Source organism: Hypanus sabinus, chromosome X1, assembly GCF_030144855.1.
Source record: "Hypanus sabinus isolate sHypSab1 chromosome X1, sHypSab1.hap1, whole genome shotgun sequence".
NCBI lineage: Eukaryota > Metazoa > Chordata > Chondrichthyes > Myliobatiformes > Dasyatidae > Hypanus > Hypanus sabinus.
Window position 1 is genome coordinate 64,754,201 of NC_082738.1, and position 243,793 is coordinate 64,997,993.

Genomic DNA, 243,793 nt, shown 5'->3' on the forward strand with positions numbered 1-243,793 from the left:
TGAGTAGCCTCCAACCTGATGGCATGAACATTGACTTCTCCAAATTCCGTTAATGCCCCTCCTCCCCTTCTTACCCCATCCCTGATATATTTAGTTTCCCCCCCCCTTTTTTCCTCTCTCTCTCTCTCTCTCTGCCTATCACTCTGCCATTTCTCTCCATCTCCCTCTGGCGCTCCCCTCCCCCTTTCTTTCTCCCAAGGCCTCCCATCCCATGATCCTTCTCCAGCTCTGTATCCCCTTTGCCAATCACCTTTCTGGCTCTCAGCTTCATCCCACCCCCTCTGGTCTTCTCCTATCATTTTGCATTTTCCCCTCCACCTCCTACTTTCAAATCTCTTACTATCTTTCCTTTCAGTTAGTCCTGATGAAGGGTCTCGGCCCGAAACGCCGACAGTTCTTCTCCCTCTAGGTGCTGCCTGGCCTGCTGCATTTCACCAGCATTTTGTGTGTGTTGCTTGAAAATCCACGTCAGGATTTCCCTGTGAGATTCATCTTCAGGTCTCCTGGGACTAAAGCAAATGGACTTAGTCAGCAGCTCATTTCAGCTGCACCCCTTAACCTCACATCATTTCCTCTGAATCTTTATTTGGACAAAACATTCTGCAGCGAAACTCCGTAAGGGATGCAGAGGAGACAGGATCTCGCAGAACCTAGTAGCTACAGCATTCCACCTGAATGGTTTTGTTATATTCTCTCATGCGATGTAACCTTCAACTGTGAAGTCCTGGTTGTCTTTGACAAAGGGGTGGAGGGTTGAACCACTACAATCCTTCTGGCGAATATTCAAAGTTCAAAGTAAATTGAGTATATACATGCCACCGTATACAACCCTGAGATTCATTTCTTGCAGGTATTCACAGTAGATACAAAGAAAATACCATAAAATCAATGAAAAACCACACAGAAAGACTGGCTATCAACCAGTGTACAAAAGAAGACAAACTGTGCAAATACAAAAAGAAACAAATAATGATAAATAAATGTACAAACTTCAAAGTACATTTATATATGTATATACTGCCTTGAGATCCATCTCCTTACAAAGAAACCCGATAGAACCCCTTAAAACAGACCATCAAATACACAATGTGCAAAACAAACAAACAATAAAATGTAAGCAAATAACATTCAGAACGAAAGTTTACAAAAGTGAGTGTGCAGTCATGGAGCCAGTCATCACTTAATAAATAACACTGAGAGCATGAGTTGTAGAATCCCTGAGAGTGGGTCTGTAGGTTGTGGAATCAGTTCATTGTTGGGGTGAGTGAAGTTATGAACACTGGTTCAGGAGCCTGGTGGTTGAAGGGTAATAATAGTTCCTGAACCTGATGGTGTGGGACCTTAGACTCCCATACTTCTTTCCTGATGGCAGCAATGAGAAGAAAGGTACTCTCCCAGCCCCTTTCACCTGGTTTCTCCTGCTCTACAGTCTCCTCCCTCTGCTCCCACACTCCTCCCGTCTGCCCACCATCTCTCCCTTATTTAGTTCCTTGACACCTGACTTCCCTATCATATTCCATCATCTGCTGCCCTTTGTTGTCCCTACCAATCACTTCCCAGCCTCTGTTGCTATCTCCATCGCTCCCTCCCCCACCTGATCCCATCTGCCAATCAACCACTCCTCACCCAGATCCACCTATCACCTGCCAGCTCTTGATCCACCCTCCTCCTCTCCTCTTTATCCTGGCTAGATCCCCTCTATCTCCAGGAACAGGTATTCAGCAACAGTTATTACTCTTTGACCATCAGGCTCCTGAACCATTGTGGATAACTTCAATCACCTCAACATTGATCTAACTTCTCTTTCAAGGACTCAACAACTTCAGTTTCTCACTCACTCACTTATCTATTTATTTATTTATTTAACCCAATTTATGCCCTCTTCTCATTGCTATTATTATGAGGAAGTACAGGAGTTTGAAGACACGCACTCAACACTTTAAGAACAGCTTCTTCCCTCCTGCCATCAGATTTCTGACTAGACAATGAACCAACCCATGAACACCGCCTTACTATTTATTTGCTCTCTTTTTGCTCTCTTTATATTACTGTATAATATACTGCATATTTATAGGGTTTATGTATTACACTGTACTGATGCCACAAAACAACAGATTTCATAACATATTAACAGCCAGAGGTCATGGTACATATTGGTACCAGCAACGTAGGTAGGAAAAGGGATGGGGTCCTGAAAACAGACAACGGGGGGTTAGAAAGGAAGTTGAGAAACAGGACCTCAAAGGACCTCAGGATTACTGCCTGTTCCACGCGACATTGAGAATAGGAATAGAATGAGGTGGAAGATAAATGTGTGGCTGAGGGATTGGAGCAGGGGGCAGGGATTCAGATTTCTGGATCATTGGGACCTCTTTTGGGGCAGGTGTGACCTGTACAAAAAGGGTGGGTTGCACTTGAATCCCAGGGGGACCAATATTCTGGTGGGAAGGTTTGCTAAGGCTACTGGGGAGAGCTTAAACTAGAATTGCTGGGGGGGTGGGAACCGAACCGAAGAGACGGAGGAAGGGGCATTTGGCTCAGAAATCAAGAAAGCTTGTAGACAGTGCGTGAGGGAGGATAGGCAGGTGATAGAGAAGGGACACGCTCAGACCGATGGTTTGAGATGTGTCTATTTTAACACAAGGAGTGTTATGAACAAAGTGGATGAGCTTACAGCGTGGATCAGTACTTGGAGATATGATGTTGTGGCCATTACAGAGACTTGGATGGCTCAGGGGCAGGAATGGTTACTTCAAGTGCCAGGCTTTAGATGTTTCAGAAAGGACAGGGAGGGAGGCAAAAGAGGTGGGGGTGTGGCACTGCTGATCAGAGATAGTGTCACAGCTGCAGAAAAGGAGGAAGTCATGGAAGGATTGTCTACGGAGTCTCTGTGGGTGGAAGGTAGAAATAGGAAGGGGTCAATAACTCTACTGGGTATTTTTTATAGACCACCCAATAGTAACAGGGACATTGAGGAGCAGATAGGGAGACAGATTCTGGAAAGGTGTAATAAGAGGGTTGTCATGGTGTGAGATTTTAATTTCCCCAACATTGATTGGCATTTCCCTAGAGCAAGGGGGTTAGATAGGGTGGAGTTTGTTAGGTGTGTTCAACAAGGTTTCCTGACACAATATGTAGATAAGCCTACAAGAGGAGAGGCTGTACTTGATCTGATATTGGGAAATGAACCTGATCAGGTGTCAGATCTCTCAGTAGGAGAGCATTTTGCAGATAGTGATCACAATTCTATCTCCTTTACCATAGCATTGGAGAGAGAGAGGAACGAACAAGTTAGAAAAGCATTTAATTGGAGTAAGGGGAATTATGAAGCTATCAGGCAGGAACTTGGAAGCTACAAATTGGGAACAGACGTTCTCAGGGAAATGTACAGCAGAAATGTGGCAAATGGTCAGGGGATATTTGCGTGGAGTTCTGCAAAGGTACGTTCCAATCAGACAGGGAAAGGATGGTAGGGTACAGGAACTATGGTGTACAAAGGCTGTTGAAAATCTAGTCAAGAAGAAAGGAAAAGCTTACAAAAGGTTCAGAGAGCTAGGTAATGTTAGAGATCTAGAAGATTATAAGGCTGGCAGGAAGGAGCTTAAGGAAATTAGGAGAGCCAAAAGGAGCCATGAGAAGGCCTTGACGGGCAGAATTAAGGAAAACCCCAAGACATTCTACAAGTATGTGTAGAGCAAGAGGGTAAGACATAAGAGAATAGGACCAATCAAGTGTGACAGTGGAAAAGTGTCTATGGAACCAGAGGAGATAGCAGAGGTACTTAATGAATACTTTGCTTCAGTGTTCACTACGGAAAAGGATCTTGGCGATTGTAGGGATGACTTGCAGCGGATTGAAAAGTTTGAGCATATAGACATTAAGAAAGAGGACGTGCTGGAGCTTTTGGAAAGCATCAAGTTGGATAAATCACTGCAACCGGATGAGATGTACCCCAGGCTACTGCGGGAAGCAAAGGAGGAGATTGCTGAGCCTCTGGAGATGATCTTTGCATCATCAATGGGGACAGGAGAGGTTCCAGAGGATTGGAGGGTTGCAGATGTTGTTCCTTTGTTCAAGAAAGATAGTAGGGATAGCCCAGGCAATTATGGACCTGTGAGTCTTACTTCAGTGGTTGGTAAGTTGATGGAGAAGATCCTGAGAGGCAGGATTTATGAACATTTGGAGTGGTATAATATGATCAGGAATAGTCAGCATGGCTTTGTTAAGGGCAGGTTGTGCCTTACCAGCCCGATTGAATATTTTGAGGATGTGACTAAACACATTGATGAAGGAAGAGCAGTAGATGTAGTGTTTATGGATTTCAGCAAAGCATTTGATAAGGTACTTCCTTATTGAGAAAGTAAGGAGGCATGGGATCCAAGGGGACATTGCTTTGTGGATCCAGAACTGGCTTGCCCACAGAAGGCAAAGAGTGGTTATAGACGAGTCATATTCTGCATGGAGGTCGGTCACCAGTGGAGTGCCTCAGGGATCTGTTCTGGGACCCTTACTGATCGTGATTTTTATAAATGAACTGGATGAGGAAGTGGAGGGATGGGTTAGTAAATTTACTGATGACACAAAAGTTGGAGGTGTTGAGGATATTGTGGAGGGCTGTCAGAGGTTACAGCGGGTCATTGATAGGATGCAAAACTGGGCTGAGAAGTGACAGATGGAGCTCAACCCAGATAAGTGTAAAGCGGTTCATTTTGGTTGGTCAAATGTGATGGCAGAATATAGTATTAATGGTAAGACTCTTGGCAGTGTGGAGGATCAGAGGGATCTTGGGGTCCGAGTCCATAGGACACTCAAAGCTGCTGCACAGGTTGACTCTGTGGTTAAGAAGGCGTACAGTGTATTGGACTTTGTCAATCATGGGATTGAGTTTAAGAGCCGAGATGTAATGTTACAGCTATATAGGACCCTGGTCAGACCCCACTTGGAGTACTGTGCTCAATTCTAGTCACCTCACCAGGATAGTGAAAGGATAGTAAGGGATAAAATTGGTCCTCTTGAAGATCAGAGTGGTCGGCTATGTATGGAACCAAAAGAAATGGGAGAGATAATAAATGGGTTTTTTGCATCTGTATTTACTAAAGAGACTGGAATGGAGTCTATGGAAACAAGTAGGAAGGTCATGGAACTTATACAGATTAAAGAGGAGGAGGTGCTTGCTGCCTTGAGGTAAATCAGAGTAGATAAATCTCCAGGACCTGACAGGGTATTCCCTCGGACCTTGAGAGAGACTAGTGTTCAAATTGCAGAAATATTTTAAATGTCGATATCCACGGGTCAGGTGCCAGAGGATTGGAGGATAGCTCATGTAGTTCCATTGTTTAAAAAAGGCTCAAAAAGTAAGCCGGGAAATTATAGGCTGGTAAGTTTGACATCGGTAGTAGGTAAATTATTGGAAGGAATACTAAGAAATAGGATCTACAAGTATTTGGATAGACAGGGACTTATTAGAAAAAGTCAGCATGGCTTTGTGCGTGGTAGGTCATGTTTAACCAATCTATTAGAGTTTTCGAGGAAGTTATCAGGAAAGTGGATGAAGGGAAGGCAGTGGAAGTTGTAGACATGGACTTCAGTAAGGCCTTTGACAAGGTCCCCCAGGGGAGGTTAGTTAGGAAGATTCAGTCGCTAGGTATACATGGTGAGGTAGTAAATTAGATTAGACATTGGCTCAATGAGAGAAGTCAGAGAATGGTAGTGGAGGATTGCTACTCTGAGTGGAGGCCTGTGACTAGTGGTGTGCCACAGGGATCAGTGCTAGGTCCATTGTTATTTGTCATCTATATCAATGATCTGGATGATAATGTGGCAAATTGGATCAGCAAATTTGCTGATGATACAAATATTGGAGGTGTAGTGGACAGTGAGGAAGGTTTTCAAAGCTTGCAGAGGGATTTGGACCAGTTGGAGGAATGGGCTGATAAATGGCAGATGGAGTTTAATGCGGACAAGTGTGAGGTATTGCACTTCGGAAGGTCAAACCAAGGTAGAACATACAAGGTAAATGGTAGGGCACTAAGGAGTGCAGTAGAACAGAGTGATCTAGGAATAATGGTGCATAGTTCCCTGAAGGTGGAATCTCATGTGGATAGGGTGGTGAAGAAAGCTTTTGGTATGCTGTCCTTTATAAATCAGAGCATTGAGTATAAGAGTTGGAACGTAATGGTGAGGTTGTATAAGGAATTTGGAGTATTGTGTGCAGTTTTGTTCACCGAATTACAGGAAGGATATTAATAAGGTTGAAAGAGTGCAGAGAAGGTTTACAAGGATGTTGCCGGGACTTGAGAAACTGAGTTACAGAGTAAGGTTGAATAGGTTAGGGCTTTATTTCCTGGAGTGTAGAAGAATGAGGTGAGATTTGATAGAGGTATATAAAATTATGAAGGGTATAGATAGAGTGAATGCAAGCAGGACATGGGTTAAGGGTGAAAAGGGAAAAGTTTAAAGGGAACATTGGGGGGGCTTCTTCACACAGAGAGTGGTGGGAGTGTGGAATGAGCTGCCAGATGAAGTGGTGAATGCGGGCTCACTTTTAACATTTAAGAAAAACTTGGACAGGTACATGGATGAGAGTGGTTTGGAGGGATATGGCCCAGGTGCAGGTCAGTGGGACTAGGCAGAAAAATGGTTTGGCACAGCCAAGAAGGGCCAAAAGGCCTGTTTCTGTGCTGTAATTATCTATGGTTCTATGTTTCTATGGTTCTCACTACAAGAAAGATGTGGAAACTATAGAAAGGGTGCAGAGGAGATTTACAAGGATGGTGCCTGGATTGGAGAGCATGCCTTATGAGAATAGGTTGAGTGAATTTGGCCTTTTCTCCTTGGAGTGACGGAGGATGAGAGGTGACCTGATAGAGGTGTATAAGATGATGAGAGGCATTGATCATGTGGATAGTCAGAGGCTTTTTCCCAGGGCTGAAATGGCTGCCATGAGGGGGCATAGTTTTAAGGAGTTGTAAGTAGGTACAGAGGAGATGTCAGGGGTAAATTTTTTTTACACAGAGAGTAGTGAGTGCGTGGAATGGGCTGCTGGCGATGGTGGTGGAGGCGGATACGATAGGGGCTTTTAAAAGACTCCTGGACAGGTACATGGAGCTTAGAAAAATAGAGGGCTATAGGTAACCCTAGGTAATTTCTAAAGTAAGTACATGTTCGGCACAGTATTGTGGGCCGAAGGGCCTGTATTGTGCTGTAGGTTTTCTATGTTATACTATGTTCTATGTTCTATGAAACCTGATTCTGATTCTGATTCTAACCCACTGTGTTCCTGTAGCAGCTTTTTTTTTAATTTAAAAAGTTGTGCCTGTACGAACCTAATACTTCAATCTGGTTTGAGATTAAATTATGACGGTTGTAACTCCATCATGTATGGTTTAGTGCGTGGGTGTGAGAGAGAGGAAAAAAGACAGAGATTCCTTTGAGAGTCCTGCAAAGAGAGTGCAGCACTGCCAGACATGTTGCTCTTTAAATGATAAGTCAAACTAGGGCAAAGTTCAAAGTAAATTTATTATCAAAGTAAATACACCACTGAGATTCATTGTCTTGCAAGCATTCACAATAAGTACAAGAAACACAACAGAATCAATGAAAGAGAGGTCAGGCAGACAATCAATGTGCAAAAGACAACAAACTGCAAATACAAGAGGAAAGAAAAAAAGTAATAATAATAATAATAATAAATAAGCAATGAATATTGAGAACATGAGATGAAGAGTCCTTGAAAGTGAGTCCATAGGTTATGGGAACAGTTCAGTGATAGAATGAATGAAGTTGAGTGAAGTTATCCCCTCTGGGTTAAGAGCTTGATTGTTGAGGGGTAGTAACTGTTCCTAAACCCGGTGGCATGGATCCTGAAGCTCCTGTACATCCTTCCTGATGGCATCAGCTAAAAGAGAGCATGGTCTCGATGGCCGGGGTCCTCAATGATAGATGCCACTTTCCTGCAACAGTGCTCCATGTAGATGTGCTCAATGGTGGGAGGGCTTTACCCATGATTCTCTTAGACAAATAGATTTCATGGAATGAAATAAGAAAAAGTCTGTGGAATTTGTTGCCATAAGTGGCTGTGGAGGCCAAGTTACTGGGTGCATTTAAGGCAGAGATAGATAGGTTCTTGATGAGCCAGGGCATCAAGGGATATCGGGAGATGCCAGAGGAGTGTGGATGACTGGAAGAATTGGATCAGCCCATGATTGAATGGCAGAGCAGACTCGAATGGCCTACTTCTGTTCCTGTATCTTATGGTCTTATAGTATTCATTTTCAAAATCAGCATGGCTTTGCGAACGGCACATCATGCCTCATGAGCCTGATTGTCACTTCGCAGAAGAGACAAAACACATTGATGAAGATCGAGCAGTGGATGTGGTGTATATGGATTTTAGTATGGCATTTGATAAGGTTCCCCATGGTGGGCTCACTCGGAAAGTCAGAAAGGAAGCTATCTTGGTAAACTTGGCTGCATGCTTTCAGAATTGGGTTGCCCATAGAAGGTAGAGGGTGGTAGATAGAGTATATTCTGTCTGGAGGCCAATGACTGGTAGTGTTCCACAGTGATCTGTTCTAGACCACTGCTCTGATTTTTTTTTAAATGAAAGTTGGTGGAAGTGTAGATCGTGTAGCAGAGTGTTATAGGTTACAACAGGACATTGAAAGGATTCAGAGCTGGGCTGAGAAATGGCAGATGGAGTTCAATCTGGAGAAGTATGAAGTGGTAAACTTTGGAAGGTTGATATTGAAGGCAGAATACAGGGTTAATGGCTGGATTCTTAACAGTGTGGAGGAACAGAGGGATCTTGGGGTTCAAATCCATAGATCCCTGAAGTTGCCACACAAGTTGATAGACCATAATACCATAAGATATAGGAGCAGAAGTAGGTCATTTGGCCCATCGAGTTTGCTCTGCCATTCAATCATGGGCTGATCCAATTCTTCCAGTCATCCCCACTCCCCTGCCTTCTCCCCTTTGATGCCCTGGCTAATCAAGAACCTATCTATCTCTGCCTTAAATACACCCAACCACTTGGCCTCCACAGCTACTCATGGCAACAAATTCCACAGATTTACCACTCTCTGACTAAAGTAATTTCTCCACAGCTCTGTTCTAAATGTACGTCCTTCAATCCTGCAGTCGTGCCCTCTTGTCCTAGACTCCCCTGCCATGGAAAATAACTTTGCCATATCTAATCTATTCAGGCCTTTGAACATTTGATACAGTGGTTAAAAAAGTGAATAGTGTGTTGGCCATCACTGGTCAGGGTACTGAGTTCAAAAGCCATGAGCTAATGTAGCAGCCCTATAAAACTCTGGTTATACCATACTTGGAATATTGTGTTCAGTTCTGGTTGCCTCATTATACATTTGGAAGGATGTGGAAGCTTTAGAGACAGTGCAGAGGAGAATTACCAGGATGCTGCCTAGACTTATGAGGGTAGGTTGAGCAAGCTAAGGGCTTTTCTCTTTGGAGCAAAGGAGGATGAGAGGTGGCGTGACAGAGATGTATAAAATGATAAGAAAAATAGATCAAGTGGGTAGCCAGAGACCTTTTTCCAGGGCTGCTATAGCTAATACGGAGGACATAACTATAAGGTGATTGGGGGATAACTTGGGGGGATGTCAGAGGTAGTTTTCTTACACAGAGAGTAGTGGGTACTTGGAATGCACTGCGTGGGATGATGGTAGAGGCAGGTACAATTAGGGTCATTTACCAGATTTTTACATAGGCACATGGATGAAAAAAATGGAGGGCTATTTGGAAGAAGAGAGCTAGGTTGATCTTGGAGTAGTTTCAAAGGTCAGTTCCAATGAGTTTGCTGACGACACCATTGTCATAGGCCGGATTAAAGGTGGTGAAAAATCAGCATATAGGAGAGAGATTGGAAACATGGCTGAATGGTGCCACAACAACAACTTCTCACTCAATGTCAGCAAGACCAAGGAGCTGATTATTGACTTCAGGAGGAGGAAATCAGAGGTCCAGGATTCAGTTCACAATGGGGGATCAGAGGTGGAGATGATCAGCAACTTTAAATTCCTTGGTGTTATCATTTCAGATTATCTATCCTGGATCCAGTATGTAAATGCTGTTAGAAAGAAAGCATGGTAGCACCTTTACTTTCTAAGGAGTTTGCGAAGATTTGGCATGACATCTAAAACTTTGACGAACTGTAGATGTGTGGTGGTGAGTATATTGACTGGTTACATCACAGCCTGGTATGGAAAAACCAATACCCTTGAACAGAAAAGCCTACAAAAAGTACTGGACACAGCCCAGTCCATCATGGGTAAAGCCCTCCCCACCATTAAGCACATACAGGAAAGCAGCATCCATCTTCCTTTCTACAAGGTTAAAAGGTTGTTTTTGGAGAAAGACAAAGATAGACCACTGAGCACATTTACATGGAGTGTTATTACAGGAAAGCAGCATCCATCATCGGAGACCCTCACCACCCAGGCCAAGTTCTCTTCTGGCTGCTGCCATCAGTTAGAAGGTACAGGAGCCTCAGGACCTACTTCAGCAGGTTCAGAAACAGTTATTACCCCTCAGCCATCAGGCTCTTGAACCAGAGAGGATAACTTCACACCCCAACACTGAACTGCTCCTACAACCAATGGATTCACCTTCAATGACTCTTCACCTCATGTTCTCAATATTTATTACTTATTTAGTATTATTATTATTATTATTATTATTATTATTGTTATTATTATTATTATTATTATTATTATTATTATTATTATTATTATTATTATTTTGCCGGAATGCCAATACCTTGGTCATCCAGGTGGTTGCTCCTGATGATCAGGAAGAACAGTCATGCTTACCTGCAGGAGTGCTGGTAAGACCTAAACTAGAAACATAGAAAACCTACAGCACAATACAGGCCCTTTGGCCCACAATGCTGTGCCAAACATGTCCATACCTTAGAAATTATTATAAGGGTTTTTTCCCCCTTTTTTCTTGCTTTTCCTAATAGCTCTGGTTTTGGTAGCGGGTCTAGAATTTTTTTCTGTATAACAATATTATTATATTTCAATATTATGATTTCATTTTTATGAATACAAGGTTTTGTGATTGTAACTGTATTTTTAATACAATATATTTGGTACTTTTTTTACTTGTAATATATATCTTCTTGTACTCTGTATTCCTTTATGCAGAAACTAATAAAAATATTGAAAGAGAAATTACCTAGGGTTACCCATAGCCCTCTATTTTTCTAAGCTCCATGTACCTGTCCAGGAGTCTCTTCAAATACCCTATTGTATCCAACACCACCTCCGACATCGGCAGCCCATTCCATGCAACCGCAGAAATCTTCAGCTGTGTATGTAACCAGGATAATACTGATTATCAGGAACACCTCAGGAAGAGATGTTACCCTCGGAGGTGGGGTCCTGATTTCCCCTCTTTTTCCTGTGACAGTAGTATAACCATATAACCATATAACAACTACAGCACGGAAACAGGCCATCTCAGCACTTCTAGTCAATGCCGAACGCTTACTCTCACCTAATCGCACTGACCCACACTCAGCCCATAACCCTCCATTCCTATCCCATCCATATACCTATCCAATTTTTTTTTAAATTACAATACCGAACCTGCCTCTACCACTTCTACTGGAAGCTCATTCCACACAGCTGCCACTCTCTGAGTAAAGAAGTTCCCCCTCGTGTTACCCCTAAAATTTTGCCCCCTAACTCTCAACTCATGTCCTCTTTTTAATCTCCCCTACTTTCAATGGAAAAAGCCTATCCACGTCAACTCGATCTATCCCCCTCATAATTTTAAATACCCCTATCAAGTCCCCCCTCAACCTTCTACACTCCAAAGAATAAAGACCTAACTTGTTCAACCTTTCTCTGCAATGTAGGTGCTGAAACCCAGGTAACATTCTAGCAAATCTCCTCTGTGCTCTCTCTATTCTGTTGACATCTTTCCTATAATTCGGTGACCAGAACGGTACACAATACTCCAAATTTGGCCTCACCAATGCCTTGTATAATTTTAACATTACTTCCCAACTCCTATACTCAATGCTTTGATTTATAAAGGCCAGCATACCAAAAACTTTCTTCACCACCCTATCCACATGAGATTCCATCTTCAGGGAACTATGCACCATTATTCCTAGATCACTCTGTTCTACTGCATTCCTCAATGCCCTACCATTTACCATGTATGTCCTATTTTGATTAGTCCGAACAAAATGTGGCACGTCACACTTATCAGCATTAAACTCCATCTGCCATCTTTCAGTCCACTCTTCTAACTGGCCTAAATCTCTCTGCAAGCTTTGAAAACCTACTTCATTATCCACAACGCCACCTATCTTAGTATCATCTGCATACTTACTAATCCAATTTACCACCCTATCATCCAGATCATTAATATATATGACAAACAACATTGGACCCAGTACAGATCCCTGAGGCACACCACTAGTCACCGGCCTCCAACCTAACTAACAGTTATCCACCACTACTCTCTGGCATCTCCCATCCAGCCACTGTTGAATCCATTTTACTATTTCAATATTAATACCTAACGATTGAACCTTCCTAACTAACCTTCCGTGTGGAACCTTGTCAAAGGCCTTACTGAAGTCCATATAGACAACATCCACTGCTTTATGCTCGTCAACTTTCCTAGTAACCTCTTCAAGAAATTCAATAAGATTTGTCAGACATGACCTTCCATGCACAAATCCATGTTGTCTGTTCCTAATCAGACCCTGTCTATCCAGATAATTATATATACCATCTCTAAGAATACTTTCCATTAATTTACCCACCACTGACGTCAAACTTACAGGCTGATTATTGCTAGGTTTACTCTTAGAACCCTTTTTAAACAATGGAACCACATGAGCAATACGCCAATCCTCCAGCACCATCCCCGTTTCCAATGACATTTGAAATATTTCTGTCAGAGCCCCTGCTATTTCTACACTAACTTCCCTCAGGGTCCTAGGGAATATCCTGTCAGGATTCGGAGATTTATCCACTTTTATATTCCTTAAAAGGCACCAGTACTTCCTCCTCTTTAATCATCATAGTTTTCATAACTACCCAACTTGTTTCCCTTACCTTACACAAATCAATGTTCTTCTCCTTAGTCAATACCAAAGAAAAGAAATTGTTCAAAATCTCCCCCATCTCTTTTGGCTGTACACATAGCTGTCCACTCTGATTCTCTAAGGAACCAATTTTATCTCTCACTATCCTTTTGCTATTAATATAACTGTAGAAATCCTTCAGATTTATTTTCAACTAACTTGCCAAAGCAACCTCATATCTTCTTTTAGCTTTTCTAATTTCTTTCTTAAGATTCTTTTTACATTCTTTATATTCCTTGAGCACCTCATTTACTCCATGTTGCCTATATTTATTGTAGATCTCTTTCTTTTTCCGAACCAAGTTTCCAATATCCCTTGAAAACCATGGCTCTCTCATACTTTTAACCTTTCCTTTCAACCTAACAGGAACATAAAGATTCTGTACCCTCAAAATTTCACCTTTAAATGACCTCCATTTCTCTATTACATCCTTCCCATAAAACAAATTGTCCCTATCCATTTCTTCTAAATCCTTTCGCATCTCCTCAAAGTTAGCCTTTCTCCAATCAAAAATCGCAATCCTGGGTCCAGTCCTATCCTTCTCCATAATTATATTGAAACTAATGGCCTTGTCATCATTGGACCCGAAGTGCTCCCCAACACATACCTCCGTATCTCATTCCCTAACAGGAGATCCAACACTGCCCCTTCTCTAGTTGGTACCTCTATGTATTGCTGCAAAAAATTATGTGTGGAAAATTTAAATCTCCCACAATCACAACCTTGTGCTTACTACAAATATCTGCTATCTCCTTACAAATTTGTTCCTCCAATTCTCACTCCCCATAAGGTGGTCTATAATACACCCCTATAAGTGTTACTACACCTTTCCCATTCCTCAATTCCACCCAAATAGTCTCCCTAGACGAGCCCTCTAATCTATCTTGGCAAAGCACCGCTGTAATATTTTCTCTGACAAGCAATGCAACACCTCCCCCTCTTGTCCCTCCAATTCTATCACACCTGAAGCAACAAAATCCAGGAATATTTAGTTGCCAATCACACCCCTCCTGCAACCATGTTTCACTAATAGCTACATCATCATATTTCCAGGTATCAATCCATGCTCTAAGATCCACCTTTCTTACAATGCTCCTAGCGTTAAAATAGATGCATTTAAGAAGCTCTCCACCTCTTACTCTCAGTTTATCCCTAATGGTGCAAACAACTTTATCATCTTTTTCTTCCTTCTCCCCTATATCTTCAGTCTGAGTGCTCCCCTTCTCTGTCACCTGCCTATCCTCCCTCACAAACTGTCTACTAGCTTTCTCTATTTGTGAACTAACTTCCTCTCTCCTAGTCTCTTCAATTTGATTCTCACCCCCAACCACTCTAGTTTAAAGTCTCCCCAGTAGCCTTCACAAATATCCCTGCCAGGATATTGGTCCCCCTAGGATTCTAGATTCTAGAAAACTAGTGTCTAGTTTTCCAGGGGAAATGGAAGAGAAAATTTCCTGGATTGAGGAAGTCGACATCGAAGTCATGCAACTTTGGTGACTTGCCAATGCCTGAGGAATGGAAAAGGTGATTAACTGTGAAGACGTTGGAACGCGATGATGTCTTTTCTACTGACAAGTCTGATGTTGGTTGTTCCAAAAGTACTTGCCACACTATAAGAGTGACAGAGGACACCCCTTTCCAAGAGTTGCCTCGACAGTTATCATCCGCAGAGGTTAAAGATGTCCAGCAGCACCTGCTTAAACTGAAGGAAGCTATGTTCAGTCATGGAGCAGGGGGGCCTGAGCTGCTGAAAGGTATGAGTGATAGACAGGAAGGGTCACAAGGAGTGGTTGAAGCTGGAGAAGCTGAAGATGAGATAAGGAAGTCTCAGAGAGTCAGCAAACTCCTAGTTAGGCTGCAGAGAATGCACCTGAGAAACAGAGTGTTATGTCCATTCCCATGGTGAGATATGTAACTTCTATTTACAAATGGATTGGGAGTCCTGAAATCACAAAATTCATTTTAATACTGTGTTACTAATAATGGTTTAATATGTTCCAAGTTGATGAGAACATGACTATTTTTGGTGGGAGGTGAGTGTAATGCCCTGGTTAAGATTTCTACTGCTATGCTGTGAGGTATTTTACTTTATCAGTTTTCTGTAAAAGCTGTGCCCTGCTGGTGAGAGTGTTTTGGCTTCAGCTAAAGATAAGAAACCATGTTGTCCAATTTAGGAATGTTGTGTCAGCCAATCAGGATGGTGGAATTCTAGAGATTCTAGAGATAGCAGGACAGAGAGAGATTTGTGACGGACAGTAGTCTGGTTCGGGCTCTTTCCAGTGGGTGCTGTGGGGAGGACAGGAGGGAAGATGCCTCAGAATGTTGTGGGAAGGACAGTCCACATTGCAAGAAGTGCTTTGTGCTGTTGAATGGCTCCAAGGAGGAAGGGCAATACCCCTGAGAGAAAGGGGGGGGAGACAGTTTGCTTCAGATGGTTTTTGAGGGGAGTTTGAAAAGGTGGCAGGCAATTTCACACAGATCGTGGGTCCAGTATGTGAATAGGAGATACACCACTGAATGCCTAGTTTCAGAAGATACAAGCTCCAATGTTTATGTGCACATTTAGGCTGGTTTAACTGGAATGGGCCCTTCTAATTTTTATTTCTTTTCTTTCTTTTAATAACTGTTTGATAAAGCTGAAAATGGTAAATATACTTTCTTTATAACTTTATGTGGTGATGATTTGTTATTTCTTACCGACCGACAATTATGTATGGGCATTATTTATGCAGCATTCACTCAAATTGAGGTTTCTTTAATCAGAACATCACGAAGTTCCTGTTTGACTGAACTCCAAATCATAGCAACTCTAGATGTGTATTGTTTGTGAAAGGTGGCCTCCTCACCGCTGAGTCACGTAGCTGTTAGCAGAGCCGGCTAATAGTCAGCGAGCGAGCTGCAGTTGTTTCTTTGTAGTTACGCTGAATGCCCACAAGAAAATTCATCTCAAGGCTGTATATGGTGACATATATGTACTTTGATAATAAATATACTTTGAATTTTGAACCAGCAATCACCTCAGGCCTGTCTCAGTATTCCTCTTCCCAGTCCTGATGCAGGGTCTCACCCCTCTATCAGATTGTTACTGACAATTTGCATTATCTTTTTCTCCACAATTTGTTTATGGAAGGTAGCATCAAAGGCCAGGCCAGCATTTACTACTCATCCCTAATTATTCCTGAACTATGGCTGTTGAACTTCCAGTCAAAATGGCACCTGCGTACAACACTCCTTCAGTCAACGTCTTCTGGATGGATCAGGAAACCATATATATGCTCTGTTCAATGCAGATTGGCACTTACATTGTATCCTGGATAAGGGACTACCTGACTGGCAGACCACAGTTGGTGCAGCTTCAGAGCTGTGGATCAGACATGGCTATAAGCAGCACTGGAGCCCACAGGGGACTGTATTGGCTCCCTTCCTGTTTACCCTGTGTACCTCAGACTTTAGATACAACATTGAGTCAATGTCACCTGCAGTCATCAGACTCAACAAGAGGATGAATACAGGCCCTGATGGAAGACTTTGTCAAATGGTACAAGCTGAATCATCTGCAACTCAATATCAGTAAGACAAAGGAGATGGTGATGGACTTTAGGAAGACTAGGCCTGCACTGCTCCCTGTTACTATTGATGGTGAGGACATGGATCTGGTGAAGAACTACACGTATCTGTGGGTGCACCTGGATGAGTGGAGCACCAACCGTGTACGGAAGGGTCAGAGTCACCTCTACTTCCTGAGGAGACTGAGGTCCTTTGGAGTATGCAGGCCTGTCCTTTACATATTCATATTCTGTTCTTGCCAGTACAGTCTTGTATGTGGTGGTGTACTAGGGCAATGGCATCAACACGGGTGATGCCAACAGGCTCAATAAACTGAATAGAAATGTTGGCTCTGTTATAGGAGTCAAACTGGACGTACTGGAGGCTGTGGTAGAACAAAGAACCCTATGGAAAAATCCTGGCAATTCTGGACAATGTTTCTCACCCTCCACATGCCACCTTGGCTGAACAGAGGAGCACTTTTAGTAATAGACTGAGACAAATGTGCTGCTCCAAAGAGCACTATATGAGGTCGTTCTTACCCTCGGCCATTAGGTTCTATAACCTATAGCCAGGGAAGTGATGACCCCCTCCTGTTAGACTGTTTGAGGTAACTTATTTTTATTCTTTCTTACTTCTCTTCTAATACTTGTATATTTATATACTGTATTTGTGCCAGTATTTGTATTTGTGACAGTAATTTGTATTTGTGACAGTAATTTCCTTTGGGATCAATAAAGTATCTATCTATTTCATTTTCTTTTACATCTTTTACATTTGTTTTTCATCTTGGATGTGATTTGGGAACTGTTGAAGCCTGTGATTTATGATTTGGAGATCGTTTGGGTGTTCCAAAACTCTGCAGTCTCTGAGAGGATTCCAGGAGACAAAGGCAGCATGTGCAAGCCTCATGGTGGGCAGGCTGCGAGACCATGTTCGACTTCATTTTGCTGATTAAAGTGATGAGGGAGATTGAAACATCGAGGCAAATGAGGAAGTTTGGATATCATTTGGGTGCTTAGCACTCAGCAGTCTCTGACAGGATTCCAGGAGACAGAGGCATCTTGCGCAAATTTCATGGTGCAGAATGGGGCACAAGCCGTTGTTTGACTCCATTTCACCATTTAAAGCTTCCAGTGTGCGCCAATTAATGCAATAAGGGAGATCGCAGCATCAAGGCAAGTGCGGAGGGTGAGCCGGCTGCCTATCTTTTGATCGCTGTGCTATGGAGAGGGAAAGGTCTGTCGCTGAGCTTGGAAAGTGTTGCCCAGGTTTTTCTGCATTTTGGATGTAGACTTGGACTCTTTTGACTTCTTTTTTCAGTCTTATAGTTTTTTGTATTCTGTGTTTTTCGCCCAATCTTTCGTTTTTTTATGCAGGAAGGGGGATTTGGGGGTTGATGTGCCTGTTCCATTTTGTTCATATTTTTATGCAGAATGAGGGATTTGGGGATTGATTAACTTTTCTTTTCTTTCTTGGTTTCATGGCTACCCTGAGAAGAAGAATTTCAAGTTGTATATATTGATAATAGATGAACCTTTGAACCTTTAAAGAGAGCTGTGGATCTGAAGTCACAAACAGGCCCAATCTGGGTTGGAACAGAAGACTCCTTTCCCTGAATGACATCAGTGAACCCATGATACATTGACAATCTAGTAGTTTCATGGACATTACTGATCCCAAAATTATTTATTTACTTGAAATATAACTCCACAGCAACTACACTCAATGGCCACTTTATTAGGAATGCCCTGTATCTAATAAAGTGGTCACTGAGTGTATGCTCATGATCATTTGCTGCTGTAGCCCATTCAACACCACTGTGTGGTTATTTGAGTTACCAGTCACCTTGAACTAATCTGGCTATTCTCATCTAACCTTTCTCATTAACAAGGTGTTTTCGCTCAGAGAACTGCCACTCACTGGATGATTTTTTTGTTTCTCACATCATTCTTTGTAAACTCTATAGACTGTTGTGCATGAAAATCCCAAGAGATCAGAAGTTTTGAGATACTGAAATCATCCCACCTATGGTCAAAGTCACTTAGGTCACATTTCTTCCCCATTCTGATGTTTGGTCTGAACAACAACTGAACCTCTTGACCATGTCTACATGCTTTTATGCATTGAGTTGCTGCCACGTGGTTGGTTGATTAGATTTTGCATTAACGAGCAGGGGTACAGGTGTACCTAATAAAGTGGCCACTGACTGTATGTTGGGATTCAAATCTTATCGCCCAGATAAATCATCCAGGTCTTTAGAAATTAGAACTTAGACATTACAGCAGGCTTCAAGTTTCCATTTGGAAATCGGATGAAGTTCTCCACATGGAGTAAAGGGCCAACATAAAATGTGTGTTAACCCTCCTGGTCTCCACCTGTTAAATCTCTAACTTCTCCCAATTCTGATGAATTCATAAGGACATACAGCATAGAGAAAGGCCCTTCCACTCACCTAGTCTACACTGACCATCAGGCACCCATTGACACTAATCCTACGTATTTTATTCCCCACGGATTCCACCCAAGTTCCTGCAGAAGTGCTGTCACTTCACACCAGAGGCAAAATACAGTACATCTTTGGGATGTAGGTGAAAATCAGACAACACTGAGAAAACACACAAGGCTTTATTAGGAATTGTACAGACTGTATCCTGAGCAGATTTGAGCCCCTAAGAAAGACTGTGCTAGCATTGGAAGAGGTTCTTGAGAATGATCCCAGGAATGAAAGCGTTAACATACGAGGAGTGTTTACTGGCTCTGAGCCCACACTCACTTAAGTTTAGAAGAATGAGAGGGGATCTCATTTAAACCTATCAAATAGTGAAAGACCTAGATAGGAGAGGAGTGGGGGAGTCTAGGACCAGAAGGCACAGCCTCAGAGCTCCCTTTAGAACAGTGATGAGGAGGAATTTCTTTAGCCAGAGGGTGGTTAATCTATGAAATTTATTATCAGTCAACTGTGGAGGCCAATTTATTGGGTATATTTAAAGCAGAGATTGATAGGTTCTTGATTAGTAAGGGTGTCAAAAGTTACGGGGAGAAAATACAAAATTCCTTAAAAGTGGCGTCACAAGTAGATAGGGTCGTAAAGTGAGCTTTTGGTACATTGGCCTTTATAAATCAAAGTATTGAGTATAAGAGTGCAGAGAAGGTTTACAAGGATGTTGCCGGGACATGAGAAACTGAGTTACAGAGAAAGATTGAATAGGTTAGGACTTTATTCCCTGGAGTGTAGAAGAATGAGGGGAGATTTGATAGAGGTATATAAAATTATGAAGGGTACAGATAGAGTGAATGCAAGCAGGCTTTTTCCACTGAGGCTAGGGGAGAAAAAAAACAGTGGACATGGGTTAAGGGTGAAGGGGGAAAAGTTTAAAGGGAACAATAGAGGGGGCTTCTTCACACAGAGAGTGGTGGGAGTGTGGAATGAGCTGCCAGATGAAGTGGTGAATGTGGGCTCACTTTTAACATTTAAGAAAAACGATGAGAGGTCTATGGAAGGACATGGTCCAGGTGCAGGTCAGTGGGACTTGGCAGTAAAATGGTTTGGCACAGCCAAGAAGGGCCAAAAAGTCTGTTTCTGTGCTGTAATGTTCTATGGTTCTATGGAAGGTTGAGAGGGAAAATAAATCCCCTCAAAATAAATCCACCACATCAAGTGGTGTAACAGACTTGATGGGCCGAAAAGCTTAATTTTGTTCTTGGGTCTTATAATCACAGGGAGAACGTGAAACCTGGTCCACAAAAGACTGGCAGCAGTTCTAATAATTGTATCGCCAAACAGTCCTTAAGCAGGCAGAGCAACCTGCTTGCGTCACCTTACAGACATTACCCTACCTGCTGGGCATTTGTTGGAGGACAATGATGATGGCTTCCGTTCAAGATGATGCCTGCGTACAATGCTCCTTTGGTCGACATCTTCTGGATATATCATGAAACCATCTTTTTCACTTCTTTTATGTCTTTTACGGTTTTCATCTTGATGTGATTCGGGACCTGTTAGAGCCTGTGATTTGCTGTTTGGAGATCATTTTAGTGTTCAGCACACTGCAGTCTCCAAGTGGATTCCAGGAGGCAGAGGCAGCGTGAGTGAAACTCGTGACAAGACTGCAGTTTATTTGACCCCATTACAGCTTATTATAGCTTCCATTGTGCGCCGATTAAAGCAACAAGGGCGATTGAAACATCAAGCGAGTGCAGAAGTTTGGAGATCATTTGGGTGTTCCAACACTCTGCAGTCTCTGAGAGGATTCTAGGAAGCAGAGGCAGTGAGTGTAAACCTCATAGCTGGCAGGCTGCAGGATGGGACGCAAGCCATTATTTGGCTCCATTTCGCCAATTACAGCTCCCATTTTTCACTGATTAAAGCAACAAGGGAGATAAAGCAACCAAGCAATTGCAGAGCATGACCGCCAGCTGCTTGCATTTTGATCAGTTGCTCTGTACCACAGCGGGGACGGCCTGCCACTGCGCTCAGTGTTGCCCAGTTTTTTTCTGCATTTTGGATGTGGACTTCCGACTATAGACTCTATTTTTCAGTCTTATGCTTTTTATATTGTTTTTTTTTCACCTGATCTTGGGTTTTCTTGTGTGTGGAAAGAAGGATTTGGGTTCACGTGCCCGATTCAATTTTGTTCCATTTTTTTTTGTGCGGTTGGAGATTTGGGGGTTGATGTGCCTGATTCATCTTTGGGTTTTTTTTGTGCAGGGAGGGGGAATTTGGGGGTCAATGTGCCTGATCTGTTCTGTTTGCATTTTTTGCGCGGGTGTGAGGGGATTTGGGGGTTGATGTGCCTGTTCTGTTTCTGTTCAGTTTTTTTTGAGTGGGGAGGAGGGATTTGGGAGTTGATAATCGTGCTGCCTTTCTTTTCTTTCTTGGCTTCATGGCAACCCAAAGAATTGAAGAATTTCTGAGTTGTATACTTTGATAATAAATTAACCTTTGAACCTTTGGCTATCAAAGTTTGCAGCAGGATCTGGACCATCTGGAAAATGGCAGATGGAACTTAATGCAGACAAATGCAAGGTGTTGCACTTTGGGAGGACAAACCAAGCTAGGACTTACACGGTGAGTGATAGGGCACTGAGGAGAACAGTAGAACAGAGGGATCTGGGAATATAGATCCATAATTCCTTGAAAGTGGCATCACAGAGACAGAAAGAGAGCTTTTGGTACAATGGCCTTCACAAATCAAAGTATTGATTTATACAAGAGTGTCAAAGCTTTGACCAACAACCGACTGAGAGATCATAAGTTTGAGAGCTGGGAATTTCATGCAGGCTTGCTAACAGAGTAGAAAAAGGCAGCAACTCGAGGCAGTTTTTTGGAGTTTTGACCAATGACCAATTGCCATTTGGGATTGTTTAGCAGGAACAAATTAAAGGTGAGGGTAAGCACAGTCAAAGTGGATAGTTAGAGTGGAGATACTGAGGCTTTAGCTCTAAAAGGCTTCAGTCAGAGAACACAAAAAAGCTGTAGATAGAGGTTCCCTCCCCACCCCCCACCTTCTTTACATTTGATCAGTAGAGATGCCAGGCTGAATGCTCCAGTTGCAGGATGTGGGGAGTCAGGGAGACCTCCAGTGTCCCTGACGACGACAACTGCGAGAAGTGTATTCAGCTGCAGCTTCTAATAATCCACAATAAGGAGTTGGAACTGGAACTGGATGAACTCCCGATTGTTCAGGAGGCTGACGGGGTGATAGACAGGACATATAGAGAGATAGTTGCACTCAAGGTGCAGGACACAGGGAACTGGGTGACAGTCAGGAAGGGGAAAGGGGTTAAGGAGCCAGTGCAGAGTGCCCCTGTGAGCATTCCCCCTCCTCAATGACACGTATATCACTTTCGATACTGTCACAGGGGATGACCTAACAGAGGAAAGTCACAACATTCAGTTCCCTGGTATTGAGTGACTCAGAAAGGAAGGGGTGGGGGTAGAAGAGGCACACTGTGGTGATAGAGAACTCGTTAGTTAGAGGAACAGAAAGGAGGTTCTATGGGCAAGAATAAGATTTCTGGATGGTATGCTGCCTCCCTGGTGCCAGGGTCTGGGATATCTCAGATTGAGTCCTCAGCATTTTGAAGTGGGAGGGTGAACAGCCAGAGGATGTGGTCCGTGTAGGTCCCAATGACATGGGTAGAATGAGTGACAAGGGTGTTCAGGGAGCTAGGTGCTAAAAGGGCAGGACCTCCAGGGTTGTGATCTCAAAATTGCTACCTGTTCCATGTGCTAGCAAGGCTAGAACTAGGAAAATTTACAGTTTAATATGTGGCTAAGGAGTTGATGTAGGAGGGAGGGTATAAGGATCAGGGAAGGTGGGACTTGTACAGAATGGATGGTATGCACCTGAACTGGAGGGGGACTAATATTGTAGTGACAATACATTTCAATGCAAGAAGTATCATTGGGAAGGCAGATTGGCTCAGGGATGGATTAACACCTGGAATTATGAGATTGTAGCCATTAGTGAGACTTGGTTGCAGGACTGGCAGCTCAATGTTCTGGGGTTCTGTTGTTTTGCATATGACATAGCAGAAGGGATTAAAGGAGGAAGGGTGGCATTCAAGATGAGATAGTAAATTGGATTAGACATTGGCTTTGTGGGAGAAGTCAGACAGTGGTGGTAGAAAGTTGTCTCTCTGACTGGAGGCCTGTGACTAGTGGTGTGCTGGATCCTTTGCTGTTTGTCATCAATATCAATGACCTGGATGATAATGAGCTTAACTGGATCAGCAAATTTGCAGATGACACCAAGATTGGGGGTGTAGTGGACAGTGAGGAAGGCGATCATGACTTGCAGTGGGATGGGCAGAAAAATGGCAAATGGGATCTGCTGCAGACAAGTGAAGGTCTTGCACTTCGGTTGGACCAACCAGGTCTTACACAGTGAACAATGGGGCACTGAGGAGTGTGGTAGAACAAAGGAATCTGGGAATACAGAGACATAATTCATTGAAAGTAGAATCACAGATAGATAGGGTCATAAAGAAAACCTTTGCTTCAGGAGATGGGATGTTATATTGAAGCTGTATAAGACATTGGTGAGCCCTTATTTGGAGTATCGTGTGCAGTTTTGGTCAACAACCAACAGGAAAGATGTAAACAAGGTTGAAAGAGTCCAGAGAAAATTTACTATGATGTTGCTGAGTCTGGAGGACCTGAGCTATAAGGAAAGATTGAATAGGTTAGGACTTTTTTCTCTGGAGCATAGGAGAATGAGGGGAGACTTAATGGAGGTATACAAAGTTATGAGTGGCATAGATAGGGTAAATGCAAGCGGGCTTTTTCCACAGAGGGTGGGGGAGACTAGAACTAGAGGTTATGGTGAAAGTTGAAATGTTTTAAGTTAATAAAGGGGGAACTTCTTCACTCAAAGGGTGGTGTGAGTGTGGAATGAGCTGCCAGCAGAAGTGGTGGATGTGGATTCAATTTCAACATTTAAGAGAAACAGAAGGAAGGGATATGGTCTGGGTGCAGGTCGATGGCACTAGGCAAATTAACAGTTTTGCATGGACTAGATGTTTCTGTGCTGTAGTGTTCAATGACTCTATGAAACAGTGAAATGCCATAAGATATGGTACTTGAGTCCCAAATCAGAGGATTGTATTGGGAAGAGCCAGCAAGTGTCACAACACTTCTGGCAACAACATAACAACGCACCTCACTAACCATAACCCATATGTTTTATGGAATCTGGGAGGAAACCCACACAGTCATGGTGAGAATGTACAAACTTCTGTTACGTACCCGTGACAGTGGTGTTCTTGTCACGTGACAGGTGTTGAAGCTATACTGGACTTGAGGTAATGGTCTTGTGATGGTGGAGTGACGTCATTTTCCCGCCAGTAGAGGTCATGTGACAGGTTTTTTTTACAGGGTATAAAAGGAGGACCCCACCCTGTGAGGAGGGGCAGTTCGTGGCTGGATTTGCCAAGTTGACTTCATGCCACTGCGTGATTTAATATTATGACGCAGTTTAGTTGAAAGATGAAGCTTTATCTAATGCCTAAAGTTTAAAAGGTCATTGCCAGCAGTTTCTTTACAATACTGCTAGTTGAGAATCAGTGGAGAGTAAAGATCGGAGTTCGGGAGTTAAAAGATCGAGGAGAATCGATTTCGACTGTGTAACAGGTTCGACCTTGTTTGATCCTTATACGGAAGGAATGCGTTGACTGTTCTCGTGTTAATCCCTGCGAAATAGCAGAAAGGATTGAGTACAGTGTCGTAAAGGTAAGGTCAGTGCCTTTAAGCCGTTTCATTACGTAAATTCTTCGTGGGAAAAGTTCGATTTGGGAATCGAAACAACACGACGTGAAAGAGAATTTAAATTGTCTTAAAAAGTCTCTCCCTTAAATGGACTGTGAGCATTTTGAACTTTTGCAAAATTACTTTGATGAACTGTTTTGGCAACATCGCTTTAAGAACCGTTTAAGCTTCATTGTTTTAAGAACTGTTTAAGTTTCATTGCTTTAAGAACTGTTTTTGCAGCATCACTTTAAGAACTGTTTAAGCTGCCGCACAGCAGCTGATTTCCGGTTACGTTAGTGATTTGTTTACTTTTGGGGGTTTGTTTTTCAGTGTTTAATAAATGTGTTGTTTGTTATAAAAACCCTTGCCTAACTCATATATTTATTGTTGCTTGAATCCGTAACACTTCTTACAGACAGCAGCGGGAATTGAACTGTGTTACATTATCTGTTACCATACTACCATGCCACTTTAGATTAAATGAGACCAAGAAGGTTCATTTCTAACTCATTAAGGTGAAATGGATTACAAGGGAAGTTCTGCACTTCTCCTGTGAAACTTTAACTTACTTTCTCTTCATTACTAATTACACAATGGTGAAACATCTGCTGTACACAATTCTACTGTGATCTGACACTCTATTTGATCATAGATGTACCAGTGAAAGAACTAGTTAAAAGGTGCAGTAATATGATGCATCTGAAAACCAGAATAACTTGAAACATCAGTTTCTGAAGGAAAGAGATCATGGAATCAGTCTTGGGAATACACAGCTGTTCCTATTTGTCAGCAGTTTAAACACTTTGTCCAAAGGCAAAGCTGTATCAACATTCAGAGGCATTCCGGCCAACATCACAGCACCTTCTGTAAAACTTGAGAGGGGATGAGCTTTTCTGTAAGACTCTGGGTAAATGTCCACCTTCATGTCAGTGGACAGTTGGAGCTTGGCAGTCTGTGGTGAGTACAACTCCAACAAGGAGACACATCTCGGGAAGATTTTCTTGTGTCCAACATAGGCCCTCCCATCTGTGCTGGATGACAACTGCGGAAAGAAATCCAGTATGACTAAATGACAGAGATCACTCAACTGTTTCAGATTTACTATAATTCTCATAAAAACAGCAGGAAATTCATCTTTGCAGTTTTTTATTCTCTCAAGGATAATGAACGCACCACTTAGTATAAGAGGCATAGAATGAGTGGAAACATTTTCCCCAGGTGGAAATGGCTCATACTAGGGGACATAATTTTAAGGTGATTGGAAGAAAGTATAGGAAAGATATCAAAGGTGGGTTATTTTTAAACATAGAGAGTGATGAGTGTCTGGAACGTATTGCCAGGGGTGGTGGTAGACCAGACACATTAGAGACATTTAAGAGACACTTAGATAGGCACATGGATGATAGAAAAATGATGGGGTATGTGGGGGGGAAGGTTAGATTGATCTTGCAGTAGGCTAAAGGGTCGGCACAACATTGTGAGCCACAGGCCTGTACTGTGCTGTATTATTCAGGTACTGTGCAGGTTAAGGAAATTATTACCCTTCAACCATTAGGCTCCTGAATCACTGAACACTGAACTGATTACACAAGCTATGGACTCCCTTTCAAGGACTCTGCAACTCAGGTTCTCAGAATTTATTAATAATTTATTTATTGTTAATTTTTTTGTTGTTACTTGCAGTTTGTCTTGTTTTGCATATTGGCTATTTGTCATCTTTGTAGTTTTTTAATGATTCTATTGTATTCCTTTGTTCTACTATGAATGTCTGCAAGAAAATGATGACATTCTGTATACTACTACTCTGGTAATAAATTTACTTTGAACATTGTTGTATATTCTTTATTCTACATTTGATATATCACACATGAATTGTACCACAGCTGCAGTTACCTCCTATAAGCTAACAGCTGGATTCACACTCTGGTCATTTTGGTGTTACAACAAGATCAGTGGAATGCAGACTGACCATTGGGTTACCAAGCACTTTGAAACAGCCCACAGGAGGGGAGTATAAGTCATGACAAGACATAATTTTAAGGTGATTAGAGGGGGAGGATATCACAGGTGCTCTTTTCGCATAGAAAGTGGAAGGTGCATGAAATACACTGCTAGGGCTGGTGGTGGAGGTGCATAGTACATAGAACTCTACAGCACATTACAGGCCCTTCAGCCCATATTGTTGGGCTGACCACATAACCCACTCTAGTAACTGCCTAGAATTTTCCTACCACATAGCCCTCTATTTTTCTAAGCTCCATGTACCCATCTAAGAGTCTCTTAAAAGACCCTATTGTATCTGCCTCCACCACCACCAGCAGTGCATTCCATGCACTCACCACTCTGTGTGAAAAACTTACCCCTGACATCCCCCTTGCACCTACTTCTAAGCACCTTAAAACTGTGCCCTCTCGTGCTAGCCATTTCAGCCCTGGGAAAAAGCTTCTGACTATCCACACAATCAATGCCTCTCATCATCTTGTACACCTCTATCAGGTCACCTCTCATCCTCCATTGCTCCAAGGAGAAAAGGCCAAGTTCACTCAACCTATTCTCATAAGGCATGCTCCCCAATCCAGGTATTGAACTGAAACGACTCTGTTACTTACATCCTTCATATACATGAGGAGTAAAAATCTTTACATCTCTGAATATGCAATGTGCAATAGTTAGTAATTTGCAGCAAATAGCATTTACAACAGGGCAGTCAATATAACATAGAAATACAATTGTGTCAGCATGAATTAATCAGTCTGATGGCCTGGTGGAAGAAGCTGTCCCGGAGCCTGTTAGTACTGGCATTTATGCTGCAGTACTATTTCCCAGATGGTAGCAGCTGGAATAGTTTGTGGTTGGGGTGACTCGAGTCCTCAATGATTCTTTGGGCCCTTTTTACACACCTGTCTCTGTAAATGTCCTGACTATTGGGAAGTTCACAACTGCAGATGCGCTGGGCTGTCCACACCACTCTCTGCAGAGTCCTGTGATTGAGGGAGGTACAGTTCCCATACCATGATGCAGCCAGTCAGGATGCTCTCAATTGTGCCCCTGTAGAAAGTCCTTAGGATTTGGGGGCCCATACCAAGCTTCCTCAACTGCCTGAGGTGAAAGATATATTAGGGACATTTAAGAAACTTAGATAGGCACATAGATAGAGAAATGGAGGGTTATGTAGGAGAGGAAACTTTAAACTGCTCTTAGAGAAGGATAAAAGGTCAGCACCATATTGCGGGCCAAAGGGCCTGTACTGTGCTGTTATGTACTATAGGAGACATTTGTTAACCTTAGATTGGTTAATCCATTTAGGTGTGAAGGAGCAATGACAATAAATCTACTTCAAATAAAAACAACATAGTGGAAAAACTCTGCAGTTCAGGCAGTATTTGTGGAGACAGGAACAGTTAACTTTCCAGTCCTGATGAAGGGACTCAGCCTGAAACATTGACTGTTTACTCTTTTCCATAGATGCTGCCTGACCTGCTGAGTTCCTCTAGCATTTTGAGTGTGTTGCTTTGGATTTCCAGCATCTGCGGATTTTCTCGTGTTCATAACTCTTCAGGTAAATAGAGGAGGGGAGCAGAGAGCTAAAGTGAGAGACTGGGATAGGGCAAAGGACAGGGGTGCACACATGACCAGAGAGCTGACAGCACAGGACTTGGCAGGCCGGTAAAGATGTTAGGAAGTCTAAAGAACAGAATGAGTAACAGCTTTGGCAAGATGTCCAAAGGGTCTTTTGTACTCCCTACAATCTATTGGTCCACATTCTCCTGATAAAGGCTTTCTCAATTTAAATGGGAGGCCTTCCACTCTCCACCAAATCTCCAAATTATTTTAACAGCCCACCTAACTAATGCAAACAATCTGAGATTAAACAATTGGCAGTTTGCAAACACTCCACTTATGGACACACCTACATAGGAACTAGCTCTCATAATATTATTAACTTCAAAAGTCCAACATACAGTATGTTTGTTCATATCTGTAACAGAACTAATTTCCTCTCTCCACTTTTAATAATTGTACTATCACGTCAGTCTTACGTGCTTTAGGTGCGTTTGTTGCAAAAGTCAGTTATACAGCAGGGAAACAGACACTTTGGCCCAATTCAGACCACAAAGGGGCAGCAGTTACACCAGCAACCTGGGGTCAATTCTGCTGCCAGAAGGAGTTTGCACGCTCTCCTTGCAACCACGTGGGTTTCTTCCCACAGTCTAAAGATGTACAGGTCAGTAGGTTAATTGGTCACATGGGTGTAACTGGGCTTATTGGGCAAGAAAGGTTTGTGACTGTGCTGTATCTCTAAATCAAAATAAAAGGTGTCCACCTAACTAGTCCTATTTGCCTACATTGGGCCCAAATTCCTCTAAATCTTTTCTGTCAGTGTACTTATCCAGATGACTTTTGCATGTTGTTGTTATACCTACCTCAACACTTCCTCTGGCAACTCATTCCATATACTCACCACCTCCTGTATGATGAAGTTGCACCTTAGGTTCCTTTTAAGTCTTTAACCTCCCACCTTAAACATATACCCTCTCGTTTTTATTTCTCCTCCCCTGGTGAAAACAGCAGTACTGCAGAATGATGGGGAAGCTGCCTGGCCTGTCGAGCTCCTCCAGCATTTTGCTTGTGTTGCTCAGATTTCCAGCAGTTACAGATTCTCACGTTTGTGACTGGATTACTACTCTGCAGTCTCTTCCAGGGATGCCTACCCTGAAAAAGTTTAAATCTTCCCTTCGATTGGAATTCAGTGAAACCCTCTCTCACTACTCCCCCTCTGTGATCTCTGTGGCCCTCCTATAGTCCTGCCAAACGGTCTCAGCCTGAAACATCAACTGTACTCTTTTCCATAGATGTCGCCTGGCCTGCTGAGTTCCTCCAGCATTTTGTGTGTGTTATTAGGAATTTATTAGTGGTTATTCTTCTGGATCATTCCTGCCTCCTAGAGGTGGCAGTGAACAGCATAAGGGAGGAGGTAAGAAAAGATATCAGTCTTCCTACTGACCAATACCAACCCAGAACCCTTCACCCACTCCCCCACCCTCCCCCCAAAAAAACTTCCACACAGGAGTGTCTGGGACCCCTAAACAAGAGAGGGATGAGCACGGCAGACAGCAGGTCTGGGATTTTCTAGATCAGTTCTAGAAAACTACTCATCTTGTCAGTCAAATAGATGGTCCCAGTCCTACAAACTGTACTTAGCTGTCAGGCTAGATGTTTGTGTTCAAATGAGTACAACCCTACCTAATCTTAAAACTCTCTAGCTGACAAACCTGCAGGAACAGTGGTTCCAACACAAGTTATTTACAAACTAAGTTGTTTTCAAAGATGTCCTAAAGAACTGACCAAGGCTGAGAGACCCGCCTCCGCAGACAGGCTATAGGCTCTGGCGATAAAATCTGACCTTTTAATTCGCAGCGACGGTCATCGATTCCGGGCAGGATAAGTGACGTCCACGATGCCAATGTCATAAAATTAATGCCTCTGGCATCAAAATCTTTAAACCCAGATCTGCAGTTCTATAGAAAATGGGTACCCCTGAAAAAAATAAACAATTCTAAGTTTATGTGGAATTCATTACCACACAACGACTGCGGGGGCTGTAATCGGGTATATTTAAAGTAGAGGTTCATAAGTTCTTGATTATGCGGGGCATCAAAGGTGAGAGCAGGAGAATGGGGCTGAAAGGTAAAATAAATCAGCCAGGATCAAACGGCAAAACGGACGGTGGGCCGAATGGCCTAATTCTGCTCCTATGTCTTATGGCCGTTTAAAGTACTCCCTTTGCAATAACGTGGGATAGTGCAAGTGTTTAATTGCATCGTTCGCCAGTAATGTTAACGCCGCTACTGAAAATGATGTGTTTGATACAAACCTCGTGGCGAATGCAATGACGGCCATCTCCGGCCGACGCAGGAGCCAGCGCCTGCTACGCCGCATCTCCTCCAGTGCCGCTCCCATCTCCTACAGGACGTAGATAATGTAGGAGAGAATTACCAGACTGACGATGGCAAACAACATCAGCAGGAAGACGTCCAACATCGTGAACCGGCCGCAGCAGGACAGCGAGTGGAAAGGACACTGCGATGTACCGGCTTCTGATTCGGTAACTGGTGTAGGATTGGGCGGGCTGGGGCAGCGGAGACGCACTGGAGAAAGTGAGACACCATGAGCATTCCAGGAGAAATGCATTTTACCATACTTGTATTTATATGGCGCCTCTCGGAATCGCTGAACATCTCGAAGTGTTTTACAGCTAATAATTTTTGTGAAGTGCATTTATTTTTATAATGCAGTTAATTCGTGCGGAGCAAGCTGTCACGGACAGAGTCGTGTTTGTAACGTTGGTAACTGGATCAGTATTGTACTGAACTTATTTTTGAAGCAGGGTCTTTTGTAAGCATTAGTAAGTCGATTTCTTATTGTACCGAGCTGCAGTGGAAAAACTTGTTTTCGAGTCACGGAGCGCTACGGCACAGAAACGGGCCCTTCGGCCCATCTAGTCCGTCCTGAATTGTTATTGTTACATACGCTTCATAGAGATCAATCCATTACAACAGTGCTTAGAGGTATTACAAGGTAAAAAAAACATCAGAGTTAAGTGTAACATTTACAGTGAAAGGGCAGTGCAGGTAGTGGACAGTCAGATTTTTTTTTGCCCAGGACAAAAATGGCTATTACAATTATTAAGGTGATTGGAGGAAAGTATAAAGGGGATAATAGAGGTAGTTTTTTTTTACACAAAGTATGGTGGGTGTGTGGAACCATAAGACATAGGAGCAGATTTAGGCCATTTGGCCCATCGAGTCGGCTCCAATATTTCATCATGGCTACCAAATTTCCCTCTCAGCCCCACTCTCCCGCCTACTCCCCATATTCCTTTATGCACTGCCAGGGGTGGTAGTAGATTGGGGACACTTATGAGACTCTTAGATAGGCACGTGGATGATAGAAAAATGGAGGAGTAAGTAGGAGGGGAGGGTTAGATTAGAGTAGGTTAAAGGATCAGCCCAACATTGTGGGCCGAGGGGCCTGTACTGTGCTGTAATGTTTTATGTTCTAAGAAATTTATTCAATAGACTTGCAGTCCTTGACCGTGGTGATACATGCTTTCAGACTTTTGTATTTTTTGTCCAATGAGAAAGGGGAGAAGAATGCACAGGATGGGAGGGGGTCTTTGATCATGTGAAAACAAAAGATTGTATAGGTGCTGGAATTCTTGAGCCACACACACAAAATGCTGGAGAGACTCACAGGTCAGGCTGCATCTATGGAGAGGAATAAACAGTCCTGATGAAGGGTCTCGCCCCATGATATCGACTGTTTATCCCCCCTCCATAGATGTTGCCTGACCTGCTGCATTGTGTGTCCATTGTTTAGGAATAAGCAGCAAGTGTATAACTGACCATAAGGGCATCCACAGGAAATTTAGCTAAAGTAAACATTGGTCCACTAGAGGATGAGATTAGGGAATTAAGAGGAGCAAGGAAATGGCAGAGACTTTGAACAAATAAATGTATGCATTTTCACATGGTGTGATAAAAACATTCCAACAATACAATGAGAGGGTAACAGTACTAGGCAAAGTAGTAGGTCATAAACTAAGCTGCAATGAGAACACTGAGAAGCTACAATGTAATGTTAAACATCTGGAATTGGAATGCAAGATAGAAAGATATAATTTGGCAGGCAGAGTTTTAAAAATGCACCGAAACAAATGGTGGGAAATTGCAAATCTCTGGGATGTAAAGGGATTTGGCTGTCCTAAGGCATAATCAGAATCAGAATCAGGCTTATTAGCACTATATTTTTATTTATTTTTTTATTCAGAGATACTGTACAGCATGGCAATAGGCCTTTCCTACCAAAAGAGCCTACACTACACAATTACACCCAAGTTGTCAATTAACCTACTAACTCATGTCTTTGAAGTGTGGGCATATGTCATGAAATTTGTTGTTTTGTGGCAGCAGTACAGTGCAAGATGTAAAATTTACTGTTTCAAACAAAATGAATATTCAGTGCAAAAGAAAAATTGAGGATTCATAGACTATTCAGAAATCTGTCAACAGAGAAGAAGCTGTCCCTAAAATCACTGAGTACACGTCTTGAGGCTCCTGTTCCTCCTCCCTGATGGTGGTAATGAAAAGAGCGTGTTACCAGGCTGGTGAGGGTTCTTAATGATAACTGATGCCTTCTTGAGGCATCACCTTTTGAAGATGTCCTCAAAGGTTGGGAGGTTGTGCCTGTGACAGCACTGGTGGCTGAGTCTACAACCCTCTGCGGCCACTTGAAATCCTGTGCATTGCAGCCCTTGTACTAGGAGGTGCTGCGACCAGTCAGAATGTTCTCCACCGTACAGCTGTAGACATTTACCAAATCCCCTCAAAACTCATCATTAAGTATAACCTCCTTCATGATCGCATGATGATGGGCCTCGTTTATAAATCAGGTTCAAGCAGTAAGCAGGAAAGCATAATGAACATTTTTGTTTATGGCATGTGGAACTAAATAAAGTGAGGGAGATTGTTTTCATTTACAGGTGGTACTGATAAAAATACCTCTGGAGTACTGTGCTCAGTATTGGTATTATTTAAGGACAGATTTTAATTTGCTGGAGACAGTTTAGAGAAATTTTACTGGATTAATACTCGGAATGAGCAGCATGTCTTAGTCTGAGAGGGCTTGGTGTGTTAATGACTGAAGTAATGAAGAATGACAAATGACTTGTTGAAATCTATAAGATCCAGAGCAGACTTCACAGACTAATAGTGAAGGAGCAAACACGAGGAAATCTGCAGATGCTGGAAATTCAAACAACAACACACACAAAAAGACATGTTTTCCTTGTGACCTTGTAGGTTTCCCCCAGGTGCTCTGGTTTCCCCACACATCTCAATGGGCTGGTAGGTTAATTGGCCACTGCCTATGTGTAGCTGGGTTATGGAGTGAATCTGGGTGAATTTGATGAGCACTTATAAAACGGAGGCTTTACAAGGCACTGGTCAGACCACACTTGGGAATATTGTGAGCAGTTTTGGGCCCCTCATCTAAGAAAGGATGTGCTGGTATTGGAGAGGGTCCAGAGGAAATTTACAAGATTTACATGATCCTGGGAATGAAAAGAGTTAATGTATCAGGAGCATTTGATGGCTCAGGACCTGTACTCACTGGTGTTTAGAAGAATGGGGGGGGGGGGGGAGAAATCTCATTAAAACATATCAAATATTGAAAGGCCTCGATAGAGTAGATGTGGAGAGCTTATTATTTCCAATACTGGAGGGATTCTAGGACCAGAGGATACAGCCTCAGAATAGAAGGACATCCCTTTATAACAGAGGTGGGAAGGAATTTCTTTAGCCAGAGGGTGGTAAATCTATGGAATTTATTATCAGTCAATTCATTGGGTATATTTAAAGTAGAGATTGATAGATTCTTAATTAGTAAGGGTGTCAGTGGTTACGGGGAGAAGGCAGGGATAATATATCAGTCATGATGGAATGGCAGAGCAGACTCAATGGCCATATTATGTTTCTATGGTGGGGGGGGGAACATTCACCCCAGTTTTCTGCCCTACACACCAATAACCATCAAAAATAGATTATTCAGCTGCAATCTCATTGCTCATTAAACCTATGGTGCTACTTTCAAGGAAGATTTTTCAAAACAATCTACCAGAAAGACAAAATTAAATAAATAAAATCCACATTGGTTCTCATCTTTAAGTTTATTGACAATTTGTCATGTAAAGATCATGCCGAAAAATACATTTTTCCTAAAAACTGCAAGCATGGTAATGAAGAATTCAGAAGAGCCAAAACATGCTTCATTTGATTCACAGATGTGCAGTATTTTATGCAGATAGCAGCACCCATTTTCCCCTCCCCTTCTTAATTTCCAAACTAACAACTGCCTTTGATACATACTCTTAAGTTTTGTGATGGGCTATGTAAAAGGTCATTCAAATCAAGGGTAATTTCTCAACACAGGTTTACAAAAGACAACTGGAGGCCATTTGCTTCACTGAGGGAAGTCCACTGATGGTAAGAAGCAACTTTCGTGTGGTTGGGGAAGTGGGTGCTGAGACGGACCTCTATTCGTCCACCCAAAGATGATCCAAAGGACTTCTCAGGAAAACAACACTTAGGGTCTCCCACCTATGGGATTAATTTGCCCAACACAACAGCATGTTTTGATGGAAAGGCAGCTTAGACATAATTGCTCCCTTTGTACAGAGCTGCACTTTAAATGAACAACTCAGAGACCTAAGTTAAGCTCAGGTGCTAACATTTCGCAGGTACACAGGGAAGCTCAATAGCATCCTTAGCAAAGCTAAGCTGAACTTGATAAAGCGCAACTTCAAAAAAACAAAAATTTCTAACCAATTAATTAGCAATTATAACTGCAGGTTTCAAATTAAACAGCATGCTAAGTTGAAGCAGTTAATGTACTGATTCCATGGAATGTTAAGTCATTAATATTGGCACGCAGTGTCTGCACGTTTGTGCTTGTATACAAATCTTCAGTGGTCCAGTAGTATTGGTACCTGAATTTTAACATCACAGCTAGTTAGATAAGGTTCTTGGCAATTTCACAAGAGAAGTCAATTCCAGAAAAATGGAAATATGAGATCATAATCCAATCACTGCAAAGCACAACTAAATATCAGTGTCTGGACCACATTTGAGGCTAGTAGAATAAACACTGTTGCAATTCAGTAATTTATTGACTAAAGTACAGCTCTTTCATATTTATTCATTATAAACTGAAAATAAAACGTACACCACTTTGTGCCTTAAGAGGTTTTCAAAATATGCACTCATTTTCTGTAGATGAGGAATGCTGGTAGAACCAGTCTTGGACTGGATTTAATAAATGTTGTGCCAATGACTAACAGGAATGGTTCAGTTAATTTCTATAATTCCAGTCACCACAGCCACTGTTTGAATTAATGACTTCTTGATGTTTAAGAAAGTGATTGTTGTTCCAAAGAATGGTCTGAACTTCTAAATGATCACTTAAATTGGAATAGTTAGCTAGGGACAGTTTTCATCACATGAGAAGGGACAAAGATTAGTAAAAAGGTCCCAGGCCAGTTCCTAAGAGCCACTCAATGCCCAGACAGCATTCTGCTATTTGTACAACTTTATAGAAAAAAACAAAAATTCCTCAGGAATTTTTTTCCCCCAGCATTAGGCTGTTTCACATTAGTTTCAATATTATATTAAAAGTGAACACACTCAGAGTTTAGAAAGCCATGCAAATTAATCCCTGTAAAAGTCTTCCAGCTTTTCATCAAATTAAGTAGAGCTGTTAACTTAAGTCTTTGCAGGTTTCATTTCAATGACATAAAATGTTTATCCATTTTATGTACGTTAGTTGGGTCTCATCTGCTTATGTGATTAAGCTTTGAAATAGTTCAAACCTAAAGGGAGAAGGAAGGCAGACAGCCACAAACTGTGCTTGACTGGGTTAAATATTCTTTTTACATGGATTTTACTGGAGTACTGATCTTATTATTAAATCTGAAATCTGCAGGGTATAGCGTTGCCAAACCAAAGCATGATTCCCACACCAACTCGTAATACTGGAATATATTACTTCCGTATCTCCTTCCTCCAATTTTAAACCTGACCCTTTGTTGCTCTAAACTGACTTTTGGCACAGAAGGATGGTCACTGTTGTACGTTATTACAAGGACTGAAGGACTATTACAGAAGGGGATGGCAATGGCTGCCTTATCCACCAGCCTCCCCTGGAGAGTGGCTGAAGTCCTGTGGTAAACCCTGAAACAACTAGGATTTGATGATACTGATGAGGCGTGGATGGCTGCAGGAATCTTGCTACTCAGACCTGCATTTCCTCATATTGCTTAAAGAAAAAAAATGGCAAAATCATAACACAATTTAATTGGACACAAAGACTTGAGATTCCTGGGCAATGAGAACTGGGTATTGATTTTTGTGAACTATTTCACGAGAAATCTTACTGCCAGAGCCAAGTGATGTCAATGCACTCACTGGGCTAACATCCAAAGAATGAAATGAGTAGAATTAAAGTGCCGTCGACTGCTCAGGCAATCCAATCCTCACACTAGTTTACCCAGCCAGCAACAGAACGATCCTGGATGTTGCAGCAACTTGCAAGGTAATAGTGACATTAAAGTCAGCATTTCCCTGTATTGATGAGGGCTGCCTGGACACATCTGACTATAGTAATCCAGAGACAAGAATTTCCTCTTCAGCAACTGCAAGGTGCAGTGGTCAGAGTGGCCAATTTAATAATTGGAGGAGTGAGAGGGGAGCAATCCAGAGCATTAAGTGGCTTTGCAAAATAATTATCTCTTATCCAATCTAGTTAAGCCAAAGAAAATTTGACTATATTCCAGCAACATGAAAAATAACAACAGAGAAAGCTATATTATGCATTTAGAATCACAATTTGAAATTTTTTTAAACCTAAATTTGTCATCAAATCATTGTTGGGATTCATACTGTAATTTTTTTTATATAATACAGATAATCAATGCATAAGCAGGCATCAATCTTGGCTCCATTACACTGCTTCCACGTAGTTCGCTGGGAGCATGCCAGTGTCCCCTGTTCTCTCCACGGTACCATACATCCACCCTTCGTCAATCTGCTGAACATCAATGATCAAGTCGCCATCTTGGAATGAGATCTCATCATCGTCAGCTGCCGAGTAGTCATACACAGCTCGGAATTTCTTCTGCAAAGCAATAAAAGAGAATACACACAAAATGCTGGAGGAACTAGCAGGCCAGGCAGCATCTTTGGAAAAGTGTAAATAGTTGACATTTTGGGCTGAGACCCCTCATTAGGACTGGAAAAGAAGGGAAGAAGTCAGAGTAAGAAGGTGGGGGGAGGGGGGAGGGGTGAAGTAGTGAGCTGGGAAGTCGACTGGTGAAAGAGATAAAGGGGTGGAGAAGGGGGAGTCTGATAGGAGAGGAGAGAAGGCCATGGAAAAAAGAAAAGGGGCATGAGCACCAGAGGGAGGTGTTTTTGTGGCGGACAGAGTATAGGTGTTCGGCGAAGTGGTTTCCCAATCTACATCAAGTCTCACTGATATACAGGAGGCCACACCAGCAGCACCAGATACAGTAGATGATCTCAACAGACACACAAGTAAAGTGTTGCCTCATCTGGAAGGACTGTTTGGGGCCCTGAATGGTAGTGAGGGAGGAGGTGTAGGGGCAAGTATAGCACTTATTCCACTTGCAAGGATAAGTACCAGGAGGGAGATCAGTGGGGAGGGACAAATGGACAAGGGAGTCACGTAGGGAGCGATCCCTGTGGAAATCAGAAAGAGGGGAAGAGGGAAAGAAGTGCTTGGTGGTGGGATCCTGTTGGAGATGGCGAAAGTTCTGGAGAATTACATGCTAGATGTGGAGGCTTATATGGTAGGTGAAGACAAGGGGAACCCTATCCCTGGTGGGGTGGTGGGTGGATGGGATGAAAGCAGATGTGTGTGAAATAGAGGAGATGTGGGTGAGGGCAGTGTTGATGGTGGAGGAAGGGAAGCCCCTTTCTTTGAAGAAGGATGACATAGAAGAGAATAAGTGCAGGCAAGAGTGTCTCTCTGTGTGCCCCTCTCTCTGGGTGTACCCCCCTCCTGAATGTGTTCTCTCTCCCCCCATTCTACTTTGTCCCTTTCTCTCTCCGCTCTGGGGTTCGTCCCTCTCCTCCCCGTGGGTCCCTGCTGCACGGAAGTGTAGGCAGACGTAGAAAAAGAAATCTGCCATGGAGCCCATGTCCGACATCATTGAGCCATACAGCACAGAAACCGGCCTCTCAGCCCAACTGGTCCATGCTGACCAAGATACTATCCAAGCTGGTCCTATTTGTCCACTTTCTAAACCTTTCCAATCCATGTACTTGTCCAACTGTCCTTTAAAAGTTCTTATTACACCTGCCTCAACCATTTTCCCTGGCAGCTTATTTAAACTGCCTTGATGTTTAAAAAAAATTGCCTCTCAAGATCTCATTAAGTCTTTATTCTTTCTTGATTTCCCCAGTGCTGGGAAAAAGACTGAATGCATTCACTCTATTCATGCCTCTTGATTCCTTGAGATGTACAAGATCTCAAGTCCTCACCTGGCCAACCAACCCTATAACTCAATGCCTCAGTTACTGACAACATCCTTGTAAACCGTTTCTGCCCTCTTTCCAGTTTAATAATATCTTTCCTACAAAGCGACCAAAATGGTCACAATACTCCAAATGCAACCTCACTAGCTTCCTGGTACTATACCTTCCCAATTTTAATGCTCACTGATGAAGGCCAGCATGTAAAAAGTCTTCTTCACCACCCTGTATACTTGTGACACCACTTTCAGGGAACCATGACCCTGAACTCCAACATCCCTCTTTGTTCTACAACAATATTAGTATAAATTAAAAACACAAGAGATTCTGAAGATGCTGGAAATCCAGAGCAACACTCAGTGGGTCAGGCAACATCTATGGGGAGGAATAGACAGTCAATATTTCAGGGCTGAGATCCTTCATCAGGACTGGAAAGGAAGGGGGAAGGAGGCAAAATAAGAAGGTGGAGGGAGGGGAAGAAGTACAAGCTAGAAGGTGATAGATGAAGCTAGGTGGGTGGGGAAAGGAGATGAAGTAATAAACTGAAAGGTGATAGATGGAAAGGGTAAAGGGCTGGAAAAGAAGGCATCTGATAGGGGAAGGTGGTAGGCAGGCGAGGAGAAGAAGTAAGAGGGGACCCAGAGAAGAGAATTGAAGGGGGGGGGGGTCATTTCCTCTACAGGGCTCTTCCCCAATCTTAGTCTCCCTTCCCATCTGACATCATCCAGCCAATATCTTGGTCACACATTACTGAACACTTCACAGCTTTAAAACCACCTATTATAATACTTAATGGCTCACAGTCTTCCAAAATAGAAGACCTATTTAGTTAGGATCGATATCAATTTGAACAGGGAGTGTTAGAAGTTCAGAGGAGAATGTGATGTTGATTTCAAATGAAATTGAAAGGGAAGTAAAGGTAAAGTGGGGTGGGGGGGGAGAGGAAGTTGGAACTGGTGCACCCAATCGTCAGTAAACACACTCAGCAAATCCAATGTTCCTCCATCACGGTGAGAGTCATTTTTAATGCAGTGATTGGATTAATTGTTTACCTGGATTTTCAAGAAAGCATTTGACCATTTACAAAATAAAGGTATACAAAATTAAAAGGGGTACAGAATGCAAGGAGGCTTTTTCCACTGAAGTTGGGTGAGACTAGAACTAGAGGTCATAGGTTAAGGGGGAAAGGTGAAATGTTTAAGGGGAACTTCTTCACTCATAGGGTGGTGAGAGTGTGGAACGAGCTCCCAGAAGTAGTGATGGATGTGGGTTAGATTTCAACATTTAAGAGAAGTTTGGATAAGTACATAGATAGGAGGGTATGGAGGCTATGGTCCAGGTTTTAGTCAATGGGACTAAGCAAAATAACAGTTCAGCACAAACTAAATGGGCCAAAGTGCCTGGTTCTGTGCTGTAGTCATCTATGACCTCACATTTTTCCACATGATATTTCATCGGCCATGTCCTTGCCCATTCACCCGTATATGTCTCACAGTAGCTTCCTCTGCATCCTTGCCACAGCCCACATTCCCACTTGACCACAATGTCAAATAAGGTCCTGTCTGACCTTTGCATGCTTCACTGGTGACCCGGCCAACATTAATCCCACGACTAATCACTGGACAACAAAGATTTTGCTTCATGAATACTTTTGGATGTACCTTGTGGATTTTGGGCTGCTGATCACGAAAATCACCTTGAAATTTCCCTATCACATGCCTTTTTTTTTAATTGCCGATATTTGTTGTTTCAATTCATAATTCAAGTCAATTAAAACGATGTCCCGAATGCAAGCTGAAACGTTTTCTATCTTGTTCAGGCCTACCTGGGCATGATTAGGCAGGGTGGATGCTGCATGGCAGGGCAGGTCTTAGAAAGGCTATAAAAGCAACACTCACTCACCGTTCTATGCATTGCGTTTGCATGTATATCAGTTTGCGATCACATTGATGCGCATGCTCTAAGCACATAGCAGATTGTGTGTACTCATTATAACACAGTAATCGTATTTTCAAGAGCATTTGTGGTAGCAAAATGTCTTGCCAATGTTGCAACAGCCGCAGCACTTTCTGTTATATTTGTGGCGAGTATGCACTCAAATCTCAAGGATGGAGGATGACTCCTCTTATTAAGAAAGCTCACGAGCTGTACTTAGGGTGTAAAGTTGGCGACCAAGACAAAGCCTGGGCTCCTCACTTTTGTTGCGCAACATGCCCTGTCGATCTTAGAGCTTGGCTCAGAGGATCTCGGAAGTCAATGCCTTTCACCGTCCCGATGATATGGTGAGAGCAGAAGGATCAAGTGACAGACTGATACTTCTGTCTGACCAGTGTGTCTGGTTTCTCTGTTAAAAACGAGAATATCCTTCAGCCTTGAGACCTGTGCTTGAGGCATGACGATAGTCTTCCAGTACTGAAGCCACCAGAGTCATGGAGTCTAGAAGAGGCAGGCGAAGATGCCATGATTTACAAGCCAGGAATGGAAAATGACATTGATGCTGATACAGATTTTGAGCCCTTTGTGTCAAGTGAGCCTCAACTGATAACTCAATCTGAGTTAAATGACCTGGTCAGAGACTTGTGTTCATCAAAGGCAAAAGCAAAATTACTGGATTCAAAACTACAAGGATGGAATCTGCTGTCACCAGGCACAAAAATTCCATGAAGGATTTCAGTATTTGAGATGGATGTTTCCCAGAATAACTGATGCCAAGATTAAGGAAAGCATTTTTGTTGGTCCACAACTCAAACAGGTCATCAATGACAGGCAAATTCTAGTGGGACCAGAGAAAATCGCATGCAAGGTGTCGCGAATGTTGTTGAAATTTTTTTTTTGCAACTGCAGAGCACCAGACTGTGAGCAGCTGGTTGATATGGTTCAAGCATACAAAAGCATGAAGCACAACACGTAATTTTCTGCATTCCCATTTGGACTTCTTCCATGCAAATCTTGGCGCTGTCAGTGACGAGCACGGTGAAAGGTTTCACTAGGACATTGCGGTCATTGAGAAACGGTAATAGGGCAGATGGAATCCATCAATGCTGGCTGATTATAGTTGGACACTTAAGCAAGAAGCTTCAGACACCAAGTACAAATGAAAATCATTAACAAAGTATTTAGCTTAGTTGAACTATTATTTCAAAGCGTCAGCACCGTTATGCAATGAAATGTATTATATTCAATAAAAGTTAATTTCTTGTTTCTCTAAATTTCTACGTGATATACAGTCTGAAATTATATTTGTGTTCAGCTTCATGGTCTATCATAACCACACAAAAAAAATTCTGAGGAAGCAACACTTTTGAAAAACTTTGCTGTCCAGTGAATGAAACAGTCACTCAACTGCATCATTGCAGAATGGATATTTGGCATTCCTGAAGCAATGCAAGGAGTGGGAGAAATGTGCAACCTTTCCTTCAGTGGCTTCATACTGCAGCTCCGGGGAAGCATTAAAAAGACAAAACTTGTTACACACTTACCCCAGTTGAAGGAGGAGGGGCATATGGTGCGGCAGCAGGCGGATTATAGACCTGGGTCGGGGGCTCCTGGTGTGAAGGTGCTTGTGGCTGGTAGCCTACAGAAAGGTAAAGAGTATTAAAGGCAAGTCAGGAACAATCTTGTCAATATAAAAATTTTTTGCATCAAAACATCTATAACGTGCATTGGCTCCTAAAAGCACGAAGGAGATTTACACATTGCTGCTAACTGTAGAGATTGTGTTATGGAGAGAGGTTGAAACAATTGGGACTTTTCTCATTGTAGTGATGGAGACTGAGGGGTGATCATATGGAGGTGTACAAGATCACGATGGACATAGATACTGTAGGGTCAATGCACAGTCTTTTTCCTAGGGTTGGGGAATGAAGAACTAGAGGGCATACAGTAGATTTAAGGTGAGGGGGGGGAGATTTAGTGCGATCCTGAGAGGCAACTTTTTCACCCAGAGGGTGGGTCAGTATTTGGAATGAGTTCCCTGCAGAAATGGTTGAGGCAGATACATTAACAACATTTAAATGGTATTTGGACAGGTACATGGATAGAAAAGGCTGAGAGGGATATGGGCCAAACAGTCTATCTATACTTGTCAATCTTTATAAGGCCACTCGTAACAGTTACTTGTACATTGTGTTTTATGGAATTGATTTTTATTTATTGTGTTTTTATGCTTACTGGTTTTTTTATGCTGCATTGGATCTGGAGAAACAATCATTTTGTTCTCCATTACACTCCTGTACTGAAGAATGAAAATAAACAATCTCCAAACAGAGACAAATGGGACCAACTTAGATGGGAATCTTGGTTGGCATAGACCAGTTGGGCCGAAGGACCCACTTTCATTCTGTTGGACCCTCTCTATGAAACCCTCTTTATGTCCCTTTTGTGACAAAACTTTCAGATGCAAGCATCATCAACATTTATTGCCCATTTCCAATCACCCTCGAGAAAATGGTGGTTAGTCCTCTTGGACCATTGTAGGCTGTGTGTGAAGGTGCAGTGCAGCGGGGGAGGGAGCTCCAGGATTCATACACAGAGACAATGAAGAACTGGCAATATACACTCGGTGGTCACTTTATTAGGTACACCTGCTCGTCAATGCAAATATCTAATCAACCAACCTTGTGACAGCAACTTGGTGCAATATAAGCAAGCAGACATGGTCAAGAGGTTCAGTTGTTGTTCAGACCAAACATCAGAATGGGGAAGAAATGTGATCTAAGTGACTGACCGTGGAATGATTGTTGGTGCCAGATGGGGTGGTTTGAGTGTCTCAGAAACTGCTGATCTCCTGGGATTTTCATGCACAACAATCTCTAGAGTTCACAGAGAATGGTGTGAAAAACGAAAAAAAAAATCCAGTGAGTGGCAGTACCGTGGGTGATAATGAGAGAGATCAGAGGAGAATGACCAGACTGGTTCAAACTGACAGGAAGGAAACAGTAACTCAAATAACCACACATTATAACAGTATGCAGAAGAGCATCTCTGAACACATCAAATTTTGAAGTGGATGGGCTACAGCAGCAGAAGACCATGAACATGCAATCAGTGGCCAAGAAGTACCTAATAAAGTGGCCTCCGAGTGACTTTCCTAGTCAGGATGGTACGAGGTTTGAAGGAAATTTTGTACGTGTCCCCTTGAATCTGCTATCCTGTCCTTCATTGTGGTGTGCTTTGGGAGGTACTGTCTCCGTAACCTCATCCAGTGCACACTCGGTGGGAGATGATAAATATTCCTTTGTACAAAAATGTTTCACAAACTGTGCTTACTGCATCACAGCACAATGAGTAGATAATATTTAGATAACCGAATTTCATGTTCTCAAGCAGAGTGATCATTTGACCCAGTGATTCTGTCCTTCCCTCTGGGCATTTAGGCAGGCATCGATGTATCATAAACACTACCTCACTTTTTGCACTACTTACTTAATTTTCTATATATTTCTTTTTGTAACATAGTAAATTTTTATGCATTGCATTCTACTACTGCTGCAAAACAACAAATTACATGACTTCAGTAAATAGTGTTAAATTATTGCCGCAAACAATGAAGGGGAAGCGATGGCGAGGTGAGTTCTGGGAATGAGCTGGGATGGTGTGATGCAGAATCGTTGCAGATGGAGTTCCGATGCATGTACAACTGGCCCATGTGTGAGGTTGGATCGTTCTGGGTGCCGAGCTGATTTGAAGAGCTTGAGAGTGTATTCAGGCTAGGCATCAAAATCTGGGCCCGGAGCGAGTCGCTGGGCAGTGTGTTCTAGGGTCTGAGTCTTTTGCTGCAGCCAGGTCCTAGTGAGAGGTATGATTCACAGTTTAGACAATTTAAATGCTGGCCCAGATCGGAGCCAAGAGCCAATTTTGCTTGCTCTCCATGATCTTCACTCATCTCTCCAGGATGCCGGAGCCTTTCGCTGTTCCATTGTTAGGTCGATTTAAATGCTGGCACAGATAGCTTGAAAAGACAGGGTGTCAGTCGGGACAAGAGCCAATTTCGCTCATTCTCCGTGATGCTATGAAGAATGCCCCAGCTGTTGTGTTCTGTATCCACTAATATGATGAATGGATAAGCAAGGCTTTGGGCCTACTCCGGGCTATCCTGGGGTTCGGATCTGAGGTCTCAATTTTGGTTCCGAATGTTGTCATTCACTTCAATTGTTTGCATGATTTGTACTTTTTTTCTTTCTTTTGTGCATCGAGCATTGGTCTTTTATTTTTATAATTTTTTTCTTTAATTAGGTTTCTTGCTTTGTAGCTATCTGTGAACTTGCAAATCTCAAGGTTGTATAATGAATACATTCTTTGATAATAAATGTACTTGAATCTTATAAACATGATTCTATTTCTGATCTGGATTCTCTAATGGTTAGTGTAACAGTATTACAGCTCAAGCACCCAAGTTCAATTCTGTCACTGTCTGTAAGGAATTTACACATTCTCCCTGTGACGCCATGGATTTCTTCTGGGTGCCCCAGCTTCCTTCCACATTCCAAAAACATAAAGGTTAGTGGGTTAATTGGACAGCACAGTCATTGGGATGGAAAGGCTTGTTACTGTGCTGTATCTAAATAAATCACCAGATTCCTCCTGTGTACCCTGTAAACTTGCACAGTAACCAAACCAGCAAATCGGTGTTCATTGACCTTCATGCACAGGGCAGCAAAAAATTATAACAGAATAAACAGTTTGGAAAGAGGGAAAAACTTTGTCACATATACATTGAAATATCCAGTTTCAATCTACATGCTGCAGCCTGCAGCAAAGGAGGCATACAGTCTAATGGCGAGTGACCGTCTTGGTCGCTTTTCTTGATCACAAGACCCTTTTGGACATTGATATTGTGTCAAAGTGGTTGTTGTGATGCATCTAGTGTGGTAGTGTAGTGGGTAGTGCTTGTCACTCTCACTTTCAGCTTCCAATGCTGGTGAGCTGTCTTGCAAAAAGGAGAGCTGAATGTGTAAGTCTCTCCCTACCAGTACATAGCCTCTCCAACAGCAAGCCTCATAGTACCTACACACAGAAACTGAACTCCTGTACTACAGAGGACAGGGAGGAGGTCTGGGCCCAGCACATGTAGCACACAAGCCCACCGATGTGTGGAGATGCCCAGGTGCTTGTGAACCAGGTCCCCAGCTGTGGGTAAATAGCCCCATTGCCTTGTGGACAGCATCTGGAGAGACGAAGGCTACAGGAATAAACCCAGACAGCAAATCCGGTGGAGCCCCTAAGGCAGCTGGACATCATTGAACATCTTTCCAGCAGCTCCTGCAGCAATACACTGGTGCTAGACATATTGCTTCATAAGTTTTCCTTTGGATTATGCTGGTGAGCCCAAGAGGGGTTTCTTGATGATTGGACATCTCAGGATCTCCATACCTTCCACCCAGGATGATCGTCATCATCCGTTGACCTTCAAGACACTTGGATGCCAACCACCAATGTGGAATGCTATAAGTTTATTGAAAAGGAGTAGGGCCGGACGGTGGAGGAGATTCGTGGCCTCAGTTGTAGCGAGGACTAGTTCCCAAGGTGTAGTGTCACCTGTTTACAGCTGCAGGGGTGATGTGCAGCAGCATCCAGGCTGGAGTCGGTGCTGCGCAGCCGCCCCCCCCCCCCCCCCCGACCCTGTTTGGCAGAAGACAAGCTGTATTGTGGTCAACTGCAGATTTCTGCAGCATTCATGGCTCCAGTCTGGCCTTTTTTTGCGTGCTGTATCTTACTGATATCTTACATGGGCTTGCTGTCTTATATGGGCTATGTGTGCTTTGCGCTGTGTTGCTACCGTGTTTTGCGCCTTGACCCCAGAGTAACACTATTCCATTTGGTGGTACTCATGTATGGTTGAATGACAATTAAAGTTGAATTGAATCGAACATACAGTGAAATGCGTTGTTTTGCATCAACAATCTACACAGTCCATGACATATTGGGAGAAGCCTGCATATGTCTCCATGTTTCCAGCACCAGCATAACATGCCCACAACTTACTAACTCTAACCCATACAGAGGAAACCAGAGCACCCACAGTCATGGGGAGAACGTACAAACTCCTTATAGACAGCAGCAGGAATTGAACCCCAATTGTAAAACATAGAAGGAGAATTAGACCATTCGGCCCATCGAGTCTGCTCCGCCATTCCATCATGGCTGATTTATTTTCCCTCTCAACCCCATTCTCCTACCATCTCCCCGTAACCTTTGTGGCCTCGACTAATCAAGAAGCTATTAACATCCGATTTAAATATACTTAATGACTTAGCCTCCACAGCCATCCGTGTCAAAGAATTCCACAGATAGTGTTACACCAGGGGTTCCTAGCCTGGGGTCCATGAACCCCTTGATTAGTGGTGGGGGTCCATGGCATGATAAAGGTTAGAAACCCCTACAGTACAGTAACCCCCATGCTCCCATGCAGTCCCTCTTTAATGTATTTGTTCATGGCAATAAGGAATTGTAGGTTTGCAATTCCTTATCAGGTCAGTGATTTACCATTCCTAAAGATCATTTGTAAACCAACTAGGTGTTGGTAACAAACCACTAGTTTCATTATCTACGAGTATTTCAGATTGATTTAATTACATTTAAATTTCCTGGCTGCTGTAGTTGGATTAGAACTTCCACCATCATTTTCATATTCATCTGGATTTTAGCTGGGTAATTTAACTTCTGTGGCACTGCACCCCAGTGGGAAAATACAGAGGCAGAGGAAAAAGCTACAAAAGGGATCATGTTAACATTATCAGAATTTCATGTAAGTCAGTACTAAAGGCAGAAGAAAGACAGAGTTACAAGTCCTACGAGCCTTCCTGATCTCTGATACACAAGGAGGAGGAAACCCATCTCCAAAACTGTGCAGCCAACTTTTCCTACACTACATTGACGACTGTTTTGATACTGCTTCCTGCAACCATGCTGAGTTCGTCGACTTCTTCAACTATGCCTCAAACTTCCACCCTGCCCTCAAATTTACCTGGTCCATTTTCAAAACCTCCCTCCCCTTTCTCAAACTATTTCTGGAGACACATTATCTACTGATATATTTTATAAACTCCGATTCTCACAGCTACCTGGACAATACCTCTTCACACCCTGTCACTTATAAAAGTGACACCCCCTTCTCTCAATTCCTCCATTTCTGCTGAATATGCTCTCAGGAAGAGGCTTTTCATTCCAGAACAAAGGAGATGTCCTCCTTCTTCAAAGAAAGGGACTTCCCTTCCTCCACCATCAACACTTCAGGTGACACTTCATCTGTGAGTCTGTTGGGGTCATCTACTGCATCCAGTGCTCCCGGTGTGGCCTCCTGTCTTATCAGTGAGACCAGATGTGGATCGAGAGACCAGAAAAAGTGGGATTTCCTGGTGGCCACCCATTTCAATTCTACTTCCCATTCCCATTCTGACATGTCAGCCATGGCCTCCTCTAATATCATGATGAGGCCACACTCAGGTTGGAGAAGCAACACCTTATATTCGTCTGGGTAGCCTCCAACCTGTATAGGACCCTGGTCAGACCCCACTTGGAGTACGGTGCTCAGTTCTGGTCGCCTCACTACAGGAAGGATGTGGAAACCATAGAAAGGGTGCAGAGGAGATTTACAAGGACGTTGCCTGGATTAGGGAGCATGCCTTATGAGAATAGGTTGAGTGAACTCGGCCTTTTCTCCTTGGAGCGACGGAGTATGAGAGGTGACCTGTTAGAGGTGTACAAGATGATGAGAGGCATTGATTGTGTGGATAGTCAGAGGCTTTTTCCCAGGGCTGAAATGGTTGCCACAAGAGGACACAGGTTTAAGGTGCTGGGGAGTAGGTACAGAGGAGGTGTCAGGGGTAAGTTTTTTTACTCAGAGAATGGTGAGTGCGTGGAATGGGCTGCCGGCAATGGTGGTGGAGGTGGATACATTAGGGTCATTTAAGAGACTTTTGGATAGGTACATGGAGCTTAGAAAAACAGAGGGCTATAGGTAAACCTAGTAATTTCTAAGGTAGGGACATGTTTGGCACAACTTAGTGGGCTGAAGGGCCTGTATTGTGCTGTAGGTTTTCTATGTTTCTGTGTAACCTGATGGCATGAAGATCAATTCCTCAAACTTCTGGAAATTGTGCACCCCCCCCCCCCTTCACCATTCCCCATTCCCTCTCTCACCTTATCTCCTTGCCTGCCTATCACCTACCTCTGGTGCTCCTCCCCCTTCCCTTTCTTCTGTCTTCTCCCATCAGATTTCCCCTTCTCCAACCCTTTATCTCTTTCACTAATCAACTTCCCATCTCTTTACTTCACCCCCTCCCCCTCTCCCAATTTCACCTATCACCCACCACCTCGTACTTCTTCCTCCTCTCCCCCCACCTTCTTACTCTGACTTCTCTTTCTTTCCAGTCCTGATGAAGAGTCTCAGCCTGAAATGTTGACAGTGTACTCTTTTCCATAGATGTTGCCTGGCCTGCTGAGTTCCTCCAGCTTGGATTTCCTGTATCTGCAGATTTTCTCGTGTTTGTGACACAGTGAAATGTGTCATTTAAATCAAATTGAGAAGTATTGTGCTGGGCAAGTGTTGTCTCACTTCCACGCCAGCATAGCACGTCTGGAACTTACTAACCCTAATTGTATGTCTTTGGAATGTGGGGTTAAACCAGAGCACCCAGAGGAATCCCACTCGGTCATAGAGAGAGCGTATAAAACTCCTTACAGACAGCAGTGCAAATTGAATCCCAATCGATAATTGCTGGCACTGTAGAGAATTACATCTAACCAGTACACTATTACATTGTCCAACATACAGAGTACTGTTCCCGTGGGTCATCTGTAATACAAACAGATCACAAGTCAGCAATACAACCACAAACAAGATGGGGCAGCATGGTAGCCCAGTGATTAGCGCAGTGCTTTACAGCAGCCTGCTGTAAACTTTAAGAAAAAGGAAACGTGGAAAGCGTGCTAGGGTAAAAGTAAGATGGAAACACAGGGCCCTGAGGCCCCCACTTACCCACCGTTTTTGCTCTCATTTTGCACTACTAATTCAAATTAAACTTTTTAATACATTTCTAATTGTATTGCACTGTACTGTATTTTTATATATTGCACTGTACTGCTGCCGCAAAACAACAAATTTCACAACATATCAGTGATACAAAACATGATTCTGATTCTGATTATTTATTTCAAGGATTATGGGAAGAAGGCAAAGCCTTTTCCAGCTAAGATTTGGCACCAAAAACAAGTTACCTGACAAAATTGGAGAAGATGAGGTTAGTGTTGGGGAGATGGTTAGGGGAGAATTGATAGAATTGTTGAAAATTATCAAGGGTTCTAATGATGTACAAGGGGACAAATGGATTTCACGTCAAGTGGGCAAGAACTTCAGGAGCAACACACACAAAATGCTAGAGGAACTCAGGTCAGGCAGCATCTATGGAGGGGAATAAACAGTTGCCCTTTTGGGCCAAGACACTTCAGGCCTGGAAGGAAGGAAGTAGAAGCCAGAATAAGTAGGTGGGGAGGAAGGGAAGGAGTACAAACTGGCAGGTGATAGGTGAAGGGGAAAGTGAGTGGATGAGGAGGGAGATGAAATGAGAAGCTGGAAGATGATACGTAGGTCAGGGGTTGAAGAAGGATAGGAAAGAACAGGAAGGAGGAGGTTTTACAAAGGGAGGTGATGCCCAGGTGATGAGAAGGGTGGGTGGGAGAGGGTAATCAGAATGAAAAAGAAAAAGAAGGCGGGAGGGAGCGGAGAGTACTTATCGGAAGTTAGAGAAATCAAAGTTCATGCATTAGTCTGGAGGCTACTCAGCTGGAATCTAAGTGTTGCTCCTCCAAACTTGAGCTTGGCCTCATCATGGGAGTTGTGCCCTGACTGGCCATTGGGAGAAGTCTTCGTGCAAAGAACAGCCATTTCAAAAATGTCAATGAAGATAGTGTGAGCTAATGAAAATTCAAGCAAAGTCAGCAATCTTATTGGCTGGAAGGCATGAGATGGGCGACATCCCTCAGACACCTATAAATGGTATGGTACAGAAGTATCCTCACCTAGATTTGTCTCTGGCTGTGGCCTGTACTCCTGGGTGTCATGGGAGCTCCTCCGCTCAGCACTTACTGCAGAAATGCCTTTGCTCTTCTCAAACTCTTCATGATATTTCACCTGATGAGAGATCACAGAAACAACAATCATGCAAAGCTCTTCTATTCAACCACCATGTTGATGACCAGTCTTGCATAACGTCACTTCTCTCAAACTTCATGGTTGGTAGTGCTGTGGATAGTGTAGAAGGCTGCCAATGGTTTTAGGATGCAGAAATAAATTCAGAAGTGGCAGATTGAGTTTAATCCAGAAAAGTGTGAAGTGATTCACTTTGGAAGATTGAACTTGAATGCAGAATACAGAGTTAATGGCAGGAGTGTGGTCCACATCAATAGATCCCTAAGTAAGTTGATAGGGTGGTTAAGAAGGACTATGGTGTGTTGGCCTTCATGAGTTCAAGAGTCACAATTTAATGTTGCAGCTCTATTAAAACAATGGTTAGACCACAGTTGGAATATTGTTTTCAGTTATGGACACCTCATTATAGGAAGAATGTGGAAGTTTTAGACCAGGGGTTCCCAACCTGGGGTCCACAGACCCCTTGCTTAATGGTATTGGTCCATGGCATAATAAATGTTAGGAAACCCTGTTTTAGAGGAGATTTACCTGGATGCCACCTGGATTGGAGAGCATGTTTGATGAGGAAAGGTTGAGCGAGCTACAACTTTTCCTTAGGAGTGAAGTTGAATGAGAGGTGACTTGATAGAAAGGTACAAGATGATAAAAGGCATAGATTGAATGTTACAACCTTTTCCCAGGACAAAAATGGCCAATACAAGGGGACATGTTAAGGTGATTGTAGGAAAGTATGTAGGACATGTTAGAGGTAATTTTGTCTTTTTACACAGTGAATGGTGGGTGCGTGCAACCCACTGTCAGGGGCAGTAGTAGAGGGAGATACATTTAAGAGACTCTTATATAAGTACATGAACAAAAACAGAATGGAGGGCTATATGGGAAGAAGGAAGGGTTAGTTTAATCTTAGAGAAGTTAAAGGATGGCTCAACATCATGGGCTGAAAGGTCTGTACTGTAATATACTGTTCTACGTTCTCAACAAAAGTCCTGTATGCAGATGTCCCATGAAGGACAAGCTGGGACGGAGAGGACAGGTTTAGGGGTGACCCAACAGAGGAGTTTAACAGATGTTAATTAAGAGGCTCACTTACTTGTAAAAGGATCCTAAATAACTAAAAAAAAATGCAACAAGCTCGAGGGAGAAAGAGGAACATTGGTGACCTAAGGAAGTGACTGGTGGGAGGAGGCGCTTGTGGAGACACCAGCATTAAGGGCAAATGTCCAGTGCCTGTGTAATTCTACAGTAGTGGACATTCTGGTTTCCATCAACTGTTTATAGACATTAGACGCGGGAAGGGTGAGGACAGAAGCTGGATTAATTTCTCCCTTTTCCACAAGGTGGTGCTGTTGCAAGGAATACACTGTCACCTCTGTGTTCGGGCCACACCCCAGATTCAAAAGGTTGCCAAGGAAATGCATAAAATCTACGTGCACATCCTGTCAAAGCTGATGTTAACAGGCATGCTCAGATAGCACACACCACATACATGTTGATTTTACAATTTCTCAACAATGTTCACTCTTGCTGAATGACATTTCCACACAAGCTGACTGAAACAGTTTTATCATTCACACTGCATCATCAACTGGAATTGTATTTGTTTTCACTATACAAACAGAAAAATAAAAATTGACTAAGTCTGCCTTTCATAAATGGGGGTGACATGGTAGCATAGCAGTTAGCCCAATGCCTTACAGCACCAGTGACCCAGATTCAATTCACTGTCTGTAAATTCTCCCCGTTCTCCAGTTTCCTCACACTTTCCAAAGGCGTACAGGTTAGAAGCCAATTGGTCACATGGGTATAATTGGGTGGCACGGACTTGTTGAGCTGGAAGGGTCGGTTACAATACTGTATCTGTAGGTAAAATAATAATAATAAATAATAGACTCTTAAGCAACCTACATAAAATGCTGGAGGAACTCACAAGTCAGGCACCACCTGTGGAGGGGAATAAACAGTTGACATTTGGGCCGAGACCCTTCATCAGGTCTGGAAAGGAAGAGGGCAGTAGGCAGAACAAGGTGGGAGGAGCACAAGCTGGCACAATGGCACAGTACAACTTTAGAGCTTTAGAGCTCCAGCGATCACCAGTGTTTGATTGCCACCATTGTCTGGAAAGAGTTTGTATGTTCTCCCCGTGGCCACACAGGTTTCCTCCAGGTACCCAGTTTCCTCCCACATTCAAAGATGTACAGTTAAGAGTTAGGGAGCTATGGACATGCTACTTTGGCGCCGGAAGTGTGGCAACACTTGTGGGCTGTTCCCAGCACAATCCTTGGACTGTGTTAGTTGTTGATACTAAATGACGCACTTCACTATATGTGATGTGCAGGTGACAAATATCTTAAATTCTTATCTTGTTGATGGATTAGGCCAGGTGAAGGGGAAGGTGGGTTGGTGCAGGGGATGAAGTGAGAAGCTAGAAGGTGATAAGTGGAAGAGGTAAAGGGCTGAAAAAAACAAAATCTAACGGGAAGGACAGTGTACCACAGAAGAGAAGGAGCAGGGGAACCACAGTGACGTTTACCAAGTCTGTCTTTGTTGTACATCAGCAATATTCCCTTGAAATGGGGCTATTTTCAAAGGGTATTTAAAATTTACCACATTAGTAAAGTAGATACAGGGCAGCTGAGTTAAGTACAGTAGATCACCACCATCCAGATCATACTCTCTTCTCTTTCCTACCATCAGGGAGAAGGTACAAGCCTGAAGAAGCACACTCAATGTTTTAGGAACAAGTTCTTCCCTTCTACCATCAGATTTATGAATGGACCATGAACTCATGAACACTATTTTGCTCTCTTTCTGCAATTTAGACATATATTCTTATTGTAATATAGTAAATTATGTCTTGCAATGTACTGCTGCTGCAAAACAACAAATTTCACAACATATGTTAGTGATTATAAACCTGATTCTGAGATTTCTTCCTCAAAAGCACATCAGTGAGCCAGGTGGGGATTTACAATATACTAGTAATTTCACAATCATCAGCCTTGGTATAATCATTTTTATTCCAGACATATTTAATCATCTAAATTTATATTCCTCACAAACTCACATAGCTCCATCTTCAAATCAACTGCCCTTAGCTCTGCAAACTACTACAGTAACTTAATTATTGCACCCCTATTTTAAGGTAGCAATTAGTGTAATGCTTTACAGTGCTAGCAACCCAGGTTCAATTCCCACTATCATCTGTAAGGAGTTTGTACATTCTCCCCATGACCACATAGGTTTCCTCCAAGTGCTCCAGTTTCCTCCCACAGTCCAAAGACGTATGGATTAGTGTTAGTGAGTTATGGGCACGTTATGTTGGCACTGGAAGCATGGCGACACTTGTGGGCTACCCCAATACATCCTCAGACTGTGTTGGTCGTTGATGCTAATGACTCATTTCACTAAAAACACAAAATGCTGGCAGAACTCTGCAGGCCAGACAGCATCTATGGGAGGAGGTAGTGACGACGTTTCGGGCCGAAATCCTTCATCAGGAGTGGGGTAACATGGGATGGTCGAGGGGGGATAAGAAGTGGGGGGAGGGATGAAGTAGAGAGATGGGAAGTGATGGGCTGAAGGGAAATGGGCTAGGGGGAAGGTGGAGAATTATGGGAAATAAGAGAGAAAGAAAGGTAGGGCTGGGGGGAGATTATATATATAGAGAGAGAGAGAGAGAGAGAACCAGACTAAAATTATAGATGGGGATGGGGTAAGGGGGGGCAGGGGTATCAACGGAGGTCTGTGAGTTGTTTTGGGCCGAAATCCTTCATCAGGAGTGAAGTTATTTCCAGCATTTTGTGTTTTTATTTATTTCCAGCATCTGCAGATTCACTCGTGTTGACTCATTTCACTGTGTGTTGTGATGTAGCTGTGACAAATAATTTCTTTCAAAACTAAATTGTAATGTTTAATTGTGAGAGCTCTTGAGACATCACGAGCAGGTGGCCCATCCTGGAGTTAGAGGATTTCTGTGTGTGTGGCGGTGAGAAGGGGCCTTATTTTTGCTGTTGTTGTCTTGTTTTGCACTGTTATTGTTGTTGTGTTCTGTGTAGTTCTGCCAAACATCATGGGCATGCTATGTGTGGTGACACTTGCGGACTGACCCCAGCACTCTCGAGTTTGTTGGTTGCTAACACAAACAGCACATTTTACTGTACGTTTCCATGTACATGTGATAAATAAATCTGAATCCTGAATTCAGAATACAGAATTTGGAACATGGAATACGGATTACGACGAGGCCAAAATGAAATTGCTACAGAAAATGAACAAGTCAGGGACCATGTGTGGAAAGAGAAACAGTTAACATTTCAAATCAAAGTCACAGAGCTGTACAACCCTTCAACATGAAACATTAGCAACTTCTCCCTCCACAGTCTGCTGAGTGCTTCCAGTATATATTTTGTCCAGATGTCCAGCGCCTGCAGTTTTTGGATGTTGCTATTGTGGTTGTTATTTTGAGTTGTTTGGATATTCAATAGGATGAGACAATTCAGCCCCTCAAGTCGTTACAGAGTCATATGATATGGAAACAGGTCCTTCAACCCAGCTGGTCCATGACTGGTTAACCAGACCACTGCCCAATCTTTATTTCCACAATTTATCCATATAACCCTTAATTCCCCCCCCCCCCAACCTAATCATTAAAACAGCATCTACTGAGCGGAATAAACAGTCAATGTTTTGGGCTAAGACTCTTCATCAGGTCTCGGCCCGAAACATTGACCATTTGATTCTCTCCATAGATGCTGTCCTCCTCCAGCATTTTGTGTCTTGCCCTGAAATTCCAGTACCTTGTGTTTAAAAACTAATTAATACAATTTCTGAGATTTCTGTCTTCATTTTTGAAGTATTTTAATTTTCTACTAATCTGTATGTAAAGAACAATTACTAGTATTGGTACATCATTAAGGCCCCCTTGTTTACAAATTCACCAGCTGAAGAAACTATTTATTTTCATCTACTGCAGCCAGTCCCAAATAGACTGACATCTCTTCATCCTCCTTCCTCCAAAGCATTCCTCAGAGCCACTCTGCATCCATACCAGCTCTATGGGTGCAAAGATGGCAGATTCTACTGCAGGTCACCAGTTTGAGATGTTGGGCTCTCCATTTCCTGAGTTACACTGGGCTGCTGCGCACTCTCAAGGAACTGATCCAAAGTTCCCAACTCCCACCCTGAACACTCCTTTTCCATTTTGAGTCGTCACAACTCAGGATCATTCAGTTTTCCTAGGAGGCTCTCAGAACACTCTGTTTCCTTTGGCTACTTAGTAATCTCTTTCCATGAAATAGTCGGAATAGAACATCTGTTTTTCAGTATTAATTGTCTGTGTTCGAGTGAGTACAAACCTAATCTGTGTAATGAAATTATTTCACCCTTTTAGTCCCAGTTTCACCATGTTAATCTGCACTTAGATGCACTTGAAGGCCCATTTGTCTTCCTGAGTTGCTGGAACTTGTGCCAAATGTGTCCAACCATAGAAACAGGTTTATTATCACCTTTTGCTGTTTTGCGGCAGCTGTAAGGTGCAATACATAAAAAGCATTCGAAGTTCAAAATAAATTTATTATCAAAGTGTGTACATATCACCATATGCTACCGGGATTCATCTTCTTGCAGACATTCACAGTAGAACAGAGAAATACAATAGAATCAATGAAAAACGATACACAAAGACTGACAATCAATGCTCAAAAGACAACAAACTGCAAATACAGAAATAAATAATACTGAGAGCCCTTGAAAGTAAGTCCACAGGTTGTGGAAAAGTTACTATAAATTACAAAGTGACAAAAATGAATAAATAGTGCATAAAGTGAGCAAAAATAGTGAGATAATGTTCATGGTCCATTCAATCTCATGGCAGAGTGGAAGAATTTGTTCCTAAAACATTCAGGTACCTGATGGTAGTAATGAGAAAAGCTCATGTCCTGGATACAACCACCCACCCTTCACATTCCAATCCTCTGAATAAACTTTTCTGCTGAAATACCCAGTGATAATTCAACCCAGTTTTTCAGAAAATGCCATTATTTAGACTGGAAGACAGAATGTCATCTGGGGGGGTCAAAGTTGAAGAGAAAGGAAATGAGATGTTGCGATCCAAGGCAGACAGACAACTGCCCTATTGGAAAATAAAGAATTAACAGCAGTCATCTTGCATTGTGTTATTGCAGCACAGATGTTGGCAGCATTAACAGACAGATTAGATCAGTAGTGGGCAAGAGCAGGACACACACAGAGCGGAAGATACAGCCTGTATTTGCTAAGTAAGGCACTTAAGAGTTTATAGCATACATCTTGATGAGTACATCATAAGAGAATCACAATTTACCCCTCTCCCAGACAATTTGTCCAGTGCAAATGTAAAATGCGAAGCGAGCTGTCTGTGCTGTCTTGAAAAAAAGATCAGCCTGAACAAAGAGCCAGTCATTTTACTTTCAAGTGTGTTATCTCCAACATCTCATTTATAGATTTAGTAAACAGTGCTTTATCAAAATACACATGCATGTCACACAGCACCATAAAACCTTATACACTCAGTGGCCATTTTATTCGTATCTCCTGTATCTAATAAAGTGGCCACTTTATATGTTTGTGGTCTAATGCTGCAGTTCAATGTATTGTGCATTCAGGGATGCTCTTCTGCACACCACTGTTGTAACACATAGTTATTTGAGTTACTGTCACCTTCCTCTCAACTTGAACCAGTCTGGCCATTCTCCTCTGACCTCTCATTATCAAGTCATTTTCACCCACAGAACTTGCCACTCACTGGATGATTTTTGTTTTTCACACCATTCTCTGTAAACTCTAGAGATTGTTGTGCATGAAAATCCCAGGAGATCAGCAGTTTCTGAGATACTCAAACCACCCTGAATGACACCAACAACCATTCCAAGGTTAAAGTCACTTATATCATATTTCTTCCCCATTCTGCTGTTTGCTCTTGGCCATATCTACTTGTTATTATGCATTGAGTTGTTGTCACATGATTGGTATTTAGATATTTGCATTAACCAGTAGGTATTCAGGTGTACCTAATGAAGTGGCCATTGAGTGAAGTGCAGAGTACTTTATCAAAACAGACATGCACATCACACAACACCCTGAAAGCTTATACATCATTCATGTGACAAAGTCTTTGGCCAAGACCATTTTCTGTCCCATGTTAATTGTAGATTGCAAAGTTGCATCAACAATGCTGGAATTTCAACCTAGGAAGACAAGGAGAAAGTAATTCAAGCTTGACCACTTTAATCATGAAGCATTAATAGTATCAGAATAACCAGCTGCTTTTTGTACCACCAAACTCACGCCAAAGCTGCCAGGTGTTTTAAGTTACCAGGAAGGACTAGTTAATAGTTTAAGAAAGCATCCTACCTCCATATTGCAGCTTGGTCCTTGGCACAGATGCAACTGTCAAGACTGGAGAAATGAAAATCGAAAAGGTGCAAGAAACCAGAATTGGGAATGGCGGCACAGCAGCATAATGCTATTACAGCATTGGTGATTGGAGTTCAGTTCCCTCCACTGTTTAAGGAGTTGTGTGATCTCCACATGACTGTCTAAGTTTCCCCCAGGTGCTCTGGTTTCCTCCCACATTCCAAAGACATACAGGTTAGGGTTAATGACTTGTGAGCATGCTATGATCGTGCCAGATGTGTGGTGACACTTGCGGGCTGCCCTCAGCACATCCTCAGGCTGTGGTGGTCGTTGACGCAAAATGATACATTTCAAGTTTCAGTTTACGTGTGACTAATACAGTTAATCTTTCATCTTAGTACTCAGGGTGGCAGGGATGGAAGATTTTCATGGCGCTCCAAGGGAGAATGTGCAAACACAAGAAGAAACAGTGATCAGGAGCAAGTCCAAGTTGCTAGTGAGAGAGCATCACCAATAGCAGTGCTGCTATGCTATGCCCTACCCAGATCCCAACCAGAAAGACCATGCCTACAAACAGCAGAACACAAAGCCTTTCCACCAGCTCCTCCCACACGCAACACAATCTACCCACCCTCCAGACACTGTTTCACTATTAACTGTTTAATATTAGGTAGCTTGCCTCAGAATTGGTCCTTCACTTAATGATTCAAAAGAAAATTGTCATTCAAAGAGCCTGCACTCTAGTGCCTCTGAGTAACTAACTAAAGTTATTCACTTATGGGTTTGCTGGCAACATCCTCAGTTTATTCGTTAATCAATATCCCTAACACAAGATAAATTAGCAGAATTGGGCCATTCAACCTATCGACTCTGCTCCGCCATTCCATCATGACTGAATTATTGTTCATTTCAACTCCATTCCCCTGCCTTCTCCCTATAACCCTCGACACCCTGACTAATCAAGAACTTATCAGCCACCACTTTAAATATATCCAATAATTTGACCTCCACAGCCGCCTGTGGTTCACCATTCTCTGGCTGAGGAAATTCCTCCTCATCTCTGTTCTAAAGGGACGTTATTGGGAAATTATTACTAAATGACTGCCACAATAAAAAGGAAGATTAGCTTTTATTAGTCACATGTACATTGAAACATGTAGTGAAACACATCATTTGCATCAACAATGAACACAGTCTGAGGATGTGCTGGGGAAAGCCCACAAGTGTCACCATGCTATCGGCATCAATATAGTATGCCCACAACTTACCAAACTTGTACATCTTTGGAATGTGGGAGGAAACTGGAGCACCCGGAGGAAACTCATGTCATCCCAGGGAGAACATACAAACTCATTACAGACTGTGGCAAGGATTGAACCCTGATCATTGGCAGTAACCACTAAGCTACCACTCTACTGTTCCCAACCGAACGCACCAGAGACCTTTACAAATACAGTCTAATCATAGAACACTACAGTACAGAAACAGACCTTTCAGCCCATCTAGTCTGTGCCAAACCATTAATTTGCCTGGTCCCATTGACCTGCACCCAGATCAAGTTGTGTGGCAAATTATCCTTGGTCTGGCCCTTTGCCAACCCTTCTCGCATTGTGCATCACTGTTGAAGATCGCGCTGTTGGACTCAGCTAGGCAGTGGATATCTTGGACTTGGCCGAAGACCATATATAGCACATATATAGCAGGCTGAACCTCCTCCACCCCCACCCCCCCAACCCCAAGGGAATGGAAGAGTCATGCAAGAGAGGAGTGGTTAAAGACCTCCAAACAAGAAAGACAACAGGCAAATACAGTGTCACTGCAAGTTAAAAATGGTCTGCAAATTCTCCCATATATCTCAAAGTATTTTCAAGCTATTAATAATAGGGTTTCATGGCATATATTAATAACTGGATATTTTACATCTTCCATTAGCTTAGTTAGGGGTTGCTTTCATTTTGTTGCATTCAAGTGTATTGTAGAATGAAAAAATGTAAGATTTGGGGACCATAAGAAATAGGATCAGAATTAGGCCATTCAGCCCATCAACTCTGCTCTGTCATTGATTCGATGGCTGATTCCAAAGGCGTACAGATTAAGGCCAGTGAGCTGTGGGCATGCCATGTTGGTTAGCTATACATGATTAGCTTTATTTGTCACATGTACATCAGTGTGCCATTTGCGTCAAATTAAATCAGCGAGAATTACGCCAGGGTCCGCAATATCTCGGATCGAGTTCTTAGTATTCTCAAGAGGGAGGGTGAGTAGCCAGAAGTCATGGTCCATGTAGGGGCCAATGACGTGGATAGGAAGAAGGAGGAGGTCCTGCAAAGAGAATTCAGGGAGTTAGGTGCAAAGTTGAAGGACAGGACCTCCAGGGTTGCAATCTCAGGATTGCTACCCGTGCCATGTGCTAGTGAGGCTAGAAATAGGAAGATTATGCAGATAAATACGTGGCTAAGGAGTTGGTGCAGGAGGGAGGGCTTCATGTTTCTGGACAATTGGGCCTTGTTCCAGGGAAGGTGGGACCTGTTCCGATAGGACGGGTTGCACCTGAATTGGAGGGAGACTGATATCCTTGCAGGAAGGTTTGCTAGTGCTGCTCCAGGGGGTTTAAACTAGATTTTCAGGGGGAGGGGAACCAGAGTGTCAGAGCAGATAGTGAGGTGGAGGAGGATAAAGGTCATGCAAGAGCTGCAAGTAAAGTGCATGGAGTAAAGCCAGATCTATCATATAGAGAGGCTTTGAGGAAAGAGAAACAGAATAAAGGGTGTAAGCATAGTAAGGTAGAAGGGCTAAAGTGTGTGTACTTCAATGCAAGAAGCATCAGGAACAAAGGTGAGGAACTGGATACATACCTGGAATTATGATGTAGCAGCCATTACAGAGACTTGGTTGGTACCAGGGCAGGAATGGATTCTCAATATTCCTGGACTTCAGTACTTTAAAAGGGATTGGGGAGGGGGAAAAGGGGAGGAGGGGTGGCATTACTGGTCAGGGATACTATTACAGCTACAGAAAGGGTGGGTAATGTAGCAGGATCCTCTTTTGAGTCAGTATGGGTGGAAGTCAGGAACAGGAAGGGAGCAGTTACTCTACTGGGGGTATTCTATAGGCTCCCTGGTAGCAGCAGAGATACCGAGGAGCCGATTGGGAGGCAGATTTTGGAAAGGTGCAAAAATAACAGGGTTGTTATCATGGGTGACTTTAACTTCCCTCATATTTAGCTGTTTAGTTCCAATGGTTTAGACGGGACAGAGTTTGTTAAGTGTGTCCAGGATGGATTCCTGTCACAGTATGTTGACAGGCTGACTAGGGGGAATGCCATACTAGATCTAGTATTAGGTAACGAACCAGGTCAGGTCACAGATCTCTCAGTGGGTGAGCATCTGGGGGACAGTGATAACCGCTCCCTGGCCTTTAACATTATTGTGGAAAAGGATAGAATCAGAGAGAACAGGAAAAGTTTTAATTGGGGAAGGGCAAATTATGAGGCTATAAGGCTAGAACTTGCGGGTGTGAATTGGGATGATGTTTTTGCAGGGAGATGTACTATGGACATGTGGTCAATGTTTAGGGATCTCTTGCAGGATGTTAGGGATAAATTTGTCCCAGTGAGGAAGATAAAGAATGGTAGGGTGAAGGAACCATGGGTGACAAGTGAGGTGGAAAATCTAATCAGATGGAAGAAGGCAGCATACATGAGGTTTAGGAAGCAAGGATCAGATGGGTCTATTGAGGAATATAGGGTAGCAAGAAAGGAGCTTAAGAAGGGGCTGAGGAGAGCAAGAAGGGGGCATGAGAAGGTCTTGGCGAGTAGGGTAAAGGAAAACCCCAAGGCAGTCTTCAATTATGTGAAGAACAAAAGGTTGACAGGAGTGAAGGTAGGTCCGATTAGAGATAAAGGTGGGAAGATGTGCCTGGAGGCTGTGGAAGTGAGCGAGGTCCTCAATGAATACTTCTCTTCGGTATTCACCACTGAGAGGGAACGATGACGGTGAGGATAATATGAGTGAGGTTGATGTTCTGGAGCATGTTGATATTAAGGGAGAGGAGGTGTTGGAGTTGTTAAAAGACATTAGGATGGATAAATTCCCGGGGCCTGACTGAATATTCCCCAGGCTGCTCCACGATGCGAGGGATGAGATTGCTGAGCCTCTAGCTAGGATCTTTATGTCCTCATTGTCCACAGAAATGGTACCGGAGGATTGGAGGGAGGCGACTGTTGTCCCCTTGTTCAAAAAGGTAGTAGGGATAGTCCAGGTAATTATAGACCAGTGAGCCTTACGTCTGTGGTGGGAAAGCTGTTGGAAAAGATTCTTAGAGATAGGATCTATGGGCATTTAGAGAATCATGGTCTGATCAGGGACAGTCAGCGTGGCTTTGTGAAGGGCAGATCATGTCTAACAAGCCTGATAGAGTTCTTTGAGGAGGTGACCAGGCATATAGATGAGGGTAGTGCAGTGGATGTGATCTACATGGATTTTAGTAAAGCATTTGATAAGGTTCCACACGGTAGGCTTATTCAGAAAGTCAGAAGGCATGGGATCCAGGGAAGTTTGGCCAGATGGATTCAGAATTGGCTTGCCTGCAGAAGGCAGAGGGTCGTGGTGGAGGGAGTATATTCAGATTGGAGGGCAGTGACTAGTGGTGTCCCACGAGGATCGGTTCTGGGACCTCTACTTTTCGTGATTTTTATTAACGACCTGGATGTGGGGGTTGAAGGGTGCGTTGGCAAGTTTGCAGACAACACAAAGGTTGGTGGTGTTGTGGATAGTATAGAGGATTGTCGAAGATTGCAGAGAGACATTGATAGGATGCAGAAGTGGGCTGAGAAGTGGCAGATGGAGTTCAACCCAGAGAAGTGTGAGGTGGTACACTTTGGAAGGACAAACTCCAAGGCAGAGTACAAAGTAAATGGCAAGATACTTGGAAGTGTAGAGGAGCAGAGGGATCTGGGGGTACATGTCCATAGATCCCTGAAAGTTGCCTCACAGGTAGATAGGGTAGTTAAGAAAGCTTATGGGGTGTTAGCTTTCATAAGTTGAGGAATAGAGTTTAAGAGTCGCGGGGTAATGATGCAGCTCTATAAAACTCTGGTTAGGCCACACTTGGAGTACTGTGTCCAGTTCTGGTTGCCTCAGTATAGGAAGGATGTGGAAACATTGGAAAGGGTACAGAGGAGATTTACCAGGATGCTGCCTGGTTTTGGGAGTATGCATTAAGATTAAAGATTAAGGAAGCCCTGCAGAGAAGGAGGATGAGAGGAGACATGATAGAGGTGTACAACATATTAAGAGGAATAGATAGAGTGGACAGCCAGCGCCTCTTCCTCAGGGCACCACTGCTCAATACAAGAGGACATGGCTTTAAGGTAAGGGGAGGGAAGTTCAAGGGGGATATTAGAGGAAGGTTTTTTACTCAGAGAGTGGTTGGTGCGTGGAATGCACTGCCTGAGTCAGTGGTGGAGGCAGATACACTAGTGAAATTTAAGAGACTACTAGACGGGTATGTGGAGGAATTTAAGGTGATTATATGGGAGGCAGGGTTTAAGGGTCAGCACAACATTGTGGGCTGAAGGGCCTGTACTGTGTTGTATTGTTCTATGTTCTATGCCAGGCAGTCCAGAAGTGTCATTATGCTTGCGACACCCATAGATAGCATGTTCACAACTCATTAACCCTAACTTGGAAGTCTTTGGAATAGGGAAGGAAACTGGAGCACCTAGGGAAGCCCATGCAGTCACGGGGAAAATGTACAAACTCTTTGCAGGCAGCAATGGGAATTGACCTTTGATCTTACCTCTGGTCTGCTATAAAGCGTTGCACTACTACTATACCGTGCCAGAACCCTTACATAACCCAGGGACTACCTGTAAAGAACAACTTCCCTCCCCAAAATCCACACACTTCACCTTGCTCTGTGTATTTTCTCTCACCTCACCATTTACATGAGGTATATTTGACTCATTGAAACTAACTTAACTGCCATGCCAACTTGGTTCCTTTCCAGAGGATGGCCAGCAGGTGGAAGCAGAGAGCCAATTCCAATAAGGCAAAACAAAGGCTCTGCTGTCGTCCCATCCGGTCAGGTGTGAGTAACATGACTTACCTTTTCCTTCAGGCCTGCAAAAGCTTGTGTAAGAGGAATTCCAACCATTTTAAAGCAAGCCTAGACTGCATGTCACAGCCAGAGCTGCACATTAGTAGTAAACTGGTCGTAAATAAAACAAAATACTGGCATGTTCCTACTTCACCAACATTCCAGATGTTGCTGCTTAATGTAATTTCATATGGGACACTTTTATTTACCCAACTAAGGCTGATCATGAAGAGTTCTCTGCAACCCTTCATCTGGTCATTCTTCTCCTATGAACACAAGGAGCTACTCAGCAATCAGACTGCCTCAGTCCTCCATACAGTATATCACTGAATGCAGGAGCAGAACCTTCCAGCCACAGTGTCTGCACCAACCATGATGCCAAATTAAACTACATCTCTTCAGCTTGTATGTGACCCTTATTCCTCTATTCCCTGCATCTTCGTGTGTCTAATCGTAAACACAAGAGATTCTACAGAAGCTGGAAATCCAGAGCAACATACACAAAATGCTGGCGAACTCAGCGGGTCAGGTAGTATCAGTGGAGGGGAATAAACAGTCGACGTTTCAGGCAAAGACCCTTCTTCAGCACTGAAAAGGAAGGGGAAAGAAGCCAGAATGAGAAGGTGGGGGGGGGGGAGGAGGAGTACAAGCTAGCAGGTCTCAGAGGGGGAGCAGTGAGAGAGGGTTTCACTGAACTTGCAAAGAGAAGATTTAGACTTCTTCAATGTGAGCATACCATGAAGAGACTCCGCAGTGGTGCAGCATAACATAAACATGAGATTCTCTAGATGCTGGAAATCCAGAGTTAGACACACAAAATGTTAGAGAAATTCAGCAGGTCAGGTAACACTACAGTCGACATATTTGGCAGAGGCCCTTCATCAGGACTGAAAAGGAAGGGGGAAGATGTGTCTAACAATCTCAAACAGCACCATCATATGTGCTTCCACCACCACCCTGGAAGCCTGTTCAAACACCCACTGCTATGCAGAGAAAAAAATCTGCCCCAGACATCTTCTCATAAGACCTGCGAACTCACAAGTTCTGCCCTCCTGGCACAGACTAGAGTGGAGAGAGGAAGGGACTCTTAGATAGGTACATGGAACTTAGAAAAATAGAGAGCTAAGCAGTAGGGAAAATCTCAGCTGTTTCTAGAGTAAGTGACATGTTTGGCACAACATTGTGGGACAAAGGGTCTGTAATGTGCTGTAGGTTTTTTATGTTCCATGGGTATAGCATGGAAATGGGCCCCAGCTCAAGTTGACTATCTGCCATCCGTAGGGTGGCACAGTAGCTTAGCGGGGAGCGTAATGCTATCACAGTGCCAGCAATCACTGAACGGGGTTCAATTCCTGCCGCTGCCTGTAAGGAGTTTGTACATTCTCCACGTGACCACGTGGGTTTCCCCCGGGTGCTCTGGTTTCAGCCCACGTTCCAAAGACGTTCGGATTAATAAGGGTTGGTTAAGTTATGGGTATGCTATGTTGTCACCAGAAGTGTGGCAGCATGTGTGGGCTGCTTCCAGCACATCCATGGACAGTGTGGTTTTCGACACAAATGGTGCATTTCCCCACTCTGAATGAGAAAGAACACAACTAGTATGGATGTACTGAGTTATGGTGGTAATATCTTGTTCTGAATTACACTCATCAAAAAATGTAACTTATAACAAAATATTTCCACCTTACCCTTGTATACCTTCCTCCCCCATACACCCTCTTCAGAGACGATGTACCCTAGACTACAAGCCAGACAAGTCTTGAGAATTTGAAAGCTTACTCACTCCGGATGCATTAACAGACACTGGGTATCAGAGGTAGCAGTAGTCATATTTGTCCATATTTAGAAATTAGTCACCACTTAAGAATGCTCCAAAAATGTACTTGAATTTGTGCAGTTTTTCTTTCTAAATTACAGGAAGTTATTTGAAGAGAAAGGTTTTCTTAGAGTTCTATTATTAGTTCTTCTTTCTATCTGGTGTTTTTGACCTCAAACACAAGTCCGCTGACTATCTGGTGCTAAGGAAGAAGAACTAGGCATTGCACTTGCAAGATAATCAGATCCTGCAGTCTCAGATAGTGAGCTCTAATATTTCTTGCACTGACTTGGGTATGCAGTACAATTATTTGAGTAACTCAAAGTCAGCACCTTGAGCTCAAAGCTCTAAGTTCATGTTTTTATATAATTCTTTATTCTTAAAATTGCTGAATGATGTTTTTTGTCGCATGTCACACCAGCACACCATAGCAAATTCCAAGTACAGTACACATAAACGTAAATGGCAAATAATGTTGATCCTTGGACATTAATGAAGCCATAATGATAAATGCATGTTGCTAGCAACAGCTAATAAGCTTAACAACATCATGTATCAAATATTTTAGAAGTAGCAATAACATTTGTTTCCAAATAAGCTGTGTCCATCACTTGTTATGAGGCAGAAGTTATCCCTTTAACAATGCTAGATACTTAACAGCATCAGGGCGGCACTGTAGTGTAGTAGTTAGCATAAAACTTTACAGCACCAGCAATTAGAAGAACAGGGTTCAATTCTGGCCACTGTCTATAAGTAACTTGTATGTTTTCCCATGACTGGAGAGTAGCAGTGAGCATAAGATGTTACAGAACAAGCAAATGGCAGATTATGATTCAATTCCCACTGTTGGTTGTAAGGAGTTTGTACGCTCTCCCCTTGATCACATGGATTTCCTCCAGGTGATCTGGTTTCTTCACACATTCCAAAAGATGTATGGGTTAGGGTTAACACTTGTGGGCATGATATGTTGGTCCCAAGATCATGGAGAAACTTGTGGATATCCCCCCAGCATCGTGATCATTGATGCAAATGACACATTTCACTGTACGTTTCAAGGTACATGTGACAAATAGTTCTTATCCTAATCTAATCAACAGTAGGTCCAAAAAAAAGACCTTTGCCACATAAACACTACTATTTTTCAAGGCAAATAATCTAGGGGACAGTTTGAGATCCTGGATAGAGGGAAAAAAACACAGGCAGAGAGAAAATAAGATGGTCAATGTGAAGAAGAATAAGAGCAAGAATAATGATAGGGAAGGGGAGTGACCACAATGCCATTACTTTCAAAGTAAATATGCAAAAAGATAGCTTTGGTGCTCGTGTTGAAATTCTAAATTGGAGAAAGGCCAATGTTGATGGGAATAGAAATGATCTGGCATGTGTTAGCTGGGACAGGCAGTTTTCTGCCAAGTGAAATTTTGAGAGTACAAAGCTTGTATGTGCCTGTCAGAATAAAAGGTAAAGATAACAAGTGTAGGGAACCTTGGTTTTCAAGAGATATTGAAGCCCTGGTTAAGAAAAAAGGTGTATAGCAGGTATAGGCAGGTAGGAACAAATGAGGTGCTCATGGAGAATAGGCAATACAAGAGAACTTAAGAAAGAAACCAGGAGGGCTAAACATAAACATGAGGTTGCCCAGGCAGACAAGATGAAGGAGTGGCCTGGAATGCCACCGGACTCGGTGCTGGGTCCATTGTTGTTTATCATATATATCAATGATCTAGATGATAATGTGGTTAACTGGATCAGCAAATTTATGGATAACACCAAGACTGGGGGCGTAGTAGACAGTGAGGAAGGCTATCGTGGCTTGCAGCGGGATCTGCATCAGCAGGGAAAATGGGCTGAAAAATGGCGGATGGAATTTAATGCAGACAGTGTGAGGTGTTACTCTTTGGTATGACCAACCAGGGTAGGCACTGAGGTGTGTGGTAGAACAAAGGGATCTGGGAATATAGATCCATAACTCACTGAAAGTGGTGTCACAGGTCGCTAGAATCGTAAAGAAAGCTTCTGGCACATTGGCCTTCATAATCAAAGTATTGAGTACAGGAGATAGGATGTTATGTTAAAGTTGTGTAAAACATTGGTGAGACCCAATTTGGAGTATTGTGTGCAATTTTGGTCACCTACCTACAGGAAAAATAACAATAAGATTGAAAGAGTGCTGAAAAAATTACAAGGATGTTACTGGGTCTGGAGGATTGAGTTATAAAGAAAAATTGAATAGGTTAGGACTTAATTCCCTAGAATATAAGATAGAGAAGAGATTTGATAGAGGTATACAAAATTAAGAGGGGTGTATATATAAAGCAAATGCAAGCAGGCTTTTTCCACTGAGGTTCGGTGAGACTACAACTAGAAGTTAAGGGTGAAAGGTGAAAAGTTTAAGAGGAACATGAGGGTAAATTTCTTCATTCAGAGGGTCGAGAGAGGGTGGAGCAAGCTGCCAGCACATGTTGTGCAAGCAAGCTCGATTTCAACATTTAAAAGGAGCTTGGAGAAGTACATGGTCAGTTGGGGTATGGAGAGCTATAGTCCTGGTACAGGTCAATGGGAGCAGGCAGGTTAAATGGTTGAGCATGGACCAGATGGGCCTGTTTCTGTGATGAACTTTTCTATGACACTATGAAAGACTGAGTGAGTCATTAGTTGATATTTTGCTTAAAGAGGTAGCTTTACAGAAGTGTTGCAAAGATCAGTACTTCACACAACATTTTGACCCAAGGCCCTTCATCAGGACTGGAAAGGAGTGAGAAAGAAACCAGAGTAGGAAGGGGGGGGGTGATACAGATGATGGGGAAGGTGGGTGGTGATTGGTAAAGGGCTGAAGAGGAATCTGATGGAGATTAGAATAGACCATGGGAGAAAGGGGAGGAGGAGAGGGAGGGGAAGTGATGGGCAGGTGAGGAGAAGAGAAAGAGTAAGATGGGAGCAAGAATGTGGAATAGAAAAAGAGAGGAGGAGGCAGAGAAATTATCATAAGTTAGGGAAAAAGTGTTCATGGCATCAAGTTCAAGGCGGAATATAAGCTGTGGCTCCTCCAATCTGTGAGTGGCCTCATTGTGGCAGTAGAGAAACCCATGGACCAACATGTCAGAATGGGAATGAAGATTGGTATTACAATGGTTGGGAACTGTGAATTCCTGTCTGTTGTGGCGGATGATGCTCCAGTTTCAGAATCAGTACTTAATGCACATCTATCAAATTTAGAAGCTGGGGACAGGGTGCTCAATCCATTCGAGATAGACTTAGTCTGGGAAACTCTGGGAAGAAGTCTATCTATTTTTAATATGCAATTTGTAGGATAATTTCAAGTGCCCTGATTCAAGTGGTTGATATTAAGAAAGCCCTATTAAAGGAATCATTGCAACCTACTTCTCCAGAACCACAAAGAAAAGTAATTTGATTTGGCATGCTTTGCATAATCTCTTCCCTGGACACTTGCAGCAGCAAGAAAGCAAAAGTAACCAAGACTGCCAGAAAGCCAGGTCCTGTCTGAACACTTAAAATGTCTGCCGGAGAGACTGACCTGGCCTGCCAAAACAATATTGGCTCTGTCTGCATTATCTGGTCCAGCACATATGGTACTCTAGTCACAACTATGCCAATCTCGCAACATGTGCCATTATTCAGACACAACACCTGAATGATGAATTGCCTTAAAACTTGCCATTCAGCAAAAACCAATACAGTCTTTTATGAATTGGTTTCATTTTATGTTCCCCAAAAGAATATTCAATCCTGATGAAATATCCCAGCCTGAAACATCGGCAGTCTATTCCTCTCCATCAGTACTTCCTGACTTGCTGAGTTTCTCCAGCATTTTGTGGTTGTGTTACTTTGGATTTCAGAATCTCGTGTTTATTCTAACACTACTCTTTTTCAGTGATCCATAAATGCTGGTGCACCAACTCACTCCAAGCCTTGTTTAAACATTTACTGTCCCATCATTGACATGAAAGGTGAAATGCTTAAGCATAACTTTTTCACTCAGAGGTTGGAGTGAGTATGGAATGAGCTGCCAGCTAGAAATGGTAGAGGTGGGTTCAACTGCAACATCTAAGAGACGTCTGAGTAGGTACATAGATAGGAGAGGTCCAGGTTCAAGTCAATAGGGCTTGGCAGTAAACCAAGCCAGCATGGACTAGAGTGGTCTAGGGCCTTTCTTTTCCTTTTAGATGATCTTCAAATCAACTTCTGACCAAGCTTCTGCTACATAGTCAGTTTCTCTTCATCACACATGGCTGGTCGGGTATTTTCTTCTCTCCCTCTCACTCAAGTCATGTATGTTGTTCTGCTAAGGGGTTGGTGGATCCTCAAGTAGGTGCAGAGTGGGCAAGAGTAAGTGGTGGCTGTGGTTAGTGGTTGGGGCTTTTGCTTGTTCAGTCTCTCCTTTTGCAGCTGCCGTTTGCTCTCGGTGGCACAGTGGCAGTCATTCTCATGTAACACAGCTCCCTTTTAAACAGATTTCCTCCAGGTGTATCTACTGAGTGCAATACCTTCCCAGTTTGACAGCTTACACCCAAAAAAAATTCAGAAACATCTGTCCGATAATAATTCCCAGCATATGTAGCTGGCCATCAAGGACATTACTGACTGTGCAAGGAAAACCAGCATTGACTGTACCAGTGAACCTCCCTCTCTGACCCTCGAAACAACTTTTATTAACCCTTTGAGGTATGCAATACCACACCAACCATGAAAGCTGCCTCCCTCCCAGGTGAGTAGGCACTGTCTGAACATAGAACATAGAACAGGACAGCACATTACAGGCCCTTCAGCCCACAATGTTGTGCGACCCTCAAACCCTGCCTCCCATATAACCCCCACCTTAAATTCCTCCATATATGTCTGTAACAGCATAAAACGTGAAGAATACTCTGCAGAGACTCAACCCCTGTAAGGCAGCCGGGCCAGACCACATCAGCTCATTGACATCATCAACACTTCACTCATCCAGGCTGCTGTCCCCACACGCTTCAAATCAGCCACCATCGTCCCTGTATCACACAACTTGACACCTTCAGAACTAAATGAGCACCACCCAGAGGCAATGACACCAATCATCATGAAGTACTTAACGCCACATATCAAAAACTCCATTCCTGCCATTAAATAATCTTGAAGTCCTTCTATTCTGAGGTTGAACACCCGGTCCTAGACTATAGGGAGTCATCCTTTCCATGTCCACTCTTGATAGATTTCAATGAGATGTCCCCTCTTATTTCTAAACCCCAGCGAGTACAGGCCCAGTACCATCAAACGCTCCTCAAACATTAACCCTTTGATTCCCAGGATCATTAGCCACAATCTCGCATGGAAAACAAGCAAAACTGACCGAAAAGGTAAATCTATAAATTAACTGTAACACAAATTTGTTTGCTCATCTTGACTTAGTTGTGCCATGTTCTCATCCCCTCTTTATCCTTCAAACGATTAAAGGTTTGCTCCTATTAACAGTCACCTTTGAGACTCATGGAAACAACACAATTATCGTGTACAACTTCAACATAAGAACATAACATATTACAGGGCCAAGACCAATATGGGGCATGGAAATGTTATCTTGGCCGGCAAACAATCTCCAGTTGAGAAGCAGTTCAAAAGGTATGAAACCAAACATTATCTCATGTGCATAGATCATCACTGGGCAGCCATTCAGTTGTCTTCAATGTAATCCATGGTATCGTAGAATCCCAATACCGCTTCCAAATCCAAAGGTGATCACAATAGAGTCATAGAGTATTACAGCACAGAAACAGGTCCTTCAGCCCATCTAGTCCTTGCTGATCTGTTATTCTGCCTCGTCCCATTGATTCGCAGCATAGATCTTCATACCCCTCTAATGCATGCACCCATCTAAAATTCACTTAAATTTTGAAATCAAATCTGCTCATTTCACCCTCTCACCATCCTCTGAGTAAAGACATTTCCCCTCATGTTCCCCTTAAGCATTTCACTCTGTGGAAAACCTTTCAAACTCAGTGGAAAAAGCCTGCTTATATTGACCTTATCGATACCCCCTCATAAATCTCCTCTTATTCCCATTATTCTCTTACATTCCAGGGAAAAAAATTCCTAATGACCTAACCTATTCAATTGTCCCCTATAACTTGGGTCCTCAAGTCCCTGCAACATGGTTGTAAATTTTCTCTGTACTTTTTTAATCTTATTGGTATCTTTCCTGTTGGTAGATGACCAGAAATGCACACAATACTCCAAATTGGACTTCACCATCGTCTTATACAACGTCAACATTACAACATGACATAGGAGAGGGAACACTGATATTATGAGGAATATTACACAAAAGAGTCAAGTTTATTAAGAGGCTGAACCAACTATTGGAGCACTTTTGGAATAACAACCATGACTATCATTCACTTTAATCTTCTACTATGATCATGGTGGTCCTGCTTGGTGGATACAGCCCAGTCCATCACAGGCAAAACCATTGACCATATTTACATGGAGTGCTGCCACAAGAAAGCAACATCCTTCATCAAGGAACCCCAACCCCTTCAGGTCACGCTCTCTTTTCCCTACTACCATCAGGAGGTACAGAGTCCTTAGGTCCCACATCACCAGGTTCAGGAACAGACATTACCCTACAGCCACCAGGCTCCTGAACCATCCTAGTTAACTTCACTCACCTCAACACTGTTCTGATTCCACAATCTACAGACTCACTTTCAAAGACTCCACAACACTTGTTCTCAGTGTTATTTATTCATTTAGTTTGTATTTGCACAATTTGTCTTCTTTTGCACATTGGGTTGTTTGTCAGTCTTTGTGCATGTATAGTTTTCATAAATTCTACTGTATTTCTTTATTTTCCTGTAAATGCCTGCAGGAAAATGAATCGCAGGGTAATATAAGGAGATGTATACATACTTTCATAATAAATTTGCTTTGACCTTGACTTCTGTATTTTTCGTTCATCCACCACACTTTAGTAAGGAACCCAGGCTTTGCATTACACATCCACACCACAGCATCGCCTCCTTAGTTAAGGCCATAAGACACAGGAGCAGAATTAGGTTATTCGGCCCATCGAGTTTGCTCCGCCATTCTATCATGGCTGATTTATTATCCCTCTCAACCCATTCTCTTGCCTTCTCCTTGTAACACAGAACATAGAAAATTGAATAGTACAGCACAGTACAGGACCTTCGGCCCACAATGTTGTGCTGACCCTCAAACCCTGCCTCCCATATAACCTCCCACCTTAAATTCCTCCATATACCTGTCTAGTAGTCTCTTAAATTTCACTAGTGTACCTCTGATGCCTTTACTAATCAAGAACCTAATCAAGCTCCACTATAAATATTCCTAATGACTTGGCCTCCACAGCCATCCATGGTAATTAATTCCACAAATTTACCACCCTCTGGCAAAAGAAATTCCTCATCCTGGTTCTAAATGCACGTCCCTCTATTCTGAGGTTGTGCCCTCTGGTCCGATACTCACTCACTATAAGAAGCATTCAACCCTCATCCACTCTATATAGGCCTTTCAATATACAACAGGTTTCATTAATATTCCATAGGTTTCAATGAGATCCCCCCTCATTCTTCTAAACTCCAGGGATTACAGGCCCAGAGCCATCAAATGCTCCTAATAAGTTAACCTTTTCATTCTTGTGAACCTCCTCTGGATCCTCTCCAATGCAAACACATCTTTTCTTAGATACGGGGTCCAAAACTGCTCACAATACTCCAAGTGAGGCTTCAGCAGTGCTTTATAAAGCCTCAACATTACATCCTTGCTTTTATATCCTAATCCTCTAGAAATGAATGGTAGCATTGTATTTACCTTTCTCACTTTATACTGAACCTGCAAGTTAACTTGTAGGGAATTCTGCACAAGGACTCCCAAGTCCCTTTGCATCTCCGATTTTTGAATTTTTGCCCCATTTGGAAAAGTTAGGAACAAAGAAGACTGCAGATTCTAGAACCAAGGATGCTGGTCAAACAGCATCTGTGGAGGCAAAGAGATGCAAGTCAACAGTTTGGTTGCAACACACCATCAGGGCTGAAAGGAAAGAGGAAATATTCCCCTATAATAGGAGCTGGTATTATGGTTTAAATCTTTCACAACCCAAGGACATCCAGAGTATTTTACAGCCAGTCAATTGCAGTTACCATTGTAGTAGACTACAGGAGCTATGCTGTGATTAGCAAGCTCCCACAAAGAGCAACATTGATGAAGGGCAGATAGCCCATTTTTATGATGGTCATCGTGTAATAAGGAGTTAAGCAGCATAGAAATAGGCCCTTCCACCAATCCAGTCCATGCTAGCCATCAAGCACTGTGTAACACTAATTCTGATTTACTCTCCCCACGTGTTCATTGATTCTATTGTATTTCTTTGTTCTGCTGTGAACATCTGCAAGAAAACAAATGTCAGGGTTGTATATGGTGGCAGATACATACTTGAATAATAAATTTACTTTGAACTTTGAATGTTATTGCTAATGAATTACATCACAGAAACCACCCTCACATACCCCACCTTATGGACTCTGTCTACACTTCTCACTGCCTAAAGCAGCCAATATAATCAAAGACCTACACCTATCTAAGGCATTCTCTCTTATCCCAGTGATATAAAATCCAGAAGCACATAATACCAGGCTGAAGAACAGCTTCTAGCCCATTGTTTATCAGACTACTGAATGCTCTCCTAGGATGATAAAATGGACTCTTGACCTTACCACCTACCTCATTATAACCATTCACTTTATCATTTACTTTCTCTGTAGCTATTACACTTTATTCTGCATTGTTATTGTGTAATGAACTCCTCACCTGCCCGTGCCCCCTCCACTCTGCTCTCCTATCAGATTCCAACTTCTTCAGCACTAACTTTCCCATCTATCACCTCCCAGTTTCATACTTCATACACCTCTCCTACCTACCCAGCTTCCCCTTCACCGAGTTTCACCTATCACCTGCCAGCATGTAGTCTTTCCCTCCTCCTATCTTCTTATTCTGGCCTTTTTACCTTCCTTTCCAATCCAGATGAACAATCTACACATCTCCTGGATGTAGAAAAAAACTAATGCACCCAGGGGAACTGGACACATTCACAAGGAGAACAGACAGAGTCCACGCTGACTTCACCAGGGGTCAGGATTGCACTCATGACTCTAGAGGCAACATCTCTTCCAGCTGTGCCACTGCAACCCCCACCTCTAGCATTTATCAAGAGGTAAATATTGGTCAGTATACAAGAGGGATTCAGGAGAAATGTTTAACTCCTCCAACTGTAAAACCATACCCATTTTCCCTCATTCCATGAATATCGACAAAGACTTGATTCAGATAAAAGCACAGAAAACATAACAGCACAATACAGGCCCTTCGGCCCACAAAGTTGTGCCGAACATGTCCCTACCTTAGAAATTACTAGGCTTACTGAGAACGCTCTATTTTTCTAAGCTCCATGTACCTATCTAAAAGTTTCTTAAAAGACCCTATCGTATCCGCCTCCACCACTGTTGCCGGCAGCCCATTCCACGCACTCACTGCTCTCTGAGTAAAAAAACTTAGCCCTGACATCTCCTCTGTACTTACTCCCCAGCACCTTAAACCTGTGTCCTCTTGTGGCAACCATTTCAGTCCTAGGAAAAAGCCTCTGACTATCTACACGATCAATGCTTCTCATCATCTTAGACACCTCTATCAGGTCACCTCTCATCCTCCGTTGTTTCAAGGAAATAAAGCCAAGTTCACTTCACCTATTCTCCCCAATCCAGGCAACATCCTTGTAAATCTCCTCTGCACCCTTTCTATGGCTTCCACATCCTTCCTGTAGTGAGGCGAGCAGAACTGAGAGTACTCCAAGTGGGGTCTGACCAGGGTCCTGTATAGCTGCAACATTACATCTCGGCTCCTAAATTCAATTCCGCGATTGATGAAAGCCAATACACCGTAAGTCTTCTTAACCACAGAGTCAACCTGTGCAGCTGCTTTCAGCGTTCTATGGACTCGGACCCCAAGATCCCTCTGATCTTCCACACTGCCAAGGGTCATTAATACTATATTCTGCCATCATATTTGACCTACCAAAATGAACTACTTTACACTTATCTGGGTTAAACTCCATCTACCACTTCTCAGCCCACTTTTGCATCCCGCTGTAACCTCTGACAGCCCTCCATACTAACCACAACACCTCCAACCGTAGTGTAAACCATTAGCAAACTTACTAACCCATCCCTCCACTGCTTCATCCAGGTCATTTATAAAAATCACAAAGAGTAAGTGTCCCAGAACAGATCCCTGAGGCATTCCACTGGTCACCGACCTCCATGCAGAATATGACCCATCTACAACCACTCTTTGCCTTCTGTGGGCAAGTCAATTCTGGATCCACAAAGCAATGTCCCCTTGGATCTCATGCCTCCTTACTTTCTCAATGAGCCTTGCATGGGGTACCTTATCAAGTGCCTTGCTGAAATCCATATACACTATATCTACTGCTCTTCCTTCATCAATGTGTTTAGTCACATCCTCAAAAAATTCAATCAGGCTCGTAAGGCACGACCTGCCCTTGACTAAACCATGCTGACTACTCCTAATCATATTGTACCTCTCCAAATGTTCATAAATCCTGCCTCTCAGGATCTCCTCCATCAACTTACCAACCACTGAGGTAAGACTCATTGGTCTGCAATTTCCTGGGCTATCTCTACTCCCTTTCTTGAATAAAGGAACAACATCCGCAACCCTCCAATCCTCCAGAACCTCTCCCGTCCCCATTGATGATGCAAAGATCATTGCCTGAGGCTCAGCAATCTCCTCCCTCACCTCCCACAGTAGCCTGGGATACATCTTATCCGGTCCCGGAGACTTATCCAACTTGATGCTTTCCAAAAACTCTAACACATCCTCTTTCTTAATATCTACATGCTCAAGCTTTTCAGTCTGCTGCAAGTCATCACTACAATCACTAAGATCCTTTTTCATAGTGAATACTGAAGTAAATTATTCATTAAGTACCTCTGCTATTTCCTCTGGTTCCATACACACTTTCCCACTCTCACACTTGATAGGTCCTATTCTTTCACGTCTTATCCTCTTGCTCTTCACATACTTGTAGAACGCCTTGGGGTTTTCCTTAATCCTGCCCGCCAAGGCCTTCTCATGGCCCCTTCTGGCTCTCCTAATTTCCTTCTTAAGCTCCTTCCTAGTAGCCTTATAATCTTCTAGATCTCTAACATTACCTAGCTCTCTGAACCTTTTGTAAGCTTTTCTTTTCTTCTTGACTAGATTTATTACAGCCTTTGTACACCACAGTTCCTGTACCCTACCATAACTTCCCTGCCTCGTTGGAATGTACCTATACAGAACTCTACACAAATATCCCCTAAATATTTGCCACATTTCTTCCGTACTTTTCCCTGAGAACATCAGTTTCCAATTTAAGCTTCCACGTTCCTGCCTGATAGCCTCATAATTCCCCTTAGTCCAATTAAACTCTTTTCTAACTTGTCTGTTCCTATCTCTCTCCAATGCTATTGTAAAGGAGATAGAATTATGATCACTATCTCCAAAATGCTCTCCCACTGAGAGATCTGACACCTGACCAGGTTCATTTCCCAATACCAAATTAAGTACAGCCTCTCCTCTTGTAGGCTTATCTACATACTGTGTCAAGAAACCTTCCTGAACACACCTAAAAAACTCCACCCCATCTAAACCCCTCACTCTAGGGAGATGCCAATTGATATTTGGGAAATTAAAAATCTCCCATTACAACAACTCTTATTATTACACCTTTCCAGGATTGGTTTCCCTATCTGCTCCTCGATATCCCTGTTACTATTGGGTGGTCTATAAAAAAACACCCAGTAAAGTTATTGACCCCTTTCTGTTCCTAACATCCACCCACAGAGACTCCATAGACCAGGGGTGTCAAACTCACTTTAGGTCACGGGCCGGATTGAGAAAAATGCGACTTCATGCGGGCCGGATCAGTTGTGTACGTGCTCCCACAGCTTTCGTTGCCTTCATTTTTTCAACCTGCTCTCATGTGTCTCAGTCTCTGCTTATCTAAAATTGTTTCACTTTATGAATTTCATTTTTTATGAAGCATATTGCCTAGCAAGCATTCTTTTTATGATTGGTATTAACTTACAGACGTAGATTACAAGAAAGTAGGCAACGAGAAAGAAACGATGCTATTTCGGCTAAGATTGTTTTGGGAGCCATACCTTTTCCATTAATAAACCGTTTGATATCAAGCATGAGCAAACACAAATGTAGACCTGGCGTAGACAATCCTCCATGGCGTCCACCTTTTCTGCAGCCGTGACACTATCTCTGATCAACGGTGCCATGCCCCTAGCTCTTTTGCCTCCCTCCCTGTCCTTTCTGAAACATCTAAAACCTGGCACTTGAAGTAACCATTCCTGTCCCTGAGCCATCCAAATCTCTGTAATAGCCACCACATCATATCTCTAAGTACTGATCCACACTGTAAGCTCATCCACTTTGTTCACAACACTCCTTGCATTAAAATAGACACACCTCAAGCCTTTGGTCTGAGCGCATACCTTCTCTATCACCTGCCTATCCTCCCTCTCACACTGTCTCCAAACTTTCTCTATTTGTGAGCTAACCTCCTCTTCCCCAGTCTCTTCAGTTCGGTTCCCACCTACCTTCCCAACAATTCTAGTTTAAACTCTCCCCAGTAGCCTTAGCAAACCTCCCAGCCAGGATATTGGTCCCCCTGGGATTCAACTGCAACCTGTCCTTTTTGTACAGGTCACACCTGCCCCAAAAGAGGTCCCAATGATCCAGAAATCTGAATCCCTGCCCCCTGCTCCAATCCCTCAGCCACACATTTACCTCCACCTCATTCTATTCCTATACTCACTGTCGTGTGGCACAGGCAGTAATCCCAAGATTACTACCTTTGAGGTCCTGCTTCTCAACTTCCTTCCTAGCTCCCTGTAGTCTGTTTTCAGGACCTCTTCCCTTTTCCTACCTATGTTATTGGTGCCAATATGTACCACAACCTCTGGCTGTTCTCCCTCCCACTGCAGGATATCTTGGACACGATCAGAAATATCCCGGACCCTGGCACCTGGGAGGCAAACTACCATCCCAGTTTCTTTCCAGTGTCCACAGAATCATCTGTCTGATCCCCTAACTATAGAGTCCCCTATCACTACTGCTTTCCTCTTCCCTTCCCTATTCTTCTGAGCCACAGGGTCAGACTCTGTGCCAGAGGCACGGCCACTGCCACTTCCCCCAGGTAGGCTGTCCCCTGCCCCCAACAGTACTCAAACAGGAGTACTTATTGTCAAGGGGTACAGATACTGGGGTACTCTCTTGTATCTGACTCTTCCCCTTACCCCCTCCTGACTGTGACCCACTTGTCCATCTTCCGTGGCCCTGGTGTGACGACCTGCCTATAACTCCTTTCTATCACCTCCTCATTCTCCCTGACCAGGCGAAGGTCATCGAGCTGCATCTCCAGTTCCCTAACTCGATCCCTCAGAAGCTGCAGCTCGACACACCTGGTGCAGATATGGCCATCCAGGAGGCTGGAAGTCTCCAGGACACCCCACATATGACACTGAGCACAGAAAACTGGCCTCACACACATACTTCCGACCTTGGCTCATCCCGTTACCACCTAAGCCCATTGAGCAAAAGCCCTATCACTCTGCTGCCCGCTGGATATGGCTGCCTTCTTTTTAAACCTTTCGCGCTCTACTGGCTGATGTCACGCACCTGGGCAGTCTCCCCTCTCTTTAACCCGAGCAGTAAAAAAACTCCCTTCACTCCAAAATATCAGTTCACTCGCAGCCTTCTTGCTCTGAATGCACAAGATGATAAAAGGAATAGATCAAGTGGACAGCCAAAGATTGTTTCCCAGGGTGGAAATGGCTCCTCTCCTAAGTTTTCCGACACCTCTCCCTTTTTAGTCATAGGGGGGCTTGTCCTCCGTGAGACTGGTTGGGAGGTAAGTATTGGCTAGGATATCAGAGACAGGCTTTATTTAAGCACTAAGTGGGACAGTGCATGGAATGTGCCATCAGGAGAGATGGTAGAGGCAGATGCATTAGGGTCATTTGACAGATTCTTTGATAGCCACATGAAGGACAGAAAAATGGAGGGATACATGGGAAGGAAGGGTTAGATTAATCCAAAAGACATGTACTATGCTGTATTGTTCTATGTTCTAAAGTGCCAATAAGGATAGGTTTATATTTAAAATCCAAGCTAGACTGGAACACAGCCCAATGGATAAATCCCTTAAGTAATAATTATAACTCCTGGGTCACACTGAGTCAAGATTGCCCTCTCAATTGTGTCAGACAAGCATTTAATCTCAGCAGTTTGCAATTTCCAATATCGCCAGCATTTATCCAGTGTGCAGATACACAAAGGGACAGATGTGTGAGACAGCAGATGCCATAGTTGAAGCTCAATGCACCCATGAATTCAACACTTTTCTACCTGCAACTCCCTCAAGGGTATCACTGGCGAATACACATGTGCCACGTGAAAAAAACCTCAATCAATCTCTCACACACAGTGCTGCTATCTGAAACCAGCTAATTAAAAGCACCATAAAAGGGAGAGAGCTGGAGGAGATTGATTTGCATTATAGTCGGTGCAACATTCAAGGTCAACAATTACGCTGCCCCCCCCCCCTCCACCACACACAGCTGATATAAAACGGATTTACAGTACAATGGGGAATAGTTAAAAGCACATCCTCTGGAATGTGCAGCAACTTAATGGAAACTGCTCGAAATTTAATAATGATATAAAGTACTGTGCAAGTCTCAGGCACATATATAGGCAGGGTGCCTAAGACATTTGCAAACTACTGCAGTAATTTTATGTATTGCACTGTACTACTGCTGCTGCAAAAAAAACACATTTCATGACATATGTGAGTGATGATAAACCTGATTCAGATATGGGTCTCTATTGTGGACTGAGAGTGGGAAGGGGGGCAGGGAGAGGGTTGGGAAAGGGGAGAGAGTGGGAAACTTCAGAGAGACATTCAGTAATGATCAATAAACCAATTGTTTGGAATCAAAAGACCTTGCCTGGTGTTTCAGCAAAGTGTGCCTGCACCTGCAACACCTGTACAACACCCCTCCCAAGGCACTGCACCCCCTCGCCATTCCCAACATCCTATGCTCCTGCCAGATTTACAAACTCACTCTCCACTCCACGTTGACAAATACACTAGCTATATAGAAGTGTCTAAGACTTTTGCAGAGTACTGTGGTAAGTGGCTGCTGTTTGCCGATCAGTTTTGTAGTTCCAGTGTACTGATACAAGGTCTCACTGAACACTATAGTTCTTAATGCAAGCAGAGATGTTCTCAGTAATTAATGGCATAGGTGCAGAGCTGTTGGGAGCTTTTTACTGTAAGTGACTTACATCAAAGGCACTTTCAAGAAGGGGTTATAGAATGGAATGTACAGATCAACAAAATCCCAAAGTCAATGATATTAATTTATCTCAGTTCATAAAGGGTTAATTGTTAAGATTAAAAACAAATTACATTTGTAAATCACAGGCATAAGAAAATCTGCAGATGCTGGAAATCCTGAGTAACACACACGAAACGCTGGAGGAACTCAGCAGATCAGGCAGCATCTATGGAAAAGAATAAACGGTCAACGTTTTGGGCTGAGAGTCATCTTGTGTAGCCCTCTTCTCATTGCTACTATCGGGAAGGAAGTACAGGAGCATGAAGATACACACTCAATATTTCAGGAACAGCTTCTTCCCCTCCACCATCAGATTTCTGAACAGTCCATGATCCCACGAACACCACCTCACTAATCCTCTTTTGTACTACTTATTTTTTGGACTTATAGAATTTTTATGTTTTACATTGTACTGCTGACAGAAAACAACAAATTTCATGCCATATACCATATCAGCGATTTGAAACGTGATTCTGATTCTGGTGTAGCCATTTCCACAGCATGCAGTCTTAGTGAATTTAAGCTAGCTCAGTGTATAGCCATTGGTATGACGTTGGAAAACTGGCAGCACATTTATAGAGATAATTAGTAAGAGGTCATGACAGCAGCTATATTTCAACAGGAGTTTGGGGAAACTCTCACAGATGTATCATGGAGTACATTCTAACTGGCGGCATCACTGTCTGGTGTGGAAGAGCCACTGCACAGGATCAGCAAAACCTGCAGAAAGTTGTGAACTTCACAGCATCGAGGACATCTTCAAAGGGCGATGCCTCAAAAAAGGTGGCATCCATCATTAAGGACCCCCATCACCCAGGACATGGCCTGAGGTACACACCTTGATGGAGCCTGAAGACACACATTCAATGCTTTAGAAACAGCTTCTTCCCCACACCATCAGATTTCTGAATAGACAATACCTCACCTCAATGTTCTGATGAAGGGTGTCAGCCTGAAATGTCAACTGTTTACTCTTTTCCATAGATGCTACTTGACCTGCTGAGTTCCTCTGGCATTGTGTGTGTGTTGCTCGGATGTTTGTTTTGGAAATTCAATCTTCCTCAATATTTACACTACTTATTTATTTTTTTTAAATATATTTCTTATTGTAATTCACAAGTTTTTTTTATTATGTATTGCAAAACAACAGATTTTACAACATATGCCAGTGATATTGAACCTGATTCTGATTCTATATGACTGGATAATTTGTGATATTGGTTGAGGGATTACGATAGCCAATGCAGCGAGTGATGGTCTTTGCTCTTCTTTGAGATGTTGCAGTCAGTTGTGAGATTCTAATATTTCATCCAAATCAGAGAAACTCTTATTATACAGCCCCTCACTCAGTGCTATAAGCTTGGGCAAGGCTCTGGACTGGATTTGAACCCCCAGCATTGCAAATCAAATGCAACATTGCTAACTGCAAGTGTTGAGGAAGTAGAAAGAGTACAGATGCTGAAAATCTTGAGGAAAACACACACACACACACACACACACACACACACACAAAGTGCTGGAGGAACTCAACAGGTCAGGCAGCACCTATGGAGAGGCATAAACAGTCAACATTTCAGGCTGAGACTGAAATGTCAGAACTGAGAAAGGAAGGGAGAAGAGGCTAGAATGTGGGAGGAGGGGGAGGAGTAAAATCTGGCAGGTGAAGGGTGAGACCAGATGAAGAGGAAGGTGGTGGATGGGGAAGAGGAGGATAAAGTAAGAAGCTGAGAGATGATAGGTAGAAGAGATTGAAAAAGGAATCTGATAGGAGAAGACAGTGGACCATGGGAGAAATAGGAGGTGAGGCACCAGAGGGAGGTGATGGGCAGGTTAGACATGGGATATGAGGGTAATCAGAATGGGGAATGGAAAAAGGGAGAAGGGGAGGGGAAGTAGTCAGCAGAAGTTCGAGAAATCAATGTTCACACCATCAGGCTGGAGACTAAACCAAATGTGTTGCTCCTCCAACCAGAGTGTGGGCTCATCGTGGCAGTAGAGGAGGCCATGGACCGACATGCCAAAATAGGAGCGTGAATGTGATAAGAGAAGAAGAAATCCCTGTTGCCTGTCACTGCTGATGGAATACTGCTGATTTTATTTGTGGATACTGATGGGTTCAAACATCCTGCTCTAAACCCCTTTCCTGCTTCTCCTCCACCAAATCTTGTAAACTCTGAGATGTCAAAAAAGTAGGAATCCATATTTTAAATCACACCAAGGTTTATTCACTGTCTTCCACCTATTAAATACTTGCTCCCATTTTCAAATCCCTCCAACACATCACTCTACCTTCCTCTCCTGTTCCCCATTCCAAGACACCAGCCGCCTAGAAACAAGTACTCAATCACTCTTAGGTCCTGAACTCACGATTCAAGATTTAAATTTATTTATCACATGCACATCGAAATTTAGTATGAAATGCATTAACAATCAATATACAAGGGTGTGCTAGGGACCACAGAGAGAACTCACAAACACCACACAAACGTCACCCAAGTCACTTTATCCTTCAGATGCCTTGAAATAGTGGAATAAGCTTGTTAAATGCAAGTTCCTTTTTCATTTTAGGCACATCATTTTTCCAACCAATCAATCATCCAATGCAACAACCTCTAACATGAGTGAAAGCAATTTTTTTTCCTATCAGCCTTAAATAGCAAATAAATCAATGCTGCTATCTTGATAACTTATGCATAATCAGTGAGTGTCCACAGCTGAATAAGATCTCCTTGAGGCTGGGGTTGCAAGGTGACTGCAGTCCTAGAAACCATACCACAGTGAGGTGGATCTTTGCACAGAATGCAGAGTTCAACCAGACAGCTCAAGAGAAGATGCTGGATTTATCAGCAATATTCACAGTATGAGCAGGAGTTATTAAGTATTGAGAAAAACTGACAGAAACCAATTGTAATTTAAAAATCATTCCATGCTAGCCCACAAGATTATGGGAGGCAGAGACAGAGTAGATAACCATAATCTTTATTTATAATCACAGGAGATTCTGCAGATGCTGGAAATCCAGAGTAACAAACATAAAATGCTGGAGGAACTCAGCAGGTCAGGCAGCATCTATAGAGGAATAACAGTTGACATTTTGGACCACGATCCTTCATCAGGACCATCATCCATATATTCATTTTCCCAGGGCTGAAATGTCCAATGCCAGGGAACATGCATTTAAGGTGAGGGGGGATAATTTTAAAGAAAATGTACAAGGCAGCTTCTTCCCCTCTGCCATCAAATTTCTGGAAGTATAATAAACCCATGAACAATACATACATTTTGCTCTCTTTTTCCACTAATTACTTCTATTTTACATTTATTATTGTAATTTAAAGTATTTACGTATTGCACTGCAAAACAATAAATTTCATGACATGTGTCAGAGATTATAAACCTGATTCTAGAATGAGCTGCCTGAGTTGGTGATGAGATTCAAGATGTTCTCAGATAGGTACACAAAGGTGTAGGAAATGGAAAGATATGGACATTGTGTTGTGTATTTAATGACTAATATAATTAGCTTGGCACAACATTGTGGGTGAAAATTATGGGTTCTGTTACATTTTCTATTCTGAGAGGGGCGAGAGGAATATGGATAGAATAAAAATGGGATTAATATAGGATTACTGTAAATGGTCAGCACAGGCTCAGTGAATAGAAGAATTTGTTTCTGTACTGTCCTGCTGTGACTATTTTAGACTGCAAATCCAAATATATTACATTTGTAAGCATTGTTGTAAACAAGAGAAAGGGACGACACAATAGGGTACAACAGACAGTGCAGAGGTTAGCGTAACACTATTACAGCCTGGGTTCAATTCCACCACTGCCTGTAAGGAGTTTGCACATTCTTCCCATGACTGCATGGGTTTTCTCCAAGGGCTCCGGTTTCCTCCCACATTCCGAAGACATATGGGGCTAAGTGTGTGAATCAGTTACATGGGTGTAATTGGGCAGCACGGGTTTATTGGGCTGGAAGGGCCCGTATCTGTAAATAAATAAATAAATGAGGGGATGGTGAGCATAGAAGGACAGGTACAAACACAGCCCAAAGTCTCCTGGAAGGTCATTAATTCCTGTTGACTTCATTTTATTGCATTGAGGAAGCTGGCAGATTTACAGAGTTTCTGTTTCATGTTTAGCACACACAAATGCTGCAGAACTCAGCAGGTCAGGCAGCATCTATGGAGAGGAATAAAGAATTGACGAATCGGGCAGAGACCCTTCATCAGGACTGGAAGGGAAAGGGGAAGAAGCCAGAATAGGTGAAGGGAGGGGAGGGAGTACAAACCAGTAGGTGATATTTAAGGGCAGGTGAGGGGGAATGTAGGTGAGTGGAGGAAGAGGGGGGTGAAGTGAGAAACTGGCAAATTTAGTAATCTGGTGTAATTTAGTTGCATCAGAATTAGCTTTGACATTAGCACACTTATCACCTGCCAGCTTTTACTCCTTTCCCAGGTTCACTCATTGCCCAAGCAACAAAACTGCAAATGCCAGAAATGTGAAATAAAACAGAAAATGTTGGAAATATTCAACATGGCAGACATCATCTGCGAGTAGATATGAAGTTCAATGTTTCTGAGCATTGATCAGTAAAGATTAGCTTTATTTGTCACATGTACATCAAAACATGCAGTGTGAAATGCATCATTTCCAATGACCAATACCGTTCAGGATGTGCCGGGCAGCCTGCAAATGTCCCCATGCTTCCGGCACCAACATAGCACGACCACAACTCACTAACCCTAACCCGTACATCTTTGGAATGTGGGAGGAAACCAGAGCACCCAGAGGAAACCTACAGTCACAGGGAGAACATACAAATTCCTTACAGGCCACGGCAGAAAATGAACATGGATCACTAATGCTATAAAGCATTACGCTAGCCAATACGCTATCAATACGCCATTTGTTACTTTAGAATTAAGGGTCTCCTTTATAAAAACATAGAAAACTTACTGCACAATACAGGCCCTTCAGCCCACAAAGCTGTGCCAAACATGTCCTTACCTTACCTAGGTTTAGAACTACCTCTATTTTTCTAAGCTCCATGTATCCATCCAGGAGTCTCTTAAAAGACCATGTAATTTCTGTCTCCACCACCACCACCACCAGCAGCCCATTCCACTCACTCCTCTGTTACAGGAAATTACCCATCAACTGTACAGTGCAAAAACCTGAGGCACATATATATAAGCTAGGGTGCCTAAAACTTTTTTCTCCACTGTATTTGTCAACGTGGAGCGGAGAGTTTGTAAATCTGGCAGAAACAAAGGATGTTGGGAATGGCGAGGGTGGAGCATCATGGGAGGGGTGTGGGATATGTGGGAGAGGCAGAGTGCTGGGGCAGGAGGTGGTGCAGATGCAGGCACTCCCAGCCCTGAAACACCAGGTAAGGTTATCTGATTCCAAACAATTGGTTTATTGATCATTGCAGAATATCTCTCTGGTGCTTCCCGCTCTCTCCCTTCTCCCCCTTCCCAAGCATGGTTTTCCCTTTCCCTGCCCCCTTCCCATTCTCAGTCCACAATACAGACCCATATCAGAATCAGGTTTATCATCATTAACGTATGTCATGAAATTTGCTTTTTTTGTGGCAGCAGGCATTTATGGAAAAATGAAATGCAATAGTATCTACAAAAATATACATAAACAATGACTGACAAACAACCAATAACCAAATTGTGCAAATTAAAAAATAACACTGAGAACCTGAGTTGTCGAGTCCTTGAAAGTGAGTCCACAAGTAGTGGAATCAGTTCCGTATTGAAGTGAGTGAAATTATTCACGCTGCTTTACCTGAAGGTTGTAGGATAATAACTGTCCCTGAACCCAGTGGTGTGGGACCCAAGGCTCCTGTACCTCCTTCCTGATGGTTGAGGGATAATAACTATTCCTGAACCTGGTGGTGTGGGACCCAAGGCTCCTGTACCTCCTTCCTGATGGTTGAGGGATAATAACTGTTCCTGAACCTGGTGGTGTGGGACCCAAGGCTCCTGTACCTCCTTCCTGATGGCAGCAGCGAGAAGAGAGCATGACCTGTATTATGGGGGTCTTGGAAGATGGATGTTGCTTTCTTGTGGTAGCACTCCATGTAATTGCGCTCAATGGTGGGGAGGGTTTCTCTGTAAGACTGGGATTTATCCACCACTTTCTGTAAACCTTTTCATTCTTGGGCATTGGTGTTTCCATAATCTTCACTATGCATCTGTAGAAGTATTTATTTCAAGTTTGCAGCATCTGTGATTTTAATTGCTTTTTGTTTTAATTGCCCCAGCCCTCCTTTGAAAGATCTAATTCCCTGTTGGACATTGATGACAGAAGAGCCACCTTTCCCTCACTCAAATTACCTCCGCCTACTTTGTGCCTTTATGACAGATGGTAGATGGTGTTTGAAGTCAAAATGAGCAACAGAAGGCAACTTTCCCTGACTGCAGTTTGCGTGACTGAGAACGTGAATCCATCCAGGGATTAACCTAGCTATCATCTTAAATTATCTCAGGTTATGCATCTTAATTGGTTCCCAAGAGTCTAATTCATATATTGGTCACTGTGTGTATGTATTTGTTAATTTCATGTTTGTATTTCTTTTATTTCATTTAGAGATACAGTACAGTAACAGGCCCTTCAGGCCCAATGAGCCTGTGCTGCCCAATGACACTAGTGTACTGTGGGAGGAAACCAGAGCACCCGGAGGAAACCCATGCGGTCATGGGGAGAACGTACAAACTCCTTACAGGCAGCGTTGGAACTGAAGCAAGTTGCTGGTACTGTAGTAGCATTACGCTATCGTGCACCCTGTATTGTAAATCACTCTGCCATATCTCGAAACAATGTCTTGCTTTAATTTCGAGACAGTGAAATGAAACTGAAGAGATTATTATATAGACATTATGGACCAAACTACCTTTGTGCAGTAACTGTTCTATTAATTTGAAGAGACTGTTCACATTGAATCCTTTGATTCAATTGATGAGTAAATCACTATCTTCCTCCCTGCCTCATACCTCAGGCCTCAAATAAGTTATCAAACTTCTCTGTACTACTTCTAAGATTCAAACACTCCTCTTCCACCTCAGTCACCGGTAATGGAAGTAAATAAGATGGTGGACAGTGGAAGTTGTCACTCACCAGTGGGAGGACTTTAGTGCAGTAAGGGGAAAAAAGAAGGAAACTCATTCAATAACCTTATCAGCACCGAGTGATACTGTTGCTCTAATGAATCCAGGTGTCTCTTAGATTGTATTAATGCTCTACACCTGGATTCATTGGAGCAACAATATCACTCAATGCTGATAAGGTTATTGAATGATTTTCCTTGTTTGAATCAAATTGAATCAATAATCCACACTCGGCTCAAGAACAGCTTCTATCCCACTGTTATTAGACTATTAATTCCCTACTATGATAAGTTGGACTCTTAACTTCACAATCCATCTTGTTGTGACCTGGCACCAAGATAATGTAGCGGCCAGCACAACACTATTATAGATTGTGGCGGATTTCAGAGACATTGACTGTGCAGAGTTAGTATATCCACCCCATGAACACATGCATTTTCTCCAGCTGCTCCAATTTCCTCCCATAGTCCAAAGACTTGCCAGTTGGAAGGTTAATTGGTCATTGCAAATTGGCCTGCGATTAGGCTCATATTTAATAGGTGGGTTGCTGGGATGCGCGACTCATTGGGCAGGAAGGGTCCTGTATCTCTAAATAAATACTTCAACCTTTATTCTGTTATTGTTTTACCTTGTCCTAGTTCAATGCACTGTTGTAATGAAATAACCTGAATGGACAAGTTTTTCACTTCAGTTCGGTATATGTAACAATAATAAACCGATTTACTTCAAGGCTGTAGCAGTCGTGACGCTTTTGCCAGGTGTTTTACGTATTTGGATTACTCAACCAGGGCAATGACATCATCTGCACATGTATTACTGTACCAACTAGGCAAATATAGGCAGGATGAATCATAAACTGTTATAGAGTCATACAACACTACAGCACAGATACAGACCCTCAGCCCATCTAGTTCATGCCAAACTATTATTCTTCCTAATCCTACTGACTTGCCTCTGGACCATAGCCTCCATACCCTCCTATCTATGTACTTATCCAAACTTCTCTTAAATGTTGAAATCTAACCCACATCCATCACTACTTCTGGGAGCTCGTTCCACACTCTCACCACCCTATGAGTGAAGAAGTTCCCCTTAAACATTTCACCTTTCCCCCTTAACCTATGACCTCTAGTTCTAGTCTCACCCAACTTCAGTGGAAAAAGCCTCCTTGCATTTACCCTATCTGTACCCCTTATAATTTTGTATACCTTTATTTTGTAAATGGTCAAATGCTTTCTTGAAAATCCAGGTAAACAATTAATCCAATCACTGCATTAAAAATGACTCTCACCGTGATGGAGGAACATTGGATTTGCTGAGTGTGTTTACTGACGATTGGGTGCACCAGTTCCAACTTCCTCCCCCCCCCCCACTTTACCTTTACATCCCTTTCAATTTCATTTGAAATCAACATCATATTCTCCTCTGAACTTCTAACACTCCCTGTTCAAATTGATATCCTTCACTGAAAATTTCATTCTAACTTCCAATATCCCAAGATAGGGAAATGAGATTCTAAATTTTTGAATTACTTCATTCACTCATTCCCTTGCTCCCACAGATTAAAGGCAAGCTCCTTACAATAATTGTTCTGAATTTGTCTCCTTTCAGCCTGCAGTAAGCCTTGACATTTCACCTAGTTATTTACAGGTTGTTCATTATCGAGCACTGGGAAGAGCGAACAGTGTGTTTACCTGGAGGCTGAGTCTCATTTGAAGCATGCACATGAAGTACAACATTTTTATTCGTCTTAGGGGAAATGGCAAATGCAAGTCCAGATCAAGAAAAGAAAAGGCAAATCATTTGGTCCACAAGTTATGATTTACCTTATACTACCTCCATGCACTGTTGTAGGAATTGATCTGAGCGGAGAGTGTGCAAGTCCAGATATTCACTGCAGCTCAATTTCACATGGCTGGAATATGCTGCTTGAAAGAGCACAGTAACATAGAAAACCTACAGCACAATACAGGCTCTTCGGCCCACAAAGCTGTGCCGAACATGTCCTTAATTTAGAAATTACTTAGGGTTACCCATAGCCGTCTATTTTTCTAAGCTCCATATACCTGTCCAGGAGTCTCTTAAACGACCCTATCATATCCGCCTCCACCACCATTGCCGGCAGCCCATTCCACGCACTCATCACTCTCTGTGTACAACGACTTAACCCTGACATCTCCTCTGTACCTACTTCCAAGCACCTTAAAACTGTGCCCTCTCGTATTAGCCATTTCAGCCCTGGGAAAAAGCCTCTGACTATCCACATGATCAATGCCTCTCATCATCTTGTACACCTCTATCAGGTTACCTCTCATCCTCCGTCACTCCAAGGAGAAAAGGCCAAGTTCACTTGGGGAGCATGCCTTATGAGAATAGGTTGACTGAACTTGGCCTTTTCTCCTTGGAGTGATGGAGGATGAGAGGTGACATCCTTGTAAATCATCTCTGCACCCTTTCTATGTGTGGTGTGTGGCCAAGTGGTTAAGGCGTTGGACTAGCGATCTGAAGGCACTGTGTTGTGTCCTTGAGAAAGGCACTTAACCACACACTGCCTCAGTCCACCCCGCTGAAAAAGGGTACCGACAAAATGCTGGGGGTTAACCTCGTGATAGACTGGCGTCTTATCCAGGGGCGGGCGGGGGGGTGGGGGGGGGGGGGGGGCACCGAGGGAAGTCTCATACTCCCAGTCACTTCACGCCACGGACACCGTGATGAGCCTATAAGGTTCGGGACAGACTTTAACTTTTTTAACCCTTTCTATGGTTTCCACATCCTTCCTATAGTGAGTCGACCAGTGCTGAGCACAGTACTCCAAGTGGGGTCTGACCAGGGTCCTATATAGCTGCAACATTACCTCTCGGCTCCTAAACTCAATCCCACGATTGATGAAGACCAATGGACTGTATGCTTCCTTAACCACAGAGTCAACCTGCGCAGCAGCCTTGAGTGTCCTATGGACTCGAACCCCAAGATCCCTCTGATCCTCCACACTGCCAAGAGACTTAGCATTCATATTTCTGCCATCATATTTGACCTACCAAAATGAACCATCTCACACTTATCTGGGTTGAACTCCATCTGCTGCTTCTCAGCCCATTTTTGCATCCCATCAATGTCCCGCTGTAACCTCTGACAGCCCTCCACACTATCCACAACACCTCCAACCTTCGTGTCATCAGCAAACTTATTAACCCATCCATCCACTTCCTCATCTAGGTCATTTATAAAAAATCACAAAGAGTAGATCCCTAAGGTACACTGACCTCTATGCAGAATATGACCCGTCTACAACCACTGTTTGCCTTCTGAGGGCAAACCAATCCCGAATCCACAAAGCAATTTCCTCCTGGATCCCATGCCTCCTTACTTTCTCAATAAGCCTTGCATGGGGTACCTTGTCAAATGCCTTGCTGAAATCCATATACACTACATCTACCACTCTTCCTTCATCAATGTGTTTAGTCACATCCTCAAAAAATTCAATCAGGCTTGTAAGACACGACCTGCCCTTTACAAAGCCATGCTGACTATTCCTAATCATATTATACCTCTCCAAATGTTCATAAATCCTGCCTCTCAGGACCTTCTCCATCAACTTACCAACCACTGAGGTAAGACTCATTGGTCTGCAATTTCCTGGGCTATCTCTACTCCCTTTCTTGAATAATGGAACAACATCCGCAACCCTCCAATCCTCCGGAATCTCCTCTGTCCCCATTGATGATGCAAAGATCATCGCCAGAGGCTCATCAATCTCCTTCTTCGTCTTCCACAGTAGCGTGGGTTACATCTTGTCCAGTTCCGGTGACTTATCCAACTTGATGCTTTCCAAAAGCTCCAGCACATCCACTTTCTTAATATCTACATGCTCAAGCTTTTCAGTCTGCTGCAAGTCATCAGTATAATCACCAAGATCCTTTTCCATAGTGAATACTGAAGTACTCATTAAGTATCTCTGCTGTCTCTTCTGGCTCAATACACACTTTTCCACTGTCACACTTAATTGGTGCTATTCTCTCACTTCTTATCTTCTTGCTCTTCACATACTTGTAGAATGCCTTGGGGTTTTCCTTAATCTTCTCCACCAAGGTCTTCTCATGGCCCCTACTGGCTCTCTTAATTTCTTTCTTGAGCTCCTTCCTGCTAGCCTTATAATCTTCTAGATCTTTAACATTACCTAGCTCTCTGAACCTTTCATAAATTCTTTTTTTCTTCTGGACTAGATTTTCAACAGACTTAAAACCCCAAGACATCCTACAAGTATGTGAAGAGCAAGAGGATAAGACGTGAGAGAATAGGACCAATCAAGTGTGACAGTGGAAACGTGTGTACGGAACCGGAGGAGATAGCAGAGGTATTTAATGAGTACTTTGCTTCAGTGTTCACTACGGAAAAGGATCTTGGCGATTGCAGGGATGATTTAGTTAGGGTTAAATTGGGACTGCTGGCTGGTGCAGCTCGACGGGCCGGAAGGGGCTATTTCGCGCTATATTTCTAAATAGATAAACAAACAATCCAGAATAAAGTGTAAAAGTGCAGTGCAGGTAAACGACTAAGTGCAAGATCATTATGAGGTAGATCATGAGGCCAAGGGTCCATCTTAATGTACAAGTGGTCCATTCATGAATCTTATAGCAGTAGGGTACAGGATGGTAGGGCACAGGAACCATGGTGCACGAAATAGCCCCTTCCGGCCCGTCGAGCTGCACCAGCCAGCAGTCCCAATTTAACCCTAACTAAATCATGAGACAATTAACCCACCCAGAACAACAACATCCTTGGATGTTGGAGGAAACCAGAGGAACCAGAGAAAATCCATGCATTCTATGGGATGGACACCAGGATTGAACACAGAACACCACGAGCTGTAATAACTTCGCTCTAACCACTATGCTCTCCATCAAGAGAGGATGTTTCCAATAGTGGGAGAGTCTAGGAGCAGAGAGCACAGCCTCAGAATACAAGGACATCCCTTTAAAACAGAGACGAGGTGCAACTTATAACTGTTAAGAACACAGGCACAAGACTCCATCAAGTAAAATGCTGCAAGCAAACCAATATTAACCAACAGTTCCAAACAGTCTTGCTTCTCTGCATCAGATCAGAGAACCCAGGAGTTGCCTTCTGTGGATCAAAGAAGAGCAAGAGAACATTTGGTAGCATAAACCTGACGCTACTTATTTATTTGATTTAGAGATACAGCAAGGCAACAGGTCCTTCTGGCCCAACAAGCCCACCCATGTGACCAATTAACTTACGAGCCCGCATGTCTTTGGACTGTGGGAGGAAACTGGAGCACCCAGAGGAAACCCACACGGTCATGGGGAGAATGTACAGAGAGTGGCAGATTTGAACCCAAGTCACTGGTGCTGTATTAGTGTTATGCTCATTGATACACTACCATGCTGCCCATATGGGATCACCACCCAATTAATTCAGAAGAAGCCTACAGTGGGAGGCAAGGGAGGAGACTGCTGAGCCTTTAGCGATGATCTTTGCATCATCAATGGGGACCGGAGAGGTTCTGGAAGATTGGAGGGTTGTGGATGTTGATCCTTTATTCAAGAAAGGGAGTAGAGATAGCTCAGGAAATTATAGACCAACGAGTCTTACCTCAGTGGTTGTTAAGTTGATGAACATGTCCCTACCTTAGCCTTAGCAATTACTAGGTTTATCTGTAGCCCTCTATTTTTCTAAGCTCCATGTACCTATCTAACAGCCTCTTAAAAACCCTATTGTATCCACCTCCACCACCGTTGCCGGCAGCCCATTCCACGCACTCAACATTCACTGTGTAAAAAACTTACCCCTGACGTCTCCTCTGTACCTACTCCCAGCACCTTAAAACTGTGCCCTCTTGTGGCAACCATTTCAGCCCGGGAAAAAAAGCCTCTGACTATCCACACAATCAATGTCTCTCATCATCTTGTACATCTTTATCAGGTCACCTCTCATCCTCTGTCGCTCCAAGGAGAAAAGGCCGAGTTCACTCAACATATTCTCATAAGGCATGCTCCCCAATCCAGGCAACATCCTTGTAAATCTCCTTTGAACCCTTTCTATAGTTTCCACATCCTTCCTGTAGTGAGGTGACCAGAATTGAGCACAGTACTCCAAGTGGGGTCTGACCAGGGTCCTGTATAGTTGTAACATTACCTCTCGGCTTCAAAACTCAGTCCCACGGTTTATGAAGGTCAATACACCTTCTTAACCAGAGAGTCAAAGCGCCCGATGGACTCGGACACAAAGATCCCTCTGACCCTCCACACTGCCAAGAGTCTTACCATTAATACTATATTCTGCCATCATATTTGACCTACCAAAATAAACCACTTCACACTTATCTGGGTTGAACTCCATCTGCCACTTCTCAGCCCACTTTTGCATCCTATCCTCTGTAACCTCTGACAGCCCTCCACACTATCCACAACACCCCCAACCTTTGTGTCATCAGCAAACTTACTAACCCATCCCTCCACTTCCTCATCCAGATCATTTATAAAAATCATGAAGCGTAGGGATCCCAGAACAGATCCCTGAGGCACTCCACTGGTCACCAACCTCCAAGCAGAATATGACCCATCTACGACCACTCTTTGCCTTCTGTGGGCAAGCCAGTTTTGGATCCACAAAGCAAGGTCCCCTTGGATCCCATGCCTCCTTACTTTCTCAATAAGCCTTGCATGGGGTACCTTATCAAATGCCTTGCTGATGATGCAAAGATCATCACCAGAGGCTCAGCAATCTCCTCCCTCGCCTCCCACAGTAGCCTGGGGTACATTTCATCCGGTCCCGGCGACTTATCCAACTTGATGCTCTTTTTCTTTTCTTCTTGACTAGAGAGAAGGCCGTTTTTCTTTAACAGCTTGGGGAAAAGAGGCTAGACTGTGCAGGTGCATGACGTAGCGCGCTAAGGTTTAAAAGAAAGACCGCCATATACAGCGGCCATCGTCGGAGTGGACTGAATCGGATTGGGACGGCTTTGGCTCAATCAGGCTTCGGCGAGAAACAGGCAGAGGCGAGGGTAGGTTCTGGTAAGTTTCTGTTTTCTTCTTTTTTTTGTTTCAGACTAGAGAATATGCCAGGCAGGATGTTGGAATGCTCCTCTTGCAAGATGTGGGAAGTCAGAGAGACCTCTGGTGTCCCTGACAATGACACCTGCAAGAACTGCATCCAGCTGCAGCTCCTAACAGTCCGTGTTAGGGAACTGGAGCAGGAGCTGGATGACCTCTGGATCATTCGAGAGACTGAGCAGTTTATAGATAGTAGCTTCCGGGAAGTAGTTACACCTAAGGAATAGGGCACAGGTAATTGGGTTACTGTCAGGCAAGGGAAGGGGAAAGGGCAGGTAGTGCAGGGTTCCCCTGTGGCCATTCCCCTCCAGAACAGGTATACCGATTTGGATACTGTTGGGGGGGATGGCTTACCTGGGACAAGCTGCGGCAGCCGGATCTCTGGCACTGAGTCTGGTTCTGCAGTGCAGATGGGAGGGAGGAACAAGAGGAGAGCAGTAGAGATAGGGGACTCCATAGTCAGGGGTACAGACAGGAGATTCTGTGCTCGTGACAGAAACTCCCGGATGGTTTGTTGCCTCCCGGGTGTCAGGGTCAGGGATGTCTCTGATCACGTGCACAGCATTCTGAAGTGGGAGGGTGATCAGCCAGATGTTGTGGTACACATCGGTACCAATGACATAAGTAGAAAGAGTCAGGAGGTCCTGAAGAGTGAGTACAGAGAGCTTGGTAGGAAGTTGAAAAACAGGACCTCAAGGGTAGTAATCTCCGGATTGCTGCCTGTGCCACGTGCTAGTGATGGTAAGTATAGGATACTCTGGCAGATGAACACGTAGCTGAGAATCTGGTGTAGGGGGCAGGGTTTCAGATTTCTAGATCATTGGGACCTCTTCTGGGGCAGGTGGGACCTGTACAAGTGAGACGGATTACACCTGAGCTACAAGGGGACCAGTATACTTGCAGGGAGGTTTGCTAGTGTTATTGGGGAGAGTTTAAACTAGATTTGCAGGGGGATGGGAACCAGAGTGCCAGAGTAGATAGTGGAAAGGGGGTAAAAATAAATGATGTTAGTAGTTCATGCAAAGTCACAAATAGTAAGATTGTGTGTAGTGGTAATAATCTTCTGAGGGGTGTATATTTCAATGCGAGGAGTATTGTGGGAAAGGCAGATGAGCTGAGGGCCTGGATTGACACATGGAATTATGACATCATAGCCATTAGTGAAACTTGGCTACAGGAGGGGCCGGACTGGCAGCTCAATGTTCCAGGGTTCCGACGTTTCAGATGTGACAGAGGCAGAGGGATGAAGGGTGGGGTGGGGGTGGCATTGCTAGTCAGGGAAAATCTTACAGCAGTGCTTCGGCAGGACAGATTAGAGGGATTGTCTACTGAGGCCAGATGGGTGGAGCTGAGAAACAGGAAAGGTATGACCACATTAATAGGGTTATATTATAGACCACCCAATAGTCAGCGAGAATTGGAGAAGCAAATCTACAGAGAGATAACAGACAACTGCAGGAGACAGAACGTTGTAATTGTAGGGGATTTTAATTTTCCACACATTGGTTGGGACTCCGATACTGTTAAAGGTCTAGATGAGTTAGAGTTTGTAAAATGTATTCAGGAAAGTTTTCTAAATCAATATATAGATGTACTGACTAGAGAGGATGCAATATTAGATCTCCTGTTAGGAAAGGAGTTAGGGCAGGTGACGAAAGTGTGTGTAGGGGAACACTTTGGTTCCAGTGATCATAACGCCATTAGTTTCAACTTGATCATGGATAAAGATAGATCTGGTCCTCGGGTTGAAGTTCTAAACTGGAAAAAGGCCAGATTTGAAGAAATGAGAAAGGATCTAAAAAGCATAGATTGGGTTGTTCTCTGGCAAGGATGTGATTGGTAAGTGGAAGGCCTTCAAAGGAGAAATTTTGAGAGTGCAGAGTTTGTATGTTCCTGTCAGGGTTAAAGGCAAAATGAAAAAGAATAAGGAACCTTGGTTCTGGAGGGATATTGGAACTCTGATAAAGAAGGAGAGAGAGATGTATAACATGTATAGGCAACAGGGAGGAAATAAGATGCTTGAGGAGTATAAAAAGAGTAAGAAAATACTTAAGAAAGAAATCAGGAGGGCTAAAAGAAGACATGAGGTTGCTTTGGCAATCAGGGTGAAGGATAATCCTCTTGAAGATCAGAGTGGTCGGCTATGTATGGAACCAAAAGAAATGGGAGAGATATTAAATGGATTTTTTGCATCTGTATTTACTAAGGAAACTGAAATGGAGTCTATGGAAACAAGGCAAACAGGTAGGGAGGTCATGGAACTTATACAGATTAAAGAGGAGGAGGTGCTTGCTGTCTTGAGGCAAATCAGAGTAGATAAATCTCCAGGACCAGACAGGGTATTTCCTCGGACCCTTGAAGGAGACTAGTGTTGAAATTGCAGGGGCCCTGGCAGAAATATTTAAAATGTCGATATCCACAGGTCAGGTGCCGGAGGATTGGAGGATAGCTCATGTAGTTCCGTTGTTTAAAAAAGGCTCAAAAAGTAAACCGGGAAATTATACGCCATTAAGTTTGACATCAGTAGTAGGTAAATTATTGGAAGGAATACTAAGAGATAGGATCTACAAGTATTTGAATAGACAGGGACTTATTAGTGTTACGTCCGTAGCCCCCTCCTTTGTGAGAATCGCAAGATCACCATTGGGTTGGGTTGGGTCAAGGGGCCCAGGAAATGGGAGAAGAGACGTGCAGACTGTCTCGTTTCCCCGGCGATGTAAAGCTGCAGGACATGGCCATTGTCTCTTGGAGACCAATTTGTGGATTGAGATACTATGCTAGGTGAACGCCCTCAGGCAAAGTGGGCTGGTTGAGGGAGAGAGTGCACACCCCCAACCTGATTGACATCTACGACCCTGCGAGTCAGGATAAAAGAGGGTCTGTAGGAACAGCCCCTCAGACGCACCAGAAGAAACGTTAAGCGACCACGTAACAGCTGGAAGTCATCGGAAGGAGGCCACGTGCGTTCAGTTCCATTGCTGGAATTGGTGGCTGGAACCACGGAAAACGGCTTTTAGCTAACAACGGGAAAACCCACTCCCCTGACTCAACGGATTGGCATCCTAAAAGACCTGGGCAAGTTTTAAACCGCCGCTCTCTTAAACCCAAAACGCTGCAGCGTGAACGAACTAACAGTGACTGTTATCTTTCCATCGGACAATACACTATCCCCTAGACAACGATAGAGCTATTTCTTATTGGTTATTATTATACCCGCGCTTTAGATTTGGTATTGACGACATATATTATCTGTATGTTTGCATTAATCTTATTTTTGTGCCCTTTATCAATAAATACTTTCAAAAATAGTACCATCAGACTTCAACGGACCTCTCTATCTTTGCTGGTAAGTGATCCAGTTACGGGGTTTCATAACATTAGAAAAAGTCAGCATGGCTTTGTGCGTGGTAGGTCATGTTTAGCCAATCTATTACGAGTTTTTTGAGGAAGTTACCAGGAAAGTGGATGAAGGGAAGGCAGTGGATGTTGTATACATGGACTTCAGTAAGGCCTTTGACAAGGTCCCCCAGGGGAGGTTAGTTAGGAAGATTCAGTCGCTAAGTATAAATGGAGAGGTAGTAAATTGGATTAGACATTGGCTCAACGGGAGAAGTCAGAGAGTGGTAGTGGAGGATTGCTACTCTGAGTGGAGGCCTGTGACTAGTGCTGTGCCACAGGGATCAGTGCTGGGTCCATTGTTATTTGTCATCTATATCAATGATCTGGATGATAATGTGGCAAATCGGATCAGCAAATTTGCTGATGATACAAATATTGGAGGTGTAGTGGACAGTGAGGAAGGTTTTCAAAGCTTGCAGAGGGATTTGGACCAGTTGGACGAATGGGCTGAAAAATGGCAGATGGAGTTTAATGCAGACAAGTGTGAGGTATTGCACTTCGGAAGGTCAAACCAAAGTAGAACATACAAGGTAAACGGTAGGACACTGAGGAGTGCAGTAGAACAGAGGGATCTGGGAGTACAGATACATAATTCCCTAAAAGTGGCATCACAAGTAGATAGGGTCGTAAAGAGAGCTTTTGGTACATTGGCCTTTATAAATCAAAGTACTGAGTATAAGAGTTGGAACGTAATGGTGAGGTTGTATAAGACATTGGTGAGACCAAATTTGGAGTATTGTGTACAGTTTTGGTCACCTAATTACAGGAAGGACACTAATAAGGTTGAAAGAGTGCAGAGAAGGTTTACAAGGATGTTGCCGGGACTTGAGAAACTGAGTTACAGAGAAAGGTTAAATAGGTTAGGACTTTATTTCCTGGAGTGTAGGAGACTGAGGGGTGATTTGATAGAGGTGTATAAAATTATCATGGGTATAGATAGAGTGAATGCAAGCAGGCTTTTTCCACTGAGGCTAGGGGGAGAAAAAAACCAGAGGTCATGGGTTAAGGGTGAAGGGGGAAAAGTTTAAAGGGAACATTGGGGGGGGGGGCTGCTTCTTCACGCAGAGAGTGGTGGGAGTGTGGAATGAGCTGCCAGATGAAGTGGTGAATGCAGGCTCACTTTTAACATTTAAGAAAAACTTGGACAGGTATATGGATGAGAGGGGTTTGTAGGGATATGGCCCAGGTGCAGGTCTGTGGGACTAGGCAGAAAAATGGTTTGGCACAGCCAAGAAGGGCCAAAAGGCCTGTTTCTGTGCTGTAATGTTCTATGGTTCTATTTATTACACCCTTTGTACACCACGGTTCCTGTACCCTACCATAACTTCCCTGTCTCATTGGAACATACCTATTGGAACATGTGCAGAACTCCACACATATATCCTCTGAACATTTGCCACATTTCTTCCATACTTTTCCCTGAGAACATCTGTTCCCAATTTAAGCTTCCAATTTCCTGCCTGATAGCCTCATAATTACTCCTTACTCCAGTTAAATGCTTTTCTAACTTGTTGTTCCTATCTCTCTCCAATGCTATTGTAAAGGAGATAGAATTATGATCACTATCTCCAAAATGCTCTCCTACTAAGAGATCTGACACCCGTCGATCGATCTTCAATTCCAATAAAAATGCAATTAAAGTGCCATTGTTAATAATGATACCCACACAATCAAAATCATCCATTATCTTCATCATCCTAATAATTAAACTAATTCTCACTAATCACCAGAGGATTCATATGAAGCAGGCACATTGAAATCTGCAAACTTAATAATAATAATGCATTTTCTTTATGAAATACATTACCAGTATAAAAATGAAATAATTTTTTTTCCAATAGAATCTGGGGATTGTTTTTCTTCACTTCCACCCCCCCCCCCACAACTCAGTTATTAAAACTAAAGAATGCAAGCCCAGTAGATGAGAGGAAGCAGTGTGAATCCTAGTCCATTCTGTGCTGTAAATTGTTCATCAAGAACAGAGATCCATCCATCTTAAGGTGATGAACATGACCTGTCCAGTGGATACTCACATTGCTGACAATTTCCTGGTTTTTCTTGATGCGTTCCAGCTCAGGGGTACTGGCCACTGCGCTGAATCCTTTCCCCTTGTTCTTCTCAAAATCTTCTTTGTATTGAACCTAAAAGGAGAAAAGAAAGTTTAAACAGTTTCCTAATGGAAGCTAGATCTGAGCTGAGATAGTTGCTTAGAAGTTAGTAACAGCCTATGCAGCCCAACTAGTCCATGCTAGCATTTGTCCTCCATACAGCCTCTACATAACCTATTTCATTTACCATAAAATCAGGCCCAAGAGAACTTATTTACCCTTAGTGGCCATTTTATTAGGTACACCAACTCTCCTGCTCATTAATGCAAATATCCAATCAGCCAATCATGTGGCAGCAACTCAATGTATATAAGCATGCAGATGTGGTCAAGAGGTTCAGTTGGTGTTCAGCCCAAACATCAGAATGGAGAAGGAATGTGATCAAAGTAATTGACTGTGATTGATTGTTGGTGCCAGACAGGGTGGTTTGAGTATCTCAGAAACTGATCTCCAGGGATTTTCACTATTTACAGAGAATGGTGTGAAAAACAAAAAAACACTAGTGAGCAGCAGATCTGTGGGTGAAAATGATTTGCCCAGTAGATGAGAAGAAGCAGTGTGAGTCCTAGTCTGTTCTTCAGGCCCAACAAGCCCACACCACCTAATTACACCTGTGAGACCAATTAATCTGCTAACCCAAGTCTTTGGATTGTGGGAGGAAACCAGAGCACCCAGAGGATGGAGAGGGTCTACAAACTTATTACAAGCAGCAGCACAATTGAACCCAGGTCACTGGTTTTGTTAAAGCATTATGATAACTGCTACATTAATGTCGCACCCCAACTTTGTAGGGGTCTTTGTATATTCTGTATGGTGTCTGTACCTACGTGCCTGTGACGTTTCTGCAAGTTTCTCCACTGTACCTGTACACATGACAATAAACTTGACTTGAAAGGTATTACCTTGCAGACTAATGCAGTGTAATAACTGTGCTTAATAAAAATCAAATATGGTCAAATTCGCTGCTTGTTCACATCCTACTGAATGTCATTATAAAGTATATATAAGTACACCATTAATAAAACATTCATATTTGCATTTCAATACACAAATTGACACTACTCCCTACCATTACTGACTTGAAGCTTACAGGGTTGTAAATTAAATGCATTTCATCTTCAAGGTATTTTCATTCCAAAATCTGGTCCACAGAAGGAGAGATCGACTCGTCCTCCTCTTCCCACCACATAAAGGCTTGATGACATCACTGGTTTCTACAGTCAAGATCCCAAAGACTATGATTTCCCTACAACCAGGACAACAATTGTACCAAGACTATTGCAGTTTCCTTTTCTTTTTGTTTGTCATCTAACAAGACTAAGTCCTATAACATTGCACCCCTTCCCACTTGCCCAAGTGTTGAAATAGTCACAAAGGTTACAGGATTTCAATGAAGTTAGAAACCAGAATTCTGTTTATTTTTCCTTGCGTTCATCTGGGCAGGACTTGGGTGTAGAGGCATACCTGCTGAGTGACACCAATGAAAATCTCATTTTATAAATTAGAAAATAATTAAAATGTTTAGAAAGGGGTACCTGTTAGATAGGTACATGGGTGATAGAAGAATGGAGGGAAGGGTTAGAATGAATGGAGGGAAGGTCAACACAACATCATGGGCTGAAGGGCCTGTAGTGTGTTGTAATGTTCTGTGTTCTAAATTAGTCAACTTTCAACACAACAACTTGTGGCAGCAGTTTAGTGCAATGGTAAGCATAATGCTATTACAGCGCCAGCAACCCAGGGTCAGTTCTCATCATGGTCTGTCAGGAGTTTGTACAGTCTCCCTGTGACCATGTGGGTTTCCTCCAGATGTTCCTATTTCTTCCCACGTTCCAAAGACATGTGGGTTAGTCCGCTAACTGGTCACATGGGAGTGTAATTGGGCACCATGGGCTCATTGGGCCAGGCGGCCTGTTACCTTACTGTATCTCAAAATGAAATAAATATATGTATATTTATTCAGGTGCTGTTATGTGGTACAAAACACCAAAAAAAAGTGTTATCAAATAAAGTCATTCTTGCCTGGATGTAAAATAAAATCGCCATGGCATTATTACAAACTAATGCAAGGGAGTCCTCAAAGTCCCAGCCAATGTTTATACTCAACCATCATTTTAAAAAATGATTATCTAGTCTTAAATTATCGGTGGTTGGTGGGGCCTTGCAATGTACAATTGGCAGCTAACATTTCCTGCTTTATAACAGTGTGCTTCAGAAATAAATTATTGGCTGTAAAGTGTTTCGTGATGTCTGGTGCTGTGAAAGGTGCTAAATACAAGGCTGCCTTTCTTTCATGTTTCCTTGGATAATGGAAACTCTGTCAGGCCATATGCCGTCACTTGTTTGGCTGCCAGCACTGACTGCATTTATTTCTGGAGGTGTCAATGCATGACATCCCATTAGTCCACCTTCATACTCACTTGATTGGTCACCAATGCATCCACCCTACCACACCAATCAGAAAACAGATTTCTTATGTCAGGGAACATCTATGAACAGGAATAAATAGTTGACCTTTCAGGCCGAGACACTTGTAGTATAGCTGGTTCTGTATTTTTTGTAGTTTCATTGTCTGTAAGCATGTATGGTGCTTCCTATGGTAGGGGAGTCCAAGACCAAAGGACACAGCCTCAGAACAGAGAGTTATCTATTTATGACAGAAATGAGGAGGAATTTCTTTAGCCAGATAGTGGTGAATCTGTGGAATTTGTTACCACAGATAGCCATGGATACCAAGTCATTGAGTACATTTAAGCCAGAGGTTGATAGTTTCTTCATTAGTCAGGGCATGAAGGGTTACGTGGAAAAGGCAAGAGATTGAAGCTGAGAGGAAAATGGATCAGTCATGATGAAATGGCTGAGCAGATTTGATGGACCAAACTGGCCTAACTGCGCTCCTAAATTATATAGTCTTATGGCATCAAACCAACAACGTCAAACTGTCTCATAGGCTGTTATATTCAAGATTTCTCCCCTTCTCTCTTTTACCATTCCCCATTCTGGTTACCCTCTCATCCCCTCTCTTCTGATCACCTGGCTATTACCTCCCTCTGGTGCCCCTCCTCCTTCCCTTTCTCCCACAGTCTACTCTCCTTCTTTTCCAACACTTTACCTCTTCCACCTATCACCTCCCATCTTCTTACTTCATCCCTCCACCTAGTATTACCCATCACCTACCAGCTTGTACTCCTTGCTGTTTCCCCCCCCCCCCCCACCAACTTCTTATTCTGGCCTCTTCCACTTTCCTTTCCAGGCCAAATTAAAGGTTTTGGCCTGAAAAATCAACTGTTTATTCCTGTCCATAGATGTGTTGTATCCTGCTGAGTTCCTCCAGCATTTTGTGTGTGTTCCTCTGGATTTCCAACATCTTCAGAATCTCGTGTTTATCATTTTCTGCACTCACTCCAGCTTAATGGCATCTTTCCTATAGCAGGGTAAGCTAAGCTGAAATTTCAGATAACTATGTATCTGTAGTCCAAAGTGCTTTCATTATTTCTTCTCTCTGCTGCAAGATTTAGATGTGACAACTAAAGCTAATCCTCTCTTGCTATCAATTTGCAACAAAATATTCCCAACAATTATACAACAAACATACTTACCTGTCCCAGTCATACCCCTGGATGTTTAACATGATTAAATATTGCCAAAGACTTTTTACAAAGATCTGGCAGCCTTTTTCATTTAAACATTTTTGTGAAGCACAGATCTCAAAAAGCAAAGTGGAATTTCCACAAGGAAAGCAGGAGAAACTCAGTCATTTGAAATTTCCTGATGAAGGATCCCAGCCTGAAATGTCAACTGTTTACTCCTCTCCATAGATGCTGCCTGACCTGCTGAGTTCCTCCAGCATTTTGTGTGTGTGGCTCAAGGTTTCCAGCATCTGCTAAATCTCATGTTTATGCATTTGAAAACTAGCACTGTGGCACTCCCTCAATATGGTCCTGAACTTGGTGCATAAATCACCCAGTGAGATGCAAACTCACAACTTTCTGACTCCAAGGCAAGGCAGAGTAAAGATACAGGAGATTCTATAGATGCTGGAAATCCACAGCAACAAACACAAAATGCTGGAGGAACTTAGCAAGGTCAGGCATCTATGGAGAGGGTTAAACAGTTGATGTTTCAGGCTGAGACCCTTCATCAGGAACTTTGAAATGTGACTTTAAACTGGCCAAGCCTGATGAAGGTGGGTGGAGGGGGGGTAAGAAGAAAGAGAATCAATTAAGAAGCTGAGAGGTGAAAGGTGGAAGATAAAAGGGGTGAAGAAGGAAGAATCTGATAGATGAGAGCAAATCATAAGAGAAAGGGGAGGAGGAGCACTAGAGAGAAGTGATGGGAAGGTGAGGAGAAAAGAAAGGATAAGAGCAGAGCCAGAATTGGGAAATGAAAAAGGGAGAAGGTGGGGGGTGGTAGAAATTATCAGAAGTTTGAAAAATCAATGCTCATGCCTTCAGGTTGGAGACTACCCAGACAAAATACAAAGTGTTGCTCCTCCAATCTGAGAATGGCCTTATTGTGGCAGTGGGAAGTAGAATTAAAATGGGTGGCACAGTCAGCAGTCATCTAACCTATTGTTCTTTGAAAGCACTATCCCAGTTTTCTCTCTCCAATTAAAAATTCATTGTGTTTTTTGGTGATGCTGATTGCAGGATGAATATTGGCTTGGAAGCCAAAGGAAAAAAATGCTTTTCACCCTAAATTGTGCCAAAAAAATTTTTGAAGCCCTTCTCTTCAAGTAATAAGCACAATGTCTCAAATCTATGAGGGGGAGGGTAATATAGGTCTGCATCAGAGCTATCTGGAAAGACTATCTCAATTAAGTGCTAAATACTGGGGCATAGCCAAATCCTGACAAACTCCTGCTCAGGCAGAGAGCGTTACCAACTTCAACAGCTCAATAACTGTTTCGAGTAAACACCTCCCCAAGCCAACACCAAGGTCATATGCTAAATACTTGTTTTGTTTGCTAATTATCTAAGTGAACACTCCAGAAATTCTTCAGGGCAGAGGCACATAAGTGCACATTTAATCATTAGAGACTTCATTTTGGAATGCTGTAGAAAATGCACTTACTGTATCTTGAAAAGCAAATAAAAAACTGCAGGTGCAGGAAGCCTGAAACAACAGATAAAGAAATGTTGGAACTATTCAACATGCCAGACATGATCTGTGGAGTGAGAAACAAGGCCAACAATTCAGGTCATCAACTAATTGCTTGCGGCAAGGAATTAACTTGTGGACTTCCGGAAGGGAAGTGGAAAGAACACACACCAGTCCTCACTGAGGGGTCAGAACTGGAAAGAGTGAGCAGTTTCAAGTTCCTGGGTGTCAATATTTCTAAAGATCTATCCTGTGCCCAACATACTAATGCAATTATGAAGAAGGCACACCAGAAGCTAGATTTCATTAGGAGTTCGAGGAGGTTTGGTATGTCTCCAAAGATTAGCAAATTTCTACAGTTGTAATGTGGAGAGAATTCTGACTGGTTGCATCACCACCTGGCATGGGGGCACCAGGCATAGGATCAGAAAATGTTGCAGAGGGTATAAACTCAGTAAGCTCCATCACAGCACCAGCCTCCCCACCATCGAGGTCATTTTCAATAGGCAATGCATCAAGAAGATGGCATCCATCATTAAAGACACTAGGACATGCCTTCTTCTCATTACTACCATCAGAGAGAAGATATAGGAGACCGGGGACACACACTCAGTGTTTTATGAACAGCTTATTCCCATCTGCCAACAGATTTCTGAATAGTTCATGAACCCATGAACATTACCTCAATATTCTGCTCTCTTTTTGCATTATTTATTTATAGTTTATATATTATTGTAATTTATAGTAATGTTTTATACTGTACTACTGCTGGAAAACAACAAATTTCACAGCACATGTCAGTGATAATAAAACAGATTCTGATTCTGTGTCCTCAACCCAGACTTGAATAACCTTATGGCTGATGTCCAACCTTGGTACACCTTTCATGCACCAGCCTCATACCCCTCAGTTCCCCTCATATCTAATAACCTATTGGTCTCAGCATCAAGTCTCCACAGCCTCTTGTGCAAATAACTTCGAAGATTTACTACTCCTTCCTTAAAGAAATTTCTTATCTGTCCAGAATGGCCAACTTTTTATGTGAAAGTCCTGCTGGAAGGTGAAGGACACCCTCTGGTCTGCCTAAGAGCTATTAGTCTTCCATCACAGTGAGATGTTCACGAGGGAATGCTGCCAGCTAAGATATTCTAGACTGCATGGCGCTGAGGCTGAAGCTCTGTGCAGCCAATGCCAAGACTCTATAGGGAAGGACCACAGTATAAAATCCTTTTGCTACCACACATGGAGGGGCCAAGTTAGGTAGATAAGCTTTACCTGTCACATGTACATCGAAACATTGAGTGAAATATGTTACTTGTGTCAAATGAAGTCAGTGAAAATTGTGCTGAGGCAGCCCACAGGAATCACCACACCTCCGGTGCCAACGTAGCATGCCCACAACTTGCTAACTCTAACCCAAACGTCTTTGGAATGTGAAAGAAAGCTGGAGCACCTGGAGGAAACCCATGCAGTCACAGGAAGAACATATAAATTCTTAACAGACACCAGAGGGAATTGAATCCCGATCTTTACAACTGGCACTGTAAAGTGGTGCGCTAACCACCTTGCTATCCATCAAACACTGAGAGGGTGTATTGCCCAAGAGGCTGATGAGTGGTAATGGTGCTATGGTTTAAAAAAATTTTAACTTAACACTACTGAATGTATTGACCATGAACATAGGTTTCTTATCATATTATGTTCTTAATATATTCTTATTATGAATTAAACTTATTTTTGAAACATAAAATTATTTTGAATCTGTGACCCCTGGTTCAAAACTAGGTAAATCTCACTCCTGCATCTACACAATCAAACCCAAAGTGCGTACTGCTCCCTGTTACTATTGATGGTGAGGACATGGATCTGGTGAAGAACTACAGTATCTGTGGGTGCACCTGGATGACAGACTTGAGTGGAGCACCAACCGTGTACAGGAAGGGTCAGAGTCGCCTCTACTTCCTGAGGAGACTGAGGTCCTTTGGACTATGCAGGCCTCTCCTTCACATGTTCTACCGGTCTGTTCTTGCCAGTACAATCTTCTATGTGGTGGTGTGCTGGGGCAATGGCATCAACATGGGTGATACTAACCAGCTGAATAAACTGTTTAGAAAGGCTGGTTCTGTTATAGGAGTCAAACTGGACACACTGGAGGCTGTGGTAGAACAAAGGACCCTACGAAAAAATCCTGGCAATTCTGGACAATGTTTCTCACCCTCTGTATGCCACCTTGGCTGAAGAGAGGAGCACTTTTAGACATAGACTGACAACTGCGCTGCTCCAAAGAGCACTATATGAGGTCATTCTTACCCTTGACCATTAGGCTCTACAATGAACCAACCTATAGCCAGGGAAGTGATGACCCCCTCCTGTTTGACTGCTTGAGGTAACTTACTTTTTATTCTTTCTTACCTCTCTTCTAATATTTGTATATTTGTGCACCTGTAATGCTACTGTGACACTGTAATTTCCTTTGGGATCAATAAAGTATGTGTATGTCTATAACATTTTCATATTGCAGACACCACCTATGCAGCAAACTGTCTTTTCCAAAAGTTCCCTTCTAAAAAGTGCTACAGGCTATGAAAACAAAAAACTTCATGCCATCTTAAAAGTTTATGCCCCCAAGCAGTTAATCTGATTAACCAGACTAGTTAGTGCCCTCCCCCACTGCCTCCCATTACCTTGGTCACTGCACTGTAAACACTTCCAACCACTTTTTACAATACTATTCATACTGGTATTTATGTATTTATGCACATTTTACTCCATATCTATACTTAACCTCTAACTTTATTTTTATGTAATCCTTTATTCTTATGATTGTTGGATGTTGTTGTTTTTTGTTGCACGTCACACCCTGATCAATACACCACAGCAAATTCCCAATATATATAAATCTTTATGGCAAATATAGTTGATGATTCTTGATGAGCTTCAATAGGGTCATGTCTTATTCAGTGTATCCCATTCCAGGGATCAGCTTGGTAACCTTCAGAATCATGCCCAGAGTCTATTATGAAAGGTTCTATATAAATGCAACAGTGGATCAGACAACATCTGTAGTGGCAAATGGACAGTGTTTTGGGTTGAGACCTTTCATCTCTCGAGAAGACAGCTCCTGACCCATAATACTACAGACCAGATGCTACCCTGACCTGTTGAGTTTCTCCACTCTATCTTGTTTGTTGCTCCAGATTCCACTGTCTGCACTCTCATGTGTCTACGTAAGTACAAATTGTTCTTGCTGTGCATTGAGTCCCCACAGTGCTTGGAAACTGTTTTTGCAGGGTCTCATTTATGCAACTGACCGCACATTTGGCTGCATGACAGCAGTAAGTAAGATGTAGAACTCACAGCAGTCACAATGAACAGCAGGGTGGCTTTGGGTAAGCTATTTAGGTCCACGAGGGAGGAAGGCAGGAAAATATAATGACAGACGTGATGAGGTCAGCAGGGTGGCTCTTTTATCAGAGAACAATGTCCTGCAGTGCTGAAATTGTTACATAATGAGTAAGTTTTTACAAGAAATGCTGCAAATGATTTGGAGACCAAATCCTTTGCTCTGCTAATTTTAAGCATTCTATTTTCTAATGTAATGTGAATTAATATATGATAATAATACATTTTAATAATATGATTATTGATTACAGGAAAAAGTCAGAGATCTATATGCCGGTCCTCATTATAGGATCCCCAGTGCGGGGGGAGTTCAGTAACTTTAAATTCCTTGGTGTTGTGGTATCAGAAAATCTGTCCTGGGACAACCATGCAAGTGCCATTTACAAAGAAGGCATAGCAGTGTCTCTGCTTTCTCAAGTTTGTGCAGATTCGGCATGTCAGCTAAAACTTTGACAGGCTTCTCTAGATGCAGAGTGAAGAGTATCCTGACTGGTTGTATCACGGCCTGGTATGGAAATACAATGCCCAAGAATGGAAAATTCGACAGGGACTGGTAGATACAGCCTGGTCCATCACAGGCAAAAACTTGTCCACCATTGAGCACATCTCCAAGGAGCGCCGTCATAGGAAAGCAGCACCTATCATCAAAGACCTCCAACATCCAGGTCATTCTTGGTACTTGAATTGAATTGACTTTATTATTTACATCTTTCATGTACATGAGGAGTAAAAATCTTTATGTTACATCTCTGTCTAAATGTGCAATTTATAGTAATTGTAATAAATAGTATGTACAACAGGACAGTCAATATAACATAGAAATACAGTGGTGTCAGCATGAATTAATCAGTCTGATGGCCTGTTGGTCCTGGCTTTTATGCTGTGGTACCGTTTCCCGGATGGCAGCAGCTGAAATAGATTGTGGTTCGGGTGACTCGAGTCCCCAATGATCCTGTGGACCCTTTTTACACACCTGTCTTTGTAAATGTCTTGAATCATGGGAAGTTCACAACTACAGATGCGCTGGGCTGTCCACACTACTCTCTGCAGAGTCCTGCAATTGAGGGAGGTACAGTTCCCATACCAGACAGTGTTGCAGCCAGTCAGGATGGTCTCAATTGTGCCCCTGTAGAAAGTCCTTAGGATTTGGGGGCCCATACCAAACTTCCTCAACTATCTGAGGTGAAAGAGGCGCTGTTGTGCCTTTTTCACCACACAGCTGGTGTGTACAGACCATGTGAGGTCCTCGGTGATGTGGATGCTGAGGAACTTGAAGCTGTTTACCCCCTCAACCCCAGATCCATTGATGTCAATAGGGGTTAGCCCGCCTCCATTCCTCCTGAAATCCACAACCAGCTCCTTTGTTTTTGCCACATTGAGGGAGAGGTTGTTTTCTTGACACCACTGTGCTAGGGTGATGACTTCTCTGTAGGTGGTACTGGAGTCTTAAGACCCGCAGCGCAGGTTCAGGAACAGTTATTATCCCTCTCCCCAGGCTCATTATTTATTTAATATTGATATTTAGTTATTTGTACAATGTTTTTTTGCACATCGGTTGCTTGTCAGTCTTCATGCATAGATTTTCACAAATTGTATTTCCCTATTTTCCTGTAAATGCCTGCTAGAAAAGTAATCTAAAGGTATTGCAAGGGGACATATACATGGTTAGATAATAACTTTACTGTGAATTTAAAATATGACTTTGAATTTAAAATATTCTTTCATGCAAAATTTATTCCAATCCCAAAATAACTCGGCTTCAGGAGGCTGACTCATCAACTGGCTCTAGTCAAATTGTCTGATTACATCACTGGTAGAAACTAATGAAAATGGCATGCCAGAGGCCACATTTCATTAGCAGATTGAGGAGATTTGGTATGTCCCCAAAGACTCCAGCAAATTTTGACAGGTATATTGTGGAGAGCATTCGGACTGGGTGCATCGCCGTCTGGTACGGAGGAGCCACTGCACAAAATTGTAAAATGCTGCAGAGGGTTGTAAATTCAACCAGCTCCATTATGGGCACAAGCCTCCTCAGTAATTTGGACATCTTCAAAAGGCGATGCCTTAAAAAGGCTGAATCCATCATTAGGGTCCCTCACCATCTAGGACATGCCTTTTTCTCATTGCTACCATCAGGGAGGAGGTACAGGAGCCTGAAGACACACACTGAACATTTCAGGAACCGTTCCTTCCCCTCCCCATCAGACTTCTGAACAGTGAACTCATGAACACTATCTCACAATTTTTTCTCTTTTTGTACTACTTGTGTAATTTTTAATATCTATACTTATTATAATTTATAGAATATTTTATGTAATCCACTGTACTGTTGCCACAAAACAACACATTTCACAAAATATGTCAGTGATAATAAATCCGATTCTAATTCTGACTGCAGCAGCGGACAAAATCGTTCCCAACAACGAATCAGGTACAGGACTCTATTGAAAGAAAGTCTTGGCACCAGAAATGTGATAGGTCTGTGAAAATGGAGATCTTTGGCCTGTAAAGAACGACTCAATTCAATGGGCGTCAACTGTATTTTACAATTTACCAATTATTTACATTGCCACAGAAATTTTGCTCCATGCGTGTTAAGCCAACACTAGAATTCACACAGTAATAAGTCTGAGCATCAACGACAGAACTCCTGAAATCTCTTTAGAACAGACTGCATTTTCACAATGAGATTATTCACACTGCCCGAGAGACTCAGATTTAAACAACAGTGTCTGCCACAGACAACTTAATCGTCACTTGTTACCCATTTGTATGTTAACTGGCAATCGGGCATCTCCACCATCAACCAGCCAATTGTTCTTGCATTTTAATAAAGCAGTCTAAACATTGAACAGACCAGCAATGCAAATAAGCAACTGTATTTAGGAATCAACGCACACGATGCACAAGAGATGAACTTAGGCTGGGCCCCCAGAACAAATTTCCCCTAAACCAGTCTCCTTGAATGGCATCTTTAAACAAAAGCTTTCTATTTAACAGGACCAACGACGTGAGAACAAGAGACCTCCCATTCAACAAAATGGAACTGGTTTATTATTAATACAAGAGGTTCAGCAGACACTGGAAATCCAGAGTAAAACACAAACACACACACACACACACACACAGTTCTGGAGGAACTCAGCATCTATGGAAAAGAGTAAACAGTCAACGTTTCGGGCCGAGACCCTTCATCAGGACTGGAAAGGAAGCGGGAAGAAGGCAGAACAAGGCGGTGAGGAGAGGAGAACAAGCTAGAAGGTGACAGGTGGAAGAGGTAAAGAGCTGAGGAAGAAGGAATCTGATCAGGGAGGACAGCAGACCATAGGAAAAAGGGATGGAGGAGGGGCACCAGGGAGAGCTGTTATGCAGGTGAGAAGAGGAGAGGTCAGAGGACAGCCAGAGTAGGAATGGAAGAGAGAAGGGGGAGGGGGAAAAGATTAACAGGTAAGAGAAATCGATGATCATACCATCAAGTTGGAGGCTACCCAGACAGACAGAATTGGAAATAAGAAAATCTGCAGATGTCTGAAATCCAAGCAACATGCACAAAATGCTGGAGTAACTCAGGAGGCCAGGCAGTCGATGTTTTGTGTCGAGACCCTTCAACCTGCTGAAGGGTCTCGGGCCAAAATGTTGACTGTACTTTTTTTCCACAGATGTTTCCCAGCCTGCTGAGTTCATCCAAACAGAATTGGAAATGGTATACAAATAATTGTTTTTTATTGTGGCATGTAATGAGATACTGTGGGAAAAACCTGTTTTAAATACTGTTTACACAGATCAATTCATTACCTGGAGTACTGAGGTAGAACAAGTTTATTCTGCATTCTGTTATTGCTTTAACTTGTTCTACCTCAATACAATAATAGTGTAATAGCTACAGAGAAAGTGCAGTGTAGGTGAACAATAATATACAAGATCATAACGACCTAGATTATGAGGTCAAGAATCAATCTTATCACACTAGGGAACTAATTAATAGTCATATAATAGTGGGACAGAAGCTGTCCTTGAGCATGGGATATGCGCTGTCAGGCTTTGGTGTGTTCTGCCCGATGGAAGAGGAGAGAAAAGAGAAGGCTGTAGTGTGGGTGGGGATCTTTGATTATGATGGCTGTTCTACCGAGGCAGAGAGAAGATCATTTTATCCTAACTGAGTGGTAAGAATGTGGAATTTGCTCTCATAACAGGTGGATGAGGTGAAGTGTTGGATTGACTTGTCAGAAGGCTGGATGCACATCAGAAGGAGTTGGTTTCTGATGGGATTATGCTAGTGAAAAGTGAAGGGGGGGAATCATGGAGAACCTGAATGTTGGCATAGACTGGTTGTGTCAAATGGCCTGCTTCTGTTCTGTATGTGCCATACCTTTTCATTTTGGAGTGGGGAGAGGGAAAGTAGTTGGTATAGGGAGAGTGGAGGAATTGTTGAGATTGGAGGAGCATGATCAAATAGTGGTGCAGACACAATGGGCAGAATGGTTTAATCCTGGTATTACGCCTTACGATCTTGTACTCTGGTGAGGATTATATAGGATCTGTAGGCTCCCATACCCAAACACACTTCCAGTCATCCATTACAGACTGATTGCACCATGGCCTGGTATAGAAGCAAAACCCCCCCCAAAAAGCAGAAAAGCCTACAGGAAGTAGTGGGTACAGCCAGTCCATCACAGGAAAAGCCCTCCCCTCATCAGGCTCCTGAACCAGTGTACATAACCTCATTCACCTCAACACTGAACTGGTTCCACAACCTATGGACTCACTTTCAAGGGCTTTTCAATTCATGCTCTCAGCATCATTTTATTTGCTATTGTTGTTGTTGCTGTTATTATTATTATTCATTGTTGTTTTGTATTTGCAGTTTGTCTTCGTTTGCACATTGTTTTTTTGTCAGTCTTTGTTCTACTGTGTATGCCTGCAAGAAATGAATCTTAGGGCAGTATATGGTGGCATACAGGTACTTCGAACTTTGAAGATTGCCAGTAATATATTCCTCATCTTTTGATAATAGTGATATCTGCCTGGAATGATTTGCCCAACAATACACAGATCTTCTACAAGATGATTCTTTAACTAAAACATCTGCAAGGCAGAGCAGTAAACTCTTTACCACCAAAATCAACAAACAAGTGATTTCAAGAAGGGAATAGGGTGAGAAAAGAAGGGGGAGAAAACTAACTGGCTTAACCCAGTGTAAATAAAACCATTTCAGATTTGGTCAAACAATTCCTTTAGGGACTCCCAACAATCTAACTACTACATTCTAAACTCAACCCAGCTGTGAACATCATTTCCAACAACAGGGAGAAATAACATCAGTAACATTCTAACCCATCCCACTGAATAGCTTCTACAAGCTTGCTTTTACAGTGAATGCTAAATCCTTCACGGTTTTAAAAATCAGATTTTCTCTCTCTATATAAATAGATGTCCTTGGAGGATGAGGAGAGATAAATCTCTCAACACAGCCCACAGAGTTGTCAAGATCACCAATGAAGACAGAGGTGCAAACTGATTAAAATTCAGCACATACTGTGGGCAACAAGTTTACCAACACCTCAGGCTCTTGAATGTGAATCTGCCAACTAGCTTTCTCTAACATACACACACACGCGTCATTTCACATATTTAAAAAGCAATGGAGAGCAACACAGTGAAATGCTGGAAATGATGATGGAAATACAGAACAATGCACACAAAACACTGGAGGAGTTCAGCAGGTCATTTAGCATCTATGGAAGGGAATAAACGGTCGGTGATTTGGGCCAAGATCCTTCATCAGGACTAGAAAGGCTGAAGCCAGAATAAGAAGGTGGGGAAGGGAAGGAGTACAAGCTGGCAGGTGATAGGTGAGACAAGTTGAGAGAGAAGGGTGGTGGATGGGAGAGGGGGAATGAAGTGAGAAGCAGAGGTGGTCATGGGCCGATATGTCACAATGAGAATGGGAAGCTAAAATGTCTGGTGATACAGCATGAACAGTCCTGCTTCCTTGCCCAACAACAGATGGGATTTCTCACTTTGGATAGTGACATCACTTTGCTGGTCACTTCCTCTGACTGGTCACACATTAAGTGGAAATTAAAGGACTTTGTCTAGGACACTTGAGCTTTGAATGAATTAAGAACTCTTTGCTCTGGGGATTCAAGTCTGGGGATTCAAATCAACACTAATTTAATCTCTCTTTAAATGCAGAAATATCATGGAGGGAACAAAGGGAAAGATAATGAAAAACAACCCCTCCAGTGGCAATTATAGAGTGCAATACAGAACGCAGAGGAGGTCTCCATATCAGGAGGAATCTAAACACAAAAGCTCTGGGAATGTTAAATCTGGCTTCAGCAGTAAAGCTGCCTAGCCAGGATTTTACTGGTCAGGACCCAGCTATAGAGCATTTGATTTGGAATACAAGAGTTTCTGTAAATGTTAGAAATGTTGAGCAATGTGCACAACATACTGGAGGAACTCAGGTAGCAGCAATGGAGATGAATAGTCAATGCTTCAAACGGAGAGCCTTCGGCAGGACTGGACAGCCTTGTCTTAACGAAGGGTGTCAGTCTGGAACATCAGCTGTTTATTCCTCTCCACAGATGCTGTTTGAGTTGCCAACTCCCTCCAGTATTTTGTGTGTTGCACATATACAGGATTTTGAAGTCCTCCATATACGACAATAATAAACACTTAATATTTGTCGCAATGCTTTCCAGTATGCTACATATCTGAGGTTGCTTCACATGAAACAAAATTTCAAACATATGTCCAAAAATTTGATCATAGATTTTATCCTTCCGTTTAAGAAGTAAGAATAGTTGATGAAAGGAACTCGAACATAGAACTCAGTGAAAGCAATTAAATCAGAGGTCAACAAAGAGACATTGCAGTAGGTTCCAGGGAGGGTGAGATTATGAACAATGTCTACCACTCTCTGTTAACTTGATGATGGACCACGCCCCAATTGTGTTCATCCATTCCCTTCTCAAGAGCAATTTTACAAGATAATTTCTTGATTTAATTGCAGAACACCCAGTATAATTAGAAAATCCCATGAGCAAATGACTAAGAAGACTAACTGACAACATGAGTGAGGTGTATCCAGAGGCATCATCAACTTTAAAACTCAGCATCCAATCTAGACCAACATAGCAGTATACGAAGGAAGAATTGTTATATTCATGCAAAGCAATATCTTTTGGAAGGAACTTTAAACTGCAGTTAACGGAGATCTTGTGACATTTGGCAGCACAGTAGTGTAGCAGTTAGTATAAAACCATTACAGCATCAGCAGCCCGGGTTCAATCTCACTGCTGTCTGTGAGGAGTTTGTACGTTCTCCCTGTAACCACATGGTTTCTCCTAGGTGCTCCAGTTTCCTCCCACATTCCAAAGATGTACAGCTTAATAGTTTAATCAGTCAAATGGGTGTAATTGACCTGCACAATCTTGTTGGGCTGAAGGTCCCATTACCATGCTATATTTCTAAATAAATAACTAATATAACTTAAATGCAACAAATAGGAGCCAGATTAAACAATACAATGGATTGAATAAGATCATTAATAAATTTACTCAAGTCCACTCTTGCCTTGCCCCAAATTCCCCCTAATTAAAACAGAATTTCTCCTCAACTCATCCCGAATTTTGAGGTTGTCCTAACAACAAAATGCAAATCAAGAAAATGAGTCTCAAGATGGTATATAAAAACAAATATGTACTTTGATAATAAATCTACTTTGAACTTTGATTAGAATGATTTGGATCTTGTTGATTGAAGGAGCAGACGCCATCATCCACATGACAGCTCCTGCTCTTACTTTTTATAGCAACTACATTTGCACAGCAGATTATATGAGCCACACAAAACTGGGCCATTCAACCCAGATGCTCTTATAATTTTACCTACATAAGAAAGAGAATTAGTCACTTACTGCCATCTCTGCCTTTCCATGTAATCATAACTATTTTTTTTAAGCTCAAAGCCACTTAACTGCTCCAATCCCATATCTCCTGATCTCAGCCTTAAATATACTTGTTGAGAGATTCCTTTTGCTTGGAGAATTCCAAAGGTTTGCCATCCTCAGGCTAAAGAAATTTCTTCTCATTCCTGAATGACTGACCCCTTACCAAAATTCAAAGTAAATTTATTATCAAAGTACATATATGTTACCACATGAACCCTGGGATTCATTTTCTTGCAAACATATACAGAAAAGAAAGAAATAGAATTTACAAAAAACTATACACAAGCAGACAAAGATGGATAAATAATCAATGTGCAAAAGAAGAAACACTTCAAATAAAAAATACTGAAAACATGAGTTGCAAAGAGTTCATGAAAGTGAGTTTGTAAGTTGGACAATCAGTACACAGTTAAAGTGTGTGAAGTTATCTATGCCAGTTCAGGGGCCAGATGTCTGTTCTTGAACCTGGTGGTGTGGCACATAAGGCTTCGTACCTCCTAGTCGAAAGTAGTAATGAGAAAAGAGCATTACCTGGATGGTGGGGGTTCTCAATGTTGGATACTACACTTTACCTTGTGACAGCACTTCTTGTAGATGTAAACAAACATTACTTATTTTGAGACAGTGACCCCTGGTTTTAGCGAGAGTCTTCTAAAGCCAATAGATCACAGACAAACATTGATCACCCATCTCCTCCAAGCCATTCACCAATTAAGTACTTCAACAACTTAATAGTGACAAATTTATGGAGTCAGAGACATACAGCATAGAAACATAGATCAGGATGAACCAGTATCTTCAAACCTCTGAGGCAGCTGCTCTACAAGTTGTGCTTTGCAAGCTCTTTTTGAACTCCTTGTTGGTTTATGATTTGATTTTCAAGAATAATCCCAGAAATGAAAGGGTTAACTTTTGGGGAGTGTTTGATGGCTCTGGGCCTGTACTTGCTGGAGCTTAGAAGAATAAGGGAGGATCTCTTGAAACCTGTTGAATATTGATAGGCCTAGATAGAGTGGACATGGAGAGAACATTCTCAATCATGGGGGAGTCGAGGACCAGAGGGCACAGCTTCGTAATACACCCAGTTAGAACAGAGATGAAAGAGAATTTCTTTAGCCAGAGGGTGATGAATCTGTGGAATGTATTGCTACAGGAGGCTGTGGAGGCCAAGTCATTAGGTATACTTAAAACAGAGATTGACAGGTACTTGATTAGTAAGGGTGTGAAAGGTTATGTGGAGAAAGTAGGAGAATGGGGTTGAGGGGGTAGAAAAATCAACCAATATCGAATGGGAGCAGATTAGATAAACCAAATGGCTTATACCTGTTCTTGTCTTATGTGGTATTATGGTCTAATGTCTCTCAGTGCCCAATATCACTTTTTAGATCCATCAATGGTCACATTGCCAACTTTCCCCATATCAGCACCTACAAGCCCACCACACCAATCCCATGAGACCACATACCAGATCCCTGTAACCACTTGCCGCCTCTCTTCACATCCTGGCTTTAGTCGAATCCTTGCACTCAGCAACTCAAAAGTGTTTAACTTTGCAGCAATAAACCAACACCAGAAATAATCCCTGGCATTTTACACAATAAAGCATGTACAACCATAACACACAGGATTTTTTAGACAATGAACGTTGGGATCTGGCTTCAAAAAATACAAATTTTAGCCCTAGTTTCTGTCTAATGCTCTTCAAAACAAAAATCAAAATGTTTCTACCAAGATAAACTAATACAACCTACCATATCAATACCAAGGCTCAAATACTACCCACACGCTCTCCCCTTGCTGCTTTGCCTCACATTCCAATTTCTGCCAAAATCTTTCAAGTATTTTTTTGTTTAAATTTGTCAGCACTATCCACCTCCACTATCTTCCAGGCAGACTGTCTGTACCAGCACCATTTTGTGTGGGTGTTCGCCACAGGTAGCACAATTGCCTGAGTCAGAAGGCTACAGTTGGTTCCAGTCACATTGCAGAGAAACTCACACAATGCTGCAGCCTATAGGAGCACCAAAGGTGCCGGGCTCCCAATTATAAGCACAAGAATTTTTAGGCAACACACACAAATGCTCTTGAAACTATTAAACAAGAGCCTATGGATAACAGGAATGATATTAGCATGAATAGAGGATTGGCTGACTGGCAGGAGGCAAAGAGTGGGAATAAAGGGGGCCTTCTCAGGTTGGCTGCCAGGGACTAGTGGAGTGCTGTAGGGGGTCGATGTTGCAACCACTTCTTTTCACGTTCTATATCAATGATTTGGACGAAGGAATTGATTGCTTTGTAGATGATACAAAGATAGGTGGAAGCTCAGATAGTGTTGAGCTAGCAGGGAGTCTGCAGAAGGACTGAGACAAAGAAAAGGTGCAAAGAAAAGGCAGATGGAATATTATGTAGGGAAGTGTATGGCCATGCACGTTGGCAGAAGGAGTAAAGTGTGAACTGTTTTCTAAATGGGGAGAAAATTCAAAAATCAGAGTTGTAAAAGGGATTTGGGAGTCCTTGTGCAGGATTCACTAAAGGTTAACTTGCAGGTTGAGTTGGTGGTAATGAAGGTAAATGCAATGTTAGCGTTCATTTTGAGAGGACTAGAATACAACAGCAAGGGTATTGTTGAGGCTTTATAAGACGACATTGGTCAGACCACACAGTTTAGGGCTGCTTATCTAAGAAAAGATGTAATGACATTGGAGAGGGTCCAGGGGAGATTTATGACAATGACCCCAGGAATGAATTGGTTAACATGTGAGAAACGTTTGATTACTCAGGGCCTATATTCGCTGGAGTTTAGAAGAATGGGGGGGGGGGGGAGGGGAGGAATCTCACTGAAACCTATTAAATAGGTTGTTTCCTATAATGGGAAGTCTAAGATCAGAGAACATGACCTCAGAATTGAGGGATGTCCATTTAAAACAGAGATGAGGGAAAATACCTTCAGCCAGAGGGTGGTGAATCTGTGGAACAGATGCCACAGAGGGCTGTGCAGGACAAGTTATTGGATATACTTAAAGTGGAAGTTGAGAGGTTCTTGATTAGTAAGGATGTCAAAAAGATTACAAAGAAAGGCAGGAGAATAAGGTTGAGGGGAAAATAAATCAGCCAAGACCAACTGGCGGAACAAACTTGATGGGCTGAATGGCTAATTCTGCTCCTATACCTTATGGTCTTAAAAAGCTGCAGGAACTCGGCAAGTGGGGGTATCAACTGTGAAGGGAAATAAACAGTCAATGTTTTGAGCCAAGATCCTTCATCAGGATTGGGAAGGGAAAAAAACAGCCAGAACTAGATGAGGGAGGGGAAGGAGTAGAATTTGGCAGGTGAGAAGTGGGTATGGCAGGAGAGATGAAGAAAGAAACTGGGAAGGGATAGGTGGAAGAGGTAAATGGCTAAAGAAGAGGGAATCTGACAGGTGAAAACTCCTGCATGGATGAAAGGAGGAAGGAAACTAGAGCAAGGCGATGGGCAGGTGAGAAGATTTAGTAAAAAAACGGAAAGCAAATGGTATGTTGACTAAAGAGCTTGAATGCAAGATAGACATCTTGCTCCAATTAGAAAGCTGCACAGTGAGGCCAGGCTATACATTAAAAAATCATAAACAAGAGATTCTGCAAGTGCTGGAAATCTCGAGCAACATGCACAAAATGCTGATGGAACTCAGCAGGTCAGGCAGCACCTATGGAAGGGAAGACAGAGTCGACGTTTCAGGCCAACCCCTCATAAGGATGGGAAAGGAAGGGACCCATCACCTATCACCTGCCAGGTGTTCTCCTTCCCCTCCTCCCCAACATCTCATTCTGGCTTCTGCCCCTTCCTTTCCAATCCAGATGAAGGAGCTCAGCCCATTACATAGAACATTAAGCACTACAGCACAGTACAGGCCCTTCATCCCACAACGTTATATCAACCTTTTAACCTACTCTAAGATCAATCTAACCCTTCTCTTCTACATAGCCCTCCATTTTTCTATCATCCATATGACTATCAAAGAGTTTCTTAGATGTGCCGAATGTATCTGTTTCTCACCACTCTCTGTGTAAAGAACTTACCTCTGACATCCTTTATCAGCTCAGCAAGTCATCAACCTTCATCAATCGTGGGACTGAGTTTACGAGCTGAGAGGTAATGTTACAGCTATATAGGACCCTGGCCAGACCCACTTAGAGTACTGTGCTCAATTCTGGTCGCCTCACTACAGGAAGGATGTGGAAACCATAGAAAGGGTGCAGAGGAGATTAACAAGGATGTTTCCTGGATTGGGGAGCATGCCTTATGGGAACAGGTTGAGTGAACTCTGCCTTTTCTCCTTGGAGCGACGGAGGATGAGAGGTGACCTCATAGAGGTGTATAAGATGATGAGAGGCATTGATCATGTTGATAGTCGGAGGCTTTTTCCCAGGGCTGAAATGGCTAACACGAGAGGGCAGTTTTCAGGTGCTTAGAAGTAGGTATAGAGGAGATGTCAGGGGTAAGTTGTTTTTTTTTCTTTACGCAGAGAGTGGTGAGTGCATGGAATGGGCTGCTGGCGACAGTGGTGGAGGTGGATATGATAGGGTCTTTTAAGAGACACCTGGACAGGTACATGGAGCTCAGAAAAATAGAGGGATATGGGTAAACCTGGGTAATTTCTAAGGTAAGTACAAGTTTGACACAGCATTGTGGGCTGAAAGGCCTGTATTGTGCTGTATGTTTTCTATGTTTCTATCCCCCTTACACTTTCCTCCAATCACCTTAAAATTACATCCCCTGGTATTAGACATATCCACCCTGGGGAAAATTCTCCTGCTGTCCACTTGATCTATGCCTCTTATCACATCAACTGTTTATTCCTCTCCATAGATGCTGCCAGATCTGCTGAGTTCCTCCAGCATTATTTATTTTATGTTATTTTATTTAGAGATACGGAGCGGAACACGCCTCACCGCCCAACAATCCCTGATTTAACTCTAGCCTAACCATGGGACAATAACCGTTATGCCCTTGGACTGTGGGAGAAAATCAGAACACCTGGAGAAAACCCATGCAGTCAATAGGGAAGACATACAGAACCCTTACAGATGGCATCAGAATTGAACTCCAAATTCTGATGCCCCAGGCAGTAATAGCCTCGTGCTAACCGCTAAACTACTGTGGGATCAGATGTGTCAGGCTTAACCATATAACCATATAACAATCACAGCACGGAAACAGGCCATCTCGGCCCTCCTAGTCCGTGCCGAACTCTTAATCTCACCTAGTCCCACCTACCCACACTCAGCCCATAACCCTCCACTCCTTTCCTGTCCATATACCTATCCAATTTTACCTTAAATGACACAACTGAACTGGCCTCTACTACTTCTACAGGAAGCTCATTCCACACAGCTATCACTCTCTGAGTAAAGAAATACCCCCTCGTGTTTCCCTTAAACTTCTGCCCCCTAACTCTCAAATCATGTCCTCTCGTTTGAATCTCCCCTACTCTCAATGGAAACAGCCTATTCACGTCAACTCTATCTATCCCTCTCAAAATTTTAAATACCTCGATCAAATCCCCCCTCAACCTTCTACGCTCCAATGAATAGAGACCTAACTTGTTCAACCTTTCTCTGTAACTTAAGTGCTGAAACCCAGGTAACATCCAGGCTTCCAGTTACCTGTTAAAACAAATACTCCTATAGTTTTGGGTACACTTCAAAGACCCTGGTCAAAGAAAAGTTATAGAGTGCCAAATAATATTCAAACACTGAAATATCAGATTGGCCAAAACGTCCAAACTGGCTGCTGTGTTTTCTGTTTAGTATGACTAAAAGTGTTTTTTTTTTAATTAATTTCTGATTTTGTCCCTGTTCCAGTGGTCACAGGTGAATGTATTAGATTCAAGATGACCCCCCCCCCAAAGACCATAAGATATAAGAGTAGAATGAGACCATTCAGCCTATCAAATCTATGCCATTCCATCATGGCTGATTTATTACTTCTCTCGACCCTATTCTCCTATCTTCTCTCCATACTTTACAAGAACCAATTAACTTCCACTTTAAATATATCCAGTAACCTGGCCTCCAAAGCCATCTCTGGTAATGAATTCTACAGATTCATCACTCTCTGGCTAAATAAATTCCTCCTCATTTCTGATCTAAGGGGACATTCTCAGACACCCCACCCTGTAAAAACTCATTTCAGAGAGGTAGCACCACCACCCCCACTCCCTGCAACCCCATATCCCCCCCCCCCAACCCTGGTCGACCTCCAAGGGTGTATGTATACAGGACATTTGATTATGAAAGAACACAATTCATTTGATCACATATTGAAACTATTTTCACACACACACATTTTTTATATATATATATATATATATATATATATTTCCTTGTTGAGTATTTTGTTTGCAGTCTCAATCCTAATAGCTAATACTTCAGCAGTCTTCCCTGCGCTTAGCCTCCCTAAAATGTTGTGGTCCCTAAAAGAAATAAAAGCATAAGGAGTATCCTTATTATATTGTCTTATGCAGAAAATGTGACGTTAAAATATGTACTCATATTAGATTATCATGGAGTCATTTTTTTTAATTCTATTACAACTTTAAGCAAGTCTACAGGGAGTTTGGCCTCATCACGTAGGACATCAATAGAGTAGCTCCTTAGCAGCTAGCCAGCTAGTTTAAATAACATTAACTATGCTAATGAATGAATGACACCAGTTAAACTCACCTCAACATGTCTTTTACAGTCATTTAACCCACCATGGGCAATAGAAAAGTCACTGTTGCAAACAGTGCAGCGAGCAACACTGTCATTATTTTTGACCCCTATTAGGCAGGGGTACACTTTAGTGTAGTCTGGGGAGAAGTACATTTTATATTTTCTTTTTTTGGAACACTCTGCCGTGGCGCTGCAAGACAGTAAACTGGAGAGAGAGGGGGGAGAGAGAGGAGGGGGAGGATCAACTGTAAGGCCTGCCCACAGAGAAAACAGATAGGTCTACTTAGCACAATGAGAGACCAATCAGGATGCTCTCTCTGTCACTTTCTTGCTACGTCTGCCACTCGCTCTCCCCCTCTCGGTCACTCTAAAAAAAATCAATTTCTGGGATATTGCATATGATTTGCGGGCATCAGGGAGCCACAATCAATATGCAGGAGACTCCCAGAACTTCCAGGAGAGGTGGGATGTCTGCATTCTTGTATTCTAAGCCTGTGCCCTTTGGTCCTCGACTCCCCTGTTGGCCATGGTGGATTTGAAATATGGAAGAAAATGTCAAACTCCAATGGGTCAAGGACAGTGGATGCAGACAGATTAATTGCCTTTGTTCATGCCACATGCTTGGAGATGGAGGCTGCCATTTTGTGAACTTTTACATCCTCCATTTTGTGAGATAAAGTTGCTTCACTTTCAGCGTTTTAAAGTAAATACAATGTTGCTTCAGATAATCTGCTGGACTAGAGATAATTTCAGAATAGCAAGTTATTTGTGATGTGTTTTTAATATAACATACAGGTTTGTGAACATTGGAGTTGGTGGCTGCCTGGAATGATTGGAGCTGGTTACTGAAGAGAACAAAGACCAGACATCCCACCTCCCGGAAGTTTCGGGAATCTCCCGCATATTGATAGTGGCTCCCTGACACCCACAAATTATATACAATATCCCGGAAATCAATTTTTTTCAGAGTGAGCAAGAGGGAGAGAGAGCGCACCATGGCAGAGTGTTCCAAAAAAATATATAAAACGTACTTCACCCCCCAGACTACACTAAAGTGTACCCCTGCCTAATAGGGGTCAAAAATAATGACAGTGTTGCTCGCTGCACTGTTTGCAACAGTGACTTTTCTATTGCCCTTGGTGGGTTAAAATGACTGTAAAAGACGTGGAGGTGAGTTTAACAGGTGTCATTTATTCATTAGCATAGCTAACATTATTTGAACTAGCTGGCTAGCTGCTAAGGAGCTACTCTATTCCAGACATCCCACCTCTCCCGGAAGTTCCGGGAGTCTCCTGCAAATTGATGGTGCTACCTCCCTGAAATGAGCTTTTGCAGGGTGGGATGTCTGAAAGAGCCATAAATTACCAACTGTCACTTGCCAGGAAGAGGGCAATAAATGGATGCTGGCCTGGAGCAGAGCCAATAAAAAGGTGTTAACGGTCAATCAGATGACCTACAGCCAAAGACACTGGAATGCAATATTTGAATTGGTAAGGGATGAATATAAAAGTGGACACTTTGAGTGTGCTATCAGCGATAACTCTCTCAGGAGACCCACCATTGCACGGAAGAACCCCCACACCAGGGGCTGGGAGAAGAAAGGACTGATCATCTGGCCCACAGAGACTCCCCATTCTGGTATATAAATTGGACAAGTGGTCTCAGTGAATACTGGTACAGAGGGAATAAGTTTTAAGCTGTTGGCCCAGGGTCAACATAGTTACTTTGTTGTTTGTGCAGAGACAAGAAAGTTCAAGCTTCCATTAATTGTAAGTTGTGTAGTGAATTTCCTAACCTAGTTCCATTGACAAACAGTCAACACCGCCACATCCTCGCCACATCCACTCTAGAAACATAGAAAACATACAAAACCTACAGCACAATCCAAGCCCTTTGGCCCATAATACTGTGCTGAACATGTACTTACTTTAGAAATTACCGAGAGTTACCCATAGCCCTCTATCTTTCTAAGCTCCACATACCTATCCAAGAGTCTCGTAAAAGACACTATCATATCCACCTCCACCACAATCGCCTGTAGCCCATTCCACACTCTCACCACTCTGTGTAAAAAAAACTTACCCCTGACATCTCCTCTGTACCTACTTCCAAGCCCCTAAAAACTGTGCCCTCTCATGCTAGCCATTTCATCCCTGGGTAAAAGCCTCTGACCATCCACACGATAAATGCCTCTCATCATCTTATACATCTTTATCAGGTCACCTCTCACCCTCTGTCGCTCTGAGGAGAAAAGGCCGAGTTCACTCAACCTATTCTCATAAGGCATGCTCCCCAATCCAGGCAACATCCTTGTAAATCTCCTCTGCACCCTTTCCATGGCTTCCACATCCTTTCAATATTTGATAGGTTTAAACAAGATAACCCCCTCATTCATCTAAACTCCAGTGAGTACCACCCAGATCCATTAGAACATGACAAGTCTGGAATACTGAAGTCAGAAACATTAGGTCTTGCCTCATCGCAGCAGTAGAGGAGGCCATGGATAGGCATATCAGAATGGGAATGGGAAGCAGAATTGAAATGGGTGGCCAATGGGAGATCCTGCTTTTTCTGGCTTGCTGGTGAAGGTGCTTGGCGAAGCAGTCTCTCAATCTATGTCAGCTCTCACCAATAAACAGGAGCACCGGATACAGTAGCTGACCCCAACAGACTGACAGGTGAAGAGTCACCTCACCTGGAAGGACTGTTTGGGGCCCTGAATGGTGGTGAGGGAGTTGTGTAGGGGTAAGTGTGGCACTTATTCCACTTGCAAGGTTAAGTAAACTCTCACCTTATCTCCTTACTGCCCATCACCTCCCTCTGCTGCTACTCCCCCTTCCCTTTCTTCCATGGCCTTCTGTCCTCTCCTAACAGATTCCTCTTCTTCAGCCCTTTATCTCTTTTACCTATCAACGTCCCAGCACTTTACTTCACCCCTCCCCCTCTCAGTTTCACCTAACACCTTGAAGTTCTTCCTCTCCACTCCCTCCCTTCTTAATCTGACTTCTCATCTTTTTTTCCCCAGTCCTGATGAAGAGCTTCAGCCCGAAACTTTGACCGCTTACTCTTTTCCATAGATGCTGCCTGGCCTGCTGGGTTCCTCCTGCATTTTGTGTGTGTTGCTCTGGATTTCCAGCATCTACAAATTTTCTCGTGTTTGTGATACTCCAGACACATTGGATTGAGGCAGATGAGATAAACAAGATCACCTGTCTTCCCTGTCAATAGTAAGTGTTATCTGAGAGTAAGCCATAATTGTACATTCACCATCTGGGGGCTTTGAATTCCAATGGCTCTGCAAAGCTTTTTCATCCACTGAAATCCAACGCAATCTCTAATGCATCATTTAACTCATTGGAGAAGCAGAAGACATTGCACTGTAATATTGCAGAGATAGAGAAACATTCAGGATGGTCCCACCTGGCTAAATGCTTTTGCCTTGCTCCAGTCTGGAACGTGCCAGTGTTATTGGATTTATAATGGATACACGTGAAGGGGTGGGGTTAGAGCCAGCCACATTTCATACCATTTCTGGCAGCACAGTGTCAGAATCAGTTCCCAGAGACAGGCAGGCAGATGGACAAAAAAAAGGAGAAAGTTATCTCAATTCCTTTGACAAATGAACTACTTCACATCGGTTCTGAGAAATCCTCTGCCTGGAATTTGTCAGGAGCAGAGAAATATTTCTGCATTCCTAGTGGAATTCCTGTTGTGTTGAATGTTGCATTCCTCTCAACCCCAAATTCCATGCCTTCTTATGTTGCTGGGCTTGCATAATAAAGTCACAAAACAGATAAAGCTAAGGTTTTAGTCTGAATAGTGTGTCCCTCGGAGTGTCAGACACCCTGAGCCAATAGGCTGGTCCTGGACTAACTTCCACTTGGCATAATTTACTTATTAGTATTTAATTATTTATGTTTTATATTGCTATATTTCTACGTTATTCTTGGTTGGTCCGACTGTAATGAAACCCAATGTCCCTCGGGATCAATAATGTCTGTCTGTCTGTCCGTCCTTTGGACACATGATTCACCAAGTCCTCACTCACTCCACCACGGCAATCCTTCTATGTTCCTGATTTCCTTCAATTTTCGCTGTATTCTATTTCGCTGTATTCTGTATCCTGTATTTCGCGAAAATTCTATTTTCGCTGTATATCTATAATATAAATTGGTTTACTGCTGTCGTGTGTACCAAGGAACAGTGTAAAAACTTTGTACTACTTCAATTTACTAACTTGACAGAACGCAGTAAAAAGCATTATGGTTACAGAGAAAGTGAAGTGCAGGCAGTGCAAGACCATAACTAGGCAGATTGTGAGGATCCATAACTAGGCAGATTGTGAGGATAACAGTCCATCTTATCATACTAGGGAACCATTCAATAGTATAATAACAAAGTAGAAACTGGCCTCACGCCTTGTGGTAGTGCTTTCAGACTTTTGTATCTTCTGCTCAATGGAGGGTGGGGGAGGAGAGAGAGAATGCCCAGCTACCTGGGATCCAGAAGCTGGAAATCACTCCCTAAACCTCTCCAACACCTGAATACCTTTCCAGAAGGACACCTTTTTGCCCAACTTTCTGATTGCCCATCCTGTTATCTCCATACTGTCAAGTTTTCTTTGATACTACTTCTCAAAGTTCGAAGTAAAATGTGCTGGTAATGGAGAGGGTCCAGAGCAGGTTCACAAGAATGATCCCAGGAATGAAAGGGTTAATGTAAGAGGAGCCTTTGATGGCTCTGGGCCTGTATTCGCTGGAGTTTAGAAGAATGAATCTCATCGAAACCCATCGAATATTGAAAGGCCTGGAAATGGAGAGAAAGTTTCCTATTACAGGGGAGTCTAGGGCCAGAGAGCACAGCATCAGAATAGAAGGCCTGTAGCGGTGTGCTACACGCAGCGCTAAAATAACGACACGGAGTCGGTAAACTGCAATTAAAGATGATTTTATTCGAACTTCACAGCCTTGCTTTAAAGCCTCCCTCATCCCGCCCTCCCCGGGCGCGGATGCTCCAAGGGACACGTACTCACAAACCCCCGCAGGCTTTTTCCCTTTGTTGCAGACCTGGCCTTTGTGCCTGCACGCTGGCTACTTGTGAGCCACTTCGAGTGCGCTAGGAAGTGGGTCACCACAGGCCATCCCTTTAGTACAAAAGTGAGGAGGAATTTCTTTTTGCTAGAGGGCGATGAATCTGTGGAATTTATATCACGGAGGGCTGTAGAGGCTGTGATTAAACAACAGAGCAGATGCTATGGGCTGAATGGCCTATTCATTCTCCTAGATCCCATGCTTATAATAGTCAGAGGCCAAGTTAACTACAGCACAACCATGATGACACTTCCAATCATTTCAATGGCTGTTAAGCAGTTTGTGACTTTCTGAAAAAACACTGTAGAAATTCAAGTCTTATTTTCTTTGTTCTCAAAGGCAAAGCTTCATTCGAGCAGATCAGGAGTGGAAACACTGGCTGATTTATTTGGACCCCCCTCCCCCCCGCCCCGCCCAAGTCCGTCAACATCACTTTTTGCATCCAGTCGAATAACCATGGTGGAGATAAGCCAACCGTCCTGCCCTAACCTGGCCTGTCTGCACATGTACTGAGCAGACCTGCAGACCTGCCAGTACTTGAAGGCAGCACTCTTTCCCCCCAGTCTCTCTGTAACATTCATACCTCTTATAAAAGAACCAGGAACAGTTTGCTGCATCATACATGAGGAGTGGAATTAGTTTGGTTACCGTAGGAATCTCAGCCATAAGCTGAGACTTCACAAAAATAAATCACTGTATGCTTAGTTTTTTGACCACAGGCAGTTTCCATAATGGGAATGGATGAAACCTTCTGAATCTGGTACTACATTTCCGTTACTCCTGCCCCAACTTTCCTCAGGTTAAACTTCCCTCCTTGTTTCCATTCTTCCATTCTTCCCCCCAACATACAAGGCTACACAGAAAGTAATGGATATAGCCCACTCCATCAAAAGCAAAGCCCTCCCCACCATTGACACAGTTACAAAGAGCACAACCACAAGAAAGCAGCATTCCTCAAAGAACCCCCCACCTTCCAGGCCATGCCCTCTTCTCTCTACTACCACCTGACAGGAGCCTTAGATCCCACACCACCCTACAACCATCAGGCTCATGAACCAACATGGATAACTTCAAGCAGCTCAAAACTGAACTGATTCCACAACCTATAGACTCACTTTCATGGATTCTTTCCCACTCACGTTCTCAGTATTTGTTTATTATTTGCACAATTTGTCTTATTTTGCACGTTGGTTGTTTTCAGTTTTTATTATTTATAGTTTTTCATAAATTCTATTTTATTTCCTTATTTTCCTGTAAATGGCTGCAAGAAAGTAAATCTCAGGGTAGTACAGTATATGATGACATATGTTGGTTGTCCGTTGTGTCTGACAATGACAGAAAACCTGTGCTGGAGAGATTTTAAAAAGTGGAAAAGCCATTGCACTAAGGCAGTTCCATTCTTTCAACATCAGGAATCTGGGTCCAGTGGTACGAATAGTTGTCACAAGTGGGGTCTTCCTTGGTTGTTCTGGATGACCATGTCATCCTCTGTGCCTAGTCATGCCCTTCGCTCTCCACAAAGCATTGCAGAATCGTTGGATTTCACTGTTTGTCTTATTGCCCAGGTCACTGGAGCTGATGTTGCTTGCTAGGACAGGCATGCCCCCATATGCTGATATATACATATTTTGATAATAAATTTACTTTGATTGTCCAGATTCCAACATCTACAATCAGGCTCTGCCACCGCCGGAATACCACAAGATGGCTGGATCCAAGTCTGCATCGTTGATTGTCCCACTGTCAGATTCTTGATCGGTAAGAGTGTCAAAGTGTACATGCAGAAGGCAAGAGAATGAGGTTGAGAGGTATAATGAAGCAGTCATGATTGAATAGTGAAGCATATTCAATGGGCTGAATGGCCTAATTCTGCTCCCATATCTTATGGTCTAATTCAGGAAGGTGCTCTGTTGTAAAGCACCATCTGGCCAGCGATCTAAATAAAGTGGATTCTCAGTAATTGGCCCATTGGTTAATCAGGGTAGCCGCTTATTTAGGCCAACTCTTAAAGAACAAAAACTAATTGAGAAAATATCCGGGATTCCCTTTATTTGGGATACTGCGCTACTTAATTGATATAGGGGACTGTTGCTAAACTGTTTCTAACTAACATCAGCCACATGCACTGGTGTGGCCATTGGACGCTACACTGTGCTTAGAGCGAACAGTTTTTCTAACCGTCAACTGTTGGTGTTGGTGTTCAAAAAGCAGCAATTTTTGTCACAGATAGTTGGAGCTCCTGCAATAAATCTAGGGCTCATGATAGAACTGATTCTGTGCATCTGCAATGTCCGTCAACAGTAGGAGGGTGCGGTCAGAACTCTGGCTGCATAACACAGAAGAACTGAAAATGGTGTGAAAGGCGACCATCTGCTGTAAGCCTTTGAAAAGGGAACTTGTTTTTCTACTGTGAATTCCCGCAAGAAAATAAACCTCAGGGTAGCATATGGTGACATATACGTACTTTGATAATAAAATTTTTCTTTGAATTTTGAACTTACTTCTGCTTGAAGCCAACACCTTATGCATTCCTCTCCACCCAATCTCGGGGCATATCTATGGAAAAGTGTTGGCACGTGGCCTAGTGGGCAAGGCATCAGACTAGTAACCTGGTCACTGGTTCGAGCCTCAGCTGAGGCAGCGTGTTTGTGTCCTTGAGCAAGGCACTTAACAACACATTGCTCTGCGACGTCACCGGTGCCAAGCTGCATGGGTGCCTAGTGCCCTTCCCTTGGACAACATCGGTGGCGTGGAGAGGGGAAGGCCTGCAGCTTGGGCAACTGCCGGTCTCCCATACAACCCTGCCCAGATCCATGGTCTCTCGAGACCGACGGATGCCACCACCATCTACGGAAAATAGCGCCTATGGCAAGCACTGAAATTGCGCCCCTGTCCAAACATCTGACACCCACCTTTTAGATAACTTTACCATAATATCAGCTCAAAAATATAAGTCAAGCTCTTTAATCTTTTAATTAACAAATTATGGCACTACATGAAAATTGTAACTGCACCTTCCATGCTTTCACTGATACAAATTGGTCTATGGTGTGATCAAAGTCAGTTTTTTCAGTTTCTTCTCTTTCTACACTCAGCAGAGCAAGATCACAGAGTCTGCCTTGACCCATGGAGGCTCTCAAATACGAATTAGTTTCAAATAAGTATTAGTTTTAACTTGCTGAATGATCTCTCACTGGCGATGGAAACTGCGATGTTTAGCATTATCTGAATAACAATGCGAAGATTGGGGAAGGCATTCTCATCTCCATACTGAACAATCAATTCAAGAAGCTCTTGAGGTCTTGATATTTTCATGTTGACCCGCCTTGATAGCAACATTCTGCAATCCAAAATTTCTTCATATAGCTGCTGTCCATCAACATCAGAGCTGTACAATTCGCCCAAATTTTCGCACTTCTTCTTTAGGTCGTTACTGTCAGCGCCATGACACAGTCCCTGGACATCGAGAAGGAACCCAAACTTGGCATCAGTGTTGTGCAAACGAGCGAACCTTTCGTCCATTTCTCTGTGAAGACAGTCGAGTGTCCTCTTCATGACTCTTCCCATTTCCTCCTTAGCTGTTAACCCAGCATCTCTTGAGTTCTCATCAGCCATTTGTTTCTTTCATCTCTGACGTCTTTCAACTTCAATATTCCATTCTTGACAGAGACCGACTCCTTCTTCAAGTGTCTCACTGACCAACACCTTTCATCATAAAAATGATCTCGGAGGGCTTTCAAATCCAGGGCGGCATTGTGGAAGTTCATGCTAGGTTCCTGCAGCCTCTTTTGAATATGGTCAATGCAAATGAGTACTTTGCTCCAAAATCCTAGCAAAATCAGAAAATCATAACCCAACATGTGGTTGTACAGCTGCCTTGCGTCACTTCTTGTTTCACTGTTCTCGTTTTCATTGTCTATTATGTTCTGGAGAACCTTAAGTATCTCCTCAAGGTACTTGTTGACAGGCTTCACTGCTTCTTGGTTTCGGACTCTGACTTAACAACCACAGGCATGGTATTTTTGAGTTTTTCCTAGCGCTGTGTTGAACGAGAGAAAAACACGTAGAGAGCTTCAATGGTTCCAAAACACGTGACCATCATTGTATCCTGCTTGGCTGCATGTACACCCACCAAGTTGAGTGAGTGATTGTCGCAATTCACAAACACAGCCAGGTTGTTTTTCTCACTTATTCGTTGATGAACACCACTTCTGTGTCCAGACATCACAGCAGCGTTGTCATTAGCACTGTGACCGATAATCTTGTAGCTCCATTTCATCCTTTTTCTAGCTGTTTCAAGATGTCTTCTGCCAAGCAATCAGCATTCTTCTGCTTACCTGGATAAAACCAAGGAAGGACTCTCTAACATGGACTATTTTCCTCTCAAAATCAACTTCCACATACCTCACTACTTCTGACATCTGCTCACGGTGTGCCTGATCAGGAGTCCAGTCGAACATGAGACCATAGTACTTGGCTTTATGAATGCTTCTCAGTAAACTCTGGTGAACAGTGGATGACATCATGTGGATGAATTCGTTCTGGATACCCGGTGAAAGATTAAGACGTGGATCCAGGATGACTTTCCAAATGAGTGAGGTGTTCTTTTATGACAGGGTCAAAGATGGCCAGTAGTTTCAGTAAGCCAAGGAAATTTCCCACATTGGAGTCATCGTCTAGCTGAAGTGAGTCCTGGTGTCCTTGCAAAGCCAGGTTCTCAGTCGCAAGGAATTTTATGTAGTGAAGGATTCTCGTCAAGATTTTCCTCCTCAATCTGTGACTGAAATACCACGTCAATAACTCCTCTGTTTCCAGCTAAATTTCTTTCCACTGTGTGAAGCATTCCTGATGATTCTTGGCATTTTCATGAAGACTGATCCTTTCCAGGTGCTTTCCACTGGTTGAATTCACTTTCCTGCTCCAATGAGGATTGATGTTCTGACCGGGAATAGAGAAGACAACAGATACAAAATGCAGACTTTTTAGAAGGGGAATAGACCAGCCTTGAGCGAGTCACTTCCTCACCACGACCATTTCCCAATTTCCTCTTGAACCAAGTTTTGTTCATTGAACGGTTATTTGTTAGTAGGAAAGGCCCCTCACTGTTCTGGAAATACTTAGAACCCAGCTTTATTATTTCTGTTCTCAACATGTCAGCCAGAATTGCTTTTCCAGTATCCTTGTCGAACTTCAAAAGTCCAATGTCATGCTGTTCAATCACTTCTGGTATGACAGTTTGAGGCTCTTTGACACCACCCAGTTCACTAGGTTCAGTGTTGTCAGGTTCAATCTCGTCAGGTAAAATCTTGTCAATAAACTCAACATCACCACGACCACCACCATCATCGTCTTCCCCTCCTGTCACATCCACGTTCTCTGTGGCAGCCTCACTCTTAATCTCGTCATATTTGGATTTATCTGACTTGACTTCCTCCTCGGCTTGCGACACATTTGTACTTGATCCACCTTCGGATTCTAACAACCCTGTAGCAGGTGCAGGCGACTCCATGGAACGTGTTGAGCTACTTGTTCCGGGCTTTTCAAAGAAGGGCATGAAGAACTTGCTCTACTTGGCTTCCTCCGCCTCCAACTTCCGTCTCTTCCGTCCTTCAGCTCTACCTTCCTTCTTCATCGTGAAGAAACATTTCATGGTCTTCTTACTCAATGATCTGAAACAAGGCCATCCTAGTGCTTCTCACCCATGATAATCAAAGACAGATCATACATCTGAAGAAAATACTTCTCTCACTATCCGAGGATGGCTTGTCTGACTAATAGAAACTGCTCAGTGGCGTCCCCCTTTATGCGGCGCCCAGGGCACGTGCCATACCTGCCATACTTTAGATACGCCACTGCCCAATCTTCAACCCATTCACTGATAAGCAAATGACTATAGTCAATGAAAACATTGCTGGTCTACCCACCACCCTCCACACAATGCCACACATTGCACAGTTCAAAATCCTGTCCGCCATCACTGGCTCCAGTTCAATGTGCAAGTGCTGCTCAGTGAACTCATACCACCTCCTCAGAATAACCTCAAATTTTCACCAATTTCAGCAAACCACTACACAACCATGCCATCCAAATTGGTGAAACTTTGAAGTTTAAACATAACAATCTGATTAAGCACAGATTCAGATTCAAACTCGAGACATTAATGGAAGTTTTGGCAACTGTAGACAGGATACAGGATGTGGACTCATCGTCACCCTTTGATCTGACCTGGTGGAATCGTGCTGTGAAATATCCTTCCCCCCACCCACCCCTCCAATTTCTTATTCTGGGGCCAGCTTGTCCTGCTCCCCCTATCCCCACCACCTTAATCTGCTACCTTACTCTCTAGTCCTGATGTAATCCACCTTAACTCTCACATTCTTCAGTTCTACACCTTCCAGGAAGTATACCTCATCCTCTCTCCTTCCTTTCCTTCCTTTGGCTCAATGAGCCGGCACCATCCAATTACAACCAATTAACCTACTAATCCTTACATCTTTGGAATGTGGGAGGAAACCTGTGAAGATGGAGGAAACCTACACAGTTGCATAGAAAATGTACAAACTCCTTGCGGACACACAGCCCAAAATATTGACTGTTTATTCCCTTTCATAGATGTTGCCTGAACTGCTGAATTCCTCCAGCATTTTGTGCATGTTACTCAAGATTTCTAGCACCTGCAGAATTGTGTGTGTTTAGGATTCCAACCCTTTAAAGTAATGAATTTCTGTTTGTGGGATACTGATATGTGGTCTTACCAATTCTGGTTGGAGTTGGTCAAGTGATAGTGATCATGTGACCTGTACAATTGTTCCTGCATCTAACTTCCAAAGGTTGGGTTTCTCTGTGCCTCTTGTGAGATTTGTTGGTCCTGGTTTGCTGCCTGCAAGATCCTAGAAAGAGGAGCAAAAAAACAACAAACTGCTGGAGGAAATCGAAGGTGAGAGGGAGGGAGGGAGGAATAGATGGAGGGGAGCGCAGGTGGGATGGAAAGAGGGGGGAGAGTGGGGAGGTCAGAGGAATGGATGAATGGGGGAGTGGGAGGGAGGAAGGAATGAAAGGGAATTGTTTAGCTGAACATAGTGGGTATGTTATGTTATGTCCACTTGAATGTGTTGCAACATTTGTGGGATGCACCTAGCTCTTCTCAGACTATGTTGGTCGTTGGCGCAAATGGTGCCATTTCACTGAATGGTTTGATGTCCATGCGACAAAGAAAACTTCTCTCTCTTTTAATCAATTTCAATGAATGGACAATAATATTGTTGCACAGGCAACACAATCCTCAACTTCAGCTTCTTGCAATTAAGTGCCCAGTTGCCGAGCAATACCACCATGGACTGGGAACCATCAGAAAGGAAAGAAATTAAACTCCATAAAACACCATCAGACAGAAGGAATATCTGGGGCCCATCACACATAGCTGGACAGGCTTGAAGGGCCAAAGTGGTTCACTCCCCTGTTTACTCCCTTGTGTAGAAGCAAAATTGTAAGATCATAGACCTTCCATTAAAGATAAACAGGTGCAAAATATAGTCCAATATTAAATAACATGCCACAATCCTGTACTTGCTGATTCTGGTTTAGTAGCGTGGAGGCACAAAAGACAGTGGAATCTGGAGCAACAGGCAATCTGTGGGAGAAATTCAGCAGGTCAGGCAGCATCCCTGTGGGGAGAGGAACTGTTGATGTTTCAGGTCAAAATCCTGCATCAGGATCTGATGTGTTTCAGTCAAAACGTCAGCAGTTCCTCTCCCCCTCACAGATGTTGCTCAACCCACTGATTTCCTCCAGATAACCGAAGACACAAAGTACTGCAGCTGGTACAGACTAGTACAAACAATCTGCTGGAGGAACTCAGTGGGTCAGGCAGCATCTATTGTGGGAAATGGACAGTCAACGTTTTGGATTGAGACCTGCACTGATCGAGTCCAGATCAAGGGTCTCTACTCAAAACATCAGCTGTCCATTTCTCTTCATAGATGCTGCCTGACCTGCTGAGTCACAGAGTAATGCAGCATGGAAACAGGCCTTTTGGCCCAACTAGTCCATGTGTTCCCCCAGTGTTGTATGTGCAACTCCAGCAGAGTGTTTGCAGCTCATTTATTGGAAAACAGTAGGGCCACAGAGCCAGAGGGCACACATAACATAATCTAGTGGGAGAAATACAAAGAAGGGATGGAGGGCAAGGACAGAGCAAGGTGACATGTGTTGATTTAATTATAGTGATGGGAACAGCAATATCTTTTGGGAACAGTAGCGTAGTAGTTAGCTTAACACTCTACTGCACTAGCGACCACTGCTCGAAAAAGCTTGTACACCCTTCTCATGACCACTTTGGTTTCCTCCAGGTGCTCTGGTTTTCTCCCACATCACAAAGACATACAAGTTAATATGTTGATTGGTCACATTGTTGTATTGGGCTGTGAGGGCTCGATGGGCCGGAAGGGTCTGTTACCATACTAAATTTAAAAATTACAATGCTTGAAGGTGTAGAAACCATAATATAAAAAGAGCATGTCCCCACCCCAACACCAACAGTGCAGGCTATCTATTCAAATGAATAAACATCACAAAAAGGAAACCATCAGACCTTACCTGAAGAAACAGCTTCAAATAAGCTTTGAAATAATTTTTAATGCGTGAAAGACAGAACTAAAAGGAAACTGTGGTTTCTTTTTTGTGAAGATGATATTCTGTGTATGCAGTATCAGATCACACTTCAGGACAGGTGCGAGAAGAAACTAGTTAACTTACTAACTTCAGGACAGCTAATGTGACAAAACACAGGTCTCACCTCAATGGTGCTTCCTTCAATATGTTCTCCTGTACAATTCCCAATGGTTAGCGACTAGGTTGCCACTTTGTCTAAAGCCCACTGTTTCCAGAGCTTATAAAGGCCACAGAGACGGCAGAAAAGGTAAAAGAGGAAATGAGAATAAATAAACACTTCCTTCCATCAGGACAGAATGAGCAAGTTGTGGCTTTCTTGCCTCCAGAAAATCTGTGATTAGAAGTGATGGAGCATTTCAGATTATGGAAGTTTTTTAAAAAGAGGGTAGATATACACTCAGTGGCCACTTTATAAGACATCTCCTGTACCTATTAAGTGGCCACTGAGTGTACGTTCCTGATCTTCTGCTGTAGCCCATCCACTTCAAAGTTCAACGTGTTGTGCATTTAGAGATGCTCTTCCACTGTTGTAGTGCATGGTTATTTAAGTCACCTTCCTGTCAGTTTGAACGAGTCTGGCCATTCTCCTGACCTCTCCCATTATCAAGATGTTTTTGTCCACAGATCTGCCACTCACTAGATGTTTTTCTTTGTTTTCTTGCACCATTCTCGATCAACTCTGGAGACTGTTGTGCATGAAAATCCCAGGAGATCAGCAGTTTCTGAGATACTCAAATCACCCACTCTGACACCAACAATCATTCAATGGTCAAAATGGCCCAAATCACATTTCTTCCCCATTCTGATGTTTGGTCTGAACAACTGAACCTCTTGACCATGTCAGCATGCTTTTATACATTGAGTTGCTGCCACAATTTGCTGATTAGATATTTGCATTAATGAGCAGCTGTATAGGTGTATCTAATAAAGTGCAGAGATGCCTCAACTTTCAGACTTTGCAAAACCAGGGGTCATTAAAACTAACAAGAGATTCTGCAAATGCTGGAAACGTTGACACACAAAATACGGGAGAAGAACAGTCAGACGGGAGAAGCACAGTCAGTAAGGCTGCATCAATGGAAGGGAATAAACTGTCCACAATGAGAGGCACATTTTAAAAACAATTAGAGAAAACAAAATTCTTCACCCAGAGCATCGACAGAATGTGGAATCAGTTATAATCCTGTAAATGCCTACAAGAATATGAATCTCAGACGTACTCTGATAATAAATTTACTTTGAATTTTGAAGGGCTGATGTACTGATAGATTGGTAGTTCCTTGCAGAACTTACCGATCTGTCAGCATCTTTGGACACTTGGATATGACGCAAGTGGAAGACAGAGGTTAGACCAGCTGGGAAAACACAAGGACATCCAGCAACCAGATAAAACAGCCAGAGTTGGTAACTCTAAACTCTCTCATGACTCTTTAATTAAGCAGATCTTAGCAAATTTGGCTGTGGATAACAAGGTGACCGAACTAGCAACAAAAGCAAGAACAACACTGAGACATAGAATATTACAGCACAATACTGGCCCTTTAACCTATTCTAATCTCAATCTCACTCTTCCTTCCATTTTTCTTTCATCTATGTCCCTAACTTATCTGCCTCTACCACCATCACTGGCACACATTCCACACACCCACCATTCTATGTAAAAAGAACTCTATAATGCCCCCTCCCCTCGTAGCCATCTCCACCCTGGGAAAATGTTTCTGCCTGTCCACTTGATCTATGTACACCTCTATCACCTTTCACCCTCCTTCACTCAAACTATCCTCATAAGACATGCTCTCCAATCCTAGCAAATCTACTTTGCACCTCTCCAAAGCTTCCACATCCTTTCTATAATGAGGTGACTAGAACTGAACACTATTCTCCAAACGTGGTTTTTCTCCTCTCTCGCTTTTTCATATATGCATTTTCAGTCAATGCTCAATTTCAATTTTAAAGTTGTTCCTCTTGATTTCTCCATCCAAGGATTTATCCTTCCTTATCCCTGTAATCCTCCAGCTCTTCAACCTTCCAAAGTATACCTGAGCTCTCTAATTTTGGCATTTCATCTTTTTAGATAATAACCACATCATCAACGGCAGCCATACTTTCAGAGAAAAGCCCTAACTCAAGCTGTCTTCATAAGACATGCTCTCTCGCCCAGGCAGAGACAGGGTCAGGATAAACCAGACAACTGGGAGCAGACAGGAGGACAGCTAGTTGACCAATTGAGGGAAGCCTACCAGAGGGCAAACAGAGTGAAACAATTGGGTCACTGTGACAGACACTAGGGAAAAAAAAAAGGGTAAAGCACAATCCCACTGACTACACCCTGCTGGATTGCTGAGGGTTGTGTTTGATTCTGGTACATCTCCAAATCGAACCATCAGGCTCCTGAACCAGCATGGAGTACTTCACTCACTTCAACTCTGAACTGATTCCACAACCTACAAACGACTCACTTTCAAAGATTCTTTACAACTCATATCCTCAGTATTATTTACTTATCTTTTTGATTATTTGCACAATTTGTCTTTCTTTTGCTCATCGGTTGTCAATCTTTATTAATCTCACAAAATGATGAAGGGACGCAACAGCTTAGGCAGCATCTATGGAAAGGAATAAAGAGTGGATGTTTCAGGCTGAGACCCTTCTCAGTCCTGAACCTTCATCAGACAATCAATCCTGATGAAGGGTCTCAGCCTGAAACATCCTCTTCCTATTCCCCTCCATAGATGTTGCCTGACCTGCTGAGTTCTTCCAGCATTTTGTGTGTGTTGCCCTGGATTTCCAGCATCTGCGGAATCTTTTGTGTTTAGTCCTTATTATTTGTGACTTTTCATAAATCCTAATGTACATCTCTTTTTTCTGTAAATGTCTGCAAGAAAATGAATCTCAACGTAGTATACAATTTACTTTGAATTTGCCCAAGAAAAGTTGACTACTCTGTGCTCTGCTCTCTCTTTCCCTCCCTCCCTCGGATACAACGCCTGCAAAAATTCAGCAAGGTCTAATCCCCTCAGGAGAACAAAAATAAACTTTTTTTTTTAATTTTCCCTCCAAGGGAAAAAAGATATGCTCTCTGCAGGGTCAAATCACACCACATAGAGAAACAATCCTCTGCAGCTGAAAGGATGCTAATTTTGAAGAACTGGTGCATCAAAGTCTAAAAATAGCTAAGGTTGCGTTTTGAGCTCAGAATAACAGCGACTTCGAATGAGCATAGCAACCGTCATGTATCAGGCTGCAAAATCACTCTCCTCACCGTGACTTCCAAATCAATGAGGCGGGACATTGCTAGACAAAAGGAAGTTAGCTACTTAACCCCCTTTGAGTGAGACAGAAGAGACACAGTCTTCCCCACTAATCCTGGCAAACTCCATCCCCCACATACACAAATCAGTCGATGAGGAAGTTAGTTGCAGAGGAGATTATAATTTCTCCCAATGGCCTATTTGATATTGTTCCTGTTTCAAGATATTAAAGATTAGCTTTATTTGTCACAGGTACATCGAAACATATAGTGAAATGCAGCATTTGAGTCAAATCAAATTAGCAGGGATTAGTCTGCAAGTGTCACCACACATCTGGCACCAAAGTAGCATGCCCACAATTTACTGATCTTAATCTGAACATCTTTGGAGCCTGAGAGGAAGCCGGAGCACCCGGAGGAAACCAGCACAGTCATAGGGAAAATATACAACAGCAGTGGGAATTGAAACCTGATTGATGATCGCAGGCTCTGTGAAGTGACGTACTAACCGCTACACTACCATGCCACTGATATTCTAGCTGTGCCTCCCAGCATGAAAGCTTTGTAGAACAAAATATCAAAAAAAATGTAACTACAACCAGTATTTGGGTTTCCGCTTCATGTTTTTACTTCCATCTATTAATATTATGTGGGCTACAGAGTATGTTGTTCCAGCATCCACCTAATGGCTCATTGTGTTACTGTTTACTGCAGATGCAATTATAGGGCGCCACGGCACTGCAGCGGTTAGTAGAACACTTTACAGCTCAAAGCACTGCTTTTCAGAACTCAATTCCACTGCTGTTTGAAAGGATTTTGTACATTTTCCTTGTGACCATGTGGTTTTCCTCTGGTGTTCCAGTTTCCTCCCACAGTCCAAAGATGTACCAGTTAGTAAGTTAATTCTTCATTGTAAATTGTTCCCTGATTAGGCTAGGGGCAAATAGGTGTGTTATTGGGCGTTGCGGCTCATTGGGCTGGAAGGGCCTGTTCCACGCTGTATCTCTAAATAATAAAATAAAATTATGTAGAATGAGCGTAACTTGTGCATGAAATATTAGTAGAGAATTAGCAGTTACCTAGAGTCCTGGTAACCTGTTATGTATAGACTCACTGCATTACTCATAGGCATGCTCCCTTGTTCGAATTACACTCTAGGGAACAGAGGGAGATTAGCACTAGTTTAAAGCTGGTATGTGTGGCTCATTGAAAGACAGTTAGTTCTAGGCTGTGATTACATTTCAAGTGAGCAATCAGAGGCTGCAGTCTATATTCAGTCACTGTGGACTCGTACGTTGACTGGTATCTGTCGATAGCAGGCTGTCTGAGGACCTGCACAAAGAAGTAGATTTGCATTGATCATATCTCTTATCGATTCAATTACAGAGCTTTACAAATCCATGGATTAACAGAGCCAACCAAGTGCAAAATGTTCCTCAAGTTCACTTAAGCTCGACACAAGGGACGGCAGATCCTTGAATATGGGGGTGGTGGGGGGGTAATATCAAACAGTCTGCTGGAGGAACTCAGAACAACAACATCTGCAGGAGAAATGGAATTGTCAATACTTTGGCACATATATGATAGAACCTAAGTCATCTGGGTATACTTAAAGTGGAGGTTGATAGGTTCTTGATTAGTAAGGATGTCAACGGTTATGGGGAGAAGGCTGGAGAATGGAGATGAGAGGGATAATAAATCAGCCATGATGGAATAGTGGAGCAGACTCGATGGGCCAAATGGTCCAATTCTGCTCCTATGTCTTAAAGTCTAAAAATGGAGAGCTATGTAGAAGGGAAGGGATGGATTAATTTTAAAGCAGATTACAGGGTTGGACTGAACTCTATATGTTCTATGTTCAATTGTTCAGGTTAAAACAGTCTCGACCCAAAATGTTAACAATTCCTTTTCATCCCACCCACAGATGCTACTCAACCTACTGAGTTCCTCCAGAGACAGTTTGTTGTTCAAGGTTCTGGTATCTACAGTCTCTGGTGTCTTCAGTCCACTTGGCCCTTTACATTTGTAAGCCATCTCAATGCACTACTTGGAACAGCTCACAGTGAAAGGTGTTTGTCTGTTTTGGGAGTTGACAAGAGAGACTGTGCATTTACACAATCCACTGTCATATGCAGCTGCCCAACTTTAGAACATAGAACATTACAGCACAGTATAGGCTCTTTGACCCACAATGATGTGCCGACCTTTTAAACAACTTTAAGATCAATCTAGCCCTTCCCTCCTACATAGCCCTCTGTTTTTCTATCATCCATGAGATCCTTAAAAGTCCCTAATGTATCTGCCTCTATCTTCACCCTGGGAAGGCATTCCATACAAGCATAAAAAATCTACTTCTGACACCCCACCTATACTTCCCTCCAATCAACTTAAAATTATGCCCCCATGGTGTTAGCTCCATTTCTGCTCTGGTCAAGTCCAAGGGACCCAATCCATCAGTAGAATCAGCTGCAAAAGACACGTCGCTGAACTAGGTGGCTGTAACAGTGTGCATGTGGAGAACAAGCTTGGATTCCAAGACTCCAAGCGGCAAAAAGCTGGCCATAGCCCTATGGGTAGCCTCAGTGCCAGAAGCTTGTGGTGGGTTCATGCCCCACCACAGAGAGCTGAGCAGATCATTCTGCCACGCTTTCACACAGATCTGAGAGACATTTGTACCAAGATATTGTTCAACTGAAATATGAAGCTGAGGTCCCATCTATTCTCTCAAGTGGAAAAAGAAACCCATAGTGCTATTAGGGATTAAAACAGGAGCTGATTGCCATTAATTACATCTCCACCAATAACCACAAAGGACTGCAGATGCTGGAAATCTGGAGTAACACATAAAGAGATAGCAACATACAATAAAATGCTGGAGGAACTCAGTAAGTCAGGCAGCATCAATGGAGGTGAATAAAGAATCGACATTTCGGGCTGAGACCCTTTATTATTCCTGATATTTATCCAGGAGGGCTGCCCCCAACACGTCACTGGATATGAGTTGCATTTCACTGTATGTTTCAATGTACTTGTGATTAAATAATCTGAATAAACCTCCTGATCGTTTACTCCTCTCCATAGATGCTGCCTGACTTGCTGAGTTCCTCCGGCATTCTGTGTGTGTTACTCAAGACTTCTAGCATCTGCAGAATCTTGTCTGTCCATCTGAAGAAACAGCCTGTTAGCAAGATGTGGCAGCTTTGTATAAGCAGGCTGCTGCAACAGTGACTACACAACAAAGAAATGGCAAGGTCCTTTCTAATGTCATGAAAGCAACATGAACAAACTTCTTAACACCTTACTGCCTCCCAGCACACATTTACACCCTATCTGAATCCGTGCCTCCCCCCCAACTATCCAACTCACAGACACACTCTCATATTTATATGACTGCTTGTTTTATTATAATAGTGTCAGTAACATTATACTGTCTTATATCAACATGCACCTCACACTTTATGTCACCCTGTCAACCTTCAGGCCATGTCACTCAGGGACTTGTGTTACCATGACTGTATGTGCTAGATTATAACTAAATGTGCAGTGTGTGACTATATTTACTGTGAGGAATGCTGTTTCGTTGAGCTGTATACATATGTATGGTTGAATGACAATAAACTTAAACTTGAACAACTGTAAATTAACAAGTTGTTCTTCCTTGGTGCCCAAACCCTTTGCAAAGCCCTTGGTGGAACTTACATGCATCAATACCTCTCAAAAATGGTGTGATGAGAAAGTAGCAGGGGACCACATGCCTTGTTTGACACCACAAAGTAGAACTACTTACCTGACTCTGCAACTTGCTTTGTTTCTTCAGCCGCAGGTTTTCCGGGGTGTCTGCCACAGCAGTGAATGAAGATTTTGGGTAGTGCCTAGAGAAAAGAAGAGAAACAAACACCTTCAGTTTCTATGGTTACAGACATATTCCCACAAGGCCTTGCTTTATTATCAAAGCTAGCGACAGGAATTATGAAAGTGGGAGAACATTTCTTTCATTTGGGTAAAATAAAAACACACCAGGATGATTTCACTCTGGAAATTAACACCTCAGCACACTTTTCAGGCATTCTTTCTGGGTAGCTCCAACCTGACAGTATCAACATCAATTTCTCAAATTTTCTATTCCCTTATTTCTTTTTCCACTCTCCATTACTCCTTTCTCTTTTCCTCATCTGTCCATCGCCTCCATCTGGTGCCCCTCCTCCTTCCCTTTCTCCCACGATCCACCCTCCCCTCCTCTCAGAGCAAAGTCCTGGATTCGAAACTATTTCTCTCTCTGCAGTGGCTGCTTGACCTGCTGAGTGTTTCCAACACTTTCTGTTCTTATTTCAGACTTCCACCTATTCTCGTACCCCTTTCATGCACAGTGGCTTAGCTTTAGATTCCTCAGCTTCCCGGCAAATCATCCAAGGAAATTTTAATTGCTCTCCCAAAAGGAAGCTCTATCCAGCCAAACAAAGCCTTCAGCAAGTTGACAAGACATATTCTGCCAATTTTTGAGACAGCAAAGTTTAGTACAGAGATTACTGCAATTGTGCACATTTGAACAAAGCGATCACAGATGTTAACCGATCAGTTGGTCACAGTCTGTCAATGTTACATGGGTTCCATGTTCCAATACAAGACCTTGCCTTACAATGTGGGGTGGCACAGTAGTGTAGCAGTTAGCGTAACTCTACTTCAACACCAGCAAACAGGGCTCAATTCCAGCGCCATCTGTAAGGAGTTTGTACGCTCTCCTCATGACCACATGGGTTTCCTCCTGTCTCAACCAAAAACAATGCAGAACTCCCTTAATGAAACTAGATTTGTTTTATTGTTTTTATTTAGACCACAACACATTTAGCAGGCCCTTCCAGCCCAATGAGCCATTACCACTCAATTACAGTCGTGTGACCAATTAACCTATTAATCCATGGACTGTGGGAGGAATCCCACAAGATCATGAAAAGAACATGCAAGCTCCTTACAGAGAGCGACAGAATTGAATCTGGGTCACTAGCACTGTAATTGTGTTATGTTGGCGGCTACACTACCTCATCTGTCCATTGCCTCCATCTGGTGCCCCTTTCCCTTCCCTTTCTCCCATGATCAAAATATCCCTCAATAGTTTTCAGAAAAATTATTTCCATTACCACTATGTGGCTAAGTGCTTTCAAAATAAACAAGTTGGACAAAATGGAAGCATGACAACACTTGTGGGCTGCCTCCAGCACATCCTTGACACAAACAACGCATTTCACTGTATGTTTCAATGTACCTGTGACAAATAAAGTTAATCTTATCTTATTGTAACACTATTCCTCTTTATTATGGAGATCTTTCATACGCATTTCAGCTGGGTTCGAAAATGGATCTCAGGGGAGTATATAGTAAAAATATATATAACTTGATAATAAGTTTACTTTGAACTTTGTTGTCTCAGTTCTGTCAGCCAATGCCCATTAGGACAAGGACTGTTAGGATGGGAAACAACTTAAATGAATTTTATGCTAAATATCGCTCTTCTGGAATATATTTTATAATTTGTTAATTTATTTGTGGTAATATTACTTAATGTGTTATGTGTGAGTCACATGTTGTGCACCTTGGTCTAGAGGAACGTTGTTTCGTTTGGTGGTATACCTGTGTATGGCTGCATGACAATAAACTGAATTTGAACCTGACCTTACCTCATTTAAAGGCAGGGCAAATAAGAGGAATGTCCCATTTCTACCACATTCTTATGCAGCTTAATGTGAGCGTCCTTAATAGGATTTAATAAGTGTTCAAGCAACATGCTTTTTTTTTATTATTAGAGTTACCAGAAAGAAATACTGAATGGCAAACTAGGAGGAATGCTGGCTTGGTTTCCAATCCCAACTCCCCAGTGTACAAGCGCACACATGCTCTTGCCCAAAGACATGAAGGCTAATTATGTAGCCTACAATTAAATTGGATAACTTGGCAGGAGGTGTCAGATCAAGTCACTTGCAACCAATGAACAAGACAGACTGCATGACAATGAGATTAGCATTTTTAGAAATGTCAAGATTAATAATGAACACAAAAGATACTCCAGATGTTGTAAATCCAGAGTAATATACATAAAATTCTGGAGCTCAGCTGGGTAGGCAGCACCTATGGAGAGGAATAAATGGTTGATGTTTTGGGCAAACACCCTTCAGGGTAGCATGGCAGTTAGCTCAGAGTTCAATTCCAGTCTTCTCTGTAAGGAGTTTGTACGTCCTTCCAAATGAACAGATTTGTTTCCTCCGGATGCTCCTGTTTCCTCCCACACTCCAAAGGCATAGGTCAATTGTCCTGTGATTAGGTTAGGGTTAAGAACTGCAAGTGTGTTGCTGGGCGGTGCTGCTCATTGGGCCTGTTAATCCTGAACAAATAAATAAACAATAAAATCAGGACTCGAAAGGAAGGGAGAAGAATAATGATTTTTTTCTGTGCTAGAAAGTGGTTTAAAAATATTGACATTTATTATTATTTTCCAGCTACAACAGATGAAGTTGAAAATGCATGGCTGGGATCAAATCCCAGAGTCCATGGTCATATGGTCATTAAATTGGGAGCATCGGGGTGCTGACTCTGACTGGATCTATTCCTGACGTTGCCTCTTCTCTCACACTTGTGTCCTAGCACCAGGCCACCTTCCTATGTGCTTGAGAGTTCATCAGCTAGATTATTTGTGGCAGTCAGTCAAATAGTACCTCCTTTCTTGCAAATCAACAACAAATGTGCAAAACTCTTTAAAAACATTATTTTATTGCTTTTGACTTTTTCTTCCAGCCATGTCACAGATAATGGTGTCTTAGCTCAAAGCCCTGGGAGCATCATGGAGGCTTGGCAACAGAGAGGAGAAAAACAATTTTTTCATTTGCTAGCCTAATCCCAACTCCTTGCATCATTACTTGGTCTAGAGGCTCCAATGCACAGGATCAAGAGAGGCTGCAGAGCATTATAGACCCATCCAGTTCCATCACAGGCACAGCACTCCCTACCATAGGGAACATCTGCAAGAGGCAGGTGCCTCAAGAAAGCAGTGTGCATCATTAAGGCCCCTCACCATCTGGGGGCATGCCCTCTTCTCATTACTGCCAGAAAGGAGATGGTACAGGAGCCTGGAGACACACACTCAATTACTCTTCCCCTTTACCAGCAGATTTCTGAACGGTCCATGAACCCATGAAGACTCCTTACTACTCCTCTTTTCCACTACTTATTTATAGTAACATAGTTAGCAACAGGAAGAGGAAACTGGAAGTCCATGAGCCAGTCTTCACAAGTAGAGAGTGAGAGTGGCAGCAACTTTAAATTCTTTGGCATTATCATTTCAGAGGATCTACTCCGGAACAAAACACACTGTAAGTGCCAGTACAAAGAAGCCACAGCAGCACTTCTGCTTTCTCAAAAGTTTGCACAGAGTCAGCATGCCACCTAAAACAATGACAAATGTTTGTGGATACACAGTGAAGAGTATTTTAATGATTGTATCACAGCCTGATATGAAAGAACAGAATTCTTTCCAAGAATGGGAAAGCCTACAAAAAGTTGTGGATATAGCCCAGCCCATCACAGGAAAAGTCCACCCCACCGCTGAGCATATCTAAATGAAGCACTGCCACTAGAAAGCAGCATCCATCAAAGACCCCACCATCCATGTTCTCTTCTCGCTACTACCATCAGGAGCCTGAGGTCCCACACCACCAGGTTCAGGAACAGTTATTACACTACAACCATCAGGCTCCTGAACCAAAGGAGATAACTTCACTCACCACAACTCTGAACTGATTCCACAACCTACGAACTCACTTTCAAGGATTCCACAACTCATGTTCTCAGTGTTAGTTAGTTAGTTGTTATTATTATTATTATTATTATTATTGTGGGGTTTTTTTGGTATTTGTGCAGTTTGTCTTCATTTGCAACATGGTTGTTTGTCAGTCATTGAGTGTAGTTTTTCCATTGATTGTAATGTACTTCCTTGTTCTACTGTAAATGCCAAGAAGAAAATGAATCTCGGGGTAATATATGGTGAACGAACATGTTACTTTGAACATAAATTTACTTTGAACTTTGTATTCTATGTCTTGCAATGTTGCCAGAAACTAATAAATTCATGATATAAGTCAGTGATAAACCTGATTCTGATTCAAAGGCAAAGAGAAAAGAGAAACAAACCAGAAGTAAACAACTGCAACAAGAAATGCATTGTCCTGAAATCAGTACAGTGAGCGAGGGATTTCTCTTTGGAGAGAAGAATGAGAGGTGACTTGATAGAAGTGTAGAAGATGATAAGAAGGATAGATCAAGTGGATATCCAGGGACATTTGCCCAGGCGGAAATGGCTAATACAAGGGGACAGAATTTTAGGGTAATTTTAGTCCTTCTGCTGACTCTGTTTCCTCAACACTACCTGCCCTTTCACCTATCTTCATATCATCTGCAAACTTGGCCACAACACCAATTCCTTCATCCAAATCATTGACGTACAATGTGAAAAGAAGCAGTCCCAATTCCAAACTCTGTGGAACATCACTAGTCACCAGAAGCCAACCAGAAAAGTCTCCCTTTATTCCCACTCTACCTCCTGCCAGTCAACCAATCTTCTATCCATGCTGGCATCTTTCCTGTAATACCATGGATACTGTTAAGCAGCCTCAAATTTATCCAATTTCCCTTGGGATCAATAAAGTATGTCTGTCTGTCTGTGCGGCATCTTGTGAAAGGTCTTTTGAAAACTTCCTCAAATAATTCCAACAGATTCATCAGGAAACATTTCCCCTTAAGGAAACCTTGGCTTACTTTATTGTGTGTCCCCCCCCCCCCAAATATCCCAAAACCATATCCTTAATGATCAACTCCAACATCTTCCCAATCACTGAAGTCAGACTAACTGGCTTACAATTTCCTTTCTTCAACCTCCCTCCTTTCTTGAAGATTGGAGTGACATTTGCAATTTCCCAGTCTTCCAGAACTATTCCAGAATTTAGTTATTCTTGAAAGATCATTACTAATGCCTCCACAATCTCTGCGGTTACCTCTTTCAGAACCCTGGGATGACTTATGTACCTTCAGACTTCTCAGTTTCCCAAGCACCACCTCCTTAGTTTAGGTACTAGATAAATCCAGGATCCCTTCTGAATGTAAAAGTCCCTGACAGTCACTCCTCAATTTGCAGATGAACAACATGGTCACTGTGGTGCACCATAGTATGCATCTTATCTGGATGCATCACAGCTTGTCATGGCAACTGCTCTGCATGTGACCGCAAGAAACTGCATAGACCCACTCAACTGTTCCTCAGAAAGCAGCTCTTTCACTCCAAAGTATGGAAAATAGCATCTGGATCCCAATCTCTTTCTTTCTACCCTCCTTCTGAGACTGTTCATAGTAAGGGGAAGGAGTGGGACTAGTGATAGCTCTTTTAAACTGCCAGCAAATGGTGTGATGGGCCGAATGCTGTCTTACTGAGATGTGAAATTATGGCCAGGGCTTTTGGAAACTAAGTGATTCAGAATTCATTTGGTTAAAATGGATGCCAGAACAATTAAATCAGGTTTGGATTGTCAAGTCAGCAATCTACAACTCAATTACATCTTTATCATCAGACCCAAAAACACATATATCAAAGACACAAGAGATTCTGCAGATGCTGGAAATCTTGAGCAATATACGCAAACTGATGGAGCAACTCACGAGGTCAGGCAGCCTCTGTGGAAGGAAATGAATACACACACACAATGCTGGAGTGGTTGAGTCCTGATAAAGTGTCTCAGCCCAAACTATTGAACGTTCATTTCCTTCCATGGATGTATAAATAACAGTGAAGCTTAAACTCACCTGCAATTATCATTGTTGCCAACATAGGTCATATGTAATTCTGACTGCTAAAAACCACTGCTATTTTCAGGTTATACCACTTTAAGGATTGCATCAAAAGTCTAACAGGATCTGTGCTTCAAAATTGCTCAGTGTGGAATTTGCCAAAAGCATTCCTGCATTCGAACAAAGCCACATTAAAGAAATGATACCTGAACTGCCCATTTTTGTTTTAAAGAACAAACTATCTTGATTGTTAGTCTGAATTTCCAACTACTTTCCCGGTCTTAGAGAGATACAGAGTTTATCAATACTGACTGATCTTCTAGAGCATCTTTCAGGATTTCTCAATCTATCAATATTTTCTGACACAAAATGCCAATGAACTGAAATTTGAAAAAAAAAGATGAAAATTGAAGCTCAATTTTTTAATGATTAAGAGGTGGACGGTTACAAGACCAAGTTCTGTTCAGTTACTTAAGGTTAATTGAACATCTCTTTGGGCCTCATATTTAAGAGAAGGATGTGCTGGCATTGGAGAGGGTCCAGAGGAGGCTTACAAGAGTGATCCTGGGAAAGAAAGGATTAAATGTATAAAAAGTGTTTGACAGGTCTGGGACTATACTTGCAGGAGTTTATAAGAATGAGGGAGGATCTCACTGAAACCTAATTGAATACTGAAAGGAGAGAATGCTTTCAATAATAAGGGAGTCTAGGACTAGAGGGCACAGAATAGAAGGGTATCCCTTTCGAACAGAAATGAGGAGGATTTTCTTTTGCCAGAGAATAGTGTATCACAGGAATTCATTGCCACAGACAGTCGTAGAGGGCAAGTCATTGGATATATTTAAAGCGGGGGTTGATAGATTCTTGATTGGTCAGGGTGTCAAAGATTTAGGGAGAAGGCAGGAGAATGGGGTTGGGAGAAAAAAAAAATCAGCCATAATTGATTAGTTGAGTAAACCCAATGGGCCAAATGACCTAAATCACTTCCTACATGTTACTACAGCATTTATCTGAAGAAAAGCACAAAAAGTGGCACATCTTGATCAAAGAGGGGGCCTCTGTTGACTACTCTAGAGATTAGGAATTGGATGCTGGTGGGGATACAGAGGATACAGACTCCAGTTATATTAATGTAAACTCGTGGAGTGCTCCACAAGTTCTGGTCTCCAGATTGCAGACAGAACATATTAACAATTTACAAGATCAACGATAAGTCAAGACTGAACAGGCTGGGACTCACTGCTGTTGAACAGAGAGACACACGCTGCTCAAATAGTCTGCTTTGTGCTACAAGTTTTATGAAGGCATATGGTATGCTTGCCTTTATTGTCAAGGCATTGAGTTCAAATGTCAGGAAGTAATGTTTCAGCTTTATAAAACTAGTTATGTTGCATATGGAGTATTGCACATATATTTCCAATTGCCCCATTATAGGAAGGATGTTGAAGCTTTAGATAAGGCGCAGAAGTGGTTTATCAGGATGTTGTCTGGATTAGAGGGCATAGACAAAATTGGGTTATTTTTGCTGAAGCAGCAAAGGTTGAGGGGAGAGGTTTATAAGATTATGAGGGGCACGGATAGAGTAGACAGACAGTGTCTTTTTCCCAGAAATGTCCAGTAGCAGATATGGATTTAATGTGAGATGGATAATTTCAAAAGAGAGATAAGGGGCAAAGTTTGTTTGTTTTTTTTTATAAACACACAGAATGGTGGGTGCCTGGAATGCACTGCCTGGGGAAGTGGTAGAAACAAATATATTAAGGACTTTTACCAGACCTCTAGATAAGCGCATGAATGTGAGGAAAATGGAAGGATATGGACATTGTGTAAGTGGAAAAGATTAGATTAATTGGCCATTTGATTACTAATTTAATTGGTTCAGCACAACACTGTGGACCAAAGGGCTCATCTCCGTATTGTACTCTTCTATGTTCTATGTAATTCTACAAAGAGTTATAGGCCTGGAGAGAGGTGGTCATGGAGATAGTAAAGTACTTGGGTAATGAAGCAATTTGAATTTGAGGATGAGAATTTCTAAATCAAAGTATTGCCACACCAGAAATTAATGCATGTCAGTATAGACATAAGAGAATCTGCAGCTGCAAGAAATTCAGAGCAACACATACAAAATGCTGGGGGAGATCAGCAGGTTAGGCAGCATCTATAGAGGGAAATGAACGAGTGTTTCAAGCTGAGACCAGGATTGGAAAGGAAGGGGGAAGAAGCCAGATTAAGGGAGAGGGGGAGGGGAAGGATAGCGATAGCTGAGACTAGATGAGGGAGAAGGTGGGTGAGGGAGAAGGGTTTAATGTGATAGAAGTGGTAAAGGGCTGAAGAAAGAATGTGATAGAATATTGTTGAATAACCTGCATTTGGCCTCATCGTGGCAGTAAACGAGTCCACACACACACATCAGTGTAGGAATAGGAAGTCATTTGTGGCAGACAGATATAGATGAAGTAAATTCAGAAAATGTTGGAAATACTCAGCAGTCAGACAAAATTTATAGAAAGAGAAGTAGAATTAAAAGCGACATACACAAAATGCTGGTTGGAACTCAGAAGGCCAGGTAGCATCTATGGGAAAGAATACAGTTGATGTTTCAGGCCGAAACCTTTTGACAGGAAGGATCTGCTTCAGTCCTGCCAAAATCAAAATATGTGACATCCCCGAGTACCCACACTACACTGCATGCTCATTTTGTTTAAGAACAACAAAAGCTGTTAATTCAGACCAAGACGTGATTTAGAAACATCGAAATATACAGTGAAAAGCATCATTTGCACCAACAACCTACACAGCCTACATACACTGGGGGGCAGCCCACAAGTGTAGCTATGCTTCCGGCATTCATACATTTTTGGAATGTGGGAGGAAACCTACACAGTCACGGGGAGAAAGTATAATTTCATTCCCAGATAGGGGCAGCATGGTAGCGTAGAGGCTGACATAATGCTTTACAACACCAGTAATCAGTGTTACTTTTTTAACTCCAAAACATAAAAAGGGTGGGAGCCCAAGAGAACGTGGTTTGGTTTTGGTTTATTCTTTATTTTAGTGAGACATGACGGTGGGGGCCATTTACATACCTGAAAAACTCTCAGTGCATTATATAAACAACCAAAAACTGGTTAAGCAATATAGTTACAATATTACTCAAATGTTACTGAAATATTAAATACACAACTATTCAGGGTTCAATTCCCGCCAACGTCTGTAAGAAGTTTGTACTTTCTCCCATTGACTGTGTAGGTTTCCTCCCACATTCCAAAAGTGTAAAAACTTGTGGGCTGCCCCCCCCAAGCATATCGTAGGGCTGTGTAGGTTGTTGGTGCAAATGATGCTTTTCATTGTATATTTCGATGTTTCTAAGTACATGTGACAAATAAAGCTCATCTTATTTTATAATGTGGAAGAGTGAGAAGAAGCTAAAATTACCAGGCGCAGAACAGTTATGAATTCTGGAAGGAACACAAAGTTTTGAGGTGTTTTAATAGGGTAAATGCAAGCAGTCTTTTTTCCACTGAGGTTGGATGAGACTAGAAATAGTCATAGATTAAGGGGGAAAGGTGGAACTTCTTCACTCATAGGGTGGTGAGAGTGTGGAACGAGCTGCCAGGCTCAATTTCAACATACAAGAGAAATTTGGATAGTTACATGGATGGGAGGGATATGGTCTGAATGTAGGTTGATGGGACAAAACAGAATAACAGTTTGGCATGGACTAGATGGGGTAAAGGGCCTGATTTTGTGACATAGTGTTCTAGGGCTCTATAACTTTAACTGAGAAACACTAAACCTGGACTGGCTGACTATCATGATCATTGAACTCATTGAGTATGCAAGGCAGTTGTGTGCCTAGTCAAAAATAGGATCCTGTTCATCAAACTTGCACCAAGCTTTTCACTGTACCTCAGTACATGTGAAAACAATAAACCAATTGCAGAGGAATATATATGCATGCTATGTATTGGGCAGCACAGAAGTGTAGTGGTTAGTGGAACAATATGACTGCACCAGCGACCTGGGTTCAATTCCCACCACTGTCTGTAAGGAGTTTGTACATTCTCACCATGACCATGTGGGTTTCCTCCCACAGTCTAAAGACATAGCAGTTAGTAAGTTAACTGGTCACATGGGTGTAACTGTGAGGCTCAGGCTCATGGGTGGAAAAGCCTGTTACCACGCTGTATCTCTAAACAGAAAAATAAAATGGCAGCTTCTTACTGATGCTATCAATGCAAGACTGTTTCATTAGAATTGTCCAGCCTTGAGGCTAATCTTATGATACCAGGACCTCCCACTTCTTTGCTCACCACATGTAGTGTTTCTCTATTAAATTATTCAGTCAGGATCAAGTCAAACTGTTAGCAGCCATTGCCCCAGTTTATGCTTTATATTGGATGCAGCTTTCGAAGCTGGCACAAGTTTCTCCACAGTGTGAAGCACCTCACTGGCAGGAACTTCCCTCCCGCCCTGCGTTAGTCGGGCAAGATGACAGCACCAGCTTCCCACCTCTGCCAGCCACAGTCGTGGGAAGAAGAATTGGAGGAGGTTGCGGAAACAGAGGAATGGGGGGGGTGGGGGAAGAGGCACAGAGGGAGTAGGGAGATGGGGAAAGAGGGACATAGGAAGGGGGTGGTCGGGGAGAGAGACAGTTAAGGGGGGATGATGGGTGAGGATAGACTGGTGGAGAGAGAAAGGCACAGAGGGGTGGTGACAGACGGGGAGAGGGAAGCATGTGGGTTGAGGAATGGGAAAAGTGGGGAGTGAGGGACGAGAAGAGAGAGGCACAGAGAGGGTAAGGGACAAGGAGAGAGAAACACAGCTAGGGTAAAGCATGGGAAGAGAGGCATAGAAGGGGGTGAGGGATGGGGAGAAAGAGGCAGAAGGGTGGGGAAAGAAGTGTAAAGGTGGGTGGGGGGAGAGGGGGAGGGGGAGAGAAAAAGACTGGGGTGGTACAGGGAGAGAGAAGCATGGGAGTTGAGGGCTGTGAAGAGAGGTGCAGAAGGATTGAGGGACAGGGGAGAGAGAGTGGCATAGATGATGATGGATGGGGAAAGAGAAATGCAGGGGGGTGAGGGTTGGAGAGAGAGGGTGTGGGAGGGGCACAGAGAGGAGTGAGGGGCAAGGAGAAAAACAGAGGAGGAAAGACAGAGACAGACACTGGGAGAGGGTGGGGAAAACAGGCACTGAGGTGGGTAAAGAAGACAGAAACATGGGGGTGAGGGAAGACTGATAGAGGACAACAACGAGAGGCAGACAGAAAGCTCTTTTAGTGCATTTCTGATTGCAAACAGAGCACCTAATGCTCACCTCATGGAGAACACTATGGTCAAATATAAAGCAGCTACCATTAACGCAGTAGATTGATGCACTGCTGTTGAACTCCATGAATTTTAACAATCTCAGTGCAGCTACAAAACACTATGTGCTGAATTTCAGACTATGTTAAGAGATCAGGAATACTTTTGCAATAGAAAGAGATCCTTCCCAAATCCATTCACTGTTCCACAGAAACGGACCATTCATGAAAAAAATCACCTACAGTCTTTTAAGCAGGAAAGGGGAAAAGACTGATGGAACGTCAACTCTTCATTCCCCTTCATAGATGCTGCCTGACCTGCTGAGTTCCTCCAGCATATTTTGTGTGTGTTACTCATCATTTCACTTCCCTCTCTCACTGATCTTATGACTGTTTGTCACTGACCTAAATTCCCCTGTGTCAGCCACTACAAGCATTGTCTGTTGGCTTTTATGATTTTTGATATCTGGCTGCATCTACAGTGCATTGGATGAAGTGGAAATTTTATTTTTTTTTAATTTAGAGATACAACATGGCAACAGGTCCTTGCGGCCCAATCAGCCCATGCCGCACAATTACACCATGTGATCAATTAACCTACTCACAAGTACGTCTTTGGGATGTGGGAGGAAACTGGAGCACCCAGAAGAAATACACGTGGTCACAGGAAAAATGCACAAAACTCTTACAGGAGGCAGTGGAATTGAACCTGGGTTGCTGGTGCTGTAATATTGTTACACTAATCGCTGCACCACTTACTGTGTCACTCATTTACTTCCATCGAGTCTCATGTCTGAAACCCATATGCAATGAAGCTGGGTTCATACTGTGCATTGCACAAGCTCAGACACCAAAGACAATCTATTTTAGAGGTGATGGTAATTGCAAGACTACCCTGTGTCAGTACAATTTAAATGTATCTTTATTTTCCTGTAAATGCCTGCAGGAAAATGAATCTCAAGGTAGTATATGGTGACATATACATATTATAATTAATTACTTTGACTTATAGGCCATAACTACCATAGTAGAATTAGACCATTTGGCCTATTGAATCTGGTCCACCATTTGATCATAGCTGATTTATTATCTCTCTCAACCCCATTCTCCTGCCTTCACCCCATAACCTTTGATGCTTGGACAAACCAAGAACCTATCAACCTCCACTTTAAATGTACCCCGTAACTCAGTGGCCCATGACAATGAATTCCACGGATAAATCATCCCCTGGCTAAAGAAGTTCCTCTTCTCCGTTCTAAAGGGATGTTCTTGGATTCTGAGACCATGTCCTCTGGCCCTATTGAGGTGCAAGGATGTGTGATGTTTTAGGCTGAAATCCTACGTCAGCAAACTATAAAACAGACAATGTGCCAGCCATTTTGTGCAGTGTTCTGGTAATGAGATGACACTGGGGGAATTCCTTGAATTTAAAAAAAATGCAAGGTCAATAAGACTAAACAGACCACAAATTACTGGAAAATTATCACATTATACTGTTTCACGGACCAAGAAAAAGAGAAAAGATGTTTTTCAAATGACACATTTGCTCAATTAAAATTAACAATAAAATCTCTATCAACATGCAGTACGCAAAGTCTTGTAATTTAACACCAGTTATAATGTAATCTATTCTGTTGACAAAAAAGTGACTCCTAAATTAGTGAATTTCTTTATAGAGAAAGAGAGGCAAATATGGAATCCGCTTTCTCATAGATTCATACATCAGGAGGGATGGGCCCACAGAGAGCTTCTTGCATGTAGTATCAGATTCAAATGAATAAGCAAAGGAAACTATATTTTTCATGCCACCATGGAAATTGACCATGTCATTTCCTGTTTTGAAAACAGACACAAAATAGAACTATTGTGGAAACAGCAAAGCTTGAACTTCAGTGACCAAATAAGGCAACTGTTCAGCACTTGTTCAGCACTTGTTCACCAATACCAAAGTGTCTCATGCAGTGTAATAAATGAGATTATCACTGCTCAATAGGGACAACAAACTGAAGAATTAGGAACAATGGAGACGTTTTGCACAAAAATCAAAACATTCTAGGTACTTCATTTTAAAGACACAAGAGTGTGCAGATGCTGGAATCTTGAACAAAAGCAACCAGCTAGAAGAACGCAACATTCAAAGTTCAAAGTAAATTTATTATCAAAGTACGCATATATCGCTATGTACTGAAATTCATTTACTTACGGCATTTAGAGGAAAATAAACCAATACAATCGAATTTACCAAAAAAACTATACATAAAGAAAGACGGACAAACAACCAATGTGCAAAAGACAACAAATTGGACACCAGCCTCTCCAGCATGAAGGACATCTTCAAAAGGCAATGCCTCAAAAAGGCAGCATCCATCATTAAGGGCCCCCATTACCTAGGCCGTACCTTGTTCTCATTGCTACCATCACGGAGGGGGTACAGGAGTCTGAAAACAATGTCTTAGGAACAGCTTCTTCCCCTCTGCCATCAGATTTGTGAACGGACGACAAACCCATGAACAGTTCCTCACTATTTTATGTATTGCAATGTAATGCTGCCACAAAACAACCAATTTCATGATGTAAAAGTTATTAGTGGGAGGAAAGGAATTGTTGACTTCCCGGGTCAAAACGCTGCATCAGGACATTTGAGGGAGGAGGTGCAAGTGTAGGTGTTACATCTACCTGGCAGGGGAAACGTTCCAAGGGTCAAGGTGGGATGGGTGTGGAGGGATGAGATGACCAAGGAGTTATGGAGGGAGCAGTCACTGCTGAACAAGGAAAGGGGCTGGGAGAAACATAAAAAACCTACAGGCCCTTTGGCCCATAATTCTGTGCTGAACATGTACTTACTTTAGAAATTACCTAGGGTTACCCATAGCCCTCTATTTTTCTAAGCTCCATATACGTATCCAGTAGTCTTTTAAAACAGTGCTCGCCAACCACCGGTCCACAGCCCAGTGGACCTCCACCACTGTCGCTGGCAGCCCATTCCATGCACTCACCATTCCCTGTGTAAAAAAACTTACCCCTACATCACCTCTATACCTACTTCCAGGCTCCTTAAAACTGTGCCCACTCGTGTTAGCCATTTCAGCCCAGGGAAAAAGCCTCTGACTATCCACACAATCAATGCCTCTCATTATCTTATACACCTCCATCAGGTCACCTCTCATCCTGAGCTACTCCAAGGAGAAAAGGCCGAGTTCACTCAACCTACCCTCATAAGGAATGCTTCCCAATCCAGGCAACATCCTTGTAAATCTCAACTGCACCCTTTCTATAGTTTCCACATCCTTCCTGTAGTGAGGTGACCAGAACTGAGCACAGTACTCCAAATGGGGTCTGACTAGGGTCCTATATAGCTGCAACATTACCTCTCGGCTCCTAAACTCAATCCCACGATTGATTAAGGCCAATGCACCACATGCCTTCTTAACCACAGAGTCAACTTGCGCAGCTGCTTTGTGTGTCCTATGGACTCAGACTCCAAGATCCCTCTGATCCTCCACACTGCCAAAAGTCTTACCATTAATATTATATTCCGCCATTATATTTGACCTAGCAAAATGAACCACCTCACACTTAACTGGGTTGAACTCCATTTTCCACTTCTCAGCCCAGTTTTGCATCCTATCAATGCCCCGCTGTAACTTCCATCAGCCCTCCACACTATCCACAACACCTCCAACCTTTGTGTCATCAGCCAACTTACTAACCCATCCCTCCACTTCTTCATCCAGGTCATTTATAAAAATCATGAAGGGTAGGGATCCCAGAACAGATCCCTGAGGTACACCACTAGTCACTGACCTCCATGCAGAATATGACCCATCTACAACCACTCTTTGCCTTCTGTGGGCAAGCCAGTTCTGGATCCACAAAGCAATGTCCCCTTGGATCCCATGCCTCCTTACTTTCTCAATAAGCCTTGCATGGGGTACCTTGTCAAATGCCTTGCTGAAATCCATATACACTACATCTACTACTCTTCCTTCATCAATGTGTTTAGTCACATCCTCAAAAAATTCAATCAGGCTTGTAAGGCATGACCTGCTTTTGACAAAGCCATGCTGACTACTCCTAATCATATTATGCCTCTCCAAATGTTCATAAATCTTGCCTCTCAGGATCTTCTCCATCAACTTACCAACCATTGAGCTAAGACTCACCGGTCTATAATTTCCTGGGCTATCTCTACTCCCTTTCTTGAATAAAGGAACAACATCCGCAACCCTCCACAACCTCTCCCGTCCCCATTGATGATTCAAAGATCATCGCCAGAAAATTACTGATGTAAGGTTTCCAGTGGAAATGCAACGATTCCTATCCTCCTTGCAAATGCTGCTTGACCCATCGAGTCCCTGCAGTTGATTGTTTATTTCATTTTGAAATTGCCCCCCATGCAGATAGTCCTTGTACAGAGGAGATACTACATCAGGTAACCTTCCAGAACACACACTGCTTGAGGATATTGGTGGAAATGTTCAAATGAAACCCATATTTACCACTTCCTCTGGCAGCTTGTCTCACCTTACCCATCCTCGGTGGAAAAAGCCTGCTTGCATTCACCCTATCTATATGCCTCATAATTTCATTTTCCCAGGGAGGAAATGGCTAATATGAGGGGACGTAATTTTGAGTTGATTGAAGGAAAGATTAAGGGGTATGTCAGGGGTATGTTCATTACACAGGGAGTGATGGGTGAGTGGAGCGTGCTGCTGGGGTGGTGATAGAGACAGATACATTAGGGACATAAGACACCGACTGGCAGATGGATGAAAGAAAAATGGAGGGCCATGTAGGAGGAAAGGGTTAGATAGATCTTGGAGTAAGTTAAACAATCAGCACAACATAGTGTGCTGAAGAGCCTGTACCGTGCTGTAATGTTCTCAGTCTAGAGTAGTGAGGAAGAACTCCTGGTTTATCACAGGTTAAAGAAGGGCATGCTCAGTAACTAACACAGACTGCTAGTTAGACAACACTTAATTTTAAAGTTCTCAAACCTTTGTATTGTCTTCTCCACTAGAACCTCTTCAACTGCTAGCAACATTCAAAGATCTCTCTGCATTTCCCCAATCATTTCCTCTTGATTATCTGTGATTTTAATCATTCCATCATTACCATCATCAAGGCCCTCCAAAAACCCACATCCTCCTTAATATCTCCTATAGTGGGGGAGTCTAGTACCAGAGGGCACAGCCTCAGAATAGAAGGACATCCCTTTAGAAAAGAGATTTGGAGGAGTTTCTTTATCCAGAGGGTGGAGGCCAAGGCATTGGGTATATTTAAGGCACAGGGTGATAGGTTCTTGATTACTAAGGGTGACAGAGGTTAAAAGTGAGAAGGCAGGAGAATGGGTTTAAGGAGGAAAATGAATCAGCCCTGATAAAATGGCAAAGTAGAATCAATGGACTGAGTGGCCTAATCCTGCTCCTGTGTTGCATGGTCTAAATTCTATCACTTTGACCAACCTTTAGGGCAATGCACTAACCCTGCCTTGATGTCAAACTTCAATTATCAGTAGTCTTGGGAAGGGTCTTAAGGAACTTTGCAACATCAAAGAGCATAACAAAGGAGATTCTGCAGATGCTGCAACACACACACAGACACACACACACACACTCACAAGCTCAGGGTCCTGATGAAAGATCTGGGCCTGATACATTAACTGCCTGACCTGCTGAGTTCCTCCAACATTTTGCGTGTGTTGCTAAATGTCCTAATAACTTGGGGTCTTTATTAAAAGTCTTCAGACAGAAGGACATCATTCGGCCATACTGTTCGAACAACAGTGTAGAAAGTCCTCACTTGTAACAACAGAATGGAAACTCTGATGCCTGTACAAATTAAGGAAATGCATTGCAGTTAACACAAGGACCAAGAGTCTCCATTTCAGTAATAAAGCCCCTCAGATTCCTTGGTAAATTAACTGAAGCACATTGGTTTCTCCCAAGCCAGTTATAAATAGAAACAGGCGCCTCAGGCAAAATCCTTAGACGCCTTTATTGTTCTAATACTGGTCTCATTCCATATGACAGGAAAACCTACTGCAGTGATGTGGCATTTCCATTTTCCCACACTACTCTTACCATATGCTGCAGGAACAGTGAGCCAGGGAACTGAAGCTCAGCTAAAGCACAAGAAACGTTCCTGTGTCATGGATCATGTCCTCTGGGATCCTGACCTCGACCGTCAGTTACTCTCTTGCACGAAGAGCTAACCCAATTCACAGTCAAGCAATAAAAGCTGAAGGGTAGATTTACTGAGCACAGTTCACAGTGCTGACAGTCAAGGAACTCGCTCCAGGAATTAGGTCAGCCACAGCTCGAAGGCAGAGCCTAGATACTAAAGTCCAGTGAATCTAAATTGTTCTGTCTGGTTACACACAAGTTTATAATTTGCATTTAGACTGCACCTAACATGACTTCATCCAGAAATCCTTCTCAGGAAATGAGCCACATTTAAAATGTGGTCATTGTTATAACGAAGTAAATTTGCAAGGAGAAAGTGTCGTACAGTTGTGTAGTGGTTAGCAGAGCACTTTACAGCACCAGTGAACCAGGTTCATTTGCCTGGAAAGAGCTTGTACATTCTCCCCATGTCCACGAGGGTTTCCTCCTACAGTCCAAAGACATAGTGGTTAATAAGTTAATTGGTCACATTGATAAGCATTCTACAAATTCCCCCTCTTGGGATCCAGCACCAACCTGATTTTCCCAGTCTACCAGCATATTGAAATCTCCCATGACTATTCTAACATTGCCCTTTTGACATGCATTTTCTATCTCCCATTGTAATTTGTAGACCACATCTTCACTACTGTTTGGGGGTTCTGTATTTAATTCCCCTCAGGGTCCTTTTACCACTGCAGTTCCTTAGGTCAATCCACAATGATTCAACATCTTTTGACCCTTTGGCACCTCTTTCTCAGGATTTGATTTCCTTTTTTTACCAACAGAGCCAGCCACCCCTTCTGTCTACCTGCCTGTCCTTTCAATACATTGCGTGTCCTTAAATGTTAAACTCCTAGCTATAATCTTCTTTCAGTTGTGATTCAGTGATGCCTACAACATCATAAATGCCAATCTGGGCTACAAGTTCATCTGTCTTGTTCCATATACTGTGCATATTCAAATACAAAACCTTGAGTCCTGTAATCATCACACTTTTTGATTTTGTCCACCTTTTACATTGCAACTCATCCTGTTGACTGCAATTTCACTTCTCCTTGCTAGCAGTCTCACTACACATTACCTCATCCTTTGGCCCTATCACTCTGGTTCACATCTCCCTGCCAAATTAGCTTTTATACTGAATCTCTCTATAACTCTCTGAAGTTTCAGGGATCACTTCATTTTCATATTTACCCAAGCTACATTACTTGTATTTTGTAAATTGGTTGATCCATTGCTCAATCTCAAATTCACATTGGGATAATTAGCAGCATAGATCGAGTAGACAGCCAGAGACCCTTCCCAGGGTAAAAATACAAATTGCTATTACGAATTTCACATCATATTGTACATTAGTGATATTGAACCTGATTTTGATTCTGCAAGTCAGGTAACGTCCATATTAGAACAAGAACTTGGTCAAGGGGCTAAGAATTATGAAGTGATAGAAGACAAGGGAGTAAGGTATCAGTACAATGCCAAGTTTTAGATGAGTAACTTGAAGATTGTTAGTTCAAATCCCACTCCAGGGAATCGAAGTGTCAGCCATAGGTCACTTAGTAGAGCTCCAGAGTCTTCAGCACATAACCTTGGTTGATCTTCCAGCCCAACACCAAACAGAAGGTATACTGATGCTGGTGCTAGTTTTTCGATAAATGATCAAATCAAGACTCCATCCACTCGCAGGTGTATTTAAAGATCCAATTATATCATCTTGATTGATTAAGATAGGGACCTTAGCATCATGGCCAATACATACCCTTCAAAAAAAAGATGTTTTTTTTTAATCTGCTGATTCTGAGAGCCAGCCTTTCATACTTTAAGTACTTCTGTCAGCAAGAATTTAGAAACATCCTGAAGTCACAAATAAAACCATAAGATCATAAGGCATTGGAGCAAAATTAGGCCATTCGGACCACTAAGTCTGCTCTGGCATTCCATTATGGCTGATTTATTATCCCTCTCAATCCCATTCTCCTGCCTTCTCCCCATAACCTTTGAGGCCCCAACTAATCAAGAACTTATCAACCTCCATTTTAAATATAGCCAATGACTTGGCCTCCACAGCCCTCTGCGGCAATGAATTCCAGATTCACCATCCTCTGTCTAAAGAAATTCCTCTGCATCTCTGTTCTAAAGGGACATCCTTCTATTCTGAGTCGGTGATCTCTAGTCCTAAACTCACCCACTACAGGAAACATCCTCTCCACATCTACTTTAACTAGGTATTTCAATAATCAATAGGTTTCAATGAGGTCCCCCCTCATTGTTCTAAACTCCAGCAAGTACAGGCCCAGGGCCATCAAACACTCTTCATACATTAATCCTTTTATTTCAAGGATCATTCTCATGAACCTGCTCTGGACTCTCTCAATGCCTTTCTTTGATAACGGGCCCAAAACTGCTCACAATACTTCAAGTGCAGTCTGACCAATGAGCTTAGCATTACATCCTTGCTTTTAAATTCTCGTCTAAATGCTAACCCTATCAAACCCTAACCATAACTGAACTGCACATAGTATTCATAGGTACTACACTGCTGTAAGACCATAAACCTAGGTCTTATCTGTCCATCGACATTAACACAAAAACCCCATGGATGAAGGGTAGAAGACTTGCTTTGTACTCTGGAGTATATTTCTCCCTTAGACAACAGCATGAAAATAAAGACAGCCTAGTCATGCACCTTATTGCTGTTTGGTGGTCACATCAGTAAAGCCATTTACTGACTAGAAAGGGCTTTGAGATATCCAGAAAGATGCCATTTAAACAAGAGATCCCATCACCCTGCTTATGAAGTTTTTGTCCCAATCCTGTAGGTAAGAGGCTGCTCAGCATCCACGCCAGGAACACCAAACTCAAACAGTTAGCTTCCCCAAGCCATCAGGCTGATCAATACCTCCACCCATTAACACTCAACAACATCCCCCACTGCCACTGCACACACAGCACCTAACGTCACCTTTCGGACATATGTACATGTACATAAGCACTAGAGCAGAATTAGGCCATTCTGCCCATCCAGTCTGGTTCATCATTCCATCTTGGCTGATTTATTATCCCACTCAACCTCATTCGCCTGCCTCCTCCCTGCAACCTTTGACGAACTTATAAATCAACAACCTATTAACTTCTGCTTTAAATATACAATGACATAGTTTCCACAGCTGTCTGTGGCAATGAAATGGTGTTGTTGCTTTCTCTTGCCATGGTGTTGACACTTGTACTGAGTAGCTTTATCTGCATCAGGAGTGAACCCAAGCTTCAGAAAAAAACCACGAGTAAAGTTCTTTAAGTATCTGATTTCCTCCAGAAGCACGAAAGATACGAAGAGGGGGCGGAAAAGGAGAAAATATGGTTGATCTCGTAGAAGGATAATTGTAGCTTTGTGTTTGATATAGAGACTTAAAAGATTAGTACTTCCATGTTCTTCCTCCCAACAGTACTAATTATTCAGTTGTGGGTGAGTTGTCATATCTGAATTTTTTTTTAGGTACATGTTGAAATTCTTTAACATCAATATTCCTTCCCCTCGGCACAGAACAGTTTAATGAGCACCGCGTGAGGCAGGCTCTAGGAAATGTGCTTAACAGAGGCATCTTTTACACTGTGTTCAGTTCCCTGGTTTCTTCTGCCAGGTACTAAAATAGCAGCCAAACCTGGCAAATCCAAGAGGAAGATTGAAGATTCAAGATTATTTATTGTCATTATTCAGCAAACGAGTATAAATGAGAACAAACTGATTGTTACTCCAGATCCAAAGTAGCAAAATAAAACACAACAATCATAAAGAACACAAGAAAAAAAAAACAAAAAGGCCACAATGTAATTATAAAAGCTATCTCAATGGAACCTATCAAATATTGAAAGGCCTAGATAGAGTTGATGTGGATAGGATGTTACCTATAATGGGACTATAATCTAAGACTAGAGGGCACAGCCTCAAAATAAAGATGTCCATTTAGTACAGAGATGGAGGAATTTCTTTAGCCAGCGGGTGGTGAATCTGTGGGATTCATTGCCAGACTCCATGGTCCAAATGGCTTAATTCTGCTTCAGTGTCATATGGTCTTGTCATTCCATCCCTCAACCCTGAACATTCACTCCCTCCACCAACACTCCATCATCCACGTTCAAGGACTTATCTGTGGATCTGAATTAATACACCATGGTTGTCACAAGCTTTATTACAACAGTTGTAGATGGGTTTGTCCCCACAAAATCATTCAGACTCTCCCCCAACCAGTAATCTTGAGATCCTGAATCTGCCAAGGGCTAGATCGTTGGCATTCAAGTTTGGTGATCAAGAAAGTTACATGAGGTCCAGGTATGATCCAGAATGTTTTCTCATGGGTGAAGTAGCAATTCCGGACTAAACTTGAATTAATGAAGGATGCTCGACAGTTATGGCAGAGTGTGAATACTATCACCTCTTGTAAAGTTAAATCAAGCAACACAGGCAACAACAGAGTTCGCTTCTAGGTGAGTTCAATGCCTTCTATGCTCACTTTAACCATCAAAATATGATGGAACCATCACAAACTTAAATGAACCTATGACTTTAGTCTCTGGCTTTGCAGCGGTCATACCTGGATCTCTTATATATAATTCAGTCGCAGACCTGAATGCCACTGATTCATAGATATCATGGTACATTTAAGGCTTTTGGTTACAGAAGGCCAGGTGAAAAGTTTAAGGGGAATATGAGGAGAAACTTCTTCAGACAGTAGTGAGAGTGTGGAACAAGCTGCCAGCGCAAGTGGTGCATGCAAATTTGATTTCAACCTTTAAGAAAAGCTTGGATAGGTACATGGATGATAGGGGTATGGAAGGCTATGGTTCTAGTGCAGGTCACTGGGAGTTGACAGTTTAAAAGATTCGGCATGGGCTAGATGGACTGAAGGACCTGTTTCTGTGCTGTACTTTTCTATGACTTTGAGACTCTGAATGATTTGGCGGGGACACGCTCGTCTACAACTGTTTATTTATAAAGTGCATGACAACTATTCATTCTGATCCACTGACGAGTCCTTGAACACAGCCCAGTCTACTGACTCAAAGCAATCCCATAGCAGCTCCTCAGCCTCCTGCGACCACTTCTTTATTGTCCTTATCTCTGGATAATTTTTACATTTTGCACAATTTGTCTTCTTTTGCACAATGAAATTTCTGTAAGACTGAAAAATGAGTATCCATCCAATTAGTGAAGCAAGTTCATAAAGGACTAGACAGCTTGTTCCTATGCCTGATTTTGCTTTCTTAATTATATTTTGCATATTCCTGTTCAAGCTGCTTCAAGCAGACACCCTGTTTCAGATCACAGTAGCTCCCCGCTTGGAAAATATGCAGAGATTACACGGTGACAAACAGGTTACAGATGTAATTAAAACAAAACATCAAATACCAAACAGGGTGAGGGAAGAAAATTAGTCAGGGAAAACCAAAAAAAGGGGGTGGGGCGAGAGAGAGAGTTGCCGAGATGAACACAAAATCAAAAACTTACTAAAAACTAAACAAGGTAAGCATTAATAAATAAAAAGCTGGAAATCTGAAACAAAAGCAGAGTAACTGCAGGAAAAACTCAGCAGGTCAGGCAGCAGGTCAGGCAGCATGCATTATATTCTTTTTTAAAAAGGAAAGACCATAAACACAGAGATTCTGCAGATGCTGGAAATCCAGAACAACAACACAAAAACTGCTGAAGGAACTCAGCAGGTGAGACAGCATCTGTGGAGGAGAATAAGTAGTTGATATTTCAGGCCAAGACCTTTTACCTTTTATCAGGACTGGAAGGGAAGGGGGAAGAAGCCAGAATAAGTGGTGGTGGTGGGGGGGGGGGTAGAGGAATGAAACAAGAAACTGGGAGGTGATAGGCGGAAAAGGCTGAACAAAGAAGGAATCTGATAGGAGAGGAGAGAGGACCATGGAAGAGCACCAGAAAGAAGTGATGGGCAGGTGAGAAGAGAAGAGATGGGAGGGAAGCCAGAATGGGGAATGAAAAAGAGATGGGGGGGGGGGTGGAGGAGAATTACTGGAAGTTAAATGCTTATGTTGTCAGGTTGGCAGGTACCCAGACAGAGCAAAAGATGTTGCTCCTCCAACCCAAGAATGGCCTCATTGTGGCAGTAGTGGAGGCCACGGACTGACATGTCAGAATGGGAATGGGAAAACGAATTAAAATTAGTAATAAACATCTCCTGTCTCAAAACATTCAGTGCAAGACCTAAGGTACCTCACCAGTTTCCAAAGCCACTATCTTCAGTGAGGTTAACAAAGCAAAAGTTTCCTTTCAGGAATCTCGGTTGCTTAATATAGGCAATTGTATGGGATTAAAATGATTTGCATTTACACAATTGACCAGAAACTGAACTGGAGTAGCCCTATACCAGGGGTCGGCAACGTTTACCACTGAAAGAGCCAATATGGACCCATTTCCCACAGAAAAGAAAACACTAGGAGCCACAAAATGAAATAACACTGCATACAACGGGTTTTTTTTGCCTTTATGCTATGTATAAACAAACTATAATGTGTTGCATTTATGAAATTGATGAACTCCTGCAGAGAAAACGAAATTACATTTCTGCATGCAACAAAAACATTTTGAACTCCGAAAAAAAGACGTTGGGTTGAAGGTTACTCCGTAGGTAGCCTACCTTGGATCGAAGAATTAAAAGAATGCGCGCACTGGCGGGTGTCAGGCATTGGCAGTGGTGATGTATATTAATAGCGATAAAAAAACACGTTGTAGCGGTGTAGCGCTACACGCAGCGCTAAAATAAAGACTGCAGTCAAAGGTAACTTTATTCGAACTAAACAGCCTTGCTTTAAAGCCTCCCTCAACCCGTCCCCGTGGGCGCGGATGCTCCAAAAGACACGTACTCACAAACCCCCGTAGGCTATCTCCCTTAGTCGGAACGGTGGCTAATTGTGAGCCGGTTCGGATGTGCCAGGAAACGGTGTCTCCGCAAAGTTTTCATATTGTACAAGATCACCATAATCTTCAAATTTCGAATTACATTTCAAAAGCTAACAAACCACGGGGAGCCGCATCACAGAGATCAAAGAGCCGCATGTGGCTCTGGAGCCGCAGGTTGCCGACCTCTGCCCTATACACAATGTGGCACTGTTCACTAGCAAACCAAAGGAACTAAATCTGGGAGGGACCTTTAGTGAAGCTCAGTAAAATTTGCTAATCCTGACAACACAAAGAGGATCAGCAGCTCTTCCTTCCTTCCAGACCCTGCTACTAACCAGTACACTAGCGTAGTGGTCCATGTCAGGCTTTACAGCGCCAGCGCTCAACTATTAGATTAGATTAGCTTTGTCACACGTACATCGAAACTCATTGTTCTGTGTCAATGACCAACACAGTCCGAAGAGCATGCCCACTCAGCCTAATCTGTGCATCCTAGAAACACCTAACAGACAGCAGGGGTGGGGAATTGAAACTGATTGCTGGCACTGTACAGTGGTGCACTAACCTCTGCACTACTCTGCCGTCAGGATTGATCAGGGCCTAATAAACGCCACGGTCTGTAGGGAGTTTTTAATGTTCTTCCTGTGACTACATGGGTTTCCTCCAGGTGCTCCAGTTTCATTCCAAAGATATACAGGTTAGTAAATTGTACACATGCTACAGTACTGTGCAAAAGTCTTAAGCACCTTAGCTATATATATGTGCCCAAGACATTTGCTCAGTACTGTATGTTGGCGCTGGAAGTGTGGCGACACTTGTGGGTGCCCTCAGCATATCTTTGGGAAGTATTGCTCATTGACACAAATAACACATATATGTTCCAATATCTCAATGTATACGTGGCAAATGAAGCTAATCTCTAACTCAAGCCAAACATTTGATCAGTTCAGGCTTTGATCTTATACCTACTAGACCCACACCTGATACCTTCACCAACCTCCAACATTCCTGCACAAAAGCAAGAGTGACTCATTGAGCTAAACTGATAGAACCATGCCAAGTGTCATCCCCTCCCAACTTCAGTGAAGAATAACTGCCCAGGGTCACCACCAGGTTTCAGATGAGGAACTAAACCAATGTCACCAACAGGACTAAAGGTGTACCGAAGTACTCACGCATTGCAATAGGGCTTCTTATCGTATCCTTTGTAATTCTTCATGTTTAGAGTCATTTTGCAGATTTCACATTGGAAGCATGATTTATGCCAGTACTACAAAAGAAGATAAGGAAATATTGTTAATCACCATTGTAGGAAAGCAAAATAATAAAATATTGACCATCTTTTTTTCCCCATCTTATTCATGAAAGGTTATGGGGAGAAGGCAGGAGAATGGGGTTGAAAAGGAAATGGATGACAGTGTGTACTGTGTCTGCGAGGCTAAGTCGGGCGGCGCCGTGGAAGTCCATAGCAGGGGTACACCCTTCTGCTGCCAGCGTGGGATGACGAGTCTATAGGAACCCTGAGGACTTGTGGAAGCTGTGTGGTGGTTTCTTTCAAACTTAGTCTTTTAACATCTTTGGACTATTTTTACCGTGCCCATGGTCTGTTTATTTAAATCAAATTATGGCATTGTTTGCACTATTGTAACTATATTTTGTAACTATGTAGTTTTGTGCAGGTCTTGTAGCTTTAGTTTTTGGTCTTGTTTTGTCCGGTGGGATTGGAGCTCCTTTCCGGGAACGCGCTAAGATGGTAGCATGATATTAATACGCAGCAGCCTCTCCTGACTCTGGATTAAGGATTGCCAAACGTTATGTGGATTTTTTAGTGTAGTCTATTTTGTCATGTGCTTTGTTGATATCATTCTGGGGGAACATTGTCTCATTTTTTAACTGCATTGCATCTGTGGTTTTTAAATGACAATAAACTGAATCTGAATCTGAATGATGAAATGGCGGAGCAGACTGGCCTAATTATGTTCCTGTATTTTATTGTCTTATTCAAGAGCAGGGCAGATGCCTCCTTAGTTTGTCAGTTTTACTGCTGGAATTTCCTATCACATGATCTCCCACCCTCTTCCCCCCCCCCCCCCCACCACTCCTTCCTTCAGTCTTCAGTGGTCATCTTCAAATCTATCACCTAATGTCCCCAGACAATTCAAAAAAGCACTTATCAGATAGGATACTTTTGCATTGTTCATCACCTGCCATCCCTTTCCCCTCCATTTCCAATATTTTTGTAACCAATAATAAAAGCACTGAACAGAAAATGGAAAACAAAATTTAAAAAATAGACCAAGACATGGTTCCCAGGTGACTAAGACCAGTGAGATAGAGGTTTGTTTGATAATTCATGGGGATTCCAAGACCAGACAGATGCTCCTACCCTCTTCCCACATCACCATAATCCAGATCAAACTGAACCTTGCCGAACATGATCCTTCCATTTGGGATCATAACCCAAGCCAAGTTCATCTTCCCATCCAGCTGTACTGTAATCTACTGTGGCAGTAATTGGACAAATGCAGAGGCTAACAGAGCCCAGATATATCGCCACCACAGGTCAAAGATCAACTTTATGCATTTACATGTATTAGGAATTTGCTGTGGTGTGTTGGACAGGGTGCAACATGTAACAAAAAACACATTCAACAATTATAAAGAATTATATAATGAGAGATTAAAGTATGGATATGGCATAAAATGTGCATAAAAGCATAAATACCAGCATGGCTTTACAACATTATAATCAGCAGTTTAAAGTGTTTACAGTGCAGTGATGGGGTAATAGAGGGTTAGTGGGGAGGGGTAACTACAATTGTTGATCAGATTAACTGCCTGGGGGAAGAAACTTTTCAGATGGTGTTAAGTTCTAAATGCCTTCTAGACTGTAAACTCCAAGAAATTGTTACAAGCACATTGGACTGAAAAGCCTCTTATCTGGCTTGCAGTATTCTAGAACTGCATAAGGACACAAGATTCTATACTCTATATACACTCAGTGCCCATTTTGTACCCAACTAAGTGTATGTTCATGGTCTTCTACTGCTGTAGCTCATCCAGTTCAAGGTTCAACAGGTTGCGTGTCTTCTGCACATCACTGTTATAGCGTGTGGTTACTTCAGTTGCTATCACTTTCCTGTCAGCTTGAACCAGTCTGCCCATTCTCCTCTGATCTCTCTTATTAACAAGGCCTTTTCACCCACAGAACTGCCGCTCACTGGATTTTTTTTTTGTTTTTCACACCATTCTCTGTAAACTCTAGAGAATCCCAGGAGATTGGCAGTTTCTGAAATACTCAGTCCACTCCATCTGGCATCAACAATCATTCCACAAAGTCACTTGGATCACATTTCTTCTTCATTCTGATGTTTGGCTTGGAAAACAATTGACCATGTCTGCAGGCTTTTATGCATTAAGTTGCTACCACATGATTGGCAAATTAAGTTCAAAGTGCAAAGTAAATTTATTATCAAAGTGTGGCGACCCACTTCCTAGCGCACTCGAACCGGCTCACAAATAGCCAGCGCGCCAGCATAAAGGCCAGTCCCAAAAGGGCGCCAAGTCTGCTTCACCAACAAGGGGAAAAGCCCACGCGGGACTGTGAATACGTGCCCCCTACAGCATCTGCGCGCGGGACAGGACTGTGAATACGTGCCCCCTACAGCATCTGCGCCCGGGGAGGGCGGAATCAAGGAGGCTTTAAAGCGAGGCTGCGGTTCGAATAAAATCTTTTTTAACTGCAGTTTACAGACTCTGTGTCGTTATTTCAGCGCTGTGTGTAGCACACCGCTACAATTGCTGACCCCGATGGCCCAAACAATATTTGAGCCGAAGATGACCAACGCCGCATCTGTTCATGCAGTTTCTGGACGCTGCGACCTCACCTACGGTTCCAGCAGGCAGAAGCCCAATTCCACGTTCGCCAGATCACCTCAGAAGACACCCGCTACTACTGCGTAGTGAGCTCCCTCGACCAGGACACAGCAGCCCAGGTTGAGGAGTTCATACAGTCTCCCCAGCGGACAGCAAATACACGGAATTCAAAGCCCTGCTCCTCAGGACTTTCGGACTCTCACAGCGCGAGCGAGCTCCCTGCTTTCTGCACCTGGATGGCTTGGGAGACAGACCTCCATCGGCTTTAATGAATGAGATGTTGTCTCTGGCCGGAGGACACAAGCCCTGCCTCATGTTTGAGCAGGCATTCCTGGAGCAGCTGCCCGAGGACATAGGCCTGCTGCTGTCCGACGCGGATTTCAGCGACCCCTGGAAGGTGGAAGCCCGGGCGGACTTGCTGTGGAACGCCAAGAAGGTGAGCGGGGCGTCCATCGCACAGATCTCCCAGCCCCGCTCCCGGCAGCAAACCAGTCCAGGCCCGGCCACAGAGCCCGCTAACCCCCGGCCCAATGAACACTGGTGCTTCTACCACCAGCGGTGGGGTGCAGAAGCCCGCTGTTGTCGCCCGCCCTGCAAGTTCCCGGGAAACGCCAGGGCCAGCCGCCGCTGATGGCTACGGCGGCTGGCCATTGGGATAGCCCCCTGTATGTGTGGGACAAGCGGTCGGGACGCCGTTTTCTGGTTGACACCGGAGCCGAGATCAGCGTCTTACCTCCGACGAGTTACGACACCCGCAGCAGGGCACCGGGTCCCCCCCTGAGGGCCGTGAATGGCAGCACAGTAAGGACCTATGGCACCCGTCAGGTGCAGCTACAGTTCGGCTCCAGCCAGTTCACGTGGGACTTCACACTGGCCGCCGTAGCCCAACCGCTCCTGGGTGCGGATTTTTTGCGGGCTCACAGCCTACTGGTCGACCTGCTCAGGAAGAGACTGGTACACGCCGAGACCTTTCAGACGTTCTCCCTGGGTGCAGCCCAGTTGCCGGCCCCACACCTCGACTCCATCACACTGTCCGACAACGACTTCACCAGAGTCCTGGTGGATTTCCCATCGGTTCTGGCACTGCAGTTCACAGCGGCCATGCCCAGATACGGCATACAGCACCACATCCCGACCCAGGGACCACCCCTCCACGCCCGCGCTCGGCAGCTTCCCCCGGACAAGCTCCGACTGGCAAAGGAAGAGTTCCAGAGGATGGAGGAATTGGGGATCATCCAGCGGTCCGACAGCCCATGGGCCTCCCCCCTGCACATGGTGCCCAAAGCGACGGGGGGCTGGAGACCATGCGGCAACTACCACAGGCTGAATGAGGCTACCACACCGGACCACTACCCTGTGCCGCACATTCAGGACTTTGCAGCAAACCTGCACGGCGCATGGATCTTCTCCAAGGTAGACCTCGTCCGGGGATACCATCAAATCCCGATGCATCCTGATGACATCCCCAAACGGCTCACATCACCCCGTTCGGCCTTTTCGAGTTCCTCCGCATGCCGTTCGGCCTGAAGAATGCCACACAGACGTTTCAGCGGTTAATGGACGCAGTGGGACGTGACCTGGACTTTGCATTCATCTATTTGGACGACATCCTCATAACCAGCAGCAGTCGTCAGGAGCATCTGTCCCACCTCCGTCAACTCTATGCCCGACTGAGTGAATACGGCCTGACAATCAACCCAGCCAAATGCCAGTTCGGGCTCGACTCCATCGACTTCCTGGGCCACAGGATCACTACAGACGGGGCAACCCCTCTGCTCGCTAAGGTAGATGCGGTCCGCCACTTCCCCCGACCCACCACGATCAAAGGCCTGCAGGAATTCGTGGGTATGGTAAATTTCTACCACCGCTTCCTCCCCTCAGCTGCCCGAATCATGCGCCCCCTGTTCGCCCTGATGTCGGGTCCGGGCAAGGACATTACCTGGGACGAGGAGTCCGCCGCCGCTTTCGTTCAAACGAAGGAAGCTTTGGCGAATGCCGCGATGCTAGTACATCCCAGAATGGACACCCCTACCGCCCTCACAGTGGACGCATCTAACACGGCAGTCGGTGGGGTGCTGGAGCAGCTCATCGCCGGTCGCTGGCAACCCCTGGCATTTTTCAGCAAACACCTGCGACCACCCGAGCTCAAATACAGTGCTTTCGACCGGGAACTGTTGGCGCTATATCTAGCAATCCGGCATTTCAGGTACTTCCTAGAAGGTCGGCCCTTCACCGCGTTCACGGACCACAAACCGCTTACCTTTGCATTCACGAAGGTGTCCAATCCCTGGTTGTCCCGCCAGCAGCACCATCTATCCTACATCTCTGAATACACAACCGATGTCTTGGGTAAGGACAATGTCGTGGCGGACGCACTCTCTCGCCCTAACATCCAAGCCCTTTCCCAAGGGGTAGACTTTGAGGCACTGGCAGAGGCACAGCAGGCAGACGAGGAGATCACTAGTTACAGAACCGCAGTCTCCGGTTTGCAGCTCCAGGACCTCCCCGTGGGCCCGGGTGAGAGGACCCTACTCTGTGACGTCGCCACCGGCCAGCCCCGTTGTCCCAGCAGCCTGGCGGCGGCGCGTTTTCAACTCCATTCATAACTTAGCGCAGCCCTCCATCAGGACAACCATCCGGATGGTAGCCAACAGGTTTGTTTGGCACGGACTCCGCAAACAGGTCAGTGAATGGGCCAAAACGTGCATGCACTGCCAGACGGCCAAGGTGCAGCGGCACACCAAAGCCCCACCGCAGCAGTTCCACCCCACCCGCCGGCGTTTCGACCACATTCATGTGGATATCGTGGGCCCCCTGCCAGTGTCGCGCGGAGCACGGCACCTCCTGACTATCGTGGACCGGTTCACAAGATGGCCAGAGGCGGTCCCGCTCACCGACACCACCTCCGAATCTTCCTCCCGGGCACTGATCGCCACCTGGGTATCTCGCTTTGGTGTACCGGCCCACATTACCTCCGACAGAGGCGCCCGGTTCACCTCCGGCCTGCGGTCAGCTATGGCCAGCCTTTTGGGGACTCAGCTGCACCACACAACTGCCTACCACCCACAGTCGAACGGGCTGGTGGAGCGTTTCCACCGTCACCTGAAGTCAGCCCTCATGGCCCGCCTGCGAGGAGCCAACTGGGCGGACGAGCTTCCCTGGGTCCTACTCGGCATCCGCATGGCACCCAAAGACGATCTGCACACCTCGTCCGCCGATTTGGTGTACGGCGCACCCCTGGTCGTCCCCGGGGAGTTCATACCAGCCCCTCGGAGGCACGAGGAAGAACCCGCAGCAGTCCTGGGCAGACTATGTGGGAGGCTCGGCAACCTGGCCCCCGTACCCACTTCGCAGCATGGGCAGAACCCCGACCTGCGTACCCAAAGACCTGAGAAACTGTAAGTTTGTGTTTGTACGAAGGGGCGGGCATCGGCCACCGCTGCAGCGGCCATACGAGGGGCCGTTTACGGTGATCAGGAACAACGGGTCCATGTTCGTGCTGGACACTGGGGGGAGAGAGGAGGTTTTCACGGTGGACCGCCTCAAACCGGCCTATGTGGACGTGGCACAACCGGTCGAGTTTCCGGCACTGCGGCGCAGAGGCCGGCCTCCCAAACAGGGTCCAGCCCAGACTGTGGACATTGGGGGGTGTATCGCCGGTTCTGGGGGAGGGGGGGGGTTATGTGGCGACCCACTTCCTAGCGCACTCGAACCGGCTCACAAATAGCCAGCGCGCCGGCATAAAGGCCAGTCCCAAAAGGGCGCCAAGTCTGCTTCACCAGCAAGGGGAAAAGCCCGCGCGGGACTGTGAATACGTGCCCCCTGCAGCATCCGCGCGCGGGACAGGACTGTGAATACGTGCCCCCTACAGCATCCGCACCGGGGAGGGCAAGATCAGGAAGGCTTTAAAGCGAGGCCGCGAAGTTCGAATAAAATCTTTTTGTAACTGCAGTTCACCGACTCCGTGTCGTTATTTCAGCGCTGCGTGTAGCACACCGCTACAAAAGTACATATATGTCACCATATACAACCCAGAGATTCATTTTATTACAATCATAAACAGTAAATCCAAGAAACACAATAGAATAAATGAAAGACCGCATCCGACAAGATGGACAAACAACTAATGTGTAAAAACAACAAACTGTGCAAATACAAAAGAAAAAAATAAATAAGCAATAAAAATCAAGAACATGAAACAGAGTCCTTGAAAATGAGTCCATAGGTTGTGGGAATATCTGCATTAACAAGGTGGTGTAAAAAGCACCTCATGAAGTGGCTACTGAGTGTAGATTGGCTAATGTTGTTATCAATTTCATGCAAAACCCCTCAAACAAAATAGAAAGCCATTGATCAGTATGCACTCTAAGGCAATTTCTACCGCTGAAATTTATACAGGTGGCCCCCATTTTTCGAACGTTCACTTTATGGCAGCTCACTGTTATGAAAGACCTACATTAGTACCTGTTTTTGCTAACCAAAGAGGATTTTCGCTTTTACGAAAAAAAAGACGCCCGCTTTATACGTGTGTTTACACTGAGAAAGACAACTATGACCGTGAAGCCTTGTGTGGGCATTTGTGTGCACATACGTGTACGTGCATATGCGTTTACGTGCGTAGGCGTGTACGTGCCAATTTTTTTTTCAAATCAATTTTGGCTCGCTGTCTTCCCAATTTTGAAGAGTGAAACTACACCGGACATACAATATTTCTATTTTATATAGGCTGTATATTTATCATATCATTCCTGCTTTTACTATATGTTCGTGTTAGTTTAGGCTTTATGTGTTATTTGGTATGATTTGGTAGTTTTTTTTTTGGGTCTGGGAATACTCAAAAATTTTCCCACGTAAATTAATGGTAATTGCTTCTTTGGTTTACGACATTTTGGCTTAAAAACGGTTTCATAGGAATGCTCTGCCTTCAGATAGTGGAGGAAACCTGTATATAGACTGGCTGTGAGTTGCATATAGACATATGGATGTGCAAATTTTGCATATGCACACACTATCCATAGCCTTCACCTGTGGTTGACAAGGCACAGATAACCAGGCAACACAGAAATCACATTAGTACAAGAGTTAGCAAGGAGTGGTGTGAGGCAGGAGGAAGAGTTTAGCACTGACCAGTTCCCTCAAGAAATCACTCAGGCTGTGGCCAGAGTACTCCTACTTTTGTCACTGGTGTCTGGCCAAGGAAAGTCACTAAACAGCATTTCACAATTGCCGTATAGAATTACAACACAGAGGCATGCTCTATAATACAACTGGACCCATGCCACTGTTTATGCGCCACGTTAACCTCCCCCATACTATTTGATCTAACTCTAAAAGCACACATCTTAGCTAAACACACATTTACAGAACAACTTCCAAAAACAGTAAAAAGTACTTGCTAAGTACTGTGGGCCACAGTTAAACTAAAATGTGACAAGCTGATGTTGGATTATTATTGTCATGTACCAAGATACAGCGAAAAGCTCATCTTGTATGTTTATACAAATCAAACCATTACACAGTGCATTGAGCTCGAATAAGGTAAAACAATAACAATGCAGAATAAAGTGTAAAAGCTACCAAAAAGTGTTCAGTGAAGGTAAATGATAAAGTGCAAGATCATAACGAGGTAGATTGTGAGGCCAAGAGTACAGGAGATCCATTTAGGAGTTCACTAACAGTGAGATAGAAGCTGTCCTTGGGCTTAGTGGTACATGCTTTCAAGCTTTCAGGCCCAGTGGGAGAGGGGGGAACGTGCATGGTGCATGGGGTTTTTGATTATGTCGACTGCTTTACTGAGGCAGTGACAAGTATAGACAGAGTCTATAGAGGGGAGGCTGGTTCCTGCAGTGTGCTGACCTGCGGTCACATGCAAAGCAGTTGCCATACCAAATCATTATGCACCCAGACAGAATACTTACTATGAACACAAGAAAATCTACAGATGCTGTAAATCCAAAGCAACACACACAAAATGCTGGAGAAACTCAGCAGGCCAGGCAGCATCTACCCAGTGCTCCTGTATATCAATGAGATGCAATGCACGTTCACTCCATCCACCAGAAAAAGCAGGGTCCCCTGGTGGCCACCCATTTCAATTCTACTTCCTATTCCCATTCCGACATGTCTGCCCATGGCCTCCTCTACTGTCATGATGAGGCCACGCTCAAGTTGCAGGAACAACACCTTATATTCCATTTAGGTAGCCTCCAACCTGATGGCATGAACATTGATTTCTCTAACTTCCGGTAGTGGCCCCCTTGCCCCTCCTTCACTATTCCTTATTCCCCCCTCTCTCTCATCTCCTTGTCTGCCTCCCTCTGGTGCTCTTCCCTCTTCCCCTTCTTCCATGGCCTCCTGTCCTCTCCTATCAGATTCCTGTTCTCCAGCCCTTTATCTCATTTACCTATCAACTTCACACCTGTTCACTTCCTCCCCTCCCCCCACATTCTTACTCTGACTTCTTCCCTTTTGTCCAGATGAAGGTGTCTCAGTGCAAAATGTTGACTGTTTACTCTTTTCCAGTAGATGCTGCCTGGCCTGATGAGTTCCTGAGAATTTTGAAAATGCTTTCTGCAATGTACCAATAAAAATTGTTAAGAGTTGACGGAGAAATGCCAAATTTCTTTAGCCTCCTGAGGAAGCAGAGGCATTGGTGAGCTTTTTGGCCATAATATCAGCATGGTTACACTAGGGTGACACGGGTGGTGTTCACACCAAGGAACTCGAAACTCTCAACACTATTTAGTTGATAGTCTATTCATTGTTATTGCTTGCACTATACAAGTTGCATTTCACACAATCATCAAAGGTCACATTGCCTTTATACAGACAGTAATTGTGGCACATAGATCTTTCCATCAGAGATTTAGAACAATAACTGGACCCCGAGTGCAGGAATCCCATTTACTACATGATTCATAATATTACTTCTAGTAAAGCTGAAGTTGTTGGTCACAGCCTTTCAGTCCACTGCTTCATGCTGATCAAGATTCCCCATCTAAACTAATCCCATTTACACAAGTTTGGTCCACATCCCCTGGGTTCTGTGCCACCACACTCTTCTGCATTTAGATCCTGTGCCCCAGAGGATTAAGAGCATGTCATTATTGCCTTGGATCTATTTGTGAAATGAAATATTATTACCATAATAAAGTCACCCTTTTTTACATAAACATTTTATGCATGCTGATCAATGTCCATTGTGAACTATGTTAAATATTAATGATATCACAACACAATGTCAAATATCAACTGGCAAAGTGGTTTATTTTGTAGTTAATGAAAGATAAACTGGGTAACCATTAATGCACTCAACAACCACTTTATTAGATCTGTTCATGGTTTTCTGATGCTGTAGCCCATCTACTTCCACATGTTGTATATTCAGAGATGCTGTTCTGCACACCATTCTTGTAACGTGTGATTATTTGAGTTAATTTTACCTTCCAGTAAGCTTGAACCAGTCTGTCCATTCTCCTCTGACCTATCTCATTATCAAGGTATTTTCGCCCATAGAACTGCCACTCACTGGATTTTTTTTTTGCTTTCCACATCATTCTCTGTAATCTCTAGAAACTTGTGTGTGAAAATCCCAGGAGATCAGCAGTTTCTGAGATACTCAGACACCAACAATCATTCCATGGTCAAAGTCACATAGATCACATTGCTTTCCCATTCTGATGTTTTGCCTGAACAATAACTGAACCTCTTGACCACGTTTGCATGCTTTTATGCACTGACATGCTGCCACATGAATGGCTGATAATGCAAATATCTAAATGAGCAAGTACATAGGGTATCAGAAGAACTCACACAATCATCTTTCTCTTCTCAGTGCTGGAATCAGAGCCAAACACAGTTTCTGCTCACAGACTACTTCTAATTTGGGCTGTCACACTCAGGACACAGGATTTGGTGCGAGGTACAGCGCTCACCACACTGAAATCGTTCGCACCAGAGGCTGAAGGAGGGGGAAGAGCAGAGAGAGAGAATGATTTGCATTGATATACTGCCTTCCTCAATTTTCTCATGACACTTTGCAAGACCCTGCGTCAGTTTCTCTGGAGGTCAGAGGCCCAATGTCTGCAAGCCTAGCACAGGTAATGGAGATTGGAGGCTCGATGCCTATGACTCAGAGAGTCTGAGGCCAAGGAGTGGAGGCCCGGAGGCTGTCTGTCCTGTGTGTGAGTGGATGAGGGAAGAGGCATATTTTGCAGTTGTTGTTTTGCTACTACTCGTATTGTTCTACTGAACATTGTGGACATGTTATAGTTGAGACAGAATACTTGTGGCAATACTTGTGGACTGGCCCCTGCCCTTCCTTGGATGTGTTGGTCATTGATGCAAACAACACATTTCTTTCAGGAAGAGGCTTTTCATTCCAGAACGAAGTAGATGTCCCCCTTCTTCAAAGAAAGGGACTTCCCTTCCTCCACCATCAACACTGCGTCAACCACATCTCTTCCATTTCATGCACACCTGCCCTCACCCCATCCTCCCACCACTCCACCAGGGATAGGGTTCCTCTTGTCCTCACCTACCACCCCATCAGCCTCCGGGTCCAACATATAATTCTCCAAAACTTCCACCATCTCCAACCAGATCCCAACACCAAGCACATCTTTCCCTCCCCCTCATTTTCTGCTTTCTGCAGGGATTGCTCCCTTTGCAAATCCCTTGTCTATTCACCCCTCCCTCCTGGTACTTATCCTTACAAGTGGAACAAGTGCTACACCTACCCCTATACTACCTCTCTCACTACCATTCAGGACCCTAAACAGTCCTTCTAGGTGAGGCGACACTTCACCTGTGAGTCTGTTGGGGTCATATACTGTATCCGGTGCTCCCAATGTGGCCTCCTGTCTATTGGTGAGACCCACCGTAGATTGGAAGACTGCTTCACCAAGCACCTATGCTCCGTCTGCCAGAAAAAGTGGGATCTCCCAATGGACACCCATTTTAATTCCATTTCACATTTCCATTCCCACTTCAGTCCATGGCCTCTTCTATTGCTGCGATAAGGCCACACTCAGGTTGGAGGAACAACACCTTATACTCCGTGTGGATAGCCTCCAAACTGATGACATGAACATAGATTTCTCAAATTTCAATCATTGTTCACCACTTCCCCATTCCCATTTCCCACTCTCACCTAATCTCCTTACCTCCCTCTGGTGCTCCTCTCCCTTCTTTCATCCATAGTCTTCTGTCCTCTCCTATCAGATTCCCCCTTCTACAGTCCTTTATTACTTTCACCAATCGACTTTCCAGCTCTTTACATCACCCCTCCCCCTCTCCTGGATCCACCCATCACCTACCACTTTGTACTACTTCCTCCCCTCCCACCTCCTTGCTCTAACCTCATCGTTTTTTCCTGTACTCATGAAGGGTATTGGCCCAAAATGTCGACTGTTTACCCTTTTCCATAGATGCTGTCTGGCCTCCAGCATTTTGTGTGTGTTGCTTGAACACATTTCTCTGTATGTTTTGATGTACATGTGATATATAAATGAATCTGAATCTGAAATGCAGTACTGCTTAAATATTAATCTGGTGATTCACTTGCCTGACAGCACCTAGTCAATGGCCTTCATTCCTTGCCAGCAAACAGAGACCCCTTACATTTCTGGGTCTACATTCACAGACTGTTAGATCACTGCCAGCAGCTAAAGGGTGATACTTGATTAAAGATAGAGAGAAATTCTGAAATGGAAAACATCTTGGATCCAAAAGAAGTCATCAACATTTAAAAAAAAATAAAATTATAAAGGTCACCACTTTGCTTACTGACAGAGTGCAGAAAAGATTAAGTAAGATTTTAAGCAAACTACACACATAATGCTGGAGAAACTCAACAGGACAGGTAGCTTTTGTGGAGGGAAATGTAGAAATGACAATTTGAGTGAAGACCTCTCAGCTGGACTTAAGATATTGCCTGAAATAAAGGCTATACTGAAGAGGTCAGATAGGCTGAGGCTATTCTCTCTGGAACATAGGAGGTTGAGGGGCAGCCTGATCAAGGTTTATAAAATTATGAGGGGTATAGGTCGTCAGAGTCATTTCCCCCAGGACAGGAGAGTTTAGAACAAGGGTGTATAAAGGATTGAGGTGAGAAGCGAGAGATTTAAAAGAGATCTGAAGAGGCAAGTTTTTCCACAGAAAGCAGTGGTTATGTGGAAGAGCTGCCAGAGGTGGTGGTAGAGACAGATGCAACTGCAGTGCTTATTCAGGATTTATGTTCTATTTTGTCACGTGTACATCAAAACATACAGTAAAATATGTCATTTGTGTTAACAACCATGTACCAGGGCAACTCATAAGTGTCACCAGGACAGGCTTCCAGTCTCCAGTAGACATGGATTCAGACCTGCAGACATTAGGCTTCAACCTCCCTGATGGACTCAGATACACGAACTTGGCTCCGGCCAATAAGTCTCAACATCTAGACATCCGATTTGAATCCCAGGTCTCAGTCCTTGGCATTGATCCCAGAAAATGCCTATCACCGAACATTAGGCCTCAATCTCCAGGCTCTCCGATGACAGGCCCCCCAAAACTAGGCTTCAAAATCCGGTCTCATCGATTTATGAACCCAGGGGTACATGGATTGGAAAGGTGAAGAGGTATAGAGGTCTAACATAGGCAAATCGGATGACCGAAGATGGGCATGGATGAGGTGAACCAAAAAGGACCCCATTTCTGTTCTGTAATATCCTATGTACTGATCCAGCCTGATGATAACACCCTATCTTCTCCACCTTCTGGTATGGCTGCAATAAACAATTGAATGAGCAATAATTTCCTAACAAGAAATGAAGATAAAACTGAAATACTTTTAGTTGGTCCCAAAGCCAAAACAGATACAGTATACTTCTTGATAAACCTGGGAACTTGGTTCCCCTTGTAAAATCAGAAGTAACAAGCCTGGGTGTTATCCTTAACTCAGATTTGAATTTTTAATCCCACATGAAGTAACCAACCAAAGCAGCATTTCTACACTTTACAAATATTGCAAAGGTATTGTGGCGACCCATTTCCTGGCGCATCCGAACCGACTCACAATTAGATAGCCTACGGGGGTTTGCGAGCACAGAGCTTTGGAGCCTCTGCACCATGGGGGGCCGGTTGAGGGAGGCTTAAAAGTGAGGCTGAAGTTTTCGAATAAAGTTTTTTCCTTCGACTGCAGTTACCGACTCCGTGTCGTAATTTTAGCGCTGCATGTAGCACACCGCTACAATTGGTGACCCCGACGGTCCAAACGATTTTTGGACCAGAAATGACCGACGCCGCCTCTGTTCATGCGGTTTCGTTGAAACTGCCGGGTTTCTGGACACAGCGCCCGGACCTATGGTTCCAGCAAGCCGAAGCCCAATTCCACGTTCGCCAGATCACCTCAGAAGACACCTGCTACTACTACGTGGTGAGCTCCCTCGACCAGGACACAGCGGCCCAGGTCGCGGAGTTCGTACAGTCGCCCCCGGCAGACGGCAAGTACACGGAATTCAAAGCCCTGCTCCTCAGGACTTTCGGACTCTCTCGGTGCGAGCGGGCTGCCCGTTTACTGCACCTGGATGGCTTGGGCGACAGACCTCCATCGGCTTTAATGAATGAGATGTTGTCTCTGGCCGACGGACACACACCCTGCCTCATGTTTGAGCAGGCATTCCTGGAGCAGCTGCCCGAGGACATACGCCTGCTGCTGTCCCACGCGGATTTCAGTGACCCCCGGAAGGTGGCAGCCCGGGCGGACTTGCTGTGGAACGCCAAAAAGGTGAGCAGGGCGTCCATCGCACAAATCTCCCAGCCACGCTCCCGGCAGCAAACCAGTCCAGGCCCGGCCGCAGAGCCCGCTAACCCCCGGCCCAATGAACACTGGTGCTTCTACCACCAGCGGTGGGGCGCAGAAGCCCGCCGTTGTCGCCCGCCCTGCAAGTTCCCGGGAAACGCCAGGGCCAGCCGCTGCTGATGGCTACGGCGGCTGGCCATCGGGATAGCCTCCTGTATGTGTGGGATAGAAGGTCGGGACGCCGGTTTTTGGTCGATACTGGGGCTGAGATCAGCGTTTTACCTCCGACGAGTTACGACACCCGCAGCAGGGCACCGGGTCCCCCCCTGAGGGCCGTGAATGGCAGCACAGTAAGGACCTATGGCACCCGTCAGGTGCAGCTACAGTTCGGCTCCAGCCAGTTCACGTGGGACTTCACACTGGCCGCCGTAGCCCAACCGCTTCTGGGTGCGGATTTTTTGCGGGCTCACAGCCTACTGGTCGACCTGCCCAGGAAGAGACTGGTACACGCCGAGACCTTTCAGACGTTCTCCCTGGGTGCAGCCCAGTTGCCAGCCCCTCACCTCAGCTCCATCACGCTGTCCGACAACGACTTCACCAGGGTCCTGGCGGAGTTCCCATCGGTTCTGGCACCGCAGTTCACAGCGGCCATGCCCAGGCATGGCGTACAGCACCACATCCCGACCCAGGGACCACCCCTCCACGCCCGCGCTCGGCGGCTTCCCCCGGACAAGCTCCGACTGGCGAAGGAGGAGTTCCAGAGGATGGAGGAATTGGGGATCATCCGGCAGTCCGACAGCCCATGGGCCTCCCCCCTGCACATGGTGCCCAAAGCGACGGGGGGCTGGAGACCGTGCGGCGACTACCGCAGGCTGAACGAGGCTACCACACCGGACCGCTACCCTGTACCAAACATTCAGGACTTTGCGGCAAACCTGCACGGCGCACGGATCTTCTCCAAGGTAGATCTCGTCCGAGGGTACCATCAAATCCCGATGCATCCTGACGACGTCCCCAAAACGGCTCTCATCACCCCTTTCGGCCTTTTCGAGTTCCTCCGCATGCCGTTCAGCCTGAAGAATGCCGCACAGACGTTCCAGTGGTTAATGGACGCGGTGGGACGGGACCTGGAGTTCGCGTTCATCTATTTGGATGACATCCTCATAGCCAGCAGCAGTCGTCAGGAGCATCTGTCCCACCTCCGTCAACTCTGCGCCCGACTGAGTGAGTACGGTCTTACAATCAACCCCGCCAAATGCCAGTTCGGACTCGATACCATTGACTTCCTGGGCCACAGGATTACTAAAGACGGGGCAACCCCTCTGCCCGCTAAGGTAGATGCAGTCCGCCTCTTTCCCCAACCCACCACAATCAAAGGCCTTCAGGAATTCGTCGGTATGGTCAATTTCTACCGCCGCTTCCTCCCTTCAGCTGCCCGGATCATGCGTCCCCTGTTCGCCCTGCTGTCCGGTCCGAGCAAGGACATTACCTGGGACGAGGAGTCTGCCGCCGCTTTCGTTCAAACGAAGGAGGCTTTGGCGGACGCCGCAATGCTAGTACATCCCAGAATGGACGCCCCTACCGCCCTCACAGTGGACGCATCAAACACGGCAGTCGGTGGGGTGCTGGAGCAACTCATCGCAGGTCGCTGGCAACCCCTGGCGTTTTTCAGCAAACACCTGCGGCCACCTGAGTTCAAGTACAGTGCTTTCGACCGGGAACTGTTGGCGCTCTACCTGGCAATCCGGCATTTCAGGTACTTCCTAGAAGGTCGGCCCTTCACCGCGTTCACGGACCACAAACCGCTTACCTTTGCGTTTACGAAAGCGTCCGACCCCTGGTCGTCCCGCCAGCAACGCCACCTAACCTACATCTCTGAATACACGACGGATGTCCGGCACGTCTCAGGTAAGGACAATGTCGTGGCGGATGCGCTCTCTCGCCCTACCGTTCATGCCCTTTCCCAAGGGGTAGACTTTGAGGCACTGGCAGAGGCACAGCAGGCGGATGAGGAGATTCCGAGTTACAGAACCGCAGTCTCCGGTTTGCAGCTCCAGGACCTCCCCGTGGGCCCGGGTGAGAGGACCCTACTCTGTGACATCGCCACCGGCCAGCCCCGTCCAGTCGTCCCGACAGCATGGCGGCGCCGCGTTTTCGACTCCATTCATAACTTGGCGCATCCCTCCATCCAGACAACTGTCCGGATGGTTTCCAGCAGGTTCGTTTGGCACGGACTCCGCAAACAGGTCAGTGAATGGGCCAAAACGTGCATGCACTGCCAGACGGCCAAGGTGCAGCGGCACACCAAAGCCCCACCACAGCAGTTCCATCCCGCCCACCGGCGTTTCGACCACATTCATGTGGATATCGTGGGCCCCCTGCCAGTGTCGCGCGGAGCACGGCACCTCCTGACTATCGTGGACCGGTTCACAAGATGGCCAGAGGCGGTCCCGCTCACCGACACCACCTCCGAATCTTGCGCCCGAGCCCTGATCGCCACCTGGATATCTCGCTTTGGTGTACCGGCCCACATTACCTCCAACAGAGGCGCCCAGTTCACCTCCAGCCTGTGGTCAGCTATGGCCAGCCTTTTGGGGACTCAGCTGCACCACACAACTGCCTACCACCCACAGTCGAACGGGCTAGTGGAGCGTTTCCACTGTCACCTGAAGTCAGCCCTCATGGCCCGCATGCGAGGAGCCAACTGGGCGGACGAGCTTCCCTGGGTCCTACTTGGCATCCGCACGGCACCCAAAGACGATCTGCACGCCTCGTCGGCCGAGTTGGTGTACGGCGCGCCCCTGGTCGTCCCCGGGGAGTTCCTACCAGCCCCAAGGGGGCAAGAGGAAGAACCTGCAGCAGTCCTGGGCAGACTACGCGAGAAGCTCGGTAACCTGGCCCCCATACCCACTTCACAGCACGGGCGGCACCCGACCTGCGTACCCAAAGACCTACAGAACTGTAAGTTTGTGTTTGTACGAAGGGGCGGGCATCGGCCACCGCTGCAGCGGCCATACGAGGGGCCGTTTACGGTGCTCCGGAACAACGGGTCCACGTTCGTGCTGGACGTTGGGGGGAAAGAGGAGGTTTTCACGGTGGACCGCCTCAAGCCGGCCCATGTGGACCTGGCGCAACTGGCCGAGTTTCCGGCGCCTCGGCGCAGAGGCCGACCTCCCAAGCAGGTTCTGGCCCAGACTGTGGACATTGGGGGGTGTATCGCCGGTTCTGGGGGGGGGGTTATGTGGCGACCCATTTCCTGGCGCATCCGAACCGACTCACAATTAGATAGCCTACGGGGGTTTGCGAGCACAGAGCTTTGGAGCCTCTGCGCCACGGAGGGCAGGTTGAGGGAGGCTTAAAAGTGAGGCTGAAGTTTTCGAATAAAGTTTTTTCCTTCGACTGCAGTTACCGACTCCGTGTCGTAATTTTAGCGCTGCGTGTAGCACACCGCTACAGTATGCCCATTTTCATCATGTACTGGAGCTGTAAAACTAATTCATGCCTTTATATCGAATAGATTGGATTACTGCATCGCAATTTTTAACTGGCCTTCCAAAGCAATCTTTTGACAAACTTCAACTCATTCAGAATGAGACTTGTAAAAATTACTTTAAGCAAGGCACACATGTATCACATGGTGGTGTGATGACACATGCCATCACATGACACATGACACATAACCTGCAATGCATTATTTGAACAAACAACAATAAATTGATGTATTTACAATATTATTCAAATATCACTGAAATATTAAACACACTACAGCCACTGCTGGACTTTTAACCAAACCCAGGATGAGGTTACATACTACTCCTGGCTTAACTACTCTGCATTGGCTACATGTATCTTTTAGAATTGACTTTAAAGTCCTCTTGCTGGTTTTTAAAGCTCTTAATGGTATGGATTGGAGTACGTCGCAGAATAGTTTTATAATCCTGCTCAAGCTCTCATGTCTTTCACCGGTCTCTAAAATTTAAACAATCTCCCAACTATGCTCCGAAACAGTGGAATTCAATACCTAAAACTATAACGGATGCAGGCTCAGCTGACACTTTCAAGTGGCTGAAAATTGACTTATTTAATGTTTTTAACTAACATCTTTTTGTTTTTTTATGTTCATGTTTATTTTTATTTTGTTATTTTATTTTCATATTTGTACTGCATCCTATTGTAAAGCACAATGAATGACATCTGTATGAAAAGAGCTCTATAAGTTATTATTATTATGTAAATTTAACTTTGGCAGGAAGAGGTGGAATAAACAAAGGCCCAAAGACCCAGAGATGTAAGAAAACAAAAAGGTTGAAGGCTCTCAGAGAGAAAAAAAGGATCAGCTTCTTCCAGCATCATCTCCTCCCCCTCAGGGAAGGCAGCCAAACACATCATGTGCTGAATAAAATGAACACTTGGCATTAAAGTGAGAACATCCTAGTTGGCCGCAGCAATAAGCATCCGAAGTTATTAACAGGGCCAAGAGTACGCATCCCATGCTCAGAGCCTCATGTGTCTGCCAAGAACAATATTACAACAGAACAAGAAAATTCCTTTCCAGTTGGACCCTAACAATTAACGCAACATCCTTCTCCACATGGGGTGCATGAAGTATTTTGCATGGATGCATCTGAGGAGGATGAAGAGGGTGGTGGGAGGTAGAGAACAGATAAACTGAGATACAGTCATAGAACTCTACAACACAGAAACAGACCCATCGGCTCATCCTGTCCATGCCGAACTATTATTCTGTCTAGTCCCATCAACCTACACCAGACCATAACCTTCCCTACCCCTCCCATACATGTAATTAACCAAAATTCTTTTAAATGTTGAAATCAAACCCACTTCTCCTGGCAGCTCATTTCAGACTCTCACTATCCTCCGATTAAAGAAGTTCTCCCTCATGTTTCCCTTAAACATTTCACCCTTAACCTACAACCTCTAGTTGTAGTCTCATACAACCTCAGTAGAAAAAGCCTGCTTGCATTTACTCTATCAATACCCCTCATAATTTTGTATACCTCCATCAAATCTCACTCACTCTCCTACGTTCCAGGGAATAAAGTACTAACCTATTCAATCTTTCCCTATAGCTCAGGTCCTTGTCCTGGCAACAAGCTGTGAGGAAAATCGTGTAGAGCACAATGTTTCCTTATTCATTCACAGAATACAGCCAATCTCTGGAAAAGGTTTAGAATGCAAACCCAGAACTGATAGTTAGGTGGGTCTGGAGTCACATTAGGCCTAACCTCACAGTAAATACAAAGAAACACAATAGAATTAATGGAAAAAAAACACTCACAAGTCAGACAAACAACCAATGTGCAGAAGACAACATACTGTGCAAATACAAAAACTATAAAAAACAAAGTACATGCTTTCTTTGTAATTGCACTTGCATGCTTGGCCCAGGACAGGTTCTCCGAGATAACACTGAGGAATTTAAAGTTGATCCTCCGATGAGGACTGGCTCTTGGACCTCTGGTTTCCTCCCCCTGTAATAGACAATAATCAGCTCCTTGGCCATGCTGACTTTCAGTGAGGTTGTTGTTGTGGCACCACTCAGCCAGATTTTTAAGCTGCCTGCTATGTATACTGATTTGTCACCACTTTTGATTCAGCCAACAACAGTGGTGTTGTCAGCAAACTCAAATATGGCTTTGGAACTGTGCTTAGCCTCAAAGTCTAAGTCTAAAGTGATTAGAGTAGAAGGCTAAGTACGCAGCCTTGGAAGGCCTGGATTGAGTGGACGTGGAGAGGATGTTACCATTGGTAAGGAGGGGATGTTTAGGATCTGAAGACATAGCCTCAAAATAAAGGTGACATCCCGAGATGAGGAATTTCTTCAGCTGGAGGGTGGTGTATCTGTTGAATTTGTTGCTAGATGGTTGTAGAGGCCAAGTCACATTGTGTACTTAAGGCAGAGATTGATAGGTTCTTGATTGACAAGGGGGTTAAGGGTTATGGGGAAGGGCAACATAGTAGTATAGAGGTTAGAGTACACTGCCTGGCAACAAGGAAACAGCACCTTCAGCCTATTGTGTCTACACCGACCAACAAACCGTCATCATCTCCAGATGTACATCTCAAAAGCTCGAGGTAAATTTATTATCGAAGTATGTATACCATATACAACCCTGAGATTCACTTTCTTGTGCCAGAAAGGAAATAAAGAAATATTACAGAATTCATGAAAAACCATACAGAACAAAGGCAGAGTCCCTGAAAGTGAGCCTCTTATCGTTGCTTCCAGAAGCTCATTAAGGATTCATTATAGCAGGTTGGGCTTGTTATTTCTGGAAACATTATTTGGCTTCCTTTTGGTACACCTTTCACTCTTTCTCAGTAATAACAACTCACCGATCCAAGACCCTTGCTCTAGAGGACATACGTACACCTTGTTGCCAATTGGATCCAAGGGGTTTGAAGGTTTAAAGGCAGCAACAAGGGTGAAGACTACAAAACTATTAGAATGGAACTGATATCCTTGGTAAGCACGATTGAGGAGAAACAAGAAATTTGAAACACGTCAGAGAGGCACAGTAGCACAGCAGTTGGCGCAGCACCAGTGATCACTGATCAGGGTTCAATTGCCACCGCTGGCTGGAAGAAGTTTGCATGTTCTCTCCATGTCCGCATAGGTTTCCTCCACTGGCTCTGATTCCCTCACACATTCCAAAGATGTATGAGCGAGGGCAAGCAAACTGTGGGCATGGCAACACCCAGCACAATCACAGAACTGGGTAGATTAGTGGCATCAAACAACAAATTTCACTGTATGTTTCAACGTAAATGTGATAAATATAGTTAATCTTGCTTTAGGGGCAAGAGAAAAGCTAGGGAAATGGTAGGCCCACTCTAAGGGAGGAAGAAATAAGTCAGGGGAATTAGTCGGGCTCCTTAATGAGTACTTTGTATTATTATTCACTGACGACATGCGTGATGGCGAGATGAAGAAGGGGGTTGTTGATATTAAAGAGCCAGTGATGTCAAGCATCTTAAAAAACACATTTAGGTGGACACCAGGGCCTGATGGAATCTATACTTGGATGCTGAATGAAATGAGAGAGGAGAATGCTGGGTCCTTGTCACATCATTGCATCCTCTTTAGCCAGAAGACTGGAAAATAGCGAATTTCATTTTTTATGAACTTGTAGGCTAGTGAGCTGTACATCAGTGGTCGGGAAATTATTGAAGAAGATTTGGAAAAGCTTGTACTACTCCATTTTACAAACTTGATCAAGTTTTTTTTCAGGAAGTTATGAAGATGACTGATGTGGCTGCAAGTTAATTATTGTACAAACATCCCCTTAGCAGCAGCTAACTCAAAAGAGGGCATCAAACAGGGACCTTTTCCAAGACATGACCTTTAGATGCAGTGTCAAGAGCGTCAGTCTAAATGTAAGTTCCATTAGGACAAAGAAAAATAAAAATATCATTCAACCATTCTTTATTCTAAAATTATACCTCTATCTGCAAAGTCTCATAATGGACAAATTCTTGAACAGGAAATAGATATCACTGCTGTGGTTAAATTGCATTTCCTTTCCAGATAAGGTGCAAAAGAAACCTCAATTGGACAGAGCTAATATAATTCAGAATTAACCAAAAAAAAAATCCATTTATCTGCCTTTTGTGTCAGTAGTCATCCAAGATGTCAAATGAGTTATTCTGGGAAAATTCAACAGCATGTCAAAATACACTCAGTGGCCATTTTGTTAGGTACACCTGCTCGTTAATGCAAATAACTAATCAGCCAATCATGTGACAGCAACTCAGAGCATAAAGGCAGGAAAACATGGTCAAGAAGCTCAGTTGTTATTCACAGCAAACATCAGCATAGGGAAGAAATGGGATCTAAGTGACTTTGACCCTGGAATGATTGTTGGTGCCAGTCGGGGAGGCTTGCATATCTCAAAAACTGCTGATCTGGGATTATCACACAGAATAGTCTCTAAAGTTTACAAAAAATGATGAGAAAAATAATAAACATCCAGTGATTGGCAGTTCTGTGGGTGAAAACGTCTTGTTAATGAGAGAGGTCAGAGGAGAATAGCCAGACCGGTTCAAGCTGACAGGAAGGCGACAGTAACTCAAATAACCACGTGTTACAACAGTGGTGTGTCGAAGATCATCTCTGAATGCACATCACATCGAACCTTGAAGTGGATGGGCTACAGCAGAAGAACACCACAGACATATACTCCGTGGCCTCTTAAGTAGCTACTGAGTGTAAGCATTTCTCAGTTCCTCTCTCACATGTGCAAGCACACACACATGCACTTTTCAGGACATGCTTCCAAATGGAGTAGTTGCATAGCAATAAAGTTACTGGTCGGAGTTCAGAGTTCAAAGGTGGGTATCCCACCACAGCATCTGCAGAATTTAAATTTCAAAAGTTAAAGGGCAAATTTTGAAATTTAAATTCTGCAGATGCTGTGGTGGTATATCCACCTTTGAACTCTGAACTCCGACCAGTAACTTTATTTTGTTCTTATAATGAGTGGCTGATATTCACACCCATTGATAGTGGAGCTAGTGAAATCGCATACAAATCACTACAGTATGTTAAATGTTAAAGAAACATCTAAACAGTCAATTAAATAGGCAGGGTATATAAACACATTGCGCTAAGGCAAGCAAATGGGACTGGCATAGATGGGCAAAAAGATCTGCATGGGCAGGATGGACTGAGGGTGCTGCTCCTGTGCTGTGCACCTCTGACTCCAAGAATTGAATAGATCTGGAAAGACCTGCTCTCATTTCCAGGGACCAGAGAACTACTACACTGTAATCAGAAGCCCAACTTGTTCCTAAATGTCTTTCAGCAAAGCATACAAGACCATAAGACATCAGAACAGAATTAGACTATTCACCCTGCTCTACCATTCCATTATAGCTGATTATCCCTCTCAACCCCATTCTCCTGCCTTCTCCCCATCTTTGACACCCTGACTAATCAATAACCTATCACCCTCCACTTTAAATACATCCAGTGACTTGTCCTCCACAGATTTCTGCGGCAATGAATTCCACAGATTCGCCACCCTCTGGCTAAAGAAACTACTCCTTATCTCTGTTCTAAGAGACATCCTTCTATTCCAAGGCTGCACCCTCTGGGTCCTAGGCTCTCCCACTGATTGAAACATCCTCTCCAAGTCTACTCTATCTAGGCCTTTCAATATTTGGTAGGTTTCAATGAGAATGGGAAGGAGGATAGGCAGAAGGTAATAGATAAGAACAGGTGGGTAGGAAAGGTAAAGGGTGAGAAAGAAAGGAATCTGACAGGAGTGGAGAGTACACCACAGGAAAAAGGAAAGGAGGAGGGGACTGAGGGGAGGTAATAGGCCAGAGTGGAGAATAGAAGAAGTTGGGAGCAGGACAGGGAGGGAAATTTCTTTTAACCGGAAGGGAAAATCGATATTCACGCCATCAGGTTGGAGACTACCCAGACAGAATACAAAGTGTTACTCCTCCGCTGAGGATGGCCTCATCCTAGCACAGGAGGAGGCCATGGACCGACATGTCAGAGCAGGTATGGGAATTGGAGTTACATTTGGCTACCAGGAAGTTCCACTGAAGATGTAAATGAGTACTCCTAATCAGTTGCTTCAAACCACTCCATGCAATCAATTATCAAGCATAGTTCCAAAATGGCAAAAATAGCAACCTATTGATGGGATGGGAAAGATTGTAATGGAAAAATACATTAAAATAAATTCAAAAATATTTTAACTCTGATTAACTTGAAATTAAATCTGAATTGCAAGGAAGAAGAAAATTATACCTCTAGGGATCTAGTGACTGACAGACGGATTCAATGAACACCAAACATCAGAGAGCTGTATAATTGAAAACAATCACAGGTTCTGTAATTATACAAGGATCAGAGTTGTAAGCAAGCCAAGATCACCACCGGCACGTTAGCACACACAAGATGTATTCATGGAGATCCAAAAGCCAGATATTATATTATAGATGTTGGAAATTTGATATAAAATCCAAAAATGCCAGAGATATTCGTAGGTCAGGGAGCATCTGTGGTAGGAGAAACAGAGCTCATGTTTCATAACAGTGACAGTTCAGGTTAATTTGCAGGTAGAGTTGGATGTGAGGAAGGCAAATGCAATGCTTGATTTCATTTTGAGAGGACTAGAATATAAATGCAAGGATGTAATGCTGAGGCTTCATAAGGCATTGGCCAGACTGCACTTGGAGTATTGTGAGCCCCTTATCTAAGAAAAGATGTGCTGGCGTTAGAGAGGGCCCAGAAGAGATTCATGAGAATGATTCTAGAAAAGAAAGGTTAATGTATAAGCAGCTTTTGTTGGCTCTGGGCCTGTTCTCACTGGAGTTTAGAAGAATGAAGGGGGGGAATCTTATTGAAATCTATCAAATATCGTAAGGCCTAGAAAGAGTGGAAACAGAGAGAAAGTTTCCTATAGTGGGGATAGGAAGTCTGGAACCAGAGGGCACAATTTCTGAACAGAGGTAAGGAGGAATTTCTTTACCCAAAGGGTGGTGAATCTGTGGAATGCATTGCCACCAGATGGCCGAGGAGACCAGGCTTGATTAAAGTGGAAGGTGATAGGTTCCTTATTAGTAAGGGTGTCATAGGCTACAGAAGGAGAATGTGGTTGAGAGGGATAATAAATCAGCCGTGATGGAATGGTGGAAGAAAGGCTTAATTCTGCTCCTACATCGTATGGACATATGGTAATCAAACTAAAATATTAACTCAGCTTTTACCTGACCTTCAGAGTATCTGCAGCATTTCAATATATCCACTAGTCTTTGGGCAATGGCTGGTTTAATAGTTCCAAGATAGATAAATTATAGATATAAGAATACCCCTCCAACCTGTTCAATTAAATTACACTCAGTGGCCACTTATTAGGTACTTCCTGTACCTAAAAAAACTGGCCACTGAGTGTATGTTTGTGGTCTTCGGCTGCTGTAGCCTAAACACTTCAAGGTTCGATATGTTGCACGCTTAAAGATGTTCTGTATACCACTATATCTGAATTACTGTCACCGTCCTGTTAGCTTGAACCATTCTGGCCATTCTCCTCTGACTTCTCTCAAATTTGCTCATAGACCTGCCATTCACTGGATTTTTTTTTGTTTTTCCTCACATTCTCCGTGAACCTAGAGACTGTTGTGTGTGAAAATTCCAGGAGATCGGCAGTTTCTGAGATACTCAAACCACCCCATCTGGCACCAACAATAATTCTATTTCTATATGCTTTTATACATTGAGTTGCTGCCACATTATTGGCTGATTACATATTTATATTAACAAGTAGGTGTTCCTAATAAAGTGGCTACTGAGTGGATGTCATATATACCCTGTAATACTCAGCCACATCCTGGTACACCGCTTCACACACGTAGACTAAACCAGGTGAGGGAAGCCGACAAGCCTCATACCCCGGAGGAATAGCAACATGCCCACCTTAGCATGTGAAATCAGCTCCAGTGGACTGAGCAGATGAGACCACAAGTGAGATCCAACAGTCAGGAAGGTGGTGAAGTCTTTGTGAAGAGCGAAAGGCAGGCCAAAGCACAGACAAAGTCATGGTCATCCACAGCAACCAAGGAAGATGTGACGACTACTCATACCACTAGATCTGAACTTCTAAGGTCAGAAGAGTGAAAATGTCCCAGTGCAATGGATTTTCCACCTTAAAAACTCTGCTGCACAGGTTTCTTCATGGAGTTCACTTCATAGAAGGACTGCAGAAATCTGTCACCATCAGACACAGTGACAACTGTCAATCATTCCTAAGTATCGTCTTTACCCCATATTGCTCAAGCTTGGTTTTTAACAGAAACCTACCAAAGTCAAATTTGAGTTTATTGTCCTGTACAGAACAGCATGTGTGCACAGGTGCAAGGAAACACTTACTTGCAGCAGGGTCAGACATAGCATCAAATACACAACACTCACAAGGAAAACCTAAATTAAATACAAATTATACAAATCAAGAACACAAATAAATAAATAAACACAAACAAAGCATGCATTTCCAAAACAACAAACACAGTGCTGGAGGAACTCAGCAGGTCAGGCAACATCCATGGAGATCAATAAAGTCAACGTTTCAGACCAGTACCCTCCATCAGCAAAAGAAGGGGGTCAGAAGATGGGGAGAGGGTAGGAGTACAAACTGGCAGGTGATCAGCAGAGATTACAGAGGGGGAGCAGTGAGAGAGGGTCTCACCAGACTCCCAAAGAGAAGATTTAAGCTTCTTCAAGTTAGGCACACTTCTAAGAGATATACAATTTCATCTGTAGTTCTCCATGCTATTTCCCCACCCTTTTAAAAATTGCTGCTTTGGAATTATATTTCAATGGCTGAATGCAGAGCAAGTACAGTCTACAAATTGCTCTAACAAACCTACAGGAACAATATCAATGCTATTGAAAGATTGCAGAGAAAATTTTACAAAAATGTTGCTGTGACTTGAGGACCTGAGTTATAGGGAAAGGATGAATAGGCTAGGGCTTTATTTCCTAGAGAGAAGAATGAGGAGAGATTTGATAGAGGTATACAAAATTATGAGGGGTACAGATAGGGTAACAGGGGGGTGGGATGGAGATACATCTCTACCAAAGGAAGTGTACAGCATTCCTTCTCTCTGCTACCCTGCAGGTCACCCTTGGGCAAAGTGTAGCATCTGTTTAGCACACCCCCCCACAATCAAGGTTATATGAAGTCATGGAAATAGGTGGTGGATGCCAATCAGGATCACATGAAGCCATGGGAATAGGTTGTGGATGGTCGTATGAGCAGTTGGTGCTGTCACAAATCCTGGTTATGCAACCACTGATGCCAGGCAGACAATCTCTGAAGAGTATTGATTTGTGGCTGAGTCAACCCACCTTGAAATCCAACAGACTAGGACTCACACTGCTTCTTCTCATCTACTGGGCAAATCATTTTCACCCACAGATCTGCTGCTCACTAGTGTTTTTTTGTTTTTCACACCATTCTCTGTAAATAGTGAAAATCCCTGGAGATCAGTTTCTGAGATACTCAAACCACCCTGTCTGGCACCAACAATCAATCACAGTCAATTACTTTGATCACATTCCTTCTCCATTCTGATGTTCAGTCTAAACAACAACTGAACCCTTTGACCATGTCTGCATGTTTTTATGCATTGAGTTGCTGCCACATGATTTGGCTGATTAGATATTTGCATTAATGAGCAGGTGTACAGGTGTACCACTGAATGGAGGTAGACAGGTTTTCCCCACATGGCAATCAGAAGAGCAAGCATTCTTTCTTCACATCTCAATGTTACCAAGATCAGTGGTAACAGAACTGCCATTGTCCTAGCCAAAAATGAGAACTTTACTGAAGGCTAAATACTCAGTGATCCTCACCAGATGAATCATTGGGTAAAAGTCAACAGACCATTTCTTTTGCCACTAATGACAACATTAAATGACAAATATCCCACAAACAATCCACATGGAATATTTCTGATTATTACACCTGTGTTTGGGGGAAGTGGTCATTTCTTCTTTTCTTTGGAAGACACAGACATTGTGGAGAAGTGGGATATATCTAGGTTTACATAGAAAATGAGACTTAGGAAATGTGGAATGTCAGGCTAGGAGGAAATGTACATGTTGTGTGGGAATTTAAATCCCACAAGTGTATGCATACACTTGGAGTCAGAGCAATACAGCATGGCCCAATTAGTCCATACCCACCAAAGTGCCTACGTAAGCTAAGCAATCATAAGTGTATTATCAAAATACGTACAGTACATGTTAACATATACTACCTTGACATTCATTTTCAAAGTTTAAATTTCAAAGTAAATTTATTATCAAAGTATGTATGTCACCAGATACTACTTTGAGATTTATTTTCTTGCAGGCATTCACAGTAATAAAAATACAATAGAATCAATGAAAATCTACGCACAACAAAGTACTAACAAGCAACCTGTGAACAAAAGACAAACTGCAAATATAAAAATAGATAAATAATGCTGAGAATATGAATTATAGACCTTGTAAGTGGGTTTATAGGTTGTGCTAATATCCTTAAACTACCTAAGCTAGTCCCATTTGCTAACCATTAGCCCATATCCTTCTAAACCTTTCTTTATCTAGCCATCCTTGCAAAATACTGAGGTTTGACTCAAGCAGATGCCATGTTGTTATGTGGCAAATCTGCATGCACACATTCAAAATCTCATTTTTTTTTTAGGTGACATTGACAAAAGGTACTTGCTCTATCTGTGTGTCATTGAGGAGTCTGGTCTATTTGTGACTACAGACCTACCAATACATACTCACTGGCCATATTAGGAATACTTGCTTGTTAATGGTAATATCCAATCAGCCAATCATGTGGCAAAAATTGTTGATATACTGAGATTTTCATGTACAACAGAGTCTAAAGTTTACAGAGAATGGTGTGATAAACAAAAAGTGAGTGGCAGTTCTGTGGGAGAAAATGCCTTGCTAATGAGAGAGGTCAGAGGAGAATGGCCAGACTGGTTCAAGTTGACAGGAAGATGACAGTAAATCAAATAACCACACGTTACAACAGTGGTGTGCAGAAGAGCATCTCTGAATGTACAACACATTGAACCTTGAAGTGGATGAACTACACCAGAAGGCCACAAACTTAACACTCAGTGGCCACTTTATTAAGTATTGGAGTGCAGTTGACTCCCAATTGCCCTGAAGTGGCCCAACAAGTCACTCAGTTCACAAGGTATTAGGACAGAAAATTAATGACAACCTTCCCAGTGCCCACATTTAACAAATAAATGAATAACAAATTAAAAATTAGCATGGGTATGCAACCTCTCAATCCATAACACAATCTACTAAGTGGATTGTTGTGCTTGTAATGTATTTCAGAATCAAAATTATCTTTCCATTCTGATGAACCTGGCAGCATGGGTGAAATATGCTGCAATTCCAGATGAACGTACACTGTGATGGAGTTTCAGTTTTTAGCAGCAGGAATATTTTTTTTCTCGAGATAAAGCAAGATAACAGGCCCCAGGATTGCAAACATTTAATGGTGAAAATTGAGTAACAATCCATACGGAATATATCCTATCTCTACACCTGCATTTCAGAGAAGTGGTCAATTTTGTTTTCCTTTGGAAGACACAGAACATTAAGGGGGCAGTGGGATATAAACTTACAAACAGCAGCGGGAATTGAACCCCGATCACCGTCAATGTAAAGTGTTACAACCAACTGTTATACTATCCTATCACCCCAAAAATAAAAATGCAATAGCATCAGTGAAAATTTGAGAAGGGGTATAACCTTTCAAATGTAACCTTCCACCAGATTTTGGAATTGTTATGAATATTGTGTCCAAAAACATTAATCTATTATTCTTCCACCTGGCGGTGCAGGCTCGAAGGGCCAAATGGTCTACTTCTGCACCTATTGTCTATAATTAGAGACTTGCAAGAGAATTCTATCTGTGGTGAATTAAATACTGATAGAATGCAGACAAAATTCAATACGAAAAGAAATCTTTCTGAAAGAAAAAGAAAATAACTTCACAAAGTGTATGCTCAGTGATTTAAAGAGAATTAGCCAGACCAAGAACCGATGGACATTCAACAGGACTGTAGAAGGATCTCAGCCCGAAACGTTGACTGTTTACTCTTTTCTATAGATGCTGCCTGGCCTTCTGCATCTCTCCAGCATTTTGTGTGTGATACCATATACAATATTCTTGCAGGCACCCACAAAACAAAGAATCACAACAGAATCCATGAGAAACCACAAAAAATGACACATATCCAATGTGAAAGAGGACAAATTATGCAGATAGTAAAAAACAAGTAAACAAATAATACTGAGAACGTGAGCCACCTGAAATTGAGTCAGTTCAGTGCTGAGGCGAGTGACACTGGTCCAGGAGCCCGATGGCTGCTCCTGAACCTGGCAGTAAAACAACATATCATAAACATAGGCCGGAAATCCTGAGCAATAAGCACAAAATGCTGGAGGAAATGTCTTTTAAATGCTATAATTGTACCCACCTCTACCACCCCATTCCATATACCCACAACCTTCTGTTTGAGATACTTGCTCAGATCTCTAAATACTTCCTTTCTCATCCTAAACCTATGCCCTCTACTTGTACATGTCCATAGTTTGGACAACACACCTTACCTCTGCCCCACATGATCTTATAATTATCCATGAGGTCTTCCTCAGCATCCTTCTCTCCAAGGAAAGTAGTCCCAGCCTATCCAATTGCTCCTCATAACTCAAGCCCTCCAATCCCTATAAATCTTTTCTGCACCCTCTAAGTTAAGTCACATTTTTCCTACGGTGTGGTGGCCAGAACTGCACATAATATTCCAAGTGTGGCCAAACTGTAACTCAACGGCACACCACCTGCATTCAATGCCTCAGCTAACAAAGGCGAGCATACCCATGTGCTAACAAATTCATGGAAATATGCACTTGCACTCCAAGAACCCTCTATTCAATACATTCAATTGTGTGTGTCTTGGCCTGGTTTAACTTCCTAAAATGTATAACTTGACACTGTGCAAGTTGAATTACATTAGCCATTCCTTTACCTGATTTTTCAGTTGATCTAGATCCTGCTACAAACTTGGACAGCTTTCTTCATTGTTCACTGGGCCACACTGTATTACCTGCAAATTTTCTAAATATATCACATCTTAGACATCTGTAAACTTACTAAATGTAGCACAAACATTCTCTTCTAATTCAATAATATATTACCACCAGTGAAGGATTGAGCATGATCTGTGCAGACCTCTGCTGGCTACAGAACTCCAGTCTGAAACACAACCCCCAACAACCACCCTCCTGCTGAGGAAATATAAATTGATGGCAGCTTCCATTCACTTTTTTCCCCCCGACAGAACCATGAAATCCTTTAAATCCATTGGAGAAGAGAGAAGAGATGGGACTACAGTTCAACATAATAAGATGAGCTTTATTTGTCACATGTATCTCAAAACAAATAGTGAAATACCTCATTTGCATCAAGGATGTACTAGGAACTGCCTGCAAGTGACACCATGCTTCCAGCGCCAACATAGCATGCTCACAACTTACTAACCTGAACCTCTACGTCTTTGGGATGTGGGAAGAAAGCAAAGGAAACCCATGCAGTCATGGGGAGAACATACCAACTCCTTACACACAGCAGCAGATACCGAACTATGATGTATTTGAATCTTTGACTCAACAAGTCAATAACCCATTTAATTAGGTTCAGTAATATTTTCCCCAGATTCCCATCAACTCCCATAATGAAACTTTATCACAAGAGGAAACTTACAATGGCCTATTGATCTGCCAACTTGCTTCGAAATGTGCAAGAAAGCCAGAGCATCCAAAGTTAGTCACATAGTCTGAGTGAACATGAAGTCTCCACACAGACAGTACCCAAGGTCAGGATTGAACCCAGGTCTCTGGAGCCGTGAGACTCTACCAGCTGTGCCACCATGCCACCCAAGACCCATCTGAAAGATAGCACCTCCAAAAGCGAAGCATTACCTCAGTATTGACGTCAGCTCAATTTTGGTTCTCGTCTGGGATCTCTACCCAGTGATCCACAACAGCATAAAATATTGACCTATTTATCTTGCTCTAAAGGACCAGATTACAAGTGTTAAGGAATTTGACTGAGGTATGTGGTGCAGAAACATTCAAAATACTGGAGGAACTCTGACTTATTGGGTAATGTTTTTCTTAACCACAAGAGATTCTGCAGATGTTGGAAATCCAGAGGAACACATAAAATGCTGGAGGAACTCAGCAGGTCAGACAGAATCTATGGAAAGGAATAAACAGTCACCATTTCAAGCTGAGACCCTTCATCAGGAACGATGAAGAGTCCTGATTAAAGTCTCAGCTTGAAATGTCGACTGTTTATTCCACAGAACATTAGAATAAGCAAGAGTTCTCTGCTGCTCCAAATGCTTTAATGAACTCGATAATCCAGGCACTGAAATAAACACACATCCTCAGCCAAGTTAAACTTCCTGCAGCTGATGAGGGAAGATTGTCAACAGGGACTGTGAGATAAACTTTGAGGAAGGATGCACTGACCTGCAAGGCAAAAAAGGATTTTCTGACAGTCACATGACAGTGGTGAGACACGGCGACATTTTGTGGAAGGAAACAAACTATTAACTATTCTATTAAATATATTTTTCCTGGATTATGATAACTGCAGTTCTAATTCTTAGACTGCAATTTCCCATTGGGAGTTGAGCTTTTGAACTGAAGGATTCAGCGAACTGGATTTCCAAGAATGAAGGTATGGTCACTTTGGCCATTGCTGGAGCAGACCGGGATGATTGAAGAGGCGGGATGATTAAGGGGGAAGGCGGTGAGGGGGGTGTGGGTGTGAGGGAGGGTGAGGGGGGTGTGGGTGTGAGGGAGGGTGAGGGAGGGAGGGGAAGGGAGGGTAGGAGAGAGAGTGGGGGGGGAAGAGAACAAAAGAGGCTGGCTTTGCTGTCATTTTAATTTGTTTCTGTTTTTGTTGTTGCTGCTGCTGCTTGTGTTGTTGGGGTGAGCATTGTGAACATGCTATGTTGGCGCCAGAACAAGTGGTGACACTTGTGGGCTGTCCCCAGCACATCCTTAGTTGTATTGGTTGTTAATACAAATGACACATTTCTGTATGCTTCAATGAACATGTGATAAATAAATCTTAATCTCAATTATTGTACACTTCTTCAATTTTGATCATTGCCATCATTCAAACTTTACTCAATTTATATAGAACATAGATCACTACAACATAGTACAGGCTATTTGACCCAAGATGTTGAGCCGACTCTTTAACCTACTCCAAGATCAATCTAACCCTTCCCTTCTACATGATCCTCCATTTTAGCGCAAAGTCGTGCTAACTGCTATTACAGCTCAGGGTGTTGGAGTTCAGAGTTTAATCCCGGTGTCCTCTGTGAGGAGCTTGTACATCCTGCCCATGGACTGGGTAGGTTTCCTCTCACAGTCCAAAGACATACTGGTTAGTAGGTTAATTGGTCATTGCAAATTGTCCTTTGATTAGGCTAATGTTAAATCAGGGGATGCTGGTCACATGACTCGAAAGGTTGGCGGGGCCTGTTCCGAGCAGTATATCTAAATAAATAAAAATAAAAATTTGTGCCCATCTTAAGAGTTCCTTACTACCACCATCCTTGGCAGGGCATTCCACCCACCCACCAGTCTGTGTAAAAAAGCTTACCTGACATTCCCTGATATTTTCTTTCAATCGCTTTCAAATCTTGCCCACTCCCCCCCCCCCCTTGTATTAGCTATTTTTGTCCAGGGCAAAAGGAAGATTTAGCATCTTGCTCTGCAACTGGTACACCATTCCCTCAGTACTCTGGCACATCAACCTTCATTACATTCTCAAATGGAACTTGAACCCGCAACATCTTAACAACAAGGCAAGAATGCTTCCCCTGAACAACATTATAAACTGCACCATAAATTAATGCACCTCGGTCAAAGGTCCCAGTTTTCAATAAACACTGGCTTAAGCAATTGGTTCTCTGCACGACACGGCATATCTAGCACCCAACTAAACAGTAAAACAACTCATGGAGCAATTAGACTGCCCTTGCCCAGCAGACAGGAAACAGTCAGTGCAATAGCTACATACCCATACAGAACAGAGAGTCCCATTGAGAATCACAAGAGGCAAATTGTTCTCTGGCTGACAATAGTTAATTATGTCTCAGGCCAGCCCAATACTTTAATTAGACATTTAGTATTTGTGGCAGAGAGATCTGAAAGAGATACTATTTTCTGAAGGACACTCAAGCTGTACAGACATCTTGTAAATTATTAACTTTAGAACTGAAAAGTAAACTCAAAATAGAGTTGGTGAGATAAGTTGAATCTGAACCTGCTCATTCCTGCGGGGAAGTATTGACAAACTTAGCACAGAAGCCTGCCCTTAGGCCCTGCAGAGTCTGTGCCAAGTATCAATATCTACTTCAAAGCTCAAAGTACATTTATTATCAAAATATGTATACCATATACAACTTTGGGATTGCTAGCAGACACAAAAGAAACACAATAGAATTGATGAAAAACCACATACAAAGACCAACAAACATCCAATGTGTGAAAAACCAAATCGTGCAAAGGATTAAGAAAATTTAAAAAAATACCCAGAACATGAATTGGAGTCCCTGAAAGTGAGGCCACAGCCACAGAGCCACGGTAAGTGAAGCCAGTCCAGGAGCCTGATGGCTACAGGCCACAGCTGTCGAGTCAGCTCAGCACCGAGGCGAGTGAAGCAGAAATCCTATCCCCAAGCCACTTAATTTTCCCCACATTTCCATCAAACCCTCCCTCCACACCTACAAACCTGGGGCAATTTTACAGTGGTCAAATAATCTACAAGCTTGTGTGTGTTTTGGAGTCTGGGAGTCTCAGCCCACAATACGGTGCCGACTCAGAATCAGAATCCGGTTTATAATCACTGACATGTTGTGAAATTTGTTTTGCAGCAGCAGTACATTGAAAATTTTCTATAAGTAATATAAAATAAATAAGTAGTGCAGAAAGAGATGGACAGTTCTGTAGCAGTTTGCGGAACACTATTCCAGCATCAGCAACCCAGGACCAATGTTTAAAGATTAGCATTGTTTGTCACATGTACATTGAAACATCAAAACAGAATGAACATTTTTTTGAGTCAACAACCAATACAATCCAAGAAACTAGGGGCAGCCTGCAAGTGTCTCCATGCTTTCAGTGTGCCCACAACTTGTACATCCTTTGGAATGTGGAAGAAAACAACATAGTCACGGAGAGAACTTACCAACTTCTTACAGCAGCAGGAATTGAACCCCGATTTTACAGCTGGCATTGTAAAATGGAGCACTAACTGATACGTTGTGCCACCCTGCCTCCGTCTGTAAGAACTTTATACGTTCTCCCCATGACTACATGGATTCCATCCCACAGTCCAAAGACATGCAAATGATTCGTGTGTATCTCTAAATAAAAGCACATTGAAAGCCTACCACAAAGTGATAACATACTCATGGAATATATAGGAAGAGATAAACTAGGTTACACAGACCATTTCCACGCCTTAGCATGCCCTAATTCCATGTAAAAAGTAATTTAGCAAGACATCAGTCAATAGTCAATCGATCTGACCTTTACACCACAGTGAAGGAGCTTTTATGCTTTTATGATTGTGCATTGTAAGCTGTTTCAGGACACTACCTTTCTCTCACCACGCTCACAAGCCAATCTTCAGAGGCTCCGCCTTGAAAATTCATCCAGCTGCCCCCCCCTCCCCCACATCGCTTTGTTCCAGAACCACTTTTGGCACTGCTTCAGCTCAAAGTTAGTCAGCCAACTCTCATCATTTAATCTACTTAAATCATGTCCCTTGTCCCAGTGCCAAGCTTCAGTACAATAAAAACTGGGTTCCTGTACCACTATAGGGAGGAAGGAGGCAGACATAGCAACGCAAACATTGAAATCCAACCTATCAACCCTGAACATCAGATCAGAGTGAAAATTAGGCGGCAAAGAGAAGGAAAGCAAAGGTTTCATGTCCAAGATCCTTCACCAGAACCATGGTGAAATGTTCTATCCAAGGAATTAACACAAAGGTGTCAATTCTGTTCTCTGTCCACAGATGGTTCCTGGCCTGATGTCAGAAAAAGCCACAGAGCCAGCTCAAACATGGACTCCCCACCAACAAGGACTTCTTCAAAAGGCAATGCCTCAAGCCAACACCCATCATTAAGGGCCTTCACCACATGCCCTCTTCTCATTTCTACCATCAGGGAGGAGGTAGAGGAGCCTGAAGACACACATAGTCTGAATGACCCATGAACACTACCTCCCTATTTTGCTCTCCTTTTGCACGACTTATTTATATTTCCTATTGTAACTTCAAGTAGGTGTTTTGATGTACTGCAATGTAATGCGGCTGCAAAACAACAGATTTCATGATATACATCAGTGATAATAAACCCAATCTCTTTTTGCTCTTGGAAGACCCTCACCATCCAGGCCAAGCTCTCTTCACTGCTGCCTTCAGAAAGGAGGTACAGGAGCCTTACTTTCCACAGCACCAGGTTCAGGAACAGTTATTACCCTTCAACCATGTTTTTTTTTGGTCTTCCTTTGTATATTTGTTGTTTGTCCACCCTTGTGTGTGGTTTTTCATTGATTCAGTTGTGTTTCTTTGCATCTACTGTGAATGCCTGCAAGACAATGAATCTCAAGGTACTAAAGAGTGACGTATACACACTTTGATAATATATTGACTTTGAATTTACTGTGATCTCTGAACTTTGAAGAGATTGGGGACACAGAGCAGCTCAGTTAATCTCTAACCATGGTTAGGCAATGTTTCCATCTTCTCTCATGCCTCATACAGGAAGGGCACAGCCCTGCATAATAAACCTTTTTGCAAAGCCAAAAGAGGCACATTTCTAACCAGCCTACAGGCTAGTTCTCCATTTGAAAAGGAGTTTAGGCTCACAAACATCGCTATTCAGATGAGCTACTTGTGAGAACAGAATCAGTGATCTGAGTGCAAGCCTAGAATTTTAGGGAAAGAGCAAAGGAAATTATGTCTGAAGGGACCTTGGTGTTGAAGTGCCTTTATCCAAATGATACGGCTGTTGCAACACAATCCTGGCTGTTCAGATGTCGCACTATGCTCTGGAGCATTCCAAATGAATGATTCTGAAATGCTTTTCAACATATGTATTAATTTTAAAACAGTTTTTTCCCCACAGTGTAGACATTTACTCAAATTCTTCACCCAAAATTATTAAGGCAGTGGTCACTCCATAGAGAAAAAAAACTAGAAACCATCCAGCCCCTCAGACTTGTTATACTATTCAGGGACATTGATATCAAGTCAAAATCAAACTCCAAGTAAGTTCATTAACAAAGTGCATATACACTCAGTGGCCACTTTATTAGGTACACCTGCTCGTTAATGCAAATATTTAATCAGCCAATCATGTGCCAGCAACTCAATGTGTAAAAGCATCCAGACATGGTGAAGAGGTTATGATCTAAATGACTTTGACAATGGAATGATTGTTGGTGCCAGACGATAGCTCAGAAAACGCTGATCTACTGAGATTTTCACAAAGTGTCCAGAGAATGGAGCGAAAAACAAAAAAACATCCAGTGAGCAGCAGCTCTGTGCCTTGTTAATGAGGGGTCAGAGGAGAATGGCCAGACTGGTTCAAGATGACAGGAAGGCGACAGTAACTCAAATAACCACGTGTTACAACAGTGATGTGTAGAAGAACATCTCTGAACACACAACACATCGAACCTTGAAGTGAATAGGTCACAGCAGCAGAAGATCATGACAGATTCCACTTTTGTATAGAATAAAGTGATCACTGAGTGTATGCCACCATATACTACCTCGAGATTCATTTCATTTTAAGGTGATTGATTCATGGATCGATCAATCATACAGTCTTGCTTTCTCTCTCATATTCTTCAATACCAGAGTTATCAAAAGTTCATCAACCTCAAATTTCAAACTAACAATTGAACAACGATAATTATAGAAGAGGAAATAGAATGAGGTTCTAATCCTTTGGGTTCTGGGTTTCCCCAAGGAGCTATTTACTTCCTCCTACATAACAGTTTCTCACAGTAACAGTCAACCCCAATTCTGTTCTTTATCTGACATCTGTCTTCACCTTCCCCCAGTTCTTCCCCTCCTCCCTTCCTCCTCACAATCTCTTCCACATGAGTAATTTAGCAAGCGATTAGAACAGGAACTTTTGCCAAAGTTCCTCATTGATGTTCCGCAGTTAGAACCCGAGCTGTGTTTCAAGTCTCGTTCCAAGAGACAATTTAAGTTAGCTACACCAGTGGATGTAGCGGGAGTGTCTCAATGTTGGATCAGACATTAACTCACTCTACTACAGGGGCTCCTGACCTTTTTTATGCCACGGAGCCCTACCACTAACCGAGGGGTCCGTGGACCCCAGGTTGGGAACCCCTGATCTACAAGTTCTCACTTGAGTACTGAATATTTCTCAAGGGCAATGAGTCACAGAAAAACAAAGGATTTCTCTGCAAGTTCAAGTTTATTGTCATTCAACCATACATATGCCAACAGCAAAACTAAACAGTGTTCCTCTGGGGCCAAGGTGCAAATCGCATAGACACAGGTGCAGTCACACATTACACAATCCAGCACATACAGTCACAAAACAACATTAACACAAGTCCAAGTGGCCTGGCCTGAAGATTGGTGGGTTTACATTTAGGACAAGGTGCACGTTTCTCTAAGACAGTATAACGTTACTAATCTTTTGGGCTCTGAGTATCCCCAAGGAACCATTCTACACCCTCCTAGATATCTGTTGTTCAGAGTTAAAAACAGTGAGCCCTAATTCCATTCTTTATCTGACCTATCTGCCTAGACTGAAAAATTAACTCACAACAACATGACTACAGTAAACTCTCTAGTCGTGACCAAATTGCTTCTTTGTAATCTGTTGCAATTGCTTCACAGGTTACCAGGAGTTTACAACTCCTTCATTTTACTTCATTGGCTGCATGTATTTAGGGAAGTCCTGGAAAGGCTTATGAAAGAAGTACAAGTCAGACAACAAACAAAATTCAATTGGAAGAGCTTCTGTATTTTCTCGAAGGACCAAAATCTCAGTAAATTTATTATCAAAGTACATACATTCAGTGGCCACTTTATTAGGTACACCTGGTCATCTGCTAGTTAATGCAGATATCTAATCAATCATGTGGCAGTAACTCAATGCATAAAAACATGCCAACATGGTGAAGAGGTTTGGTTGTTGTTCAAACCAAACATCAGAATGGGGAAGAAATGTGATCTCAGTGACTTGGACTGTGGAATAATTGTGGTGGGGGGGGGGGGGGGGGGTTGAGTATCTCAGAAACTGCTGATCTCCTGCGATTTTCTACACACAATAGTCTCTAGCAGTTACAGAAAATGGTGTGAAAAACAAAAATCCTTCTGATGCACTTCTGCTGGTGAAAGTGCCTTGTTAATGAGAGAGGGCAGAGGAGAATGGACACACCAGTTCAAGCTGACAGAAAGGTGACAGTAACTCAAACGTTACAACATTGATGCACAGAAGAGCATTGTACAACACGTTGAATCTGGAAGTGGATGGAAGCAGCAGAAGAGCACAGACATACACTTGGTCACCACATTATTAGATCCAGGAGGTTCTAATAAAGTGGCCACTGACTGTATATGTTGCCATATACTACCCTGAGTTTCATTTTCTTGCAGGCATTTACAGGAAAATAAAGAAATAAAAAATATGGAAAAACTATAAAGAAAGACCAACAAACAACCAATGTTGAAAAGACAAACTGAGAACACGAGTTGAATCGTCCTTAAAAATGAGTCTGTAAATGGTGGAATCAGTTCAGAGTTGAGATGAATAAAGTTATCCATTCTGGTTTAGGAGCCTGATGGCAAAGGGGTAATAACTGTTCCTGAACCTGGTGCTGTGGGACCTGCCCGATTGTAGCAGTAAGAAGAGAGCATGGTCTTGTGCTGGGGGAAGCTGCTTTCTTGTGGCAGCGCTCTTTGTAGATATGTTCAATGGTGGAGAGGGCTGAGGAGGAGGAGGAGTAAATGTAGTTACCTCGGTTCAATAACTGGCCTAGGCTTCAGTAGAGACACAGCACAGTAACAGGCCCTTCTGGCCCCAAAACACCCATGTGACCAATTAACCTACTAACCTGCAACATCATTGGAATGTGGGAGGAAACCAGAGCACCCAGAGGAAACACACACAGTCACTGGAGGTCATACAGGAGTTGACCTCTGACTGCTGCTGCTATGAGGTGTTATGCTTACTGCTGAGTTGCCATTGGTCACACGGGTGTAATTAAGTGGCATGAACCTGTTACAGTGCTGTATCGGTCAATGCAAATATAAACTATTTAAATACTGGTCGGAGGAATGAAGAAGAGACTCTCTTCAGCATTTCTTTAGCAAAAGGGTGGTGAATCTGTGGAATTAATTGTCATAGATGGCTTTGGAGGCCAAGTCATTGGGTATATTTAAAGGAAAGATTAATAGGTTCATCAAGGGCGTTAAAGGCATACATAGAGAAGGCAGGGGAATGAGATTGATAGGGAAAATACATCAGACATTATCAATTGGTGGAGCAGACTCAATGGGTCAAATGGGCTACTACTGTCATAGTTATAGAACACTACAGTACCAAAACAGGTCCTTCAGCCTAACTAGTCAATCCAAATTATTAAATCTTCTAGTATCATCTATCTGTACCTGGACCATACCCCTCCATACCCTTCCCATCCATGTACTTATCTAAATTTCTCTTAAAAGTTAACCTGCATTGACCATATTCACTGGCAGCTCACTCCATACACCCACCACCCTCTGAGTGAAGAAGTTCCCCATCATGTTCCTATTGAACATTTCATCTTTCACCCTTAATCCATGATCTCTTGCTCTAGTCTCACCAAAATTCAATGAAAAAAGCTTGTTTACATTTACCCTAGGCATCCAGGCTTTTTCCAGTGAGGATGGGTGAGAGTGTTCTGGTGTCTTATGGTCCCTGCATGCAGTACCTCATCTGAAAGTCCCTGTCTCTAATACTGGAACAGTCCCTCAATGCTGTCAACTTACATTACATGCACGGGTTACTGGGCCTTGCAACCACTTCCATCTAACTTAAAGGCAAAAGAATCTCGTTAATATTTGAATTATTGATACTTCGAATATCTGATATTTTCAAAATTTTCTTTACATTCAATCGTTTTTATAGGGCATAAACTCAAAAGAGGAAAAAAAAATCAGATTCAGATTCAAGACAAAAGCCACAAGGTTTCGTTACAATTAGCCCCATTCTATCTACCCCAATGAGTTCCACAAATAATGATTAATTGGTTTATTCACAGAATCAGATTTAATATCACTGGCATATGTCATGAAATTTGTTAAATTTGTGGAAGTAGTACAATGCAATACATTAGTAACATAGAAAAAAAGAATTATAGTATGTATAGACATGTACTGTATACCAAATAGCTAAATAGAGCAAAAACATAAATTTACAAAAATGTAGTGAGGTAGTGTTCATGGGTTCAATGTCCATTCGGAAATCGGGTGGCAGAAGGAAAGAAGCTGTTCCTGAATCACAGAGTGTGTGCCTCCTTCCTGACAGTAACAATGAGAAGAGGGTATGTCTTGGGTGGTGGGGCTATTTACCACACTATGTAATGTTTACATTGGTAATTTAAGGAGAGAGGTGGACAAGGGTAAATCAATACAACAGCATTTGGTATAGCCAATACGACTAGTGCCATTGCTCTACTTACAGCAGTCTTTTTATCAAGGATCGAGAATCAACTTCATTCATCATATACATTTACATGTATTAGGAATTTGCTGTGGTGCATTGGTCAGGGTATGACATCCATCAAAAAAAATAACATTCAAAAATTATAAAGAATAAAGAATTATATCAAATATAAAGTTAGAGGTTAAAGTTGGGATATGGAGTATGTATTTATTTTTTAACTCTGTTATTTTGTAGAATCACATTAGTTAGGTCACTAAAGGAAGGTTTTCAACCCTACAACTCTATGCTGGCTCATTTTACTAGCCTTCAAACTAGTACCATTCCCCAATCAGAATCAGATTTGGATATCACCACTTTTCCAAATGAACTTGGGAACAGTGCACCACTTTTCCAAATAAACTTGGGAACAGTGACCTTTCTGTCATAGGTTATATCATTCTCCAAGGCAAAAAGGCTTGGATATATCCATCCTATGGAACCCTTCACACCTCCCCCAGTTTCTCATGATCTACAATTTCTGAAACCCAGTCGTCGTCACTGGTCGTCATGGTAACCAGTCTTCATCCAACACTACGGAAACACTTTGAATCTGTTAATTACTCCATCACTGTTAATAGGTTATTGCACTGCATAATTTGCTGCTGCTTTGATTTCTGTATTACAGCAGTGATTATGCCTTGCAAAAGTTATCCATCCATTGTGGAGTGATTTGGAACCTGATAAAATTTCAAAAGTTATTTAATATTTAGTTGTGTTTAACAGCTGGAGCAATACCTACTGGATTCAAAAATAAGGATAAAGATTAATTTGCCACATGTACATCAAAATATACAGTGAAATGTATTGTTTCCATCAGGTGTGTGGTGGGGGTAACCCACAAGTCTCACCATGTTTCCAGCACCAACATAGCATGCCCACAACGCACTAACCCTATGTCTTTGGAAAGTGGGAGGAAACCGGAGCACCTGGAGGAAACCCACCCAGTCATGGGGAGAACGCAGAAGCTCCTTATAGGCAGCAGCGGAAATCAATCCTTGATTTTACAGAATGGTGCTGTAAAGTGATTGCGCTAAGCACTATGCTATTATGCTGGCCCACCATTTATCTGTGGGGAAATTGCTGAGCCTATGCACATGCAGACTTACAAAAACAAAATGCCTCAGCAGATTGGGAGGCAGATTTTGGAAAGGTGCAAAAATAACAGGGTTGTTATCATGGGTGACTTTAACTTCCCTAATATTGATTGGCATTTGATTAGTTCCAAGGGTTTAGATGGGGCAGTGTTTGTTAAGTGTGTCCAGGATGGATTCCTGTCACAGTATGTTGCCATACTAGATCTAGTATTAGGTAACGAACCGGGTCAGGTCACAGATCTCTCAGTGGGTGAGCATCTGGGGGACAGTGATAACCGCTCCCTGGCTTTTAACATTATCGTGGAAAAGGATAGAATCAGAGAGAACAGGAAAAGTTTTAATTGGGGAAGGGCAAATTATGAGGCTATAAGGCTAGAACTTGCGGGTGTGAACTGGGATGATGTTTTTGCAGGGAAATGTATTATGGACATGTGGTTGATGTTTAGGGATCTCTTGCAGGATGTTAGGGATAAATTTGTCCCGGTGAGGAAGATAAAGAATGGTAGGGTGAAGGAACCATGGGTGACAAGCGAAGTGGAAAATCTAGTCAGGTGGAAGAAGGCAACATACATGATGTTTAGATCAGATGGGTCTATTGAGGAAAATAGGGTAGCAAGAAAGGAGCTTAAGAAGGGGCTGAGAAGAGCAAGAAGGGGGCATGAGAAGGCCTTGGCGAGTAGGGTAAAGGAAAACCCCAAGGCATTCTTCAATTATGTGAAGAACAAAAGGATGACAGGAGTGAAGGTAGGACCGATTAGAGATAAAAGTGGGAAGATGTGCCTGGAGGCTGTGGAAGTGAGCGAGGTCCTCAATGAATACTTCTCTTCGGTATTCACCACTGAGAGGGAACTTGATGATGGTGAGGACAATATGAGTGAGGTTGATGTTCTGGAGCATGTTGATATTAAGGGAGAGGAGGTGTTGGAGTTGTTAAAATACATTAGAACAGATAAGTCCCCGGGGCCTAACGGAATATTCCCCAGGCTGCTCCACAAGGTGAGGGAAGAGATTGCTGAACCTCTGGCTAGGATCTTTATGTCCTCGTTGTCCACGGGAATGGTACCGGAGGATTGGAGGAAGGTGAATGTTGTCCCCTTGTTCAAAAAAGGTAGTAGGGATAGTCCGGGTAATTATAGACCAGTGAACCTTATGTCTGTTGGAAATGATTCTTAGACATAGGATCTATGGGCATTTAGAGAATCATGGACTGATCAGGGACAGTCAGCATGGCTTTGTGAAGGGCAGATCGTGCCTAACAAGCCTGATAGAGTTCTTTGAGGAGGCGACCAGGCATATAGATGAGGGTAGTGCAGTGGATGTGATCTACATGGATTTTAGTAAGTCATTTGACAAGGTACCACATGGTAGGCTTATTCAGAAAGTCAGAAGGCATGGGATCCAGGGAAGTTTGGCCAGGTGGATTCAGAATTGGCTTGCCTGCAAAAGGCAGAGGGTCATGGTGGAGGGAGTACATTCAGATTGGAGGGTTGTGTCTAGTGGTGTCCCACAAGGATCGGTTCTGGGACCTCTACTTTTTGTGATTTTTATTAACGACCTGGGTGTGGGGGTAGAAGGGTGGGTTGGCAAGTTTGCAGACGACACAAAGGTTGGTGGTGTTGTCGATAGTTAGAGGATTGTCAAAGATTGCAGAGAGACATTGATAGGATGCAGAAGTGGGCTGAGCAGTGGCAGATGGAGTTCAAACCTGAGAAGTGTGAGGTGGTACACTTTGGAAGGACAAACTCCAAGGCAGAGTACAAAGTAAATGGCAGGATACTTGGTAGTGTGGAGCAGCAGAGAGATCTGGGGGTACATGTCCACAGATCCCTGAAAGTTGCCTCACAGGTAGATAGGGTAGTTAAGAAAGCTTATGGGGTGTTAGCTTTCATAAGTCAAGGGATAGAGTTTAAAAGACGCGATGTAATGATGCAGCTCTATAAAACTAGTTAGGCCACACTTGGAGTACTGTGTCCAGTTCTGGTCGCCTCACTATAGGAAGGATGTGGAAGCATTGGAAAGGGTACAGAGGAGATTTACCAGGATGCTGCCTGGTTTAGAGAGTATGGATTATGATCAGAGATTAAGGGAGCTAGGGCTTTACTCTTTGGAGAGAAGGAGGATGAGAGGAAACATGATAGATGTGTACAAGATATTAAGAGGAATAGACAGAGTGGACAGCCAGTGCCTCTTCCCCAGGGCACCACTGCTCAGTACAAGAGGACATGGCTTTAAGGTAAGGGGAGGGAAGTTCAAGGGGGATATTAGAGGAAGGTTTTTCACTCAGAGAGTGGTTGGTGTGTGAAATGCACTGCCTGAGTCAGTGGTGGAGGCAGATACACTATTGAAATTTAAGAGACTGCTAGTAAAGTATATGGAGGAATTTAAGGTGGGGGGTTATATGGGAGGCAGGGTTTGAGGGCCGGCACAACATTGTGGGCCGAAGGGCCTGTAATATGCTGTACTGTTCTATGTTCTAAACATCAAACAGAACTTTTCACACAATGGGTCAGATAACAAGAACCTGTTCATTTAGTCTGGTTTTAAGTGGAATCTTGGAGATATCAATGAGTTTTGATCAGGAATTCCACAGCTTGGAATTCAAGGCAGCTTCATTGGTGAGAAAATTAAATCTGAAAATAGCTGTGAGGCCAGATGTGGGTCATAGGGCTTCAGATAGGAAGGAGCAAGTCACGTGCTTCCAATGGAGAGAATTTTAAATGAAACAGAGTCATGAAAACAGACCCTCCAGCTCAGCATCCATGCTGACTGTGAGCTAGTCCCATCGGCCTGCATTTGCCCATGACCCTCTAAACCCTCCCTATTGTTGTACTTATCTACTCAGTCATGATTTCTGGCAGCTCATTCCAAATATGCACCACTGTTTGAATGAAGAAGCTACCCCGATGTCCCCTTACAAATCTCTTACCTCTGATCTTGTTTTTAAACACCTCCTCCCAGGGAGGAAGAAAATGTACCCTTTCTATGACCCTCATGATTACATATACATATCAGGTCACCACTTAATCTCCTACATTCCAAGGAGTAAAGTCCTAGAGTACACACCTCTCCTTGTGACTCAGCACCCTACCCCCTTCAAAGTCCAGGCAACATCCTGGTAAATCCTTTCTACAGTCTTTCTAGTTTAATAGGCTAACACAGTAGTCTAGTGGTTAATGCAATGCCTTAAAACACTACTGATCAGGATTCAGTTCCCAACACTGTCTATAAGGAGTTTGTCACAATGGGTTTTCTTCAGGTTCTCCAGTTTCCTCATACGTTCCAAAGACATTTGGGTTAGTAAATTGTGAGAATGCAATTTTGGCACCAGAAGCTTGGCAACACTTGTGGGCTGCCCCCAGCACTTCCTCAGAGCATGTTGGTTGGTAACGCAAGCAACTATTTACACTATATGTTCCAATGTTCCAATGTTGTGACAAATAAAGCTAACCTTTTCTTTTAGCTCACCAAAACTGTACACATTTCTCCAAGTGCAGCTTCACCAACTTCATTGTCACAACTCCTATACTCAATGGCATGATTAAATGCCAGCATACCAAACGCCTTCTTCACCATTCTATCTACCTGTGACGCCGCTCAGCAAACTAGGCACATGCACTTCTAAGTCCCTTGGTTCCATAATGCTCCCCATGCCCTATCATTCACTGTGCAAACCCTATGCCGTTTGGATCTCCCAAAATGCAACACCTCACATTTATCTGGATCAAAAGCTCTTTGCTAATCCTCAGCCCACATACCTAGCTAGAATTGGTCTGTACTAACAGTTTTGAAATACCAATGGCTTTAGACTATTTGCTGCCACCTGACAGGGGTGGTTGAACAAAGAGTACTTTTAATAATCAACCCTCCAAGCCAACCCAAGTTCAAGTTCAGTTTATCATTAAGCAACCGCACACACGTATACCACCAAACGAAACAACTTTCCTCCGGACTAAAATGCACAACACAGTACATTTCACACACACAACACATAAAGTAATATTACCACAAATGAATTAACAAATAATAAGATGCATATACAAGTTAAAAACTAAACAGTCATAACTTCAAAAACTAATAAAGTAAATAACGCTACTTGATAAGACCTGGGAGGTGGCAGAGAGTTCAGTAGTCTCACAGCCTGGGGGAAGAAGCTGTTTCCATCCCAACAGCTCTTGTTACATTATGGTACCGCCTGTCTGATGGTAGGGTGTTAAAGAGGAACCGGGGAACTCTATTCAAACAACAAAACCTACATAACCAAGATTAATCAGTTCTGATGCAAGGTCTCACCTGAAATATCGACTCTTTATTCCTCTCCATAGATGCTGCCTGAACTGCTGAGTTCCTCCAGTATTTTTTCTGGATTTCCAGCATCTGCAGAATCTTGTGTTTAAAATCAGTTTGCTTATTTTATCTGGAGATACAACACTGAAACAGGCCCTTCTGGCCCAATGAGCCCATTCGTTCCAATTACATCCACGTGACCAATTCCATATGTCTTTGCAGTCAAGTTAACCCTGTCTCATTAATTCCATCCAACGCAATGCTAGATTGCTTGCTGCTGAGTTAATCAGGTCACTTTGCAACCCCCCCAATTTGACCCACAACTTTCAATTAATTGCAAATACAACAATGTCTGTTTATTATTCTATGTGATCAGTCCAAATTCCAATAACAATAAGGAATGCTTTTGTGTGAATGAAGGTCCAAGAATTACTGCGTAAAAAAAGACTTGCCTTTCATTCAGCACATTTCACAACCACTGGTCACCTGCAAGCACTGGATACTTATTGTAATATTTCTAAGATGTGGTTGTTGTTATAAGTAGGGAAGACATGGCAAGCAATTGGGGCTGGAATACCAGGAAGAAAACAGAACATAGAACAATGTAGCACATGATGTTGGCCCACAATGGTGTGCCAACCTTTTAAGTTCAATCTAACCTTCCCCTTCCCCAGAGCCCTCCACTTTTCTATCATCCATGTCCCTATCTAAGAGTTTCTTAAATGTCCCTAATGTCCCTTCTACCACCACCCCTGCAAGCACGTTCCATGCACTTGCAACTATGTAAAAAAGCCTCCCTCCTATACTCCCCTTTATACTTTCCTCCTATCATCTTAAAACTACAACCTCTTGTGATAAGGATTTCTGCCCTGGGGAAAGGTCTCTGGTTGTCCATTTGATCAATGCCTCTACCATCTTGTACACCTCTTATTAAGTCATTTCACATACTCCTTCACTCCAAGGAGAAAAGCCCTAGCTCACTTAACCTTCCCTCATAAGACATGCTTGTAAACCAGGCATCATCCTAGTAAACCTGCTCTGCGCCCTCTCTATAACAAGGTGACCAGAACTGAACACAAGGACCCTCATCATCCAGACCATGCTTTCTTATCACTGCTACAATCAGGCAGCCATTACAGGAGCCTCAGGTCCCACACCACCAGGTTCAGGAACAGTTATCACCCCTTTGCCTCCTGAACCAGAGTGGATAACTTCACTCATCTCAACTCCGAACTGATTCCACCATCTACAGACTCACTTTTAAGGACTCTACAACTCGTGTTCTCAGTTTGTCTTTTCAACATTGGTTGTTTGTTAATCTTTCTTTATGTATAGTTTTTTCCATAAACTTTTTTATTTTATTTTCCTATAAATGCCTGCAAAAAAAATGAATCTCAAGGTAGGATATGATGACATATACATTCAGTTCCACCACCCATCGACTCATATTCAAGGACTCTGCAACTCATATTTTTAGTTTTATTTACTGTACTTATTGTATTTATTATTATTTACACAGCTTGCCTTCTTATGCACATTGGTTGTTCATCCATCTTTGTTTGTCTGTATTGATTCTATTGTATTTTTTTTTCTCCTGTGAATGCTGGCAAGAAAATGAATCTCAGTGTAGTATATGGTGAGACACAAGACATGTATTTTAATAATGCATTTAATTTGAACATTGAACATTCTAATGGAACTGCCTGTACTCACCATTGAGTTCAGATAGTATATAACAAGAGAGAATTGGCTTTCACAAGGGTGACACTGTAGCATAATGATACTACAGTGCGAGCAATGTGAGTACAATTCTTGCTGCTGTCTGTAAGGAGTTTGTACGTTCTCCCCAATGACTGCTGGGTTTCCTCCAAATACTCTGGTTCCTGCCCACCTTTCAAAGACGTAAGGATTAGTAGGTTAATTGGTCATATTGGTAATTGGACAGCGCAGGCTCATTGGCCGGAAGGACCTGTTACCATGCTGTACCTCTAGGCAAAATAAAATTTCAACTTAGTCTACTACAAACCATCAATACAACAGCAGGCTGGTGGCTCCTTTCCGGTTTGATGAGAGTCAGCTGTTTCCCTTCTGCATTGCGGCTCTTAGTTTGGAATGTTGATGGAATTTTGAAACAAGTCTAGATTGTGAACCTAATATATTGCAAACAAAAGCATAGAGCCCCACAATGGCCAATACGTACAAGATGTGGTGTTGCAAAAATCCATGGTAACAAGACAATTAAAAGCATCGAATGTACAACAGGTTCAGGAACAGTTACTACCCCTCAACTATCAGGCTCTTGAACCAAAAGGAGATAACTACACACAATTTTATTTACCTCATGTTCCAACAACCTATGGACTCACTTTCAAGGACTCTTCATCTGATGTTCTTGATATTTATTGTTTATTTATTATTATTCTTTCTTTCTTTTTTATTTGCAAAGTTTGTTGTCTTTTGCACACCCATTGAATGCCCAAGCAGGTCTGGTCTTTCATTGATTCTATTATGGACTTATTGAGTATGTCTGGAGGAAAATGAACCAGGGTTATATATGGTGACATATGTACTTTGACAATAAATTTACTAGACTGTGCTAGATTAGTTTCAGTTGCAATGGGTTCTTTATTCAAGGCAAGAAAAGCTCCACATTATTTTTCTATTTACCATTCATGTTCAGAATATCATTTTCTTCTTACTTGCACAATTTGTCTACTTTTGTACATTGGTTGTTTGCCCAACTTTGTTAATGTACTTTCTTTTTCTTAAATTCTATTTTCCCTAAATTCTATTTGTATTTATTGCATTTACAAGGGGAGCGCATAATGTTAAGATCATTGGAGAAAGTATAGGAAAGGGTGTCAACACCATAAGACATAGTAACAGAATTGGGACATTCAGGTGATTGAGTCCATTCTATCATGGCAGATACATTAGGGACATTTAAGAGACTCTTAAATAGGCACATAGATGATAGAAAAATGGAGGGTTATGCAGAAGAGAAGAGTTAGATTGATCTTATAGTAGGTTTAAAGGTTGGCACAGCATTGTTTGAAGGGCCTGTACTGTGCTGTATTATTCTATGTTCTATTTCTTTATTTTGCCTGCAAGAAAATGAATCTCAAAGTAGTATATGGGAACATTAAACAAAAAGAATGCTGGACAAACACAACTGGTTAGACAGCATCTACGGAGAGGAACAGTCGACATTTGGTTCCAAGAACCTTCTGAAGGGTCCTGACGAGGGTCTCAGCTCAAATCACTGACTGTTTACTCTTTTCCACAGATGCTGCCTGGCCTACTGAGTTCCTCCAGCATTTTGTGTGTGTTGCTCTGGATTTCCAGCAGCTGCAGAACCTCTTGTGTTTGTGGTAACATATTCATACATTAGTAATAAAATTTTACTTTGACAAACATGTCAGGATGATCACACTTCACCAGAATGGGAAGAGCATTTCCAACACTAAGTGTCCTGTACATTTGGGAGTTTAGAAGAACAAGGGGGGGGGGAATCTCAATGAAACCTATCAAACATTGAAAAGCCTAGAAAAAGTGGATGTGGAGAGGATGTTTCCAATAGTGAGGAAGTGTAGGACCATAGGGCACAGCCTTAGAATAGAAGGATGCCACTTTAAAACGTAGGTAAGGAGGTATTTATTTAGCCAGAGGGTGGTAAATCTGTGGAATTCATTACCACAGATGGCTGTGAAGGCCAGTTCATTGGGGATGTTTAAGAGCATCAAAGGTTACAGCAAGGAGGAGGATAATGGTGTTGAGAAGGATAATAAATCAGCCATGGTTGAATGGCAGAGCAGACTCAATGGGCTAATCGCCCTAATTTGCTCCTACGTCTTATATGAAATTTGCAGTTTCCCTATGGAGTGCGCCTCCACAGTTCGGTAATCCATTTACACTCACTGTGAGGCCAAACTCATGCGTAAGGAATGGTCACTTAAGTATTACAACACTGCTGGCATCTGCCAAGTGAACGCAGGCAACAGCGGGACAATAGATGCCTGGACGCTGGTGGGTGTGTGTGTTAAAATAAGTCTTTTGTAAAAAGATGGATTCCCACAGTCTTTACAGGATCTTTGTACAGTGAACCAGAAATAAGAGTTAAAATTTCTCAATAAATCCTCCACCACTGAGGAAGAAAAAATAACTAAATAATTAAGGTTTTTGAACCTTATATCCCATTAAAGTTCAGATACTGTTAATCTAGTCAAAATTTTCAAGGAGTTCGAGAAAGTTATAAAGTCTGTTTCTGGCCTTCGTCTCAAAATATTCCTTTAACCGAAAATAAGCTCTTTGGAAACTACCAAGTATTTCTCTTTCGTTTTAAAGAAAGGAGAAGAGCTCTGATTATCTTTTTTAAAAAACGTTTTGATATAGGGCTTTACGCAGGCCCTCAAAAACAATTTAAACTTTTTATTTAAAAAAAACTCTTTCAGGTCCGATTTTAAAGCGTAACGCTTGATAAATGGACCCACGCCCTCCAAGCAGCCTTATCTCGAATAAAACGTTCAATTTTTGCAACGCCCTACCGACCTGTATTGATTTTTGAGATTTAAATGAAACATGTCTGAAATAATTTACATCAAAAATGAAGATTTAATTCCCAGACGAACGAGATACAAACACAGATAGTAAAGCCTTGTAAGGGAGGAAGCCTTGAATACTTTCTTGAAAAACAAACACTTTTATAAAATCTCCTTAAAAAAAAGTCTTCAGATCTTCACGTATGGAAATTGATTTTACTTTGGGTCTTGGGTCCGAAAAAGAAAAAGGGTGGTTTGATATACTTCCGCCTTCTTGGCGCCTTCAACGGTGAGAAGGTTCCGAAATATAACGAGTGAGAAAAAGCAGCGGAAATCATGACAGGCTTTCGCTACAATTTTCCACAGGGAAATGCCGAGTTACAGTTGGTTATGGTGTCTGCCGGGCTACAGTTTCCTCATGTAACTGCCAGGCTCTAGTTTACTACAATGAAACTGTCGAGCTATAGTTTGTTACAGCGAAACTGACTTGCTATAATGTAGCTGATCAAGTGGACCCCGGAGCACGCGACCATCGTGTCGATTTCAGCTCACCTTGTCCAGGCAGTTGACTTTTTCGGTCGGATAGACGATTTTTTTACATCTAGCGCACGGAGGATTCATTTTACAGGCTTTTTTTTGTTTGTTGCCTCTCCCGTTTTCTAGCTGCAGTTCGGTCTTTCCAAATGTCTGAATATTTCCCACTTTTTTTCTCGCTCCCTCGGTCTGATTACCTCCTTCCGCTTCTATGTGAAGCAGTTTTCTCTCTGATCTAATGAGGGAATAAACAGGAGGGGCCCCTGAGAACGAGCCCTGAAGAAACTGCACGTCGAAAAAGGGTTGGGTCTGGCGAGCGGGGGGGGGGGGGTGAGAGATTCTGAAGGAGCGCGCACGCTGTTCGAAGACGCACACGCTCAGAAAATGGAAGAGGACTTGTTAGGCAGGCGACAATTCTGCAAGACGGTATAAACCCTTCAAACAATACGCCACAAACAATCCAGAACGGATTGTGCTCGGCTTATGTGTGTCATTTTTGTTTGAAGATCATGTCAGCTAAAGTAACTTTTATTTATTAAAATACATAAAGGAACATTGTTATGTTAGTAACCACAGGTGTGTTCAAAGACCGAGGCTGCACTGATAACGAAAGTATTTTTAATATTTATTCGTGTATCAAAATCTAGGCGTTGCTGACCAAGTCAATAATCATTATCGGTCGCTAGCTGTTCTTAAGAAAGCGGCATTGAACCACATATTTTAACCCTTGTAAAGACACTACCTCAAAAAGGCAGCATCCGTTATTAAGGACCCTCACCATCAAAGACATGCCCTTTTCTCATTGCTACCATCAGGGAGAAGGACGCACACTCAACGTTTTAGAAACAGTTTTTTCCCCTCCACCATTAGCTTTCTGAACGGTCCATGCACCCACGAACACCACCTCACTATTTTTGCTTTAGTTTTGCACTACTTAATTTTTTTCCTATATATATATTTATTGTAATAGTATTTTTATGTCTTACACCGTACTGCCGCCGCAAAACAACAAATTTCACAACATGTCATAATAATAAATCTGATTCGAATTCGGAGAGCTGTACAGCACAGAAACAGGCCTTACGACCCAGCATGTTACTCATGTATACTATCCCCATTTGCCGACAACCGGCGCCAGGGAATTCCTACAACGCTGATGGGTAAGGGGTTCTAAGATTTTAAATTAGCGGCCAAGAAGGAACAAACATATTTCCAACGCATGAGTGTAAGGCAGTTACAGGTGCTGGTGTGGGATGGTCAAAAGGGAAGTTTTGTTTTGACAAAGCACGTGGGTTAGGGCTAATGATTCTTGACCTCTGGGGCATGTTATAGCTATTGCGTCATTAATGATTTGCCTTCGCCTCCGTGGACCTTAAACTCTGTAATTAATTTCCTAATTCCCAAGTCACACCCTCCTTTAAAAAGCGCTTTTAAAGTCAGCCTCGTTGACTGAACCCCTCTTAAATGGGTCTGTCAAATTCCCCCTTTTGAATACAGTCCTGTGAACTATTTGGCCATGTTTCCCTACTTTACCCCAGACACTATATGTTGTTTGGGAACTCCCAGTTGCCTGACATTATAATTCCACTTCCCATTCTCACGCAGGTCTGTCCACAGCCTCACCCACTGCCAAATTGAGGCTAAATGCAGATTAGAAGAACAGCACTTCATGCTCCATTTTGGTAGTCTCCAAAATGGCATGTATAGATTGCTCCAACTTCTGTCAACCCCTCATCTCTGTCCCTTTTTTTTACCTTATCCAACCATTTCCATCATCCCATTTCTTTCCTCTTCCAAGCCCTCTAGATCTGTACATCACCCATGGATTCTTCTCTCTGGTTCCCCTCCTTCCCTTTATTCCATGGTCCTTCAATGGCTTATCTTCTTAAATGTTCATATGATCCTCTCCTATTAGATTCTTCAGCCCTTTGTCACTCCCAGCAAAAAGCTCTAATTTATTTAAATTGAGAGGTACAGCATAGTTACTGGCCCAGCGAGCCCCTGTGTACCTATGTGACCAATTAACCTACTCACCCACTCTTTGGACTGTGGGAGGAAATCCATGGTGTCATGGAGAGAACATACAAACTTCTTACAGATAGTAGCAGGAATTAAACATGGGTTACTAGAGCTGTAATAGTGTTACACTAACCACTACGCTACTGTGTCACACCACTTTTTCCACTCTTCCTACCTTTTTTATGCAGTCCATCCCCTCTCTTTCTTTCTAGGCTCGATGAAGGGACTCAATGTGAAATGCTGACTTGTCTTACTTCTGTCCATAGATGCAGCCTGACCCGTTGAGTTCCTCCAACTTTTTGTGTGTTGCTTCGATTTCCAGCATATGCAGAATCTCTTGCATTTCTGATTCTGGGTTTGTCCACTAATGAAGCAAAATAATAAAAGTTGCCTTTGGACAACTTTGGGGGCAGATTTTTAAAAAAAATAAGGTTAAATGAAATAAAGTCTAAGTTTAACTAGCAGTGAGTTATATATGGGCTTTGAGACAGAAGTCATGAGTCTTTAATCTTAGTAACAACTTGAATATGCAAACTCTGCACTTCTGTTTTTCTCATGGGGAGAGCATCCAAACTCCTTACAGACAGTAGGTGAACTGAATCCAAGTCAGTGGCACAACAAAAGTGCTAAGCTAATTGATATGATTCCATGTTACCCAACTGCACAGTACTATAGCAGAGCCAAAACCGGGGTTCAATTCCCACCATAAGGAGTTTATACACTCTCCCTTTGAACACGTGAGTTTCCACCCGCATTCCAAAGACATGAGTTAGTAGCTTAATTGGTCACGTGGGTGTAATTGGGCACCATGGGCTCAAGGAGCTGGAAGGATCTGTTACAATGCTGTATCTCTAAATAAAATTTTAAAATAAAATAATTGACCCGCTATCTTCTAAATAAAAAATAAATGCAGGAAATGTGAAATAAAAGCAGTGAATGCTGGAAATACTCAACAGGTCAGGCAGCAACTGTGGAAAGAGGAACAAAGTTAACACTTCAGGTCAAAGCCCCTTAGTCAGACCTGAAGGTAAAGTAAATGTATATCACCATATATATCATTGAGATTTGTTTTCTTGTGGGCATTCCCAGTAAATACAAAGAAACATAACAGAGTCAATAAAAAACTGCACACAAAGATGGACTAACAAACAATGTATAAAAGACAACAAATTGTGCAAATATTAATAAAACAAAATAATAATAAATAATATTGAGAACACTTGCTTATAAGTTTGCAGAGATTCAGCATGACATCAAAAACTTTGACAAACTTCTACAGATGTGTCATGGAAAGTGTACTGACTGGCTGCATTACAGCCTGGTATGGAAACACCAATGCCTTTGAACAGAAACTCCTACAAAAGGCAATGGATTCAGCCCGGTACATCACAGGTAACACCCTCCCAACCATTGAGCGTATTTACATGAAACACTGTCATAGAAAAACAGCATCCATCATCAAAGATCCTCACCACCCAGACCATGCTCTTTTCTCCCTGCTACCACCAGGTAGAAGGTACAGATGCCTCACAACTCACACCACCAGGTTCAAGAACAGTTACTATTCCTCAACCATCAGGCTCTTGAACAAAAGGGGATAACTACACTCACTTGCCCATCCATTGAGATGTTCCCACAACCAATGATCTCACTTTAAGGACTCTTTATCTCATGTTCTCGTTATTTATTGCTATTCATTTGTATTTACATAGTTTGCTGTCATCTGTACTCTGGTTAATCTTTCATTGCTCGTTTTATAGTTACTATTCTATAGTTTTGCTGAGTATGCCAGCAGGAAAATAAATCTCAGGGTTGTATGTGTTACATATGTGTACTCTGATAATAAATTTTACTTTGAACTTTAAACATGAGTTGTAGAGTCTTTGAAAGTGAGACCATAGGTTGTGGAATGAGCTCATTGTTAGAGTGAGTGAAGTTACCTCTTCTGGTTCAAGAGACAGAAGGGTAGTAATGGTTCCTGAACCTGGTGGTATGGATCCTAAGGCTCCTTTTCATGGCATCAGTGAGAAGAGAGCATGGGCTGGGCGACTGGGTTCCTTGATGATGGATGCTGCTTTTCTATGGCAGCGCTCCTTATAGATGGTGGGGAGGGCTTTATCTGTGGTGGACTGGGCCATATCCACTACTTTAAATAGGCCTTTCCAGGCCATGATGCAATCTCTCAAGATACTCTCCACCACACATCTATGGAAGTTTGTCAAAGTTTTAGATGACTTTCAACACAACAATACAACTATAAATACTGCAGTGAGCACAAAATAATAGAACAGCACAAAAATTGTAATGCACTGTGAAGTAGTGCAAAAATAAAAGTAAAAGTGACAATAACAAGACTAGACTAATAAGAAAAATAACAAGACTAATAACAGAGGTGGAATTTCAAGTCCAAGAACATGGCATCCTCACTGGGGAATGAAATGTGAAAGAGGTGATTGGTTCAGAAGTCCGACAGCAGCGGGGAAGAAGCTATTATTGTGTCTGGTTGTCTGGGCTTTCCTGCTTCTGTATATTCTCTCAGAAATTGAGCTCAAATTTAATTGTCATTCATCCATCCATGCATATGTATACAGCTAAATGAGATGTCGTTCCTCCGGGTCCAAGGTGCAAAACACAGTACATACAGTCACACACAGCATACACTGTATAGTTGCAACAGCACAGTCTCTTCATCTTAAGCCCATCACCTCTACTAGGTCAAGGCCGCCAACAACAGCTCACCAGAATCCTTGGACCTGGGCCGATCAGCCCTGTGGCTTCCCCTTTCACCACGCAACTTCGTACATCGATAAAGATCCTTCCTCTTCCAGGGATGAGGTCTTTAGAACTTCTGTTGGTATTTCTGCAGCTCTGGGCATTTATTGGGTGGGGTTGCTCACCCTCATCCTTTTGCAGCTAGGCTTGGGACAGTCCACGCAAAGTTCTTGGGATAATCGGTCACTGTAAATTGTCCTGTCATTAGGCTAGTGATAAATAGATGTGTTGCTGGGCAGTGCAACTTGTTGGGCCAAAATTCTAAAATACCCAGTAAACAAAGCAGAGTTGCTGAGGCGATTATTAGTTTTAAATTTCTATTTATCCAGGCATGTCATAGATCTATAGAGCCATGGATGTTACTTTATAGAAGTTTCAACTGAAAGCTTTACAAGTACAATAAGCTCTGATGTCTTTGGACTATTAGATGTTGCTCCTATTAATCAAACATCTGGGGTGGCCTTGTTCAATTCCTGCTGCTGTCTGTAAGGAGTTGGTATATTCGCCCCGTGACTGTGTGGGTTTCCTCTGGGTGCTCTGGTTTCCTCCCACAGTCCAAAGATGTCTGGGTTATGTGGTCCCATGAGTGTAATTGGCTGATGTGGTCTTGTTGGGCTGGAAGGGCCTGTAACTGTGCTGTATCTCTAAATAAAATTAAAATAAAAATCTTTCTTAATGCACTTTCTTAATTCTTCATGGAAGGTCTCAACTTAAAACATCAACTAAGCCCTTTGCTTCTTGACATGCTATCTGACCTGAGTTGCTGCAGCAGTTCACAAGACAAAGGAGCAGAAGTAGGCCATTCAGCCCATCGAGTCTGCTCTGCCACTCCACCATGAGCTAAACTATTCTCCCATCTAGTTCCAATTTCCAGCTTTTTCCCCATATCCCTTGATACCCTAACTAATTAGATACCTATCAATCTCGTCCTCAAACACCCTCAATGATCGGGCCTCCACAGCTGTATGTGGCAATGAATTCCATAAATCCACGACCCTCTGGCTAAAAAACTTTCTCCTCATCTCTGTTTTAAATGGGTACCCTCTAATTCTAAGACTGTGGCCTCTTGTCCTGGACTCACCCACCAAGGGAAACAGCCTTTCCACATCTACTCTGTCCAACCCTTTCAACATTCGAAATGTTTCTATCAGATCCCCTCTCATTCTTCTATACTCTAATGAATACAGTCCAGGAGCCATTAAACACTCCTCATGTGTTAGTCCCTGCATTCCAGGAATCATCCTAGTGAATCTTCTGTGAACTCTCTCCAACATCAGTACATCCCTTCTAAGATAGGGGGCCCAAAACTGCACACAATATTCCAAAAGAGGTCTCACCAGTGCCCCATGGTGCCTCATCAACACCTCCTTACTCTTATACACAATTCCTCTAGAAATTAATGCCAACATAGCATTCGTTTTCCTTACTGCCGATCCAACCTGGTGGTTAACGTTTAGGGTATCCTACACGAGGACCCCCAAGTCCCTTCGCACTTCTGATTTTTGAATTTTCCCCCCCATCTAAATAATGATCTGCCCAATTATTTCTTCTTCCAAAATGTACAACCTTACATTTCTCAACATTGTATCTCATCTGCCATTTCTTTGCCCACTCTCCTAAACTGACCAAGTCTCTCTGCAACCTTTCCGTTTCTTCAACACTTCCTGCTCCTCCACCTATCTTGGTGTCATCCGCAAACTTAGCCACAAAACCATTTAATCCACAATCTAAATCATCGATATACAGTGTAAAAAGAGGCGGCCCCAACACCAACCCCTACAGAACACCACTAGTGACCGGCAACCAACCAGAATAGGATCCCTGTATTCCCACTCTTTGCTTTCTGCCTATCAGCCAATACTCCACCCATTTCAATATCCTTCCTGTAATTCCATGGGCCCTTATCTTACTACGCAGCCTCTTATGCGGCACCTTATCAAAGGCCTTTTGAAAATCCAAATACACTACATCCAGGGCCTCTCCCTTGTCAATCTTACTTGAGATTACCTCAAAATATTCCAATAGGTTGGTGAGGCAGGATCTTCCCTTCATGAAACCATGCTGGCTTGGGCCTATCTTGTCATGCACCTCGAGGTATTTCATAACCTCATCCTTGAGGACTGACTCCAATAACTTTCCAACTACCAATGTCAGACTAATAGGTCTGTAATTTTCTTTTTGCTGCCTCCCTCCTTTCTTAAACAGCTGAACTACATTTGCAACCTTCCAGTCCTCCGGAACCATGCCAGCATCTATTGATTCCTGGAAGATCATCTCCAATGCCTCCACAATCTCCAAAGCCACCTCTTTCAGACCCGTGGGTGCACCTCATCTGGTCTGGGAGACTTATCTATCCTTAGTCCATTTAGCTTCCCAAGCACTTTCTCTCTAGTAATCTTGGCTGTACCTAATTCTATTTCCTCAGACCTCTGGCTATCAGGTATGTTGCTAATGTCTTCCACTGTGAAGACTGATGCAGAACTAATTTAGTTCCTCTGCCATCTCTTTGTTACCCATTATAATTTCTCCAGCATCATTTCCAATCAGTCCTATATCTACCTGTGTCACTCTTTTACTCTTCATATATTTAAAAAACTCTTAGTATCCTTTTTTATGTTAATTGCCAACTTCCTTTCATAATTCATCTTTTCTTTCCTAATGACTTTCTTAGTTTCCTTCTGTAAGTTTTTAAAAGTCATCCAGTCCTCAGTTTTCCCATTAATTTTTGCTTCCTCGTACGCTGTCTCTTTTGCTTTTATTTTATCCTTAACCTCTCTCGTTAGCTACATTTGTGCCATTTTTCCATTCATGATTTTCTTTTTTCTTGGAGTATATTTTTCCTGCACTTTCCTTATTTCTTGTAGGAATTTCATCCAATTCTACTCTTCCGTCCCTCCATCTAGCTTATTTTTCCAATCAACTTGGGCCAGTTCCTCTTTCATATCACTGTAATTTCCTTTGTTCCACTGAAATATTGATACACCTGATACCAGCTTCTCCTTTTCAAATTTGAAACTGAACTCAATCATATTATGATCACTACTTCCAAGGGGTTCCATTACCTCTAGCTCCCTAATTGCCTCTGGTTCATCACACAGCACCCAATCCAAAACGGCCGATCCCCTGGTGGGCTTATGGACAAGCTGCTCCAAAAAGCCATCCCATAGGCATTCTACAAGCTCCCTCCCCTGAGATCCAGTACCTTCCTGACTTTCCCAATCCACTTTCATATTAAAATCCCCCAGAATTATCTTGACATTTTCCTTCTGACATTGGGCTAGCCACACCGTTTGCATGCTGACATTGTCTACCTGCACATATGTGATCCACATCTCTCCGTTCCCTATATGTTTCTGTGCCTGTGAAATGTCTCTCAAATTTCAAATTTCATATCTGCTTCCAGCACCTTTCTTAGCAACACATTCCCAGCACCTACCACCAAAAAATCCTTCCCCCGCCCCCACATCTTCAAACTCCACACCCCTCCCCTACACCCCACCGACCTTAAAGCTATGCCCTCTCCACATAACCTACTCGGCTCCAAGGAGAAAATTATCTATATACAGTGAGTCTTAAATCTTAATAAAACCGCCACTTGAATAAACAATCTCTGGGCATATTCCTGTCTGTTTCATTCCACTTCCATCCATCTCCAAATACTCTGCCCAGTTTAACATCCTTTTAAACAGGTCTTAAGAATCAGGATTAATATCATTGGCATATGTTGTGAAATTTGTTATCTTGTGAAGACACTCAGTGTTTTAGAAACAGCTTCTTCCCCTTGACTATCAGACTTCTGAATGGACAAATGAACGCATGTACACAAACTCACTATTATTGCTCTGTTTTTACACACCTTAATTAATTTAAAATTTCATATATAAACATTTCTTCTTATCACACAGATTTTTAAAGATCTCATTAATGTCATGAAATGTCCCAATCTAGTGCAGTAACTGAATGCTGGGAGACTTGGGAGCTTCAATAACTGAAACCAGTAGCATGCCAGTCAGTGCAACACTTTACATCATCATTAATTACGGTTCAATTCCCTTCACTGTGAGGAGTTTGTACATTCTCCCCGTGACTGCGTGGGTTTCCTCCTATATACCAAAGATTTGTTAGTAACTTCTGGGAGTACATACTGAGGGACACACTGAGGCTTCGAGCAGTCACAGCAAGAGTTCAGTGGTGAAGGATCAGAGTGTAGGGTCCAGAGATCATAAGACATAAGATCAGAATCAAGCCATGTGGCCCAACAAGTTTGCTCTGATGTTCCATCATGGCTGATTTATTATCCCTCTCAACCCCATGCTCCTGCCTTCTCCACATAACCTTTGACGTCCTTACTAATCACAAACCTATCTCCCTCTGCTTTAAACATAACCAATGACTGTCGTCTGTGGCAATGAATTCCATAGATTCACCACCCTCTGACTAAAGAATACCTCCTCATCTCTACTAAAAATGGATGTCTCTCTATTCTTCTGCTACTGGAGTTGGAGGGGCTGGGTTGGGTGAAGAAGCCCCTCAACTATCGTAGTAGTGTATGACCCCAGAAAGCCATATGTGTGGCAGCAGTGTTATTGATGTGTCGGGATGTAATAGAACAGTACTGAAAGCATTCACTATGAATGTAAAGAATGAAAAGGCACTCCGTTTATTCTTGTAAATAGTTTTATTATGAATGAAGTTTATTTTGATCAAAAAAATGTTGTGAGAATGCTATGTTGGCAGTGGAAGCATGTCAACAATTGCTGGCAGCCCCCAGCACATCCTTGGACTGTATTGGTTGAGACACAAACAATGCATTTCACTGTATGTTTTGATATACAAGTGACAAATAAAGTTAATTTTTATCTTTAAAATGATGTGATTGGCAGGTAGTAACCTTGGCTGTGCTTTCCCTCCATCTCTACTGCATGAACTGCCTCACAGCATCTGGGATCAAACCAGACACTTTAATTTTCTCGACATTCAGTCCAGAAATTATGGATGCAGAAAATTAGCATGTAAATCCAAGATCTGTTCCGATTATTAAACTCAGCGTGAATGTGATCCACAAATCTGTAATTCTAACTTGTATCAGTGCTTAATCCCTCAAACAGAGTCAGCAGGAACAGAACATAACATGCTGAGCTCTAACCACTGTGCTTGTTTAATTGCATGGGTAGATTCTGAACTGCAATCACCAATTACAGGCCAGAACTCAAGAGTGCCCCCTTGTAGAAAGAACATTATTTTATTTGCAAACTAATGTTTTCCCCCCAATTTTAACAGATTCAAATTCAAAATCAAATTCAAGTTTGTTTAATGTCATTTCCAGTACATGAGTGTAAAGGAGGACAAAATAATTGTTACTCCGGATCCAATGCAGCACAAAATAAAATACAATAAAATAAAGAACACAATAATAAAGACAATAAATATGAATACATAAGATATCTCATATACACAGGTTGATTGTATGTCCATAAAGTTACGTTGGGCACAGGAGTGTATGCAGAGAAGGTCAGAAAAGCAGAACAATTCCAAACGCCTACTTAGAAGATCAACTATTCTTTTTATGAATGAAAATCTATTCTGGCGGTAAGTACCAGTAATGCAGAATATACATTTCCATTTATTTTGCTTTATGTACTTTGCAAAGACCACAGCTAGACCAGTGATTCATCCCATTTACCTGTGGGAATCACTAGTCAGTGACACAAAGGAAGTGACTGGGCAGACATGGTAGGTTTAATAAGTTAATATAATATTGAATTGTCTCATAATTGACATTGCTAATTCCATTTTAGAGACCCAGATTAATGCATCTCTTTAAGAGAAGTGTTTTAAAAGCTATAAATACCCAATTTTGTCAACCACAAAAAAAAGTCCATGATCTACAGTTCAAACTGTTTGACAAACCCTATTGAATTTTTTGAAGAAGTTACGAGGAATGTTGACGAGGGTAAGGCGGTGGATGTTGTCTATATGGACTTCAGCAAAGCCTTTGACAAAGTTCCACATGGAAGGTTAGTTAAGAAGGTTCAGTCGTTAGGTATTAATGCTGGAGTAATAAAATGGATTCAACAGTGGCTAGATGGGAGATGCCAGAGAGTAGTGGTGGATAATTGTTTATGGGGATGGAGGCCGGTGACTAGCGGGGTGCCTCAGGGATCTGTTTTGGGCCCAATGTTGTTTGTAATATACATAAATGATCTGGATGATGGGTTAGTAAATTGGATTAGTAAGTATGCCGATGATACTAAGGTAGGAGGTGTTGTGGATAATGAGGTGGGTTTTCAAAGCTTGCAGGGAGATTTATGCCGGTTAGAAGAATGGGCTGAATGTTGGCAGATGGAGTTTAATGCTGAGAAGTGTGAGGTTCTACATTTTGGCAGGAATAATCCAAATAGAACATACAGGGTAAATGGTAGGGCATTGAGGAATGCAGTGGAACAGAGAGATCTAGGAATAACAGTGCATAGTTCCCTGAAGGTGGAATCTCATGTAGATAGGGTGGTGAAGAAGGCTTTTGGAACGCTGGCCTTTATAAATCAGAGAACTGAGTACAGAAGTTGGGATGTAATGTTAAAATTGTACAAGGCATTGGTAAGGCCCAATTTGGAATATTGTGTGCAGTTCTGGTCACCGAATTATAGGAAAGATATCAATAAATTAGAGAGAGTGCAGAGACGATTTACTAGGATGTTACCTGGGTTTCAGCACTTAAGTTACAGAGAAAGGTTGAACAAGTTAGGTCTCTATTCATTGGAGCGTAGAAGGCTGAGGGGGGATTTGATCGAGGTATTTAAAATTTTGAGAGGGATAGAGTTGACGTGAATAGGCTGTTTCCATTGAGAGTAGGGGAGATTCAAACGAGAGGACATGATTTGAGAGTTAGGGGGCAGAAGTTTAAGGGAAACACGAGGGGGTATTTCTTTACTCAGAGAGTGATAGCTGTGTGGAATGAGCTTCCAGTAGAAGTAGTAGAGGCCAGTTCAGTTGTGTCATTTAAGGTAAAATTGGATAGGTATATGGACAGGAAAGGAGGGTTATGGGCTGAGTGAGGGTAGGTGGGACTAGGTGAGATTAAGAGTTCAGCACGGACTAGGAGGGCCGAGATGGCCTGTTTCCGTGCTGTGATTGTTATATGGTTATATGGTTTTTCACAAGTAGTGGGTTTTCAGACCGACTGTGCAGCCTAGCGCTTCACTGTCAGAAGGAATGGCCTGGGAGGAATATGCGTTCGGGGCTGGAAGGTCAAAAGTCAGAGAGTAGCCTCATGGATGACCCGGTACCTTGCCGATTTCGCTGACTGAAGCATCACGGAAGACTGAAACATCTGGACTGGAATGCTCAGACAGCAGGCAGTGTATTTGCTAATCACTATCTTCTCTATCACTTTGCTTCTCTATCTTCTCATTTAATGGAGAGTGAGAGGCTGTTAGTCCTCGAGATAGGAGGCTTGAAGAAGCAACAGGACAGATTGTAACAGTGGGACAGAGATTGTAACAGCTGGCCTCCGCTCTCGTTGTTGCAGGAGCGACCTCCCTTGATGGAGAGAGAGAGACCCTGTCTGAGATACCAAATTGTTTGGCTGTGGACTGTGGTTTATAAGACCATAAGACATAGGAGCAGAAGTAGGCCATTCGGCCCATCGAGTCTGCTCCACCATTCAATCATGGGCTGATCCAGTTCTTTCAGTCATCCCCACTCCCCTGCTTTCACCCCATACCCTTTGATGCCCTAACTAATCAAGAACCTACCTACCTCTGCCTTAAATGCACCCAATGACATGGCCTCCACAGTCGCTTGTGGCAACAAATTCCACAGATTTACCATCCTCTGACTAAAATAATTTCTCCACATCTCTGTTCTAAATGGACGTCCTTCAATCATGAAGTCATGTCCTCTTGTCCTAGACTCCCCTACCATAGGAAACAACTTTGTCATATCTAATCTGTTCAGACCTTTTAACATTCAGAATCTTTCTATAAGATTCCCCCCTCGTTCTCCTGAACTCCAGGGAATACAGTCTAAAAGCAGCCAGACGTTCCTCATTTGGTAACCCTTTCATTTCTGTAATCATTCTCATGAATCTTCTCTGAACCCTCTACAATGTCAGTATAATCCTTTCTAAAATAAGGAGCCCAAAACTGCACACAATACTCCAAGTTTGGTCTCACGAGTGCCTTATAGAGCCTCAACATCACATCCCTGCTCTTATATCCCTGCTCTTATCACTACCTGGAGGAAGTGACAGTGGCCGGGCCTCCGGCACAGAGGATGGCCCTGTAGCTCAGAAGGGTAGGGATAGAAGAAAGAGGACCATAGTAATAGGGGACTCGATAGTCAGGGGTTCAGACAGGCGGTTCTGTGGAGGTGATCGGGAGTCCCGGATGGTAGTTTGCCTCCCTGGTGCCACGGTTCGGGACTTTTCTGATCGCGTCCAAGATATCCTGAAGTGGGAGGGTGAGGAACCAGAGGTCGTGGTACATGTAGGTACCAATGACCTAGGTAGGAAAGGGGAAGAGGTCCTAAAACGAGAGTATAGGGAGTTAGGAAGGCAGTTAAGAAGAAGGACCGCAAAGGTAGTAATCTCGAGATTACTGCCTATGCCACGCGACAGTGAGAGTAGGAATGGAATTAGGTGGAGGATGAATGCGTGGCTGAGGGATTGGAGAAGGGGGCAGGGATTCAAGTTTCTAGATCATTGGGATTCTGGGGCAGGCGTGACCTGTTCAAGAAGGACGGGTTACACTTGAATCCTGGGGGGACCAATATCCTAGTGGGGAGGTTTGCTAGGGCTACAGGGCAGACTTTAAACTAGTAAGATGGGGGGGGGGGGGGGGGCGGGAATCAATTTGAGGAAACTATGGGAGAGGAGGTTAGTTCACCAGTAGAGCAGGTAAGTAGACAGTGTGTGAGGGAGGAAAGGCAGGTGATGGAGAAGGGATGCGCTCAGCCTGAAGATGTAGGGGAGAAGAAAGAAAAGGATAATAAATTTGAATGCATTGTTAGGGATGAAAAGAGAGGAGGAGGTGGAGAGTATCTTAAATGTATCTATTTTAATGCTAGGAGCATTGTAAGAAAGGTGGATGAGCTTAAAGCGTGGATTGCTACCTGGAATTATGATGTTGTAGCTATTAGTGAAACATGGTTGCAGGAAGGGTGTGATTGACAACTAAATATTCCTGGATTTAGTTGCTTCAGGTGTGATAGAGTAGGAGGGGCCAGAGGAGGAGGTGTTGCATTGCTTGTCCGAGAAAATCTTATGGCGGTGCTTTGGAAGGATAGATTAGAGAGCTCCTCTAGGGAGGCTATTTGGGTGGAATTGAGGAATGGGAAAGGTGTAGTAACACTGATAGGAGTGTATTATAGGCCACCTAATGGGGAGCGTGAGTTGGAAGAGCAAATGTGTAAGGAGATAGCAGATATTTGTAGTAAACACAAGGTGGTGATTGTGGGAGATTTTAATTTTCCACACGTAGATTGGGAAGCTCATTCTGTAAAAGGGCTGGATGGTTTAGAGTTTGTGAAATGTGTGCAGGATAGTTTTTTGCAACAGTACATAGAAGTACCGACTAGAGATGGGGCAGTGTTGGGTCTCCTGTTAGGGAATGCGATAGGTCAGCTGACAGATGTATGTGTTGGGGAGCACTTCGGGTCCAGTGATCACAATAGCATTAGCTTCAATATAATTATGGAGAAGGACAGGACTGGACCTAGAGTTGAGATTTTTGATTGGAGAAAGGCTAACTTTGAGGAGATGCGAGGGGATTTAGAGAGAGTGGATTGGGTCAAGTTGTTTTATGGGAAGGATGTAATAGAGAAATGGAGGTCATTTAAGGGTGAAATTATGAGGGTACAGAATCTTTATGTTCCTGTTAGGTTGAAAGGAAAGGTTAAAGGTTTGAAAGCACCATGGTTTTCAGGGGATATTAGAAACTTGGTTCGGAAATAGAGGGATGTCTACAATAGATATAGGCAGCATGGAGTAAAGGAATTGCTCGAGGAATATAAAGAATGTAAAAGGAATCTTAAGAAAGAGATTAGAAAAGCTAAAAGAAGATACGAGGTTGGTTTGGCAAATAAGGTGAAAGTAAATCCGAAAGGTTTCTACAGTTATATTAAAAGCAAGAGGATAATGAGGGATAAAATTGGTCCCTTAGAGAATCAGGGTGGTCAGCTATGTGTGGAGCCGAGGGAGATGGGAGAGATTTTGAATGATTTCTTCTCTTGGGTATTCACTAAGGAGAAGGATATTGAATTGTCTAAAGTGTGGGAAACAAGTAAGGAAGTTATGGAACCTATGACAACTAAAGAGGTGGAAGTACAGGCGCTTTTAAGAAATTTAAAAGTGGATAAATCTCCAGGTCCTGACAGGATATTCCCCAGGACCTTGAGGGAAGTTTGTGTAGAGATAGCAGGAGCTCTGACGGAGATCTTTCAGATGTCATTAGAAACGGGGATTGTGCCGGAGGATTGGCGTATTGCTCATGTGGTTCCATTGTTTAAAAAGGGTTCTAGAAGTAAGCCTAGCAATTATAGACCTGTCAGTTTGACATCAGTGGTGGGTAAATTAATGGAAAGTATTCTTAGAGATAGTATTTATAATTATCTGGATAGGCAGGATCTGATTAGGAGTAGCCAGCATGGATTTGTGCGTGGAAGGTCATGTTTGACAAACCTTATTGAATTTTTTGAAGAAGTTACGAGGAATGTTGACGAGGGTAAGGCAGTGGATGTAGTCTATATGGACTTCAGCAAGGCCTTTGACAAAGTTCCACATGGAAGGTTAGTTAAGAAGGTTCAGTCGTTAGGTATTAATGCTGGAGTAATAAAATGGATTCAACAGTGGCTAGATGGGAGATGCCAGAGAGTAGTGGTGGATAATTGTTTATGGGGATGGAGGCCGGTGACTAGCGGGGTGCCTCAGGGATCTGTTTTGGGCCCAATGTTGTTTGTAATAAACATAAGTGATCTGGATGATGGGGTGGTAAATTGGATTAGTAAGTATGCCGATGATACTAAGGTAGGAGGTGTTGTGGATAATGAGGTGGGTTTTCAAAGCTTGCAGGGAGATTTATGCCAGTTGGAAGAATGGGCTGAACGTTGGCAGATGGAGTTTAATGCTGAGAAGTGTGAGGTTCAACATTTTGGCAGGAATAATCCAAATAGAACATACAGGGTAAATGGTAGGGCATTGAGGAATGCAGTGGAACAGAGAGATCTAGGAATAACAGTGCATAGTTCCCTGAAGGTGGAGTCTCATGTAGATAGGGTGGTGAAGAAGGCTTTTGGAACGCTGGCCTTTATAAATCAGAGAACTGAGTACAGAAGTTGGGATGTAATGTTAAAATTGTACAAGGCATTGGTAAGGCCAAATTTAGAATATTGTGTACAGTTCTGGTCACCGAATTATAGGAAAGATATCAATAAATTAGAGAGAGTGCAGAGAAGATTTACTAGGATGTTACCTGGGTTTCAGCACTTAAGTTACAGAGAAAGGTTGAACAAGTTAGGTCTCTATTCATTGGAGCGTAGAAGGTTGAGGGGGGATTTGATGGAGGTATTTAAAATTTTGAGAGGGATAGATAGAGTTGACGTGAATAGGCTGTTTCCATTGAGAGTAGGGGAGATTCAAACGAGAGGACATGATTTGAGAGTTAGGGGGCAAAAGTTTAAGGGAAACACGAGGGGGGTATTTCTTTACTCAGAGAGTGATAGCTGTGTGAAATGAGCTTCCTGTAGAAGTAGTAGAGGCCAGTTCAGTTGTGTCATTTGAGGTAAAATTGGATAGGTATATGGACAGGAAAGGAGTGGAGGGTTATGGGCTGAGTGCGGGTAGGTGGGACTAGGTGAGATTAAGAGTTCGGCACGGAGTAGGAGGGTCGAGGTGGCCTGTTTCCGTGCTGTGATTGTTATATGGTTATATGGTTATATTGCATTCACCTGCTGCACCAACAACTCAACCTGGAGGTTAACCTTTAGGGTATCCTGCACAAGGACTTCCAAGACCCTTGGCATCTCTGCATTTTGAATTCTCTCCTCATCTAAATAATAGTCTGCCCACTTATTTCTTCCACAAAGTGCATGACCATACACTTTCCAACATTGTACTTCATTTGCCACTTCTTTGCCCATTCCCCTAAACTATCTAAGTCTCTCTGCAGGCTCTCGGTTTCCTCAACACTACCCGCTCCTCCACCTATCTTTGTATCATTGGCAAATCTAGCCACAAATCCATTAATCCCATAGTCCAAATCATTGACATAGGACACAGATCTTGTTGAATAGTAGAGCAGGCTCGATGCTCCAGGTGGCCTACTCTTGCTCCTTTTCTTGTCTTTTATTATGTTCTTTCATATTTATTATGTTCTTTCATATTTAGACCTGAAAATTGTAAGCATTACACTATCATAGTATGTCAGCACCCAAGCCAAGTATGGCCAATGTGGGGAAACTTGTACTGAGTCTAGGACAGGCATGGGCAATCTACGGCCCGGGGGCCATATGCGGCCTGTTAAGCTTTTCAATCCGGCCCACAAAACTTGATGAAATTATATTAATAAACCTTGTTAACGTTTTTTCCCCGCAATTCTGGCGTTTTCCCAATAGATGACGCACTGTATATACATTGACCTTTGTTGAGGTGCAGCGTATTACTCCACATTTGCGCTTTACTCTTTGTTCGGCTCGACCTATTTATGTGAACAGGCGTTCAGCGTCATGAACATCAACAAAGCCAGCCACAGATCCAAGTTAACTGACCAACACCTCAGATCCATCCTGAGAATCGCCACAACAAAACTAAATTCAGACTTTGATGCGCTGGCTAAAAAGGGAGACCAACAACACTGTTCCCACTGAAATTAAAAATAAGTTTCTTCGTTGTGTTATGTAAAAAATGCATTTGAAAATATTATTTTCAATAAGCCTTACATGTTACATGTCATTTCTGTTAAGTGATGGACATGAGTAGTGCGCAGGTGCACGTACGTTCTCAAAATAAAAAATGTGCTCCAGATCAAATAACGCGCTCTGCATACTGGCGCGCTGTCACTGTTCTGTCATTGTGCTGGTCGTTGTTGAGTTTTGGCACAGGGGACAATTGAATAAGAAGGAGCAGGACAAGTAGACCTGCATCTCCTACTGTTTTTGAAATAAAGACAGTCAGGAGGAGAGTGATGATGATAATATCTTGAAGGATAACAGAATTTTCAGTGCTTTAAAATAAAAACTGTTACTATTAAAAAAAGCTGTATTTTATTCATTTAATTTTCAGTGTTTTAAAAGTCATTTCAATAAATAGCTAAATACCATGGGACTTCAAAGACAGATATTTTGTTGTAATGCATTTGTTCATTTTCAATTGAAATTAAAGCACATGTTTTCTACATATCCCATGATAATTTATTTTCTCTTATGAGGTGTATTACCAAAACATTCCGTTCATCTGCTCCAGGTTCGGCCCCCCTGTCAAATTTTAGAACCCTTTTTGGCCAACAAGTCAAAAAGTTTGCCCACCCCTGGTCAAGGATTTTGTGGTTGATTGTGTCATGTACTAACTTGCCTGACCCAGAACAGAAATCTATGCACTTGTGGTTCAATAGCTGCAGTTGTTTTGAGACTATAAACCGAGCCAACATTTGTGGGGTGAAAGTAAGATTGGTCAACAGGCGCAGGCAAGAAGAACAATGTTTGTTGCAATAGAGTATTAATTTTACACTTGTATTTTCATGTGGTTGTATTACAGTGCATCCAGCAGCGAAAAGTGTATCGGAGAAAAGATGGGGTGTTCCTTTACTTTGAAGACAATGCAGGAGTGATAGTGAATAACAAAGGAGAAATGAAAGGTATGGTATCTGGGTTGGAATTGGCTCCTTGCTGCAAATTTGAAGCTACTGTTTAAAGCCTAGCTTGAATTTGTGGAATATCCTGCCCGTCAGGATAGAAACACTTATTCCAATGAGTTTCCCCATTACAGATCATGTTGGATCTGTCAGCTTGTTCATTTCCTCCTTAAAAAGCACTTGCTTTGTCTGTTCTCAGTGGCTCAGTGAGTTGTCGAGGGGAGGCAAAGGAACACATAGCTTTTGGGTGAGGTGGCAGCTGCCATGTGCTGTTTAATCTCAATCAGTTATGTGACATTTTCTATATAGTCACTTTCCAACATCAGTAAACCTGAGGCATTTGGGTTGGCACTGTGAAAATGAGTTAATTCAGTGTTATAATCAATTTGCATAAAGATTCTTGGTTTCATTGGAGGATTGTATTTCTTTTGGCTTCCACTTCTAGGAAAGTTAGAAAGGGATGTGGGTTCTATCCAGTCACCCCTAAATTTTTAAACTGAGGGAAGAACTAACAACAGCTTGTAACCAGTTGAATTTGTCCTCTTGGTTCTGCTGCTGTTGATCTTTTCTGCACCATCATGTGGATGTGGTCATCATTTGTGTTCGTGGTGCTCCAGGTGTGAACTTAACAAAGTTGCATTCAGTTTTAATGTGACTTGTCTGCTTCCATTCTTGACCCTGTGGAAATGATTGTTTGGTTTGTCATTTCCCTGTTCTCTTCCCGATCATTGTTCTGCTTTCATTTCTAGGCTCTGCAATCACAGGCCCAGTTGCCAAGGAATGTGCAGATCTCTGGCCCAGGATTGCTTCCAATGCTGGAAGCATTGCATAAGAACTGTAAAGGCTTAAGCTGTCTACAATTCAATAAATTTTTTTCCATCCAGAAACACGATTTCTGATTTATTTTTGACTTTCATTCGCAGTGTTCTGTAAGTAGAAGTTAAATATAAAGTACACCAGATAAGCACAGGTGTGCAATGAAAAGCTTGCAAAAGGAACATTCTGGCATTGGGTAATGTACATTGTTGAATGATCACAGACACAACATATAAGCTGTGTTCACAAGTAAAACAATTGTCTTCAAGAAAGAACACAACTTGGACAAAAACAGTTAGTTTAAGTACAGTGATGAAATGCACTCCTTGTCTTTGCTTTCTGGTATAATTAATATTTTGTGTATTGTCTATCTACCTGTCTGATGTTGCTACAAGCTACTTTTAGCAAAATGTACTAAACTCATTTTAAATGTTCAAGGTAAAGTACATATGTCGGCATAAAGAGCCCCAAGGTTCATTTTCTTGCAGGCATACTCAGCAAGTCCAATAAATGCAACAAATCAATGAAAGAGCACACCAAACAAGATGAACAACCAACCAAATGTGCAAGACAACAAACTCCAAATACAGAAGATAATAAAAGCCTGAGTCAGTTTTGGAGTCTAAGTTACATTACAGCTGATCCATGATTTCAGATATGTGGTGCGTGGCCAAGTGGCCAAGGCGTTGGACTCGCGATCTGAAGGTCGTGAGTTTGAGCCCCAATCGAGGCAGCATGTTATGTCCTTAAGCAAGGCATTTAACCACAAATTGCTTCAGTACC

The 243,793-nt window shown here is 43.0% G+C and overlaps 1 protein-coding gene and 1 long non-coding RNA gene across 4 annotated transcripts; one reads left to right on the top strand and one right to left on the bottom strand.

Moving 5' to 3' along the window:
• Positions 1 to 19,290: 19,290 nt before the first annotated feature.
• Positions 19,291 to 223,864, bottom strand: LOC132384968 (LIM and SH3 domain protein 1-like). Of its 3 annotated transcripts, XR_009509046.1 has the most exons (8): positions 223,578 to 223,860; positions 171,231 to 171,325; positions 145,630 to 145,714; positions 101,601 to 101,708; positions 51,056 to 51,167; positions 42,517 to 42,611; positions 30,337 to 30,470; positions 25,836 to 25,974 (listed from the first exon to the last, which is right to left on the bottom strand). XR_009509046.1 is itself a non-coding variant. In XM_059956661.1 (7 exons), the coding sequence occupies exons 1-7, from the start codon at positions 223,644 to 223,646 to the stop codon at positions 25,678 to 25,680; spliced, it is 861 nt and encodes a 286-aa protein (XP_059812644.1). In that variant the 5' UTR covers positions 223,647 to 223,864; the 3' UTR covers positions 19,291 to 25,677. The 3 variants fall into 3 exon arrangements, 2 of the variants coding, with proteins under 2 accessions (XP_059812644.1, XP_059812645.1); XM_059956661.1 differs by lacking the exon at positions 30,337 to 30,470 and having other exon boundaries at positions 19,291 to 25,974; positions 223,578 to 223,864; XM_059956662.1 differs by lacking the exons at positions 25,836 to 25,974; positions 30,337 to 30,470 and adding an exon at positions 34,641 to 37,661 and having other exon boundaries at positions 223,578 to 223,857.
• An 18,236-nt stretch (positions 223,865 to 242,100) lies between these two features.
• LOC132384512 (uncharacterized) lies at positions 242,101 to 243,081 on the top strand. Its single transcript, XR_009508917.1, has 2 exons — positions 242,101 to 242,197; positions 242,944 to 243,081. It is a non-coding gene; the product is annotated as an uncharacterized LOC132384512 (long non-coding RNA).
• Positions 243,082 to 243,793: the final 712 nt, after the last annotated feature.

Coding starts and splice junctions, on each gene's coding strand:
- LOC132384968 (XM_059956661.1), bottom strand. CDS start 223,646: ATGAATCCTCCGTGCGCTAGATGTAAAAAAATCGTCTATCCGACCGAA. Junction 51,168..101,600: donor ACCAGGAAATTGTCAGCAAT/GTGAGTATCCAC, acceptor ATCTCTCATCAG/GTGAAATATCATGAAGAGTT. Junction 25,975..42,516: donor CCCCTCCTCCTTCAACTGGG/GTAAGTGTGTAA, acceptor TTCTTTCCGCAG/TTGTCATCCAGCACAGATGG.